General features: G+C 40.7%; 9 protein-coding genes and 1 long non-coding RNA gene across 13 annotated transcripts; 6 read left to right on the top strand and 4 right to left on the bottom strand.

Annotated features, from left to right (window-relative positions):
- The first annotated feature begins 1,165 nt into the window (after nucleotides 1–1,165).
- Nucleotides 1,166–44,140, top strand: SLC38A9 (solute carrier family 38 member 9). 2 transcript variants are annotated; one of them, XM_040542278.1, is made up of 16 exons: nucleotides 1,207–1,286; nucleotides 6,870–7,021; nucleotides 13,574–13,636; nucleotides 14,656–14,788; nucleotides 15,336–15,457; nucleotides 15,605–15,668; nucleotides 15,780–15,873; nucleotides 16,976–17,146; nucleotides 19,790–19,849; nucleotides 22,037–22,234; nucleotides 23,882–23,989; nucleotides 26,813–26,919; nucleotides 32,824–32,937; nucleotides 34,294–34,442; nucleotides 41,543–41,632; nucleotides 43,346–44,140. In XM_040542278.1, the coding sequence occupies exons 2-16, from the start codon at nucleotides 6,918–6,920 to the stop codon at nucleotides 43,509–43,511; spliced, it is 1,743 nt and encodes a 580-aa protein (XP_040398212.1). In that variant the 5' UTR covers nucleotides 1,207–1,286; nucleotides 6,870–6,917; the 3' UTR covers nucleotides 43,512–44,140. The 2 variants fall into 2 exon arrangements, with proteins under 2 accessions (XP_040398214.1, XP_040398212.1); XM_040542280.1 differs by lacking the exon at nucleotides 13,574–13,636 and having other exon boundaries at nucleotides 1,166–1,286.
- An 8,748-nt stretch (nucleotides 44,141–52,888) lies between these two features.
- On the bottom strand, nucleotides 52,889–61,327 carry LOC121062370. The gene is made up of 2 exons (XR_005815529.1): nucleotides 60,973–61,327; nucleotides 52,889–53,347 (listed from the first exon to the last, which is right to left on the bottom strand). It is a non-coding gene; the product is annotated as an uncharacterized LOC121062370 (long non-coding RNA).
- An 8,102-nt stretch (nucleotides 61,328–69,429) lies between these two features.
- PLPP1 (phospholipid phosphatase 1) lies at nucleotides 69,430–130,802 on the top strand. Of its 2 annotated transcripts, none has more exons than XM_040542277.1 (6): nucleotides 69,430–69,675; nucleotides 95,433–95,584; nucleotides 99,007–99,287; nucleotides 116,029–116,086; nucleotides 128,783–128,959; nucleotides 130,350–130,802. In XM_040542277.1, exons 1-6 carry the CDS (start codon nucleotides 69,618–69,620, stop codon nucleotides 130,473–130,475), a joined length of 852 nt encoding a protein of 283 aa, XP_040398211.1. In that variant the 5' UTR covers nucleotides 69,430–69,617; the 3' UTR covers nucleotides 130,476–130,802. The 2 variants fall into 2 exon arrangements, with proteins under 2 accessions (XP_040398211.1, XP_040398210.1); XM_040542276.1 differs by lacking the exon at nucleotides 95,433–95,584 and adding an exon at nucleotides 84,423–84,577.
- Nucleotides 130,683–177,746, bottom strand: MTREX (Mtr4 exosome RNA helicase). The gene is made up of 27 exons (XM_040542275.1): nucleotides 177,526–177,746; nucleotides 177,148–177,279; nucleotides 175,461–175,527; nucleotides 172,835–172,897; nucleotides 172,188–172,300; nucleotides 171,201–171,375; nucleotides 170,838–170,928; nucleotides 170,381–170,505; nucleotides 167,987–168,085; nucleotides 166,509–166,611; nucleotides 166,215–166,346; nucleotides 165,124–165,203; nucleotides 163,248–163,358; nucleotides 162,208–162,309; nucleotides 160,141–160,266; nucleotides 146,834–146,984; nucleotides 144,536–144,708; nucleotides 144,155–144,223; nucleotides 140,632–140,760; nucleotides 139,115–139,225; nucleotides 138,607–138,795; nucleotides 137,330–137,493; nucleotides 135,941–136,046; nucleotides 134,618–134,674; nucleotides 134,051–134,213; nucleotides 131,236–131,340; nucleotides 130,683–130,908 (listed from the first exon to the last, which is right to left on the bottom strand). Exons 1-27 carry the CDS (start codon nucleotides 177,744–177,746, stop codon nucleotides 130,856–130,858), a joined length of 3,210 nt encoding a protein of 1,069 aa, XP_040398209.1. The 3' UTR covers nucleotides 130,683–130,855.
- DHX29 (DExH-box helicase 29) lies at nucleotides 177,745–206,207 on the top strand. Its single transcript, XM_040542274.1, has 27 exons — nucleotides 177,745–177,928; nucleotides 179,220–179,299; nucleotides 180,109–180,222; nucleotides 180,783–180,912; nucleotides 181,291–181,433; nucleotides 181,849–181,974; nucleotides 182,723–182,849; nucleotides 183,141–183,311; nucleotides 183,935–184,100; nucleotides 185,240–185,363; nucleotides 185,781–186,377; nucleotides 187,170–187,313; nucleotides 187,413–187,589; nucleotides 188,199–188,339; nucleotides 189,764–189,908; nucleotides 190,120–190,240; nucleotides 191,334–191,418; nucleotides 194,142–194,230; nucleotides 194,840–194,968; nucleotides 196,533–196,608; nucleotides 197,360–197,584; nucleotides 198,438–198,574; nucleotides 199,238–199,331; nucleotides 200,049–200,351; nucleotides 201,800–201,931; nucleotides 202,987–203,083; nucleotides 203,834–206,207. The coding sequence occupies exons 1-27, from the start codon at nucleotides 177,745–177,747 to the stop codon at nucleotides 203,887–203,889; spliced, it is 4,113 nt and encodes a 1,370-aa protein (XP_040398208.1). The 3' UTR covers nucleotides 203,890–206,207.
- A 499-nt stretch (nucleotides 206,208–206,706) lies between these two features.
- CCNO (cyclin O) lies at nucleotides 206,707–208,436 on the top strand. Its single transcript, XM_040541145.1, has 3 exons — nucleotides 206,707–207,267; nucleotides 207,437–207,622; nucleotides 207,716–208,436. Exons 1-3 carry the CDS (start codon nucleotides 206,707–206,709, stop codon nucleotides 208,199–208,201), a joined length of 1,233 nt encoding a protein of 410 aa, XP_040397079.1. The 3' UTR covers nucleotides 208,202–208,436.
- A 1,801-nt stretch (nucleotides 208,437–210,237) lies between these two features.
- Nucleotides 210,238–211,177, top strand: MCIDAS (multiciliate differentiation and DNA synthesis associated cell cycle protein). Its single transcript, XM_040541144.1, has 3 exons — nucleotides 210,238–210,428; nucleotides 210,543–210,653; nucleotides 210,782–211,177. The coding sequence occupies exons 1-3, from the start codon at nucleotides 210,240–210,242 to the stop codon at nucleotides 211,175–211,177; spliced, it is 696 nt and encodes a 231-aa protein (XP_040397078.1). The 5' UTR covers nucleotides 210,238–210,239.
- A 21,631-nt stretch (nucleotides 211,178–232,808) lies between these two features.
- Nucleotides 232,809–264,932, top strand: CDC20B (cell division cycle 20B). Its single transcript, XM_040542273.1, has 12 exons — nucleotides 232,809–233,130; nucleotides 233,360–233,431; nucleotides 245,977–246,190; nucleotides 247,542–247,663; nucleotides 250,511–250,610; nucleotides 253,318–253,428; nucleotides 255,139–255,335; nucleotides 256,212–256,306; nucleotides 258,834–259,062; nucleotides 260,196–260,321; nucleotides 261,048–261,165; nucleotides 264,686–264,932. The coding sequence occupies exons 1-12, from the start codon at nucleotides 233,068–233,070 to the stop codon at nucleotides 264,832–264,834; spliced, it is 1,596 nt and encodes a 531-aa protein (XP_040398207.1). The 5' UTR covers nucleotides 232,809–233,067; the 3' UTR covers nucleotides 264,835–264,932.
- On the bottom strand, nucleotides 239,028–242,720 carry GPX8 (glutathione peroxidase 8 (putative)). Of its 2 annotated transcripts, XM_040542272.1 has the most exons (4): nucleotides 242,457–242,720; nucleotides 241,585–241,846; nucleotides 240,341–240,423; nucleotides 239,571–239,711 (listed from the first exon to the last, which is right to left on the bottom strand). In XM_040542272.1, exons 1-3 carry the CDS (start codon nucleotides 242,661–242,663, stop codon nucleotides 240,383–240,385), a joined length of 510 nt encoding a protein of 169 aa, XP_040398206.1. In that variant the 5' UTR covers nucleotides 242,664–242,720; the 3' UTR covers nucleotides 239,571–239,711; nucleotides 240,341–240,382. The 2 variants fall into 2 exon arrangements, with proteins under 2 accessions (XP_040398205.1, XP_040398206.1); XM_040542271.1 differs by lacking the exon at nucleotides 240,341–240,423 and having other exon boundaries at nucleotides 239,028–239,711; nucleotides 242,457–242,718.
- A 6,323-nt stretch (nucleotides 264,933–271,255) lies between the features above and the next one.
- Nucleotides 271,256–276,416, bottom strand: GZMA (granzyme A). Its single transcript, XM_040542270.1, has 5 exons — nucleotides 276,314–276,416; nucleotides 275,414–275,561; nucleotides 273,993–274,137; nucleotides 272,988–273,260; nucleotides 271,256–272,209 (listed from the first exon to the last, which is right to left on the bottom strand). The coding sequence occupies exons 1-5, from the start codon at nucleotides 276,372–276,374 to the stop codon at nucleotides 272,048–272,050; spliced, it is 789 nt and encodes a 262-aa protein (XP_040398204.1). The 5' UTR covers nucleotides 276,375–276,416; the 3' UTR covers nucleotides 271,256–272,047.
- Between the last annotated feature and the right edge of the window lie 233 nt (nucleotides 276,417–276,649).

Raw genomic sequence — 276,649 nt, 5'->3', positions numbered from 1 at the left:
AAAATCTTCAAATATCCAGAAGGTGCATTTTAAGGGTGGCTCAGGTGCAAAAGGTGACAGTGAGTTTTCTGCACTACACAAAGTAGAAGTTTTGGTCTGACTCAGCTTGCATGCATGCAGCCGAATTTCAGGGTGATGACGGGTGGTGGTAGTCTCTGCTGCCTCATTTCCTCCTGCGGTCTGAAATTCAGGTTACGCAGCAGTTTTCTCACAGGAATAGTCCTGCTGCTTAGCCATGCAGTCTGTCTTGGGCTGTGCTTGAGGAAGGAGTACAGGCTGTTGGTGTCTAGCTTGCTTTGAAATATCTTTCTCACGTGGGGAAGCTATCTCTGCTGTCTTCCTTACATGCAATGCAATTCAGCAGTTTCCCTTACCGTGAGCTATAAAAATCCCTACAGTTTTGCTTTGACCAGTGTCTGAACTATGAAAAGGACATATACCCAACTTGATTTAACTAGGAGTAACAACAACAAAGGGATTTTAAAACACTGAATTTCTATGAGCACTAGTGCTATATTATACATAACCATTGTGTTTTGAATCAGTATTAAATGTACCTGTCTCTCTGTTTCCTTATTTTCCAACTGATATGGTTTAGTGGAGGACTTGTTAGCGTTAGGTCAGAGGTTGGACTAGGTGATCTTGGAGGTCTCTTCCAACCTAGATGATTCGATGGTTCTGTGAGCTAAAAGACCACACAAGCTATAGAAAGACTACGCAAGCTACAGGCCTCCCTATTTTCTTCAGGGTTTCCTCGTTTTTCTCCCCCCTTTGGGACTACCCTAGCAACGGACACCTGACCAATTGCCGCTAACAAGTCCGATTTTTTTTTTTTTTTCAGGGCCGTTTGGTACCTGCACGTGCATCCATACCTCGCTTAACCGAGAAGGCAGCAAGGCGCAGGACACGTTTCGTTACATACAGCACGTGTCCCAAATGGCAGCAGCAGGCCTCCTGCGGGCAGAGGGGCTCGGCTAGCTGCCACGCCGCGGCCTTTGCCCAGGAGGTGCAGCCACGGGGCCGCCGGCCCGCAGGGCGCTCGCGGCCGGACCCGGCGCGCTGCTGCTGCTGCCGCTCCTCGGCCGGCACCGCCGCCAGCCAGCCGGGCGCTGCCAGCGCCGCCCCGCTGCCAGCGCCGCCCCGCTCCCTCCTCCCGGCCGCGCTCGGGCGGCTCCGCCGCGGGCCCGCCTGCGGAACTGCGCGGCCCGGCACGCCGGGAGGCGCAGCCCGGCTCCGGCCCGGCCCGGCCCGCTGCCCGCCGCCGCCGCGGAGCGCTGCCGCCGCAGGTAGGGGAGCGGCGCCGAGCCGGGGCCGTCGGGAGAGCGGGAGCGGCGGGTGCCGGCCGGCCGAGAGCCGCGGCCCGGCGTGCCCGGTGTGCCGGGAGGAGGGCGGGCGGCATGGGGGTCACGGGGGAGCCGCCCGGCCGCGGCCCGGCTCCAGCGCGAAGCCCGCGGAGGAGAAACGTAACCGAGCAGCGGGCGTTGTGTTGGGCGTGGAGGCCTTTCGGGGGATTCGTAAATCGTGGAAGAGCTTAAATCAGTCCTAACGAGCCCGTGGGCCCCGGTCCCTTTTAAAGGGTGGTGGTAGAAACGGAGATAAAGGACGAAGGTGCTAACGTTGTTTGCATTCCTATACCTATGTCTTTAGAATTCACGCGAACGCCTATATGCAAGTAACAAAGGCTTTAATTGTTGAAGACAAGTTATCGTTGCATTTCTTTTTAATTTTACGTAGGTATCATCTGTCAGTGGTTCTGCCCAAGGTACGTAGGAGCTCAACGACAGTGCAGTTTGTATCGACAAGAGTGCTTTTTACCAAAGCAGTTATTAATTTACCTCTGTTATGTATTTTAATCATCTTCAACCAATACAGATCTAGGAGAGTATGGACAAGCTAACTTGTGGCAAGCTGTGCCAGTTTTAAGGGGCTCTGAATGTATGCTTATAGTCTTAGAAGCAGTATAGCATTCTTCAGTCCCTTTCAAGCTAGGGCCTATTGCCCCAAAAAAGGAACCAAGAAACTCTTCTGTCTTACTTTGAAGTTCCTGTTTTTCGGTGTACAACATGCTTATTTCTCACAGTTTCTATGTGCATAGCCTGCAGTTTACTTTAGATTTATGCCATGACCTTTATTCATCCATTCATCAGTTCAGAATTTAACAGAAGACCATGTCACGCCAAGTAGAACTTTTAAAAATCATTTTCCTTATTTGAAGTAAATACTTGTATTAGTGGATTGTAGTATTTAAATCATGATTGTGAGGTGGGGTTATAAGAGTAATGACTTTAAATAAGAATGAAACAGGTTAACTTGTCACAGTTTGATTTGTGAAATCTAGTTGTCAGGGAGCTATACTTAAAGGAACCACTAGATATCTCGAAGCAAAGGAAACTACTGCTGTGCATAACCATAAGAACAGTTTTTGGTGGCAAAATTGCTTCTGTAAGGCTTTAGTTGTAATTAAGCAAGTTAAAAAATAACAAGTTAAAGTTGATTTAAGTCTCTGATAATTTAAGATGCATGACTTCCAAATTAAGAATTAAGGCTTTGTTTGTGATGGCTTGTCCATTGGGTCTCCTTTCTACACAAAGAAATTATTGCAGAACCAGTGCTAGCATCTGTGTAGCAACTTCACCTTCATTGACATGGAGCTGTTGTATAAATAGCTCTCAGAGCTGCAGATGCTGTTTTGCCAGTATTTCCAGCTGTGCTGGCACCCCGATGGCACTCTGGAGGCTGTGATAGTAGTTCCCTTCTCTGCCTTCTTCCACCTGCCCTCCATGAAGAGTTCTTTGGTGAACAGCAGTCCTACAAACCAGCAAAGCACAGTCTGTGCTTGTGGGATGACTAGGATAACTGACTAACACGGTTTTGTGACGGCTGTGGCATAAACCTGTTTGGTAACCTTCTTCTGTAGCCTGGGCTGTAAGTCTGTACTAACCTGTCCAGGTGGGTTCTCACCTTAAAACATTGATACACATGCCTGTAGACAAACCAGATAGAAGCTTAGGTTCGCAATACAAGCAAACTGTAACGTGGTTTTGTCTTCCAGTGCAAAGAAGACCAAGTCACAGCACAGCTACCAGGTTAGATTGAAGGTTATGAGTCTGCTGGGTCCTTGTCTTCACTCCCTGAAACTTTTCAGTCTTTCTCTTACCTCTTCCAGTGTGATAACAAATGAGTCAGGTGTCCTTAAAGCTATTGTCTCCATTTCCAAGCAGCTATACATTAATTCCCAGAGGTCCATTATAATTCTCAGAATGCAGCAGTGGCCACGTGAAAACTGTGACCACAGTGTACCATAAGATACACAAACAGGATGAAGTTTGTTACGCAGCTTTGATTTTTGGCAATAATTCTTTATGCTTTATTTCCCAGTCTTCCTTGTAAGATTTGAAGACTGTGTACAGAACCTGTCATATAACAGGTTTTTAAAAGATAAGCCTCCAGAATTAGTTGAGCAGAGATCAAATATCTAGTATAAAAAGCTTTAGATAGATAACTAGGACACTAGCGAAGTAAGGAGGTGAGAAGTGGTTATTGTAATGGAAAGTGTCAAGCAATAAGTCCAGGTAGCATAACTGGCTCTATCCTGTGTATTAAAAATATTTATTGAGAATACAATCCAGCCAAAGGGAGATACTGGTTAAAAATTAGTTAAAAAGAAGGTTAATCAGGTTCATTTTTCTGCATTTTACTCTTTTGCCTGCAGTTTTCTTTAAAGCTACATTGGTTCCAGCTACAGTCCTCACATAAGGTATCTATTTGTGAAGTAATTAATTTGCTAGTCATAAGCTTCACCTATCTGTTCTGAACAATAAGCACTTTTAAACCCTTTTCATCAATCCAGCTTTTAAGTAGGCCCTTAAGAGACAAATAAGAAACAATGCTTTAACCCAAAATCATGCTTTCAGGCCTAACTTATTGCATGCCGTGTCTTGAAGGGACTATTTTTCTTTATGGAATATTATAAAATGTTCTGGGTTCTTTGTAGCCATAGTGCAGAGGAAGTCAGACTGCTGATCAGTGTTTTCTGCATTTGTCAGATTGAATTGCAAAGCACAAAGACACTGTTTAAGGGACGTTTTAAGGAAGCAGTATCTTAATTCAGAGCTGTTTCTTATATTAGCCTTTAATGTCTTCTTAATCCACACCATAAACTGGGCCCTGGGGAAGGAAGGGATCTCAGTAACGCAGTCTTCTGGAAAGTTCTAGCTAAAAACATTAATGAGAGTTTGAGATTTGAGTTTATTTCCAGTTTCAGTCCAGCCACTAGGGACTTAAATTTTCATCTGCGTTTTTATAGCTAAATCCAGAGTGTGATTTAAACTCAAACAAAGAGGCTGCAGAATGCAGGAGTGAGGGATCTCAGCTTCTGAGAGATGGGGGTGTGTGCCTCTTCATAAAAAGCATGCAGAATGTTGAGCTGGAAAAGACAATAGAATGGAATAAAAAAACTGTACAGGATTATCCATCTTCCACCTGATGCTTACTATCTTACACAGTAAGAAAGAAGCTGTAAACTCTAGAAATGACCAATAAAAGCAAAAAATAAAGCCATAAAAACTTGTCTTGAGGTGCAGTCAGAAGGATACAGAAGGGCTTGGGAATGGCAGAGGAACAGGTGGATAGTTGTAGCAGTGGATGAAATCTCTGGGGCCCACAGTTTTCTTTCAGAAATAGTTAGCTGCTGGAGGAAGTAGATGTGCACTGAGATGAATTAAACTGTGAGAGTGTGCAAAGCATAAAAGGTAATCAGCACGGAGAAAGGAGGTGACTAAAAGCTATAGAAAATTATGGGAAATCAATAGGAAATAAATAAACGAGGGAAGCTGTAAATGGGATTTGGAAAGGAACAGTATGTCACATGAAAGGAAATTAGAATATTGCTGTCAATTAAGAAATCTCGTTGAAAACAGTGGTTGGTAAAGACAGGTTTGGAAAGCAATTTTGACAGTGTAGAGGAGGCAGAAAATAGAGAAGAAACGAGCAGGAATGTGAAAGCTGAGAGTCACCAGAAGAGTTTAGAAGAAAAAGAGAATGTAAGACATTCAAACTAAAGCCGAAGAACTAACAACAATGCTGTAGAAGGAAAGGACTTCAGGGTAAACTAGAGTGCGACAAAAATGGAAAAAGGTGATGCTACCAGGGACTGCAAAGAAGGCTTGCACAATTGTCTTATTATCACTGATCACTCCTTACGACCTCTTACAGAGCTAAAATGAACAAGCCAAAATAATGCATTTAAACTAAAACTTCATTCAAGTCTCTCGTATCTTGGGCTGTAGTGGCATGTATGCTGAAGGCATGAGGGAAGTGTCAGCCGTTCCGGGTGAAATGGCATCAGCCCCTTACTTTGTACAAGCATGTACGTGTGTGCAGCTGGACAACAAGCCCCAGGCTTAAAACTGGTCTAAATTTAAAACACAGGAAAGCATGGTTAATTTTCTTTTGGATCAGTCTTCCCAGTCCAGTTAAACATGGGGATCACGCAAATGCCCTTGTGCTGTCAAGGGCAGGACTAGTGTTTTCAGCAGCACTTCCGTGAAACTGGAGCCTCCAGTAGTTACCTCCTGTTGAGAATAGAGAGCTATCACCTGTGCTCAGCGCACAACAGAAGCCTGTTCTCTAAAATGTGCTTCCATGGCAGCTTGAACCAATGTTCGTGCTTTTGCATCCCCTCAACATCCCATGTGTTTCTTCACCATCGTTGCACGCCTCCTTTAGCAATGGCAGCTATTTGGCCCCTGGGAGTCAACTCAGTTGAAAATTGCTAGCTCTCCTTTGTTTTTGATCCTCTCCTTCAGATGTAGAAGGATGATACCTACCTCATTCTGTCTTACCATCCTGTGCCATCCTTCCTTCTGCCAGCTCTAGTTCCCATCCATCTTTCCATCAGCCTGTCTAACATACTAAAAAATCAGGAAACAGTCCCCCTAAAAAAGCAGATACCTCTACCATTTTTCTTCATATGTGAGGAATTCTTCAGGCAGTAGCAGGGATGAGAGCTGTTAAAGCCATTATATTTGTTCAGCTGAACATGAGACCACAGCAAGTCCCTTGTGAGGTCTGCAATTCAGTTTAAGCAAATAGAATTCCATTTGCTTAAAAGCAGTCTGCTTTTTAGGACTGCTCTTAATGCATACAACACCTAATTATTAATGCATTATTAAACCACTCATTGCCTTTAATTCAAGGAGCCTGAACATGATAGACTGCTATAATCTGATCTTTATTATTGTTATGAGAAGTACACCGGAAAACTGCATATGTATTTGCTGTAAAGTCTGAAGTAAATTATTGAAACAATAGCTCTAATAACTGTGATAAATTTTTCTCAGCTGTTCTGTTACAAATTGGAAATACAACTCTCTTAAAAATCACAGTGGTCTTAAAGTGGGGCAGTAAGGACTGGGAAGGAGTCTCACGAAAATTATAGAATAAGACCTACATACAAATATACTTAACATTACTTTCCACGTGGTGGGCTTGATTCTTAGCTACGGTAGCTCAAAAGAAATACAGATTCTGAGCGTTGCATTTTTCAAACTTTTCAGTCCCAACATAAAGACAGTATCCAGCATAATGCTTTAGTTTATATTGCCTGTTGTGGTAGTAACAGAAATTCAGAGCACAGTGGTATATTGACCACTTAAATAGGTAGTATGTTATAAAAATATTGTGACTTCTGTACTTAACCTGGGATGTTTGCATTATGAAATGAGAATTCTTAAGCAACAAATTAAATGGACTTTCTGTTTGTTTTCACCTCAGGATCTCCTGAAGCTTCTGTGGGATTCTGCCATTGTTAAATTCATAACAGGTACGCAGTTTTACTTAACTGCGTTTTTCTGTTTTCCTTTCTTTAGATTAGAATAACTGTCAAAATCTAGAAAAAATAAGTGAATCCATCAAATATGGAAGAGGACACCAAACCTCTCTTGATTCCTGTTGGAGGCGATGAAAGCAATTATGGAATCATGAATATACAGTTTAATCCAGAAGACTTTAAATGCAAAAGGTATGACAAATACTGAGCATACAGAATGATTATGTAGTAAAGAGTTGTTTAATCTTTGCTTCTAGCAACAGAATCCTATGAAGACAGAAAACTAACATTTGGAATCCAGTGTCTGAATACAAATAGTTCCTGTTTTGTCTCTATATGACATTACCTCCAAGCACTGGATGAAGAGATGTGCTTATTGTTTTGTTAATAAGACTTTTCAGTTGATGTTACTTCAAGGAGAGTGCTTCAATTAGAATTTTGCATGTGGTTTATAAAATGCTTTTCAATAACTGAATGAATACAGTGTGTGTACACTGACGTGTGATGGTTTTTATTTAGCACAACGAAGTGAAATGTTGAGACTACACAAGAAAGCTTGCCAGATGCTGTAGATAAATAGCTGTTGGTATGTGTAAATGGCTTTGTGTGCATTCCATAGGTAATACTAGAGGAATACATTATTTGCTTGTATTGAGGAAATAGTGATGGCTATTGTTTTTAGGAAAGCTATAGAATTTCTTGAGATTGAGTAAATATGAAAAATACAGCAGCCCATCCTTTTTGGCATGCCTGCAAAAAATAGTATTTATCTAGCTAAGCAGTAATTTTGCATGTTTTTATAGAATTGAACAGCTCTATTCCCCAAAGGAGGTCAGGGTGGGAGACTTCCACTGCTGTTGCAGTTAAGAGTTCTGTGAGTTGTTGCTGGTCCTGGAACCAAAACTGAAATCAGAGTGGGAACTGCCTTTCATAAGTTTGCTGGACACACCCGCTCCACATTTTTACATAACGGAATAGCCCCATGCTACCTTTTGGACCCTGTTTGTTCTCTTCTGCCTCTTTTATTTTCTATTTGCCTCCAGTGTCATATTTCAGTAGTGCAGTCTTCCTGAAGAAGCTGAAGATGGCACTGTTGTATACAAAATCCTTTTACTGGTGGCCACTTCAGCAAGAGTTCTTGAGGATAGTGATTTCCTGCTGTCTCAGCCTGGGTGGGTAAATTTTGTATGCAGTAAGAGCCCATGTGTGTGTTAGCCAGGGGCTAAACAATCTCTTGTTTCTCTGAGAGCAAAGGAAGGAGGAGAGGGGGAGGACAAGGGTATGAGTTAGCACAGAGGAAGAGTGAAATACAGGTGTGTGCAAGTACAGAATAGTATATGTAAAGATGAGAAAATAGTAAGGTACTTTCAAGATGGAAAAGGAATTGTGCAAAATGAATTCTTGGTTTATCTTCTTCCTGTGCAGTCTGAGCCCCTCATGGCCCACCCAGCATAGGAAGATTGCCAATTTATGTGTATTTTGGGAGCTCCTCATGTTAAAGCAGGCATTTGTTGTGTTGGAGGAGCAAAGGGTTTCAGGTGGTGCAGTGATATCAGTGTAAAGGGAGAAGTTTGCACCTTTGCGATATATCGAAATGCCAAGATCCACTTTTCAAAAGTAAGGTTTGGTGTTGATTTCTTGTTGTGTGTTTTACTTTCCTTGTGATTTCTTAAGTTTGGAGACTCAACTTCATAAAAGGTTGTAGCACATGGCATTTAGTTTCCTCCCCAAAAGCAGTAAAGTATTCTTGGATTACTTTCCCACCTCTACAACCTCCAGCTTTGCAGATCCATCCTCTTTGTCCTTTTTGTGCCTCCTCAAAGTCCTTTCTCCTCTTTAGTACAGCCTGATCCTTTGTCTTCCAAGCATGCAGAGGCACAAAAAATGAAGGGCACGAGACCTGGGATATCAGAAGGGCGCAGAAATCATTGTGGTGCCAAACAGTGCTGAACTTCATTTCTGCATATTAGAAGAGGTGGCACAATCTTTTGAGAAAGGAATGGGGAAGAATAGGCCATCACGGTCTGCCTTGGGCACAATCAGAGCAGTGATCGGGGCTTTGTAGTCTTTTGAGTGTGACTGGAGGGGCTTGCTCATTAGAGCTTCAAGGAATCACAGCTCGAGGGAGAGAGGTTTGTCATCCATACAAGCATCAGACAGCACAAATGCAATAGTAGTACATGATGTTCTCTGCTTAGTTTGCTTCTTTTTTAAATTTGCTTTTTAGAATCTGTGATCAGGCATAGTTGTGTGGTCCCCTAACACCCATTTTCAGGGTCCTTATTTTTGCTTTGATTGAGGTTGCTGTTGAAGTGTTCTGTGTGATTTGCTTATAATCACTGTTTGCCTTTCTTGATGCTATTCTCCCCCTTTGCTTGGGCTGTTTTAGGTTTGACTGCATTTACATAGTTTGGTTTTCTTAACGGCTTGGAGGATGTTGGATTTTTGAAAGGCATGCTTTTCAGTGTTTACATAAGAACAATAAACTAATTGTTTATTAGAGTTGTAAATTATTTTGTATAGCATTCTTCGTATTTTGGTGAAAATACAAAGCTACATTTAATCCTCTTAAAGAGGGTGTTACTGTTCTTCACAATGACCTGAATTACTCACACCCTATTAGGTGTGTTTGGCCATTTTGTAGGGCCTTTTAAAAGGCCGAATTTCATTGCAATGGCTTATTGATGCTTATTGTATTCAAGGGACAGGAGTTTCTTTTTTCTTCTTACTGCTTTTCAAACCTACTTATTGTCAATCTGATGTTTTGCATATGAAAAAACTTATTTTGCATATGAAGAAAGTAACAATGCCCCCTGATAAGAGAAGATCAAGACTTCTTCCCTGTTGTTTTATTTTTCAATCGTTTTTGAAGTCCCATAATGTTTTCCCACAATGTAGGAGAGATCAGTAGGTGAAATTAAGTTGTTAAATTAACTTAAACAGTGTCTGTAGGTGGCAGTCAGAGAAGCTTTTTTCATACAAAAGTGTTTCCTTTTCATCTTCAAATTTCTCTTAACTTACAAAAAGGTATACAGTGTTAGGGACTAACCTCTACAAAGCTACAGTTTCTGCATTCATACGTTTACTTCTCCAAACCCACGTGATCTTTTTATTCCATTGCTTGCTTTTCACTTTTCTCTATTGCTAGCATTTTTACTAATTCCTAATTTTACTACTTTCCAACAATGCCTCATTATGAAACTTCTTACTTGTTGTAAGAGTAGTGTAGAAGAGCTTTACCTTTGACAGAGAAGACATAACAGTGCTTGCAATGCGATATGGAAAAGCTTGTGATTCCTTATTTGTTAAACTAGAATGTATATCCTCTGAGCAAGAGAGATGACTTAGTATTGAGTTCTGAAGGGTTATTTTGGTTCTGCTGCCATCAAATACTTCCAGATAGTTGTATGGTCATGTGCTGGTCATAATAATGACAATGGTATTAAGAACCTGGAAAAAGTTGAGTTTTTCCAAGAGAGTAAAGACCTTATAGAATACACCATGAGCATACAGTTTACAAATTAGCTTAGAATGGCAGAAATCAAGTCAATGGTGTTCTTTTAATTGGTTTCCTCAAGGTAAGTGCACTAACATCTGTAGTGTTCTTACACAGGTAGGAGATGGTTCCTGATTAAGGAAGAAATAGCAATCTATGAATATAGATTCATTACATTTGCTTCTTACTTTTATTTCCACGATGGTGAACCAGTTTTATTCATTAGTTTCTTCTGTGCCATATATAAAGTTCCTATAATAATTTGGTGACTAAGTAAAACAACAGACAGAGGAATTTGCCAGCTTTATCTCAGTACAATAATCCTTTCAAATCCGTGAAAAGTAACTGATAGATTTTTGATACTGTGTAGTCAAAGAAATCAGTGTAATAAGCTATAGTAGATTCTTTTGGTCTTTTTGGAGGAGTGGAAAGAAGTTGCATCCTCCAATGCGTTTTCTGTTTGTTTGTTTGTTTGTTTGTTTCCTATTTATTCGGGTATGAAAAGTTTGCCTAGTTTAAAGGTATTAGTACCATCATGTAGAGCTAAAAAACACAATGACATAAAAAAAATATGTTATAAGGGCTTAATACTCAGAAAACTGCTTTTGATCAGATGCCCAGAAACAGTTGTTTGATGTTTAAAAATATTTCAGTGACAGGGTAAGGTAGGTATTTGCTCTACTCCTTCTTTGCTCTGCAAACTACAGTACATTTCTGAAAATGTCTAGAAATGAGATGTAGCACCTTTAGACATGCTAGCAGTTGCAAGATTGTATGTGGCTTGCTAAAAAAATTTTCCTATTGTGTTCTTTGCCACCTTTCAAAATCCAACACTGGAAGTTTACACAGCACAGTATTTGGAAACAGTCTTAATTATGAGCGCTTTTTTTCATTATATTTGCTAGCAGGAATTGCTACCAAAGATCGTGTTGTGAGGAAGTTTGGACAAGTGCCCTCTTCTCTCCTTCATAGACCAGCATTAGATTCTCATTAACTGTGTTCCTTTGTGTGAGAAATAACTAGCAGATGAGTGTAGTTGCAGGTTTGCTGGGGATGGTTTCTGAAGTACATGTGCAGGGGCTAATGTTTGGGAGGTGTGGACCTCCTGTATGGGATCCTGCTTCTTGTCTGTACTCATTCTGTTGTGGAAAACAGCTGTGTTTTACTGATGTGTTTGTCCTGCTAAAAAGAGCATTGTTTTTTAGGCTAGCTATTGAAATGTAAGTTGTTATTGTGTTTGTTGGTGTGGATGTAATAAATTCATTGGATACTGTAGTCTATCTCAGTGCATTTTAATTGTCTGCACTGTTCTGCATTAATCATCACAGCCTCCAGTCATGTAACCTCTTCCCTTCCCCCAGATTACATTGGCCCTCGTCCTTTTCATATTTGTGTTGCCACATGAGTGGTATAATGTGATTGTACGTGTAAATCAGAAAGTTTTCTAGGAATCTGTTGCAGCTGCTGAAGCCTGCATGTACAGACCGCTTGAGTGCTAGACTTAAGGTCCCTAGAAAGAGTTTGACAAAATATAGCCCAGACTGTATCCTGCCTACCTTGGGCTTTGAAAATCTCAGGGTAATCTTTGAGAGCTTCCCAAACATGTCTGAGTTTGTAGTATGGCCAGTCTTTGATCTGGGGATAACTGGGGCTGGGAAGTGGCCTTGATCCTAGAGAGAGCACTACCTGCTCCTAGTGGAGGTCAGAGAGGAAGATCGCATCCCGAATTGCTTGTTCAATCCAGACTATGCTCACAATACAGAAGAAAATAAGAAATTCTTTAAAGAAAGAGATTTCACCTAGTGACAGATAACATCTTTGCTACATGTCAATTTTTTTTTCTTGATATTTGGTTATTAACAAACAGTAGTGCTTTCACCATAAAATAGAATGTCATATTCATGTTTTATGTTGTTTCACCTTCAAAATTTTCTGTGGCTTTAACTTGCTTTAGAAAATAATCACTCACTGTCTTCCAGTCTGGAAGAATTTTCTTGGATGGCCATGTCAACAGCTGTTGATCACCATGCTGAAAGAAGTCTTTGCCAGAGGTCTGCCTGCTTTGAAACAAAATGTAGACTTCGTCTCAATGTAACTTTTTCACACTAGCAAGGGAAGATTTAGGGAATGTACCACTATTAACTTGAGGTAGGAAAGAGGTAGTCCTCATGAAGCTTTTTATACTATACTATGCAGCTGCTGTATAATTAGCAAAATATACTTTCTATTCCATAATATATGTCAGTGAAAACGACAGAGAACTCATTTGGGGAGGCATTCAAACATATTACATTTCCTGTTTTCATAACTACAATCTTTATTTTAGCTCTTCTAATGAAATATTTTTCAGCAGTGTCCAATGATTGGATCAGCCCAATAAATTTTGAACTAAAGCAAGTTAAGTCCTTCAGAGCTGACAGTCCATGAGCATTTCTGTTTGTTACATACCTATGGAATTACCTATGTGTGCTTCAGGCTTGAGCACTAAAACTATTGCTTAAAATTTATTCCTGTTTAGTTGTGGTGTGTCTCTTAATTGGTTATAGAAACACCCCAGAAGTCCACACACAAAATCATCATTCTCCCCTTCATTTTGTGAACATTAAAAAAAATTTAAAAAAAGTCAGTTGGGAACTTTTTAAAAATTGAAAGTCTGTTCACTTTCATTTCAGTATATCGGAAATGATTTAGCAAGTCTAAGCAATTTTTTCCATGATGAAGGAAGATGTAAGAATTAGTGATGTCTAAGCTAAAGGAAATAATTATTTACTATAATTTGTAGAGAATAAATTTATTTTTCTTTGTTTTCTGCTTCTGTTAGTTTGCATTTTTCCCGTTACTCATACTGGCGATACCTATTAAGCATACAGGAATGAAGTCATGCTAAAAGTTGAGGACCTACCATCAATTTTTTCAGAGATATCACAACTGATTTCAGAGCTGTATTCCTTTTCTTCTTCCCATCTAGAAGATAGTGTGATGGTGCAAATGCTTAATGATTCACAGGAAAGGAGAATGGGATCTTTGTCACTTTACTGAGAGCTGTGGCAGGAGGGGCTGACAAAGTTCTTTTGTAGTCGGAGCCAGAAATGCATACTTCAAAACAGTCAATTCAAATAGGTGGTGGTATTACAGGTAAAATGGCTGGATTTATTGCTGACTTGATTTTTGCCATTGGTAGCGTGAAACATGTTGAGATATCTACTTTTGTGGGTTCTGATTTGGTTTTTTGTTTGTTTATTTCTAAGTCATTTAACCATCTGCCTGGAGGAAGATCAGGACGATGTTGATATCCCTTTAGGAATGAAAAGGTGAAAGGAAAAACAAAACCCAAAAAATCTGCAGCAAGGCTTACAGGTCACCAGTATCCCCTGCAATCTTTGCAGTATTTTGATTAGGTTCTATATTTCTGTGTTGTAACTTTGGGAGCAGTGCAGGAGGAACTGCAGTTTTCACTCTGCTTGCTCCATACGTATGTGTATGCAAAGAAAAAATTGGGGCATGTGGCTGCATTCTTCAGGGGCTAGGACCATTCCTACAGTCTAACATGTAAGTAGAGAAGAGGGCAGGGAGATCACCTGCATGCTGCACATCTCCGTGAGAGTGTATCTCTGAACTGTAGGACTTCTTGCTGAGTGAAAATCCTGTTCTCTGTAATTAATCTAATTAAATTTGAAAGGAAATCCGGAGGTGATTCAGAGCTGAAAATGGACATCTGCTGTTCAGTGTCTCTGACAAATTCCATTCCTGGTTGCTTTGGTTTAAAAATAATTATGATCATATTGGCTGATTTGGGCTTGGTTCCTTCCCCATTAAACACAATTTTATACAGTGTTTTTTGGCTAGGTTATTACTTCCAGCCTTTTTTTAGCTGGTCCTCATTACCACTGCTCATTCCTCTTTTTCTCTGTCTTCTTTCTATTTCTGCATTCTCACGCCTTCTGTTTCTAGCTCTATTCCTCATCACTAGTTCTGGCAACGCAAGCTATAAACACTAATAAGCTTGGCCAAGCTTATTAACATGTAGTTCTACTGTGACTCATTGTTGAGAACTAATGGACTGGATATTAGGTCTGAATTTTGATGTTAGTTTGCCATGTAGAACCTGCGCAAGACGCCATTTTAATATGGATAATATAAAGGCATGGTTCTTTCATGTATCGCAGTTTCTCTCATGGCAGTGATGGATTCGCATGTGCTTTGTTTCAGTGAGTGACAGATCCATCCAGAGTGATTCTAAGCTGCGCTCTGAATTATATGTTACCTCTCATATTACAAGGTTGTTAAGGGTTTTCATCTCCTTTCTGTTTTGTCTTTTTCCCTCCTTTAGACCATTTCATGTGGAGCCTACAAACATAGTCAGTGTGAATGATGACATGCAACGAGTCACTGACGAAGCTTCAGCAATGAATAAGCGGATTCATTATTATAGCAGGCTCACGTCTCCTACAGACAGGGCATTGGTAAGGCAAACACAGGGTCACATTAACTGAGTGGTCTCCAGCATGTTGGTTCTTCCACAACCTAGTTGTATAAAAAAAGCACAAATAAATGTAGAGGGATAATCACTCTGTAGCTTGCTTTGAAGTAAATACCTAGTAGCTGAGTGCCTTAACAAGGCCTTGTGTTATCACAAGTCGTGATCAACTTGTTGTGCGATGTCTTTACCATCCAAGAAAAGATACAAACAGTATGAATTTTGGAAGAGAGGTCCAGGCTGCCCAGACGTGTACTTGTTTATGGGGGGATTTAAGGAGTGGACTGCTGCAGTGATTAAACTCTCTGTATGTTATGGATGTTTTGCAGAAGAAAAACTATTTTTCTGTTACGTAGTTAGATTCCAAGGATCTGTATTTAGTGGCCTGAAAAAAATAATGTGGTCCACCTTTTTTTTTCTTTAAAAATGCACTTTAATGGAAATATTTTGTTCTGCAATGGTTGACTTGCTGTATTTGGGTTAATAGTTATTTTGGTGCTACTAATAATTCTTATTTTTCATCCATTTGTTAGACTGCTCCTGATCATGTACTTCCAGCTCCAGATGAAATCTACATCTACAGTCCATTAGGAACTGCTTTTAGAGTTGACAGTTGCACAGATGGCTATGGTAAAAACTCCAGTATAGTGACAATGTATGTTAAGCACCTTCCCATACAGTAGCCAGAAAATGCATTTTTGTAAATGTTTTTTATAGTATGTGTAACAATTTTGTCTAAGAGGATAGTATGGAATAAGAGTTCTTTTTAAATCATTCACTGTTTTTTTTCTTTTCCTCTTAGATTTGTGATATGGAATACTATGATGGGTACATCTATATTAAGTATTCCATGGGGGATAAAACAGGTAAAGCTATGAAAAATGTATGCTTATGAAAATGCTTTTGGCAACATTGCTTGCTCTTCATTTTTCTATAGTCTTACTGATACATAGTAAACTATTTTTCCCTCTTAACAGGCGGGATTTACTTCTGGAATCATTCTCATCTTACTGATGGGCCTTTTGACACTTTATTGCTGTTACAGAGTAGTGAAGTCACGGAAAATGATACGTAAGAAATGCCAAGTTTCATAATGCAAATATTTCCATGAAGTGTGAAATAAATAGATCTAATAGATTTTTAGTTTTTCTTTATCACTGCTATTCATTAGATCTGACCAGCAAATAAAAGCTATTCCTTTGAATGTCCTTCCTTTTGGAATCTGAATCTAAGCTCTGTAAACTATTTTCTTCTTTACTAGAATTTTCTTCAGTTCCTTGGGACGTAAGTTTTATAACCAAACCCAAACTCTTAGCAAGCAAAATTTCAGATGCTTATTTATTGTTTAGGGACTTGTGGAACTAGAGGGTCCCCTACTTCTCCATAAACTCTGTCCAGTTCTCTGCTTGTATTTCTGATTGTTTTCTACACTGGAACAACATGGGCTGTAGCTGCATATACTTGTCTTGTATGTCTGTACTACCCTAATGTTTGTACATAAAAAAATAAACTTTCCAAGTCTGTTTCTGCTTAGAATGGAATGAGGTCCTTATCATCATTTAGCCATCTGAAAGCTGCAATACTGCTGTCTCTAAAATGTGCACAACTGAATGCATGCGTACTCTGCATTCTGTGTTGGTTGCAATTCATGTATGAGTGCCTCATTGACAGCAGTTCTACTTTGAGTGCGCTTTTATTGTTCAAAGATCATCTAGCAGCTCTTGTAGTTGGTGCTTTTTTGCATAAACTACCACCTTATTTGCTCGAATAATGGCAGTTAAGATCATCTACTCCAGCTTGTGACAGCTCATTTTAGGATATTGTTCAGGACCACTTCATGGTCTGGCCAGCTCTGCTGTAACTCCTCCAAAAGGCTTTAGTTGCAAATGTATGCATGCATTTTGCATCTTATTCCAGTGCTTCTGAAAGTACTCAGAATAGTTGTATGGCAGCTTTGTGTAGAACAAGCAATATTAATGTAGTAGCCTGTTTGAAGCAGAACAGTATTTCCTAATGAGTGTTATACATTCAATTTAATAGCACTCTTCTTAGCCCATAGAAGCACTGTGAATTTGTCAGATTATTCTGAAAAAGTTACATCTTTTTATGAATAGTTCCAGTGACCCTAATATAACATTTTATTTAATTTGTATCTTCTTTTAATCTTCCTCAGCTTTAATAGATACCTCAAACTGGGAATTCCCAGATGTTTGCAAGTATTATTTTGGATCTTTTGGTCAATGGACAAGCCTCTTATTTTCTATGGTATCACTTGTTGGAGCCATGGTTGTTTATTGGGTGCTTATGTCCAACTTTCTGTTCAACACAGGAAAGTTTATATACAGTAAGTATTAATATGTGGTTAATGTTTACAGCTGTCTCATTTAAAGTTCAAGACCTTGCTTTATTCTGAGAAAGGATTGTCCAGTTTACTTAATCTTGATTTTGTTACTTTTTGTGAAAAGTCAAGTGAAAATAAGTAACTGTGTGTGGAGTTAGGGGCATAAGCATGTATGGTTTCAAGGTCAGTTTCTCAATCTCTCTTGAAGTGTGCTTCTAATGAAAGACAAAGTACCAGTTATCTGGCATCCAAGTGAATAATCAGGCTTTCTGATACAGTTTCTATAATGTGTTTTCTTTGGTGGGCTTAAAATTAAACATTCCAAACTCAAATCGGCTTGCATGTTTCCACTCTGTATTTTCACCCCCTCCTTGTTTGCACTGGTGTAACTATTTGAATAGCCATATGACAGATGAGCCATATGATGACATGTTGAAATGATCCAGGTTAATGAAAAAGATCTCCACCTAAGAAAATCTAGTTTAATTCTAGATTTCAGCAAATGCAGTTACAGTGCTACCATATAGACCATTTCTGCCAGCATCCCTGAAGGGATGATGATCTGTAAGACAGTGAAAGAAAATTTTTAGTCTGGCATTGCTACAAAAGAAAACAGTGGTTAGTTACACCCTTGTACGTGCACAGACACACAAGCTTTTGTGGATACAATCAATTAGGTATGTAGAGTTGTGGGAATAAAATGATGGAATTGAGAGCTTTGAAAATCTGACTCATGGTGTTGAATAGCACAACTAAGATTTAAGAGTTTCTGTTTTGAAGGTAATTAATAAATCTCTTTTGAGGCAAATAACTGCACAGATACTTATTCCCCCTAAGCAGAGTTCCCACCATCCCTGAAGGACACACATTACCTTATTGGTTAAAAACTGGTTTATATTACTGCTGACCTAATTCATACATTCTTATGGCCATTCCATTGTAGAGTTTGGTTTTCTTTAACAAGGTTAACATTTTAATCCAAGATTATTCTAAATTAAAAATAATAATAATAATAATCTTCTATCCCATGAGTCTGGCATGTTGTTTTATCGCTTAAAGATAGTTTTTGTAGTGTTTTTACTCAAGTCGTTTGCTCTGTGACAACCTTAATCATTGGATTTTTGTCTTAACTTTCATTGTGGCTATTCAGTTACAAAGCTGTAAAATGGGTAATAGGATGGAGGTTTGATCCAATGGCATCTTCCAGCCATGTGTTTCTAAGCTATCCTAAGCAGGATACTGTATTTGATTCTAGTACATTCAGATGACTTTTTTCAAAAATTTACATGCACAATTTATGTGGGAACAAATGGATATCATGAGGGAGGATGGTCTAGAAATTGGTAGCGTGTACAGAATGCAAGGACAGTAAGCCTAATATGATATGCTTTTTTTTTTTTTGCCTTTTTACAGCGGTGACCCATTTTTCTGTTCTGTTTTTGTTTTATGAAATAGAAATAAAACCACAAATGCAATTGTTAGTTCTAAAACACTTTTATGTACAGAGGACACATAATTTATCTATCTATAACTAATTTTAAAGTGCTCTAATTCTGTAAGAATTGTCCTTTCTTTTGATGGCTTCACAGTAGTTACTTTCTTTAAGTAGCAATACAAAACAGTGGTGAAGTGATGAGGTGGTGAGTGTTTTTAATTACATCTTCTCTTTGTTTTGTACACTGAACTGATATCAATAAGTATGAGACTCAATAGTGATTCAGGGCATCGTAAATCAAAATGAAGATACATAAAATTATTTTCTTCCCACAAGGCTTTTTGCTTTCGTTATGAGAAACAATCTGCTCTTAATTGCATTAAAAATTGGAGGCCTACTTCCCCAAGTGATTTTCTGTGTACACAATACACCCACATGCAGCAGAAGCAAATTTTAACCAGGGAGGCACTAATTAAATTTCCAGGCTGATGGGCATTTTCTGTGTGCATGTGTGTATATATGTAAATAAAAGAAAACTGCTGTCCAACACTCTCATACTAGTCAAGTTGCAGCAACTTGAAAATATCTGATGTGGCAGAGCTGTATGGTAGCACAGGAGTATGCTTGAAACAAAATACTATGAGAAGTGACTGTAGACAGTGAGACTTAAAACGTTTTCCAGAGAAGCCCTTACATAAAATACAATATGAAAAAAAACATCCCTCAGAGCCTCTTCTGAAAAAAAAGATTAGAAAAAAATGACTAGGGGAAGTTTTTTCCATACAGTATTGTATGGAAACTAAGGTTGTGAAGGGTATGTTGTATGAATCTTTTTTTTTTTTTTTTCTGTTCTGAAGGAAACTGGTTGCAAGTTGCATCTTCTCACTAACTTACTGTGCAAGAGCTGGGACGTGTAAAGGTGTGTTGGAAGAACAGGAGTTAGCAGCTGAGAGGGAATGCAAGGGTACTTCATAGATGGACAGGGCTGTCGAGGAAGAAGTAGTGCAGTGAGGGGCTACTTCAAAACACTTTTAAAAGAAGGTTTTAGAATATCCATCTGAGTTTGGTAGGGAGTACTAATTGTTGTATTGCATCTCTATGTCATTTTCAAAAATGTTTCCTTAACAATTTTTTTTTAAGACAACAGCTAAGAGCCTGATAGCAGGACTGAGACATTGATAATACAATTTTCCTTTTCTTTTTCTTTTTAGACTATGTTCATGATATTAACATAACAGATATTGTTCCTGGCACAAATGGAAGTAACAAAGGTAGGAAGCATTTATTAGTATTGTGCTTCCTGGTTCGGGGAGGAGGGAGTTTAAAGGCTAATCAGCTCATTTTCATGTGTAGATTTTAACCATGTTCCAGTTATAAAGTGTATAGCATAAGTTATAGCTTTGTTTTTAAAAAACAGTGTTTTCCATCTGGGGTTTTTACTGCTACAAATAACCACACAGGTAGAAAGCTTAATAATTTAAAACAAAACAAAACAGCAGGGGAGGAGGGAGGCAAGACAAATTACAAGTTTGTGTATACCCAGGTAGGTACTCCTAAAAACCATGAATGTTAGCCTTCTTAGCTGTTGCACAATGAAGAATTGCCTTAAGGAATTTTAACTTTTGCACCCTGAAACTGGGGCGCAGCAGATCTGTATCCTGTAGAAAATTCTTGGCTGGGGTGTCTTTGCTGTTCACTAGCTCTGCAAGAACATTTTTATTTTAAAAAAGCTGTAAGCATTTTTTTTAACTGCTGAACACAGAAAGAAACAACTGTCCAACTCCAGGAGTGTCCACTTGTTTTTTGTGGAAAGTCTGACGTGCACAACTAGGGCAAGAAACTTCAGTCAAGTTTGAAGAAAGCTGTTGAGAGTTCTCAAGCAGGCAGAAAATAATGCACAGTGAAGGCAGGAGCTTGTACATTGTCAGTATCTGATCTTTTTGCCTTTCTGTAGAAACTGGATGTGTAGTTCTTTGTTATGAAGCAGAAAATTTTCTTTATGCTAGGCAGTTGTGAGAATAGGGAAACATTTCACAACTAGCCATACAGCTATGCATCACACTAGCTGTAGCAGTGTTTCTGGAGAGCAGCTGTTTGGAGTCAGACAAACCAGTTGATTTGCATTTGAGCTAAAGTTGAATCCTGTTTCTCGTGCAGTCCTTACCGGCAAGGCACCAGTAGCTGCTGCTGTGTTCTTTCTCTTGTGCTCTCTCCTGCTTCAGCTGTTTTGTCCCATTCTTAGGCAGCAGGGGTGTAAGTTAGAGACAAAGTAGGTAACCATATTCCACAGCATCCTTCAGTGACCAGAAGATTTAATGCAGCTGCTGCACAAAATAAAGGGCTGCTGGATGCTGAAATTACTCATGGCAGGGCACCTGGGGATACCAAGGAAATGACCAAGAACAAAGCATTTTGCAAAGTCTGTGAAACAATCCCCTTACAAGCAAAGGCGAGAAAGCAAATAAGAAAACTGGAAATCACATAATGGTCTCAATAAGCTTGATAGAACGCTTAATACACCTTTGCCTTTGCAATGGAGCAGGCATGAAGCCAGTGTGGGAGGGAGGCTTTAAAGCTTCGTGGAATGCCAAGATTTGAAGGAAGAAACTAAGAGCATAAGACAGGTTCATATTTCACCAGATAACTCTGTAGATGTGTTAGAATGAATTGCTGATTTTAACAAAAAGCAAATAAGTACATTTTCATAAGGGGATGTTTTAGTTGGTTGGTTTTGTTCCAGTCACTTGTCCAAGTGCTGCCATTGATCAGCCACTGTGTAACAAGTGTGACATTCCCTTTTGGCAGCATTATGGCTGTACATCTTAAATTGCTTCTGCTGTATTTTCCTGCTGTGACTTACTTGCACCTGGCATGGCACCAAGATGATGGGGTGTTTTGCTTTGGTAAATGAGTTTTAGACCTGCCATTGGTAGTTGTAGATTTCTTGTCATCCTGTTCGTGTGTTCCCAGGGCACTATGCATTCATGTAGGCTCTTCTGTAGACAGATGCTCTTGCATTGGTTCATATAATCTTACTTCAGTGTGCAAGGACAGATCATAATGCTAAGTATATAGCCAAATGAGGAGATGCACTGCTATGACTCAATTTGTGCAGGTGCCTGTAGGCATTGGACACAGGTGAGGAGGGTATGTGACCCTGAAGGATTACCCTATTCTACAATTCAGGCTACAAACAAATGTATGTCTCTGTTGTGCTTGGCTGAAAAAACAGTGGCATTTGTCAGCCTGAAGTACAACGTGCCTAGCAGTGAAATCTTAGCACTGAACCCCTCATAAGGAAACAACTAGAAGTTAGGATCTGCATTGTTGAACCACTGCTTTTGAGTGATCCTATTCCCAGGGGTAAAACACACTCCAGAAATTACGGGATCTTAGCTGTGAAAATTCTGTGCATGTAAAATCCTTTTAATCTGGGGATATTTTTTTTTCCTTTCCAGTCATTTGCCCAAGTGCTGCTGGTGATCACACACCACAGAACGGGAGTATGGTGTTTTCTTCTGGCAACAGTACAGGCTTTGAGCTCTTTGAGGTGTGGTGGAACAAATCACAAACAGTACCGTTTTACCTGATTGCCATTCTTCTGCCCCTGCTAAATCTGAAGTCTCCATCCTTCTTTGCAAAGTTTAACGTCCTGGGTAGGTAACAAATACTAATAAAGCACTGGTTCGTTGTGGCTAAAATATATAGAAAACAGTGGAAGTTACTCCACTAATATATATATATATATTTTATATATATATATAAAATATATAGAAAACAGTGGAAGCCTATGCTGAAGAGAAAGGGGGAAAAGGATGTGGAGCACAGAACAGTTTGAAGAAGATGGACTCGTATTGTGAAGGAGGCAATGGACCTCCATTACAGGTAATTACACATAATTGAGGGCCTTATTTGTCCTCTGTTCCAGTGTGACTCTTAATTAGAGCTTGGATCTGCTGTTTCTGAAACTGCTAAATGAAAATACAACACAGAACTTTGAGTAAGTGATAGCGCTTCTGTATAGAAAGTAAGGCTTTTACATAGACTGTCAATCTGTGATATGACATTAGGGGTAAGAAAATATTTTATCAAGTGAGACCTAGCTGTAATTGTGTCTGCTTTTAAAATAAGCACCATATCATGGGCAGCTGTTTTTTATTTGAGAACTAACATGAGCATTAAAGCATAAATTTTCTCATAACTTCAGTAGGTTATTATCTAATGCAGAAGGTGTTGGTTTTCTTTAGTTTTTGCAAACTTTAATTTTTATAGGACAAGAATTGGAAAGCTATTTTTGAGGTACTGAAATTAATCTCAATAGAAAACTCTTACTTATCTTCACACTTACAGAAACCTAAGTCTTGAAACTATGGAATATTTTAGCTGTTAAGCAGATCCTCAAGTACAGAACCTTTTCTCTACTTAATTCCTTGACTATGCTCTGTGTAATCAAATGATGATTTCCTTGGATTTGTTTTGCAGCCTTGGAGATAATGCAGTATTATTAGCCTGGAGGTTGCATCACAGTAGTCTTAATTGCTGGTGCATGGTTTCCTTCAGTTTTTTCCTTCAGAGTAGTTATTCTGACATTCTTCTGCCCCTCTCTTTCAAATGCATCGTATGTTCTCCATCCCACATGCAGACACAGCAAGACATTTATACCCATGTGTGATCTTGTCTGGAGTCTGTAGCTTTCAGAGTATTGCTGGATGACTCTGGACCAAAAAGATGGAATTCAAATCCTGCATTATGATCAAGGTTCTCCAAGTTTATGATCATGACAAGGTTTAAATCAGTAGTTACGAAATGTTGTTATCAAGCTTTGAGATCCCTGGGTAAAGTTGACAACTGCAGTAAGCATTAATTATCTCTCACTGGTCTGTTTGGTTTAAACAGTTGAGTACTGAATGGACATTGTAATAGCTGTGCTTCTGTGGCCAGCTGTGTCCCATGTCAGATTAAAATCCTGACAGATGAAACTGGAATCCATCTGTTACTGTCTAGAGATCTCCCTACCTATGCAGCACCAGTGATTGCTGGATACTTCTTCATCTATGACTAGTGCAGTATCTGGAAAACATATATCATACTGAAAACCTGCATTGGGTGCAAGCGCATTGCTCTCTTTCTTTTACAGGTCAGAGGGAAAGAAAAAGAAAGTTTAGAACCATGTTGTGCTTTTAAGAATGAATAGCAACTGTAAGAGTTTAGGCTACTGGTAACTAGTTGGATGGAGCAAGAATAAATACAACAAAAATACTTTCTGTTGTCTCATGATGTTCGTTTGGTCTTGTCTTTTCTAGGTACGGTTTCAGTTGTCTACTTAATTCTTTTGGTTACTGTAAAGGCTGCTCACCTAGGAATCCACTTAGAATACAACTGGTTTACAGAGAACGATTTTTTTGTACCAGGTAAGATAGTTAAAATACATTAATGAAGTGGATTTCTGCATTTTTAGTTTCCCAGTCACAATAAACTCTGTACTAACAGTTTCATACATGAGATACAAACTGTTGTTAGAACCAAGAATGTAGGATTGCAGAAGATAACAAGGATAATTTGAAACATCAGAATGAGTTTTGAATTACTGGAGCAACATGGGGATCAAAAAAGAAACTCCAGAGTTGTTCCACGTTTCTAGTAGAATCTGACCTAATCTTTGAAATTATGGTAATGCACTGTGGCAGCATGAGTAACAACTCAGTGGGTAAAATACAGATCGTAATTAACTGAGTAAAATTCCTAATATAAAAATCAACTGGTTTAAGTCTGTTCACATGATAGTTGAAGTAATCTTTCAGCTACTTATTCTTGTTCTTCTCCTACCATTCCCTTGGGGTCAATTCAGCTCTGTAGTTGAACTGAAATTGATCTGGCACAATAATGAGCAGAATAAACAGCTTAGCTAGTGCATTCCGTGTATTTTTGGCCAAGATATCTGCTTAAAACCCAGTACTCCCCTTCCCTGTCCCCCCAGTCCCTGACTATCATCAGATCTGTTTGTTCATTTTTCCATAACTGCCGAATATCATTCCTTCCTCATCTGAGCCAGGCATTTAGAAACCTATTTAAAGATCTGAATGCCAAGAAACAGGTGAAAGTCTGTTGAACAGTTTCTTCAACTTTGTCTTCTCACTAAGAGGAGAAAGGATCATCCTTTCTGGCTGAGTCTTCAAAACCGGGCAATTTTTGCCGAGTATGCCTGTGTGCAAGGCCAGAGCAGATGCTTTGAGGATGAATTATTAATCTCCCTAATTCCCTAAGAATCCTTCTGACTACTGCAGCATAAATATGAATTTACATATGAACAGATGTAGGTACTTCTGAAACAGTGCTGTGTGTGCTATCTGTTTTCCTCCATCACTGCATTTACTTTCCTGTCAGTGTTTTATGGACTAACAAACTAGTTTTGTCTGTAATGTAACAATTTGGGTTTTAAAGCACTGGGTGATTAGCGTCTACATTAATGACCTGATTTATTTTGTATGACATTATTCTTAATGCTACCTGTAAATAGAAATAATACTCGAATATACACTGCTCAAAGTCCGTAGACAGACAAAAATGTTTGATCTTGCTCCAATGTGAGATTCATTTAGACAAGGAGAACTGCAGTGAATAATTTCAGGGGTCAATATGTATATAACAGGTAGGTTACACTGCCAACACACCTCTCTGAGCAACCCAATATGAGCGTTCCCTGAAAACAGAATTTTAACCTGAGCTGCCACAACAGACAGTCCTTGAATACTTGCAATGGACTCATATTTACAAACTCTTTATTATGCTGGAGAAAATTCAACCAAACTATGGTTCACTAACCCATGTAAGTCAGAAACCAGCCTAAGTCTAAAAAAGCAGGTTTTAAGCATCTTGAAGTTCAGGTCCAAAGATCTATTCATCAGTCCTAGTATAAAATTAATTACAGTATCACATGTGTGCTGATGGTCACTAAGAAATGGAGCACCCAGTGGTGTGATTATTTTGGCAATGTGGCTAGTACGGCTAGGAGATGGACAAAGTATGTAGCTAAATACGTACAAGTCCAGCTAAAACTGGTTGTTGTAGTGATGGGGAAAACACAGCACTAAGAGAAATTCTGAATCCATCAGTCTGATTTTTATTATTGAAGTTAAAATGGTGCTTGGAAAACACACCCCAAACTTGCTTGCACTCTGAATTCTGTTGGTAACACATCATGCTAGGTAGGTATTGAAGAGACAGTGAATCCAGCCTTAGGGAAGGCATATTCTGGCAACCTGGATGAGTCCTTTGTTAATTGCCTGGGGTGTGTTTACCTGGCTGACTTCAAAGCAGTTTAGAGAAATCTGGTTTAGAAGTGTTTGCATGGAGTTCTGTGTGATTTGATCTATAAGGGTTAGTGAGCCTCTGATGAGTGTTTTGCTATATTATTGGTGTTTTCCAAAAGCTTAGCTAGCTCAGGGATCTCCATTTGTTGTAATACTCTAAAATGTACATATATCCTTGTATAATATCAACAAAAATGGTGCTTTAATAATGTTATGGCATTGGTAAATTCTTAGACCAGTTGCAGCACTTCCAGAAAAAACTCTAGAGAATGTTAACATTCAAGTATGGAAAGAAGCAGAACAATGCTATTTCCATGGAGATGAAAAAGAAAAAAAAAAAAAAAAAAAGGCACCATAGCTGCTGTAAAAGGGTATGGTAAGACAAGAAGTCACTCTACCTTTCTTTGTGCCATCTTTTGGAAGAAGCAAAGAAGCACATCCTAACCATCTGCGGATGTCAGTTTTCCTCTGATAGCATAACTGATGTGCTGCTCATGGCCATTCTAAAAACAGAGGATGCTCACAGAACATATGATTGCTTCCTATCTCCCTTTTCTGGGACCAATATATATACAGCTTCAGTTAAACCAATTTCCGCCTCAGAAATGCTTTGGAGTTACACTGTTGAGAAGCAAAAAAGCTTATGTGTGTAAGTCCTAGATTACCTGATGAACTTTGATGGTTGAGAAATTTTTGATATGTGAGAAACGTTCCTGGAGAGTGTGTTATATAGTAGCCACTGTCTTCATGCATTTTGTAATAATTAAATATTGTGTTGGCTATGTTCAAAGACAGATTTTCCCATTTCAGCTTGACTGTTCATGTTTTTGCCAGTAGACTCCACAGCATTAGATGTCCTCTGAATTTTGGCATTGTTTGTTTCACGGAAGCAAGTTATTAACACTTTTTTCTCCTCCCCTTTAGAGTTTAGAGTTCTCTTCCCCCAGCTTACAGGAGTTCTGACACTTGCCTTCTTCATCCACAATTGTGTCATCACTCTTCTTCAAAACAACAAGAATCAAGAAAACAATGTAAGTAATTTCACAAGACTCTGCTGATTTGTATATAGGTTGCCAGGTGACGCTAATTTTTTCCTGTCTGCTTCTCTTGAAATTGATTCAGGGACTGTAATAGTTTCAGAAAATGTAAATCATTCTTCTGATCTGATAAGAAACCAGCTATACACGCGTTTCACTGGCTACCAATGAGTTACACATGCATTACGAATGTATTCAAATTAAAGCCATAAGGAGAATCCCAGGTTTATTTGTGGTCATGTTGGCATTAAATGGACAAATTACACATAAGAGGCAGAAAGACTGACAAAGTTGCTGTAGGAAAAGTGATCGATTTTAAAACAAAAAATAGAGGAGAATCTTGAGCACAGAACTGATTCTGGTGGAATACTGAAAAATAATGTTGAGTTCTAGGTAACATCTTTTCTGAGAGCTGCTGTAGTAGGTTTGTATAAAAACTCAAGGTTTGTAGAGAAACTTGAACTTATTTAGGTAATCCCCAAAGTTGGAAACCTGGGTTGGGAACTTCTGCAATACCTAGTCTTTGCACTGATCCTTTGCCCCTTTAAAATGTTACGTACTGCTCATCCAGGTGAAACTGCATTCTTAGTATCTTCCCATCTTAAAAATACAAAATGGAGTAAGCATGATACAGAGTTTGAGTACCTCTCTGCTGTAATTACTTTGATTTTTTTCCTCCAGTACTTTTCAGGATTCTTGTGCAGCTTCATTAAAATCTTAGTTGGAAAGGTAACTACAATAACATAAAAAGATTTTTAAGTGTTAGCTGGGCCAAAGACTGGTTCATCTGTTTTGATTACTCAGAGGCAAAGTTCAGATTATGTGCCAATGCAGTGAGATGACTGTCCCTGTGAAACAAGGTCAGCTGATGGTGATGCCTCTCCAAAAAGGAGTAAGGAATTCTCCTCTAGGAAGGCTTCTTGTGTTTTACAGACAATTCTGAAAGTAGTTTAACAACTTAAGAGTGGGTTAGCAGTACTCTGAAGAAAGAAAACTAAGCAAATTCTTCTCAGTGAGTTTTCCTGATAAAATATTAGAATATGGAAGAAGGAAATATGTTTTTTCTTAGCTGTGGTTTTCACGTTTTAAAGGCACTGTCACTTCTGCAGTTAGTTTTTTATACAGAGGAGGACTACTGCCTCTGTGCCACTTTCAAGACTTTTTCTTGTGGCCCTGCCCCCTCCATTTATATTGAAGGAAGCAATAAGAGCTGCAAAGAGTAGTATCTGCAATCTCCTCCAGTTTGTGCTTCCTGTGTTAAGGAAGAAACGCTGCCTGCATTTGAATCAGCTTTTCTAAACGCCCTCCCTGGGGTTTAAGTTGGATTTCGAGGTCAGCCCTAGCATGGATTCCCAGCCCTCAGCAAGACTGTTGCACTGCAAAAGAGCGTTCAAATTGCACAGAAGGAACACCCTTTAGTATGGCAGGAAAGATTTGCAATGAGAGCTAAATCTGTACATAGTTTTTTCTGGGAGTTTTATTTGGCTAGAGGTGTCTTGGCATGTTTCTTGCTGTTTGTAGCTGTACAGGAGCTTTTCACCTATGCAAAGTGCTTTGCAAATGTTAATGAATCACTGATGTTCCTGAAGAGCTGTTTTGTGATTATTTCACTGATCTGCTGGACTAAGTGGGAAGTTTACATATGTATATGGCTCTCAGCCTCTGTGATTGGTCACAGATAGAGGGTACTTCTTCCTACACATTTACATCAACAAGATGTTTTCTTACATCAGTGTCTCATGGAGATCAGATGGAGACTCTGCTGCTTAATGGATCAACACGCTAACATGTCACTTCCACCAGAGCTCTGTGAGAAGGCACAGAACTTGACAAGCTGGGAAAGTACAACTTGCTGAAACCAGTGGTCATAAGAACCACTCTTTGGTGAGGTGGAAAAAAAAAAGTAAGAAACACAATAACATTCCTTTTATGTCGTCAGAAATCCAAAACAATTGCAGCTTCCATTCTGGTAAGAGGCATGCGTAACTGCCCAAAGTTTAAAACACACATGGGGGAGGATTCCTCTGGCTGCTATTCCCATACAGTGGTGGGTGTGAGAGGAGAAGTGCACTGGAGTAAACCAAATGTCAGCAGCAGGGCCTAGAGAAGCCCTTTGAGCATGGTTTTTCATCTGCAGCTCAGTGTTGAGCAGTCCTGCTGGCCACATAATATTCTCCCTGCTCCTGTCTCCCACTCTTTCCCCCTTGTATCTATCAGCATGTTTGTGCAACTGCACAGTGAGCTGGTTTGAAAACTTCCATCTGATTCACTTCTGTGATCTGGTTTTCTGAGTATCTGTACAAGCCCTGTGCAGGAGCTACAGGGGAGCATGCTCTCTGTGCTAGTGCTGTCTCCTACCCATTGTTTGTGGACCTATCAGGGTGAAAGGCTGGAAGCAGGAGGGTGGTTTTTGTTCACATAGCAACTGCAGAAGGCATGGAGCTGTAGGTTCTGCTTATTTTCTGCAATATTAGAACATTGCTTATTACCCATGAACAGAGTGAGCTTCCATTGATGCTGCTCTGCCATCAGTTTCTCTTTCCAGCCAAGATTGTGCACAGCGTTACAGATCTTGGTGAAGTACTTTTGTCATCCTGTTATATGTTATCACTTGCCCTTGGCACTTGAACAGGTCATGTCTGTTTTTATGGTACAGATCAGAGGTATCAGAGGTCTAGGTGAGGTATTGCAGAGGCAGCATCTGCCTTTTGAGAGGTTACCAATCTGAAATGAATTGATTAAAAGCTGAATATATGAACTTGCATTCACTGTGGTACTGAAGAAAAAATGAGCTGTTTTCCCATGGCATGGAACAGGGAAAACAAGGACTGAAAGTTGTCTGCTCTTTTCAGCATTTCAGAGGAAAGACCAGTGGAGCCACAGAGCCTTTGCTGTGCTGCATCCAGCCCTGTGCCACAGGTCCAGCCTGTGCCTGGGTACTCATCTGTGGCTTGTAATATAACATCTTGTACTTTCAGAGCTCTTGTAAAGTTAGCTTCACCTGATTTATCACTCATCCTTTTTTTAGAAGGCCGATTTCTGCCTCTGTTCTGCAGCTGTTGCTAGCCCCAGTCACCCAATTTTGTGTTCTTCCAGAGACGCTTTTAATGCTTCATCCCATGCGTCTGACCAGAAAAGCTCCTGATCGGCAGTAACTGTAGCTAAAGCATTGTCCAGTTTCCGTCTCAAAAGCTGCTTGTTATTTCAGGTGTACTGAGAAGGGCTTGGCAGGTGGCAAGCTGTCAGTCTTTATGGACTGTGACCCGCATGTTGTTTGCGATATTTCCCTTCCACCCTGATCCCCCATATACTTCCTCCTTTCAACCATCTGTTCTACATTTGATTTTTAGATTATAAAATCTAGGTGCAAGGGCTGTTGTATTCTTTATGCTTAGGCAGCTTCCACCAGAGCGGAGGAAAAACAACTATAAATGTCTAAATATTAAATTTAAAATGGACAAATGTGATTATTGCTCTGTTATTTAAAAATAATCCGTTTACCTCTCCCCGTGTGTCCTTTAGTTTTATCTGTAATTATGCTGTCTAAACAATATTTGTAGTCAAGGTCCTTAGGGAGTGAACCCAGGTCTCCTGAACAGTAATCAAAAGGTGTTCCAGTTACATGCAAACATGTACTCCTATGAAAATAACCCTCTTAGTGGCTTTTTCTTACTCAGAAACAGATATTTGCAGTGCAGCTGACGTGTGAGAAGAAATAAATACTGTTTTTTGAGTTTTCACTATTTTTTTTGTTGCTTATGGAAATCAAAATCTGGGTATTTTGTATGTTGTGACAGCACCTGAGTCAAGGCTACATTGTGTCATGTGCTATAAAAGTACATTATCAAAATCATGTCAGCATTTAGTTTTAGTACAGATTAAAGCAGACACTCTTGAGAAACTGTAGGAACACAGACTGGCTAGTATAACCACAAGTAATAGTGGTAACAGCACACCAGCTAGGAACCCTTAATCAAGTGCAGTCCAAAAGAAGTAGCATAAATTTCTTTTGAGATTTCTTGACCTCACAACTGCAAGTATTTGTCATAGCAATGTGGAGAAATTCTGGGAATAATTTAAAGAAAATTTTATTGTGCAACCTCTGATGAAGCTTGTAGTCTTTACTCAGTGACCAGTGCAAGGAGAATGGACTAGAGAAGCGTGTTCCAGCTGTATATAACTGATCAGCAACAGGAAGAGGTTGCAGCTGGAAATGTGTAGCTGTCAGGGCGTACAAGGGCCACCCTGGGGTTATGCGTTAGCAGCGCCTTGATGTCTGATCAGAACGATCGTTGGTCTCTTGTGGACTGATAGGGAGAAAGGCGTTGATCTTCTTTGCACTGGCAAAATGAGCAGGAGATTCCAGTTTTCAGTTCAGAACTTTTCTTGAAACTTGTAATCTACCATGTGCGTATTTTCATCAGGGACTGCCTGCCTTCAGAAGATCCTAGAAAGGTGTAAAATACGCTTCTTTTCTCAAGGAGATAGTGTGAATGAACACTTCAGGGAAACATTTCCATGCAGAGATGTGAGCAAGCCCATGCTCTGTGAGCTGGCTGGATGCCATAAAATCCCGGTCTGGAAGACATATAGACCTAATAAAGTTGGTGCTGTGCCTGTGCTAATAAGATTTGCTTCTTAGTCATAGGAAAATAGGGTCATATTTTGAAGCATTAGTAGTAATCCTTTAAGAAGCTGATTGTTAGCAGCCTCTGAACAAATGGTTTGCTACAAGGTAATGAGTGTCTTGTAGCATAGCATAAACTTATATAGAATATAGTTTCTGACTATAACAAAGGTCTGCCTTTATTTATTACTAAAAAAATAAATTGATGTAGAAAGGTAACACTATAAGCACACTGCTGTTAGGTTAGGCAAATGTGTATGTGAATTCTGCAACTTTATAAAATACTTGAGAAGATTTGCTACTTAAATTCCAATACTAAACGTTGCTAACAAACTTCCAATAAATTTTGTCTAGTTAATAGTTTTTACATACTAGATACATTACAAATATTGTCAGAGTTTTCAGAAGTGAACATATGTAACACATTTAAAAATGGGTTTATCAGCCTAGCTTCAGCACTGTCTCCTAAAAATCTTTGACTATTACTTAGTGTATTTATCTGGAGCATTTATAGACATTTAGTAACAAAGCAGATAGGCAAATTTTATGTAATGCCCAGAGGCATTATATAATACAATAATAAGCTAAAGGACATATATACCTCTCTGCATACAAATGCCTTTGTTTTATTTGGGTTATATTTGTAATTTTTATGTAATGATAAATCAGCTGTGTCTTCCATTATCACAGCATTCATGCAGATGCTTGATGTATTAATTTCTATTTTGCAGTTTGCACATCATCCTCTGTTATATATGCAGCTGGGTATGCCAATGTCTTTAATCGTAAAATTTTAGTCTGGACAAAAGACTTAATATACGTCATTGGTGGGCTTTGTCTTTAACAACTGTCACTGTGTCCAATGGCTCTTAGTAGTAATAGCTGAGTACAAGAAAGGAGAGGAGCTTTTTGTTTTAATAATATGTACGTTTAAATTATATGTGTATGTTTGTACATCTGGTAATAACATGCTACATCTATTGGAATATCTTTTTCTTGTATCCTTTCCATATCTAGATAGGTGTGTAAGACTTACCTAGCTTAAATTTGAGTTATCTTGCAGTTTCCTCGTCTGATCCAGGACCAGGTTTGAAATCCCCATTCAAGAAATAGAAAGTAAAAGTAAAAATGTAAAAGTAATTAATAATTACAAACATAAAATTTAAAAGTATCTAGCAAATGCAATAGAAATATTTTAGTGATTTTTTTTTTTTATGTTACCTGTTTTGGTGTGTCAATGCTGGCCAAAATAGTATTTTATTTTTCCTCAGGTGAGAGACCTCTCCATTGCTTACTTACTGGTGGGATTAACGTATCTATATGTCGGAGTGATAATTTTTGCATCTTTTCCTTCTCCACCACTATCCAAAGAATGTATTGAACAGGTGAGATGTTTTACTGTACTATATATTCACCCTTGACTTTTAAATGAATATGTTTAAAAAAACCTCCTACTACTCCTTGCCTCATGATTCACCCCAGCAGACACATCTGTTCTTCACTCTGGTCAGTTGGCTAATGCTTCAGGGGCACTACCACAAGCAGATGAGTAATGCTTGTGCTATCTCATTAGCATTCATGTCTGGTTGCCAGCAGTTCTCTAAAAGCAAACATTAAATAAATGCTCTGTGAAAGTGATGAAGAAAAGACCAAAATGAACAGTACAGGCTTCAATTTCCTTAGATTCTTCAATCCTGAAAAGTATTATATTTAATTGTGTGTGCAGTGGCAGATCCCACTCGTTGGGGCTAGTTTCAGGTACTAGCTCCACCCTGCCCCTCCAAAAATAAAAAATAGTAAATATAAAAGGGAATGCAAGCGTATTCATATAGGAGTCCTTTCTATTGATAGGTTTGGAGTCTAACACTGTGGTGGGCCTTGCCAACAAAGTTCTTCAGATAACAGCACCACATGTAATTATTGCTGTGAAGGCTATTTAACTCTTCTCTGCCTATAGGCAAGGCTAATTCCCTTACTCTCAACTACTTCAAAGATAAGAGTTGTCAACTGGTGATCCATGTTATGCAAGGTGTTCCATGTCTCCTGCATCGTATTTCCCAATAAAGGAGCTTTGAAAGGCTTCCTGAGATTGTATGTTAATTAGAACTGGTACTGCTGTTTAACCAAGCATTATTTTTTTTTGAACCATCTGAAGTAACTTCATGGAGTAAAGTCTACAGTTAAATAATAAATGACAAGTGTTTTGTTCATTTCTTTTTTTAAGTTTATTTTCTGTAGTTATCCTAAATGTTATAAAGCCACTTATATATTTCCATGATATCTAAGTCTTATACTACTCTGTTTTTCAGATGTTTACACTTAGAGTATACGATCCTTTCCTTATTTGTTCGTGATCTAATTTTACGTATTCAATACCTAATTTTAGTGTCTAGATATGATATGGCAGGTAAAAGGAGCATATGAATTCATTTACATAACAATTCAGGTAGCTGTTTCATACCTTGATTGTTTTAAGATGCTCCCAAGACTAAAAAATATACTGTTAATAAGAAAGCTGGCATCAGTCCTTTAATATTAAAATATTAGGTGGTGTTTGGTGGTGTAACAATAGTAAAAGGGAGAAAGAGTACTCTGTGCTGGGGAGTTGTTTTTGCAATTATAGTGGCTTTTACCCATTCATTGGCTTTTACCCATTTCTTTCTTGCACACAGGTATTAAAAATCAACACATAAAGGTAATCAAGCCACCATTGATAAATGTAACATTATTCCTTTTTTTAGAATTTTCTAGATAACTTTCCCAGCAATGACGTCATGTCATTTATTGCAAGAATATTCCTGCTGTTCCAGATGATGACTGTATACCCACTGTTGGGCTATCTGGCACGGGTCCAGCTATTAAGACAGGTTTTTGGAAATGCTTACCCAAGGTAAGAAGACTACCCTTTGACGAGACCTTGGCACATTTTACTTAACTAGCCTTTTGTATTCGTTGTCAGAAAGTTGGCTGAGCTTTCGGGAGTTTCCTGTGGTGCATTAGGTACATTTCAAAAGCTAATTTCACAATGTTTGTTGAGGCAAAGTTTGAATAGGCATGCAAAGTAAACTCTTGCCTGCTACAGCTATAGACCGCTACAGCTTGGCAGAGCGGAAGGAGGAGCGGGGAGGGATGTTTTGTTTTAGCTCTTCAGTTTGTCAATAAACAGAGGAATTTTGTCAACACAGTTCCTTTGTCATGCATTTTTGTACAGGAAAAAAAAACCTTTTTTTTCAGTTCAGAAACATATCAAGCAGTCTTTAAGTTCTGAAGGGCATGTGTTCTGCATATTAACCTTTCAGGGCACAGCATGAGTTTTGATTGTTCATAGGTAGTAATCATCCGGCTGTTTTTAAACAGCTAATAGCTAAGTGAGTTGTTAGCCCTGGTATCTAGACTGCTGCTGTGCTTATAAAAATAAATTTTCACATGCTAATTTCAGAGATGAGCCACACCCTTACATTTGTACACTGCCTAAACTCCAGGGAAGAGCTGATCCAGATTTCAATTTTAGTGTTTTTTGTTGTTGTTGTTTTTGTTTTTGTTTTTTTAAATAAAACCTAGAACGTTTATATTTGGGGTGTTGTCTGAATTTGTCACAGCTGAGAAGTTGGTATTTATCTCAGAGTTTCTTATTTTATATTGTGGATTACTGTTGATGGAGGGAAGGAAAAAAATATCCCAGGAAGCAATGTGCGTTTCCTCTGTGGCATAAGCAGTAGCATATAGGTCTGGGAAGACATTGTTAAAAGTTTCGGGTTTCTTCTGGGTCCTAAAATAGATATGAAAAGGTCTAGAAATTGGATGCCTAAAATTAGGTAGTGAAATAAGTGCCTGCTTTTTTAGATGCTAAATTTTACTCAATTCAAAGTTAAAGAGACTTTTAGGAACTGCTGCAAGCTACTACTATTGGAAACAACTGATTTAAGTGCTAAACATGGATTTCACAGCCATTGGGAAATAGCCATGTCCTTTATATTATGTAGATGTGCCCCTTCCCATCTCCTCCCCCCAGTTACTCCCTGACCAGAATAGTTGTCATTTCCCTCCTGCCCTCTCCAAAAATCTACACCTTTATACCAGTCTCTGCTTGGGTTAGCTCAAGCTTGCTGTTTTAAGCCTTTGTGGTATGACGAATGTGATGATGCAAATACATTGTTCTCGTCTCCAGGATGTCCTGTGGGTAGCTTCACTCTTTTCCTTTCTTTCTTTTTTTCTCTCTTTTTTAAAGACTCTTTAGAGGGAGGTATTTTAAATTTCTGAGAAGTCAGAAATGGTTTCTGTGAAGCTACTTATATAGCTAGTTCGCTAATGGAGATGAAGTAGTACATTTTGTCTGTATGCGTCTCTTTTTAGTATCCCAGCTATCTCAAACATAGCACAAATGTCATTTAAATGATATCCAGGTGCCAGCTTCTGTATATTTATAGCTGACAAGGTCAACCCTTTGTTTTTCTGTGCAGAAGAACTTAGCTAGAGATATTAAGTTGAATGGCTTTTGCATAGGAAAACAATCACTCCACTAATTGTTGTATATACTTGGCTTGCATCAAAATCTTCAGCCTTAAAGGCTAACGGTTCTCAGGCAATAAGGAGGCTGATCTGCAAAGATTAAAGCTTCATCTCTTAAATGTATACATAAGGTATATATACAGAGAGAAATATTTCCAGTCACTTGACTGGAGAAAATTTGTAAATAAGGAAGCAAAAGGATGAAGCAGGAGAAAAAGAGGAGAGGAGAAGGCAAGGTTTTGTGCCATTCTTCTAGAAAGATTCAAAAAAAAATACGGGTTAAAAACTTGTCTTTTTGTGACTGATTCTGCAGGAAGAAGGGTTGTGGAAATAGGGTTCAGGAACGTTCGCTGATGGTATATCCATATGTCTGTATATACAGCACATTTGTCAGTGTGCTGAATCGTACTGTTTGTGCATTTGAGGATCTGTGTTGGCCACCTAGCCTTGGTTAACCCCACCGTGATTCAGTACACTGAATCACATGTATTTCCATTGTTACATCCTTTCTATATTAAATTACATCCTTTCTGTATTTGCAGCTGAGGGAGTTGTATATAAATCTGCCTTCTGTCTGCAATTGTCCAATTTTTCACAAAAAAAAAAAAAAAAAAAAAAAAAGCCCCTTCCTTGGTCCCAATCCCCACTGTAAATTTCCCTGTCTTCGTTTTTAAGATCTGGGTTGCTTATGGAAATGCTGCGTGTTTCACATGAACCAGAAGCTCCCTGATTTTGAAAGCCAAACTTCCTCATAGGAACAGTTGTTTGCAGATGTGGATACCTGATGCACTTGAACTCTGGATGGATGCTTCTTAAAGCTGTCTGTTGACTGAATACACACATGTGAACACAGGTGCTACAGGGCTACCAGATCATTTTTATTTGCTAGCAGTGACTTTATTGCCCAGATCGATTTGATTCTTTGCTATAATTCCTTTTTTCTTTACTGTTTGTCTTTCACTGGATATGATGAAGCACCAAGGTATTAGTTTGCTGCTTTGTAGTTTTTAGCCTTGACGATTGGTTATCATCCAATTTCCACCAAAAGCATCTTTTTCATATCCTGGCTTTTGCTGGTGGGCCGTGGATTATGACTGAATTGTAATGAGGAACCATTTATTCAAATTTAGAGGAGTTTTTTGTCCGAAGACCGACCCCCATGTCTTCCCTCCCATGCTTTTTAGATATCTTGCAGTGCTACTTTTTTTCTGCTAACAGTGCTTTATTGTGCTTAGCCATGGTGTAGCCTACTTATCTGTGGTCTTGCATGACAAACAAGCTCATCCTCTCCAAACTTCGAAGGTTAGGCATATAACAGGTACCTTTTTCTACTGCCAGGTTTCACATGGATCAACTGAACAGTGACAGCTTGCTTGTCTGAAGCATAAAGGGGAAGTAATTAGCATCATATATCCTCTGACACTAAACCTGCGATGCTGTTTTCTGAGAGCCCAACTGGTCTAAATTCTACCTCCTGACAAAGAATCAGCTTTCTCTTATGAGAGCTAAAGCCCCCTTGCTTCTCAGATGGAGAATTCTCCTTCCTCTTCTGTACCAGCCTCAGACACCTGTGTCTCTGCCTGTCTTAAATACATATGTAGAAGTGGTCTTCTGACAGTCTTCATCAGGTTTTCTACAGTGGTCTTCTGACAGGCATCATCACAAAATCTTGAGCCTTTTTGTGCTTCCTATGAAAGATTTAGAGATGAGACAATGCTTCCTGATTTCTTCTTTCATTAAGGAAAATGTATGCTAGTGTACAGACTACATCATAGAAAGGGACATACTGGAACAAAATCGGAGGAACTGTTTATTCTCTTCTCTCCCTGGTGGTGTAAAACGAGGCCAAAATGCCATGGGTTGGGAAATTACTTTCTTTCCTAAAGTGAGATATGTTTGCAATGGCATAGTTTAATGGGTGACTTAGAGCCAGAGGCATGTGGTTTATCCACTGTCTCATGAGATTCTGGATCTTCTCGGATGTATAGAAAGCTAATTTTTGTTAGTGTTGTTATTGGCTCTTGGCTACAGTAATAGTTGTGACAGAATTCCCTTGATTAATTATATGTTATGCATAAAATACTTTGTACATCTAATCATTTTTTAGAGCTTTTAAAAACATCTTTCTTGTTCTGAGAGGTTAAATAAACTGATGGACAGAAATCACTTGGCTTTCCTAAATGATTGTCCTCCCTTTACTCCATGGTAGCCCAGCAGACCTGCCAGTTCTCCCACAGATGTGTGTCTTCTGATGCAATGAAACACATTTCTGCTGCTTAGTTATCTGCTCTTCACCTAGCTTCTGCCTGGCGTCTAAACTTCTGTAATTCAGTCTTTTGACTGATGTCACTTGAGTGAGATTTCCAGGAAGAAATGCATTTTCAGATTCAGTAACCTTTCAAAAATCCTTACTTATCTTTTTTTTTTTTCTTTGCCTTCTTGTTTCCCCTATTGTTTAAAAGTGGGTGTTCACCCTTTGACTACACACTTACTGCAGCACTTTTAATTTCCTTGCTTCTGACCTGACAGGGTTTTTAATCAGTTTCTTCTTCAATTTCTTAAATATCCCCTGCACTAGGGTTTGGTTTCACACTTTTTGGTGTGATTCTTACTTTCCAGATGGTGAAGTTAATGAACTATATATAGTTACCATAATTCAGTGGCTTAACTGTAGCTACCACTTCCTCAGGAGAGGAGTTGATTGCATCTTCTGAATACTTGTCTCCCTATAGTTCTAATATACAGAGGTGGTACAATTATGTCACCGAAAATACTGCTTTTCTGACTGCCTTTTGTAATGTGTGATGACCATTAAATGTACTGTAAGCTAGTGACAGGCTAAAACTGAGCAATTTAGAACCTATTAAAATGTAACTGGCTGTAGGAAATGCTTGTCCTTTCAGGAGCACACCTGCCTAAAACGTAGAATCTTACGGAAAATATGGACAGTCTCAAATAATACAGCTACTAGTAACCCTAGACATGAGATTCTTACTTATTCAGCAGGATAGGTGTTTTTTGTTTGCTTATTTTCTAAATGTCAATGTCTTTTCATTTAAGAATGTGACTTTCGTATCTCGGAGGTGAGATAAACTGTGAATATCTGTATAGGTTTAAAAAAAGATGGTGGGAGGGTTTACAGGTTAAATGCATAGGCATCCCTTTGTAACAAAGTTATTGGACAACAGGAAATATGGTCTAATCTGGGCTGCTAAAATGTAGAAAAAGGTGCAAAGATGTTCCAAGGAGAAATACAGTGCAACCTTTAGCCCTGAAACAGATGGATTTAAATCATTTTCAGGCTTTTTGATTTTGTTATTATTCTTGAGGGTGCTGCAAAGCAGTTAAAAAAAAAAAAAAAAAAAAAAAAAGTAAAACTGCAAAGCAGTTCTGCGCAAGCACTGCATTGTTTTGGAGGCTCCAGCATTTTGAGACAATTGTTTTCAATTGAGCTAAAACACATCATTGCTCCATCCCCCTCACCCCGCCCTGATTTTTTTCCCAGATGAAGAGCTTGAAAAACACTTTTTCACAACAGACACACACTTCTGAAGTTATAAGAAACCTGAATTAATCTTTAGAAAAGCAACAACTTTGAACTACAAAATCACTTCTGTTTTAGAGCATGTCAGAATGACATATTTCTGACTTTTTTTTTTTAGTTTTTCTGCTAAAATTTTCTGAACTGACCCAAATTTGAAAAACATTTCTGAATTGTGAAGGCTGCACTCCTTTTAATCTTGCTTGCTGAAAATTAATCTCAAAAAAAAAAAAGGAATTGCCATCATTTTCTGTGCTCATAAACTTTTGGCTTCATTTGTGTTATCTGACAGTAAATTTGTAATCTGTCATATGTATGGGGTGAGAGGAAGTAAATTTTAATGACAAACACTTTTGTGAACAGTTTAGTTAATTAGATATCTTTAGCAATATTAGAGAAGCAGTGAATGTTTGGTCCATCTTTCCCTAATAGTCTGACTCCAGAGGTTTAATTTGATCCTTGGAGTTTTACCAGTTTCATATCAGATGATATTTTTGTTATAATTTCAGCTGCTGTATTCCCACTGCTGTCTTCAGTCTGTGAAGTGTACCTGTTCTTGTAGCACAGTTAAAATGCCATGCACAAAATTAAGGATGTTATTTCTGTCTTTTTGATTTAAAAATATATAATATATATATATATATATATATATATATATATATATAATATAATAATATATATAATATATAATAATATATAATAATATATATTTAATATTTTTTTTCAAGGTCAAATGTTAGAAATAGTCTGTATCTTCAATTATTTGTTTGCATATAAATTACTACCATTCCCCTAAACTTTAATGAGGCTCCTCTACAGCTCTAATCCTTCTTCCTAACCTGAAAACTAGCAGCCACGGCCTTTCAGCCATGAAAGTGGTGACTACTACCATTTCAGGTGTAACCTGCTTGAAAAGATTGTTAGAGACATCCTACATAACGCAGATACTTTCTACAGTTAAAAAAAATAAAAGGGGGAAAATTAGCATCAGTTTACAGTTTAAGACATCAAGTCATCCTGAAGAATAAACAAAAACTGTTAAGTGTATGTATGTTTTCTGTGCAGTTTCTTCTTTTCCTTCATAGAAACAGCTGTGTGACCAAAATATCCTAGTGTTTTTTCTTATATTTCCTGACTTCACTTTATATTGAAATATGCCAACGTTTTATATTCTCTATAGAAAAGTGATACTCTCCTGAGTCTGAGCTGTGTTCATAATGCCTACGCTGCATTAGTCTCATGCATTAAAAGCTGCGTTTGTAGAACAGAAAAACTTCTTTTTTTTAATCCCTAATGCAAAAAGGAAAGTAACAGGAAATTATTTGTAAAAACACCATCAATTAAAATCTAGTGTAAGCAGTACAGAGGTTTCGTATTAAATTAGGTCCAACATCTTAAACATATGTTCTCTATCAAAATATACTAGAGGTCAAGTATTAAGGTGGCAGTTTTTTTCGTGATGGTGGTGGTAATAGTTTTTCCCTAGTATTCTGTCTAATGTGTTCCATTCAATGATATATCTTTTCTTTTCTTTTGGTTTCCATTAGTTCATTTTGAGCAATTCAGATCTTTTTCTGAACAAGCTAATTCTTTCTTGTGGGAATTAAGTTATATAGTATTGTTTCTTTGGTATTTGAATATCCATCTGAAATAACTTGAGTGCTGAGTACCGCATATGGTGTTTTCAGAAGAATTGCCAAATTACACATACTTACTCATTAAGAATATTTTGAGTCAAAACACTAGATATTTAGAGTTTGGCACTCAGAATATTCAGTAGATGTTATGTTTACTGTGAAATCAATTAGCTTTAATAGAGTGAGTCATGCAAATTGAAACACCATCCATATACCAGTTAAATGTTAGTATAAATGAAAGATGATGATATTTTGTAACAAATACATCATAGATTTTAATATTCTTTCTTCACTTCCCTGTAGTGTTTTCCATGTGCTCATCCTGAATATAGCCATTGTAGGAGCTGGAGTAGTAATGGCAAGGTTTTATCCAAATATAGGAGGTATCATAAGGTAAGTGCTGCTCTGCACACTGAGCTTGCCTGTCGTGTTACTACATGTTTACCTCTTGATTTTGAAAAGAAACTGTAAGAGCGTATGCTTTTATAAGTTGTAAATAACAATTTAAAAGTGTAAACATTCTGGTTTTTTAAAGTTCTGACAAGCAAGTATCCACAACTGTGCCTTTGTATCTGAGGTGAATGGGATGATTCCCCAAGTTTCAGTGGAGCCATATCTGAAGACTTTGTAAATATCCACATCAAAGAATGTTATGTCAGTATAAAAGTTGCTTAGTTATTGTGCGGTTTATCTGTTTTTGTCTTGTGTTAAGACCATTTAAAGCTGTTTAGAAAATCCGTGATAAAAATCCAAGAAAGCAAATAACTTCAAAGGCAAAACTGACATAAAAATTGTACTTCTTATATTACGTCTTAAATTTACCATGTTAATAAACACCTAGGATTTTTGTAATTGAGAAAGATTGGAGGAAATTATATAACCACTTTTGTTTCCTACATATGACACCAACATAAATGTAATTATTGTCATTCATTCCTAGTTTTCATTTTTCCTACAGCAACCAGGAGAGGGAGGTGTTTAAAATATATAGGAATCAGCAATTAGAAAACCGGAATGACAAGCTTGGGTCTGACCAGTGTAGCAAAATAACTTATTTTTGCTCAGTAGCTAATCTTTGGGGTGTAGGGTTTTTGTTGTTTTTTCCGTGTACTTTTTTTTATAATTATCATTTTAGTGAAAATTTTCTTATTTCAGTAAGAGAGATGGTTTAGTTATGAACTGAAAATAGATATCATGCAATACATTTCTCTGTTTGCAAACTGATCCTGACTTCTGCTAATGTGCTTGCTCACTGTGCATTGCAATCAAGTATTTGGAGCAGAGAATTTCCATCTGACAAACTGTCTGTATACAATCTAACTTACGTATTTTGTGTGTGTGTGTAGTTTGTGCAAGTGTATTCTACACAGTGATGTTTCCACTGTATAAAGAGAATATTCAAATACATGAAATAAAATACGTTGTTAGTTAATAATTCATATTTGGCTACAGTATAGCTTAGTAGGTGGAAACTCACAGTATGAGAAAATAATGAGAAAGGTTTTGGTAAGCAAGGGAGTGGTTAGAAAAAGAAGTTAAATGTTTCAGTTGCTGTGGTTGATCGTGTTTCCAGGATGGCATGTTGATCTTTTTTGGGTCTGGACAATGGTTTGTTAGAATCTCATTAAGTAATCTAAAATAAAAGGTGCAGATTCAGTAGCATTTCCATGTTTATGTGCTTTAGCATGAAACTCAGATGGCTGGGATCCTGTGAGATGGCAATTCTGACAGTAAAGGATGCCTAACGAATGATGCATTGTCCCGTCTTTTTATACTGCATGTTAACAACTTTCCCCAAAGAAAGTCAAAACATCAAGTCAAAAACAGGGAGCCAGTCCCCAGAAGCATCTGGGAACGTGACTGGAACACCAGAGGCATGTCAGAGTGCAGGTATGCAGAGTCAGAGTGCTGAGAGAAACAGAGGGAGGCAATCACATGCCAGTGAAGGACAGCAAGAAACAGAAATCAATGGTTAGTGACTGCAAATAACCATTGTTCAGTTAGACTGTTCACTGGTTTGAGTGGAAAAAATGACAGGAAGAAGTAAGAGTTAACACAAAGCATTCTGTTTTCCTTTTTATTTTCTTCTCTCCCCTCTTTCCTCAGATACTCTGGAGCAACGTGTGGTCTGGCCTTTGTATTCGTGTATCCATCCCTCATCTATGTGATCTCCCTGCATCGTGCTGGGCAGCTGACGTGGCCAGCATTGATCATTCACATCTTTATAATCGTCCTTGGACTGGCTAATCTGATTGCACAATTCCTATTGTGAAAACTCCCCCTTCTCCCTGTGGCTGTCACAAGTGGTACTGCGACATTTGGCAACAGGCTTGAGCAACACAGTCACACACGAGATCCGAACAGTCCTCAATACGATCTTCTTGAGAAAAGCTGCACCTTCGGAACAAATTCAAAGCACATCTGCCAGGCACTTGAAAGGAAACCTACTATGCTTCTCTAAAAACGCAATTTTGAGATAAGTGAAATAGTTCAAATACAGGCAGGGTAGTTCTACTCTTTTTGTTGAATGTACATCAAGGTTTAATGAAGCTCAAAAATATTAATTTTTTAAAGTTCGCTTCTCAAAACACTCAGCTTTCAGCCATGGGCTGTAGAACTCCTCTTTCCTTTAAAACAACTGTCCCTACCTTTAATCCAAACATGCTTTTACAGTATTGTTCAGTGGCTGTTTGAAATGCTCTTTTATTGCAATTGTTCTACTGTTCTGTTGGAAAAATGAAGAAATGATTGTCTTCCCTTCTTTTTTTTTTAAGGTTAATTTATAGTCATTTGGGTCAAAATGCACTCTTAATTTTAAATATGGTATTAAATCGTTTTGGCAACATTTTTCCTCTAAAGAATTCCAACTAGGAGAAACAATAAACTCATGTCTCAGTGTTTTAATTCAGAATGAATATGTATACAAGTTGTTGGTGATCTTAAAATGAAAAACATGAGGAGAATTAAAAAAAAAAAATAGAACAAGACTCAATTAAAATTAGAATTCCAGGCTTGACCTCGCTTCAACTCTGTTAACTGAGCTGTTTATGTGCTGTGAGGTTGTCATGTCAGGAATTATTATGTGCTCTTATGGATGCAGTGTGCATTGCAGGCTTGGTTCTTTACTCCCTTGTAGGGTCTTAATCTGGTGATCTCTCACTGTGCTCTTCAACTACATTACTGCAGACCAGAGAGACAATACATGCAAAGCTAGCCGCTTCAAAGATGTGCACTAAATGAAATAATTTAAGTTATAGATGGTTCTTAAAAGAAGCTGTAATAACCTGGAAAATCTGGGATTTTTTTTGCTGTTTTATGTTTAACTTGTTGTTTACTAAGAGGGTGTGCATGTGTATGCATATAGACACCTTCCTTCACCTGCGAGTCTGAGTCTTAATCCAAATCATACATTAATGCTGGACCTGTTGGACGCTAGTGGAATATCATCTTTTGAGATAGGAGAGAGTAAAAAAAACCTTCTTTGTATAGAATTTCAGTGTACTAAAGTAATCAGCAAATGCAGAATAATTAAAAGAGATGTCTCAGCAATGCTGTAGCATTTACTGAAGAAAGTAAAAGAAGAAAAAAGTTGAAAAGTGATGCAATGTTTGTGAAGTAGGAGTTGAGTTGGGGAAGAGAATTACATTGCAGGTTAAGAGTTCCTGTCTTTGTCAGAAAGACAATGAAAAGCATAACCTGGATAATCTACCATGCTTCTCTGGGAAATAATGTGAACTTTTAGAGTAGTAATGCAGATTCATTTGTTTAACTTAGACTTTTTTGACTTTTCAAAGACACTGGCTTGCATAAGTGTCTTTCGTTTTCTGTGAAATGTAATTATTTCAGATTCTCTTCCTGTCGTGCTGTGGAGCTTCTCATGCCTTTGTTGTGGCTTAGCCCCAGCAGGCAGTTCAGCACCACAGAGCCACTCACTCTTCACAGGTGGCATGGATGGAGGGGAGAATCGGAAAGGTAAAAGTGCAAGAACTCGTGGCCTGAGATAAAGACAGTTTACTAGGTAAAGAGAAAGCTGCACGTGCAAGCAAAACAAAACAAAGGATCCATTCACAACTTCCCATGGTCAGGAGGTGTTCAGCCACTCCCAGGAAAGCAGGACTCATCGTGTGGAACGGTTTCTTGGGAAGACAAACACCATCACTCCAAATGGCCGCTCTCCTCCTCCTTTACTGCAGCTTTTATTGTTCAGCAGGACACCACACGGTGTGGGACACCCCTTTGGCCAGCCTGGGCCAGCTGTCCTGGCTGTGTCCCCTCCCAGCTCCTGGTGCACCCACAGCCTCCTCGCTGGCAGGGCCACACAAGAAGTAGAAAAGTCCTGGTCTCTGTGCAAGCACTGCTCTGCAACAATTAAAAACATTTTTTTGTTGTCTCCACTATTTCCATCAAAAATCAAAACACAGCAGCGTATAAGACTCTAGGAAAAAAGTTAACTCTATACCAGCCAAAACCATGATGATACCCACTCCTCATTCCATACCACTTACATCATCCTAAGTCCCACAATTTCCAATACATCCTCATTAATCACCACCCTTCAATTAATACACAGATATCATTTGTTTAGTTTGTGGACTCCCCCTGTGAAGTGTCCATGAAATGTCCACTGAGTTCTTTTAGTCCATGACTTGGATCTGTTACAGAGGTTGCTCAGGACAGGACAAGCAGTATGTTACATGGACTTTCTGGACACCAAAGCCAGCTCAGGTTGTGTCACTGCTGTACGTGCACTGCTTCTTTTGAGGCTCATCCTCTGATGGTTCAGGAGGTTCCTGCTGTTGGACTTCCTATAACATGCGACTGGGATCGTGCTTTACAACAGTTTAAAGGCGTATCCATCACGATCTCCATTCCTGGTCCTTTGAGACCAGGCCATAGTGTTAAATGTTGTGATGAACTTCTCCCCTTGCACCTGCTCCAGCTTGCACTTGTCCATTGGCCACAGTCCCTTAGAGGTGTACCTGTTCCGGCATGGCCTTATCCACAAGCCACAGTCCCTTCAGAGGTCTGCCTACTGTGTCATGGATTTATCTACAGCCACAGATGCTCCAAGGTCTATCCGTTCTGGTGTGGACTTACCAACAGGCCACAGCTTCTTCAGATGTGTACCTGCTGCAGCGTGGACTTATCCACAGCCACAGTTGCTTCAGGGTGCGCCTGGTCTGCTGCGGCCTTTTCCACTGGCCACAATCCCTTCAGAGATCCCTTGGGACACCTGCCGTGTTGTGGTGTTATCCACAGACAGATGCTTCAAGGTGTTCTGGCATGGCCTTACCCACAGACACGGACACTGCAAGGTGTTCCTGCTGCAGCAGGGACTTCTCCATGGCCACAGATGCTTCAAGGGCCTATGTTCTCCCACGTGGACTCACTCCCAGGTTGCAGTCCCTCCAACTTGAGTTCAGTCTGGAGTCCCAGCCTGTCCAGTGCAGCAGCACAGGGAAAGCAGCCATGCCCCGGCCCGCTGCCAGCCCAGGCTCATGGCCATAGCTGTTATCAAAACGTTCCCAGGCACAGCTAAGCAAGGCGATAAGGAGCAGAGCAAAGGGCAAAAGCAAAAGCAGCCACTAACAAGCACTGGACTCTTAATGTACAGTAAGGCAAGAAAGCCCCATGGCAAGCACAGGAGCCTGCCAAATAGCAGTTAAACATCTATAACAGCCACAAATTTGGACTAATGTGCTCCGTGGTCCAATCATATCTGAACCCTTCGGTCCCCACGTTGGGCACCAAAAAGGACTGTGGTTTAGCCCCAGCAGGCAGCTCAGCACCACGCAGCCACTCACTCAGTCTTCACAGGTGGGATGGATGGGAGAGAGAATCAGAAAAGTAAATGTGTGAGAACTTGTGGCCTGAGATAAAGGCAGTTTACGAGGTAAAGCAAAAGCCGTGCATGCAAGCAAAGCAAAACAAGGAATCCATTCACTGCTCCCCACCGGCAGGCAGGTGTCCAGCCACTCCCAGGAAAGCAGGGCCCATCACGCTTAACGGTTTATTGGGAAGACAAACACCATCACTCCAAATGTCCCCCCCCTTCCTCCTCCTTATTGCAGCTGTTACTGCTGATCACAGCACCACACGGTGTGGGACACCCCTTTGGCCAGCCTGGACCAGCTGTTCTCGCTGTGTCCCCTCCCAGCTCCTGGGGCACCCCCAGCCTCCTCGCTGGCAGGGCAGCACGAGGAGCTGAAACGTCCTGGGCTCTGTGCAAGCACTGCTCTGCAACAGCTAACGCATCTGTGTGTTATCTCCACTATTTCCATCATAAGTCCAAAGCACAACATCATGCAAGGAAGAATTTTTCTTCTCTAGGAAGAAAATTATCTCAACCAAAACCATGACTCAGCCTTTAAATCAGAATTAGAGAATACACCCACCATGTGTTGTGTATTAGAGAGAATTATCTGCACCATCCTGGTCATCTTCCCTGTATATTCTTATCTTCACTGCTGGGTTTCCCTATTCTGTAGGGCATATCTGTCCACACTTTTCAATGCCTCGTTGCCTCATATCTGGCAGTGCTGTCACCATTAGCACTGGCCTACTCATCTGCTGTGAAGGACTGGGTCTGACCTCTTCCATAAAATTTGAGTTAAGCTTTTCACTTGAATGTCTAGGCAGTCAGCACCATATGTAACTTGATGGCTGTGTTCCCTCGGTGTTCTCACTAGTGTATATCACAGATTAAACCCTCTTTTTCCTTCCCAACAAACCTTTCCTTCCTTCTTCTAAATTTTACAAATTTACAGTTCCACACCTTTAATGTTGCTACACCTCCACAGTTATTTGGTATAGAAGAGCGCTCAAACATCACAATGAGAGTACAAAATACGCAGGATTTCAAGAATCATTGACCCGATTTGCATGAAACTCGTGCTTATTTATTATCAATTCAGTGTTTAATCTAGGTACAATCTGTAATTAATGCAGGTACTTCAATTTTATTATATTTTCCCATGTTCCATTTTAATTTCGTCCCATGAGTTAAATCCTTGCTATTGAAGCTGATAGTTAATGTCCATTGATTTCAGCAGAGTTAATTTCTATTAGTATCTGGTAGTTTAACAGAAATTCCTAGGTAAGACAGAGTTCATGGTGATGTATCTTAATTTCATCTTCTCTTTGTCTCCTTCCCAGTTTCACAATGTACAGAAATCTAATTCAGTTAATATTTAGAATGAAACTTCTCTTTACCTTTCTAAAAGTCCGTTTTAACTCTGGGTTGCAGAGGGAGGTTCTTGCTTCACTGCTTGCCTATACAGGCCTTTAACACCTAAGATTTGAATTGATAAATATTAAAGTGATAGGAAATATTTCATTATACTGTCATCATCTGAAGTACACTTTACTATAAGAAAGTATATATTTTTTCATTTTACTACATGCAGTTGGGTTATTCACATGTGCCAGAATCAATTTGGGCATAGGAATGAAGGGTTTTTTGTTTGTTTGTTTGTTTTTCCTTCAACTACAGTCAACAACCTAAATTAAAAGATAATATACTAAAATTTATTGGTGAGTTCAATGGCCCCCCAAAACAGTAGGTTGTTTTGTCTCTTTTCATACAACCACAAAATGTAGTTCTTCACACACACACTTCATCCTGCTTGCTCATGTGACCTGCAGAGATGGCCAGATAATTCCAATTCCTTACATGTTCTGTTCCAGCGAATCATAATGTGATTTAATGGAGCAGAAAAAAAATAATATATTGACCCAACGGTGCATTGTGAAATGACATTTATTACCTTATCATAGAAGAAAAATAAATTCTGCTGGAAATATTGAATTCTGTCTTTACATTTGCGCTTCATTAGGGTAAGCTGAGAGGTGAAAGACTGTCAGCTCTGGCAAGAGCCATGCATGAAGAGTCAAAGGTTTTCTTCATAATACTACTGGCTCTTTGTCTGACATCACCCCTACCTCATTGCACCCTGAAAATCCAGCCTTCCGTATTATGTGGTAACTCTGTGGTGCAAACTGAAGTTTTCATTGCATGAGGCTCGAGCAGCTGCAACCGTCTGGCTGATGTCATCAAGCTTAAATCCAGATCTCAAGCAATATAAGAAATTAACCCAGTGTGACCTTTAGGCATTGCCAAAACACAAGTAGTCAGGAAAATTCCCAGGAAGCTCCAAGTGGACATATGTGCCTGGTGAAGTCTGGGTGATTACGCATGGTCTGAGCACCTAGACCAAGCGATTAGTTTTTCAGTGGAAGACTTGTTTTGAACAGAAATGGACTTACTTTCTAAGGAGAAGGACAGATGATGGGGCTTCTTCTATGATGAGATAGAAAATTCCTCTCCATATCCAAGGTTGTTCTAACTTCATTGCTTTCTCTGTGGCCTAGCATTGTCTGTTCCACTTGCTTAGTGTCGTCATGGTCCAGAGCCTTCCTTTGAGTTTCTAGCAGTCTTCAAAAATCTCTCCCACAGGATTAGCTCTCAGTTTTCTCTTGTTCTTGCCAGTCACACACAGCTGCATCTGCTTCGACAAATCAGTTTTTCTTATTCTGCCTGGGTTAATATATGCCTGGATGCCAGTTAATATATTAATTCCTGTAGCTCAAATGATCTGTGCAGCAAAATGATCATTCAGTATTCAAATGTTTCATCAATAGACAGAGGAGTTTTGGAAAGGCATTTTAGGTAACTTTTTTTTTTCTTTAAAAGTTCAAACTTTCAGGCTCCACATACAAAAAATATACAACGATAAAGGCATTTGGTCGCAATGCAAAAGGCTTTGTCAGCTTGACAGTTTGCTCACCCAACCTGCAGATTGCTCCCTTCTCCACCAGGCTTCTGCACAAAGGTTGCCTTTTGATTACATGATCACGTCACTTTTTCCATAAGGTATCAGCGTGAGAATGCGAAGGTTGCAGTGGTGATCAGTTTTCTATCATTACTCAGACTCGGCATCTCCTCGCTTTGGCTGCTGGACTTCGGGCAATTGTTAATTAACATGCAAGAACGTGCAGTCATCCCTCCGGTTGTTTGAAACTCCTTTGTGGCCTTCATTTGTGACTGCCCCTCCAACCTGGCACAGCAGAGAAATGCTGAGAGGCAGTGAGAGTGTAAGTGAACGCTGGAGCTGCTACAGGTGGGAGAGGCATCCCAGAGGATTTATGACACCCTGGTCCTTGAGATACAGTCTGCATTCTGGGAACTTCCAGAGCCTCCCGTGTACAGTCAGGCTACAGCTGCAGTTGCCATGTGCTGCAGTGACACGGGGAGGTGGGTAACCTCTGGAAAGCCTATTTTTGCCTCTCAGGACGTTTTACTTCCACATAGGAAGTAAAATGTGAACGATATGCAAAGCATCGACCTGTTTGTTTTAGCTCCTCGTACTGTGCTTGGCGGGGGGGTACAGTGAAAGCTTTTCCCTCTGAGCTGGTATTCAGTGAGGACGGAGCCACGATCACTGTATTTAATTTCTTCTGCAGTTGAGAATGCCATTAAGCTTTCCTTGGAAAGGAACGGGACTCAGTTTGCCAGATCCTCACTACCTCTCACTCCTGTAATTTCAGATGCTGGAACCAGGGCTACGTAACTGTTGCTCTGCAGTATGTATTTCCAAACACCAACTGATCTGAGGGGGGCAGGGGGGGGTCTTTTTCTGTTTCTGAACTTACCTAATTGTGGCTTTTCCCATATACCTCATTTTTGTAATCCTGAAGTGGATTAAACAGTCCAGATGAAAAATGCAGCTTTATATAAAACATTTTTTGGTCCCTTCTTAGTATGTTTATATTGCAGCTTGGCTAAAGCTCATTGAATTATTTCCAATAACCCAAAGACTGTTTAAAAACTGCTGTCCATGTGTTTCTTTTCATCATTGTTTGAATGGTCTTTTTTCAATTCCACAGACCTTGTTCACTTCTGACATTTCATTAAACTGTTAGAGGAAGTTGAGATTAGTCAGGTCATTTCAAATCAACACAACAGAGTCATTCAGCTGCAATATGAGGGGAGAAGAAATGCCTACACATTTGAGTTCCAGGCTGGATACTAAATGCCACACAAAACAGAGACATTGTCCCTGCTTCCCAGCAAGCTCCATCTCTTAGAGCAAAATGAGACTGTATTACAAAATTACCACAGGGGGTTCAAATTACAGGACAGTTACAGGAGCAGAGAGGAAGCTGTTTTGCACTGAAACTTGTTTTTTTGATTTCTTCAGTGAATATCTGGTTGTCTGCATACAGATGTGCAATAAGAGCCTAGATGCACATTGTCAGGTTGACACAAGCAACCTCAGGGAGGTCCCTCCACCTTCCTGTGTAAGAGTTCAAGTATTCAGGGCTGGTACAGGGTGGCTGAGGCTTTGAAGATGATTCCTGCTACTTTGTGCTGGCACTGTGCATCTGGGATTTGGCAGAGGTGTTCACGGGGCACCTCCTCGTCCTGGAGTGCAATACTGTTTACCAGCTGAATGCTGAATCTCGCTGTCATTTAGTTGGAGAGGCAGAAGTTGCATCACTAATTTCCTCCTCTGTTATGGAAATATGGCTGCTACTTATGGGTGCAGCCCAATTAACAAGAGTGGGCAAAAGATCAGATCCTGCCCCTCTGAAAGTTCCTGTCAGCCATTTACTCTTGCTCAGGAAACTGCTGTCTTCTTCCTGAAACTGGTTTTACTGAGCCCTTGAAATCACATCTTTATGGTTCCAGCAAATTCCTAACTAGTTTTTCAGTGGTGTTTCAAGTTTAAGCGTTATCTTGTCTCCTCTTGATAAGTGAGGAGAGTGAGAAGTTGAAGGGTAAGCTCTGTTAGCCAAACTCCATCTAGTTGTGATTTCTTCTCTGAAATATTAGCTAGGATATTGAAGATGTAAAAAAAAACCAACCAAACAAACAAAAACTATTCTTAATACTGGGGGAGGGTATTTTTTTATTGTTTTATTATTTTTATTTCTATTTTTTTAATTTATTGAATTAATTGAATTGAACTAATTGTTCAGTTATCAGTTGAAGTAGTTAAAGTCTGGCCTGAAACAATATTCATATATGAAAAGTGAGTTGCAACTGTGTGTACTGTTCCTGCTCCAACAGAAGAAAGCAAGTTTAGTTAAAGACGGGAGAAGACAGTCTTTGCACTTTGAGTGCACTTGTTTATACCACAGACAAGCTCTTCCCTTCTGCAGGTAGGCAGCTACCTCATCATAGCAATTGCAATAAATGATGGGCCAGGTCTCCGGAAATAAACTCTTACCTACAAGGTGCACAGTTTTTCATGCCCTTTCTGTACATTTTCGTAGATAACTCAGGTGCCCCAATGAGCTCCTTTCAGTCAGGTTTGTTCACCTGATTTGCACCTTGGCAATAAATTGCCATTTAGTGGCATCAAAGGAGTATGTGTGTGACCACAGGCTCCCACGCCTTCCCTGGGAGTTTATGAGACTATCCCAGTTCTTTCCACAGGGAAATCTGCCCTCAATCCCCATCCGCACTGGAATGTCTATACTTACCTCCTAAGCCAAAATGCAAGAAAAATTCAGCAGTTGAGTAAACTTGTTAAAAACCTGGCTTCTATGGTTTTATTGTGAAGGCAGTGTACCGTTTTCTTTAGCACATGACTGAGTCTTTTACCTTCATCCCATGTGTTTATACAGAGAAAATCAGGCCATTGGACAGCAGAATGCTTTAATATTGCATGTACTTCACAGTGCACCCTGACTAAAGCAGGTCTCTAAAAAATTAATCTGATAAAATGATCTTCTGTGCTGAATCAGGAACAGAAACATGTCAACCCCACTTTATACAGTATGTGAAATGTCTGGAAAAAATTCACTGAAAAGTTAGCTCCATAAGAAAGTCAACTACAAAAGAGAAGCTTTAGAAGTCATCAAAATGCACATAAACAAAATTTTCTGGCAAAGACAGCCTAGACCTCTGGCTTATTTGGGCCTGCTGCCATCAATAGGAATCTTTCCCTTTGCTTTCAATGGGCACGGATTCAGGCCTTGGAGAAATTGCTCTTGAAAAGATTCTGGCAGTGACAGGAAGATTCCATCAGGAACAGCAGGACTCGGCTTTCCGTGCAAGGAGCTGGGTGTACTTCAGCAGCTTTTATTCAGGTGCAGTCAGACCTGCAGCACAGTTTACATGTTATATTGCAGAATGTAATATAACAGGATTACCTATAATAAAACACTGGAAAGGTGAATACCAGACTGAAACACAGAATAAGCGGGAAGCACAATCTGACACACTCTGAATTTTTTTATGCTTTTTTTTTTCTTTCTTACTTTTTTTCTGTGCAATGATAATCCATACATGAAGAACCATAATACCTTTAACATACCCTCCACTGGCTACTTAATCCCAGGATGTATCTTGCTTTTCTCTGAATGTTTGTGCAAAAATACATAAGGGCTCTGTGATTTGTGTATAGTTGCATTGTTGCTCCCCTCTGTGCTTGTTCAGTGTTAGTTATTTGTCAGCAGCATTTCTCCGTGGAGTATTTTATAGCACTTGAACCACACGGAAAGTATGCACCAAGCTGAACCCTCTAAATTTGGTGAATAATCCGTTGTGTGTACATGTTGTCATGTATTTCTGGGGACGAAAAAAACACTAAGGGTGCTCTGTCCTCTTCAACAACACTTGTAAGGAATGGTCTGAGACCTGCAAAAGATCCTCCCTTTTCAAAGTGTTGTGTGAATTTCCATGCAGTTCACTACCTTCATTACTGACTAGAGCCACAAACCTCAACCTAGCAGACAGCTGGAGAGGAGACTGTGAACATTTCTTACCACATTTATTTTAAAATGTTAAGCCGAAGTATATATAAAGTCAGAAAAGACCCAGAACTGAGTTTTCTGGCTTGTATTTCTCTGTTGGCATCAGCACTTACCAATTGTATCATACTGCTTTTTAGAGCAACTAATCCAGTTTTGCTTAACCTAACTACAAACAGTCCCTTATGAGAGTTTGTCTATCGCTGATGAATAGGTGTGTAGTCCAGCAGGTGCCAATTCCTCCACCGATGACTGGGCTACCAAGGAACCACTGAGTGTGCAACTTGAGTAGAAAAAAGCTCTTTTGGGGGTCTAGAGGCCTAAGCACCCACAACCTGGTATTGACCTATTGAGAGAGGGCACAGCTGGGTAGGCCCCACACGAACGACACGTATCTGTATGCTGCTGCTTGAACTCCCGAAGTACACATAGCCCCCTTTTGTCATGAAGTTTGGCCGTGCAGGGCCGTGACCAGCTGCACCGTGCCTGCACCTCGATACCCAGCCTGCCGAGAGGACGAGCGTATGGCAGCGGCCCACTTGACAGCCTGGCACACTGCAACATAAAAGGTCACGTTTCTAGCTCTAAGGATTTTGATTTTATGTTATACACTAGCTATGATGACGTGAGCGAGCCCAAGAGGCACGTTTCCCTTTACTGGCAGTAAAAGGGGAGGGAGCAGTCGTGGAGCTGCGGGTGTAATACAGGTACGCACAGCTGCAGCTGCCCCAGGCTATACCCAGCTCCCGGCCATTTGCAGCCCAGGGAGGTGCCCTGCAACTGGCACCTGCTGAGTGCACTTTCGTCACTGCTGAGCCTGGTGTAACTGTGGATTGCTGTGCTGTTCCTCTGGAAAGGAGATAAAATGTGTTGTGGTGTCTTTCGGTAGCACTCCAAGGCTGTAGAAGAGGTAATAGGAAATGGATGTAAAAATGGCATGGAATGGCAAAGGCTTCTTCAGGATGTGTGGAGTTCCAACCCCCAAAAAACTAAAGAGGTAGACAGAGGAAAGCATTGTGTGATTGCTTCCATCTTCTTACCATTCACAGGAGTGTTAGTAAGATAATTCTTAGCTCCACCAAGCTCTCCCTTCAGCCAGACACTGAAAAGCAATCAGCCAGATATCCCAAAGAAAGCCTACTCCATTGAGCCAGATTAGCACTATAAAGCTGTAAGTGAATGATCTCAGCCCAGGAGAGCTGAATGTCTTCAAATAACTGCGCAACTGAGGCAGTCAAACATGCAAATCCACCAGTGTGCTCCTGCAGCTGATGCAAGAGCCTAAGTGGTCTAAATGTCACATCTTCAAATGCAAACCTTGTGAAACAAACGGAGTACATTATTTACAAAGCTGTAGGCAATATGGTGTGGAAAGTCGTTCTTAATGTCTTATTTCTATGCTTTTAAATGTTTGCATCCTCTACCATATATATTTTTGTTTGCTAATATTAAATGAATCTCTCCTGGAGGGAGGAGAAAGATTCTGTGGCCAGGCCTTCCTCACAGCTCTAAGGTCAGCACAGTATTAAATGAACTGAAACAGTTTGAACTTCATGGACTTTTTTCTGCTGCAAGACAACTATTACAGAAATGGCATTTAAGAGTGTTCCTTTTTTGACTTTAAGAGTTTTGGAGTAGGCCTCCTTTTTCAGTTTCAAGATGACCAAATAGTTCCAGTAATTCCTGATCTCCCTGCCAGTTTATTATTAGTGCAATTGGCTACAAACCAGCTGACTGATGTCAGTCTCATAATAAAGAATGACAAAGCTAGACAAGGGTCTCATGAGAAATTGGAGGAGGAGGATCAAACACAATTGTAAATCCATGTAAAAGACTACAAGGTCTCTGGCAAACGTTTTACTGCTTTTTATAGCGATACTTATTCAACAGGTTTTCTTTCTTTCCCTTTCTTGGGTGTGTGCATGTTGCATTGTTCTCTGGTGTTTTTTTTTTTTTTCTTTTCTTTTTTATTTCTTTTCTTTTTTTTTTTTACATGTCATATAATGGAGTACATGAATATTCTCAATTAATGTGAGTACACAACACTTTATTTAATATGACTCATTAATATATTCCACAAGGTAAAGCATCCCTAATTATTTGCTGTGCTGCCAACCACAGTCTTAGGTTTACATCTTGCTGTTACATAAATGAATCATAATTGTGAAGAAAAAAAACATGTTTTCCAAAGCTGCAGCAGCATTTTTTCCAACTATTGTATGCACTGGAATCTGTCTGCACACACCCAGAGATCTCCAGACATCAGGAAGGCTTATGGATCCTGTCAGCTGCAGAACCAGAAACTAACTGGTAGCATGAAAGCCGTCCATGTGCTTCCTTCATCTTTCAGTAGCCCTGTTCTTGACTTATTTTTACAACTGAATGTTTCTAAGAGTGGTGTCATAAAATGGACATTAAAAAAAAAACAAAGGACAATTGCGAGATGTCTATCTGGATTATTTCAGACAGCACTGAAACAGATAATAAACTTCTTAGCTCTTGGTTAAAAAAGATACCAGATTCAGGTTGCCGTTCACTACAATGTCTAATTTTTACTGCCCTGCCATTCAGGAGAGGTTCTTGGAAGGAGAGTTATATCCCCAAGAGCAAGATTTGTGGAAACCATCATTGCTGAAAAATGAATTGTGACCTAGCCAGCAAGACTGCTGTAGGGAAGGAAATGCTGTAGGAAAGGAGTTATTCACCTTACTCCGAGCTGCAGGGACATGGCATGTCATTCTTATTACAGCCAAGAAAAGCTGTTGTGTTTGCCATATTTACTTCTAGAGTCCATCTGAGGATCAAGCTGTACTTATCTGAGCTGTCTCTGGGATCCAGTAGAGCATAATTGCAAATCAGTACATCTCTACAAAAGACTTCTGTACTTCTGCATTCAAAAAAGTGTTTTGACGAAAACTTGAGTCTCAACAATTGTTTTCATCTCATTTTCCACTGCCTGAACTGTATCTTTATTGTCATCTGTGCTACTCTGCTGGTGATAAAAAGTTTCCAGCCCTCAGGCCATATGAATATGCAAAGCATTCCAGCAAATTCGAATACCAACTTGCCTCAGTGCAAATCTACAAAGGTGGTTTTCCAGCACACATTAGGCAATACCTAACTGTGAAAAATTCACTCTATTTCAGCAGACAAGTAACATGCTCTGGGAAAAATTCAAATGTGACTCCTTAAGACCAGACTATCAATTCAATTAAATTGCCTTTAGGATATAATTTCTTATTTCCAGATTTCCATGTGGTATAAAGCAGACGGATTTACAGAGGGCAGAAGTTTTGCTAGGAAGGCACATAGAGCCTCAGGATCTCTTTCATTCAAGGAAACTACCAGTACATTAACAGGAAAGAAAAAAAAAAAGGAAAGGGGAAAGGGGAAAGGGGAAAGGGGAAAGGGGAAAGGGGAAAGGGGAAGAGGAAGGGAGGGGAAGGGAAGGGAAGGGAAGGGAGGGGAAGGGAAGGGAAGGGAAGGGAAGGGAAGGGAAGGGAAGGGAAGGGAAGGGAAGGGAAGGGAAGGGAAGGGAAGGGAAGGGAAGGGAAGGGAAGGGAAGGGAAGGGAAGGGAAGGGAAGGGAAGGGAAGGGAAGGGAAGGGAAGGGAAGGGAAGGGAAGGGAAGGGAAGGGAAGGGAAGGGAAGGGAAGGGAAGGGAAGGGAAGGGTTGCTATTCTTTCCTCATATCTGTGATGGCATCTAATACACAGAGAAAGGCTCATATTTTGGATTGTTGTCTGATGTCTTTGTGCACTTTCAACAGATTTGGATATGATTGTTTCAGTTCAAGCTCAATGCTGCTAATACTTTATTCGTGACCCATCCTCTACTTCATTTTCAAGCTGTACTGAACTTTTCACAGACAGGTCAATAATTCCCAGAGGCTGAAATGCTGCTCTCTTATTAGCAGTAAAACTCAGTGTAGAAAGAAGAGGGAAACAGAGAAATTCCCATGGAAGACTATTCCAGGGTTTGTGGAGTAAGCAAGTTACCTTGCTTCTGGCATCTCGGAATCCCTTTGTGTCTCTATGGGTAAGGCCAGTACCAATACTTTTAATTTTCTCTAGTTTACCACCCTCCCACCACACCCCATGGTTCCCTGTGCCTCCAAGGTCCAGTCAAACTGTGCAAGGAGGATCTGATCCACGGGAAAGATCATGTAGCATTAGGACATAATACCTTTGCATCGGGTACTTAAAAAAAAGAGAAAACATCCATAGAATAATTCCCCCTCCCAGCTTCCTGTTCTCTTTACATAACTTAAGAGTCCAGCTCCCCAGAACAATGCTAAATGTTAACGCAAGTGAAAATTATCATAACCAACTGGACGGGCACAGCAATGCTGAAGGTAGCTACCAGTCTCTATATGTGGTCATCGGTCATTAGAGATTAATTAGACTCCACTGTCTGCAAGTCGATGCTAATGACTAACAAGGAATTAGGACATTTGTTTTACATCTGTTCGTACCAACAGAAGCTCCAGCAGCACAGTGGTCGCCTAACTGAACTGGGGCATTGGTTCAATACTGACTCAGAGGGAAGCATGCCAGCAGCACCACTGAATGTGCATTACATATAATATAGTAGGAAATTTGGACAGCAACTCGTTATAAGACTGTTTTGGAAATGCATGAGTCACCGTGTTTCTGGAATCCAAACCTTTCTCAGCATGTTTTTGTTCTAGATACTCTCTCATGCCTTTAGAGAAAGCCTGAAGGACCGATGCTGAGTTAGTTTACCCAGGATCTTCATATAGGCATATTGTAATCTGTCTGTGTCATCTTTCTTCCTGTTTCCATAAAAACAGAATGCAATCCGCAGTTTTCTTCCACTGTGAAATATTATTCAGAATGCTTTTGTAATTGACACTAATCTCCTTCTTCAGAGTAATCCACTGAGCCGTTCACCTCTGCTCTTGTCTTCTCTGATTGTTTTCAGATGAGGCTCCTCCACTTCTTCTGACTACCATGCATACAGCATTCCTTCACCCTCTTATTTCTAAATGTTTCTTACAAGACCAAACACTAACAACATCGATAAAATCATATACGTGCTCTTCATTAACTAAACATGCCAGGGGATGCCTCTGCCTTTCCTTTGCTTACTTTCTCCTCCTGCTGACAGCTTTGTTATGGTCTCCAGAGCTGCACCCCCAACTCCACAGGCTTAGGATCTATGTAGTTTTGAGCTGCACTGGTGGCAGAAGGTCCCTCCAACATGATAATTTCTCTACAGCACCCTGGCTTTTTTTTCTACCACTCTCCCTAAAATCTAGCTCTGAACTGAATCACAATTAAAATAGTTTTATTTAATCTGATAAATACAGGTATGTGTGCACACACGTTTTATTAGATTCGAATACAGATGTGTTCCGAATGTTCAAGCTACAAGAAAAGTCAACAACGTGTTTCGGCTAGAAGCAGGCTACAGAGGAAGATGAGGCTTCCCAAATCGCGAGGAATTGCATGTGTCAGTTTGAGCATTTCAGCAAACAAGTCTCAGCAATGAGTAAAATTAAAGAAATGAATTGAGGAAAGGTCAGGACTGAAGACTTAGAACTCTCTCAGGTATCCATCGTGACTCATGTTCTTGAAGTCTTAGATTCCTATCAGACTTTTTGGGTGCTGGCATGTAGGCGCATTGGTAATGTCTGTGTGACCAGTTGTGACCTGGCCCTGCAGGCAGCTGGAGTCACCCCTGGAGTCAGAGAGTGCTCAGCACCTACCTCAAACACCAGGACCATGCAAAAAGTAGGAGTTCTCCAGCCCCTGTCGGCTGTTGATCCTTGTCTAGCAGGGACAGCCAGAGCAGGCAAACCTCTCCCTTAAAAGAGAACCAGGAAGCAGATGGATTATGCACTGCCCACCTCTGGCAGTAAAAGCACTCAGCTGGGAGGTGGGAAACAGGGGAAGCTGAATTCCCCCTTCTTTTCCACAACAACTGGAGGAGCAGACTTTTAGCAAAAGCTACAATCTCTCAGAGATTTTCTTACTCAGCAGCCTTGCAGAACCACTTCTTTCAGTTACCGTAAAACGTGATTAAGCCAAGCAGATTCTTCACCACATCGAGCTGATCTCTCATTTATAAACAGGTCTTTATTTACTTTACTTTTTAATTTTATAAATCTAGTTAATCTTTTAAAGCAAGGATAGCACAAGATGCTAGATAGAAAACAAGCCGTACTATGGGCATACTTAGCAGACGTAATCCTACAACTGCATTGCATCACACACACATCACTTCAGCAGAGTCTAACATGCTTTGTAGGTGTGCATTTATCTGGCCATAACGTGTCCCCTCCCACTTTCACGTACAGCTTTCCTTTTAGCTTTTATTCTAGAAGCAGAATAACACAGTGGTGAAATGCCACTGCATTGATTTGCTGTATTGATTTGTGGTTAGCAGGGTTTTTTTAAGATTTCAGGTGGCTGGACAATAAAAAACAGGTTCAGTCTTGGGTACTTTTGCCAACCTGTGGCAGCCGCTCCAATGTATGTTTATTTACCACACGCTTCACAGGTTCTTAAGCACAACAAAGGCCAGGTTCATAACAAATGACTGCAGCACCTACCCTCTTGCCAAGTGCTGAGTCTGAGATGGGATACTCCCCAGTGGCCTATTTTTAGCAACAGTGTGGCCTTTTTATGCCTTTTAATTGCTTCAGTCATACAAAGTACGCACGCCGCGAGCCAGATTTTGCCCTATTGATTCGGGTAAAGGTTCTACAAGAACAGAAGCTGTTTACAGCAGGAACCATCCCAGCTGTTTATTGCTGATGTGCCTTAGTGGCTCTTATCTGAAATAATTTGAATTTACAGCCAAAATCTAGCAGTTGTGCTCTTCCTAAGTATGACTGAAAAAAAAAAAAAACACCTATCTAAGCCCAGTAACAGATTATTACTTGTGAATTTTATAATAACAATTGCATTAGAGAAAGGAACAAATTAAATCTGTGCCATAAATGTATACCCGTGACAGCGGTATCTGAGCCCCTTGTCGTTTCTGTGAGGTTTGCCTTCACAATATCCACCTGCAGCACAGCAACATCATCTTCCCCACCTGACAGGAGGGAACAGAGGCGTGTGGTGTACGTAGGCTCACGGCTTGTCCTCCTGCTCCAGCCCCAACTCCTTGAAAGCCCATACCACCCGTTCGCTGACTCACACTCTGACGCAAGCCAGTGTGTGCACCAGGAAGGGAAACTTGAACACGCTGCAAAGCCTCTTGGGCTTGCAAATGAACCCCTCCCTCCTTGACACCACCACTTCCAGCCCATGGCATTACACATCCAAGTCCTCATCCTGACATGGCCAAAAAAACACAGCCATAGCTGGAGAGACATAAGCAATTCAGCCAGGGCTCCCGAGAAATCTCGGGGAGTGCTTACACTTTAACAACTACACTCATCTTCCTCGCTTCTGGCTAACACAAAGCGCGGCAAAGACCAGAATTATCCACTAGTCTTGAGTAATGAGGTGGATAGACTGGGGGCACCTTCCCATCTTTTCTTCTTTTTTCACAACATTTGTAGGTATGAATTTCTTTAGTAAAATGTTTCTGTTCCCTTCTGAACACATTCAAAGGCTGAAAAGTTAAAATAACATCGAGTGGTTTTAGCGCAGTACACCACACATTGTTTCTATCATGTGAGAGTTGCTTAACTGCAGTGCAGTTCAGCAGCACAATTTATTACAAACCTTGGAAGTCATTTCAGGAGCCCAAGGACCTCGTGGACCTTGGACCAAGTTTCAGCAGACTGCTCAGATGTGCAGTCACAAGGCAAATGTCTGGAAACGTGTTCTTGCACATTTATCTGCTAATGCAAACGTCCCAATGCTGGTATTAACACTCGAGAGCATTATGTGGATTTGTAACAATCCCTGAAAGAGTTGGGTCCCATAAAAGTTATTCTGACAGATATAATCCTTCTCCTCACTTTTGCCAAGTGCTTGCTCTGACTGCAGGAGCCAGAGCACATCAAGCAAGACTCCTGCCTGCTTCCAGTGCTTCTGGTGCTCCAGACACTACAGCATCCCTGCCCAGTGCTGACTTCACTCTTATTTTCACAGCTATTATTCTCATTGGGAAAGAAGCACAACGTCGAAGGGAAAGATAAATCAGGAGATAAGAGGATATTTGTGTGCTTTCATCTGCACTGATTACTCACACAGGACAGGTTCATTCCTTGTGTCTCCCAGGATGAGTGCCTCTAGGAGAACAGCAGCAAAATTAAGGCTCTTTGTGCTGCTGTGGCAAATAATACTTTCTTTCTCTCACCCTGCTCTGTGAGGTCTTTGAGGCAATGGCTGCGAGTGTGCACAGCACACAGCGCAATTGGCTCCAATCTCACTGGGGCCTCTCGGTATTAGTGCAATAAAAGTAAATACCAAGCGGTCAGGGCTTAATTATAATCTGGACATTCTGTACTCTGGCAATAGATTACAGGAGCCACTGACTTGTACCTCAAGGCACTGAATCCACTGCTGGCAGAGGGATGAATCCATGTAAAGGGACAAGACAGCAAAGTGAAATCCCACGTTTCCTGCCCTGCCTGTAGGACGCAAACTCAGAGGAAGTGATTTCAGTAACTGAGCTCTTTGCATGTGGGAAAAGCTCCAGCTGTGGCTTTTTGTGTTGAACTCTGACGACTATTTCAAGGAGTTAAGTACTATTTTATAGAAGATGGAGAGGCAAAAGCTTTCATTAGATAATGATTGCATTAAGACCCAAATCTTCACATAATTCTTTGAAGAGGAATACTAAATAATAAATGTTACAATTATCTGTTGATTTATTCTCCCCTACCCTTAATTTTGTTTTGAGCAGGAACTGCTGCTGATTATGTTCTGTGAAGAATAATTCAGAGATGCAAGAAACAAACATGTTCAACAATTGATACTGAAGTGGGTTTATTTTTGCTTTACTTGATTCTGCCAGCTTGACGGTTTTGGTGACATTTTGCCTATTGTTATTTCACTTTCAAAGCCCCCTTGTAATTTATTCTTGTAGTTGCAATTAATAATGTTTGCTAGGCTATTGTAATTGCATTATACTAGTGCAGGGAGATGTGCCCAACGCTGAATTTTATTAAATGTATTTATAATGTCTTAAGAAAACAACAACAATGAAATGTTATGAACTAATGAATAAATTCCTTTGGTTCTATAAGACTAGGAAAAAAAAAACAAACATACACAGATTTGTGGATCTCAAAGAAAAACAACACTGACAACTCTAACAGCACAATACCATTACTAGAAATGTTGCAAAAGGCCCCCTACAGACATATTTCCATAGCCATTCTGGTTTTATTAACTTTGTCTTAGTTCTGGAGTGTAGTTTTGCATGACTATGAGTTACGAGGGTTGCAGTAACATCTGCAAGCACAATTTGTCGTGTTAGGTAACATACACAGTTGGGGACCGCTGCCGTTTGGAAGGCTTTCCAACATAAATAAGCAGGACGTGTAGAACTGGAGGGGCAGCAGTCAGGCTGATCATCCACCTAGCAGGAGTAAAACAACTGGGCCAGGAAAAAAGCTCAGCTCCGCTCCTCCCTGCATCTGTCTACTTTTGTCTGTTCTGTGCTGTTCCAAGCCATTTCAGAGTGGTAAGGGACTGGGATTGCTGCCCGTTTAACATACAGGGGCTGTTGTGGCCAAGGAGGGGTGAGCAGCAGGAGCAGACACTTTAGCGGGTGCACTCAAAATGCACAACTTTGATCAGCCAGTGAAGCAGGTGAAGATGTACCTGAAAGAGGCACAATGACACATTTCCCTTTGAGCTTATTTCCTTGTTTCTGTTGAAGTGGATACATGGATCATAGAATCACAGAACTACAGAATGGGTTGGAAGGGACCTTAAAGACCACCCAGTTCCAACCCCCTGCCATGGGCAGGGACACCTCCCACCAGACCAGGTTGCCCAAAGCCCCATCCAGCCTGGTCTTGAGCACCTCCAGGGATGGGGCATCCACATCCAAATATATATGGAACCAGCTACAAGAGGCTGAGGCTTGAGGCTTTAGGTGTGCCGTGGGTCAAAACTGCATGCTCTTGATACATCATTGGAAAATTCTTTACCATACAACTGGTGTGTCCTGTTGAAGTTCATCTATTGAAATTCCTATGGCTGCTAGAGGTAACTCTGCTGTGGTTGCTGGTTTAGCTGCAAAGCATTACCAAGAAGGGAGGAATAATCTAAAGATTTTTTAAATATAAATATATTTTTTTTCTCAGCCATGGACATTTTGTGAGTGCCCTGGAGACTTGCTTCAGATTCTTTCCTTCATAATCTATTATTGCTCCAGAGCAATATTTGTAATTGAAACAAATAATAAAATCCAACAAAGAGCAAACAGGGACAGTTAGCCCTGAGGCCAATTAGTACAGCTTAGCTGATGTCCACAGAGCTAAATTTTGTTCCTCTCAAATTCAGCATGGCTGCATGCGAGCTTGCCGTGGGGAAAGGTCCCTGGCCTGTGCTAACCCCTGACCCAGGCCCAGGAATTGTTTGGGAGAGTGCTACTTAGTTCTGAGCAACGCTGTTTGTGAGCTAACAAATAAACAGTATGGACAATCATGCGGCAGTACCTGTTTGGTGTGTGCTGGCCCTGCTTAACGAACTTGCGCAAAGACACAGCCTGAAGTGTTTTTCTGGAGTATACTGTATGATCTTCTGAGGCTGCACGGTACATCCTATTAAATACGTATAAATGAAGGTACGTACTTGGGGCTTAAAGAATTTTCATTCATTACACGAATATGAATACTAATTTCTTATTATTATGCTGTCTGGTGACATCTACTCGATTCGTTATTTCTGTGGCTAATCTTTAGAAACAACTTGTCTTTTCTACTAGAGCAGGTCTCATCGCTTTTGTAGAAATGCTCTTGTAACTGTGATATAAAACTGGGGGAAGCAGAACCCAGAAGGGATCTGAACTTGCCCGGGAGGGAGTGGAGCACCACAGGTGACTGACTATCTCAAGTCACTGGCCTGAGAGCAGTTTTCTGGTGAACAGAGAACACAGTTCAATAGAGATGTGGGGGTGAAGTGCCCAAACTACTTTCATCTGTATTTAAAGGATAAAGAATTAAGGGAGAGAAGACAGGAAACTCCTCTTGCTTTGTTCATTAGGAAAACAAAGGTTCTTTATTGCTCACTGCTCCCTGATTAAAAAACAAACATAAGAGATGGGAGCAAAAGAAAGAAAACAACTAAATGACCAGACCAAACAAAAGAAGAGATGTGAAGCTAAGATGTGTTGGTGGAACCTAAATTCTGCTTTCTGAAACTTTCTATGCAAAGCATGTCAACTGACTTCAGAGGTCCAGGTCTCAAAACTAGCTGTAGGACCATGTTTAATTTCATGTAGGGGTAAATCCCATGCCCTGGACAAATGGGATAAGAGAGTTTAGGAGAGCCATCTTGGCACGCTTTCTTCCTCGGCCCTTTTCTGTAGGTCTTACTGCATGAGTGGGATTTTGGTAGTTAAATTATAAATAACCACAGAAAAGTATGTCAGCCTGACAGAACATTACAAACAAGCCTAAACTATCTCATCTCTACTAATTATTTGTACTGTGTTCTGCAGTGTTGCACTGGCTTAGAACATAACTAAAACCTGGTTCAGATCAAGTCCATCCGGCCTGATACCACGTAACAGGGCCCAGCAGCAGAGGTTTAGGGAAGAAGGTCAAGAAACAGCCCATGTGGGGCTTGTCCCCAGCAAACCACTAAATTTGGGAAGTTAGCAGTTTTGGCACTTCCTAAGCTACCAAGATCCACTGCTCAGCAGTGGTCGTATCCCTTACAAACTTACCTCATGCCTTTTGTCCCCTTTGTAATTTTGTGCCCCACAGCAACCTGAGGCAATGAATTCCACCATATTCTCATGTTGAAAGGAGTCCTGTTGACACCTTACTTAGGTTCTCCCTTGCTCTTTTCTGTTACAGAATAGCGAATAGTTGTCTTATGTTTATCTTCACACATTTCATGATTTTATAGAACTGTACTTTGTAAAGTCTTTTCCCCTCTCATCACTTCCTTCCCATGTTGAAAAATCCTGTTTTACTTCTATTTCTCTTACATTGATGCTGCCGTGTCGACGTCCCAATAATCCTTTTTGCCTTCCTTTGAGCTTTCTCAGCTCCTACTACATGCGTCTTGATGTGGTATTGCCGGTATTCAGGAACGTGTCATAATGATACCGCACGGATTGCTATCAGCCTTTCCTCATAGCTCCCCGCCTGCTGGCTGGCCTGGTGATCCCTCCGTTGGGCGCTGAGGTGATGGCTTCCAAGAACCATCTACGATCATCCTCTGATCTTCTTTCTGAATGATAACAGCCCACTTAGAGCCATCGACTCCCACCCCAGACCAAGCTACAGAGAAACTAGCTCGGGAAAGTCCCATCGTTTACTAAGGTTACTGATCTATATGAATGTTAATTGCAGTTAAAGGTCCTGTTGTGCCGGCACTATTTAATTAGCATACAAGTACCACTACTGGCTAACGATAAACTTCCTGAGTTTAATCCTAGTATACACAAAACTTGTAAGGAGGATGGGCAAAATACTGCAGACTGTGATTTATAGAAGAACCAGACGAAAACAAAGAAAAGAACAGGGCTTCAACCTGGTCTTAATGTTCTCTCAATTAAATATATAAAAATATATATATATATATAAAATAATAAGAAGAAATAAAAGAGACATATTTAGAAACACACACACACACACAAAAAAAAAAAAAAAAGTAACCTTACCAAACAAGAGGTAAGAAATTAAGATATTTAGGTAAGTCTAAATTTGAGAGAATAATGCTAACGTATTTAATGAAGAGATAAAATGTCACTTCTGACCTTCATCTGCAGCCTTCATTTTACTCAGATCCCAGTTCAAAAATGCTCTTTAGCATAGATTTTGCCAAACATATGGGTAGTTCTGATCTGACATCAGGGTTTATGGTGGACTGAATGGTGGGCATCTAAGGGCCTTGCTGCTAGGGACAAGCATCTGCTACCCTGGACACTGTTGCTGCCACAGACATTTTATGTTAAAGGTGTTTTTGTTTATTTGTTTGTTAGTTACACGAAACATCTTCTTTGTGTAAAATAACCAGCAATGTATCTGAAGATGCAGAATAAGTAACATAACATACCTGCAGATGCGGTACTTATACCAACACAACCCTGGCGTGACAAGGGGGCTTTGCTAATCTGGGTAATAGTTCAGTCAGAAAGTGCTGAAAGTGTTGGTGTGCTTCCACAGCTGATACTTGTCTGTATTTGGAGGCCCAGAAAAGATTTCTGAATGCCTGCCACAGAGAGAGCTAACCTGATCCCTTAAATTGTGGTCAGATGGGGGTTTCCAAGACATCAGCAAGCCTGGTGGTGGGAATACGGTTGCGACAGCAAGGAACATATCCCTTGTGCAATGGAAAGTTTGGAGGGGAACCGTGTGACCAATTTTGTTTCTGAATTCTGTCAGAAGATTGCAGAGATGCCTCTTCCCTCAGGCAAGCTCTCTCAAGGGTGAACCAGGGATGTAGAAACTACGAGACAATACAGTGTGATTAATTTCTCTTGCTTGGGAATGCTGTTCTGCTACAGCCCAATTTTCAGGTGTTTTTAAGTGTCATAACTATCTTGCTTAAAGTCTTCTGGGAAGTGTTCCATTTAAATCAGCCATCGCAATCTCTTTGGTGTCTAATTTACTGCATAGGGGTGTGGAGCAGGAGAGCCATTTGGTGTTTAGCCTGAGCAAGATAAAGGTGATGCTTTGAGTTGAAGGAAGCAATTACGGCAATTGTGCACGGAATGTTTGCATTGTTTTGTCTATTTTTTCCCCCCTTTTCCTAACCGTCTTTCAACTGTTGGAAACTTATCTATGGATTTCAGGAACAGTGGAACTTGTGAACAATACCCCTTCTTTGCGAGGAGAGGAGCAGATTGCTTGCTTCCCTTCAGAAACAGTTCTCATAAAGATAAAACAGGGTTTTGCCGGTGCCACGTTGTGCTACAGCTTATTCTATTAATTCCTGTATTATAAGACAACACTGGGCTTTCTACCTCCATGAGACCATCCAGGAATACTTGCACAGGAGAATGATTTCTGCAAATAACACTACACTCGCATAAATCAAGGGTGGCCTTAATTTCTAGAGCTGCACATTTCGGTTTGTAGATGGCTTCCTTCTTGGATGTTGAGGTGAAGTCAGGAAGTCCCTTATAGTCTGCTAATTAGAAGCTCTTTATATAGAGGTGCTCTATAGGGAACTACTTATGTAACTTATTTGGAGAGCATTCTTGAACTGAAGATACAGCACATTTAGCAAGACGTTTCCATCCCAAGAGCTTGTTTCCCTTGTGGATCCACCAAACCTGTTATTCAGCCTTTAGGATGTAACACAAAGCGGACCCGTTGACAGAATTAGAGGGTGGAATAGGTGAGAAAGTGCAGAAGAAGGAGCTGCACAAAGCCCGGTGCTTGGAGCATGGGACGTGCCGTCCACCCCACCTGCAATTCCCAAAACAAAGCAAAACCGTGCCTGATGGCATGACTGGTGAGTTTGTGCCCGAGAGTGGTAACAATGCTGACAGAAACAGCGTGCATTTTGCAGCAAGTCCTACGAGGGGTGGCTGAGGGAACTGGGGTTGTTTAGTCTGGAGAAGAGGAGGCTCAGGGGAGACTTTATTGCTCTCTACAGCTACCTGGAAGGAAGGTGTGGGGAGCTGGGGGTCGGCCTCTTCTCGCAGCTAGTGATAGGACTAGAGAGAATGGCCTCAAGCTGCGCCAGGAGAGGTTCAGGTTGGAAATTAGGAGACATTTCTTCCCACAAAGAGCAGTCAGGCATTGGGACGGGTTGCCCAGGGAGGTGGTGGAGTCACCGTCCCTGGGGGTGTTCAAGGAAAGGCTGGACGTGGTGCTTAGGAACATGGTTTAGTGCGTGATATTGGTAATAGGGGGATGGTTGGACCAGATGATCTTGGAGATCTTTTCCAACCTGAATGATGCTATGATTCTAAAATGACAACGTGTGTATTCAAGCTTTTTTATTCTTCCATGCCGCTCACAGCATCTCCTGTCAGAAAACGACTTTTAATGGGGAGGGAAGCCTGGCTCGGGGCCGGAGGTCCAGCTCTCCACTCCCAGGCGGCTGCGGCCTTCCCCTTCTCTCTCCTTTCCCCTTCCCTTCCCTTCCCTTCTCCTTCCCGGGATCCCAACCCCGTACCCGTCCCGTGGCGGCGCTGCCCGTCACGCTGAGGTAGGCGGGCTGCCGGCGGCGCCATGTGGGGTGGGGCGTCCCGGCGGCGGGCGGGGGCCGGGCTTCTCCTTCCCTCCCTCTCCCCGTCCGTCCGTCTGCCCGTGCGTGCCGTTCGTCCGTCCCCCTGCCCGCCTCCCTCCCTCCCTCCCTTAAAGCCGGCGCGGCCGTGTTAGTAGCGCAGTGCGGGAGGCGGCTGCCGGCGGGGGGCGGGCGCCATTTGCTCGGGCGCGGCTGAGGCGCTGCTGCCGCCCGCCCGCCTCCGCTGCGCTCCCGCCCCTCGGGCCCGGGCTGTCACCGCGTGAGGAGGAGCCGGAGCCGCCGGTGCTGCCGCGGGGCGCCGCCAGCATGTTTGACAGGACGCGGCTGCCCTTCGTGGCGCTGGACGTGGTCTGCGTGGTGCTGGGTAGGTCGGCGGGCGGGGAGCCGCGGGGAGACCCGGGCCTGGCCGCGGAGGAGGGGGGCGAGGGCTTCGCCGTGCCCCCCTACCCCCCTCCCTGCTGCCTCCCCTCACGGCTCCGCGCCCCCCGCATGCACGGCCCCCGGAGCGGGGCTGCCCTTACAGCCCGCCTCCCCCTGCCTGCCTCTCGCCTCTGCCTGCGGTCGCTTCGCCTCCTCGCTCTTCCTCCTCCTCCTCCTCCTCCTCACTCCTCCTCCTCACTTCACCGCCACCCGCGGTCCCCGCTGCCCGGCGGGGAGGGGGCTGCAGCCCCTCAGAGAGACCCCGCTGCCCTCTCCCTGGCTGCTAGGCTAGGTGCTGTGCCCGGGGGACCCCTCATCCTGCCAGGTGTCCCGGCGGGTGCTGCAGCACCCGGGCTGTGCCTCTCCCTGCCTCTGGGCTGCAGGTGCTCCCCAGCGAGCCGCAGGGCCCCTCGCACCCGCCTCGTCCCGGCTGGAGGCTGTGCCCCACAGGGGTGGTGCTCCCCTCAAGCAGCCCGAGGGACAGCACCTGGCTCACGGCTCTCTTTTCTTGTCATCCTTTTTCCATCAGTCCTTCCTAAAACTACAGCCCGTAGTGTGAGCTGTCAGTTAGCGTTCCCTTCTGTGCAGTGGCACGGCGTAGGAGTCACGGGGGTAGTTATTGATCAGGCAAGGGGCAGCTTGGCTTTGGGAAGCCAAAACTGCTCTGGACCTCCAGGTGCTGAGAGCCAGGGAAGCATCTTCAGTATCTGTCAGTGTGCTGCTTGGGGACTTAGGGAGTGTTACGTGGTCTTGGTTTTTGGCAGCTTTCTTCTTAGTCAAACAAGTGCAGAGGTTCAGTGATAAACCTGGGCACGTTCTTGTCATGTCGTGGGCCAGACCTGTTTGAACACCACCCACCAAACATGACATTTGTCTTGGTTGGAGGCATCTCTACTGTCAACATAAACACCTAGGCAGTGTTCTAGCTTGCTTAGGTAGGCTGGTGATAGGTTCTGGATGCTCAAATAGCAATGCTGCATACCTGCAACTAAGTGGCATTCAGTAACAAAACCCATGGTTGACAGACTTTTTTTTTTCCTTGCGTTGCTTGCTTCTTACTGGTAGGGGGAACATTGCGGCCAGTGCATCATATGAAGCATCTTGACACCTACAATGCATTGAGTTACAGGCTTCAATGGAACTCAAGTTGAGACAAAATACAGAAACATAGGAATGGGCTAGATATTACAAACAGGACCAGATTCTCATCTCTTCATCTTCTCCCTGGCTCCCACAGGATTGAGACAGGACCTTAGAAGAACATAGAATTTAAGCCTGTATATCTAGAGGGGGAATCTGTTTTAATTTTCTTGACAGAAGAAAAACAGTTCCTGTTGATTTGGATTTTTATCTTAACTTGGCCTCCCCCCTACACTTGCACTTTGATATCTGTTCAAGTGACCTAGGTAACTGCTCAGATAACGTGTCTTGCAGCTAACCTGATATCTAATATCTCTGCTAGAGAGACCATGAAACCTCTCAGGTAAAACTTCTTTAACTGTGTTGTACTGAAAGTTTAAGGCTCTGTAGACCAGCTTTGGTTAAGGACCAAAGTCGCAGTCTTGGTGTGATCGCCCTTTCTGCCGTGAAAAGGGCTACCAGGTACGATGCTTGTGGTCCCTGGGGTAATTCTTGATGCAGAGCAGTTTGGCTTGCTTTTCTTGTCTTCTCTTCCCTCTCCTGATCCTGCCTCCTCCATAGTAAGTGAAGATGGCAAAAAATGCCCCACACAATAAATTCCATTTTCTCAGCAGAATTGGACAGAAAAAATTAAGGCTACTTAGTATCACCTGGTGATACTTCAAGTTTTGGTGACCTGGCTTGTAATCTCCCTGCTGTGAAAGTGGATGGCTCTGAATACGCACGTCTCTGTGACTTTTTCTTGTTCCTCAAACCATTCTTTGTGCAGGTTCAACTCTGTCAACCTCTCGGAGTTTTCCAAAAGGGGAGGAGGAGAGAAAGAGCTTTCTTGTGAGATGGTGTGTGTGTGAGACTTTTAAATGCTTTTATTGAAAGGTCTAGCAAGTGCTGAAGAGGGTACAGAGGAAAGAGACAGAATCACTTAAGTTCAGATCACAAAAGAGGAGGTTGGACCAACGTCTTCTGATTAACATGGTGTCAAGCTATTAGACTTGGGTTTCAGGCAGTTAAACTGATCTAGAGTTACTCTTACTTTGCTTTCCCAGAATTATCTCTCCTCACCAGTTACAAAGGTGGATGGCGAGGGAGTTTCTCTGAAAGCCGTCTTCCGGTGCCCTAAGAAAAGAAACATGCTCTTTCTCTTATCAGAATGATAATTCCTTCCTACTAAGCATCAGAACACCAGATAATGTTAGGAAAAACAAACACACAAGCTGCAGATTTCTGCAGTGCCTGTCACTAGGAGCAGAGCAGCGAGGCTGTGCCTGCGTGCTGCAGTGCCGGTGGGTGGGTGCTGCATGGCTGCACTCAGGTCTGCAGCACCACGGGCAAAAGCTCCCGTCTGTGTGGTCCAGTAGGCATCGGCCAACAACTTCTCCCTTCAGTGGAAAGCATGAGTAGCCTGGGCTGCAGGGTTTCTTTCTTCTGCATCCTTATGTTATTACTGGTCCCTCCTTACTTTACTGATGGAGAGACACCTCTTATAGCATGGCTCAGATGTCTGGGACTGTTGTTGCATTTAAACAAAAGTAAAATGGTTTTATATTGATACCAAGACTTGGATTACTTCTTATTGTTGATATAGCTTTAATTTGTCATGCAGGAAGACAACAGCTTATAAGAATAACTTAATAGGCTTTGTCTGATATCCTCATTAGGCACTATACATGTACACCCTGCTGTTCCTGCAGGTCTATTGTTTGGCTGCAGATCAGGCTCCTTCAGTAAGGCAAGTAAAAGAACAAAGCCGGGAAACACCTGGTTACATCCTAGAATGAGTGAAAGAACTAAATACACCTACCTTTGGACCAAATTCTCATTAAGACTAGGTCAGGGTGCACTTAGAAAAAAACATGTTAGCTTTTTTTTTTTTTAAATCTTTTCTAAATTAAGTACTGCAGAGATGATTAGCGAAGGAAAACATTTTCTGTGAAGCAAGACCCTAGACAACTTGGTTCTGGTCAGTGCTTGTTGCAGTTCATGTCTAACTTGAATGCAAGGATGAGGTAAAACAGAACTTAGGATTTTCCCTGCCTTGTCAGTGATAGTACAGATATTGTTTGTAAGGAGTGTGTTTGTCAGTGTGATTGCTTGGCCTAATGTTAGAATATGTGCATCCTAAAATTAAAAATGTTTTTTTGTGTGTGTAAAAAAAAAAAAAAAAAAAACCAAAAAAAACCAATAAAACTTAGCCAGCCACTCTTCTGCAATAGGTTGGAACATAGTACGGTGTTACTTGGGTCGCTATGCTTTACAGCAGTTTTAAAATTTATTTGGTGTATATGTAGGGATTTATTTTCCTCTCTTTCCCTCTCTGACTCCTACGCAGCGCTGGTTTCAGGGTGCCAACCCAAAGCTTACTGCCTGTCCGGCCGTTCTTTTTGCAGTGGGACTGTCTGCTCCTTGGGTGGTTGATCTCTCTGAACTGCACACGGTAACAGTGCAGAAAGAGAAGGGGATCAGGAGGCTACTGGCAGTGTGGGTGGTGGCAGTCCTGACACAAAGGTAGGTTCGTGACATACGTAATTCCCTTCAGTAAGGGAAGGGGAAGCTGTAGTCTTCCAAACAGAACAATGTGAGAACTAAAACCAAGTACTAATTGCTTACATAACTATCTTGTTAAAAACACTGAATATTTAGACTACAGGAATGTGTTGTGGTACAGGGCAGTATGCTCAATAGCAGACACTTGTAAAAGCAAGTTCACTTGTCCTACACAGTTTGCGTTGTGGGGGAGTGAGACAGCCAGGCCGCTTCGTGCACCCCGTACAACGTTTTTGGTTTAGGTGCTGTTATTCCCATCTGACAGAGTTTGGTCTCACTGTCAGTGAAGGCAGCAGCCTTACGTGATGGTAATGGATTGCCATTCGGTGAGGGAAGGCCTGCTTCTATGTGGGTTAGCACTTCCTGATTGCCCTCATTCAAGTAAGACCTCCTCCCCTCTTGCTTCTGACTCACAGATACTTGTGTCACCATCCTTATTTTCCACATCGTGTGGATGCTTAATCTCTTTTCTCTTGTGCATGAGATCATGGTTAAGCTGTAGCAGGTTCATGTCAAAGTGACTTGACTTCAGATGACCCGGTCCACCAGGGACCGCAAGGTGGTACTCACTAGGTTGGCTCCAGGTTCCCCTAAAACTCTTGTCACCTCAAACCCAGAAGGTCTTCCCTCTCACGCTGCTTTCTTGAACACGTGGGAGTGAATATTCCAGTTGTGACACTGTTCCCTTGTCCCCTCCCTGGAGCCCCAGGTTAGAGCCTGACTAGCTAATGAACGCCTCAAAGCCAGCAATCAGGTTCTTGCTTTGCCTGGTGTTGCTCTTAAGTGTGTCCTGTCCTCTGGCTAACCTCTGTTCTCAAAAAGTTCTTGCACTTGCCTTTTACAGCTCTTTGTAAATCCTGGTTCACCTTCCAGTATCTTCCCGTGAACTCGGCACTACACTCCTTGTTCTTGGCAGAACAGAGGAAGATGCTTCTCAGCAGTGAGGCTCCTTACCAAATGCTTGAGTCCTGTTTTTTAAATCTTAAATAGAAGGGCTCTTGCAGCGTGCTGGTGCCTTCTGCTTAAGGGATGGGGAGGGAAGATGCATTTTCTGTAGAAAACGAAATTTCTACAGCTAAATGACATCATTTAGCTCATCCCTCATAGCTGAAGAGGTCCTGCCTCATCTTGTAGCTGCTCTGGTGCTAGCCAGAAAAGTGTGGCTGTGATCTTTGTCAGGGATTCATTGGTATGGGCTTCACCGCTGCTGTGTCTGCTCTTGGGTGGGAGGTCTTCTCCTTATCCCATATTCCCCCCAGAGGAAGCCCCTTCTTCCTGGGGCCGTATTACGTAGAACAGGTCTCTTACAGTAGCTGTGAGATGTTAGCTTGCCATCCCTGGTATAGAAGAAAGGCTGTAGCTTCTTGCTACATGGTCCCTAACATAGGGAAGGAGGAAGCAGCAGCAGTTCTGGTTCTGAACAGGAGCTTTGCCCTAAGTGTAGAAGCGATTACATACCAAGTTTCAGCATCTCAGTTAGCATCTGCCTTTCTGTTCAAATAAGATGGAATTTCTTCCTCAGGTTAGTCTTAATGCATTTTTATCCCTTTGTAATTTGGTTCTCTTGATGCTGATTACTGTTACAGTAAGCCCACAGTTGAGTCTTGGATGACCGAGTCACTAAAGCTTAACGGTAGGTGCAGCATTTCCTGCAACTGTAGTACTTAGGGTAACGAAGAGTATGTGTTTCTAACTGTATCTGCCATATTTTCAGGTGTCCAAAGGGTAATGGATTCAGCTTACCACAGGCTGAAAGGGCTATTTCGGCAGCTAGAGGGTGAGAGAATAGCTTCAGTCAGGAACTGTTCCCGTTAAACAGCCAAAATTGACTTCTCAAGTCAGCTTCTCCCATGTGTGTTTGTAACAGTTCCCTGAGTCAGTGAAAGTCTTCAGTTTTGTTTCATTAGGTGAGTCTTTACTGCAGTGCTGGTGTCCAGTTAAAATATTCCTGCCCAGTGTGGTGGCTGGCTCTGGGGCTAATGAGATTCCTGGGAATGGAAGTACGATTATTAATTCTGCTTGCACACTTGCTTCCTATCTTTTCTTTAATCCTAGGACTCCAGTGATCAGCCCTGAAAAATGAAGTCTGACCATTAGTATGTAGATGCTAAGACCACAGATCAAATAGTGGTGATTCTTGCGAGAACTGGCAAGCTACCCCTGCTCTATTACATGAGCATAGGAAGACTTTTTCTACACCAACATTATTCATCATACTTGCATATTGAGCAGTGTTTAAAAATTCTTGAGAACTTTGCATTCCACTGAATCAGTACAAAACAATTGCTCTGATAGCTGTGAAGTATATTGGGCATAATTTCTTTTTTAAAAAAATCTATTTAGATCTAACTTAATGCAGAGGTTATGTTCTCAAAGTGGCTACACACTACAGACTTTAGTGTACTGTGAAAAAACAATGCCGCAACACCAAAAATACTCCTAAGCACAGTGGCATGCAGCTGTGTGTGTGTGAGATGTCCTGGTAGATGACAAGGTGTGCAATTTTATGGGTGTTCTGAGTTCCTCTGTAGCACTGCCATTGTAGGACTTCGTTAAAGCATGTTTGAATATTGCTATGCTCTTAGGCCTCAGTGGGAAAAGAGCATTTACACTTTGAACAAATAATTTCCTATTTTTTAGGGACTGACCGTTATTTCAGATCAGGGTGTGTAACTGCGTGTGAAGTCATCTGAAAGTCTTGTGGGAGTGAACGGAAAAATAATTGTCTTGTTATTTCAATCTTTATAACTTCTGGACTATAAAAGAACACTGGTCTTGTAGTTGACACCAACTTTGGGTCATTTAATTAAAAAAAAAAAATGCTTACCTGTGTTGCCAAAGTTAATGGCTTGGTTTCTTTTACTATATTGTGCTCCACATCTGTAAGCGCAGTGCTTTAGGTAGAACGTTTGTAGAAAATCTCTGTCTTAGGCGGTGTGTACTTGGTCTGCATGTATGGGCTTCTAAATTCTTTATACAACATGGTCAAAGCCTTTTACAGGGCACACAGTACAAGCGGTGATAAATATTTAACTTCTAAACAGGGAGGGTTTTAGTGGGAGAACCTGCTCTCTCTTGCTCGAATCAAGCTGGCTGCAGCCCGAGCACTGCAATGCAAGTTGCTACCGACACTTCCCTTCCCATCCTTTCTTCCCTCTGCCCCTAATCTCTTACTTTTTGTGGTTAGTCCATGGGTCATAAACCTCTGTTGGGTGTCAGGAGTAAGAGCAAGTGGCCTCTGCCCTGCTGGGTGAGCTGCTGCTGAATTCCCAGTGGTTGTCTATGGGCTTGTTTGGCTTGGACCTCCTCCACCCACTGACCGGACGCAGAGCAGAGGGCACCCGGCCTTAGCTTCTGACCTGCAGTGGGCTCTCTTGAGCCATGTGGTTTCCTTGGTGCAAGGAATAGGACAGGGGTGAGATGAGACAGTAATATATCCTCGCACTTACTTTGTATTTGTACTTCCTAAGATGCTCACAGGAGAGACAGCTGTGGGTTTTTGGACTCCAGCAGGTGCTTCTAAAAGTTCATTTAAGCTGATTGTGTCACCTTGTTATAATTAGATTGAAATGCAGAAGTGAGGGAACGCACTTCACTTGTCCATCCCATTCTTTTTTAAACAAGTGCTGCGACTTATTCTAACAGGTCGATAACGTAGATAACTGAACTAGTGTTCCCATGTAGTGATTCTGCTGCTGAATGCAGAAAAACTATAGAATCAGGTGTAGTTTACTACTAATAAATAAGTGGACTAGAAATTATTCAGTGTTTAGGCTGGCCCAGCTCAGAGGAAAGTTTCCGTTGCCTTCTGTCCCTACCAGCCTTGCCTGTTCTTAACCAAAAGCATAAGGTATGGGGAGGGAATCATTTGGTGAAACTGCTGTTAGCTGGCCCAGGCTGCTCACCTGGCTTTTCTGTGAACCCGTAGGTCAGAAAGACTCAAAATGCAGGTAATCTATAGCCGCAGGTTTATTTGTGAGATTCAAATGTAGTCTGGTCTGTGAAACGTGTCTCCCTTGTTTGCTGAAGCCTAGTACAGCAGCTTCAGGCACTATCAGAGCAATCAGTGTGCTGGTATTAAAAATATTTTGCATTCCTTGGGGTAGTGAAGTAAGAAAGTCTGCTGGGAAAGTTCATGACAGCTTTGACTAGGAGGTGAGTTGTAGGGTACTCCCTCATCTCAGCTGCTGAAAATAATATTGACCTTCCATTTGTCCATCCCTCAAGTGTCAAAAGTCTAAACACTTCTTAAAGTTGTTGTCTTCCTTTTTTTTTTGTAGTTTTCTCTACACCCATACCCTCCTGCCTAAGAGCCATTGACTATTTCTTTCTCTTCACTGCACACGGAAGAAACTTTAGCACTACTGCTTTCCTGCAAAGAACAGTTTTTTTTAACAGATTCTCCAAAATTTACTACAGCAGCATGATGTTGACCTGTCTCAGTTCCTTTAAATCTCTCACACACCTCCTTAGCCCCAGATTGTGCGTTCTAAAATGAGCAGGAAAGTAAACATGTTTGTCCTGGCTGAAAATAAAAAGCAAAAATAGATGAGTAAGAGCAGGAAAAATCTCAGTTCTCCCTCACCCTGAGTAGAAGTTAGCAGCTAGGTTACTAGGTGAGGTTCAGCTCAGAATGACAACATCTATATGGACGCAGGGTTATTTCGCAATATCAGCTCTTAAATAAGAATGTATGGTATGAAAACTGCTTTTTTTTTTGAGTGGCCAATTACCAGTCTGTTATGAGGCTGGCATTTGGCATATTCTGTATAGATATTTCCAGTACAGCCTTAGTTCCTGTTTGACACCTTCCTTCTTCTCCCAGTTTAGCTGTAAATTGGGGGTTTCTTCTCAAAGGCCAAAGTTTACTTTGTGTCAGAACATCATCTGCAGAATCTAATGATCCTTTTCTTCAGGATAAATGTAGAGAAATATAAACATCAGTCTCACTTTAGTCCAGTACAGTTTCTCTTAACTAGCACTTTTGAGCTCAGAATAGCATGATGGAAGACTTGGGTTAATAATCAAACTAGAATATTCTCATTTTCCATAGTTACTTGAAGGTTAACTACCTTTCCCCCAGCTGCTAGGATATACTCATTGGCTTAAATGAGAAGAACTTTCTGATCGAAGGCTAGGTGGGGATCTTGAGTGTCATGGAGAACTTGAATCAACAGTTCACAGAAGCTTTTAGCGCCACTTTAAGTCTAAAATGAAGATCTTCACCTCCAAAGATAAGGAGGTCATTGGGTTAATTAAAAGATGTTTACAAAAAGTAGTTAATTACTTTCAACTGCTTAAAACTGGGGAGGGGAATGTCCTATAGGTAGGGATGCTATTTCATGAGGCATTTAAATTGATCTGAGACTATGGCCAGTCTTTCCTTCTTCCATACCCTTGGCTACTTGTTCCTGTTCTACACTTTCTACTAGCTTTTAAGTCATGCACTCAGAAAGATGAGCAAGATCTCCAGGAAAAAAAATCTGTATTCTGTGAGTTTTCTCTTTTTTTTTTTTGGAAGGCAGGTTAATGTCAAAAGCTATTATGACCATTATGAGGACAGGGTAACAGTATATGGGCAGAGGTGGGAGGATGGGAGGTCAGTCTAAGCTGTCTTCAGTTGCTCTTAAAAACATGGCCGGAAACTTTTAGGAGTTTTGGTGCCACCACACCTGATTCCCAACTAGGTAGTACGGTATATAATGGTGTGTAATAATATAATACATAGAATATAATAAGCAAAAGTAAGAAATAGTTTTAATATGACTGCTCTAAAACTGTGTCCATAGACTTAATTAGGAAAAGGTTCTTGGAGTGTAAGTAGAATGCAGAGACAGTGTTTTTCTGACTCTGAAGCTACCTCCTGTCACACAATATTCTCTGCTGGTCTTACATATTATGGCAACTGTCAGCTGTAAGAGAGGCTAGCTCAGCTATAAATGCTAGGATATTTTTTCATCTCTTTATCTAAATAAAGATACCTGAACATGCGCCAGCAAGGTGCCCTTGCTGCTAAGAAAGCTAATGGTTTTCTTGGCTGCATTAGGTGAGGCATTGCCAGCAGGTCAAGGCTCTTCCCAGGAGTGTTCAGTGATGGGATGAGAAGCAGTGGGCACAACCTGGCACACAGGAGGCTCCATCCGAGCACCAGGAGCCCTTCTGTGCTGAGCGGGTGAGGGAGCCCTGGCACAGGCTGCCCAGAGAGGCTGTGGGGTCTCCTCCTTGGAGATCTCCAAAAATGCCAGGACGTGGTCCTGGGCAGCCTGCTCTGGGTGTCCCTGCTCAGGCAGGGGTTGGGCCAGATGGACCCAGAGGTCCCTGCCAGCCTCAGCCCTTCTGAGTTTCTGTGATAAAGGTATCCTGTGTAGCTTGCTGGCAAATCCAAAGGGACCCCTGTGTGTCATGCTGTGCTTTTAAGCTCAGGTACTTCACTCTAAAATTACAAGTGTGGTAGATAGCACACATCTGAATAATAATGCAGCAGTACATACCATGAAAATATTATAGTATATCATTCTACTTCTTTTTGTAGGATAGTGGAACTTCAGTTACTTCTGTTTTTCTGTTTAAATGCTTCTTAATAAAACACACATAATATAAAAACACTTCTCTACATTAAACATTTTTATTTCCAGAGAAGGACTCCACCTTCCCCTTTCCATGTTTTCTTCCTGACATTCATTTTCTGTGGGTGGAAAACTAATCTAATTGTAACTTCCTCTCTGGTCTCCCACCCTGTACTTCCCTTTCTTCCTTCCTTGTAGGATTTTGTCATACCATGTTGTCCAGCCAGATATGGATAAGTAAGAGTTCACTGATGGCTATTGATACTGCTGTGAATTATCTAGGTTCACAATAGAAACTAGGCTATAACTGGCTTGAGCCTACAGGCTGGAGTTAAACTTTCTTGTGGTTTTGGCGTAGCCCAGTGTCAGGTGTGTTGCTAGCTCAGCTTTGTGTTGCCCTGTTCTTAATAGCTCCAGCCAAAAACTTAAAGCCATTTCTTCCCCCAGCCCCTGCTTGGTCATTCCAATACCTGAGTTTAGCCTCTTTCAAACTACATCCTGTGCTCTTTTCTGCTCTGGTCCATGACTTTGAGATCGTTTTGCCATCAGGTAAAGGCTTTAAATCTCTACAGTCCTTTTTCCTGTTCATCTTTGCTGCTACTTCTGTAGCTTTTGGGGGGTTAGCTGCAGTGTGTGTGTGTGTTGGAACCAGACGAGCAATTCAGAGCTGCCTCCTGTTTCTTGCCACTAGCTCGCAGGGCAACCTCTGGAGTCTGTCAGTGACAAGCGGTTGACCAGATCAACTAAGCAAAGTAGCAGAAAAGAGAAACTCCAGTTCTGAGCCTGAAGCATGGGGAGCTTTGAGAAGTAATCCTTTTCATCTGAAGGCTGTGTTTTAGGGGAGGTAGGTAATAACCGAGCCATCAGGATCCCTTAAGGAAGGTGCAGGTTGCCTAGATCAGAAGAGCACCCTCAGAGGTTGCTGCTGCTGGCTAGCTAAAGAGGAAGAGAAACCTTGTGAAGAGGGCAAGGCATGAGGGTTGGTCTACGATACTACCTTTTAGCCTTCTAATCGTTCATTAGATCTTGGTGCTCCTTTCCTCCGGTTGGTAACACATAATGGATCCGCACATAGGCGCATTCCTCAAAGTTCAGTGTACAGTCAGCTTGCATAAAGGTCATGGGGCGGCTTGGCACCTGTGATGGTAACACTGGTCTGTTACGTACACTAATGTTTGTTTCTGTTGTGGAAACTTCAGGGCTCTCTCCCTATGCGTACCAAGTGGTGTCTTCCTGCCCTTTAGAATGAGCAATGGGAAAAATGCTGCTATTTCTTTGGCGAAGGTTAACTTTCAACTAAGCTCTGCTTCCCGAAGTTGGCCGCTCTACTGCTGGAAAGCAGGGCATCATTTAGATTGCAGTATCTATTGTAACAGTAACGTAAGAAATGAAAACTGGCAGTTAGTGTAGAAAGCCCACCCAGCTCAGAGTTCCTCATGTTCTTTTGGTCTGGACTGCACAAACAAATTTTGCAGTCACCTATGTGAAACTGTCCCCTTCGTTTGCTGCTCTTCCTCCCCACCCTGCCACTTCCCAGTGTTTCCTGGCCGAAAATAAGAAGTTATTTCTTAAACTATGTAATCTAGAGTTGACGTTATGTAGTACTTAAAAACACTTTTAATAATGCAACTGAATCACTTTGATTTAACCAATATGCAAACCTACAAATGTAAGAAGGAATGGTTAAATGTAGGGGAATCAGAAAAATTTGGATGACTTTGGTATGCAAAAGTAGTTCTGACAAACTAGTTCTTACGAACAGATTTAACATAAAGAAGATTATTTAATCGGACAAAAAGAAAGCTGAATTTTGAGTTCCTTTCCTTGTAGTTTAATGAAAACTGAGTTTCTCTTAGCTCAATAAAAATGAATAACACTGTCAGGAATTCTCCTTAATTGGAAAAAAACTAAACAATAAAAAGCCCTCAAGCTTCTGTCTTAACTAGGTTACAGAGTGAGTAATTCTCTCCTACTGCAATTACACAACAACAACAAAAAGAAACTATTCAAAAGAAAAGTTTGTTTTGCTGGAAGGCTTAAAACACTACTTGTCAAAATGTTAAGGTCCCTTCTTTTTCATGTATACACACATAGCGGTTCTCCTCCAATTCCTAAAGACATTTTTCTTAAAAAAAAAAAAAAAACAAGCAAACCACCATGACACAGAACTATAGAACTGTGAGCACTGGTGGCAAGAAACCTGGAATTGGTGAGCTAGGAGTCCTGCCATGTTTGTAAGTGAGCTCTGCTGGAGGGTCTTCTAGATTCTGATGAGAGCACTTGGAGAACATATTTTGGCAGCTGGCAAAAAGGAAATAGCCTGTCTTAATGAACCTAAACCTAAACACCCAGAAACAAAACCCAAGCAAAAAAAATATTGTAAAAAGCTGACAATATTGGCTTAAAAAAAGGTTGATCCAGAAACGTAATGGACAGAAATTGTGTGGTTAAGAAGGAGCATCTCCTTCTGGGTGTTAAGCTGTAGCAGCTTTTCTTGCAAAACGTGTATTTGTGTCTTAAGTAGTCAGCTTCTGATGACCACAAGCTGCTGCTTAAATAGACCATGAGGATGTGATATTTCTGCACATGACCTGTTTGGTGGTATTTTGGTGCGACCTATTTGAGAAGATAGGACTGCATCAAATAGGACAGTGAGTCGGCAAAACCATTACCTGATTCTGGGTACGGAGTGACAGAGACGAGGACAGGAAACGTGGGCTCTGACTTACATTAGTGGACTCTTGCCATGGCTTCGGAGAGCTGAAAATTGGCTCCAGACTGCCATGCAGCAATCTCCTTTGATCCAATCTGAGTGAACTTTTGAGTTCTTCAGTATGACTTCCTTCATGTTCAAAGGGCTGAGTCTGCTTGGACTACTTCTTTCTCTTCTGTTATAGCAGAAGAGGGAGAGAGCTCCAGATGCAATTGATTTGAAGGTATAGCGTCATACTTCGCCAAAAGGCTGGTGCTTCAAGTTCAAGAAGTGCTTCCATTTGCATTTTTGGGTAGTTTCACTTTATGAGATGTTAAGCATTTGCTGAAGTGATTTGCTACATCAGGGTCTCCGCCTTTCAGGTAAAGTGTAACAGTCCTTAGGATTTCAGATGCTTTGTGGAACAAATTTCTCCACTCTTGATGCCTTTCCTCCTAATGAAGCATATAGGAATAAATTTATTTAAAAGCCCTGTAAGAAGTGACTTGCCTGATACTGTTGTCTTAACAAGTGTCACCAAAACCAAAGCAGACTCTACTGAAGTGTATGTCTCGAAATGTTTTTGTTCTGAGGCTTGTTTATATCACAAGTGGTCTTTTGCTGCTTCAGTAGTTGCACCCCTAATTTACATGTAGGGTGTCCATATACGCATTTGTATTTTCCCCACCATTCACATAACATGCAAAGTTTAGTTTACCTCTTCTATCTTGTTTTAAACAAAAGTTTATCTTTCTTGGTTTGGGCTTTTTACAGTTATCCACTTAATTATCCACTGGTGATCCACTTCTTCAGAGGACCGAAGGAAAGGGGGAAATTAGGAAGTAAAATGGCAAACTTGAGTTTCTTAAGCTGACTGCTCCTGCAAAGACTATTCTCCAGCTAATTCTCACTCTGACAGAAATAAAGTCCAGACAAATGTATCTTTCAGACATCTTGATGGCTTCTTTAGGGTATGACTGCTAGTGTACTGGAAGTGAACTTTGAAGAGGAAATAAAGTTAATGTGTTATACATACAGTGTAAGTTCAGAGAGCTGTCATTTAGAACTGAGTCTGTGTTTTCATGTTAAAACTTTTTGTTATTTGCATGCAGAAGTCTTCTAAAGTGTACCAAATTCACGTAAATGCAACTTGTAAAATGAAAAACCTCATTGCTGCTAGATGCAGTCTATTCCAAGTGTCCATGTTTCCTGCTGGTGTCTCTGAAGTTCTCTCGCTCTCCTTACCTGCATGGAAAAACACTTGCATGAAATCTTCCCTACTCAAAAGAAAAGTATCTCTTTTGCCCTTGTTTTCTGTAAACACTGACCAGATTAGTGTGTAGAACAAGGCTGGTAATTCAGATATGAGCCAATGTCATGGGGTGGAGAGGGCACAAAAGGGCACAGAAGGCCACTAACTAGCTGGTCACGTGAGTGGCAAATGCTGTTCTTAAGCATAATCTCGGTTCAGTGTGTGTGGCAACTCTGCCTGATGAAAGGACTTAGAGTTCTATGCTTAACTTCTCTATCTGGTGGGGTAACATCAAAGTCTTTCTGAAACAGATACATAAAAATTCTGTAAAAATGGTTTTCTAAGTGTGTATGTTGCATGATAACTTGCTCTGACCTGGGAAACTTGAGTTTTGCATGTTTGGTAGTTTCTTCCATGCATGTTTAAGAATGTTTTTTTTTTTGATTTAACCATATGTATTTCTTTTTTTTGTTTTTTTGTTTTCCTTCCCCCAACAGCTGGCTTACCCCTTGGTGTTCTAAACTTGGCCAAAATAAAACCGTATCAGAGAGGCTTTTTCTGTAATGATGACAGCATCAAGTATCCGTTCCATGACAGTACCATCACATCCACTGTCCTCTACACAGTGGGGTTCACCCTGCCCATTTTCTCTGTAAGTAGCTAATATATAGGGAGCTTTGGTGATGGGAGTAAAATGTATGCCTTCTAGGATTACAGAACTGTGACTGAGCTGAAGCCAGTAGGAGAGGTTATAAAGGCAAAATCCCATATGTATATATAGGCATATACATGTGAAAGGTGCAGTTGGCTACTTTGTTTGCACAGAAAATCTGGAGCTAATTTCTAACTAGCAGTGTCTCTAATCTTATTTGCTTCAGGAACAGAAAAATTGGAGATAAGGATTTGCTGCATTTTAGTGAGCCTAGATTGTTATCTTTGGGGAGAAAAACACTACAGGCTTCCAAAATGCTACGAAATAAATCTGTCTTCTGTTCAGAATGGGTTACTCTGATAAGTATTTGTGATAAGACTTCCACTTTAGCAGAGCATACAAACCTGTAATTAGCAAGTGTTGGTTCTGTATGTTTTCTACAGAAATAAGTCTAATTTGAACTCATTTTTTTTGCTGTTTAAAAAGTGTAATGATTCTTTAAACCTTTAAAAATGGGATACAGAGGCTGAAAATCCAGATCCTTGCAGAAAAGAGGCCCTGTTTTCAAGACCACATGATTTTAATAAAGAAGAATTTAACTCTGCGGTAGTTCTTCTAACAATATTTTAAGCCTGATTGTATCCAAATTTTAGTAAGGTTTGAGCTGGTTTAGAGAACCAAAATCAAACTATTCAGAGTAGTCTGGCCTGAAGTTTCATCTTGTCTCTGCACATATTAAACTGATTAGAAGGTAGAAGTAGACATTTAAAACAAGTCACCAGGTATCTGTGGAACCTGTACATGTGCTTTTTTACTCAAATTTTGCTTTAAATGTTTGTTAGAGGTTTGTTATTCCTCTGCAATAAAAGTAAGGTCAACACAATAATTGTTACCATTAGTATTTAGTTCAGTTTTTGAGGAAAATAGTTGTCTGAAGCTTTTCAGTTCAGTGCTTTTATGTACATTTGTAGGATTTGCACAGCAAACTTCTAGTGCCTTGGTGCAGGGAATTAGAATATATAATTGTATCCATCATTTCTGGCCTATGGTTTGTGTTTTTTTTTTGGGGGGGGAAGGGGGAGAATGACTGTCAAAATCTAAAGCATTTGTAGGTTTGCAACAACAATACCTGTTATCCAGATCGGTTCTGTTTCAATTTGAACATTTTACAAACCATAAAGTAACACAGGTTTCCCATAACCTAGTGAAGGAAAGGCAGTCATTGTAGTAGATGTATATTACTGCTGTGCGTAGGTAACACAGTACCCTAACTGGCTTTATTAGTCCTGGTTTTAGTTTCACCCACCTTGTTCTCTTAAGTGTTGGTCTACTAATGCAAGCAGTCTTAACTGATGCCTGTTAGTTGGCTTGGATTAAGTTTGTGATGCTTACAAGTTCTGTAGCTGATGAGCTCCTTGTAAAACACCTCCTGAGAATGATGGAAGTTACTGTAGGATAAAAGCAAAATTAAACTAGTCTGCACTGAGTAAAAAAGAATCTGCCTCTGAAACTGCTGGGACCCTATCAAAACAATGGATATTTAAATTGTAATTGTACTTCACTGCTGAAACTTGGAAGGGGAGGAGAATAGGGTTGTGGAAACAATTCTGGAGATGTCTGTAGGCAGTTCTTCAGCCCCTCGCAAAAGGTGAAAAGTAGCCTTTGTGCTTACTGAAAACTTGAGGTTTAGGGTGAGATATAGAACTAGGGAGCAAAAGATCTAGTTTTTTATCAATTACTGAATTTTAAGTGGATTCCAGCTGAATGCTTTCTAACTTCAATCTTGCTTTTAGTCGGAACGAAGGAAGAAAGTTGATGAGGTTGAGAACAGGAGAATCTGATATCCAGACTGATTCTTGCTCTGAACTGTCTCAATGAAGGCTTGAGACTTGTTTTCAGGGCAGCTAAAGCTTTTGGAAGTGGTATGTTTGAATCAATGTCTTCAACAGGGACAAAGCTGGCTTATGAAAGCTTATTGAACAGTAGCTCTGATTATCCCACATCTAGTCAAAATGTTATCTTGAGATAAGACTGTTGTGGAAGGACCAGGTTTTTTAATGAAGGAGTTGGTGCTAAAAGTAGGGTCTAGTACAGTGCAAAGAAAACTTGATAAGTAGGTCTTCTGTGCAAACTTTTTTCTCATATTAGACTCTTAGTTCCTAAGTTGGACTTAACCTCAGCTTTTTCTCTTCACAAGAAAGAAGAACTTGTGGTAAGAAGTTGAGGGAAGTAAAGGGAAACATATCTGAAATGTGAAAAGTGAATGGTTAATTGAGTAGTAGAGTGGTTATAGCCCTTCCCCTTAGCATTCAACAATGTAGAGGTGTCCCTGATCCAGTTATCTAGTCTTTAGCCCCCAAAGCCTCATGAAATCTAAGCAGAAATGCTTGAAATATGAGTATGTTCCTTGCTGCACTAAAAGATTGCTTGTATTCAGAGTCCAGTAAGAAATGGCCTCAACATCTTTCTGCATAATAATAATGAAAGGTCTTGTCTGGTTCAGTTGGTAGGATAGGCCTGTAGTGGAACATAAAGTAACTTCAAAGGTGTGTGTGTGGAACCCAACAACCAAAAAAAAAACCCACAGAACATACAATAATGAGTAAGGTATAGATATTCCATTGTTAAGAAGTCTAGAAGTTAAGTTTTACATAAAGGAAACAATCTTGTGGCAAGATCTAACCATGCCTATTTGCATGTGCTCCATTCAGTTGGTCTTTTCTGGTGACTTGACCTACAAATCAATTTTCTCTTCTCCCAGTCCTCATTCTTCTTAGACCCACTGCTTTCAGGGGCACTTGTGCAGCTTTTCTTAAATCCACTGCTTGGGATTCCTTTCTTTGAGTGAAAGGAATATCACGGGTCTGTGGAACTCAACTTCGTCTTGAAGACGTACAATTACATTATGTCATAGAATGGTTTGGATTGGAAGGGACCTTAAAGATCACCTAATTCCGGTGCCCCCTGCCACATCACTCTGTCTTTTACTTCATAAAACAGAACAAAGTCTTTGTTTGGTTTGGCAAAGGTTGATGTCTTCAGTATCACAAAGCCTTCCCAAAAGGAACCCACTTAGTTTTGTTTCTTTGACCAATTAGGCTTAATGTTTTCAGAAATATGTCCTTCCACCATATGCATCAGTATCTGGCTGTAAGTTTTCCTTCCTACAAACTAGAACGATACTTTATAGGCCACCTATTGATTTCTTTTCTGACAAAAGAAGTGAAACTACTTTGCCGTGATTGTGAAAGGGATCCATTTTCTATTGAAACTTCAATTGAAAGCTCCTATTCGATTAATGATATAAGCACTTACTGGGCTAACTCATGTTTCTCAAGGGACAAATGTAGTTACAACTGTGGTAAAGACTAATAAAGCAGGGAACTGAAATTAAGCTGTTCTAAGACTCGGATTGGTAGAGGTATGCATTTCATTTTTTGCTGCCATGTCATAACTTTTTTATGGCCCACTACTGATACTTTTGCAACTGATTGAAATTAAATTTCGTTCTGACACTAGAGCGCACATTAGCATCCCTTAACCTCATTTTTAGGTCTCTGGTTATTAAAACTAATAGATTTATTATTTATTAAACAAAAGAGTTTCTCTTCTATGTAAAACCTTTCAAATAGGGAAATGATGTGTTATTCTCATAGTTTCCGTTGCATTGGAAACCTTTTTGGGCAGTGCTGATGAATTTCATATTCTGGTATGAGTTCTGCTTGACACTAACTGTTCACCTTCTATACTCGTGATGAGTATTGTCTTTGAAACCGTGCTTATTCTGAGGAATACTCTGCTTAAAGCCAGCATAATAACCCTGTGTGAAGGGGTAATGTGTAGGGTGATGATCTTTGATTAGAAGATCAGTAATCCTTAGGTGAGATTGGATGCAACACCTGCCACTTCTGAGCCTCTGCACCAGCTTCAGCCCCTTCTGTTGCAAGGCTGCCCTGCAGAGCTCATTTGGAGTTGGATGCAAAAATATCAGAGGAGCACCAACTGCAATTCTGTGCTTGAATGAGTCACCTGTACCAGACGCAAATCTTAAATTGTGGCAACTTGCTTATTAAGTGTGTAGACTTTAGGTTGTACTTCTTTTCTCAATCCTTCAGATGCAATTATTAATACAGTGATGAAGGTGCCATGTAAGAACCAGAGTAAAATAATTGGCAGCCTAATAGTAGACAGAGCTTCAGGCAAGAGTTTTTAAAATTGTAGGTGAAGCTTGGTCACAACTATGAGAAGGCCAAGCTGTCAGTGTGTTTGAGCTGTTCTTCAAGGTTTTAGTTGACAAAACATATGAAAGAGTAAAAAGGAGTAGGGGGAAATGTAGGGAGAGAGAATTGTGACTTTTGCTTAAATTACTTTATTTAAAGAGCAGTCTGTCTTCTGTCCTCTGGCTCACCTGATCACACCTTCATTTGCTCTGCCTTAGGCAGTAAATTGCTTACACAGCTTTTTTTCCTGGAGAAAATGGAATGACAAAAAGCAGCAGTTGCTCTAGGTGAGCCGAAGATTGATGGCTCTTCCTAGGTGCTCTCATGAACTTTAAAGTTCTTTAAAGAAATGGAAAGTGGAGCTGTTCTAATATTGAAAAACAGAAGCAAAAGTCTAACTATCTGTAAAGAGCTGTGAGATACTGGTACAAGCCTCCACAGAATGCAACTATATGGAGTAATAACAAAGTCTCAGAAGTTTCAACTAAGTCATTGCAAAATGAATATTTCCAGGCAGGTTTTCTAGTGTTGTACAGATGAATACTATGAATGTTTTTGCTGATGAACGTAGTAGCAGATCTCTACAGAATATGCAGGGGAAGCATTAACTTCTGGCTTCTGTCTTGACTGTCTTCAATTTCTGGTGTAAGAAGACAATCTCAAAATACCGTTTATGCTTTTTTCATATGAAGTCTAGGTCTTTCCTAGTTTAAAGCAGTACTAATGAAGTTGGCGTTAGCTAATAGGTTGAAAGTGGTGATGGCTTTGCTGTCTACTATTCTCTCAGCTCTTCAAGAAAAGTCTTAACTTTGTCTTTCTAGATTATTGCTACCCACTAGTGAAGCACTGAGGTATGAATCTGTTTTGTCTGAAATGTGTTCATTGTTTCCTGGTGTCAACCACCTCTGTTCTCCTAATCCCATTATTATACCTCTTTTCTTCTGGTATTAAGGAGGTCTGTATCAGTGGTTGATCAATTAATCATTGGAAATGAGATGAGGAGGACGGTGAAGTTCTCAGACAAAAAACAGCATTTAAAAAATGAGGCGACATAAACCAACCAACCTACAAAACATTCTTTTTTAGATCCATAGGTCCAAATGATCACTTCACCAAAATATTAGGAATTATTGCAGACAACCTGAGGGGTCAAGACAGGACAGCAATATGGCTACTGAAATACAGTGTAGATGAATGTGATGCTCTTCCTGAGGAGAGTAGGAAGGATAACTCTGTGCAATCCTAATGTGATGTTCTCTTTCAACCTGTATGGTAATGGTCAGCTTTTCACTCTATGAAGAAGTGCTGGTGCCTTTGGAAAAGACCTGTCTAACGGCTGCTCTATTATATTGATGCACAACAGCTATAGGAAACAATTTTTCCCCTCTTGTATGCTGAAATGACAAGCTCCCAGCTCATCCGAGCAGCTTAACCTGCAAGTGCATTACTCTGAACTCATTAATGGACAAATCTCCATCTCTCTTGTCCTTAAAGTGGTTTTGCAGGCAAAACTGGATGACCTTGATCTTCTACTGTGTCAGAGTTGCCAGCTTTGTCAGCAGTACATCTGCTAGTTATGCCGGAATCATTAATAAATTATACACTGCATAGCGCTAGCTCTGTGACTTGATCCCTGAGATTACCCTGCCAGTAACCTTTTCCCAACCTCTTAACATACCTGTTGTCATTTTCCCTTTAGGCAATTTCTTCACCCTGCTGCAGTTGACTTGTAAACTTTTACAAGTACACACCAGGGATGCTTTTTGGTATTTTGGTATTGTCATTTGAGAAGTATTCAGTAGAGAGCCTTTAAGGACCCTTTGCCATCTCTACTTCTTACTTAGGAGACAAGTCCAATTATTTTTTTTACTTTCATGTAAAACTGAGTCCAAGTGATTTTTAGTAATTCTCCTCTTTTGTTTGCCAGACTCTGCCCTTTGAAATTGTAGCTTGGTTAGGGGGAAATAGATATTTGTAGAAAAAGCAGGGCCTTTCTTTTAACACTGTGTGGCAGTGTGATTGTGCAAGATGTAGGGTTCACCCCCCCTTGCCCCAGTGATCTGCTGTTGAAATTTTTACTACTTTTCCTTGAGAAATAACTTATAGACTAAGTGGATAAATCTCATGTCTAGGTAGGTTTATCCTACAACAGCTCTAAACTTCTGTTAACATCGGTTATCCAACCTTGACACTAATGATAGTTGTGCCATTATGAAGACAGTATCACTTAACCTTCAGTCGTGTCTAGTCCTCCTATACGGGAGTTTTCATACTTAGCTTTTGCATCATGGTAGCAATCTTCCTATTCCTGTCCTCTGAAATGATATCTTTCAGAGTTTTAAAAAAAAAAGTCTATCACAAATACAGGGCTAACTAGCTTTGTACTTATTACAGTAAGAGGCTTTGTCTCGTGCAGCCCTTATGCCAGTTGTGTTGCTTGTTTTTGTGCATGTATGAAAGCTGAACTGTGTACTTTCTCCCTGTCTTTGTGTTATCTTGCAGGGAGGTGTACTTACACTGCAGAAGTACTAAAGGTATATGCGTGAAAGGATTTCAATCTAAGTGTCAGGCTTGTTTACATGGGATTTGTTTATTTTTTCAAAAATCAAACTCAGTCATATAAAACAGAGCAAAACCTTCAGTTATGGTGCATTTTCTTAATGGTTTTGCTTGCCAGAAATGGGTGGTTGTCTTTCTAGTTTGACTTCTCCTTTGCTCTCTTCTCCTTTAAACCAGCTAATAGTGAAACCAATCCATGTGTATTTGAAAGAAGCAAATTAAACCTGCTGTCTGGAGCGTGTTTTGAGGGAGTAGCTATAGACCCTGGAGAGTGCTTTACTGGCTCTTGATGTCTTTTTGGTTACTGATTAGCAACTACCTTGGACTGAGCGAATGGTAAATCGCAAATGTAGTTCTGTTGACTGAAGGTTTTGGTTTGATAGCATTACATCAATCTGATAAAACTTCCAGTAAGCTGGCTTTTGGAAATTAAAATTTCTGCCCCAGCTTTTAATGGAACATGTCTCCTTTCAGCATTGAGACATGCTCAGAACAAGAAGATAAGTCTGTTGCAATTGTTTCTTTAATCAGTTACAGTTGGAAGAAACTAGAAAAAAAACTTTATGAAACTAACTGTATAAAATTTTTAACAGTATTATGTTACAAAGCATAGCTCTTTGAATTAACTGTAGGTAAATATCAAACTTTTTAAGACTGTCTCAATGAAATGATGCTTTCTTACTTAAGTGTTACTGGCTTTCTTACTTGAGCGTTACCGGTTATGACTTCTGGAAACTGTTTATGACTCTCATAATTAATGGATATTATTCCCCATACTAAGTGGCCTTCAGGTGTAGGTGTAGTACTTTTCTCAAAGCTCCATGGAACAACTCATTCTATATTTTCATACCTAGTTCTGGTCTTTCAGTAGTCCACTGCTAGACACAAATGGCTGTGTAATACCTTATGTTGTCTCAGTAATATTGCTTGAAGGATTATAGTTCACGAAGATCAGAATCCTTCTCTCTTTTAAGCCTGGAGAGAAGTTTTGAGTGCTAGGGTGAAATGGAAGTTCTTCGACCATGCTCTTCATTGCTTTATTACACTACTCTCTTGGTCTAACGAACTAAAGCAGTGGAACATCAGACAAATGAAGATGCACCTGAGGCACTCGAGTGATGGAAAGAAGCTATGAAAGAGGGCGCTCTAACTTATTTTAGCTGGTTCCTAGTAGCTTAAAATGCAAAGCAAACACAAAGTTTGTTGTTTACTTAACTATTCTGTTTGTATGCTCTTGATGTAGGACAATGTTGCAAGCAATTACAGACTAATTAGAGCATAATCTCAGTACTGCTGAAGAGTGAGCACACATTTCAAACAACTTCTCTTTGCAAGAAAAAACATTTTAAAAACATAACCTGAGCCCTCTGGAAGCTTGTCTCCTTCTCACCCTTGCAAATTTGGAACAGTAAGGTAGGGGTAGGAGGAAATGGGAATAAGCCGTCTTCATGCCATTAATCATAAAGCAGGTCTTTAAAAGAGATTATACAGAGATGGTGACATGATGCCAGTGACAACACCTGACTAGGATAGCAGGGATGTTAGGTTTTGGTAGCTGCCCAGACGTGATCCTGGGCAACCTGCTCTGGGTGTCCCTGCTTGAGCAGGGGTTGGGCTGAATGGACCCAGAGGTCCCTGCTGACCTCAGCTCTTCTTGGATTCTGTGATTTGTGTTTTTAGGCTGAACCTAATTTTGTGAGTAACTGGTTTACTGGGATGATTGGAACTAACAACTTTGAAAGAGTAAATCTGTAAAATAAATAAATAATCAATTTTTTTCCTTAAATCTTAAAATCTAAGTAAGTCTTGAATCTTTTTGTTAGTATGTGTGTAGGGCAAAATCATTCCCTGTTCCATCACACTTCTATAGAATAAGTGGTGTTGGAAATGCATCATGGCCTCATGTTGACGAGCAGCACCTTCCCTCATGGCTGCACACTACTACTGCCTCCTCCCTTGCCCAAGGTAGCTAAATACTAATCTACAGCTGATGTACAGGCATGCTGTTGTAACACCACCATGGAGGAAGGCAGAAGCGAGAGCTGGGTTGTGATGTCTTCCAAATCCCTGCTATCTATCCTTACTATTAGGATCAAGGAACAGTAGTGGCTTATGTTTTCTTTTTTTCCCCTGGTAGAAAGGCTGTTCTTGCACCGTACTGCACAGCCCAGCTCCCAGGGCAGTGTGCTGGCTGGTGTTTGAATGGCTCAGTGTTTTGGAGAGGCTCTGGCTTGGCTCTCAGCCCGTCCTGCTGTCCCTTCTCTGCTCCGTTGGTGTGCCTGGATGGCTTCCAGCGCCAGATCAGTTGTAGTCCCACTGGCATGGATCTGGAAATAACTCCTCTTCACAATGACAGGGTTTCTTCTCGTCCCTGGAAGTGGCAGGAAGCTTTGATTTGTATAACTGCAGCAGTACAGAACACGTTTGATTCTGTGCGATGGGCACTACAACAAGCCCTGAACTACTCAGCTGTGTCCCAGCACTGCATCACACTCAGAGATTGCCTCAAGGAAGTTTTCACCTTATGAGTCATTGGTTTGTCATTCATTCTTCCTTGTCAGTTTTGAAACTGAAGCATTTGTTTAAAAGTCATTTCTGTGTGATGTAAACAGCAAAAGCTGTAGCGAAACATTGGTGTAACCACTGTGTTCCTCATCTGTGTCTGGACCATGAGTTGGACTTCATTTGGAGGGCTTCCTGAGTGGAGATTAAAGGGGGAAGGAGTTTGAGAAGTATCCAATGTGTTCTCTTTTATTTGTGTAAAGCCTGACTATAACTCTGAGCTCTACTCCCTCCCTACTCACTAATTTTTTGCACTATATGATTGGTATTTTTTCTTTCTCCCCTATATCAGTGTTGTCATCTCTGTTCTTTCTATATTATTTTTGTTTGTAGACACTTACCTGGGGGTGGCTGGTATGTATGTAGGAAGGAATAGTTGGGCTGTGCCCTGACACAGAGGTTCTGAGGAGAGAAGTGTGATCACAGTGGCACCTCTCTGGCAGGCAGGAAGGAGCCTGTCTTTCATCCTTGTGATCCCTTACTGATAGATAGGGAGAGTCTTCCCTCAGAATTACTTGTTTTGTCCATCTCCAGACTGGTATGCGTCTTGTATGTGATGAATTTCGAGCACAAAATCAAGCTCTCTTCAGCACTTGTAAATCCCTAAGTTGAAGAAGACTTATTGAAGGTTCTTGGTAGTCTCCCATCTCTCTTCTATACAGTAGCTGCCTTCTGAGGTTATTCATCCCTGTAGGAGCAGTGCCTGCAATCTGTTTGTGTCTCTCAGACAGAGGATCAGGGTTTAAAAATCTTTGTTTATATCCTCTTTCGAACTTCTCTTAAACTCTGCCATTCAAATGCCTAGCTTCAATTAGTGGTGAAGGTCTCTTGGTACACAGTCCATGGTGTGCCTTCATCTTGTGCTTAAGATGACAGAAACTTCTTTTAATGGAAAATGGGAATAAAACCTCCAAGTCCCGAGGCTGCTGAGCGTGTGCAGTGACCACGTTGTTCCTGGGACCTAACCAGTGTGCCTGGAGTGAGGAGGCTGCATGCACACATTGTCATCCTTCCCCTGCTCCTTCCTAAAAACTCCCTCTGCACTTGCACTCCCTGAGGAGCACCCCTTTTCTGCTTTCATCAAATGCAGTTTCTGCTCTCCAGCTTTCTGAAGCTGGCTGGAGAAGGTATAAAGGGACAACTGCTGCTCACTGCAATGTAAAGGAATAGTGGGTAATTGTGGCAGTGGCAGCAAATTGAGCAACTCGGTGGCTGTCGCTAAACTGTTTACTCAGTCATGGTTTCGGAATGCTTTCATGCTTCACGTGCCACAAACGTGAAGGTGAAAGAAATCCTGTCCTCTCTCTCCTTCCTCAAACTTGTGCACGTGGCTCAGCAGTCTTTCCCGGGAGCTGCAAAGACGAGGAGGCAGTCCTTGGACAAAGCGCATAACCTTCTGACTTGCTGCATGTCCCTCCCTCTTTATGCACTGCTCCTTGGAAATGCGGGGGTGTAATAATCATTAGAGTTTAAATGTTGCTTTTGTAATGTATTTTTTTATTCCTTTTTGCTAGCTGGCTTGCCTTTTGCAATTCTCAATTCAAGACGTATCCCCTTCCAGAGAGGATTTTTCTGTAGTGATGAATCCATCCGGTATCCATACAAAGAGGACACCATTTCTTATAAGTTGTTAGCAGGAATAATTGTTCCTTTCAGTATAATTGTTGTAAGTTAAACTTTTTTTTTCATTGCATTTGATTTCAATGGGGGTGGGAAGGAGGGGCAGTCTGTTAATACAGATCTCTAAAACATAAAACATTTTTCTGTAGGATTTCTCGAACTTTAAAATAATGCCTTTAGCTTTGCTGCTAAAGCAGGAGAAATGGTGTTCTGGTAAGGATAACTAAAAAGTTTTCATTTAAAGCTGAACAAATATAAGTGAAGAACAGAAAAAGAACACCACAGAGCTATAGTGGCATATTTTGGTTTTTAGGTGACTTAATTGTACAGTTTGTAAGGTATGGAAATGAAGAAAGTTTTTATTGGTTAAGAATAAGACTCATGTTAAATATCTGTCTAAAGCCTTCCTCTTCTGGGAGCTACTACTCAGAAGGCAAGTTATCATAACCTATTAAGTCAATATTTCTATTTGCCACAGAGCCATTGGAAATACATTGGAGGTAAAAAGTTCTGGAATAAGACAAAACAAAATATTATGACTTCAAATCAGAACATAGCACAACCATAGCTTTAGAATACAAAGAATAAGTAGCTAGGGAGTCTTTTCCTGAACTTACTCTGAAGGTGAGGATAAAACAGAGTCCAGTTGTGTGAATTAATGCTAGGTTTCACTTTGATGCTGCACCTAAAGTGGTTCAGCTGTGTTCTGTGGGTAAGGGGACTGTCGCCCCCTTCCTTTCTCCTCACATCTGGTCAGAGGGCTGGAGAGATCCCTCTGCGACTGCCAGCGGTGTTTGTTGCCTGGAGTGAGACAGTTTGGGATCTCCCTCTGACCCCAGCCCCTAGCTTAGTCAAATTGGTTCAAGCATTTTGTGCCTCTGTATCCTTGAGACTTAATTGCACCCTGTCAGCTGAGCCAACCTGATAGCTCCTTATTGACAGAAGGTTCCACTCTTGCTTTGTCTTTTGCCACCTGCAGTGGCTTGTCTGAACCAGGATAAGCTACTGGAATTCCTTAACCTGGTTGAAAATAGCTTTCTTCTTTGTGCTAGTTTGGGTGAAAAGGCTTCTGGAAGAGTATGCGAGAAGTGTCAGTGTTGATGCAAGAAGTGGCAGGAGCGTGCCCTTGGGCGTGGGTGGAGTGGAAAGCTGGATCTCAGCAGTTACTGCTGCTTGTTTTATATCTTGTGGGACTGTACTTAAATTCCCACAGTGGCCCTTCAACAGGGGCTTCATCTCTGCCCAGATTACCAAAAAACTTCAGATTCCACTCATGTCTTTGTGCTGGGTGACATCAATTTTGATTGCAGCTACAACTTTAGCAGTGTTGAAACTTATGCCAAACAAGATTTTTAGATGTTTAAATGCTTATCCAAGAATATGTCAGAAATTAAAGCACGAAAACGAGCAGCCAAAGCAGAATGTCAGCTGGCTGTTTTTCTGGGCTAATGGATTAAAACCAGGGAATATCATAGCTGTCTTGAGTCTCTTGTATACATACTGTAGGTATGGATTTCTGTCTAGGTTCCAACATACAGGTCAACCTGTAGCTTGTGTGCTCTTGAAGTGAATTTTTTATCCTTATCTGTAGAAACGTGGGGCTGGGAACCAGAACTGACTTAACCTTGTTTTCCTTTTCTTGGAAAAACTGTGCTTCAGAACATAAATGCAGCAGAATTTTTTAATCCCCCCCTTTATTTTACATGTTTATGCTCAAACCAGGTAGTCAATATTACCAAGGAGCAGCCATACTGGGTAACAGCTGAGGTCCATCTCGCTTATTTCATTCTATCAGTGGTTAAAACAGAAAAGTAAGGAAGAACAGAGCAAAATACTTTCCTACCAGGCACTTGCAGCTCGGTGGCTTTGAGTCAGAAAAGGCTTCAGTGACCACAGAACTTCTTAATGAATTTACTTCCTTGATTTTTATCTAGTCTCCATATGAACCTGTATACACATTCAGCCAGTGAAGTTACCTTTATGACATCTGGGACCACCCTTTAGTGGTGAAATCAGGCTTTTCTGGCAAGATGGCTTTCAATTCAGATGTTAGAAGCAAATGTTGGTGTCTTACTCTTACTGCATATACGGATCACTGAAGATGAATACTCTGAGTCCAGATACCACTGACATAATTCTTTTTTAATCACCTCAGCTGAGATGAGTGGCCTTCCAGCTTTTTTAGCCATGTTCTTTAAAAGGAATTAATTCTTTAGTAGTCAATATATTGTCATGGCTGTGACACTTCGTTTCAGCTATCTTTGCCAAGAGGACATTCTGTGGGATGGGTAGATTCTGTGTAAGAGCTTTCTGATTTCTGCTGTGCTTGAAATATAGCTTTTTCAGCTTTAGTCCATGTTTCATCGTTTCTCTGTTTCAGTCCATGTTTTGGTAGGCTGCAGAATCCAAAAACTATCAGTGTCATACCCTCATTGGCTTGTCTGCCTGCCTTAAGTGTGCAAAGCTACTAACAGCTACCTTGTTTGCCCAGGTGCCAATGTCTAATGACAGCCTTATTCGCTCAAGCTCTGCCTTTCTGGGATCGTGGACATGTCACTCTATCAAGTGACAGATGGAGCCATCATTTAATCCTTATAGGATTTTTAATGATAACTACCTAACTGTATGCAACCCTGCTTCCATTTTATCACCTGTATGAGGAGAGCCCTTCTGTATCAAATGGGACTGGCTGGCTCATGCCCAGCCTCTCTGGTGTGAAGCATTAACTATATCAAATGAGGCTGAAGTTTTGTACACTTAGTTTGAGAAAAATATGCTTTCTGCAAGAGACAGAAGTTATAGGAAAATAAAGTTATGTCTGTTTTCTTATCAACACAATATATTCATGATGCATATACCTCAAACACAAAAAATACTTTGAAAGCCCTCGGTAATACTTGTCATTAGCTTTTTTTTCTCCCCTAAAGATAATTTTTTCTTGAGACATGGAGGTTTCTTTGCTTAAATAACTGGCCTTTCACGTCTAGAAATCAAATTTTGATCCTTCAGAACAGTTTCTGGCTTCACCAAAAAAAAACACCACCAAACTTTCTGACAAAATAGAAAAAAAATTGCCTAGTGGAAACTTAGCTAAAGAAGACTCAGCGTAGGATAAAACCTAAAACTAGAGGAAATGCTTCTGATCAGAGCCACGTTAAATAGTATGGTTGAATCCTTCTCTGAGAAGGCTTTGTTTTAGTAAATATTCTGACAATCAGTGTACTTGTATAAAGCTCAGCATAAAGCAGGGTAAGGCAAAATGTTTTTTTACTTTTATATAAAAAATGTTTTTTAAAAGCAAAAGCTTTAGGAATGGTTACTACCAATTCCTGGGAAAATTAATTCTGGAGCCTAATTAAAATTTTTTTTGGAAACTACATACTTAAGTAGTAACAAGAGTAATCTTTTTCTCTTAAGTCAACTTAAGTCATTGTCTTCCTTTAACTGTTGTCCTTCTTTTTCTTTCAGATAATCCTAGGAGAGACTCTCTCTGTCTTTTATAACAATTTGCACTCAAATTCATTTGTCAGAAATAACTACATAGCCACTATTTACAAAGCCATTGGGACCTTCATTTTTGGAGCAGCTGCTAGCCAGTCGTTGACGGACATTGCCAAGTACGCCATAGGCAGACTGCGCCCTCACTTCCTTGCTGTGTGCCAGCCTGACTGGACGCAGATCAACTGCAGTCTGGGTTACATTGAGAACTTCCCTTGCCAAGGAGACAAAGCAAAAATCAATGAGGGAAGGTGAGTGACTAACAACCTTGTAGACCTGGTTGTGAGACATGTTGCTTAGCCTGGAAAGCCTTGGGGTGATGGGTTTGGAGTCTACTGCATGCATTGTGCTTCTGCTAGAGTAAACTTGTGATGAATTCAGAACTCTGCCTATATGGGCTTGACACTAGATTTTTTTCTACTTTGTGAAAGTCAGTTTTATTGATATACAGAAGAATGTGTAAATTACTATGTACTCAGTTCTGCTTTTCAACAAAAATGGGTGATGCACACAACTTTGTCTGGCTTCTGTTTCTAAAATGTCCACATAACCTAGCGAGGAGAAGAATTTGAAGTCTCCTTCAAAAAAGAGTGTGGAATAACAAGAAAAGATAGTTAAGGCTTAGAATGGAAGCTAATAAAAATTGAATATATCCATTTTAGAAAATATGGAGGACTGTTAAGGGAATAGATCAATTCAGTTTTATCATTAGTAGTCATTTCAATCACTTAAATATTTAAGTGACTTTTCTTTGTTACCTTACTGAAACTGAACTAAAGAGGGGGAAGCATCTGACACACCTGAATTTTATGACTGGTATAAACAATGTTTGAATACTATTGGAAATGCTAAAGCAGGTTCAGAATAACTTCTGTAGCATGTCCTTTCTACAGATCTTCCAGTAGCATATGTGATATTCTTAAGCAGCCATCAGAATATGCTGTGTGTTGATTTAGTCTGAGGACCAGGTGTAGTTCCAAGTCATGCACAACAGGTGCTTAAAGGTTCCAGGAGCAGTTTGTTTCGAAGAGCTGTTGGTAATACAGGAGAAAGTGCACCAGAATAAGTAGTGAGGCAGAATAGTAAGTAATCTTAAAAATGAGCAGAACTTCATACAGGTTTTAAGGAGAAGAGTATGCTTCATGCACAGCTTTTTTATTGTTATTAATTGCCTTGTTTGTGCTCAGAAGACTTAATTTATTTACTCTGAGCTACTCTAGACACTGGTCATTGGATGACGTTTTCTTGCCTGTGAGTAGCCCCGCAGAGTTAGAATATCCACTAATAAGGTATATCTTTTGAATTTCAGTTCCAGGAAATAAAACTTGTAGTGGTCACTTACTGTGTGACTGTCAGCCTCAACTTGGAAAAAGTCAGAGTAAAAAGCAGAAGTATATCAAACGAAGAATTTCTAAATAGCGTGTTTCTCCAACTCCTTCCCCCACCTCTATGAAATAATAAGAGACCTAAAAAAAATCCCACAAACCAACAAACAAGCCTGCAACAAACCTGAGTCCTTTGTTAGCACTTAATTTACTAGCAAAGTCAAGCCTGATTAGAAATGAAGCAAGATCTTGGCAGGATGTGTGGTTTGGTATTTTTGTCTTGGTATTTTGTCAGCTTTGCAAATTTTATGTGGTAAGTTAGTAGAATTAATTGCCAGAAATGCATTCTTCTGAGATTAAAAGAAGATAAAGATCTATTTTCCCTTTCATGCATTTATAAATTACTTTTATGTTGCATATAATATTGTGGCAAGGAGGGGAAGTCTTCGTCTGAATATTACAAACTGCCTGAATATTACAAAGCTGTGTTCTTCTGATCCTCTCAATCTGAGCTGGTTTTGTAGGTGTGAAACGTTTCTACTTTTTCACTTCAGCTCACTAAATGTGATATTTCTTTTTATTCTTCTACTATGCAAAAAGCAAGAAGGTACTTGTCTAAGTTTCACACAAAAAGGATCTCTTAAGCTGTACTTTCTCAGGTGTTTGTGGAACCGAATGGCATTGATGAATCAGTGGGGTCAAAAATCAACTTTACTATAGGTATGAGTCTTCAGTATAATTTCTGCATGAGTCTAAAAGGACTCTCAAATGTAAAGCATAAAAGGAGACAACATTGATTGTAATGCCTGAAATGGTGTTGAACTATTTTTTCATGATTTAGGGGGAGGATTGTCCACTGTTTTAGCACCACCTTCTCTTCTTAGAGACTAACGTCTTGTGTAATGTGATCCTAGATGAGGTGCTGTCCTGATTTTGTCTGGGATGGAGTTAATTTTCTTCCTAGTCGTTGGTATGGTGCAGCATTTTGGATTTAGGATGAGAATAATGCTAATAACACACCAGTGTTTTAGTTGTTGCAGAGCAGTGCTTACAGAGCCCAGGACGTTTCAGCTCCTCGTGCTGCCCTGCCAGCAAGGAGGCTGGGGATGCCCCAGGAGCTGGGAGGGGATACAGCCAGGACAGCTGGCCCAGGCTGGCCAAAGGGGTGTCCCATTCCTTATTGCTAAGCATGATGCCATCTAAGCTGGGGGGTTGCTGCCCTGGGGAGTTGCTGCTGCTCAGGGATGGGATGGGCATTGGTTGACCAGTGGTGAGCAATTGCATTGTGCATCACTTGCTTTGTGTACTCTATTATTGTTGTTGTTATTAGTAGGTAGTATTTATTGTATTTGTTTCCCTTCATTTTCTGGCTTATTACACTGTCTTTATCTCAACCTATGAGGTTCTGTTCCCTATCCCACTGTTGTGTGGGGGGAATGAGCAAATGGCTGCGTGGTGCTGAGCTGCCTCAGAGCAGCAGTTCTTTTGGTGTCCAACGTGGGGCTCAGCAGGCTGAGATAAAGACAGGTCTGACCAGAGCATTTTAGAGAAAATTTGGTATAAGTGTTTTATTAGTTTAATAATTGCTGGTCGCAGTGTTGATGTACTTGTCCTTGCAACTGTGCTTGTTGTCAGAATTCTTGGGTAACACCCTACCTGCTGTCTAAGCTCCCTGTCATGCTGTTCATCACTTCTGGGATCTGGTTTAAGGTTGCCATTTTGCTGTTCTGTGTAACACTGGCTTATGGTATGATAGGATTACTGGCTGTGAGACTAATCTGGTATCTGTCTGTACTCAGGAGCACCGGCAGTGTCTAGAAGGATGCAGCGACAGAATAGTTCACTTGCAGTTTCTCATGGAAATGGGCCTGACCTCTGAGGGTGGTTTGTGTTCTGCAGGCAGGTTCCCACATACCTGAGGGTTGATAAGCCACTAAAAGGAAAGGGAGCTTGGCAATGAGTTTTCCAAGATGTTGGAGGACATTGATAAGCTCTTGAGCTGTAACTGAAAGGTGAATTTCTGTATCAATTAGATATTATTAGAGGCAGAACTAACTACCGTTTACCTTGTCATTTGCATAAAATAAACATGCAGTTAGAAGTACACAGAGTGAAGACAAGGCAATCATAATGTCACATACAAAACCATAGGTTCTGAACTGAGCACACCATTCCCGGGTTGTGGTAGAACTTGAGGTAGTTCTTCATGCTCAGTTATACAGTCAAAGACACATCTAATCTTTATTTACTGTTTCTTAAATGATAACAGGAAAACAACTTCCAGGGTGAAAAATCCATGGTGTGCTTAGAACAGCCCAAGATGCATAATTTGTTCTGTCCTCTTTTGATCCCTGGAACTCCAACTATAAAATTTCTTGTGTGTTTTAATGTGAAAGTAAAGCCATGGAATTTTGCTTGGTTGTTTACATTAGTAAAGTGGCAGTGGATTTTGGTTACTTTCAGTAAGGTTTTCCTCTCTAACCTGAACACGGTAAGTTAATTCTTGTTGATTTCAGTATCTTGTTTACTCTGAAAAGAGTCCTCTTCAGCTTTATATAGCTTTAGCTTCTCCTTGAGAACTTTTGTAGTATATTTGCGCTTCCAGTACTACTGGTGGTTAAACTAAGCTGAGGATCACAATAACAGTTGTATGCTTAGTAAATCTCATTCATATTTGTTGAAAGCTGCACATAAGAGTTGAGATATATTACTTGAAAGTATATAGTAGTTCCAGATCTCTAAAATACATATGGGTAATAGCTACTTTAAAAATTTCTAGTTAAATTAAAATCTATTAGCATTAGAAATTAGTGTTCTTTCCTACCTGTTTGTAGGAGAACCCTTTTTTCAGGCATTCTCTGGCATTTAATTTAAGCTAGATAAGGAAGCTGATATGAGCTAATTCACAGCAGTTTTCTGAGTGAATGATTCATACAGAGCTATATTCTGAAGCTTTTTTTAAATGTATTGCTATGTTTAATTCCAAGTAGTCACATGCAGAGCTTTTAATATTTATTCAAATAGAAGGTTAAAGAATAACTAAATAGGGTACTTGGCCTGTGAAGGGGATTTTTTTTCCCTTTGGTATCAAAAATAGTAAACTTCAGTCAACGACATACATAACATGGATGAGTAAGGTTTATGTATTTTTAAATGTAATTGCACTGTGGAGAAGGGTACCACATGTTGGTTCTTTATTGGGAGGCACTGCTTGTTTGAATCTTTTAGAAAAGCAAGTCTCGAAGGAAAAAAGCCAAGTTGTTCTCCTGTCACTGGAGATAATAATTAACATATTACTTATATGTCTGTATATACTTTAATGTATATACTTTAAATTGCCTTTCATGTACTGTCTTTAGTATATGTAAAGGCAGTGACGTGCCTAATGGCCATCTTATCTTTCAACTCTGGCAAAATAGGGCCCAGTAGGATGGAGTAGGTATGCTGGGCTACACACATGGCAGAGGAGGGAAATGAGTGAGCAGTCTGTGCTGTTCTCAGATTTCTCGATTCTTTTGCAGCTTCCTTTGTTCAATTCTTCTTTCTCTTCTGGCTTGCTACAACTTACTTTTACCTGGCTTTGAGCTGGTTTCCAAGATACCTGAATTCCTCAGAGGAGTACGCATCGAGGACTCAAAGGGTAGATCATGACTTCTCCATTCCTTGCTGGTTGCAAGGCATACTTCTCAAACCAGTCTGCTCTAACCTGTCTGTGGCAGGCTGTTCATGCCTCCTGCTGGTTAGCTTCCTTCTGTTGGAAGGAGTTAATAGAAACCACAGATATTCACCAGCAGGAGAGATGGATGAGTATTTTACTGTCCTCTCAAGCATATTGTATTTGCTGGTTTAGCCTGTCTGAAGTGAGTTTGTAAGCTTGAATGTCTAGTGTAGTAATGAACATAAAGTGCTTGTTTTCTTCTAGTACGTGTCTAACTAGTCACTTCTAGTTAGTTACAAGAACACCCTCAAAAAAAAAACCCCAGACTTTATTATTAGTGAGAACATCCTCAAAAACCCAGAACTGTATTATTGCAAAAATTTTGGGGCTTCTGCTAGGGGTAAAAGGGAAACTTCTAAAGTTATTGTGCTTAGATGTATTGTGCTTCATGGCTTCAAGGTGGTGGCCTTCTAACTGTATTATCAGATTGTAGTGACACCTTGAGTGAAGATGTTAACTGGTTGCTTCTGTCACCTTTTGGCAGTTAGGAGTTGGTAATTCCATTTTGATTGCCTTTGTGCAGAAGAGCACTGGTAACCCCCTAGGTAACAGGATCTGGAATCCAGCAGACAAGTTTGATCAGGACAGCCTGAACATGGAAAAGGCTGGTCTTTTAACTGAGTATCACTTTAGGCTAAGAATGGGTGTTGTTTCTTGCATGTAGTGTCCAATCCCAAAGACAGAATGTATACCTTACACAAAGCTTCTTGCAATACTCTTTGGAAGGTGGGAACTTCGTATGGCTATAGGCTTTTCTTTCAAATTTTTATCCATTCTTTCTATAAGCCAGTAAAAACTCCAAATAAATTTAGAAACAAAGCACACACAAAACTTAACTTTTCAATACCGTGTGTAATCTAAACAACACTATATTCTTGAACAATGTAGCAGGTGCTATATACAGTTTACAGTATTTTTAGATTTTAATTGAGGATTATGCTGTCACTCCCGTGTATCATGTTAAACTTGGCAGCACAAACAGCACATTTAAGCCTTGTGGAAAAGCCGTGTGGAAAGGTCAGGTGTATTGAATCTGATGCTATTTAGGCTTACATGTTATCCACAAAGTGTTAAGAATAAACGGTGTAGTACAAAATATGTAGTACTACTATTCTGTCTTCTGAATTGAATCACAGGGAAAATGATATGCTATGGAGAGAAGAAATGAAAGTTCTAGTTACAGCTGGTGTAAATGATGCCTCCCTAGAACTTTACATTTAAATTATACGTATTTCCCTTAAATTTACTGCTTTTTAAAAATCACTTCCTGCAAAAATGTGGAAGGAAAAGTCAGTTTGTAACACCAAAACACAATAAGGAATGTGAAACACCAATGTTGCTAATGTTACTATGAACTTACAACCTTCGAAAGCAAAGAGCTTCTAAATGGCATGTTTGTTCTAACTTTATCAGTTTTCTCACATGTTCAGTGTACCTGATTTGCTTGTTGTGCCAGACTGGTCACAAAAGTCTCTGAAATCTATACGGGACTAATCAATTTAGTGGATAGAAGCTTAAGAGATAATCCCAAACTATGCAGAATACTTGGCAACTGGTTTATGAAGTTAATGCAATTCTGTATTTTTGATACAGAAAATTCTTATGTATTTTAGTATGATTGTTTTTGTGAATGACAGTGAAAATTAATTTTTTGGGGTAAAATCTCACCTAAAGTATTGTGTCACTTCAGAAAATGAACATGCTGGCGTCTTTTAAAAGCTGACAAACTCCATCATTTAGATTACACATTAGAGATCTGTCTTCATATAGTAGAGTGAATCCTTGTCTTCTGAAGCTTTCATTGAGTTCTTTTTCTAATAAACTGTTGAATTCAGCACTTCAGCTCCGTTCTTGGCTTTCCACATTCCTTTGCAGCATGCTTGGCTGATGCATCAACACTTGTCCTGGGTAGGCAGTCCATTTCTATCTCATGCTTTTTTTTTCTCTCTGAACTTAAATGGTGCTCACTGAATCAAGATGGTCTTTTGCTATTCCTACTTGTGTCCTTGCACAAGGGCATGGAATGTTCTCGTGCTGTGAGGTTGTCTCTGAATTCCTAATATCTCTTGGCTGCTGCATGCAGTGATGCTGATGTGTCCAACTAGTTCAGCCTTGCTGCTGAGTAATAGATTCAGCAAAGCACCTTTCTTGTTTGGCCTGTCCAGCAGCAGTGTCAAAAAAAAAAAAAGAAAGCTGTTGAATTGCTTGTACCCTGCCACGTTGCCATTCCAGCAGATTTTGAGGCTGCTGAAGTTCCCTGAGCGAAGCCCTTCTGGATATGATGCATCTGGGTTCCTATGCCTCTGATCCTTACAGAACTTTGAAAATGTTTGCTAGTTGCATGGTCTGACTAGTGGGTTCTGAGACATCTTGGGCTTGATAGTTTGTATCTAATACTTTAGCAACTCTTCACTTTTCTTCAGGTGTAGGAAAGAGTTGATCACTGGCCTCTAAACACCTAGGCAAGCTTCCTCTTTGGGATGCTCTCATGACTTTGCTTTTCCTTTTGTGTCTCCAGCTATACCTTATGGTGAATTGTAAAAGGAGAAGGGCTAACACATGGTGTGGTTTCCTGAGCCCTTAGATCCGTTAGCTTTTACTTGTTTACTAAGCTCTTGGTTAAGGTGTAGATTTGGAGGTGTCCCATTCATGTCTCTTAAACCATCTGCATTTGAGATGGCTTGTTTCTGTTCTCTTAAAAAGACGTAGAGTAAAAGGGGTTTTGTCTTGTTTGTGTATTAAATGTGTTTTGAACTGGATTTCATAATTGCCAGATGTGTCCCTTTGTGAATGAAACTTTGTTGTCCTGGTGGATTACATTTGAAAAATCTGGATTGAATTTCAAACCTAGTTAACTGCTGGGCTCAGTTTTTTTAAATGATATATATATATACCCATCTGTGTATATATACACATACTTAGTTTGCTTGTATGCAGTTCAGAATCTTTAAATTTTTGAAACTTATGAAATTAGCAACAATATTTCAAAGCAATTTGAGCATTGCAGAGGGAGATGGTTCAGGTTTCTGAATGCTGAGAATGAAGGGATCAGTATTTGTTAAGAGTCAGAGATGCATACAGCAAGCAACTCGCTCTTCTTCGTAGCCTTAAAAATGGAGAAAGCGGAGGTATTGCACACGTGGCAGTGCATTGTAATCATCATATAAACCAAGCTGCTTTCTTTCGTTCCAGGGTTGTAAACATTACCACGCTGTTGGTATGAGATATGGAACAGTTACTTCCCTTCTGCAGATGGGAAGGCATAAACAACCTGCTCTTCCTTGGTAAACACTGCAACGGTGGGAACAGAAAGTGGGCATTCAGCTCCTTTGCTGGAAAGTTGTGAGAATGTTATTGTAAACAGTCTTTTGACAGACTAGTCCTTCAAGCAAAAAATTTTTAGCTGTGATTGCAGGTTCCTAACTAACCAGCTAAGTGCATGTGTGTATTATGCACATGCATAAATGTCTTGCATAACCTCTGCTTCTGAGCAAACAGAAGGTAGTGCAGGTGATCTGTCAATGAGTAAGGACAGTGGTGAACTGATTCTGCACAGAATTGTTGCCATATTTCTATTGTGCATATTAAAAAGGACTGTTAAGACTCTTGGTTTTTCTTGTAGTTGAATCTTATGTCATGTTGGAAATCAGTTCTGAGCACCTGTTAGCTTTTTCAGAGTTCTTTCTAGTTTTTTGGAAACTTCTTCAAACTAGAACAAAACATTTATTTTTAGTAATTGTTCCTGGAATCTTCGCTCTCCCTTGACAGGATGGTTGAATATAAAGGAGAGGGGGAAGGGAGCAGTGGTGTAGGTATTTAAAGGATAAACTGGACACCAGCGTGCTTGTTTAGGCTGCTAATGCCCTAGCTCTTACAGCTGTGCTAAACTTGGTGGCAGTGTGCAGTGCAGTTTGTTGGCTTACTCTCTTGGTTTACCACTGGTTAAACTAGTTCCCATCAGCACACCTTCTTCTACAGTGTGAAGTTCACCCCCACATGTAATTGTCCTGGGTGTGTGCTAAAGGGCTCTTAGCCTGCCTGCTCAGGCTTTCTGTGATTACTCCAAGTTTTTCTGGATGTGTTTTTATTGCATTTTTAGATGAGCAGTTCAAGTTTCCCCCGATATTGTAACTACTGACCTCTAAATATTTTTGTCAATTAAAAGAATTTAAAAAGTGGTGTCTGAGAATGGTGATGGGTTAGGATCTGTAAGGTCAGAGTCCTGGGTTTGGAGGAACAGGAAAACCTGATGACTATGCAGATCCAAGCAGCTGTCCTTGCTGGTTTATTCTTCAGCTTACTGAACGCATGCACTCAACTAAAACCTTTGAACCTTAGGTGGTAAATATTAAGCCATGCTGCACTAATCAAGCTACTTGAAAGGCACTCTGTGCAATCTGAACTCTGTTAGACTCAAAAGAGGACTTGAGGCTAGCAAGGATGCCTGTGTGTGAGAAAAGCTTTCTCTAAAGTTCAGTTTACCATAAGATTGTTGAAGGTCTCTAATTTCAGTCTGTCACTCTGCTCCATTTGTGGTAACAGATAACACAGCTGTGAAGGTTCATAACTATAATTGTATTACTAATGTAGTGATTTATATCACAACTCAGATGTCTGTGGAAAAAAACAGTTCCCTACTTCATTTGATATATTGCTGCCATGCTGCCTGCACTCAGAACAAGATGTGTAGTCTGCCATTGCAAACAAAATGTAATCTTCAAAGAAGTCTTTAGGAAATTAGAGCTGACTGTTTTGACCTCGATAATTTATTTCAGCACAATTGCCAAGGTGGTGCCCTTGACTAATCATTTGCCAGGAATTTTACTTTAGCTTTGTTTAGAGTTGTCTGTTTGAGCTCTTTCACAGGCAGTGCACATGCATGCCAGTGAGTGTGGTTAATTCCCTTAGAGCAGTTCCCAGGAGCTAAGTACCCATGTCAGACAGCTGGCATGGGGCTAAGCCTGCATGAAGGTTTGGTTGAACTTCAGAATAAAGGTGGAAACTCTTATGTTGTCCATTCTACGCAGGGAAAACACCTTTTAAAACTCTGTGTTTAAAAAATAAAATAAAAATCAGACATTACTTGCTTGCATTTTAATGAGTATTATTTTTTTTTCCTGTGTCATTAGGTAGCCTTTGCAATTGGTTTGCTTTGGATTTTGTTAAATGTAACCCAAAAGACTGGACATGTGCTTCAGATTAACCTGTCTTTATTAAACAATTGTTCCTAGTTTTCCTAGTTCTCTCTTGGTACTGGTGGTATTCCTAAGATGAAGCATTGTTTTTTGCTAAAGTAATGTCATACTGGAATATTTCATAAAAGCTTTATTTTCGAAACTAAGCTTTGTGGAAAAAAACAAAATGCACTTACTCATTCAAACATAACTATTTAGTTTACTTATCTAATCTGGCAGTTTCCAATAACATAATGAATCAGAAATGTCTCTAAAGTTTATACAGACTTGTTAATGACATGTTTGCTTGGGTACTACTGGTATGTTGTATATAACAATCTGATTATTTCTGTTATGGAGCTTTTAACCTATGAGCTGTTACACTGTCACTGTACAGAAGCTTAAATGTTCAGGAGTTTTCATCAGAACCTATTCACTATTATTCACTATTTTTCACTTCTGAAAAGATGCATGCCAAAAAGTTCTTAAGAAGTCTGGGTACGGAAGCAGTTGAAAGGATGAATGGAATGAATGCCAGATACATTTTTGCTATTAATCAAACGATGCAACTGTTTCCTTTAGCAGTACTTCTCACCCCTTTGTCATTACTGTTAGTCAAGATGCAGCATAGCTGATTTGTGAACACATCCAGTCCTATCCAAATAATCCACCACTCCTGAGAACTGGAGCCTAAATCAGGGTACCCACACTTAATGTTTGTGGGAAGGTTACATGGAAGGAAAAAGCTAAAATATGGTAGTCAATGAACCTCTTAAATAATTAAACTTTAGATGTTGCTGCTAGGCCATGGTGAATGATGAAGAAGGGGTCTATACTTGATCTGGAGAACACAAAAAGCTGCCTCTCCAATAGAAATTAACTGTCAATAGGGAGACCCAGATCTGAAAGATGAACTTGCTGTAAGCGACTGAGAAGCTATTCTGCAGTCCAGATCAGATTTCTGATCTTCCATCTCCTTTGTCCTAATGTGACTTGGCACTTCTGCATGGTGATGGATCACATTCATTTTTACAACTGAAAATATGGCTCCTCACTCTTTACAGTTTTCAGAAATAGCTGTCCCTGCTGGTTTCGGTGTTACAGTTTGAACTGGGCATACAGTGTTCCACTGAATCACTGTGTGGCAAAGAGACTATATTTTTTATTCAAAGGGCATTTCTTCCTATCTATTGGTCAAGTTGTGTAATCTACAGTATTGCATCTCATGTGCACCTGAACTGGTTTATTAAATGTATTACTGAGCTTAAGAATACACAAATGTCAGCTTGAAAAATATATTTAAATTTTATATTAGTTCAGATACTTATCACTATGCAGTTCATTAGCAGTCAAAGTGTGAAATTTATGATTTTGATTTTTTTGTAATTTAGCTATGGCTAATGGAGCAGGTAGATGCATCTTATCCTTTGGCAGAATTTCATTGACTTGCACAGCTTATGTCCGAGTCAATAGAAAGGGAAAGACTTCCAAATTGGCATGAGTGTATCTGTATATTGCTCAAAGCTCAAGCAGTACTGCAAGAAATCCACTTAGTGCTGACAGTTTTCTTGCCCCCTAATTGCTGAGGATTACAAACTTTGGGGTGGGGGGTGGACTGGAGATAAGGTTCTGCACGCTTTCCAGGTGCTTTGTTTCCAAAGCAGTTTGTTAAAGAGGGATCATTAATCAAATCTGTGATTTAACAAGGATTACTTTTTTGTTCTTATTCCCTTTATGTAAAATGATGGTAACACTCCTGTGAGTCAGGAAAGTATGTGGATAACCTGTGCAGACATGGCTAATTGAACAGAGGCTTGTAATCTGATGCGTGTGAGAGCAAACCAGCCTTTAGAAATGCTGGTTTGAGTCCCACTCACTGTTTTCACTCTTACTTTTTTCTGAGAGAATTATTACGAAAGAAGTAAACAAGGTTGTGATTTTTTCTAATTGGAGGATGTGAACTAGAAATATAGGGGAAAATCAAATTTCCCTTTGGATGTTAAGTGAAACCGAGTGACAAAGTAAAACGCAACGCAAGAAAACTTTGGTTTTGCAATGTGAGCATGGAATGCCACTGCCACATGCCAGTACATCGGACTTGGTAATGCTGAATTTAGAGCGTACGTGCTTGCGCATGGTGAGAATGTTGGGAGTTTGAGTAACTTCTTGCTCCCTGGATGAGATGTTGAAGAAAGAATATTAGTCAATTCACACAGGTGAGTTTTTGCTCATTTGAAAAGAAAAAACAGCAGGCTAATGGAACTTCTTCTCTACTGGTTATCTTTGCTCTAAAGTTTATTCTTCTGGTAGCTGCCTGTACAATCCACAATGACAGATGCAGAACAGCTAGCTAACTAGAAATTGTCCAATTAGATTGTTCCACCAATATGTAATCTCTCTGTAAAAACAACAAAATCCATGCCTGCTTGCATGTGTTGTGATGTATTTCTCCAGTTCCCAGGGTGGTGAGTTAGCAGAACCCAACAGGCTATGCCAGCAGAAGTTTGAGTCTAAAAGCCCGTTTGACCTTGGTGAAGACAAGCCTTCTGGCACTCAGAGCTGAGTTAAACCACTTCATGTTGATCCTGACCTCAGGAAAAGGTTACTTTCTTCCCCTGCTGCTTGTACTATCTGCAGGGCTTGTTGCAAATGAATAATAGAGGTGGGGGAGAGAAGGGGATTGCAAATTAGAAAAAGATTGTCTGTTTCTTCCTAGAACCTGCTAGTTCTGTTTTTTGTCAGTAGGATAAGCAGGGAACTTTCATTTGTGTAAGATAAGAAAATGGTGAGATTGCTCTGCTTTTTGAAGACGGGTAATTACACATTTTTCCTTTTACAAACCTAGTCTTGGCATGTTTTGTGTCAGTGCTGGCAAAGTTTGCTTAGTATCTGCCACTACTTAAAGCTGAGCTGAGTGGCTCTGCTCTCCTGCCCCAAATATGATTAGGGAGTTGTACGAGACACTTAACAGAAGACACTTAACAGAAATCTCATGTAGAAACACCTTTGTCAGTAAAATTGGAAAAACTCTGGCAGCTCTTTCCTCTAAATGTAACGCTTTGTACTTCAGTGTGGAGTTAACTACTGGCAGGGAAGGGAGAATGTGGAGTAATTGTAAATAATACCGTGTTTTGAAAATGGATTTCTGACTTCTTAGTTGTGGATGTTGTTAAATATACATGATTTGCTTGTGCATTTAATTGACCATTTCTTTGCAGTGAAGCGCAAAGTACTCAGAACTTTCAGTCCTCACTGATATCCTTGGAACTTGTTCTCGTAGAAGTCTGACACCTTGAGAAGAGTGGGTTCTGTGAAAACATGTTGATTGCTGAATGCAGAACTGGTTGTCTTTAAAGAATGTGATGTTCAGCTTGTGTGTAGGACTATCACCTTATTAAACTAGGTCCTCAGTGTGTTAATTCTAGGAATATTTCCCTGCCAAGCGTGCAGAGCTGTCTGGCATACTTGAAATGAACGTGCTGGCCTGCAGTTCTGTTGGACATTTTATTCCCCACCAGATCAATGAAATCTGTAATGCAAATGTCAAGGGAAGCTTTGAGTCAGATGTGAAGAATCTGGAGAACCTGAGGATAGAAGGGATTTGCGGGCTAATCCAGTGGGTGATTATTTTTGTGTTGATGATATAGGAACAGGCATAATGTTTTGTCGGATATCCTGTTTTCTGTTAAGGAATCATTCCATACATAATTCAACAGTTAAGTTGAGATGATACCCATATCCAAGTCTCTATCATGTTTTTGTGGCACAAAATAGCCTTGCTTCTGGGCTATTCCATTTTACTGTCATTTCTAAATATTTCTAAAACATTTTAACTTCTTGCTGTTTAATATTTCATTGTCCTGTACTTATTCAACTCTTTCCTGATCTCTTGCTTCACTAAGGCTATTCATTTCTCTATCAGACTGTTGCAGAGAAGTGCACTTTGCTTAATACTTCTACACATTCACTTGTTCTTACGAGCATATAAGAAACCACACTTTTAAGAGCAGTTTAAACAGACTGTTAAGCTGTTTAAATGGAAAAAAGTTAACAGTTTATTTTGTGTGCTGAAAGTAGGTAGTGACTCTGCTTGGGAGCAGTTAAAAATGCAATACAGCTTTCACAAATCAAAAATCAAAATCCAAACTGTAGTGTTTTGAGGGAGTTGGGGGGATTTGTGTTTGTCTCCCACCCCTGACTTGTTTCTGTCTCTTGGGAAGACTTTTCTTGTTTGCTGTTCTATATTTCTATGAACAAAGTAAAGAGTTTAGCAAATTTGTGGACATGGCTCTGTGCAGCTCCTGTAGGTAATGCAGCTGGCTGCGATATTCCTACTGAGATAACTAGCCCCTTCCTTCATGAGCCAGAAGTAGGGCTTTTGAGCATGGTCTGTAGCACTTTATTTACAAACGTAATTTGATCTAATACTTCAGTGTTCTTGGAACTAGTAAATTCTGATTTTATTTTTAATTATTTAATTTTAAATGCTGGCTCATGGCAAGTATGCTGAGGAATAGTCAGGAAACTTTTGCGTTGTTTCAGTTTAAAGATTTGAAAGAATCTTAAGATTTTTTTAATTAAAAAAAGTCTAGGGAAGTGTAGGGATGGCAGTATTACCAAAGAAATTTCACCAGGATTGCACAATGTACAAGTTGTGCTTAGCACATGAAGTATTGCCAGAAATACAACTGGGACAAAATATTGATCCAAAGTTTTCAGTCATGCACAGCATATTTATCTATTCCTGATGAAACTGTACTTAAATTTTGTAATCTTCAACTTGGAACAAGACATTCTAAATGTTACATTTAGCTGCTGGCATTCTTGGTTTTAGAGATACCTAACAACACATTTAAAATGGCATATGGATTACAAAATGAATGAAAATAACTGCATTTATTCCTTCTCTCATTCAATAACCCAAATTCCTTCAATTGGCAGTATGTTGCCTTAAGGAGGTGTAGGAAGCTTTGTCTTATGGACAACAGCAATAGCCATGAAGATAAAAATACTGGCATAGGTCTCAGGAATTTGTTATTGTGCGTCTTCTGTTTGAGTGCTGCTTTGTGGCTCAGACATGTCTCTCTGAAAGACAGAGCGCTTCCAAGTTCTTGTCATACTGGCTTTCATAGCAGACTTCCATCCAGAGATTAACTGCTGAGGAGTTAAGGAGTATTACGGTGGAGATGGTAAGATTGCAGTTTTGCTGCAGAACCTGGATTTGAATTTTAAACATCTGAAAACAACGCTGTCAGTACAGTTTTCCTGAATTGGAAATGTCTGTGATATCTCTATATATACAATGATCATCTTGCTCTTTTCAGAGAGCTTGTTTAGGGTCTCTGAAGATGAAAGCTATTGATAGTGCTTTAAACCAAGTGTAAACCAAGAACTCTTGAGACCTACACAGGACACTTAGCATGCATTTTTCTTTCCACTGTCTGCAGTTTCTTACTACTGTGCATGCAAATTGTTTCACTTGTGCATGAGATTGAAATACTCTTAAGGCAATCAAGCAGTGTTGAGTGTTGAACCCAATTATCTTACTGCACATCATTACTCTTGGTGGGAAGAGCAGAGATGTTTCCCTTGACCCTGGATTTCTATTGATCCAGGCTCTCCTCTTGGTTCAGCCCCTGGAGTAGTGAGGTGGCAGAGGGCTGCCAGGGGAGCTATGAGAACTTTTTAAGTTGTCCTTGTTTGTGTATGTCAAATTTTAAGTGAGTTACACAGTTAAATTACACAGATGCCTGTCAGAGGCCTGGTGGATAGCCTGTGAAATGGCTAAACAGTTGTAGGTGCTCCACATAAGGTAGGGAAAAAATAGTTGAAGTATAATTTCATCTCTTGATTTAAGATTGAATCAGAAACCTCCTTCCATTTTACCAGCCTTTCTTGACAAAGAAGTGGCTGGGGTTTGTCCTGTGCACAACTTGCCTTGGGTTTGGGAGCCCTGTCAGGCCTCCGCCATTACTCGCAGCCTCGTGGCGGCCGCCCCCTGACGTGAGGGCCCTGTCAAGGCCCTCCTTGGTGGCCTGGGGCTGTCACTGTTGGCTACCCACACCTCTCAGCCTAGAAGCCCTCTTTCAGAAGAAGTTGGAGGCAGCGTTGCTACTTAAATGAAATAGCCAAGTATAAAGCTGTTTCTACAGATGTGAGATGAGGTGTCACCTTTTGCAGTTGGCTGGCTGATGAACTGTCTTCCTGCCTCTTCCCCTGTCCCCTTCAGTGGGTCAATGATCAGCCTGTATGAAATGGTATGTTTCACAAATATGTAGTACAAACATTTAAATATGAGTAGTCACTGTCAGGCAATATTTAGCTACTCAATTTTGGGTGAGTATGCCATTTATTTTCGTAACCATACTGTGACTATCAGATAATCACTTTTTAATTGATGATATTTACACTTTTTTAGTTCTGGTATTTATCAAGAACACAACACAAATATACTGCTTTAATATACACTTGTTTTCTAGTTTTGATGACGTGCTCACTTGCTGTTCAAACTTTAGTCAAAAGACAGGCAGTTATTACTGGATGTTGAAATCAACTTAACATTGAAATAGGGTAGCTTCTCAATAGTGAAATCAGTCCTCTTTGTCAAAAACTGTCATCAGACATTAGGAATGGCTTTCGTGCACAGATAGCATCCTTGAAGTAACAGCATGGGGATGTTTGCATTTTCCCTGTTCACTTGTGTAAGATAACTTAGTATCGTTGCAGACTGTTGCAAATGGAAAAATAATGAAATGTCTGATCTCTTTTCTTCCAGGCTATCATTTTACTCTGGCCATTCATCATTCTCCATGTACTGCATGCTCTTCCTAGCAGTAAGTATACTCTTTCCATTTACATGGCAACAAAAAATCTTATTTAGCACAAAGTAGAAATATTTGCTTGAGCTGTTTTGTGCAAGGGAAACTAAAATAAGAAGTGTCTGACAATAAAACATGCAAAACCTACTTAAAGAAACAAACGCACACCTAGCTGTAAACTGTTAGCAAATTATTTTGAGTGTTGTATTGTTTGATATTGTTTATGTATGGTTATCCATTGCTTCTTCAATGAGTGCTTCTTTGAGTGCTAATCTTCAAAAAGAGCCTTACATGTTTCAGTCCAAGTCAGCTAGGGTAACTCATTACTCCTAGAATAAATTTTGTAACACTGAAAAGTTTATGCATGTATACAGGATGGCACAAGATCCTCATCTGTCAACTGTTTGTTTTAAAAAAAACAAGTGTCTTTACTTGTTCATTGTCATTGGCATTCTCCAAAATTATATAGGTCCACCTGTTAGGTGACTTCAAAAAAACAGGAAACACAGATCAAAATCACTGTATCAATGATATGGTGAAGCAGTTATTGCTGTGTAGCAACCTAATACTGACTTCCTCCATTGTGTTTAATTATGTGTGTCTGATACAACTTCTTGCATGGTTTTTCTTGAGCAATGTGAAAATGTGGTATTGCAAACTTTCTAAAGCACAAACTTGGAGACGAGAACTTAATAGTTGTATTATGAATATGGTTTATAATCTATACTAACTGGATTACAGTCATTGGTCGGGGATTTCAATCTGTCTGAACTTTTATCTCTCGTGTATGCATAATGAGTCCTGCTTGCTGCAGCTTGTGGGAAAGGAGGTTGTGGTCAGGAGGACTTCTCACCCAGTATAGACTGAGAAGAAAGGAAGTCGCTATTTTGAAACCTTGCATCTGGTAATGAGAACTCCCCCCATGCCTCAATGCATGCTCAAATACTGAGAGAACCTTTAGTTTTAAACAGTGTGAATACAATATAATGGTATTTGTGCTGGACAGCTTGGACTTCAGACCTCGTTTGTTTAACCTACTAGGATTTTTTAAAAAAAGCAGCCTTTGGCAAAAAGGTTTTTTATTGCTTCTTTTGAAGATGCTAACTTCTCCATGTGGGTTGAATAATCTTTTCTACGGTTGCCTGTGGCATAAGACTTTTCGTTTCTGTTCTTTTAAATCCATGCAGGAAGCTTGTGTGGAGAGTTGCTGAACTCCCGTGCTGAGTTACAGGCAACTATGGGGTTTGTGTGTCTATGCATCCTTCATTCTTCACAACCTTCTGTATGGGGAAAGAGGTGGGACAGTAGGGGTCAAGTCCTTCCTCTGTATGCCACTTGGAAAGGCTGTAAATCCAGAGTTCGTGTCAGCACCCTTAACGAGTAAAGGTACAAATATCCTTAACTCTCTTAACTTAGCATTTATTTAACAGTGATTTATTGTAGATTAGTTTGTCACTCAGGTGTGGCAGACAAATGCTCATAAAAACGTTCAGAACAGAGTTAAAGATTAGAGAGATTAGTTTTGAAATCACAAACACGAAAAGGAACCTAATTCCCAAGTGTGCTCCCCTTCAGAAGGTCTGGGTTGGACCTGTCTAGCCGTGCATTCATCTGCATGGTGGCTGATGCTCCAATACTGGGACATGGGAGATGGTGCAAGAAAATGCTGTGTAGCCCTCAGTTCTGTGCTTCTTGTGTGCTCACTCATCAAAAGAGTTTACCTTCTCACATGTTCCCTTCTAAACTGTGTACTGAATTCACACAGGGTCTGATTTCAGTAGACTTTTTTCTCTAATATCCAGACCCTGGCCAGAGGAGGATGATGGGTGCTCTTCCCCTTTTCCTGCACCTCGGTTTCTTGTCTTGTGTCTCTGGCTGAGCTATGGTTGAGTACAAATAGTAAGAGGTTTTGAGGAGATTAGACTTCTACTTTCTTCAGAGACATCTGAAGAGGGTTAACAACTCCTGTGCAGGATGTTTTTTCACTGATTAATACAGTACTGCTGCATACCAACCTTTGCATTGAATGCAGTCTTTCCAATAAAAGACACAACTGGTGTATTCAAGCCGGTGGCTGCTGCAGGAAGGTGGGACAAACTGCTTTCTCACCCTCCACCTTGCCCACGTGGCAAGGCAGAGTGCTGCCACTGGCTGTAAACCAGACCTGTGGCATCTGATAACCTGCTCGTTAACTGAACTCTCATGCTGGCTTCATCTGCTCTTTGCACACTTACTCCAGCTGCAGACTGAGTCATGAGTGGGACAGAATCGTGAACATGTGGCATTACTCATAGGCAGTGATAATCATAACCAGATGTATACATGCTGGTTGCCTAAGGACAAGAAGAATCTGCCTTGTGTGCATGCTGCAGAAAGCATACTCCTGAATGCTACTGAACATGTGTACTTTGTCAGGTTATGCATTTCAAAAAGGAGGGAACGCTTTGAGAGGAATAAAATGGGAAATGATCTCTGCCACAGATAGTACAGGTGCTGCAACCATAAAATGGGAGATGCTTAAAGTAAGTGGTTTGAATCAAGCCACCTTGCAAAACGCTAGGCAAAGTTATGAAATGTTTCTGCAGCTTCAGTTACTTAAAACAGAATTGCTGTGTTACAAATAAATCAAATTGTAACTGCATCTTGTGTTCTGTGCACCTGTGCAGATAGGTTAGAAGTGAACATGAGGTCATTCATTATTAATTTTTGGATATTTTAGATGCTTTGACTTGTGAGCAGCTACGGTAGTGTCTGTGGAGTAATAATCCTTCTGGGTCTTGTTTCCTACTTAGCAGGATGCCTTGATGCTTTAAGGGTTGAATTAAGGAGGAAGTTTATCCTCCTGTAACTACATCAGAATGATTAAGAAAAGAAATCAGGAGGTGTTTATTTGTGCTTCGCTTCCTATTGAGTGTTTATTCTCTGCTTTACGCTTTGCATTGTTTCTGCTTCTCATGGAGATAAACATGCTGGTTTTGATCTTCGGAGAAAAAAGATTATTTAATATTAGCACAACTCAAAATGCTGCAGTTGCTTAAGACATCTTTTTCCTTGGCTAACAGGTAGTTTTCATTACCACATCTCTTAAGTGCTTATTTGTGGTAGTACCTGAGTGGGCTTTAGAAACATCTCTATTGCAATAACCTGTGTGCTTCCTACTGAGGAAAAGTTCAGTGCTTTCGGGTTAGTGGGGAGCCCAACCATAAGAAAGAACAGGGACTGGCACAAGTTGAGCTGTGCTGGTTACAGGGACGTAGTACTTCGCAGGGAGCCTTGTTCAAACCATTGGTGGTATGAACAATTCCGCAGGTCAGTGGAGGCTCTAGTATTTCAGCTGTGACCACACAGCTCCCCTGGTTTCGGAAGAGAAAACTGCAGCTTTAAACATACTCCTGTGATGAATATCCCATCCCAAAGTGAGGGCAGGGTACTTGGAAATACCCTGCAGCTCAGTCTTTATCCTTGATGGGAAGGATTTCTTGCTGGTCGTGGTTGTTTTTTTGTTTTTAAAGTTCTCTTAGGCATGTTGGGACTTAATGTCTTTGTGTCCTGGAGGCTTTCCCCAGCAGCAGGCCTGTTAACTAGATGGTCTCATTTTCTTGCTTCAGGTACCTACAGCAGAAAAATGTATGATTTGAGCATCTATAGGAGATCATGCGCAGGGAATCGCTGGGAAGAGTGTTAGTTGAAAAACATGGTAATCTGAACTGCGCAGAAGGAAGGATAGGAGCTGGAGGGTTTAAAATTCCAAACTGAGCATACATAATTTACGCTTAGGATGAGTTAAGGAGACATGGAAGAATCTCATGTCCCATGAATAGTCTTAGGCAAGATATATCTGGGAATTCAGAGCATTTTTCCTTAGTTTGTCTTTTGGTTTGTGGGGCAGGCTTAGAGAGCAGAACCAAATTTTTAACTGCAGGAATGGAAATGTTTACTTGTATGTAACTTGGGCCCCTGACTGTTTGGGAAGCTTTGCTCCCCAGTATTTACAGTTACTTAATATTCCTTTCCCAGGTTCTTACATTAACACTGTTTTGCCTTTTGTACATGTGGCAGGTAGGCTTTTAAAGGGTTATCTAAGTAAAAGGAATGACCGCTTCAGGAATGACCGCTTCATACCCTATCAGCTGAAATACGCCCATAATAGACAGCAGCTTCGTTAAGCTTAAAGCCTTTTATAGGAACTTCTAATGAGCCCATGCTTTGCTGCCTTGTCTGTATTCTCAGTGTTCATGTACAAAATATTTATGTGAACTGATCTCGTGTAGCTTGCTGTGTGAGACCATCTGGCATGAAAACAGAAGCAGGAGCATTGCTTATGGCAAATCAGACTTTGGCACCTAGCACTGAGAAAGGGAACCTGCTCATCTGCGGAGTGAGGAGAAGGAAGGATGTATTCATTCTGTTTCATAAAACGTTTATCTAACAAGTTCTAAAAGAATGATAATACAGAAATGTGGGTTTTGTGTAACTTCAGGAAATGTTAAATAGCTCTATAATCTGCCTGTTTAAATAGCATATATCACTTATAGCTTTCTTATGTTAAAGATCACTGCTGCATTTTTAACTGGATATTATGATACCACGTCCATAACAACAATCTGGTGGACTGGTTTCTGGCCTCGGTTTTCAGCCCACTTCTAGGATAGACTTCTGTTTTCTTCTATATTTTTGTCAACGTAAGGAATGGATGAAACCATATTGAAATCCATTTTCAGAGTGTCACCCAGGAAGCTGTGGTAGAGAATGTGTTTAAGGGCCAATTTGGCAGAGCTAGAGGGGTCAGTTTGGGTCTCGTTGGAACTGTTATCTCTGTGATGCTGCTGCCAGCAGCACCTTCTTGTGGAAAATGTAGAGAGTTTGAGCAGCAGCCGTATCTGGGAACCTAGTGACCTAATAACAGATGCTGGATCCCAAAGAGCTATCACCATCCCCTCCCCTTGCTGCTCCTCCCTGACATTACACAGCTGACGTGTTCTCTCCTGTGTCAACAAAACCATTCCATCTTGGCCTGGAGAACAGGAGGATGAGCGTAGCTGAACACCTCTTCTATCAATGTTCTCGCTTCCAAACTGTCCCTCCTGCCTTGGAAGGAGATACTGCAGACGAAGACAATTGGACTGAGTTTTTAAAAAAACAACTTTTTAAAGCTGCTGTCTGAAAGCTATTGTAAATTGTTAAATGTGCACCCTCTGTCTTCAGTAGCCGGAGTGACCCCGCTGCACCCAGGGCAGCTGTCAGAAATGGGTGCAGCACAGTGATCGAGTTGCTGTAACGGAGCTGGGCTTGGCTGCGGGTGGCCTGGGCACGTCGCTGGCTGCCCCTAACACGGCGATGAGGAGCCGTGCTGCAGAGACCCAGCTGAGCTGCTGTGCTATTCCTGGGAGGGCAATGTGTTTGTGTTGCCCAGGGTGGAGGCGGTGAGGAATCTCTGCAAAATGTAACTTGAGTTGCTTGCGAGCTCTCCCGCAGCTTGTTGGGAAAGAACATCTTGTGTGCCCAAGGAAATAGGAAATTGTAGAAGAGCTGGAGAGCGGCTGGTATTTCAGTGACCCGGGCTCACAGCCCGATCCTTTAGCAGAGAGAGGACGTGCTAAACAAAAAACGAAAGCCGGGTTTAGGCTGTTTTTCTTTTTTTTGTACTTAGGCTACTAAATGCACCAGTCAAACTTTGGACTTGAAATCTTGTTTGTGTTGGGATTGGAGGTTGAATGAAACAATACGCAAACAAGGGCCCAGGAGCCTTTAACACAGTATTTTAGCTATGTCTGTTTGCACAGCAGTGTTTCTTCACTTTCCCAAATGCTGCTGAACAGAGCTATGAATGTCCCTAATATGTTCCTGCCCACATGAAAGTTGAACACTACCCAGTCTTCAGAAACTAATGGAGAGGCATTTCCTACTGAAAGCATTTTGGCTGCTGCTTTGGGCAGAACCAAGCATGCTACTCAAAGCAGAGATGAAAAATAAAGGACAACTGTTCATGCTGTGAAGCTCAAGTATGAAGGCACTCGTGCTTCTACTCGTATGCCCTCCCAGTACACGTTTAATATCAGTATTTAGGCTTTTTGTAGTAAGTGAATGAAGCCAAATGTCTTCTCCACAGTGTGCTTTGGAAATTGTGGCTGTTGGTAGTGCTGAGGCTGCTGTGAAGTGGGTCCTGTGGGACAGAGATAAAAGCATTACCTTATGGTGCTTACCTTCCATTGAGGCTTCCATAACTTGGTAGATAAAACAGAAAAATATTCGATTTCTCTTATTAGAAAAGGGCCTAGTGCTAGTATGTACAGTAGAATAAAAAGTTACTGTTTACCCTGCTTTATGGTAAAAATGATGTCAGTAAACAATTATTTCTGCAATGTACAGCCAAGCTGGGGCTGGAGGATTACTATTACTGAAGCTATTACTTATCTACTGGGAAGTATCTATAAAGTAGATTGACTGTACTCTGAATTGAGTTTGGCTTTTGAACTAGTAAATGACAGGATGTTTCCCCACTGCACAGGAGGGAGCTGTCAGTATCAAATGCCTTTTCGTGGCAGCATGCAGCTGTCTTAGACCAGGTTGGTACATACGTTGCCTTTTCTACCCAGTCTGGCCAAGTTTATTTCCTTAATTCATCCGTCCAATGGATCAGCCCTCTGACCAGCTCACCATGCTCTAAACATCAGAGCTGGCACAGGGGTGTCAGCATGGAAAACATGGTTAAAGTGTTAGAGGGGTGGACCCTTCAAGTAAGCGCAGATCTATGCCCTTTTCCTTCTCTGGAAGGGGAGAAATAATTCTGAGTCATTCTTTCATCTTCATTTTCTTCACACTCAAAATAAAATGGTGGAGCAGATAAACCAGAGGTCATAAATGTGTATTTTTAAGAAAATGAGTTCTTACTAAAAAGGCAAAATAAACCTTTAAGTCTTTTAAGGTTTTGTTTTTGTTTTAAAGCAAATAAACAAAACCCCTAATTCACAAATGATCCGTGAATTTGCTACATCTCTGGTGCTGTTAATAATAAAAACTTTGTTTGCATTGTCTACTGTTTAACATTACATGAGATAGGCGCTGTCCGTATTAATACCAAGCTTTACATCAAACAGACTGCAATTTGACCTCTGGTTTGCAGGCAGTGTCTTGTTGGTTGATGCCTGGGGCTCTGTGTTTATATTCAGTGCTCTGGGTATAAAGGGAGCTGTTGCACTTGCATGTAATGCTCTTACATAATCGCACGCCTGTCTGTGTGGCAGTTGCACTGTTTCTCAGGACATCTTGTTTCTGTTGGGACACCTTTGTGCTGAGAATTGCAATTTTTACTCAGTTTCCTGGATTTCTTATACTGGTCTGATTTCCAGGGTCAGTGCTAGCTGAAATATGAATAATAGCTCTTGTACAAAACAGCTTTTATGCAAAGGAAAATCTTGAGTTTCCTGTAACAAGCGAAAGGGAAGAGCTATTCTGCAAACCTCCGCAGAAGTGGAAAGCTTGGATGATGTGAAGGGGGGATTTTTCCCCCCCAGTGTTGTCTAGTGCAGGAGGGCAGAGGTCCTGGTCTGTGCTGCTGGATTATTGAGCAGGCGTGGGACAGGAGATGGCAGGCCACCCACGTGTCTGTGAACACTTTCTGTTGCTTCTTATTTATTGTTATGCAAGAATCTCGGGTGAATGTGTTGTCTTTTCCATTCTTTTGGAGAGCTGTGTTTGAGTAACAGCTTGCGTTGAAAATACTGGACTGCAAGCTGTCTTGTACAAGCTGGTAGTAAAGGGCTGATTGGAGTACCCTCTCCTTACAGAAAGGAAACGCTTCCTAACTTACTGCTGGAGCTGAAGGATGGGCTGCTGCTTTGGCTGTCTGTCATCCACAAAGCTTCCTGACGGAAGACCCCTTCCATCAGGGGGATGGAGGGAGGATGGTGTCCTGGAAAGGTGTCCTTCGATGTCCATAGAAACACAATCCTTCCCGTCCTACAAATGTGCTTGCATTCTCAGCCTTTATTCTTACATTCTTATCCCCAGATCTTCTGGAGAGTTTTGCCCTATGTTTTATCGTAACTATCGAGGCTGGTGGTTCCTTTTTAAGTCTAAAGGGCAGTATTATTGCCTCCTGTGCTTTCTCTTCTTCCTTCCATCCCTTCATCATTAGCAGCACAAACCCAAAACACACTACCTCTTTACCCCCTCTCCTCACCCCAGAAATCCCAAAGCCAACCGCATGCATGTGTACACACACTTGAGGTAGCTTATGCGTAACTATTTCAGAGCTGCTTGGTTTGGGAAAAAATCCTTATGGTGGGTTTCCACAACTCTGATTACTCTTTGTGGCTCTTGGGGCTTCTTGGGTCAGCTGACTTGCTCTTAAGGAGAAACCTTCCGAACTGTACTCAATCATGGATCCAGAGAGTTATTACAACTGCAGTAGAATCTTGTGCCCATTAACAGAGCAAATGAATTAATAGCAACTGGGGCTGTTTCTTAATGCTCAGGTAGATACCATGAAAACAAAGATTGACCATGAGTAGTGGTCTATTTACTTGCTCTTATAAAGTTAGTATTGGGCTACTGTGGTCTCAAAGTAGGGCTTATTTCATAGGAAAACTGATCTTCTGCACGTTTTTTTTTTTCCAGCTCTTTACCACTTGTACTCGGGCAAATCCAGCAGTGTTCTCTGATTCTCCCATGTCATGGGGGAAGGTTTCTCTAGGAAAAACACACTTCCTTTCTGGTCTGCTATTAGTTTTGTGATGCTGTGAATGTATTAGGATTGATGAAACAAGGGAGAAAACAGTTACATCTCCAAAGGGAAACTGATCTTGCTATTCCTTAGGACAGAACAGGACACCTGTAGGGCGTGTGATTAACAAGGCCTTTTGATACCAGGAAATTCAAAATCCTGTCAAAGAAAACAATTTTCAGTCAGTGACAGAACAAGTCAATACGTACAAGCAGTAAGTCGTCCTGGGCGGAGTGGAAGAAAGAACCCCAAAACTTTCTCTGCTCTTTCCATACTTGTAGGAGGACTGGCACTGCAGGAGGATTTTCTGTACCTTTCGTACCGCAAAATGTTTTGCTATACAGAAATCTTACGTAATAGGTTTCTGGAAAAAAAGCCAAGAAGATACTAAATGAAAGATGATCTAGAATTTTTCAGATCTTTAGTTTTAATATTTTATAAATGACCTCAGTGGAATGAGTAGGTTTTAGCAGATGTAAGAATTTTGTGCCCTTAAGGCAGGGACGCGAGGTGTTAGCTGTTCGGAAATTCTCTCATGAAGCCGCAGATTACACCCCCAAAGTCTGTCTAGGAAATAGTCACCGTACTTTAAAATTAGGCAGGCAGGCGTGCGTATGTGTATTAATACTACTTCGGTGGAAGAGCAAATAGTTGAAAATTATGCTAGAAATGTTGAGTAGCAAATAATTCTCCAGTTGCAGAGACCCTTCCATTCATGTCTGCGGCTTCTTGCAAGAAGCCACAAAGTGGCTGTGAGTTTCTCTTCATTCCTGTGTGTATTTTTAGAAATGAAGTACTAGACCATAGATTAAGAAGAAACTTGTGTTCAGGATGTGTGTGGTGTAGAGAACATATTTCCATTATAGAGTAAGCATTAACTAGTGAAAGAAATGTTGGTGATTATTTAATCCTATTACAAGAGTGGTTCTGTGAAATCTATTTGTGCACTTTGAAAAACAAAAACATGAGAAACTGGAGGATGGAGTAGGGAAGAGAAATAGATCACAGCTGAATGGTGTTTCTGAAAGACCAGAGATGCTCAGAAACAGGATAGCAGGGAAGACAGCAGCAGTAATTTTACTGAACTGATAGGAGCATGTTGCTACCAGAACAGCTCTGGATGCTTGCGCTGCATTCGTAGGCTCACAAAAATTTCTCAGCCACAAGTGAAACACTGGTGAGAGGCATTACAATCATGTTAACCAGATGAAGCTTCCTAAAGGTGAAGTTTCCTAACATTCCTGCTGCTGCTTCTGTTGAAGAAAAGTTTCACCTGGAAAGCTTAATCCTTTTCAGTTGAGGAGGGAGGAAAGGCAGGGATTTGTTTCTGATTCCATTTGTCTGTGTTGTGACTTCAAATACGAGCAAAACCAGGCTCAACACCACCACCACCCAAAAAAACATACAACTAACAAACAACCAGAGGCATGCTTCATGTATAGGGAGGGGATCTGTAAAGTCCGAAGTGATTGCCTCACGTTATTAGTCAGCAGGGTCAAAACAGCAGTAAGTGTGAATGCAGTTTAATGCCAGGGCATACGTATATGATGCATGTAACGCTATGTAAAGGGCTCTTAGGCACGCTTCTGGTATCAAGCTTGTTTTATTTTATATTTGATGGAATCAAAAGGCGAACTGACTGCTTTGTTTTGCTGAACATTACTGACCTGTTTCAGCCCAGGTTTCTTGCTGTTGTCTAAGACAGTCATAGTAGGAGGAACAATCTTTGGGGAGGGCATGACTGCCCGAGCCTATTAAAAGTAATGTGAATGTGAAGTTACCTGCTTAAAAATAACATGGAATCTGCCATTGCAGCAGCTGGCTTGTAGGAGAAATGACTCTCCACTGAATGAGCAGTATCAGAAAGCACAATTGTAACCAGAAGAACAGCTGTTACTTCTGAAATTAAACACAGCCGCCATCGGCCACACTGATGCTTCGCTGTGGTATGATTCACAGCCCTTCACAGGCTGGATTCGGGAACAATATAAATCCATCCCCTAGCAGGGGGTGCAAGAAGGCCTTTGAGGATTTTCTGTACAGCTTCTGCAGCTGGTGCTGTTCAAGCCTCCAAGAAGTGCCTAGGACTGATAAAAGCCTGTAGCGAACTGCACATCTTCTACAGGTGATTAAGCAGCTCCAGGTCTTAATTATGGCTAGAGACTGCTCTCTTCATACAAATGAAACCTCCACGTAAATGTTAAAGCCAGCTTTCTTGCTTGCTGATTTGTAATGCAAAAGGAAAATAAGAAACTTGCCTTGAATACATGCTGCTTAGGGGAGATTCAAAGTACTTTAGTAATTTGATGTTGCGGACTGGTACAGTTTTTCAAAGCTTACTTTTTGTGAGGCTTGCCTCATTGTCTTCCTTCAGAAGTAAACTCAGTTTTCCCACCTATCTGCAGTTGCATAACCCTTTTTCTTAATATGACTGTATGCTTCTGCCAACTACCAGAAATGCTTACATGGAAAAAACTTTATTACAGCACGGTATTTTTAGCTGCCTTCAGCAGAATTCAGTGGGAATAGGGAAAGGGGAAAGAACAGCCAGTATCAAATCATCAGCCAGCTCTTTGTAGACTACCAGCATGTGTTCTGTGGACCCACCTCTGCTCTCTCTGACACCTGGTCTACTTGAAGTAAATCCAGAAGTAGTGTTAATGTAAGACCGTTACAACACCCTTCATTAGAAGAACTATGTGACAGATAACTCACAAAGTGGCTGAACAGTTTCCCCTTTTTCCTCGTGGTAAAATTAAGGTCCCCAGAAATATGCGGAGTGCTGCTACTTAAAGGAAAATATTTTCCAGTTCAGGCTTAGCCGAAGCTTCTTCAGAGTCTGATTTCATTCTGACCTTGCTATTAAAGAGAAGCAGTTATGGATAGTGTTGATCTTTTTGACGGTCCATTTATAGCTTAAAAAGTCAGCATGTCAAAGTCATGATGCAAGTTACTTGGAGAAACCAACCAAACATTCCTCAAATGTTTAACTTTGGAAAGTAGCACCTTTGCATCTACAGTGCGTGCTCTATGCCCATATTGACACTGTAAATGTGGTGCTTCTAAAAGGTAGCCATGGCTTTTGAGGCTGGCAGCGGAGGGATTTACCAAGAGCCTAGTATGTTGTCTCAGCGCCTGAAGTCTGTCTTAGTTTGCTTCTGTGATTTTGCAAGACTGTCAATTAAGGTTTTGTACTAGACCTGGAGTTCCTAGATGGTATTGAAAGACGTACTTGATGTTAAATATAACTTCCAACTCTATTGTTCTCCCCAGTAAATACAGTAACTATGCTGCCTCTTTCAGTAACAAGATCATGTTCCAGAATAAATCCAGTGATGTTTACAGGGTGGACAGTTAGAAGTTCCTCTTAGGGCTGAAATAAGAGGTCTCTGTCATAGATAGGACAGAGGAGACGCACAGTAAAGATCCTGCTTTTTTTTTTGTGGTGTCATGGAATGAGTTTGAGACAACACACCAAAAGCACAGGCATATATAAGATAAGTAAGAGCCGAGGGGGAGAGAAAAAGAATGGAAACTGCATACATCCATTTGTTTACCAGACTAGTAACATGGTTAGTATGCAGCTGGAAAGGATTGGGAATAGGTTAAGTGAAATAAACCACAGACAGCTGAGGAATGTGATCCTAGATCTAGACCATGATACTTGTTGGTTGTAACACGTAACTACAGCTGGAATGTTATGCTAGCAGCTTGGTAGTACTAAAGGTGACTGGAACTGGGAATAAAGCTTAAAAAGCTTAAAAATTGGCCAGCTGTGTGCACAGACTATGTGAATTTTACTCAGGGTGCTATTGTGCTTCCTGCTTAGAGCAAGATGTGGCTCTACATGTGTAAGATGTATGTTTCTGGATGTTGTCATGTCTCTGAACACAGGTTTCAACTCAACTCTGAACAGACTGAAGGCAATTTAATGTAACTGCTTTGTATTTACAGCATTTTATATCAATTTTTCTTTTTTGCTTTAGCTTTACCTTCAGGCCAGGATGAAAGGAGACTGGGCAAGACTTGTACGTCCCACCCTACAATTCGGTCTGATTGCTGCATCCATCTATGTGGGTCTGTCACGTGTTTCTGATTACAAACATCATTGGAGTGATGTTTTAACGGGACTCATCCAGGGAGCGCTGGTAGCTATACTCATTGTAAGTAGCTCCCAAAGTGCGTGCACGTGTTCTGAATGCTGTGTCTATAAACAAGATGGTAGAACAGTGGGCTTTGTTCTATCTCCCCATTGTTTTGAAAACTGCCCAAGAGTGGGGAGAACAGCTCCTTGAACTGTGTGCAGTAATACTGCTGCAGGTAGTGAGGCAGACTCTGGGCCAACGATGCAGTAGAGGCTCTTTTCCCTGTTAGACAAAATAAAACTGTGCCAGCACAAGAGCTGTGCAAGTAACTGAGATGGAAACAGCCAACTACAAAAACACCTGGGGCTCTATAAAACACCTTTTGTTTCTAGACAAGTTCTAAATCCCAAGTATAATAACAGGAAAACTGAAAACTGGGGGAAGGGTCAGATTAAGGAGGAGACTTCTGGTCCAGAGACCTGAACTAACTGAATGCGTAGTGGAGTTACCCAGAACTGAGGCTCACCTTGGAGGAATGGCTTGTTTTCAGACTGATTTTTCTGTTTGTTTGAATTGCTAGAACGAATTAGTGCAGTTTGTATGGTTTCCTAGGCCTGCTACAGCTTTGCTATCTGTTATTAAATGACTCTATGTTAAGGAGGGGTAGGATTACACCTAAGTTGTTCTGATACAACCCCAAATTCTAAGAGTCGCAGGCAATGAGAAATGCCACAGACCAAAGAGGTGCAGGGTACTTCTGTTACAGAAAAGGTATTGGGGCTTAAAAGGATGTTTTTTAAAAGATGCTCGATTATGCAAGAATGAGTAGAAAGTGGCATTACCGTGAGCAAAGAGGAGTTGAAAGATAAGGTAAATTAAAAAAAAAAAAACACCTGAAAGTGTTCACCTCCAGAACCAGTAAATGAGCATGCTGGAGAACTGGGAATGGCTCACTAAATTGAGTGAATTCAGCATTGAAGCGTAAGCTGAAATGTACCGAGTGTGCAGCTGAAGCAGCATGTTGGTAAATCAGGCCCCAGTACGGAGCATGGCTTCTTCAGTCACCTTAAGCTGCCTTCTGCAGTTCTGAGGTTTGCAGTGGGAGGGGAAGAGGTGATGTAGGAAGGGAAAGGATCACAAGAGAAGGTTTCTTATTGTACTGGATGCAGCACTGTACCTAGCACCTGTACTGGTATGACTTGGAGAAGAAGGATGTGGGGGGTTGGTGGAACAGCAAGCTGCAGAATGAGATCAAGGCCACCAGCTTTTAAAGAAATGCAAATAAATGACGCTTACAAAAAACTGAACGCTTGCTCTGCTAAAAGCACAAGCTCTTCTAGCAATTTTCTGTTGGTTTAATCTGTTTAGATTTTGTTAATTTATCTTAGAGTATGAAAGATATTTTCCTGTAAAAGCATTTACCCATTGTTTACAAGAGGAAGAGCTTAACACTAATTTGTTCATTTAGGTTGTGTATGTGTCTGACTTCTTCAAAGTGAGAGGATGTACGTTTCAACCAAAAGAAGATTCCCATACAACCCTGCATGAGACGCCAACAAACGGAAATCACTTTGGCAGCAATCATCAACCATGAAGAATGATCACTTCAACTGACTTGGTCTCTGAAAGGAAAACAATTTCATCAGTCAACTATGTAATATAAGTAAATGCCTTTAAGGGACTGCTGCTGCTCTTGGATGCTCACTTTTCCTGTATATAGTAACACTTACTACAGTTATGTATATCTAAAATTTAAATTGCTGTTGGTTCAAGCTCTTGCTTAAAAAAAACAAAAAAGCTATTCAAACTGTAAATTTTTATTAAAAATGTGGTAACACTTCTACGACATACACTGCTGTTTGTACATGCCTTGTTGAAATTATTGTGGTTTAAATACACACAATTAAAACAATGTCTTGACTGAAGATGTGAAATGGGAATTGATTTTGTATCGTCCTCAGAATATACCTTCTGTTACAGGTAAAGGCTTGCAGCAAAAACAATATCTCTCTTGATTTTTGTGATACCTGTGGAAAAGGAAAAAACGTTAATATCTAGCACTATAATTGAAACAATTACTTCTGTTTTGTTACAAGTACAGCTATAACAACAGGTGTTAAGCAGTAAATGAAACTCATTGTACTTAAATTTTCAGTCACATTTGCACACAGAAACAACACTACTTAACTACTTATTAGGTAAAGCTTTCTAACATCTATGTTACCTTATACGGAGAGCAAGACTGTTCCTTACCATGAAGTCAATTAGTCAAAAAAAAACACATAACACAACGCCAAGGCTTGCCTTTCTTATGCTTTATAGAATAACTTACATTGTGGAATTTAAATACCTACCCTCTGCAAACTTGTTTTCCAGCTCTGTGTTTCCAATAGCTTTTGCAGCCTGGCACATCTGTCGAAGCAGTTCCTCCAGCCTTCTCATACAACGAATTATGCTACCTGTATAAAAAGAGTGAGGGACTGACCACTTTGTAGCTCCTGACCAACACCTCACTGAAGAATTCAGCTGCTTGAGGCCCCCCCCAACTTTGACACAAAACAATACATCTTTCTCCAGCCCTGTTCAGTAACTTTCAGAACTTACCTAGACAAACGTGCAAGAAGAGCCATGTAGCTTAAGCCATGTGTAGTCTAGCTCACTTTGTTGTTTTGTACCTTTTCCCATCAGGCATCTCCTTGAAGTTACTGTTTGTCCTGTTTTTGTTTTGTTTTAATGCTTTTGCAGCCTCTAACACTCTCTGCTGAGGAGACTTTTGGTTTGGTAATTCCCAGTAGATTTTTCATTCAAGTATTTGTCAAGACCTCCCTCAAACATGCTACTTGCACAAGTCTGCTGCTTTAAGAACTACCACATTAGTCATCTTGAACTAGGCTCCTGTTTTTTTTTTTAAATTAGTCCTAGTTGTTTTGATGGTAGAGACAGTAAATTGTCTACCTTAGGCAGCTGTGCTTGCCACGTCTGCGGACCACTATACCATTAATACCTGTTGTCTACACTTGCTTCCACAAAAGTCAATCTGGAACTGATTAACACGGTACTCAGCTCAGTTCAACCAGTCTTCTCCATTTCTTCCCACCACATTTCAATTTAATGACAACTCATTTTCACTAACCCATCGCTGCGCCTCCTACTTGCAGCAAGCACATTTCTGGAGCACCTGGGCTTACGATGGAGCCTGAAAATATGGCCACTTAACAGAAATACAAGCTTTCACACTGCAATTATTTGCAAGCAAAAGCCAAAACTTGACCATTGCTACTGATAAAAGAACAGAATGCCATCTATTTTTAATACTTCCTTTATGGCTTGTGATGGCACACCATCAGCTCCAGACTTCTGTGCAGAAAGTTCTGCTACAGCCTGTTAGCCTGGTCGGCAGCACAAAGCGAAACACGGGTCTCTCACCCATGAAGAACACGGGCATCCAGAAAAACACCTTTTATTGGGTTTGGGAGCTCATGAGAAGCCAAGTTAAAAAAGCAAAAGTGGTGGGTGGCTTCCAGTGAGCTCTAATTGCCTGGCCCATTTTCTGCCTCCTTTCTGAAATCAGCGCACAGCAGTGAAGCTGGGGCTCCCTGTACTCAGCAGCTCATCCCGGCTGATACCATATTGCCTGGAAGGCAAAGAGGAAAACAGCACTGAAATCCTATACCACAGGGGAACAACCTCTGTGGAAAATAAGTCAGGGAACACAAATACCTTATATAAGGATTTCTATTTATCAAAACAAGGACTTGTATTTGTTTTTATTTTTTAAATCACTATGGCAACATGGGTAACCTGCGCAAACTCTTGTGATTTAGTAACACTACACTGCATTTAGGTAAGTGACAAGGGATGTCCGAAAGGCTTTCCATCCTTCTGGACAATGCAGAGAAAAATCAGTCCATTACAAAGTGGACGGAAGACTCATGCATCAATGCCTGCCACAAGAACTAACCTCAAAATGCACCCTTAAGATTTAATTTTGAAGGAGCCTGCACTGTTCTCATCAACAGAAGGCATGCCAAAAAGACTAGGACAAAGCTGACTGACTAGCCTTAACCAAAGTAGGATAAATAGGAAATGTTACTGCCCCTGCATATTCTAAACAGTCAAGAGCAGACATACAAAAACACAAGGCAGCTACTGCTGTTTTTGTGTTCCCCTCACTCAAGATGTATCAGCAGCAGATGTAAGGCTCAGACATTAATTTCCACAAGGCACTTGCTGAACGCAGAATTAAAAGACTGCCAGGATTCCAGTTGGTCACAGGCAACCTGGTTTAGGAGGTTCCTGGGTCTAGGAAGCGAATTTCTAAACACACGAATGCGGTTGTGTTAAGGCCTCCCCTTTGTAACACAGCATCTGAGAGAAGCAAGGCAATGGTGACAGTAATAACTTCACCAAGGATTTCCAGCATCGGTCATTACACACAGAACTGTAAGACTGGGGAACCAATCCTACCATTCTTCGCAACTTTCAACATACTTGATAAAAGAAGAAATTAGGTTTTTGTTCTGGTGGGACCTTCACTTGAATGGTTTGTTTTTTAAGGAAGCATCTGGGCTTTAAGTCACTCTACTTTTAACATAACAAAAAGTCCTCAGTACCCTTCCTGAAGGGACAGTTTCTAGTTCTCCAATTTTAGGAACAAAATTAGCCCAGGTGACAAGTTACATCTAGACTTTTCGAATACGTGCTCTGCCTGCTGCAATGACCCATCCAAAACAGAATTGGTTGCCACCTCTCACTTCTGTCATTGTTATGACATCAGGAGGAACTTTAACAAGTAAATAAAATACTTAACTGCAATGAGAAGCGTAAGAGCTGTACTTTTTTCTTAATGGCAAGCATTTGGAACATGGTATTTTTGCTCTAACTAGCAAAGGTAACCATTACCATTTGTTGCAATGGTTAGGATTTCTGAGTTTTATGGACAATTAAAAAAAATTTAAGATACCCCTTAAGTCTTCTGCAGGTTCTAATTTATCAGCAGTGCAGCTATAAATTTTAATATATAGTAAACAATTTTCCCACATGGTTTTAGCCATGCAGACACTTCAATATATCAGAGTTAAGAAACTCTGTGATCTATTATAAGGCTATTCAGAACTCAGACATTTTTGTGCATCTGTCATCCCCCCAAAGAAGAACTGATTAACGTACCTTCAAAGACATCGGTCATCTTGCAAATGTGAGCAAAGCTAGCTCCATTTGCCCATGTATACACAACATCCATGAGGTTGGGTCTGAAAGAATTTAAGTAATTTTCTTCATCAATTTCCAGTTTTGCTTCTGCTGATACCTTGGCAATTCTCTTAGCACACTCCTTTAAAATAAAATATTTAAAATTTATGATAAGCTTTAACAGATTAAGCGTTTAACCAACGGAAATGTTTGCATAGTATTAGGTACTGCACACAAGACAGTTTCCTTTCTAGTGTAAAACTATTCCGAAAAGTAAACCACGGATCACATTATTATTTAAATGTGCCTGCGCCAACAGCTACAGTGTTGTAAGCAAGCTTATACAGAGTTTTTAAAGGCATGTTCTAAATTAGAATTAAGATTTATTGTGAACAAGACAACTTATTATTACACACAGCAAAACCACAAGCAATCAGCGCCAGCCAAGTCCAAAACCAAGTCTTCATCATGTGCTTTTTATACAATAAACTTCAAACACATCAGCATTAACCCTGAGCTCAGGCAGATTTCTAATAGGCAGATTACCTGCATTTGCCGAAGTGGTCCTGCCAACTGCTCTGTCAATTTTGGCATTTCACTGGACTGAAAAAGAAGATATTAAATAACATCACACACTAAAAGAAGATATTACGGAAAATCACTCACTCCCATGTATTTGTCCTAAATCAAATCAGATGCAAAAACAAAAGTTACGATGTATGCTAATGTCATCTTAAATGTTTCCTGTGACTTCTCAAGCCTATTATCAAACACTCTTAAATCTACTGAATCCCTCAAGTGCTTGTTTCTCAAAGTAAACCAGGAAACAAATCATTCATGTACATAACAATAATAAGAAAAAAAAGTACTTGCTTTCTGAACACTGCAAGAATTCCCTTTATTTGCTGTTCAATTGCTCTGAAGTGCCAAAATGCTCACCATTTACTACTTCATCTGTGTTACAAGCTTTTTGTTCAGAATATAAAAAGCAAATGATTTTAATAACTTAAACATGAACGGTTATGTAAGAAAATACAACTATTCAAGTGCAGCAACGTTTTTATGTTCTACCTATTTAGATTCGAGTACTACTGCTGTGTGAACCACAGTATTCTGTTCTAATACTTAAATTTTCTGTTGCTTATGAACAATGGCTTACCTTAGCATCCCTTCTGCTAACAAGATTTATTTGTTAGCATTGCTACTTTTCACCTTTGAAATCAACCTGAGTGATACATCCTGCTAGCCATCTGCAGGGAAATTCTATACGGAAGTTTATTTCTACCGAATTTTCCTGATGCTAGTAAACCTCTATATAGCTTGCAGGTGGGAAAACAAAGGCATCAGATGTTAAATGTCCATGGTTTTGCATTACAAATCCATGTAATATTGCCATTTTCATCAATAGGTCAAGGGTACTATCCAAATAACAACACAGGCATATCTCAATTAGAAATACCCTCACGCCAGAGTGGAAGGAGCAGATATTGCTAGATTCTTTTCCTGAAATTATTCAATCTGTTAAAAGACAAGGGTGGGTTGTTGGGTGTATTTGTGTGTGTACGCATGCACACAAGCACATGTTGTATGCTGAGAATCTACTGTTAATATTGCTTCAGTGCATGAAGGAGAAACAGCTACAGATTTGTTACAAGGACTGCTATCTACACAACCTTTAGCATGTCACTTGTCAAGGAAAGAGACTTTGGCCCTAAAGTTGCAGTACTTTTGTTTATGTCATAAACCCTTAGGAAATGATAAAATACACAACAGCTTGTACTGTTGTGATCAATTTCTGGAACTGACTTAAAAGTACTGCTGTTGGTAGACAGCAATGTCTAGAATTCATGAACTACAGAAGTAACTCACGTTCTCTTGAAACACAAAACAGCTTAGCAGTGCAGTTGCCTGTTCTGCCGATAAGTCATTGAAGAGACCATTGAACATCATTTCTGTCAGAAGAAGTTCATCAGCACTAAAATAAAGAAGGAAGCTTAGAGAAAAGACCTAAGAAATTGTAATTTAATTTTACTTAATGGAACACCAGAAATAGGTGTATTAGCTTTTTGAGAGTGATGTCAATGAATCTAGACTACAAATAATCTCTCTTAATAGTTCATAAAAGTTAATACTAACAGTTGCTTTAAACAGCTTTTATCAGATAGGACATCAAGAAATTGAAAAGAACAGAGGAGATAATTAGGCAGTTTATGAAAAGGACTAAAATTGGTAATGTTGCTGATCAGAGAGATTCAACTGGATATTTCCAAGATAATGAGAAGAGGAACAAATTTGTTCCAATTTCCTTGTAGAATAAAAGACTTCTTCATAAATTCTAAAAAGGAAATGCATGACGCTGATACAAAATCCAAACCTACTACTTGGATAATGCATCGAATTGTTGATACAACTGCACCTTTATTTTTGGAGTTTATCAGACAACGCATGGGATGGGGAAAAATATATTTTGTTTTTTGTTTTCTTTTTTAAACGAAGAAATACATAACTCATTAGCAAGCAGTCGTTGAAGGTGAGGAACTTGATAAAATCCTGATGCACCTCACCCATTTGCTACCAAATTTTGCAGGGAAAAGTTTGCTAGATATATAGTTAGCACCTCTCAAGACTATCTAAAAGACAAGCAGTAGAGTAGTCATTGTAACTTATAAAAATACACAATTCTCTTGATATCTGAGTTACACCCTGAAGTACTGACTCCAATTCATGAGTTTCCATGGAACCTTTAGTATATGTTTCAATACATATATATATACCTGCTAAATGCATTAGCATTTACAGCGAAACACATCGCTTCCATGGATTTGTTCCAACAGCCCTATGGAACCAATTAAGCTGTATTCTAAACCTGTCAGTGACTTGGTAATTACTGACAATCACTGTTACACCCATATTTGTGAGTGACTCTGTTAAGAGTACCAGCAAGTGGGACCACAGAAAATGATTTGATTCCCTGGCGTAACGTGTAACATTAAACAATACATACTATTGCCTGAACTCTGTAAGAAAATAGCCATTTTTCTGGCATTTTAACATCCACATTTTAATATCCATTGTATTTTGTCCTTTAGGTGCCATTTAATCAGTACCTTCCTTTTGTAACACAGATTTGGTAGTTTAAGAAGAATCTTCCTTCTAATGGTCTCATTACATTAAAACATAAACATGAAACAATAATTTCAGCAAGGACAGCAAAGTGTGTATGCATGACAATAAGCACTTTGCACAGAAACCAATTACCTGCTGATTTCACAAGCAACCCGTCCTTTCATCTCAATAACATCTGAAGATGTGGCAAACCCCAGCCTTCTCAAAACACGCTTGCGGCATTTGAGTTCATCCATTTGTAAGACTGTTCTGGCTTTTTTCAGTTCTCGCTTTGCTGCTTTGATATCCATAGCAATCTAGGGGTGGGTCAGAAGGAGAGAATGTAAGTGTTGCTTGATTAACAGATTCGACCGTTTGAAGACATTATTTAATATACATTAAAGCCTCAGAACTACAGAATATGGACATACTAGTTACATGGACATATACGGACTTCGTAACTCTATTAAGAAGGTTAAAAATGAAGTTAAAAACCAAACCAAACCAACAACAAAAAATCTACAACTGTATCCATTCATACACAGGAAATTTGGCAAGTCTGGGAAGTTCAGCTGTTTACCCAGAAGGGGAAGGAAAAAAAAAATTGAAAAAAAAACTACAGAAGAAATCTTTGGTCTTGATGACTTTCTGAAACCCGTACAACATCTTACTCATGAACTACTCCATCAGATATAAACCAAATGCATTATTTCCTGCAATTACAGCTTCTCTAGTTTCTTATAGTTCAAGTCATTGTCAACATCCTGTCAGCAGTGTGTACAGCCCAGATACCCTCACGGAAGACTGCTTGGTCCATCAGGTCTTGCCACAACTTTGTGCTGCCCATAACATAACTAACCTCGCTTCTGTAGACAGACTCCCAGAGAACTTGCCTTCTGGAGTAGCACAGAAAAAAGGAGCTGTTTTAGTGTGTAACTGGTTTCACTCCAGTAGGGTACAACTCTATAAAAGTATGCTTCCAGGCTGGGAGTGAGGAAGGAGCAGCACAGTGGTTTGTTTGTATAGTACTCTCCCCAAGCTAGTAAGCCCTGTCACCTCAGCAAAGCTCTGCACAAGCATATTAAAAATGATCAGTTTCAATTATCTGCGAGCATTTTATCTACACCATGTTGTGCCACGCCTATTGAGTGAAAAGGACTCTAGTGGCACCTCTGTAACCTTCTAGTCCCTGATGACTTCTTCTGAAGAGCCTTCTTTTCAGGTAAACTTCCCAGCTTTATCAATGAAGGGCACATCACAGATTTGGACAGTTTGTTAGTAAGATTCAATAATTTTTACTTGATTTAAAAAGGAATAAAATTGTGCTTTGCAAAAAAAAAAAAAAAAGAAAAGCAAGAAAGGGAACTACTACTGCCTTTCTTTTCAGCAAGATACAGCTATAGCTATAGCTTCTTGTTTTGTATTTATACCTGTGCTTTTCTTTCACAAAGTTTGTATACAGTTTCCAAATTGGGATCATTGTGAAGAGGATGTGAATACATCCTATGCTCAAATGCCTCTACTTTCTGGATGACTTTTTTCAGTCCTTGATCTTTGATACCCATGTCATCAATAGGGTCTAGTAATGGTACTCCATCGGGAAATCTCTTCTGTACTTCCTAAAAGAGGAAAAAAGTTTATTTTTAGTAAGACTGTAATGCTAAAATAAAATACACTTTTAAAAATCAACTGGCACAGTTATATGCACATGAAAGGCAGAGGTGAGAGTTTGGTACGTGATATTCTAGCAGTTTTCAAAATCAATTTAAAATGACTGTTTACAAGGAGAAACAGCTGACATACATCCATGGTTTCCAACCCCTTCTAAGACCTTTAATGACTCAAACTTTAGATAAATTTGTTTAGAACTAGTTGTCACGTATTCAAGTGTACCACACTAATCAAATCAGACGGCTTTAACAGCCCAATGGAACTTACTTGTATAGATTTTAACACACTTTGCCTGTTGTCAATAGGCCTCAAGTCTTTTGGTATGTAAAGTCGAACACTGCTGATAGCTGAGAGAAGATGTACCAAAACTGGAACAACCTGTCAAAAAGAATGCAGTATCCGATCAGTAAATGATTATCGCTCCATTGTAAAACTTCACAAAGGAAAAGGGAAACTGAGTAAACAAGGACACAGCAGTGGATAAAGGAGCATGGGGAGGCAGAAAAATATGAGTAACGAGGTAAAGTTAATACAGAATAAAAGTCAGTTTGGCCAAATGGGAAAATTCAGTATTCGTTCAGTTAAGTCTGGAGAAAGGCTGTAAGTGGAAAAAAACATTTAATTTTTTCTATTGCTTGTAGTCCAATGCAACAAGAAGTAGGTATATCTAGTGAAAATGTACTCTCACTCAATATTTATATCAACTAAGACTGGATTTGAACTTACTCCTTAACTGTATTCCACTGAAATACACACAATAAAGCACTGAACTATCCTGCATGAATATGGAATATACTCCACGGGTGTATTTAGCTTTTACAAGATGATAATTTCCAATCACTTTTGGCAGTTCTTTTCTCGCCTCTTTTCTACTCGAACAGATTACTCTTATGATCCAAAACAGACAAATTATTGTCATAAACATAACTAGGAATATTAACAGTTGAGATTGATTAACAATAATCAAATATATATATTCATTAGCATCAAAACCATGAAGAAGCCATAAATGATCAGCACTATATTTCAAGCTTAAAACAGAATTTGTGGAAGAAGCATCTGAGTAAATGTAACTATTGAATAATTGTATCTGATCTGAAAATGATAATGGTTTGTCTTGATATAAGGTTTCAAATTGAAAACTTTAAATAATACAATTTTTTTCACTAAGAATTTCGATTTTATTTTTGACTGAGATGGAATCACAAAACTAATGGTCCTGAACAGGGAAAAAAAAGAGAAAGAAAATATATCAGAAAGTATTCTTCTGTTCCAAGAGATGGAAGGGAATCTTAAGAAAGTGTCTGTCAAACATCACTGCTGAAATTGCCTCCTCAAGGATTATTGAAATTCCAACTAAATTCTCAAATTTAATAGAAAAAAGGCACACTGCCCACAAAATCCTGCACGATTATCTGACAGAAAACAGCTTATAAACACTTACTATCTGCAGATAAAACACATAGGTCATTTTAATATCTATATTCATGTAGCAGTTATCATCTTTCATCTTCCAATTTCAAATACCTCATGTGACAGAAGCTAATTTTCAAAGCCCTTCTGATATGGTAACAAATGTGGCTGAAGTAATTTCTTCAATATGAATAACTGTTTTCTCTTCGGTGAAATCAGCAAGCATTTAAGAAAGCAGTTAGGTGTACAGCTCCTTTCTCTTGATGTATCTATCCCTCTTTTACCACAGTTTGCAAATACTTCGGAAATAAAATCTTTTAGAGCATTTATAATAAACATTAATAAACAGAGAATAAACATTAATAGCAAACCTGCATCTCTCCTTTCTCATCGAGTTTGGCTGGCTTTGCAGCCTCAGTAGCAGAATTTTTCAAACTCTCCTTGCTGCAGTGCAGTAGAACTTCAACTACATATAATGGGTCCAATTCACCAGAGTTAGGCTGTTGAGGACAAAGAAGAACTGTTATTTTAAGATATCAATGAGAACAGAAGGAAAAAGCATGATTTTATTCATTATTAAAGGTAAAACGTGAGGTACTGGTCTTTGCAGAGCATCAGTTCAAGGATGCAGTATATTATAAAAACTACTGAATATGTATCGATTATGTATGGATTAACAGATCCCTCACATAGAAAAATATACTTGAAAAAAATTACTTCTCTCCTGTCCCTCCATCCCAACGTAACTTAAACTGTATCTGCTGCTTTAGGTGCTTCTGCCTTTTTTTCTAGATGTAGCTCTTTCTTAGTAAGCCAACATTATCTGTAACTGTAACACAAAACATTTGCATCATGCTCTCAGTACTGAACTTGGCTGTTTTTTAGGGGGAGAGGTCTGTTTCATCTACAGGTTTACAAATTCAAGTTTTTTTCCCACAACAAGGATCACTTAAAAATCTTTCAAACATAGCAGATTTTATCTGCAGGAGCCAGGAAGCTGCATCTTGCCAAGTCTTTATACACCCCAAACTGCACACGTACCACCCGACGACATCTATTTAAAGAATATAAACACGCAGATATGGTGGCTAAAGAGTATTGTTCATAAAGCTGTAGCCTTTACTACATACTGCTTTAAAGAAAAAAATGCATGTTATTTATGTGACTAAATTGATATGGAATATCAAAAGTAGTTCCAATACACTCCTAGAATTCGAAAATATTTTTATGAGTTCCAGCAGAACCGAATTACACACATGGAACTGAAGACAGTCATCATCTTTTAAAAAATGCACAAAAGCTTCTCCCCTTCCAAATACGGGCTGGGGGGAAGAGGTGAAAAATCTTCATAAAATCCTGTGTTCACCAAGTTCAGTTTTCCTGTGGACTATTTTTCTTTCTAAATCTACAACACACGATTTTGCTTTCACTGCACGCAAAACAGGATGGAGCCACCCAACATTTATAAGAGATTTTCAGAAGTACTGCAAGAAACTGTCATAGTAAATTAAACAGAAAAATGGGGTTATCCTGTTCTACGAGGTAGGTCATTTCTTCAAAAAACACATTTACTTGCTGAGGAAGAAACTGTTCCTCTGAACTGTGCTCTACATTTGCAGAAAGCACTGACTGCAGCCGTGTACAAGACGCAGAGTCCACTGTTGTTCCCTGAATTGGTACTTGAAAGCAATATCCACGCAGATAGAATCAGCATCCAGCCAACGCCATGGAAAGCACAATGCTGACTTGAACGAAGAGACCGAACCAACACAAGCACATATGTGCTACAGAAAATACTCAAACTGGACATGTATTGAAAGTTATTGTCAGTAACTGTATCACAAACCTACTAATAAACGAGGAGTGTAAGTGTCACTGACGTTTACTATCACTACTGCTCTCTGTAACTTTACCTACAGCAATAGGTTTAGTTATGCTGATCAGACAATTTAATCTAGAACATTTTTTTTCTACACACAGCAATTTAGAATAATGTGCCATTTGCAATTTTGTGGAATACTGCATCTTGAAATTACGCTAGAAAAACAGGTAAATACAATTAAACATGAACGTAACTGACAATGACTTGTGCTTTTGCTTTCACCTTGCAATGAAGAATTAATCAGTGAAATGATACACTGTAACCCTTAATTAAAATGTATTCCTAACTAGGAAAAAAGACTACATTAGAAAAATAGACAACTGAAGAAGCGTAGTCATACAGACTGAATTCAACATCATTTGTGAAAGAAAATCCAAAAGAACTGTCACAGCTTAAAAATGGATGAAAGTTTAATGATACAGCATAATAGTGACGTATTTCCAATACTCATTAAGTAAACTGAACTACTACATTAAACAGTAACGGGGAAATGCATCTATGTTCCAGGACGTATGAATGAATAGACATATTAAAATAAGGAAATAACAGCTTTTTTAAGCAGCCATTGTTTTGCCTCTACTCATAGAAACCATTTTTCCATACCAATTTTAAAGTTACACAGCTTTAAGTCAGTTCCATAATTTTCAGCACCTATTGTCATTCTTTCCACAGAACTCAGAAGGAAAAATTCAATCCAGCTGCTAGTGTAGTGTGGCTTAACTAAAAAAGTACTGCTGGAGCCAGAGCCATCACCTTCAGAACATACTGTAATTTCAAAGCTAATGTTCAAATCTAAAGGCCTTATACCACAGTGAGACAGGCTAGATAGCGAAGGCAAAATATGTATGTGGACAACATATGACAGGTAGAAATGCCTTCAGTGACACTGAAGTTGGCAATTTTATGAAAAAGGCTGGGGTGAGGGAGAAATCTGTTTTACTTCTCATGTGGTTCTATGAAAAAAGCAGTCTAGAAGAAACATTTAAGCATCAGCAGTAACAATCTAGATTTCCAACTTGAGGAAGAGAGAAATCTGCCTTTCAAAAGGAAGATGGATATACAAAACAGTATCTCTTTTAATAAGTTCTGTATGCACACATCTTTCTCATTTCCTCTTGGTGAACATATATTAGAGGAGCACCAAAAGGTGCCACAAAATACAGGCGCCAGTAGAACTTGACAAAGATTACCTCTCATTCAGCTCTAGTAATTAATGCCAAAGCTCTACTGCCAAAATTACAGCAGAAACGCTACCACAGAAAAATATAATTTAAACTTAGTTTTTAGTTTAGCCAGTAGAGTAGCTTATTAAAACAATTCTGAAATGGGGACCGAAACATGATCTCTGGGGTTATAGAGAGACCAACTACAAGAATGGATTTGGGGAAGGAAAAACAAATCTGGCTTAAATTGCATCACTGCATTCTGTAGTTTCTTCCATGATTCCCCAGACCCATTTCTATTATTTTGCTTTCTTTGAATTTTAACTTGCCAACCCTCAACTCCATAGCAACAAGTCAGGGCACACGCAATTTCCTGTCTCAGGTACTCTCTTAGGACTCAAGATACAATTCCTCAGTTTAACATAGGGCCAAATGTCAATCTCCCTATGCTCTCAACCTTCATAGCTTCTATAGATTTTCTGAGACTAAATAACATAGCACATCACAGGACAGCACTGCTGGGGATGTCTCAGAAACAAACTATCTTGAAACCTTGTAGTGTCAAGTGCAATTTTGAACTAATTATCCCAGATGCAAGCAAGCATCTCCTCCATAAATACACCAAAATTAAAAAATAAACGCAGGACTTAGGGTTTGTCCTACCTTCCATAATGTTTCATTTGACACTGGGGAGGCCTGTTTTTTTTTTTTTTCTTTCTAAATTTGGGGTGAAAGGGCAAATTTTTTTGTCTTGGAAAACCACAAAGAAAACAGGAGATTTAACTTTCTGAAAATAAGACAAAACTGGTAAGGTACGTGTTTTTCTAACAGAGTGAATGCATATTTTACCTTAACATTTGATTTCTTAGAGAAGTTAACAACCACTCCCCATCCAAAGTCATCATCTTCATTCTTCACCTGGAAGTATTAGAAGTTGTTATATATAACTGACACACAATTACATCTCAACAAGCACATCTTTTTGTATTTCTGTTATTTACAATAGCAGTCATGGGCTACTATTTACCTTGAAAACACTACTTATTTTTCTTTCACTGTTGAATGTTTAATAAAGATGTACCAAAAGTAAAAATTGTTGCTTAGTGGGACACATGTAACTGCTTAAGATGGTAAACTGGCAAAGACAAATGAAGCCGGCAAATGTCACAGGAAGACAGACACTGGAAACAAAAAGAAAACAAACCCCCCCAAAAAGAAAAATCAATTTACCTTTACCAGTCTTCCTGGCTGTAGAAAGGGCAAGCAATACTTTGGTTTGTGAATGTATTCTTCTATCTCTCTACCCAGTTTTGCAAGTTGCTGTCGGATTTTGTAGTATATGACCACGTTTTCTTCATTGGGAATTGCTATTTTGTTGTACTGTTCTTCCAGTTTATTCACCTCTATAATAGCAAGTAAAATCTCATGGACGTGAATAACTTTGCAGATTTAAAAGTCAAGGTTTCTCTTTCAGATTTACATAACCAATATTTTGTGACCGCTTTCAACACGTTTTCTATGTACAATAATGCATTTTCTGGAAATCTAGAAATCTATGTACATGTCTGTTAAATATTATAGTAAATTAAGCATTATATACTAAAAGTTAAAAAAAAAAAAAAAAAAGAACACCAAAAATAAACATTCCATTTATTAAAAAGCTTGAAATAACATAGAAGTAATAGAATTGTAAAATATCCAAGTTGGAAGGGACCCACAAGAGTCATCAAGTTCAACTCCTGGGTTCCCAAAGGACCACCCAGGAAAAATAAAAAAATAAAATTCAGACCACACGTCTGAGAGCATTGTCCAAGCACTTCTTGAACTCTGGTAGGCCCAGTCCTGTGACCACTGCTCTGGGGAGCCTGTCCCAGTGCCTGACCACCCTAAAGGTGAAGAACCTTTCCCTAACACCCAGCCTGATCCTCCCCTGTAAGTTGGGACCCCCATTGCTCAGGAATCACTGTTGTAGGGTTTCAAAGAAGTCCCATAAAGACTTGCAAAGATCTGTGAGAGGGTATTCACCGTGTGCCAGTACTCTTCAACTTTCTCCTACGAAAAAAATGTTCTGCAAAGACATCTTCTGACAACTTCCCTCAAGAGAATCAATGTTGTTTGTAACCTGTTTTAGGCTCTGATTTCACTGGTTTGAAACTTTGAAATTTTCTTCTTCAAATACGGTGTTTTCACACCTTATTTAGGCAAATCAGCTCTTGTTACAAGCAACATGCTTCCTTCTCTCCCACTGGTCACACCACTGGTCAACATAAACAAAGGCCACATTATTAAGATCTCTGTCCTCTCTACCAACTCACCCTCTTGCATGCTATTTGAATGCATATGGGTGACTCAGAAATCCCACTGCACTAGGGCTTGAGACACAGCTCAGGAAAGTGTTCCCTATTTTTAGCTGCCAGCTTTTTAAGGAAAAAGCTAGCAATTCATACTCGTGGCATAATTTGCACATTGACCCAAACAACCACTTCTCTACTTTGTATTTTAGATTGAAACTGAAATGACTACAAAATTCTAATGCCCAATACAGTGCCTAAACTAAAAAAATCCAAGAAAATATTTTTGAAAAAGTTATTTTTTAGTTTCTTTATTTAAATTTTAGTGCTGGACTGCCAGAAAAAGAATGAAGATCTAGGCATGCCAGTTGGAACAGGCAGGTCCTCAGGAAATACATAGTATATTTGACTACTACTGTCTTAAATAGCACACCTGCAAGCTAACAGAAACCCTGCAAAGAGAATCAAAACAAAAATGCAGCTCTGCATATCTACCAACCCTACACATATATGTACACACGTGTGCACACTGTCTCCTGACATTCAGTTAACAATCGAACAGATGAACTGCTTGTTTATTGGTGGCAAAGGAAGCAGCTACCTCTTATATTCTTAAGATTCTTCTGGGTTAAATTTTCAGAGAGGCCTCATTCTCAAACATTGGCTGAGTTCTTTGGAAACTGACTTTGGCTCATGAAAACACACTATTTAAAGATCATGGCTCAAATTTTTGAATGCAAACAGTGTCTCAGTCCTCTCTGAATTTTGCTTTGTATTTCAACTGAACTTTTTTTTTCCCTTCTACTACTCTTGATGCCTTAGGTTTTTTGTGTGATTGTAATGAGACAATAGAATTATACTTCTTTTAGCTGAGTCCTATATATCACTAAACAGTAAGACTTTTCTTCTCTGCACCTCATGCAAGCTGCAAGAATTTTAAAATTATTGTCCCTCTTCCTGTCCTACAGATTAGCAGTGGGATAACCATTCTTGTCCAACTCTCAGGGGAAATCTCTTGTCATAGACTGACAGTGCAGATGAACATAGATCCTAAGCAGAGGAAATTACTCTTCCTGAAATTGTAATAAAATAGCAAACAATGCATTGGCAACAATTCACAGGCAAAACAAGAACTACCCAGGTACACACCCCTTACAAGCACAATGAAGCACTGATTACTTCACAGTCACAGTATCTTTTATACTTACTCTGGTGAGTATAACATGGTAATACTTACTTTCAACTACTCCTGGAATAGCTCTGTAATGTTGGAACTGATAGAATGATTTTTCTAACATATATTCAGGGTTAATTTCCTCTACTCGAAGCAAATTCAATACCATGTTGTATGTGAGGTGGAATGCACTGTTTAGAGGATCAGCTGAACCCTGAAAAAGATCCAAGAACATTGTTCAGTAAAAAAAAAAAGTAATTTCAGCATACAAGAGCATATCAAATAAATTATGATGTAGTGTTTTATACAAGGAACTGCTTTGATGGGTAGCATAACTTGTCTTGAATTTAGATTACTTCTCTCATAAAATCCTAAGCCACTTTGTTATGCCCTACATGTAACAGCATTTATGTCTCATCTACATTTATACTACAGTGGTATACATGAAAAGTTCAGATGAAACATTTTACATTTCTCATAATCCATTATTTTGTTCCATTGTTTTAACTTTAAAATAATAGTTATTATCTATTTAAAGTAATCCATTATTTTAACAGACTGGAAAAACTTATTTCCACACCTTTTTTTCTCTCTAGGGATAAGACTTACTGGTATCTTGGAAAGTTTGTTCAAGAATAGGTAGCCTGCAGCTTCTTTAACTTAACCAATGTATCATTTTAAAATTAGTTTACAGGTTGCTCTGCAGAGGCTGTGGACTCTCCGCTTGTGAAGATACACAAAAGCTGTCTGGACATTGTCCTGGACAACCTCCTGTAGGTGGCCCTGCTTCAGGACCAGGTGACCTCCAGAGGACTCATCCAACCTCAACTGTTCAAGGATTCTGTGAAGTTTGACTTTAATTATTTATTTAAAATAAGCTCCTGTTTACAGGTATTTTGAATAACCTAAACATTAAAAGATGCTGAGGAATTATTCTGCGGAGGTATCCCCTTGCTACTTCCCTTCCCCATTCTTCTAAGAAAATTTACTTCCATCCGCTGCCAAAAGAAGGGTACTGGACTAGACAGAAGCACTTGATTGACCATGGCTTACTTATGTTCTTACCCAAAGGGAAGATATCAATTAAATGTTTATAATAATAATGAGATAATAATAATAATGAAACCAACCAGCTATTCAAAGAACACACAGCAGAACTGAGGCAGAAGACTGCCACACTGCAGCCTCTCCAAGCAGAAACAAACTCAAGTATCAGCACAGAAAGCCATACTGATACAATGAATAAGAAGTCACTGTGACCAGATGACAGAGACCAAAAACTTCTGAAGTATGAAATCACCAATTGTGGTGTTTAATGCTTCATCTAAAGCAGCACAAAAAAAACAATGCAAAAACAGCTGTTACAGAGAGCCCTTTACTGAATGTTTGTAACAAGGAAGTAACAAAATAATTACATGTAAAACAAGTTTAAGATAAATCAAATAATCTAATATTTTGCTTTCTATAGCTAGAGACTCATTCAATGATTCTATATCATATCTATGTGTAGGTGATAAATACACAAGTGGGTGGTTTTTTTTTTTTAAATCAATAGATGCACCAGAGAACAAAAATATCTCAAATTAAATCATGAAATGTACATTTAAACTAACCCCATCAGTTCTGAAATTACCTCAGATGGGATTCTGATAAAACAGAATTGTGTCAACAGGGGCAAGATCAACAGTCGAGTTGCATTGTGTGGAGGAAATCTAAAGTTTCTACAGATTTTTGAAGGTCAGAGAACTTCTGTTGCTGATGCTAACCAACGCACAACTTTTTCCTTAAACCTGAAACAAGGATTACGTGCCCAATGCTCTTGTCCATTATTCTAAATATATCAGTTGTTCTACGCAATAGAAATTGCCACTCCCTAAGAAGGTTGCTTCTCTGAAACAGAGAACGCCATTTAAAGAATGGCATTTACAACAAAGAACGACGCAGCGATTATGCCAGTACCAGTTCAGAAGGGGTCAGGTTCTTTCCAACACCAACATTTATGGCTTTAGCGAGGCATCAACCAAACCAGCTGGATCCCACCCCCAGCTCGCTGCAGTCACCGCCCTATCTACAGAGCAGCAGAGATCTGACAAAATGCCGCTGAAATTACTCTGATCACACTATGAACCCCATCGTCCATTCCTCACAGTGCTACATCACTTTAAAGCATAACTTAGCTGTATGCTTGCAAGATGATCAGCTATTTGAAGGAATAAAATCGACGTATCACACTCGTACTATCATAAAGTGAGAAAACAACATTCTTTCCACAAGCACAACATACGCACAAAACATTCCAAGAAAGACCAAACAATTCCAGCAGATTCACTTTAAAGGCTGTGAAGAAAGGGTGATTTAAAAACAAATGAAAAAGAAAGCTAGCTACTTCAAAGATCATATAAAGCGGACTTATTTGAAAGGCAGCATTTGAGCCAACTGCTGATGTGGCAATTTTTATTTTAAACACATGACCAGCATTTTACAATTTGAAAACAAGACCATACCAAGACAAAGACAAAGCACTTAAAAATAAGAATTCTTTTTTGGCCAAAATTGTGAATTGTTTCTGTTCATCTCACACATTTTTCTCTGGGTTTCAGAAATTCCTGTTTTCTCATTGCTGATCTCTAGGCAATTTTATGCTTGAAATCAGAATCAAAAGTCAAAAAAAGTTTTTTTTTTTTTTTTTTCTTCCTGAAAACTAGAATTGCAACTTCTCCAAACTAAACAGAACTGAAATAGCTTTACTCTACTTCACCTTTAGCACAGCCAGAGAATTCTGCTAGCACGTTACTCTTTTCTGACCATTCCAGGCTATGAACAGATTCACATTTAGTGCGCAGCAATCATCCAGATGTCCTTGTGTCCAATACCTAATAGCAATGTATGGGTTATGCAGCCGCATTAGGAAAGCTAACATCAAAATACAGTTACCCTTATACACTAAATACACACTAAACATTATTAAAGAAGCAGGCCCTGTCAAATAACAAACACAGGCATGATTTCTGAAGAGGAAGTTGGTGGTTATATAAAGACACTTGTCCTGTATATACGATGGAAGGAAAGGAGAACAGGAGAGGAGGAAAAATGAGATGTATTCATAATGGGAAAATGGATAAGGTGACCCTTCCTTTCCTAACTTGCTACTGAAGAGCTTATGCAGTATAAAGTGTTCAGGCAACCCGGGGTTTCCTTGGTGCTAAGGTATAATAGGAGGCACATCAGTTTAACTTATATTTTCTCTGTCCAGTTTTTGCTCCTCTTACATTCCCTTTCTCTGCTCAAGCCCTGTATCAACAGCTTCCAGACTTAAAATTCCTTATTAGTTTCTTAAAAATAGTGTGAAGCATGTGCCTGACACATTTAGCTCACCCTCTACCATAGATCCTCCTGTCACAGTTAATTAGCTTTCTCCTCTTCAGGCCAGGGTACACAATCACCTGCCTCTAGTTAGTCCTCTTGGTCTGTGGAAGCCTATTCCTTGTTTCCAGAGAAAAGGTTCTGTATTACAAAAAGAAAGAGCCACCAGAAAGGAAAGAGCCACCCATGCAAAAGCCTAACTGCTTAGAGCTGCAGTGAACCCTGGTAAGAAAGACTGCTGTGAACAGTCACCTTCAAATACATGCTGTGTCCATTACTTTATTGCTGCTGTACCATCCAAGTACTCCTACCTCCTTTCTACAAGTAAATCCCCTCTTCAAAGAGAACGGTCCACTGCTTCAAGCCTTCAACAGGCAGTAACAACAAATTTATTTCTGAATAATTAAAAAAAGGGGGGAGGGGGGGGAGGAGGCGGCAGCCAGAGGAATGATTTTGGAATGATTTTTATCTCTCCAGATGAGAACAGCCTGGATACACAAACCGCAGTTCTCACAAATTAATGACCTACTTGGTGTTCTTGCAATCACCCCATTTGAGAAGTCTGAAGTCAACTTATCATGAGCACCCTTTTAAGATTTGGGTCAGAACAAAGTGATAGGTTTCAGATGATAATTTTAAAAACCAAGAACATGGAAGAACATGGGCATAAACAATTCACTACAGAAATAATTTAGTCAAGAATTAACTGAAAATTATAGCAGCTATACACTGTGCCTTCTTTACCTGTCAGCGATGGCAGAATGGAATCTCTGAATTGAATCATCAGGCAGGCCACTGAGCATTTACTAGCCCTACTACTTCTTGCCCATGTCAATTAGAAACATAAAACAATTGGGGAGGAGGCAGACTAGTGTCTGGAATTGATATTCACAGCTTTTTCAGATTTCTTTTTTCCCCCACTGCTGCTAAAAATAGGAAACCTTGCCTAACTGGAGATGTGAGGCTCTTGTTGCTGCAGCATGGCACATAGTGCTGAGCGAGACTTACATTTGGTAAGGGTTACTCTCTCTGTTCTCTCTCATAGTGGGTAAAAATATTTACACTTTCAAAATTGTTCCCATGCAGAGACAGGAACAAATTTTACATAGCACTTTCTTGCTCTCCAGCCTCTCACGGAAAACACGTGCGAAGCTTTCACAGGGAATGTAAGATGGCAAATACTGTCTGAACCTAACTTACAGGGACATTAAGAGCTAACAAAGAGGCAACTCGCTCTCTGTACATACACACACACTTTCTTTTAAGCAACAAAAAAGTCTTTGATAATTACAAAAATCATATTTTAGGCCATTTGTCCAACTGATAATTTCGTTTGCTTATCAAAATTTCTAGAAACAAGCTGAATGAATTAGTTTCCAATAAGGAAACAAAGAACAGCCTTACAAAAAGAGCAAATAACAAATAAGTTGATGATATATAAAAAGTCTCTCACTTTTTTTCCTCATTAAGGTGGAAATAAGTACACTTAACTCTCTGCAATAGACATCATTACTAGTTTACAGGAAAAGAAAGACTTCATTAAATAAAGACACAAGTGGCAGCTTGATACATCTGTAAGACACAAATATCTTTAAGTGAATTATCAGCACATTTTTTTCCACATATCAATTATGTAGGTACCATATGAATAAACAGATCTCCCAGAAATATCAAAAAAGACTCTGTAGTTATACTGATAACAGGATAATACTGAGCTACACTAGCAGGACTGCAAAAACATAAAACCCCCTCCTGCAGGGTTACTTTTTAACAAACAATACTAAGCAGCTATTTTAAGCATAAATTTATTACCGATCTGGCTCACTGCTTTGTCTCCAACACACACCAACAAGTTGCACCAACACAAACAGAAGCCACTATGGGTGGCAAATGACTGCTTTCTGCAGGCTTTGCTGATGAAAAACACCCAGATTTTGGTTCCACAAAAATTTCAGTTCTAATAAGAGACTTAAAACAAACAAACAAACAAACAAGACCCTATCTTGGTTTCTCTTCCATGCAATGTATCTTGATTTCTCTTACATGCAACCATCAGAAATTAGTTCTGAATGACTGGATATTTCAGCCATTTACTTTCTCTAAGACAGTAGCTCTTGCCATCACATCCTTTGTTTTACCTCAGGCTGGTCACTCCAAATTCTGTTCTTCCACTCCACATTTTATCATCATTCTGAACTTGTCACAGAAAAAAAACAAACAAAAATCCTATGCACTTGTACCAAACCATCCTGATTTAACAAAGTAGTATTTAAACTCTCAAGCAAATATTTATAACTACAAGTATTTTATACAATACAAATATTTTACTATAACTTGAAAATTTTAAATATTTACCCTCTCTATAAAGGATCATTAATTGTTCTGCCCAGAATACAAATAAACTGGGGGAGCTGGGAGTGGAGAGGCACAATAATTTAACGTGTACAGCACCAATTCTTTTGGATCTGGCTTGGTAATACTAACTGTATTTGCATGATGTCTGAGAGTAATTTTGTTCCATCCAGGCTGGATGTATTCAAAGGAAGCTGGAATGGAAAACAGCAAACAGTATCTGTATCTACACTTAGAAGCTAGTTTAGTTACTCAAAACACTGGTTTCAGATTCACTACTACAGACTACTATCAAGTCACTAATGTGACAATTCACAACTACAGTAAATATACATTACATTTTTAATTTAAAGTGTGCCTTAACAAAGAATGTAAATTTCTAACAAAAAAAATAGCATAAGAATATCTTCAGGGAATCTTGTCTGTTCTTCATATCTCACATATCTTAAGAATAAGGCATCAAAGTCAAAGCAAAAAGTCTAGCTTAGTAATTTGAAATGTAGTTAAATTTGTAACACTGCAGTGATGAATTTACTAAAGTAAAAGCAAATTTCCAAAATATGTCACTGTGGTGGTTTTACCCAGCTGGTCAGTTGAACTCCACCACAACTGCTCTCTCACTCCCTCTCCTCGAATGGGAAGAGGGAGAAAATATGTTGAAAAGTGGATCAAGGGTTGAGATAAGGACTCACTCAATAATTATTGTCATGGGCAAAATGAACTTGGCATAACAAGATTAATATAATTTATTGCTTATCACAAGCAGGCTAGAGCACTGAGAAAGTAGAAGCAAACTAAAACCAACTTCCCCCCATCCACCCTCTTTTCCCTCCCCAAGGCAGCAGCTCTTCAAGAACTGCTCCCACACGGCTCCGTACCACGGGGTCCATCCATCCCCCAGGAGCAAACTGCTCCAGCACGGGTCCCCCATGGGTGGCAGCTCCCCCCAGACCCCCTGCTCCTGCGTGGGCTCCTCTCCACGGGCTGCAGCTCCGGCCAGGGGCCTGCTCCTCCGGGGGCTCTCCATGGGCCACAGCCTCCTCCAGGCCACATCCACCTGCTCCACCGGGGGCTCCTCCACGGGCGGGCTGCAGCGTGGAGATCTGCTCCATGTGGGACCCATGGGCTGCAGGGGGACAGCCTGCTCCACCAGGGGCCTCTCCACAGGCTGCAGGGGAACTGCTGCTGCATGCCTGGAGCACCTCCTGCCCTCCTGCTCCACTGACCTGGGGGGCTGCAGGGCTGGCTTTCACTCCTTGCTCTCTCAGCTGCTGTTGCACAGCAGGTTTTTTGTTTGTTTGTTTGTTTGTTTTTTTCCTTTTCTTCAATCTTCTCCCCCAGAGGCCCAACCAGCGCTGCTCCCTGGCCCGGCTCTGGCCAGCAGCAGGTCCCTTTTGGAGCTGGCTCTGCTCTGACATGGGGCAGCTGCTGGGCTCTGCTCACAGAGGCCACCCCTGCAGCCCCCTGCTACCAAAACCTTGCCACGTAAACCCAGTACAGACAGCTGGGGGAAAAGCTGCTTTCCACAGACAGGTCTAATAAAACTTCAAGTAACTTGTGGTATTAACATGCAAGCAACCACAATTAATAAATAATACCAGTTAGCTTAGTCCTCCTGGCTCCAAAAAACCCTGAAATGAAGTCCAAGAGTGACTAACCATTTACGTGCCATCTGATGTAACCCATCTTGCCACATTTTGGTTGCAAATCTCAGGAAGAACTACTTGCTTTGCAGTTCTATCTGCTGGCTTGTATTGGTTGTCTAAAAAATCATGAGCCTGTTCAGGATGGCACTTGAAAATCTGTCTGCCTTTGAACAGTTGAATGCCTCCACAATTTCACAATGAAGTCTTGTTGACTTTAAGCAGACTTTAAATTAATGTTGGATGTTAAGTATCTTCCTGAATTGAAGCCTGGAAAATTTCTGCAGTCCAAGCTTTGTAAGAACAAGATGAGTTTGCCAGTTTAAAATAATAATAATAATAATAATAAAAATTAAAATTATTTTTAACTACATTTTGATAAAGTATCCAAAACTTGCTTGTTTCATTGAGATCCTCATCTACGCCAGAACTCTGGATTACAAACAAACTTACACTGTCCTTATAGTACCAGTGACAATGTATTTCTTCAGATTTTACAATGGCTTTTCCAACCAGTGTTAGTGCCAACCCCCAGCTGAAGTCTATTTCTCTTCCAAACTAAGCTTTATTACGTTTTTCAAATCCTGATGTATCCCCTGGATTGTGCCTCTTGCCCAGTAACCTTTAAGTCAAATCAAAGTACATTACTATAATTAAGACGAAGCGTTAAGCTGATACTAGCCAAGGCATCGTATGTTGATGCAATGACAATCTGACTGGAGTGCTTAACCTGCTGACTTTTATTTACTCCTATTTTGCCAGCAGTACTAAAGATTCTGTGCAATCTTTTTCAAAAAAAAACATATTAGTAAGATTTATCATTCTATCCCAATTTCAACGTGGGCCACTACATTTTGCCCCTGAGACATTATTCAGACATTCTGCAATCAGGATATCCTTCTCTCACCAACCACGCTCGTGCTGTGATTTTGTTGAATACTGCACTTAACAAACAACTGCTCAGATGTAGGTTCCTGCCTGTATTTGACTGTACCCTGAGCCTCCTGATAGAGACTGTCAACAGCTCCCTGTCTGCCTTCAGAGGCAACCATGCACAGCTACCAACCTCAGCTTCTTTACTTCAGACAGTGCTATGCATTTCACTTCCAAAAAGGACCTTGTTTGATGCTTTAATTCTGGGCTCCCTGCCTGATCATACAGCAAAAATGTGGTACAGCTAATAAATGCAAAGTGAAAACTCAGTGCAATTGAATAAATCTTACCAACTGAAAAAACTCCCACTTATTAGAAAGGTTTTCTGTATGTTGCTCAAAAGAAGTCATCTGAACAAAACCAGCATAATGCTAATGTATATGGATAATTTAAAGAAGTAACAAAGACAAACAAGTTTTAGACCACCCTAAATTTATCTAACAACAACAAAACAGAAAAAAAATCAACCCCTTCAAACAACAGAATCCATACTTTTGCACTAGGCAATTTTTGAAATTTTTATATTTTTGAACCCAATTCAAGTGCACACACTCATTTATTTTAAAACACAGAAAAGAATAAAGGAGCAGGTACATGGCCTATCAGTCAATACCATATGAGTCAAAAGAAGGAACAAAAAAACCCCACATAGACTAAGTGAATTACTAATGTGTAAGTTTTTTTTCTTTCCCATACATTAGTTTTTGCTGAATTCTTATTTATCGTAGTTTTTATAGCATCTTGTAACTTCAAATTATCTCACAACTCATGCAAGATTTACAGTTTGTTACACTTTCTGAAGTTAAAAATCCACATAAAATGACACTGGTGGCAAGAGCTTATTAACCCTTTCTGCAGACAGGTAGCTTTGCTTTGAAAAACTAGTAACACTCCAAAATTCATCAGATCGCTTGTATTCCAGAAACTTTCTCTTCTCATACTTGAAACTCCTCCACATCATCTCCTCACCATTTCCAATGCTGCATTTATTCCTGATCACTATAAATCTCCCTATTTTTATGTAAATATTGCTTTTCATATTGAACAGAATTTTCCTTGTAACTTGGAATCTGAAAGGAACTGAACTATATGTGATACAGAACAAATGAAAGAACATAAAACCTAATGATGCTGCCTCAATTATTATGGAACAATAATTCATGCTCTTGCAAAATTTAGGAACTTTCCAACATATACCTACGCCATGATCATACAACAGGCAGGAAGCTAAAGTGAAACGTATTAAACTCTCTGAACTCCTATCAAATCCATTTGGCTATTACAATAAAACCTAAGAATCAAAATAAAGAACAAAAAGACCAGGCAGATTTCTAACAGCAGCATACAGGCCAAATAAGCACAGTAATCCAAGCTCCATAAACGAAGGCCCTGCCAAGGAGCCAGATGTAGGTAGTGGAATACCTCCTGCAGCTTGGCATTGGGGCTCTTTATGTTCCATATGTAAGTGACAAGGAAAGCATAATATTGTATATTTTATCTGGCTAGATGAATGTTTTCTTTCAATTTTTCAGTCCATCTAACTTCTCCTGTGAAGGAATAAGTAAATGCAAAGCACTGATACACTCAAATGCAAGTCTCTAAAACATACTTCATTAGCACATTTTCTTTCATTATAAAATTATTCATTTCCATAATTCATTTCCATAACATAATTATCTTCAGATTTTTGACTTTTAGAGAAATAACAGATTACCACTGTTCAGCATCCCAATTGTCTCTGTAAGAATACTTGCTTTGTAACGTGGCCAAAAGCCAACTAGAGAGACGCTGCTCCAGTTTCAGAGGCCATCTAGTGTCCAGGAGAAGCTTTTCACCTCCCACCTAAACTAATGTGATGCAGTTTAAAATTCTACACCCTCCCAACAATTATTATAAAATATTTCTTTATATGCAAATGTAAGACTATAATTTATTGTCTTCAGGAAGCTGTCTAACAGTATTATAAGTATTTAGTTTTTATAAATTCACAGATTTATGCAATCACCAGTTTACTAAGTATGCAGTGGTCAAACAAATGCTGAGGATAAACAGAAAACCTAGATACACTGCAGAAGACAAATGCATGTCACTAAGTTTAAGAAATATTTACAAATATCCAAACATAAGAACTCCATTTAAGATGTGAACTTTGAATTTTAAGTTTGAAGTACTGTACACAATGTCGCAATAAACAGTGTCATAGCCAACAAGCACAGCTGCAGTATCACTGCTGGTACTGAAACGTATACAAAGCCCTCACTTCACTGATCACAGTACTGCTTAGATGTTTCACTCCAGTGTTCATGAAATGCTTTGGATCAGACCTGCATTAGGTTTGAAGAGCTACAATCTAAGTGGCCTTACATAAGAAGTGTCATATTATTCCCAATACGGTTCTTTAAATTATTTCTTTTGAATTTTCCCCATAAATTGTTAGCGTATCCTGGAGCAAAGCCAGTACTTGATGTGGCAGCAGAATGCTACCACAAGACACGATCATGGTCTTACCACAGATAAACACTGTCAGTCAGCAACTAAAGTCTAATTTAAACACACTTAAGGATGAGTACAGAATGTGAATATTGAAGAGACATTAGTGTGCATGTATTCTTGGCCTGCTTTCACAAGAAATATCCTCTAAATGTTTTGTATTTAAAAAGGAAAATTAGTATTTTTATATCGTACTGTTCATCTCATAAATGATTCCTTTTACTGCCTTTTCAGCAACTGGCTGAATAGTTAGAGAAGCTTCAGAAGCATAAATATTTTCATTAGAGTCCTTTCCAATCTTCTCGAAAGAAACCTTAAATTCAGTCCTTGTTCCTTGTGTGACAAATTAATTAAATACATTAATTTATTTAGATCAGTGGAGAAGAAACAAGAAATAACAAAAATTAAAAATTTAAAAATAAAAATTAAAAGGTTTCCATTATTCTTCCCTTTTTGTTTCCCTATAATTCAAAAGAAAAAAAAATAAAGGGCTTATAGTTTCCATAAAGGAAATATTCTTTACTTTCCCCTCAAAATCTAGACAAAAAGTATAGATCACAAGATCACAGAATCACAGAATTGTAGGGGTTGAAAGGGACCTCAAGAGAGCACCAGGTCCAACCCCCCTGCCAAAGCAGGTTCCCTAGAGCAGGCTGCCCAGGTAGGCGTCCAGACGGGCCTTGAATATCTCCAGAGAAGGAGACTCCACAACCTCCCTGGGCAGCCTGTTCCAGTGCTCCGTCACCCTCACCGTGAAGAAGTTCTTTTGCGTGTTGGTGCGGAACTTCCTGTGATCCACTTTGTGGCCATTGCCCCTTGTCCTGTGCCCACAAACCACTGAAAAGAGGTTGGCCAAATCCCTCTGTCTCCCACACTTAAGATATTTGTAAACTTTGATAAAATCCCCTCTCAGTCTTCTTTTCTCAAGGCTGAACAGACCCAGGCCTCTCAGCCTTTCCTCATAGAGAGGATGCTCCAGGCCCCATATCTTTGTGGCCCTCCGCTGGACTAATGGTATCCAAAAAATATAAGTGATTTATCATTTCCCTCTTTTGTCTTAATTCATGCAGATTGAGTCCTACAGTTCTCAAACTAGTGGAGTTACAAATGCAAAAAGACCTTTTAAATGGTTGAGCTTCTAGATTAATCTCATAGAAAATTGAGATAAAAAATTGAAATATTCGCTTTTCTTAAACTATATTCATTTCAAATAAATTAACTTTAAAAAATATTCTTTATAGAAATAGAGATTAGAAGTACACAAAACTAAGACTTCATAACAAGTCTTTTTTGTTCTCTCATTTTGTATTTCCTGCTGTTAAATTTTTTTCAGTTATGGAAGCTGTTGCTTAAATAAGTATGCCACAAAACTGCGTTTAAACAAAATGGTTTTAAAAAATCATTAAAAATACAGTTAATCTGCATATAATGGAGAGATGTAATTATGCTTTAGCATGTAAACATTTGCCACACATAAATATATGTCCATTCAAACACAGATTAAGAAATACATTCTACGCCTAAAGCTACAATACATGAATGAGTTCCATTATTTTTCAAATTTCTCATTTTACTAGCGAAAATTCATGAAAATTTTGACTTCAAGAAGGTAAACACTGTCTGTGTATAAGATGGAGCTAATACACATGTCCATTATGAGTGAAGAAGTAGCACTGACAGAGCAATATACATAAGTAACTGCAGCCATATATGTATTTTTCCTCATTCTTAAATTTGTCTGAACAATACAGAGAAACACCAGCTTCTGATTTTTTTGGCACAAGACCTACAAATACATATTTTTAGTAACATATCCTGATACTGACTTTAAGATGATTCCCACAAGTTATACAAACCCTAAAAATATTGTAAATGCAGTTTGACCACAAATGACCTACTATTTTTTACCAAGGGTACAAGCTCCTGCGTAATGTGTTGAGCAGCCCCTCAAGTGTTCAGTTTTTTAGAAATTTTCATAAGGATTGTAAGCAGCCTGAGATGGTCTACACACACAGTAGAATATTTCGCATCAATATGATAATTTTTGCCACAGAATTTAAATAAAAGCAAGAATGAGTGCAATGTCTCATATTTGAAATATAAAGAAAGAGGGTCATAATAATCTGTAACAAATTCCATTATAGTTTGGGGAAGCCCTATAATCTAATACTGATTTCAACCACAAGAGCAGTTTTTAGACACTTTTGTTTCACAAACTTCTTAAATTTTCCTGCAGGCTCTATGAATTTCTCCAGTCATTTTTAGGTCACTGATGGTAATCTTGTTTTTTGAGTTATCTTACTGAACCTCATTTTTCAGTCTATTACATTGAAAAGTCCATTAACAAGCCTTTATTTCACCGCAGAACCAACATTTTAATTATCCCTGTGAGAGCTCAGCAAAACTTTTCTAGTGCACCAATATTCTTGAATTGACTATCATCAGCAAGAAACAAACAGATCACTGTAGTATTAGAGCATCACTAAAAAAGAGGATAAAATTCTGGCTCTCCTGACTGAGATTACTGAGAAACTGGAAGCAAAACAAAAGAAAAAAAAAGCAACAAAACAGCTTTTCTCTCTCTCTTACCTTCAAAAGCTGTTTGCCAATTGTTGGGCTCATTTTTTCATCCACCATGAGAATTACTATTCCTCTGTCATCCATACCTCGGCGTCCTGCACGACCTGACATTTGAATGTATTCACCTGAGGATATCTAAGATAAAAGGGAAAAAAAAGTAACAAACATTAGAAAGACAGCAAGAAATTATAAAACAGCACAAACTCATAAAATGCCATTTACAATTATATAGTACATGATCATGATGTATAAAAATTAACAGAAGAGTTGTATAAAACATGGAGTCATCACAGATCAAATTCATCATAATTGATCACTACAGTACTAAGATATAAATCCATGCTTATGAATACTGTTTGTCAAAAGGATGATTTAACCAGTGCTTTCAATAATTACATTTACTGATACATTGCTACAGTGATCTCCTTAACACCTAGCACCATTTCAATACACGCTAACCCCTTTTCACTAATGTCTCACACTTGTAAATCTCAAGTTTGAAATGCATGGTGGAGATCATTACAATATATTGCATCTGCAACATCCGATCACAAAAACTATGCTATGTCAATTTAAAAGCAGGAGTTCCACATATCTGATACCAAAAAGGTAGCTAATTCTTTCTTGCATATTTCTTAAAGACATCCAATCAAACTGAATGACTTGTGAAGCGGAACAGCCCAAACTGAGATTGAAGAGATGTTTGTTGCAAAACATATGTTGTTTCATGTCCCATTTACCTTATTTTTCCCATCTCTGAAAGAGGAATAATTTAGAGGAATCAACACTTACCAAGCTTTTGTGATGATTTGTACACCTTTATTATTATTTACATGTGAATTACAGATCTCGTTTTAACATTTAAAAATGTTTAAGTTATTTGCATTCCAACTATTTAAGAACCTGACTCTTCCTCCTCACATCCCTGTCATCCTGTGGGCTACCCAAAATACTCTGCTATAACAGAACAATCAATACTCCCCTGAAGTAGATGATCTCTTCTCTCAGGTCTGTCAAAACCTCAATTTGGTGATCATCATGAGAGTACTGAGCCCACTTATTCTCCAGATCCCTCTGACGTGGAAGAAAATACTTGATCTCACAGTTCAGGACAAACTGTGCAAGAAGTCTTAGGCTAATCAGCACTTAGGCAAATTCAGCACTAACCTGTTTGATGCCCTTTTGCTCTATCTATCTGCGGTGTTTTTACCCAGATGGGCAGCTGACAACTCCACCAGCTCCACCGCAACTGCTCTCCCACTTCCCTCCTCAAAGGGAAAAGAGGAGAAAATACAATGGAAAGGGCTCAAGGGTTGTGATAAGGACAGGGAGATCACTCACCAATTATCATCATGGGCAAAACAGACTCATAGTAGGGAGATTAATGTATTTTATTACCCATTACTAACAAGCTAGAGCAGTGAGAAACTAAAAATTCAAACTAAAAATGCCTTCCCGTCATCCACCCTCTTCTATCTCCCCTCCCCAAGCAGTGCAGGGGAACGGGGAACAGGGGCTGCGGTCAGTCCGTAACGCTTCGTCTCCGCCGCTCCTTCATGGTCACTCTCTGCTGTGCCTTCTGCTGCGTGCCTGGAGCATCTCCGGCCCTCCTGCACTGACTTGGGGCCTGTAGGGCTGGTTCTCACTCCTCACTCTCACAGCTGCTGTTGTGCAGATTTTTTCCCTTTCTTCAATCTGCTCTCACAGAGGCGCAAACAAAATCTCTTATTGGCTTGGCTCTGGGCAGCAGCAGGTCCTTTTGGAGCTGGCTGAAACTGACCCTTATCTAACATCGGGCAGCTGCCGGATTCTTCTCACAATCCCTGCAGCCCCGTGCTACCAAAACCTTGCCATGTAAACTCACTATTAAATAATTACATGCATACTCTGAGGAATCTTGTCTTTGGAGTTTGAAGGCTAATTATAAATTGATTAGTGAACAAGAAGGAAGACTTTTTGAAAGAAAAAATTATTTTCTATGACACTGAAGTGCGTATGTTAACAGTGAATCTTATCTTAGTAAGAGTTTAAATAATGTGATTGAGTCATTCCCACACAGAACGTCTTTTCACATACCCATCGGAAATCTTTCCCATCAAACTTGCAGGCACTCGTAAACAGCACAGTCCTGGCTGGCATATTAATTCCCATAGCAAAAGTCTCTGTTGCAAATAAGGCCTAAATAAACAGACTAAAGTTAAGCAAGCAAAAACAAAGACTAAGAAAACATGTAAATAGTCAAAGATTGCACAAAACTCCAGATTTTACTACTTATGTACTGTCAACATAACAACACAGGCACATTCAGTGTTTAAAAACTGGAACAAAACCATTCTTTCCCCCTTCCCTTATTTCTTCTAGGAAAACAAGGTTAGTCATATGGGACCATGTGCCAGAAGTAAACACAAGTTCTGTAAATGCAATAAATGCTAGAAGCACTTGCAAGATTTCAGAAAACACTTTTGCCCCTCTAATCTGCGTTTTCACAAGCATATATCATACAACAGTTGAAAATTTTGAAATTATACACTGCAGGTTTTAATACTTCAAAATAAAATCTGAACACTTAAAACTAGAGCTGTAATTATGTACTATTATAGGATATTTAAGGCAATGCATTTCAGACTAAATGGTAAAAAACAGCTTCAAGAGTTTTTTTTCCAGACAAAGATGGAGATATTTATGCAAACACACACACTCTCAGGGAAAGGGAGCTGTAACTAATTACATAAAATAACCTGTGTTACTGGAAGACCTAAAGACTTCCAGAGGGGATGTATGCATTTGCAGAACCCAATATCTAGATCCACAAAACAGAACCCCACCCCTTATATGTATGTAGTTCTATTTAAGACTGCCTACTAACTAGTCTATACAATGTTTTAAAAAAGCTTTTGGTAAATACTAATCCTGAATAGAAGCACACTCAAACCACAAAGCATTTTTCAGAATGGCATTTGCAATGAGTCCTTCTTTCCCCTTTTTTACTCAAGAAGCAGATCTCCACCATACCCTAGTGCACGTTCTGAGCTAAGATATACTCCTTTGGTTTGTCAGAATTACTGACAGTGTGTTCAGAACAGATTAAAACCCATATGTGGATGTAAAACATGTACCTTTATTAGGCCCTCAGAGAAAAGAATTTCTATGGTTTCTTTCAAGATAGGAAGCAGACCGCCATGATGGATACCAATTCCACGCTTCAGAAGAGGAAGTACGTGCTCAACCTGGGAAGAAACACAAGACCAGTAAAGAAATTTTAATACTCTTTCCAGAAATATAAAACCTCTGCTCTTAGCATACACGTATTTAAAATCAAGAAATGGTGGATTGCAGTAATGTTGTGGTTTAAGCCAGCAAGCAGCTCAACACCACAATGCCATTCGCTTACTCCCGCCATCCCCCGCAGCAGGATGGGGGAGAGAATTGGAGGGAAAAAGAAGTAAAAGCTCATGGGTAAAAGCCCACCCCAGCCAGCCCATATTAGATGTATAACACCACATGGTGTGGGAAACCCATTTGGCCAGCTTAGGCCAGCTGTCCTGGTGCTGTCCCCTCCCAGCTCCTGGTGCACCCCCAGCCTCTGCACTGGCAGGGCAGCGTGAGAAGCTGAAAGTTCTGGACTTAGTGTAAGCACTGCTCTGCAGCAGCTAAGACATCAGTGTGGTATCAGCATTATCCTAAATTCAAAACACAGCATCATGCCAGCTACTAGGAAGAAAATTAACTCTACCCTACCCAAATCCAGTACAAATATGCCACTTCAATACTATTTTCTACTTAAAACTAGGAATGGTAAGAATGGTAAAGCCAACAGCCAATTTTTTCAGCAGTAGTCATAAATTGGCTAAGGCCAACTGTGAAGCTACATGCTAATTTGCAAATGCAGTTAATATTTAAATTAATCTCTCTCTCTATATATCATTTTTTCCAAACAGTGATTTGCATGTGCATATTTTGTATTGCTATTGTACTGAATGCAGTGATTTCATTTATTGATCTGTGTAGTAACGGTGAATTGAGCACCTACGAACGCTGCAAAGGCAACTTGAGGCTGTCAATGACTGAATTACTCTATTTCTAAAAACTTTACTCTTTAAAATCGCTACGTAAGTTTTGTCTTCAAAGAACAAAAAAAAAAAACAGAGACAAAGGTAAGACTGTCATTAATGATCTAACTATGAACATTTGGTTACCACCCCACACCTAATTCTGAGGATATGCTTTTCAGATGTTAATGCCTACAGAGACCACAACAGATCATACGGATACAAACCCTCTATGTGCTGTTTTTTCAGTGTACTTAACGCCTTATACATCGGATTCCTATTTTCAGTTCTTCTCAAGTTCAAAAACAGAACAGACATCTTGAATCTGAAGTGAGCAGGCATGGCCAAAAATCAAGTGGTTGTTTTTTTCAAGGAGGAATTGCCATGCTCATAGTAAAGATCACTACAGTAATAACTGATGGACGCAAGTAATGGAAAGGGGTGCAGAAGAAACTAGTTTTCACATTTACTGAATGCCGTAATATTCTGTCCATTTAGAAGATTGGATTTTTCTACTGTAAAGATACAGTCACTATACTTAGTGACTGGAGAGTAAATTACAATGCAGATGGATCACTGCAATTTTTGAAAGGCTCAGCAGTCAATACCAGACAAAGTGCATACTGCATCCATGTTTGAACTATTTCCAGACAGTTTTAGCCCCAGTATAAGCTCTCAAGTGTACTTAAAAACATACTTGGAAAAAAAAACAACACAGGGTACAAACTCCCTGGTTAGTTTTATCACATGTGATTTGCTGGAATCACAACTAGAAGGAATCCTAGTCACTGAATCCTGTTCACAACGTAAGAGACAGAAAACCTCAGAGAGATCAATGAGAATATCCAGTTTATGATTTCTGTACCCACTACACAAGACCCCCAGTCTCGAAAGCTGCAGAAAACAGGAGACCAGTAGCTACGCTTATTTAGTCTACACTCACCTGAGGAAGCTTTTTGTCTTCATCTGACAAACAGTCAATTGCATTATTGAATACTTCTTCAACCATCTTTTTTTCTTCATCTGAAAAGGCAATTTGTAATTTATTAGCCTTCTAGGTTTTGTAATAACTCGTGTAAATAGAGCGTTACTACATTCTCAAATTTGTAAAATTTTAAAATAGTGTAGAAGGCTGTGAAATCTACACAAAACCACCTACACTGTGGTCAGACAATCAATCAATGTGGGCCTTAGAGAGCCTAACAGTAACTGTATGCTTAGGGAAGAGGAAGAATAGCACAAACCTGCAAAAATAATCACAATTTCAGCTACCATTAAGCTTGGTATTTCTCAGCTTTATGTATGTTCTATGTATTTCATAAACCTCCACGATTGTCTTCTACCTAACAGTACCCATCTGCACTCTACTCTGTTAACTCTTACACACTTTCTGTACACTGAACCAGAACGCGCAACGACTGGGGAGCAAGTGAGCAAGCAAGAATCCTGAAGAGTTCTCACACAAGAAATGGTATTCTGACTTACAACAGACCTCTTACTTTTGTTACTACTCTTAACATTTCCAAGAAGCCACAAACTTAAGCTCATTTTCCAAGCTTGGACTTAATCCAAAATGAAAAAAAAATCTTCTTTGTTTACTGTTATGGTTTTTCTTTGATGAGATGGGAGAGGAAGTAAGGAAAGAAAAGTGGACTGAACAGTTGAGCAAGAACAGTCTAGTGGTTTCTTATACAGCTGTTTTAACTTGGAGAAAACGCTCAGATTTCTAGACGGACATTTCTAGAAATTCTTCTGCTATTATCACAGTGAACAGCATTTTGGAGAAAGAAAAGTTTATAATAGAGGAACAGTCAAACATTGTGATGATCAAATACTTGTGTACCCACAGTTTCCTACTGAAAATGGGCTGATGTACCGGAATGGTAAATAAATACTAATTTAAAAAGTGATAAATATTTTATATTTGTTTTTACACAAAAAGACTCAAATGAAATAGAAATAACTACCCAGAATAATATTTCACTTCAAATTACAATTGTTTGTTGAATAAAACTATATTTTACTTATCAGTACCTGTATTGAAATCTAACTTTGTCATCTGAAGTGCATAGGCTTCACAATCTTTTTTACTGAAGCTGAAAATAATTACAGGTTGGAAATTCCTTTCCATGATCATCTTCACAATCTTAAAAACATTTGAAGGACCTGTAGAGAGATCACATGAATTTCAAAGTTATTTTAGCAGAAAATTATTCTGTTAAGTAATAATTAAAATAGAAGTACAACTTAGCTGCAACTTTTATTTTTATTTTTTAAAGAAAAGTTATATAATGTAAGAAGTTACTTAAGAATGAGATTCAAACTCACCTTTTGTTCCTCCTTTCCTGCCTTTCTGGTCCCCTTTTGCTAAGTCTCCTGCATCTCTAAGCACTTGCATTGCTGTGTTAAAATTATCTTCTCTGAAGTCTCCCTAGATATAAAACACAACCTTTGTAAACAATTACTTCTTACATAGCCCACTGAAAAATACATACTTATTTACATATCTAGTACTATTACCACACATTTACATGCAGAAGGACAAAAAAACAACGCATAAGCTTACAAGTGACATTATTAGGTTGAGTGTCACAGCTCAGAACTGTATTTGTGTCTCTGAAGTTATTGTTCATCGTTTTATCTACTACACCATCAACTAAGTTAGACATGCTCAGTGACTGTGGTGGTTTCACACCGACAGACAATTGAACTACACCACACTGCTTTCTTACTCCTCAAAGTAAAAGGGGGAAAAAATACCATGAAAAAGGGCTCAAGGGTTGAAATAAGGACAGGGAGATCACTCGGCAATTACCACAGACAAAGATTCAGCATTAGAAGATTAATATGATTTATTGCTTTTCACTAGCAGACTAGAACAGTGAAAAAATAGAAGCTAACTAAAAACACCTTCCCCTTCCCACCCACTGTCTTCTACCTCCTCCCCCAGAGAAGTTCAGGGGAATTCCTCCTGTGTGGGCTCCTCCCCAAGGGCTGAAGGGGAACTTCTGTTCTGTATCTGCAGCACCTCACCTCCTGCCCTCCTTCTGCACTGACCTTGGGGCCTGCAGGGCTGGTTCTCACTACTCCTTCTCCTAGCTGCTGTTGCACAGCAGTTTTTTCCGTTTTGTTAAGCGTGCTGTCTCAGATGTGCAACCAGTGTTGATCACTGGCTCAACTTTGGCCAGCAGTGGGTCCTTTTTGGAGCTGGCTCTGCTCTGACATGGGGCAGCTGCTGGGCTCTGCTCTCAGAGGCCACTCCTGCAGCCCCCTGCTATCAAAACCTTGCCACGTAAACCCAATACAATGGTACAATAGCAAAACTGACTTATATGAATGTCTACATGAAGATGTTCTACCCAATGAAGTGCAATACTGCTGTTTACGGCATAAGCTACTATTGTGCATGTCAATAATGAATTTTAAACATTGTTACTTCTGAATCATCTAAAGACACAAAATCATTTTGCCCCCTCAACTGAAGGAAAATTTAAATAATGCTACCTTTAAAACAAACAAAAAAGAAAATTAAGTGAGAAACAGTAACAGAAACCTCAGAAAGCAAGGATGATAACGCCATCTCAGCAAAGCATTACTCAGCTCAGTACATGACATTAGATAATAAAATCAGTGTCTTCTATATGATTCCAAAAATCAACATCTCAGAGATCACCGTTACCCATATGACCTTCATTTTACTTTAACATAAATATCCTTTGCATAGTCAATCCAATTTCTGCAAAAGATGAAACTCGTTACTGATATGTGAGGAAAAAGAAATTTCAAACTAACTGACTATTCCTTACATTTTCATCAACGACGAGACGCAATCCATCTCCTCCTGCTGGGAATATATAGTGCTGCAGTGGAGTAGGTCGATAGTCTGTGTAAATCACATGGCAGGGCTATAAAAAAGAACAGCATATATGTAAATATTTCATATTTCTAAGTGCACTGGAAAAATACTGGCTTGAGGGAAAGTCCAATGCATTTATTTTAAATTACATCCTTCTAAAAGCCAGAATCTAAGACTCAAAGAAATTTAGTTAAGTTTTCTTTCCTGAATATGGATTTTATACTAATGATGTTGCTTAAGAACATGAAAGCTTCCTAATCCTTCAGAGGAATACAAGTTGACACCAAACAACCTCTCATAAAAAAGAAAAAGTAAAGATAGGTAATGGTCTCTTCTGTATTATTAAACAGACTTGAAATATGCTAACATCTTTTAAAACTAAAGGAAGAACTATTAATTTCTATTTTGTAAAAAAGCCTGCAGTATTTCTTGCACCACCTAAAAAAGGCACACTGTATATTTTTTAAAACATGAAAAGCTTTAACATGTAACATTTGTTTAGAAAAAAATAAATGAAACACTTCCTTAGAAAATATTAAATATTATATAAATCTGCTTTAAAAAAAAATCAGGCAAGTGTTCTGCAAAACAAAGTCAAAGCTTTGTGCCAAGCTTGAATAAACATCTCTTATGCTATGCTCCTTTCATCACAAGCCACATGAGAATCAAAGCTTGGAGTTATTTTTAAGATCAGAGCAACCTCTTGTGGAAGTTCCTTCCCCAATTCTAATTCACATATTCTTTGCTGCAAAACCATCACTGAAAAAAAACAGAATAAAAATTAACTGAAAGGTTCTGGAACAGGACATATTCATCATATTCCTCTTTTCTCATTTTGTCTGTATGTGTATACATTATTTCCTAGGAATTTATGGCTTACTGTTCATTCTTGCGTTCTAGTAGCAGCACATATCACTCATATGAACCATGCTATGCTAATTGAGAAAGGCAGTGGTCCTGTCCTTAAGCTCATTATGAGAATCCTCTGTGAAATGGAGCAGTACTTGCTAAGTACAGTTTAAGCCTGGGATAACAGCAAGGGCCCTGCATATGGGCATAGTTTGAAAACAGAGGTCCCAGAACTATAAACTCCACTGATGGTCAGTCACAGAAGACATGCAGCTTTGACAGCTGGTAAAAAAAAAATAAAAAATGCCATAAACATAAGGAAGAAAACAAGCAGCAGATAAGAAAAAGATCTGAGCAGCAGGATAAGGCACCTGCTTTCAGCCTGGGATAATAGTATCTTCTGGAATTGCACACAACATAGTCTACGGGCCAAAAAACACCTAGACACTGAAGAATTCAGTGGAAGACAAGATCTTCTATTAAGAAAGGACTATTATTACAGGAATTGCTGTTGCGGAATGGAATCACTCTAGGATGGACATCTGCTCTCCCTGCCAGTTCCAAGGACCTATGCTGTGTCTCTCTACTTTTTTCTGCCCTGCCTGCCTGCTTCCAGGACCCTGCTCCTCAATCTGCCTGTTTCATTAAGTTCAGCTTTGCCTCTCTCTTCCAGCCTGTTTCAGGAACCATGATGTGCTAGTCAACTGTGTGCAGTTTTGGATGCCACAATATAAGAAGGACATAAAACTACTAGAGAGTCCAAAGGAGGGCTACAAACATGGCAAAGGGTCTAGAGAAGACGAATGAGGAGTGGCTGAGGTCCCTTGGTTTGTTCAGCCCAGAGCAGAGCAGGCTGAGGGGAGGCCTCATGGCGGCCTGCAGCTCCCTCACGAGGGGAGCGGAGGGGCAGGCGCTGAGCTCTGCTCTCTGGGGACAGCAAGAAAACAGGAAGAGAAATAATTACAAATTTGTGTGAACTTAGCAAGCATATCCAAGATATAACTGAAAGCTCATAAAAATGTGTGACAAGTACTTGTCATGCTGCTGTCAGCCCACTCACAATCACACACCTATTTTAATGCAAACAATGAAAGAAAAGTTTGTCACTGTTGAAACAGAGATGAATATAACGTTCACGGATTGCAAACTAGCCCTTTGAAGCCTCTACGTCCTGAAAGGCCTGCCTCTGAAAATCATAGTATTTTCACGGTGTTTCATAATTCAGAGTGTTTGTTGAAATCAAGCTGGTGTCTAAATAAATGGTGAAAATAAACTATTAAAGAAAGAAACATTAAAGCTGTATGTAGAACCAACAGTCCGTACAGACGCAAAGGCTAAGTGTACTATCAAAGAAGGCAGGAGTGATCTATACCATCAGTTAGAAGCCATAGTAACATGGCTAAAAAGAGGCTTGTAGGTCCATTTTTTTTTCAAACAAAGACACAGTATTACGCCACAAGATCACAAGGATAGAGGTCTATCACATCAAAATTACCTGTTTGTGAAGATGACAGATCCATTCAGCAAACTGACGAGCATTTGGAATAGTTGCGGAAAGGAACACATAATGAACATTGTCAGGGAGCAAAATAATTGTCTCTTCCCAAACTACACCACGTTCTGAGAATGGAAAAGTCATATGGGAAATTTATGTTATTAAAGTCTGTTTTTCAGCTCTGAAGCCAAAGAACAGCATACTTAAATACAAAATAAAACAAAAACTAACAAACACCTCATATATAAGTACACACAAATGTCCTCAAAGTTGCTTTTGTCTCAGCAAAGACAATGCAGATTGCTATGCACAATAACCATTTCACAAAATTCAGTAGAAAACATATTCTGAATGATTTATGCACAAAGATGTCTGATTTCAAGAGAAAATAGATTTAATAAAGTCTTTGTTCTTCAAAAAAACGGATATGAAATGCAAAATACATAATATAAGTTACCTGAATCTCTCATGTAGTGGATTTCATCAAAAATAACCCATGCAACTTCTCGCATAACCTCAGAACCTCTGTAGAGCATACTTCTCAGGATCTAGAAAAGGGGAAAAAAAGGAGCTGTCAAAAACTGAGATTTAAAGTTCCTGAGTAAGAGTCGAAAAGCATGAATTTACAGGGATTACCTAATTTTTTAATAATTTGAACTTAAATCAAGCACAAGGGAGAAATAATGAACTTTCTGGTTTTTTTTTCTTTTTTACCCTAACTGGGCTTTTAATGATAATTTTAATTTATTACTGTCAGACCTTTCCAGTTAGAAAAGGGTACAAAACCACAGATAGATCAAGAACTTGTGTCTGATCTTACCTCTGTTGTCATCACCAGACAAGAAGCTGTAGGATTAATGGTGACATCCCCAGTCATCAAACCAACATCCTGAAACTCTTCATACATCTCACGGTACTTCTGATTACTCAAAGCTTTAATTGGACTCGTAAATATCACACGCTGTTTTTCCCTCAAAGCCAAGGCAATTGCATACCTGTATTCAAACACTGAACATGTTAAAGTTGCCAGAAGATATCCATGACTTTTTAGTTTCCTCAGATCTTTTGGTTGAAAAAAAAAATGTAATTCAAAACACCAGAAGAATGATATGAAGCATTTCACAACAGTTTAAGTTCAGTGCAATCTAAACTTAACTACTTGTGTCTCTTTGGAGAGTGACAAATGCCTGACAAGTTGACTGATTTAGATGAACTTCAGAACACATCTAATTTTAACTAAAAATCTAATCATAAATGCTTTGTGTCAAACTACTATTATTTGAACCCACGTAATATATTTTCACGTACATCTCACTTTTCATCTCAGGTCAGAAAAGTCACTCCAAACCCTGATAAAAAAGTATGTGCTTGTTTAAACATTTCTTGCCTAATAAACACCAAGATGATAATTAAATCAAACTGATACTTCTGACATAAAAGTTAAAAAAAACACACATGATCTTCTTTATTAGCTGCAAATATGGGCTAGAACACAAAAGTATTTTTTCTAAACTCATGTAAATCTGTATTGCAGAAATTTTTCTCTCAGTCTATAGAAAGACATCTCAATAAGGACAGATTGTTTAAATATAAAATACAAGCTTAAACATTACTCAAGCCTTTCAATACCCACTAAGCTAGATGAAAGAAATAATTATTTATATTCTATTTATATTCTAGTGCAGTCAATTCAATTCCAAGCTTTTTAATCTAGGAATTGATGCACAACAGCTACTGATGGTTCAACAAAATGACAGCAAAAGCATCACACCATTTTCTTATTAGAGCCTGTCAGAAAGTTACTTACTCTGCACATACAGTTTTACCAGCTGATGTATGAGCTGACACTAACACAGACTGGTTATTATCTACACAAAGAATCGCTTCTCTCTGAAAGGCATCAAGACTAAATGGATATTCCTAAAAAGAAAGCAAAAACATTACATATTTTTAACACAGACTACTACCTACATTGATTATTCTCTGACCAAACGAGCATGCAAACTACAGGCAGAAATGAAATCATGCATGTAGACATTTGTAATTTCAATTAACCTTAATCCAGAATTTTGAAGTGGCTTGCTATTTACATAAAATTATCTAACACACACACCTAAGATCTTTGCTGATATCTTGTTGTTGTATGGAGTGAAAATCTGGCCTGGACGACTGCATTTTCTCTAATTTAATAAGTCAGGAGAGAAACTATAGCACAGCACCAAAGCCTTTGCCCGATGTCGTAGAATAGAAACGAAACCACAAAAGCCTATCCACTCCATTCAACCACTTCATTTTACTCTACCACATTTAAAATACAAATATCAATCCTACTTACGACAGGTCATCTTTTTAAACCTTTGTCAAGTCTTACTGGCAAAGTATAATATTTTTCTTCTACCCTTACCTACTAACTAAACATATGCAAAAGAAAAATTAATGGAATCTATCACATACTTTTGCAGGTTTTCCAGTTCTTGGCTTTAGACCTGTGAACTCTTCATCTGCTGGAAGTGCAACCTATAAAATATATTTTAAACAAAAACAATTGCAGAATTCTGTGTGTCCATTCCAGTGATGTATCAAGCTATGAAAAGCTGAGGAAGGAAATGCAAAATGCATGAAAACTCATACGAATTTCTATTATACTGGTTCTATGAGCTCATGTGTCAAGTGTCCTTCCTCTCAGTATCTTTACCCTCCTGACAACAGTACCCCTTTACCCATTTCTCTGATACTCCTTGCTGTCTGATGTGAAATATTTCTGGTTTACCTAATTTGAAACAAACTCCTCAGGCCAAGATGCAGTCACAGTTTCTGGCCAACAGAGGTTAAAAGCAATTACACAGCTCACATTGACCACGCTCCCTTTCCAGGGACAATGCGTTTATGCAGGTTAAGTTCCTGTTCCTGGCTAATATCTAATATTCATTCATGCTAAATATTTAAGCCCTCTTCAGTTACTGTGATGACAAACCTCTATCAGACATCTCTACATAACAAAGACTGTGCAGATGCATTGGCTTTAAAACCTGTATCATCAATTGTACAGACAGCTTCTTCTTTCTTTTTTTTCTAGGTGCTCGAGAGAGTCCAGAGAAGGGCGACGAGGCTGGTGAGGGGTCTGGAGAACAAGTCTTATGAGGAGCGGCTGAGGGAGCTGGGGTTGTTCAGCCTGGAGAAGAGGAGGCTCAGGGGAGACCTCATCGCTCTCTACAGGTACCTTAAAGGAGGCTGTAGCGAGATGGGGGTTGGTCTATTCTCCCACGTGCCTGGTGACAGGACGAGGGGGAATGGGCTAAAGTTGCGCCAGGGGAGGTTTAGGTTGGATATTAGGAAGAACTTCTGTACTGAAAGGGTTGTTAGGCATTGGAATGGGCTGCCCAGGGAAGTGGTTGAGTCACCATCCCTGGAGGTCTTTAAGAGATGTTTAGATGTAGCCCTTAGTGATATGATTTAGTGGAGGACTTGTTAGTGTTAGGTCAGAGGTTGGACTGGATGATCTTGGAGGTCTCTTCCAACCTAGACGATTCTGTGATTCTGTGATTTATTAAAAACGCATCACCATACAGGGTCCTTTAACGTGACCCTAATTAACATGGGTTAGTTCTGGAAGACAGATAAGCACAAATACAGGCTGGTCAGAGAATTGATTGAGAGCAGCCCTAAGGAGAAGGACCTGGGGGTGTTGGTTGATGAGAAGCTCAACATGAGCCAGCAACGTGCATTTGCAGCCCAGAAAGCGAACCATATCCTGGGCTACATCAAAGGCAGAGTGGCCAGCAGGATGAGGGAGGTGATTGTCCCCCTCTGCTCTGCTCTTGTGAGACTCTGCCTGGAGCCCTGCATTCAGCTCTTGGGCCCCCAGAACAAGGACATGGACCTGTTAGAACATGTCCAGGTGAGAGCCACAAAGATGATCAAGGGGCTGGAGCACCTCTCCTGCAAGGACAGACTGAGGGAACTGGGGTTGTTCAACCTGGAGAAGAGAAGGCTCCTGAGAGAACTTATAGCGGCCTTCCAGTACCTAAAAGGGTCCTACAGGAAAGCTGGGGAAGCGTTACAGGAAAGTCAGGCAGTATAGCAATAGGACAAGGAGTAATGGCTTTAAACTAAAAGAGAGTAAGATTAGATTAGATATATGGAAGAAATTCTTTACTGTGAGTGTGATGAGGCACTGGCACAGGTTGCCCAGAGAAGCTGTGGATGCCCCATCCCTGGAAGTGTTCAAGGCCAGACTGGATGGGGCTTTGGGCAACCTGGTCTGATGGAAGATGTTCCTGCCCATGGCAGTGGGGTTGGAATTAGATGATCCTTAAGTTCCCTTCCAACCCAAACTATTCTATGATTCAGTGATTCTAAGACAGAAGAAAAAACAAATGGAGCATGCAAGTACAGGAAAGTTAAAATTTACATATTTAATACTCATAGAAACTCTTCCTGACAATCATTTTGAGATGAAGGATGATTAAAAATAATAAAATAAAAATCAGCATTAATGCTTCCGATTTTTCATATTATAATTGTATCATTTCCATTAACATAATCTGAAAATAGATAGTTTTCATTTTCTTGCTTTCACATAAAGTCTTTTTTTCCCATTTTACCAAAATGTCATTTTCAACACTAACCAGCTTTACAAGAAAGTCTTTCTTTCTTGAAACAGATTAGGAAAATACTTCCATGCACTGCTGAACAGTAACACTGTACCATGAGTACAGACTTATTTCAATAATCTGCAGGCTCTCTTCCTCAAGAACAGCTCTCAGAATGTGCTCAATACCTTTTAAATACAAAAATCTACCAATATTATCGAGTTTTCCACAACCACTCATTTTATTGCATTTATCATTCAAACAGCTTCTAGTAAGATATCCTGTTGAACTTTAAAGTGTATTTTGTGCATGGGCAATGTCAAGTGCATAGCTCAAACTATTTACAGGCCTGTTCAATCTTAAATGTACTATCAAATGACATATAATTAGTACAATAATAAATACAAACAATAGTATAATACTAGCGGTAATGCATGTACTTCTACAAAAAAGCCTAGAGTTTCCATGTTCATTTGCACTGCACTCACCTCATGTGTGCAACCTTCAACAGTTTCCACAGCTTGCACCTTTACGTGTGGCATCAGGTCTGCCAGACTAAAAATATATGAGTTAGGATTGCCAAGGAATACATGTAAGAATCCTGTTTTCCTTATAAAACGATAAACGTTGAACTTCACCTTTACTTTAACTGTAGCACTAAAAACAGGATGCACAAACTTAAACTGCACATTTGGTAGAGGTTACTACCAGTACTAAGAACACCTGTAAGTTAATGTTTTGCTATTTTCTAAGCGTACTTTAGCTACTACTTTAGGATTTTAAACATTTTAAAAACTTGCATCACAAAATTCCTCTTGGGTCACATTTATAAAAGCATGTTCCTGTGGAGTTTTCCAATTAAATGTGGACTTTTTTTCTCAGTATACAAAAGCAAAATTCAAGACCTGTATTTTATGGTACTGAATAACAGCAGCCTGAAACAACCCAAACAGCTGCCTTAAGACAAGAACCCTCTTTTTCTTTACCCTTCTCTCATGGCCACAAGCAGCTAGTGTCCCACGGCATAAAACAGTCGTTTTCTCACGCAGTATTTACATACTTTAGTAAGCTATAATAGACAAGTACACATTTTATTGATACTACTTACATAAAAACTAACTTAAAATGGTAACTCTGGTTCTGCTTTGCTTCTGTACAAGTACTCTATGATTGCAATGTTCTGAAAAGTCTTCTCATGACTGTTCTCACAGAAAATCTTATCTTGAACTTGAGAAAAAAATGACCACATAAGAGCAATGAATTCTGTCTGACAGAAGCGATATGTCACCCAGAGAAAAGTACAAGAACTCAGCAAGCACACAGATTTTACTTCTGTAGTTAAGTCTTCTACATCTTGAACTAGGAGGTACACATCTGTATTTGGTAGCTCCGTATGAAGTTTTATTCCATGAACTTATCTAATTGTTTCTGAACCAACATCAACGTCCAAGTTCCCAACAATCTCTTAAGACAGACTGCGCTGACAAAGCTCCTGCACTGTCCCTTCAATCTATTTTTTCACAACCCTCATAGTACCTGTCAGGAAGTTCTAAAAAGAAAACAGACAGGTGTGCAGATCCTAAGGCACAAAAATGGCACTCTAGCTACCCTTCGGTTGCCTTATCTCCCCAGCTTTCAACATGTCCAAGCTTACCCTCTTCTCCATGTCAGGTACCTGCCATTTGTGTTCAAATTTAAAAGAATCGTCTACACTTATATCACAAGTACGTCCTGCAATTATAATCTTACACGCCTCAAAAGTCTTTTTCTGTCCCTCTCGTCAAGTTCATATTGCTGTATCCGAAGCTGATTATGTCTTCCAGTGAGGTGGAAGGAGGCCTGCCTCCTCACTGCTTATTGCTTGCCACAGGCCTGAAACAAGCACAACGGCTTCGACCAAAAGCTCCTGATCCACGTGCAATAACAACACATGAACGTTGCACACTGGTTAACTACTGGTCTGCAATATTATTTTAAACCCCTCCAGTGCTCATCACTGGTGAAGCTGTACTACTAGCATATCCTCACATAAGTAAAGTTAATAGAAAATGAATAGGCAAATCCACCTTCACGCAAAAACACTGCGAGGCTACATACGCTGACTATTCACGGGTGATGTTCAGCTAACAAGTACGCCTGGTTATAATTCCCTCACACAGCAGGCTGCATACTTACTTTGTGTCTTCTGATACAACGTCTTCCAATTTTGGTTTCTTTCCTGAAACCGCATGTTCTGTACTATCGACCTCGGCTTCCCTTTTGGCCTTCCCTGGCGCAGCCCCTGACGGCGCCTCCTCCGATCGCTTTCTGCGAACACACACACACACACGCAGCACCCTCGAGGCCTGCCTTTTACGAGCACATTTCCACAAAACCAGGCGGTGTCCGCCCCGCCACCCGGGGAAGCCCCCCTCTGAGGAGCCACCACGCGTTTCCAAGTCACCTCCCGGCCGCCCCGTGCCCCGCGGGGTGCCCGGCGTTGGGGCCGGGGCAGCACCGCCGCCCCGCTCCGAGGGTGCCCAGCGACCCCCGCCGCCCCCCGGCCCCGCTCACCCCGTCCTCCTGGCGGCCTCGGCGGCGGCCGCCTTGCTCTTGGCGGCGGCCGGCTCCGCCTCGAACACGCTGAAGAGCTCGTCCCCGAAGGCGTCCGCCATCTTCCCCCGCTCCGCTCCGCTCCGCCCCGCGCCCGTCCCTTCCTTTCCTTCCTGCCTGCCCCGGGCGTCCGCCTCCGGGCCTCGGCCGGTTCCGGATCCGCTGCGGGCACGGAGCGCCATGGGCGGCCGCAACAAGAGGCACCGCGCTGGGGGCTCGGCCCACGCCGCCTCCACCGCCGCCGCCGCCACCGCCGCCGCCCGCGCGCGGGCCGCCGCCGAGGCCGGTGCTGCCGCTGAGGCGTCGGGCGGCCGAGCGGCCCCGCGGCCGCCGCCCGCCTGCAAGGAGCCTCGCGTCAAGCAAGGTGAGGCGGAGCGGGTTTTGGGGCTGGGGGTTGTAACGAGGTGTGGGTTTCAGGGAGAAACACGGAGTTGAGCGGGGCTGGGTGAGCAGCGGGGCCCGGGGGTGTCCGGGGAGGCTGGGCTGCCTGTAACGCCAGCCGGTGCGGCGGGCTGTAGGCGAGCCGGGCAGCGGTCGGGTCAGGCCATCCCAGGTCCCAGCATGTTAACATGAAGTCCTGCAGTCCCTCGCCCCGTGTATTAAACTTCTGAGCCGCTTAACTGTGCTTTTCCAAATCTGGGCTCTGATACCTGTGTTTTCATGTCTCCCGCACCTCCAACACCACAGTACTTAGTTATCTTCAGAAACTGTCCAGCACAGGTGAGCCGTCCTGCTGAGGAGCTGGGGGGCAGCAGCACCTCAGGGAGCACCCTGCTTCCCTCTCCGGAGTGCCGTGCGGTCTGGCAGGGTGCTGAAAGCTCCGAGGCTGCTCAGCTCCTTTCTGTCTGCACCATAGCAAAAACAGCACTTGCATTCTCAAAAGGAACAGCGTCTAGCATCAAGCTGGCTGTTGTGAGAAGCTAAACAATTTCAGTGATGATAAATAGCATTGTGAACAGATATTTTTCCACTAACAGCTGCTAAATGAAAAGTAAGAACGACTGTAGCAGGTTAGACCACAGACCTGTGTAACCCAGTACCCTCCCCTAGACTGGGTCCAAACGCAGGTACCCAGGTGGGAACAGACCAGACATGCAGTGATACTTTCAGAGAGTACTCTTACATCCTCCTCCAGTTGTGGCTAAAGGACTTGCTGAGCCATGTAGTATTTCTATTCAATATCCTTCCAAAAAGAAAAAAAAAGGATTTCATTGTGCGAAACCATCCTGCCTCCTCTTGGGCTTAGACAAATGTCCTATACCCACAGCTTCAGTGGCAGAGCTCTGCTATGGAGCTGTGCATTTTGTAATTAAAACAAACAAACAAACCATCACTCTTGCTTGCTTTGAACTTGCCATTAGCTTCCCTGTTTGGGGAGTATTATTCCCTGTTCTTGTATGGATAGTGAGCAGTCGATCATTTTTCCTCATTGTGCCACTCAGGATTTTATATTTTGTCTCCTGAGTCATTTGTTTCTTTACCACTCATTGGTAAATGGCCTTTCCACACCATTTAGTGTTCTTATTGTTCTTAAGTGTATGCATGTTACTGGCATATTGGTGTAATACTTGCCTCGTGTTGGATCTGCTTTAAAAACCATATAGAGTGTTCTCTGCACTCTGTGTATGTAATTGATGGTTGTTTGCAATTTGCAGGTCCAAAAACTTACAGTTTTAGTTCACCAGTAGATTCCAGTGCTGCTGCTGCTGCAAATCTAGATAAGTCTATTCTCAAGGTGAGTATCTTCTTTAGGCAAAAGAACTTTGCGATTCATGATACTCTTTTACCCGAGTAAATATTTCTTCAGCTATATGTGTTATGTTACACGTGTAAACTACGTTCATGTGTTAGACCTTGTCTCTTGAGTTTGAGCTGTTTGGGGTTCTGAGTGTGCTTTGAGAAATGGGATAAAGCAGTAGGGCGGAACATCTGTCTTTAAGTAACAAATTATACATTACATGCAGGATTATGAAGAGCAGTGTTTGGGCTTCTGTTGTGCACGTATATTTTTCTTCCTGTCAGAGGAAGAATACAGATTTTACATGGCAATCTCAGTGACAACTAAAGCTTCATCCATGTTTTAGAGATGTTAAGAATACTAAAATTTTGTCTGGATTTTTTTTCCTAATCCAGATAAGAAGGAGAGTCTCACAAGATTGTCTTAATGATCAAATTATTTTAGATTAGTTCTAGTGAGCTGAGGAGAGAGGCCTTGTTCTTTCCAGTAGATTATTTTTTTAAATTACTTTTTCCTTACATTATGTCAAGGGAATCCCTATATTATTTAAGATATAAATGGGCCTTCTCTGTAATAGGGAATGATTTTTTTTCTATTTCAGGTTAAAAAGAAAACAACAACATAGAACTTAAATAAATCTGTACCTTTCATAAGAAGGTTTTGCCAAACTTATGGAAAACTGGAAAAGCAGGGATTTGAATGGCAGAAAGATTTCTGCATCCTAATTTCCTTAGGAATGAAGAACATGGATATATCATAAAAAGGTGTAGTGTTTTGCTTTGTATCAACTATTTTTCTTTATGCAGGTAATGATAAACAGTAATTTGGAGAAAAGGATTATTGATATAATCAATGACCATAAAAAACAAAATGATGACAAAGGAATGATTTCCAGAAGACTTACTGCTAAGAAACTGCAGGTAGAGTTTAGAATGTTGTCCTCTGACCATTGTTGATTTAGAGTAAACAGTTTCTTTTTTTTGTTATTCATATTTCTGCGTGTAGTACAAGCCAGTGTACCGTATTTTCCAGTAATTGCATTAATGATTAGCCGGTGGAATCAGTTAGCATGTTTATCAGTAAAGACATGTCTCCATGCATTCAGTAACCACAATCAGAGTATCTAATCAAATAGATAGAGGAATAGAAGTTAACCTCAATGTTTTAAGGACGTTGTTTCCTACGTTTTTAGTTCCATGTCATAGTTGGAAAATTGCAGATTTATCTTTCTACACAGAAAATATGCACTCTATTCAGAGACTGGGATGTGGCTTTACTTATACATATGTATATATATTTACATTCAAAATTATTATGAGCTTTATTTTCAAGACAGGATTTTCAACTCTGCCTTCTGATATGTTAATTTATGCTTTTTTATCCGTTTAATCTCAGTTATCTGATATGTGGGAAATAGAAGTTTGAGCCTTTATTAAATTGCTAGGTTAAATCTTAATGTTTAACTTTTTTTTATTTGTAGGATGTATATATGGCTTTGCAAAGGTTTTCTTTTAAGACTGAACACATTGAGGAAGCAATGAAAAACACACTTTTATATGGTGGTGATCTTCACTCTGCACTTGATTGGCTTTGTTTAAACCTTCCTGATGGTAAGTATAGTGACAGAGAATTGACTACAGTTTTTAATTGAAGAACAGTAGTTCCAACTCTGATACGGAAATACGTGAAAGTAGTAGTCAAATATATTGTTTGACTTAGACCAGTAGTCATCACGGTTTTCCTAGCTGTGCTGCTGACTTATTTTGTTACTATTTTTTGATAGTCTTACAATCTTTTTCTTCCGATTCTTAGAGTTTTATCAAAGTCCAATGAGCAAATGCTGACTTACTTAAATGTTATAGCCTGATTTTTATTTTGGGCATACTGTTGTTGTTTTATGTTCCTCCAGTTGGTTCCCAACACACTTAAAAAGATTTTTCAGTAATCATTGTTGACACATTCTATGACATTGGTTTTTTGTTTTGAAGATGCCTTGCCTGAAGGCTTCAGCCAGCAGTTTGACGAACAGCAACAGAAACCTAGAGCAAAATTTTGTTCTCCTGTGTCAAAATGTGAACCTCCACCTCGCTTAGTAGATAAGAAAAAGAAAGAGAATGGCCCTGAAACTAAGGTAATTTGAGAAATTTATTTGTGTTTATTGGTGGGAAGAGAGCATGAAATTTTCCAAAATCCATAATTTGCATCAACTTCAACAGTGACGTGGAAAACTTCTGAAAATATAATATACTTAAATAATACTGTCATCCACATTGTTTTAACTACAGTGGAATGGTAATTTGAAAAGTAACGTTTTTCCATGTGAAGTCTAAAAGACTCTGTAATTTGTTGTTTGTGGTAACTTTTGGTAAGTCATAGCTTAATTTTTTCCTAGAGTGGGTTTGTTCTGTTTATTTACAAGTAGCATTCTGTCATATAACTTAATTTATATAAAATCTTAAGCAGTAGTTCCTAAACTCTGACTGAGAAAAAACATTGGTGGTTTCACTTACTGCTATCATTACTTGTAATTTTGGTTGCTCTTCCAGGAGACAAATGCAGAGAAACAGAAAGAAGTGAGTATGAAGGAGTGGATTTTGCGATATGCTGAGCAACAGAGTGATGAAGAGAAAAATGAGTCTGTGAAAGAGACAGATGAAGAAAAGTTTGACCCAGTAAGACAGAGTAATGTTTCATGAGAAATATTCAAAAACTTTCAAAAATCGATGTAGAGTCATTTAGGCTGCAAAAGACCTCTAAGACCATCTGGTCCAACCTTTAACCTAGCACTGCCAAGTCCACCATTAAACCATGTCACCAAGCACCACATCTACGTGTTTTTTTTTGAAGACCCATAGGGATGGCGACTCAACCACTTCCCTGGGCAGCCTGTTCTTCACTAATTTACAACCCTTTCAGTGAAGAAATTTATCATAATATTTGACCTAAACCTTCCCTTGCACAACTTAACGCCATTTCTTCTTGTCTTAAAGATATGTCTTGTATTAAAGATATGTCCGGCACATCTGCAACTAGTTGATTGGTTTGTTAAAAATTGAGGGTTGAATAGCTAGCATGGTTTTTTTTTTTTTTTTTTTTTTAATTAAGATTTGGTATCAGGCAACTGAATGGAAATATGCTGGTAGTTTTCCTTTCCTCCATTGTTTTTCCTCTTATTTTTTTTAGTACTGAGCTCAAAATATCGAATGCATTTTTCTGGGAAGGAAGGATTTTTGAAACACATCTCAGTGAGATTAGGAAGGTGGTTATAAAATTTTGAGAGATTTTAATTGTTCGTTACTTGCACAAAAGAGAAACGTTTTTTTAAGCTTAGTATAAAGGATTACTTTTTTATTATGAAGGATATTAATGGTGACAAGAATACAATATTAAAATTGTGATTAATAATTCTATTTGAAATAGAATGAGAGGTATGTACACCTGGCTGCAAAACTTTCAGAAGCAAAAGAGCAAGCAAGCATCTCCAAGCAAGACAAAGACAAGCAAGGCCAGAAGGTGGCACAAGAGAAAATAAGAAGAATTCAGCAAGGTAAAGCCCTGCAGATTACCTGTGTTTCATTTTGTGACTTGCATATTTGTTAGGCAAGTAGGTCTCTTGAGTCAGGTTGAATTGATTTCATCATCTGTCATGCCACTCACTCTGTGAACTGCAAGCTTTCCTGAACTTACTGTTTTCATGTGGGTCAAACTGTAAAAAGTCAGTAACATTTCACTTTTGGGTTTTCACTGCTCAATATGAATTAATGTAATTATTCTTCTCTTTTTAAGGAACAAAATGCTCAGCAATTGGTAGAAATAAGTTATATATTCTCTTTGACAGAAATGGCAGTGCTTGAAGAGCATCCTGTATTTGATCCGGCTGTGAAAACTTCAAACCAACAACAAAACGAAAAGAAAAAAGCTCCCTTACCTCAAGCTCCCGTACCTCAAGAAACCACTTTGAATCTGAGTTTGCTTGAAAAACCTGAAGGTGCTGCAAAGGAAGAGAAAGGTGTGGTGGAACTTGTTCAATACAAGCCTGGCACGTACCACAGATTTACAGTATCAGTTCTTTTTTTAAGGGTTGTATAGCATTTCAGTGTGGAGTTGTCAACTTTTCATTGTGGGAATGGCAGGTGGGCTGTCTTGCTGACCAAGCTAACTTGACAAGATCCGTATCTGTTTTAGCACATGATGCTAAAAGCTATTTTTGCCATACTGTCATGTCTAAAATCTTGTGTTTCTTTTTTCATTGCTACAGGGCTAGTGACCATTCCCATTAATTGTCACCTTCACATCTTTCTAAAGTGTTTTCATTGTAAACCTTCAAACTGTTAATATTTTCCTAACAACAGAATATTAGTAAAAGCTCTTGAATTACTGAATGATCGAAGATTGTAAACAGAATATTGTAATTAATTTCCTGCTAGGAATTAATTTCCTTTCTTGAAAAAGCAGGAATTTCTGTCATTTGTCAGCACCAGTATTTTCTGTTCGTTTAGTAGAGCTGCAGAACACTTCAGAAAACAGTACTCTCTAGTGAAAACAGACTTGTAGAGCAGATAAAACATTTTTGAATGTAAAATAAGTACAAGTTTTAGGAGAATTAAAGTATGTGTCATTCTACTCTTGTAGCCAAAAAGAAAGAACCACTAGATGTAAGAAACTTTGATTACAGTGCTCGAAGCTGGACTGGTAAATCTCCAAAACAATTTTTGATTGACTGGTGCAGGAAGAATTTTCCCAAGAGCCCAAATCCTGCCTTTGAAAAGGTTCCAGTTGGAAGATACTGGAAATGTAGGTATGTATTTCCCATAACCTTTACATTTTCCTTTTGGTTTATTTAAAAATAAAAATGCTCAAAACTTCTGTTTTGTCATGTTGGTCCAGGTTTATATCAATGTAGTGTGTTTAACTTGAGTGATTTCAGTCCAGCAGGGAAGTATTTCACTCTGGATAGCTCTGGAGAAGTAACACTTCAGCTGGACATCACAGCAAATGTAAAACTCTGTTGAGTGATCCCTTAAAGGGGGGATCAGTTTATTTAGCTTTGAATTCTGTACTGCTGTGTGAAAGGTTCTGAAGCAAATTAATTCTGTAAAATAATTTTGGACAACTAACTTCTGGCATTCTTGTTCAAAGCAATACATTAAGCCATAAGTTTTAGTCATATGAACAACAAAAACCTTTTTGGGATTTGTTTAAAGCAGAAGCTAGAAACCTGTGTAACAGCTACCATAAATTTGTAACCAAAACACTGCAATATCAGTGACTTTTATGTTTGTTTTCAAATCTAAGTCTATAATGTAGTGCTATAAAATACTATAAAGTATAATATAAAGTATATTATCATATGCAAACAAAGTAGACATGGCATTACAAATGAATAGTGCTTCTTGAAGGAACTAAATAAAATGGAAATCCCAACTTCTTGCTTCAAGGTAGAAGCTACTAGATGTTTAAACATAATGTTCCTCAGAGAATATGTGGAATTTTACTGCTGATGTGACTGGCATGTGTCTATTAGCAATCTGCTGAGATGCTAACATCTGTTTAACTGGCATCTCAGTAGCTTGTCTATGCTAAGTGATTACACAAAGGCACACCAGTATTTGGTTCTTTCAAAGCAGCTAACCTTAATGGTGGTGTGTATGTGTACAAATACTTCTGCTTTAAGGAAAATGAAGGCAACGTAAAGGGAGAAGGGGGAGAACCCACTTCACCCTACAAATGTGCTGCTGTAATCTGCTGAAATTTTTCTGCCATTCAGTCAAATGTGATCAGCTGTGTCTGTTCACAAAAGATTATTGAAAAACATTAGTTTTTTTAGATTAATTCCTGTATTTGATTTTTACTCGTGTTTTAAACAACATTAACAGGTGTGCTGTTTATATAGGTAACAAAAATTAAGAGAAATGCCTGTGTGAATCTGTTTTTAAGGGTCAGGGTTATCAAGTCATCAGATGATGTAATGGCAATGTGTCCTACAATTGTAACAGAAGATAGTATGCAAGCACAACATCTAGCTGCTACTTTGGCGCTCTATCATCTAACCAAGGGACAGGTAAGGCTTTCACCAATATTACTGTTTTTAGCTTGGAATCTCCCTTTGCTTTTTTTTAATTGTAGTCTCTGTAATTAAATTTTAATAACAGTTTAGTCAAGTGTTATCCATTAAGTTCTTTGCTTGAATGATATAATACTTTGCTTCTATTGACAATCACGGGCATTGCAGCATATGGGGAGGAAACTATTCTGTAGTAAAACTGTTCTTTCAGTGTTGCAAAGAATGCAAGATAGCTGAGAATAAAATGTCTTGTTGATGTTAATATAACTGGTTTCACAGCTTCTGTATTTACAAGTAGTTCCGTATCTCAAGCCTTATCATATCTTCTGCTACGCAAGCTCATTTACACATAAAATGTTAGTTACGTTACTGAGTAGTATACAGAGTAATTTTTTTTCTGTTTTTCTCCCTAAGTCAGTTCATCAGTTGCTGCCTCCTACCTATCGAGATGTCTGGCTAGAATGGAGTGATATTGAAAAGAAAAAGGAAGAAGAAAACAAGATAGAAACTAACAAACCTCGTGATAACTTTATTGCTAAATTATTAAACAAACTAAAGCAACAGCAACAGCTACAATCTGAAAACCAACCGAAAGTATCTGAAGGTCCTGAAGATTCCTGGGAGAATTTAGTTTCTGATGAGGACTTCAGCAGTCTTTCACTTGAGACGCCAGAAACAGATAATTTGGAACCTTCCAGGATTTTGTTCAAAAAGCTGCAAAGTTCCCCCAAATACCAGAGGCTTTTGAAAGAGAGACAGGAGTTACCTGTGTTTAAGCACAGATATTCAATTGTGGAAACTCTTAAAAAACATCGAGTAGTTGTTGTAGCTGGTGAAACAGGCAGTGGTAAGAGTACCCAGGTGCCCCATTTCTTGTTAGAAGACTTGCTGCTAGATGAGGGGTCGAGTAAGTGTAATATTGTTTGTACGCAACCACGGAGAATCTCAGCAGTGAGTTTGGCTACAAGGGTTTGTGAAGAGCTAGGCTGTGAATCTGGACCAGGAGGAAAGGTAAGATGCATCTTGATTCCTATTTCTAATCTTGATCAAATTTTAGGAAGATGGATTCTTGGTACAAAGTGAAAACATTATTATTCCTTACACAACCAAATTAGATACTGTTTTTTTCTTGAAAAAGTCTTCTTGCTATGTCAGCTGCTTTTATAAATTGTCAGTGCTGAGCTTCTGGATATCCATATGTGATTTCTAAAAAAATTTACCAAGGGTGACTAAGAGTAAGTGTTTAATAATGGGGATTGTCAAACATTGGAAAAGATTGCCGAGAGAGATTGACATCCCCATTAGTAGGGGGTCCCCATCAGTAAGGGAAAATTGCCCTGGATATAAGGCTGAGTAATCTAATCTGACTTGAAGCCTGGCCCAGCTTTGAGAGAGGTCCATTCCAGCAAAGTTCTCTGTTATTTGAAGAAAAGCAAGGTCATGTATGTTTTATGGTAGTCTATTTGTGTGAAATCCCTAGGGGGATTCCATACCTCCACTGCAAAAATATTTTTATTTGAGAGCTGCCAAGAACCCTTAAAAAGAATACTGAGGTTATCGGCTCTTTCCTGCTCTGGAGAAACTCAGGTTGCTATATTTCAATATATTTTTCCCTTTCTTAACAAAATCAAATGTATGTATTAAAAAACAATGTGGCAGTCATTCGCTATACTATTTAATTAGCAACTTGTGCAGTGTTGGGTTCTAACAGTGCTTAAATTTAACTTAATTTTGAGCGTCTGTTGCTTGTCTACTATTTTAAGTTATTCCTGTATTTTTAATGTCATGTTATTTCTTTTATAGAACTCCCTGTGTGGTTATCAAATTCGTATGGAATCTAGAACAGGAGAAGCCACCAGACTACTATACTGTACAACAGGTGTTCTGCTTCGGAAACTTCAAGAAGATGGTCTTCTCTCGAGTGTATCTCATGTTATTGTAGACGAGGTTATCAGCTCTTTCTTTTCTGCAGAAACTATAGTTATTTTGGGCCTAGACTTACCATCTTTATTAAGAAGTTAGTATATGTTTTTTTTCCAATTCTAGGTGCATGAAAGGAGTGTCCAGTCTGATTTCTTGCTAGTTATCCTGAAAGAGATCTTGCATAAACGTTCAGACCTGCATCTGATTTTAATGAGTGCTACTGTAGACAGCGAGAAGTTTTCCAGCTATTTCTCACACTGTCCCATTTTAAGGATTTCAGGGAGGAGTTATCCTGTTGAGGTAGGCAAATGTTTCTCTGACTTTAAAAGGCACTTTGCACCTATACCGTGTTTGCTTAGTTAGTATTTGAAATAAATATAATTATATTGTATATTATTGGTCAGAAAAATACCTTAAGTATTTATGTCACAGGCTTTTAGCCTTTTTCCATTTTGAAAACTTCAGTGCTTTGAACTACAGAATTGTACTGTTTTTTTTTCTGATATATTATCAGTTGATTAAAATCATTCTCATCTGAAGACAGTGACATTTTGATTTTTCTCTATTGAATGTATGTAGTAAGGAAAGTACTGAATTCTCCTGTCTCTCTCCACATACAAAAAAATGCAGTGACAAAGTTGCATGTTTCTCATGGCTTATAGTAAAGGTAATGTCAGTGGTCATATGGAGAGATCCTTTAACATCTTTTAACAAATTCATAGCAAGTCTTGGGTTTTCAAAAAGCGTAAGAAAGATTAAGCTGAAGTTTGCAAGATCTATTAGACCGTTAAAATGGAAAGGGATGCCCTGTTCAGCTTTGTATGAACAAAAAAAAAAAAAAAAGAACAAAAAAGCTGCCGATAAGTTTTTGACATGCCTTTTTTTTTATTTTGTGAATTTTCAATAAAGATTTTCCATGTTGAAGACGTAATTGAAGCAACTGGCTATGTTCTGGAGAAAGACTCAGAATATTGTCAGAAGTTCTTGGAGGAGGAGGAGGAAGTAGTGATAAATGTTACTACCAAAGGAGGAGGCACTACAAAGTATCAGGTAAAATAGGCATTTCTAATTTCAATTTAGGAGTTTTATTTTTGCTTTATTACCTTTTTCTCTGTTAATTAAATGCAATTGGTTTGTATAATATCAAGTGTTCTTTCAGCAGTTGACACAAGACGCAATGGCACTTCTACAGTGCAAATCAAATATTTGCTAAAGCCATGTCCGTATGTTTTTCTCAACTCCCTTATTGCTGCCATAATTTTGACACATTTGACACTGAGATCTGCTGTTTCTCTTTCGCAAAATCCCAGCTCTAATCCTGTACGCAGCAAGAGGAAAAAGCATTTAAATAAGTTCTCCCAAAGAATTATCCTCAGTATTGAACTAAGAAGAACAGAAAAAGCAAGGCCACATCTCTTTTAGCGAAAAACTTTCCGAGATCCTCCAACTTGTCATGCCAAATGGGATAACTTATGTTAAGATGTAGAGCTTTTTGGATTGACCGTCTATGGTTCATCTTGTAACTATTCTACAGTGACAGCTGGACGTGTTTTTGAATTAAAACTTTTGAAGGGAAGCGTGTGAATGCCTCTGACCACGGGCAACTGTAGACTGTTCAGCTCTAGGCTGTGTATATTTTGGGTGGACACCTGTCTACTAACTTGTTCCCATGAGGTTTCTGCAAGACCACTTAGTTTGGTGTGATCAAACACTGGTGTACACATGTTCAAAGCATGCTACCATGTGATTTGCAGATTTTTCCTGAAGTGATGGTTACTCCATAACATCACAACAGCATGTTTTGGTTGAAGCCAAAGTGCTCTCCAGAGTGCTCCTCCATCTTTATAATTTATTTCTGTAGAGATTCCAGTACAGAAGGATATGTGGTGGAAAGCTTCTTTCTGAAGTGGTTTAACAGTGAAATAATTTACAATGATTCCACTTAACACAGAAGCCTTATGCTAAGTATGTATGTCCGAGATATTTATAGACAATTTATTATTACTAGAACAAATATTTATCTTCCTCCCCCTTACCTCCTTCCCCAAAACACTGCAGGAGTTGTCACATAATTGACTCTGAAATTTCTTTTCAACCATTCGTTGAGAAGGGGAATGTAAGGGAGAGAAGTAAAGGGAAGCTGTTTGCTTACAATACAGAATTTGAATTCTGAAATTCTACTAATTAGATTATGGACGTGTGAATTGCTTTAACTCGTAAAACATAATGTGTAGTACTGCTTGCATGGACTTTTATTCCTTTTTCATCTGGGATGTCAAATACCAGTAGCAGTTATCTACCTATACAGAGGTTATGTAGATGTCTGTGATTTAATCTAACTCTCACTGTTTTCCATGGGAAGTTTGTCAATTAAATGTCACTTATTATGTTTTAAGAAGGCTAAAGTGAATGACAAATTGACCTCTTTTTTATAAAACACTGAGCATATGATTTTTCCTCTTCTTCCTTTCTAGGAGTATGTCCCAGTCCAGTCTGGATCTGGTATTGATTTGTCTCCTTACTATCAGAAGTATAGCAGTCGTACACAGCAAGCAGTCTTCTATATGAATCCTTACAAGATCAACCTTGAACTTATTTTGGAGTTGCTTGCATACTTAGGTACAGTCTGCTTCTTAAGTTTATACACTTGTGACTGCCCTTTGGATTTATTTGCCACTGTTAGCTAGTGATAAGGATTCTTGACTTAATTTTATATGAAACATCCTAAAAAGTATTTACTACAGGACTCAGAATTAGTTCCTGTTCTCAACTGAGGCTGTCTGCAAATGCATGTTTGTTTTAACTGTGTGTCTGTATCGTCACTTTCCAGATAGAAGTCCCCAGTTCAAGAACATTGAAGGAGCTGTGCTGATCTTCTTACCAGGCCTTGCTCATATCCAACAGTTGTATGACCTCATTTCAACTGACAGGAGATTTAGCTTGCGTGACAGGTAACACAGATATTTTCTATAGTTAATTGATTAGCTTGATGAATACGTCCTTCTTGATTGTTAAAGCCTGCTGTTCTTGAGAAGTGAAGTTGAGAGTTACACCTTTGAGGTGGTTTTACTGCGAATCCATTTTTATTATCTAAGCAAAGATGACAAGTGCTTAGAAATGGTACATTCATAACCGTCTCTTTTCTTTTGACTTGACTTTTTGAACAAACATATTTAATCACAAAATACTCAACTACTTCATTTCCACTTTTTAGGGCATGGGGGATAGTATGTCTGGGAAATAGCTTTTCATGGTATACTGTTTATATAGAAATGGCTGCTTACTGAGAAGAGATCCACAAAAAGTAATCTGCTAAGAGAAGTGGCATAGGGTTGTAGCGACGCAGTTTTGAAATTTGTTTTATAGGTAACTAAAAGGTAGCGATGCTATGGCATAAAAGGAGTATTTTCAGTCAAATTCTAAAGATTTGTAGATGGCCTTAGGTGTCAAGCTTTAGAAGAAAAGGAAGTTACAAATTTCTGTGACTCTCTTCTCTGAAGGCTTTTCTCACTCAGGCTAAAAGTTGCCTATGTTTATAGTTGTGTACAAAGCTTCAGTGACAGTCCTTATCTCAGAAGCGTAATGTAAAGAACTCAGTTTCATGGATGCCTAAATCCCCCACCCTGGCCAGCTCTCCCCATATTAATTGTTCAGCATGACGTCAGATGGTATGGAATACCCCTTTGGCCAGTTTGGGTCAGCTGTCCTGGGTCTGTCCCCTCCCAGCTCCTGCTGTACCCCCAGCCTCTACACTGGCAGGACAGAGCGAGAAGCTGAAAAGTCCTTGGCTTGGTGTAAGCACTGCTCTGCAACAATTAGAACATCAGTGTGTTATCGACATTCTTCTCATCCTAAATCAAAAACACAGCACCATACCATCTAGAAGGAGGAAAATTAACTCTATCCTAGCTGAAACCAGTCATGCAAAGTTTTGCTCTTTCCAGTGTGCATTCTAGTTGCTTTCTCCAACTTGCTGTAGTATTTCTGCTCTAATTTTTACTGTATCTTAACATACATATTGATTAGTATAATTTCTTATTCTAGGCACAGATTGATAGCTTTGCATTCTGTTCTTTCAACTCAAGATCAAGCAGCTGCATTTACAGTACCTCCACTTGGCATTAGAAAGGTATGTTAAGCAAATTACACCACTGAAGAATTTTTTTTATGAGTGTGCAACTATGAATTTTTAAAAATCAAATCATACATAATTACATGACAACCAGTTGTTCCTGGAATTTTCTCACTGGTAAGAAACAGTTCTTCTAATTTGGTGCTCTGTAAGAGATGGAAGTTAGCGTGCTGTGAAATCTTGACAGTAATCAGACAAACTCTTAAACCTAGTATTTTTCTAAGAGCTACTTCAATTATTGCTTTCCTATAATTTTACTAGTAATTGCAGTTTTTTTTATTTCGGAATTAGTATTTTACTTCCAGACTATGTTTAAATAGACTAGTTTTGGCAAATACTAGCTATTAGTAATTTTGATGGATTGTAAAAGAAAACGTGAATATGAAATTCTCACAAATTTAGACTCCTGAGTAATTGGGGAAAACTAAGTCATTTTCCAGCTCATAGCATTTTTAATGCTTTGTCAGCTTGTTTAGGAAAATAATTCTGAGTTTAAAAAACAACAACAACAACAAAAACTTTTAACAATTTTTTTTCTAAATATTGATTTGCTCTCCTCGACTAAGCCTCTTCAGGGACCTACTTGGAGGAATCCCCTGGGTTAGGGCCCTAGAAGGAATGGGGGGGTCCAGGAGGGATCATCAACATTTAAGCATCACTTCCTCCAAGCCCAAGATTGATGTATTCCTATGAGCCAGAAGGCAAGCAAAGTGGGCAGGAGACCTGCATGGATGAGCAAGGAGCTCCTGGCAAAACTCAAACACAAAAAGGAAGTATTCAGCATATGGAAAAAGGGACAAGTCCCTTGGGAGAAATACAGGGACATTGTTGGAGTACTCGGGGATGCAATGAGGAAGGCCAAGGCCCATTTAGAATTAAGTGTGGCAAGGGATGTCAAGGGCAACAAGAAGGACTTCTTCAAATATATCGACAGCAAAAGGAAGGCTAGGGAAGATGTGGGCCCGCCGCTGAATGGGGCGGGTGCCCTGGTGACAAAGGATACAGAGAAGGCAGAGTTACTGAATGCTGCCTTTGCTTCTGTCTTCACTGCTAAGACCATCCCTCACGAATCTCAGACCCTAGAGACAAGAGAGGAGGTCTGGAGAAAGGATTTTCCCTTGGTCAAGAAGGATCGTGTTAGAGATCATTTAGGCAAACTTGACACCCATAAATCCATGGGCCCCAATGGGGTGCACCCACAAGTGTCAATAGAGCTGGCAGATGTTATTGGCAGTCCACTCTCCATCATCTTTGAAAGGATGTGGAGAACAGGAAGGTACCCAAGGACTGGAAGAAAGATGGTATCACTCCAGTCTTCAAAAAGGACAAGAAGAAAGATCCAGTAAACTACAGGCCAGTCAGCCTCACCTCTGTCCCCTAAAAGGTGATGGAACAGCTCATCGTGGATGTCGTCCCTAAGCATGTGGAGGAGAAGATGATCAGGAATAGTCTGCATGCATTCACCAAGGGGAAATTACGCTTAACCAATCTGATAGCCTTCTGTGATGGGATGACTGGCTCGGTGGATGTTATCTACCTTGACTTCAGCTAGGCTTTTGACACTGTCTCCCATAACATCCTCATAGGCAAGCTCAGGAAGTGTGGGATGGATGAGTGGACAATGAATCAGACTGAGAACTGACTGGATGGCAGAGCTCCAAGGGTTGTGCTCAGTGAGCGGTCTAGCTGGAGGCCTGTAGCTAGTGGTGTCCCCCAGGGGTCAGTACTGGGTCCAGTCTTGCTCAACTTACTCATCAGTGACCTGGATGAAGGAACAGAGGGCACCCTCGGCAAGTTTGCTGACACAAAACTGGGCAGAGTGTCTGATACATCAGAGGGCTGCCATTCAGAGGGACCTGGACAGGCTGGAGAGTTGGGCAAGTTCAGCAAAGGCAAGTGCAGGGTCCTGCACCTAGGGAGGAATAACCCCAAGCACCAGTACAGGTGGGGGCTGACCTGCTGGAGAGCAGCTCTGCAGAGAGGCACCAGGGGAGTCTTGGTGGACAGCAGGCTGACCGTGAGCCAGCAGTGTGCCCTTGTGGCCAAGAAGGCCAGTGGTGTTCTGGGCTGCATTCAGAAGAATGTTGCCAGCAGGTCAAGGGAGGTGATCCTCCCCCCCTAATCAGCCCTGATGAGGCCCCACCTGGAGTATTGTGTCCAGTTCTGGGCTCCCCAGTACAAGAGGGACATGGAGCTACTGGGGTGAGTGCAGCAGAGGGTAACTAGGATGGTGAGGAGCATCTGTCACATGAGGAGAGGCTGAGAGAGCTGGGCATGTTTAGCCTGGGAAGAGAAGACTGAATGGGTAATCTCGTCAATATAAATCTCTGAAGGGAGTGTGTCAAGAGGAGCCGATCTCTTTTAAGTTGTGCCCAGTGACAGGACGAGAGGCAGTGGGCACAAACTGAAGCACAGGAGGTTCTGGCTGAATATGAGGGGGCACTTCTTTACTGTGAGGGTGACAGAGCACTGGGACAGGTTGCCTAGAGAGGCTGTGGAGTCTTCTTCTCTGGAGATATCCAAAACCTGCCTGGATGCCATCCTGTGCAATGTGCTCTAGGTGATCCTGCTTGGCAGAGGGGTGGACTAATCATAGAATCATAGAACTGTGGACTAGTTGATCTCTAGAGGTCCCTTCCAACCTCAACCATTTGGTGATTACAAGGACAAAAACTGACATTCCATAATTCTTTTATTTCTGCTGTGTTACTTCATTTCAGATCGTTTTGGCAACGAATATAGCAGAGACGGGTATTACGATACCAGATGTTGTCTTTGTAATTGATACTGGAAGAACAAAAGAAAATAGGTGAGAGTTTGACTTTCATAAATCACATTGTGATTACTGTGCATGCTTGCAGGCTAGTACTACAGGAGTTCTGTAGTATCCTTATTATCCTACAGTTCCAGACGAAAAATGCATTGAACTCATAGAATAGCTTGCAATTTAGGTTCAAGTCTGGGATGAATCTTGGGATTTTCAAATGACGTGAAGAACAATAAGGGGAGTTCTTTATAGATAAGAATTACCTTGATTAAGCACTGGTTTAAAAGTAAAGTAGATCTTTTTTTTATACTATCTTACATTTTAGAAGTTGCTCTTTGTCTATTTTAAATGTATGAAACCCTATAAAATGCTAGAAGGACCAATTCTGAATTGTCAGGGAGGTGGGCTTGATGAGCTAATGTAATAACTCTTTCCTCTTCCAATTTTTACACTTTAATTAATCAGTTGTATCCAAGGTTCTGTGATGTACCATTTTTCCCAGATATGCTTAGTTTTCAAAACTAAACATCATATTCTGGAACTACTACTATTTAAATATAGTATTTGTATATAGGGTTTTAAATTAATAATTAAATATACATACATTTTTATTCTGAAATCTGAATGGGCACTCACCTTATAATTTTTAAGGTATCATGAAAGTAGTCAGATGAGTTCCTTGGAGGAGACTTTTGTCAGTAAAGCTAGTGCTCTGCAACGACAAGGAAGAGCTGGGCGTGTTAGGGATGGATTCTGCTTCCGAATGTACACAAGAGACAGGTACTGTAAACTTGTTTTTTTAAATTAAATACCGTTGTATTAATTCTTTGGAAAACAAATCTCATTGAAATTAATTTTAGTTATGGAAGCTGTAAAGATTCAAGTGTAAAATAAAGGTAATCTGAATGTCTTATTCATAAGTTTTTAAAGTAGTATTAATTTTGGTTTCATGATTTTTTTGAGTTGTGTTCTTTATCTCTAATGTAAATGTTTTCTTAATCTTTTTCAAGATGAGAGAAAAAGTGCCTCATTATGAAATTGTGGAAATAATTTTTTTAACAACATTGAATCTTTTAATCTCATCAGACATCTTTAAGTTTCTGAAATGGTGTCTCTGTGGATAAGAGATGTGAAAAGATTAAGTCAGGATGCAGTGTAGGATTAGTGTCTGGTACTGCAGCAGAATAACCTTTTTCCTGCTTGTCTGGAGCAACAGGACCCTTACCTTACCTTGCCTTGGCCTCCATCTCAGTTGAAAGTATTTTGAAATAATCAGTGAAGTGTGCATTTCAGCAGTATGTAAGACTTTCCATTTCAATTTAAGAGCTATGCATTTTAAGAATCTGTTTTGAAAATTGGTGTCTTACTGCCTTTCCCTCTTTTTCTCTAAAGTTCTGCTTTCCAAGCTACCACATGTGCCTTAATGTAACGGTCAGTTTACCCATGCATTAAAACACACCACCTGAGAGAACATTCTCAAAGAATGAGCATGTGAAACATGAGATTGTAACTTCAATTTGAACGTTAAATTGCATACCTGTGATTGTGGTGATTTTACCCAGCTGGGCAGCTGAACTCCACCACAGCTACTCTCTCACTCCCCCTGCTCAAAGGGAAAAGGGGAGAAAATATGATGGAAAAGGCTCAACGGTTGAGATAAGGACAGAGGGTTCACTCAACAAGTATTGTCATGGGCAAAACACCCTCATAGTAGGGAGATTAATGTATTTTATTGCCTATTACTACCAGAATAGAGTAGTGAGAAACTAAAAGCAAACTAAAAACACCCTCTTCCCCCTCCTCCCCCCAGGCAGCACAGGGGAACAGGGAATGGGGGCTGCGGTCAGTCCCTGAGGCTTCGTCTCAGTGGCTCCCTCACGGTCCCTCTCTGCCCCTGCTCCAGGCGGGGTCCCTCCCACGGGATGCCGTCCTTCCCGAACTGAGCCTGCGGGGGCTGCCCACAGGCAGCAGCTCTTCAAGACCTGCTCCCACATGGAGCACGGGTCCCCCACGGGCGGCAGCTCCCCCCAGACCCCCTGCTCCTGCGTGGGCTCCTCTCCACGGGCTGCAGCTCCGGCCCGGGGCCTGCTCCTGCGGGGGCTCTCCATGGGCCGCAGCCTCCTCCGGGCCACATCCACCTGCTCCAGCGGGGGCTCCTCCACGGGGGGGCTGCAGCGTGGAGATCTGCTCCATGTGGGACCCATGGGCTGCAGGGGGACAGCCTGCTCCACCAGGGGCCTCTCCACAGGCCGCAGGGGAACTGCTGCTGCATGCCTGGAGTACCTCTTCCTGCCTTGCCATGTAAACCCTATACAGTGATTCTGTCTTTTTTATGATGTTACAGGTTTGAAAGTTTCATGGAATATTCAGTTCCAGAAATACTACGTGTGCCATTGGAGGAATTATGCCTTCATATTATGGTATGATTTTGATATGGAATTTCTGACCTTGTTAGCTAAAAAGGGGATTGCAAGGATTGCCTTAATCCGGTGTAGTTAGCGTTTCTTCCACTACAGTGGCAGAAATTCAGTACCTGTGTCATGGAAAATCCAAAGCATGCTGGTGAGTGAGAATGGGAACCTATACTGTTCCAGTTTACCTCTGAATGACAATTCAAACTCAGTTAAATATCCTCCAAACTGTTGTCTGCTTAAAACAGCAATTCAGGGGCCTCTTCCCGCATCCTGAGTGAGTAGGATATGTATGGGAGAACTGTTGTATAAGGATGGTTTTTCACCCTTCTGCATTTCAAGATCTGTATTGTGAGGCGTTTGTAATGTGCTTGTACTTTAAGTGCTGGGTTGTAGCAAACAAACTGTTTAACTTTGGTTGCAAATTAGTGCCCAGGTGTTGAACAACATCTCAGCAGGTTTGTGTCCTGCTCACCTGTGACTACTGGTGACACTTCTCTGATCAGTGTTCATGCTATGCTAAGCCCCCTCTGAACAATGAAGTTATGTTTACCTAACTCGTGTTGGGGGGTGGGCATCTCTATTCCAGTAACCAAGAGGCTGGTGCAGAGGGTGGGGAATGTGTGCGTTTGGTTGCAAAAACAACTTTCCAGTTTCTTTGGTAGCTACTGTAAAAGTTTGTTAAATTAATGTCTTTGTGTTCATCTGATTTTTAGTATAATAGATTTTATACTAAAACATATGTGCATTCACTCTGTAGAAATGCAACCTTGGCTCTCCTGAAGATTTCCTTTCCAAAGCATTAGACCCGCCACAGCCACAAGTAATTGGTAATGCCATGAATCTGTTAAGGAAGATAGGGGCTTGTCAGTTAAATGAGCCCAAACTGACTCCATTGGGCCAGCACCTTGCAGCCCTCCCTGTCAATGTAAAGATTGGAAAAATGCTTATATTTGGTGCTATATTTGGCTGCTTGGATCCTGTGGTAAGTAAACAAATACTGACATCTTTATCTGAATATTTTCTAAAAAGTAGTTGTATAGAAACATCTAACTATTAAAATTAATCTGATTTCTTGCAAGATGGTATTTTGAAAAGATGATGTAAGAAGTTAAAAATGTGTATTTTAAGGTGAAGACTCCAGGATATCATGGAGGACGGAATAATGTAACTGTTTGTAAACTCCCAGCTAGTACTGACAAGAGGGTAGTCATACTTGGACTGCAGTTTTCTCTGTTACGATCCCAGGGAATATGAAACTTGTAGAAAAAGCCCTCTTGCATTTTGGTGAGACCAATCTGGATTACCTTGCAGCTGATGCAGACTAAGAACATGCCGATGGAAAGTTATTGCAAATTAATTGACTTGGTAACTTATTACATGAGGGCTGTGGAATAGCTTATGTTTTCAGCTGATACTAAATTAATGCAAGTTAAGAGGATGCATGGATATGTTAGCTGCTAAAATTGAAAATCAAAATTGTTGCATTTACCAGTTTCTCCTGGTAATGTGGTATCACTCAAAGCAGCAGTTGTTTAATCTGTTGATATTCGCTGTATCATATTGGGTATTCCTCTGTCACGTAACAAACTATTTCAGGTGAGTTTTGAAATTTGATACTTACTTAGGTTTTCATCAGTGTAGATAAGACAGCATGTAAGCAATGTCTTTAACGTAAGAAAGATCTGAATCAATCAAATTGTTAAATACTATTACAATAGTATTGTTTTACAAAAACAATATTTGTTTTACAAAACAAAACGCAAAGTTATTTGTGTAGTAAACCTGTAATCTTACAATAAAATACTCTGAACTGATGTATGCTTTATTAATTGCAGGCAACTTTGGCTGCAGTTATGACAGAAAAATCACCATTTACCACACCGATAGGTCGAAAAGATGAAGCAGATCTTGCAAAATCATCTCTAGCAATGGCAGTTTCAGACCATATAACAATCTACAAAGCTTATCTAGGGTAAATGATGTTTTGTTGTCCTTCTAGCTAAAAGCTAACAACACAAGTAATACAGTTCTTGAAAGAATCCTTATGAAATACCTTTCCTTGAATTGCTTGCCCTGGAAGCTTTTCTCCTCAGAATGACAATAGATTATCAGATACTGTAGCACAAAAAGATACCTTCTTTGGTACCTTATCCTTTAAAATATGCTTGCACATGTACCAAAGATGCACTGCTTCTTTTTATGCTAGTATGTTTTTTATTGTTGTTGCTTTTGTTTTTTTGCTGTCTGTTTTGTGTTCTGAATATTTTGTATTTTGGAAAGTAAAAATGTATGTATTAGCAAATATGATACACACATTTCTTCCTCATTTGTAAAACAGCACACAGTCTTAAAAACACATCTGACTTCCATCTCAATTGTCAAGATATAGGTGTAATTTTGAGAGAAAATTACCTTTTATTTTCGTATGAATCTGTAAAATTTGTTACAGATGTATTCTCCTGAGTGGTATCAGACCAGCAACATTCATCTTTCTTAACACCATTTATTTCTGGTTTTGAGTGGAGAATGCTGACCAAAACCACTGTATTGCCTTTTGACTTACTACCACTTTTGTGCTGTTGTATTCTATATGTGATTATTTTTGCTGCAGTAAGATGGGATTTTTTTTCCTTAGGTGGAAGAAGGCTCGACAAGAAGGGGGGTATCGTGCTGAAATGACTTATTGCAGAAGAAATTTCCTTAATAGGACTTCACTGTTAACTCTGGAGGTAAACCAAATAATTATGCTCTGTGCTCAAAAAATAACTGTTAAAATTTTCCTGTGAAAACATCCTGCCCTTTTTAAGTGATGACCTATCACAGTACCTATTTAGATGAGACCAAAACAAGTGGACTTACTAGGAACTGGTGAAACATGTACCATCAATTCAGGTAGCTGTGTCTGCACTGGCACTCTTGGATATGCATACTTGCTGGTATATGTCTTTGCAGTTACTTGCATTGGAGAAGCCACTTCTTACTTCCACCAGAGAATCAAAATTTATGAATTAAAATACTTAGACTGTCATTATTATATATGTAAGAACAGGTCTGTTTCATAGTTAGAGAGATGAGCCACAATCTTACAGAAAGGACCTTTTATTTTTACTAAGAAAATATTCTCTTCTAGTTAAGTTTGAATGCCTGAGATGTCCGAAGCAGAAGTGAATACTTGATGTAAATGTGTGTTTTCTTTTTAGTTAAAATACAGCTGGGAGATTTGGTGTTTACTGTATATCCAGTACTGTATATCTAATCCTATATTCCAGATAATGCTTTCCTCATAAAAAAACAGCCAGTATTCCAAGTTGGCCACAGAAAACACAAGTGCTTTTTCTAAGAAATAGGTTTTCCACTGGAAAGCACAACTAATTGAGATGGGGTGGGACTGATGGACTGGAGCATGTAACCTTTTTAAACTCTGTGTTTTACTTATCTGATTTCAGGATGTGAAGCAAGAACTCATAAGGGTGGTCAGAGCAGCAGGATTTGCAGCACCTACAACTCAGCATCAGTGGGATGGAAATGGAGCCACACAATCCCTTTCTCTCCATGAAATAGCTCTTCTTAAAGCTGTGTTGACTGCAGGGCTGTATGACAATGTAGGAAAAATAATATATACAAAATCTGTGGATATCACAGAGAAGCTGGCATGCATGGTAGAAACTGCTCAGGGTAAAGCACAAGTGCATCCCTCCTCTGTAAATCGAGACTTACAGATATATGGATGGCTTCTTTACCAGGAGAAGGTAAGGTTTTGACTCTGTCAAAGGGATAACTAGGGGAAAATAGTGATTGTAGCTGATATTTTGTGTAAAGGTGGCATAATGCCTCTAAGGAGAAATAAGATACACCAGTGTAAAATATGCTTGAATATCTGATTCATCTTAAGAGTCCTTAGTGTCTAAGGTTCCTAATGTCCGTAAAGATGAATCAGCTGGGTACTGAACTAAAATGTGAAGGTTGAACATCTTGAACAAGTCTGTTTGTAATGAAACTCACAGCTATAAATGAAAGAACCTTTCTGTGTGTCATTTAACAGTATCATTGACAATTTTTGACACTGTACCATTAACTTAAATAGGAACGCTTTAATGCAGTCGTATACTTGTGTTGCACTTCACAGTGTGCTTTTCACTGTTCTAAGCAGACTCAAAGGTCTTGAAGCTTGTTACACGTCTCACTCATCCTCAGTAACAACATAAAATGAAATAGCTAATTCTGTAATTTGACTGCTGAACTTCCTAACTGAATTGCAGTTGTTTTTTTTTTTTTTTTCCCCTGTCGCTTTCTTCCACATTCCAACTCAAAATTTTGTCATCTCTTTGCTGAAGTGAGTTAGTTAGATAAACTTCTGGTACAGCAAAACCTTGATAGCAGTTGCCTAATGGCCAGCTTCACTGTAGAGGAGAGGGAAATTGCTTTGGACTTCTTGATACATATGAAGCAATCATATTTTTTTGATAAGCTGAAAGTATTTCATGCCTCCAAGAACCTTGTAGTTTAAGGCAAGGCAGCAGCTAAGGCGAATCAGTTATTCCATGAACAGGGGAATGAACAAAGCCTGCTCTTCTGTGTGAAGTTGCACCTTGTTTGTTTGTTTGTCCTACTAGAGCTCCTCACCCATCCTATTCCATGTTGGTTGTGAGAGGCTCCAAAGCCGGAAATAACACACATTGAGTCTAGCCCCATTGTTTACTTTCTGTATGTGTCAACCCATGTACTCTCATTTATGCATGTATGCATGTGTATATGTGGATATAGATAGAATGGCAAGTCAGCTGCTGCTGAGAAGAATGTCTGATGGAGGAGTTTTACCTGCTTTTTACTTCATTTGGTTTATTAAATAGAAAGAAAATGTTATCCCAGTGCTTCTGGTCTTAACCAGAAGAGAGAGATGAAACTTAAATTTAAGCAAGAATATGTGTCTTTAGCTAATTTCCTGATAATATATAAGCCTGTCACTTAGGAGTGTTTAAATGTGATGTCTTCTGGGGTATAGGGCAGACAAATTGCCACCAGCTGTTCTGTGTACAATAATTTGGTTTGACCTGGTTGTTAAAGGGGAAAAAACCACCACCACCAACAACAAACCACAAAAACACAATTCCTGCTTTTAAAAGCAGCACTGAAATTTGATGTTGTAGATTTTAGGGATTTTTGTTTGTTTTTAATGCTCGTGTTTGTTTATACACAGGTGAGGTATGCTAAGGTATACTTGAGAGAGACTACTTTAATATCACCCTTTCCCATTTTGCTTTTTGGTGGGGATATAGAAGTGCAGCATCGGGAGCGTCTCCTGATGGTTGACGGCTGGATCCATTTTCAGGTGCGTTGGAGTGGTAAATGCCTTTTATGGACTTTTGTGTTACACAGTTAATATACTGTCTTGCTTTAGAACACTGTTCATGTGGGATGAAGAGAGGGAAGGAAAGAGTTTAAGGGAATGAAGGGAATTTTATATACATGTAATAAAATCTTTGCAAGTCACTCTAGAAAGAATAGTCTAGTAATGTGTAGCTTGTGACACATCAGTTCCCTCTTTTCAGGAGGAAAGTCAGTGTTCTTTCAGAGAAGGTATTTGAAAGGGGTTGTAAGCTAAACCTTGCTTTCATGGAGCTGGTACTGAAAGCAGATGAGTGTGCTATTATATATTGCCCTTCTCTGCAGTCTTACAAGTATATAGGTACCTGTTTATCTTTAAAATATTACCTACTTTGCTTTTATTAGGTCAGAGAAAACTATTTGTTAACAAGGAAGTCCAAATGGAAAATACCTGCTTGCTTGGGTTTGGGATGGTTATTTTTTTCCCCAAATATTCCATTTAGGAATGGAAAATCTAAACATATTTTCTTAAGATATTTTTGCAGACAAACTTTAATGGGTCATATGCCAAAATCCTCTTTGTGTTCTGTTAAATGGCAAACATGGGCTTATGCCAACCTGCCAGCTACTGGACTACAACCATCTGTGCTTCTGTGGGCCCTATGCTACACTCAAAGAAAACTGTAAGCTACAGTTTTAGCTTAACCTGGGAAAAAGCAATTGGAAAAATGAGGTTATGGAGATCAGTTAACTAATTAATTCATCATATGTTGGCGTGATATATAGGGGAGCATATTCTGGGTTATCCTTCTCAGCTGCTGTTCTTTTAGGCTGTGATGCTACAAACAACACACATCTTGCATAAAGGTTAGAGGATTCAAAGGCAGCCTCATTATTTTATCAGTATGTTATCTGTATACTTAAACATATGCATATACCTAGTGTTTGTAGAAATATAGTTTTAAACCTCAATTTATATGTGGGGTGATGTTTTAATCCATGTTTTTGTGTAAAACGTCTTCAAGAGCAGTGAAAATGCTTCTTCTCTGTTCTTCACAGGCTCCTGTAAAGATTGCAGTAATTTTCAAACAACTGAGAGTTCTCATTGAGTCTGTTTTAAAGAAGAAGCTTGAAAATCCTAAAATGTCACTTGAAGGTAACTTTATTACTGCATTGCTAATGTAGTATTTGCTACACGAACGTTGTGGTTGATTAGAGAAAGTATTAGTATGCTGCATCTGCACTCAGCGGGATTAGTGTAACTTGAATGTAATTCCATTATCTTGAGAGAAATAAATTGGAAAGGTCATTACTGATATTATGCAGCTCATCCCAGATGTATGATGTGCACAATTTCAGTTTTAAACATAACCCTGATAACAACATTCAAGATAGTGGTAGTAAATGGTGAGGTAACTTCCCAGAACAGAAATAACATGGTATAATGGCGAACCTCAGGTACGGATGAATTAAAGTGTTATGCGAGTTGTCTCACAATTTAGAATAACGCTGGGGAGCTGCATGTTGGCCCCCTGCAGTAAAGGATGGAGGAGCACAGTTAAAGCTTTGAACACTAGATGCTCACAACACTGAACAGAAGGCAGTGAGTTCCAACAGACTAATGTGTCTGCAGGTTACACTATCATTTTCTCCATTTCTTCTGTGAAACACTGGAATTGCCCAAACCAGCTCATGGAATATCTTTATAGACTTTCTAATCACATGCTTTGGACATAATTTGCTCTTTTGCTCCACAAATGGGAATTACTTGTCTTACTTTGGAGTCCGCCATAATTTGCTGATAGCTAGATTGATTCATCTTCTGATTTTTCTTGGATTTGTGGGGGAATCTGTTTTTAAGCTCACTCTTCTTGGCTTACTGTTGTGTTTGTGTTCTCTTTCCTAGATGATAAGGTCTTACACATCATCAAAGAACTGATAAAAACAGAGAATGGTAACTGAAACTGGACATCAGTAACAAACCATAGGTGTGGTAATGGCAGGAGAAACACACACTCCAACACTAACTGAAAGTATTTGAATGCTTAGTTGGGTTGATACCAGCCATGACAAAGGAAGACTGCATGATTTCTAGATATGATTTACCTTCCTATATAATTTTTAAAGATGAATGTGGAATATGTTTAGCCTTTACATCAGTGCCGTTTGTCTGAATGTAAGAATGATGGAGGTAGTTTATTTTCAATATAAAAATGGCTGTGGCCAAATCTGGTTTTCTTTGTTTCTGCTTAATGTACTAATCATACCATTAATGGTGGTGCAGACTGTTCTAATAATTCAAGATTGGGTCCTGAATCTCAGTGGGGTAGAGCTCTGTAAGATACATGCAAACAGAAGACAAACATTTATCATGTTGGTTTCTGAAGTGTGCTTTTGTTGAGCTATGAATTTGCAGTATTAAAGCAATACATCTTACAGATATCTTCATTTTTCTGTATGGTTTACATTAAGAAAATGCTGTAATAAGAAGACAGAACAGACTACCCTGACCAGGTGCAGGGCTCAGCCAAACATGAGTACTGACCAGCAGCCTGCCTTCCCCCTTCTGTGTCTTCTCATGCTTTCTTATCCTCGTTCACCCTAATCTTGTTTTTTCCTGCCTTAGACCCTTCCCCCAGGGGTACTGCAATAAGATTTGCTCTCCCACGAGCCTCCTCATGCATCCTTCCATAAGCTTTGCTTAGTCTCACAAGCCCCCTCAAATATCTCATAATATTCACGATGATTGTGTTTACCCCTTACTCGTTAATAAAGTTCAGGTTGACTCTCTTCACAGTTATATTGGGGCAGTTCCTTAAATGGCTGAAAAATCAGTAGCTGAAGACTCCAGGTGTTCATTATTGTCTGTATCACTTGCTCCTTATTGTTTGTGCATCTGTGTGTTTAACTCACCACTACCTTTGTTATTTCTTTTATAACGAGTAGCTCATAACCAGGTAACTTAATGAAAAGTGTAAGGTCCTCTTACACTGTTTACAACAATGAATTGAAAATTTCAGATCACAAACAGCTTTCAGTATGGGGAAATTTTTTCTTACTTTTTGCCATGCAACAATTGCAGTCGAGCGGAAACTCCATGTGTACAGACAGGTGCATAGTGCAGAAGATTTTTTCATCTGGAAAGAACAGACTTTGTGCAGCAGAGGTTAGTAGTGTACAAAAAGGACAATGAGGGGAATGCATGATCTTGAAAGAGACCAAGCAAAACATAGGGCGATACCCAGTTAAATGGTTAATAGCAGAACCGGTACTGCTGCGCTAAAAGAAAAGCATAAGATGAAAGTAAAACTAGCCTGTGAATGCTAGCCTACGCTCAACACTGCAAGGAGGGAAGTTCTTCTAATAGTTTCCTAGGGCCTCTGAGGAAAAACTAGTAATCACATCTGCTATCGTTTTATGAATTGTGATAAACTAGTCATAGTCCATCTTGCCTAGAAAAGAGGGGGAGTGCTTTTTTTTTAATTGCAAAGTATCCAGCACTTAGAGAAGGAAGCACTTAAACAGGTAAGTTTGATCTTAAAACCTCAATTTTATACACCATTCCTAGACATGTTTTTCTTTTGTAGTAGAGGTGTAGATATTAAAAATAAAAAATAAATTAAAAAAATAAATAAATTGCGTTCCTGGAAGATGAAAATTAAATCTACATCCCAGCTAGCCAAATTTAAAGTGAATGATTTCCTAGTTTTTGTTCTAGTTGAGGTATTTTTTTCTATCCTTAGAAATATGAATTGGAGATGTTTCAGTAGTTGGAGAACTGTTGGGCTCCTGTTTCTTTTGGGTTTGAATTTCACACATCAGTCGGTGTCTTAAAATGGCTAAATCCTAGTGATGAGAGCGTTGATTTTCCTTGAGGTTTTTCTTCCTTACTTAACCATGGTGAATGTATTTTTTTTATTCCATTTATGTATGTTAATGTTGAAGTTCAGCGGTATTCTTTGTGTTTCTCTAGCATGCCCTGCTATGTAATCTTTAAAGAAGTATCTTTTTTTTCCATTTTTTGTTAAGGGTTTTATTGTAGTAACTAGGGCATTGGTTACTGTCCTAAGTGGCCAACAGTTTTCTGCAAAACTGATGAAACAGGTCAAACTGTGGTGTATAGATAAGCACAGTTATCATAAAATTTAAGTGGGGATAGAAAAAGACCACAGTGGCTTTCCGTTTCTGCAGTGTATGCGAGCAGCTTTTGTGCCTGTGTTCTCCTGGATGGATGAACTTTCTCCTCTGTTCCCTTTATTTAATAAATACTTCTTTTAATACACTTGTGTCACTCTTCTTGAAGCGCATCAGACACAGAGCTGGTATCCGCGGGTGTTGCTCGCTACAGTGCTCCGGGGCATGTGCTTTGTTTTAGGGGCACAAAGTCCTCGTGGTCTGGGTATGTCCTCTGAGTGTTTCCTGCTCCTGTCCCTTAAGCTGCATCACTCCCATCTCCTCTTCACTTGTGCCCTTGGGTTTGTGGGCTGCTTGAACCCCTCTCTACCATTTCCCAGTGACTTCTTTGCTCTCCTTTGACCCAGGAGAATTTCCTTCTATGTATCATTTGTAATCACTGAATCGTGTGACCCTGTCTGATAAAATTGCCGTGTCTGGCCTCAGCTCTGCTGTGTAAACCAGCGGTCAGACTATAGGAACGCTTTGATTTCCCTCCCTTCGCCTGTCTAAAACAGCTCTCTGACATAAGTAGGCCCAGAATTGAGACCTGAGCTTCCCAGCAGAACTGCAGCACTCTTAATATCGCCCTTGTCATCTTGTGCTATGCTTCCTGGTCTCGTCCTCATTAATTTGCTTCCAGCGCAGCATAATCTAAAGCAGCCGAAGCTCTCAGTGAGAACGTCCCTTTTGGTAGGGGCCAAGTGGAAAGCACAAAGTGCAAAAGGGCTTGGGCTGGCTTCAGGCTCTGCCGGGGCTGCCTCCGCAGAGCTGCTGCCCCGCTCCTCCTGGCCCTGCTCCTTCTCGCGTCCCCGCGGCGCGATCGCGGCGCTGCTGCCGTTGTGTTTTGGAGACCCGCTGGCGCCGCCCCCGCCGCCCCCCCGGCTCAAATATCGGCCCGGCGGCGGCAGCGCGGCCACCCCCATGGTGGAAGCGTCGAGCGGGGGCCGCGGGGGGACCCCGCAGCTCGGGCACGGCTCCGGGCACGGCTCCTGCCCGCCGCGTCCCGACCGGAGGCGGCGGCGGCGGCGGGCGGAGGCGGAGGCGGCCGGGGAGAGCCGGCTGGAGCTGCAGGCTTTCCGCGACTACGGGGAGAGCTGGTACCGCTCCCGAAAGGGGCTGGAGAGCCGCTTCCAGCCCCGGGAGCCGCTCGCCCGGCAGCCGCAGGTGGGGGCTGGTGGGGTGGGTGGGGGTCCCGTCCATCCCATCCATCCCGTCCCGTCCTGTCCTGTCCCCTCCCGTCCCGTCCATCCCCATCCATCCCCCCCCCGTTCATCCCGTCCCCTCCCGTCCCGTCCTCACCCCCGTCCCCTCTTGTCGCCCCCCGTCGCGGCAGGTGACGGCGGAGGCCCGCTGCAGGCTGGTCAGCTGGCTCATCCCCGTGCACCGGCACCTGGGGGTCTCCTTCGAGGCGCTCTGCCTGGCCGTCAACACCCTCGACCGCTTCCTCGCCACCACCCCGGTGGCCGCCGACTGCTTCCAGCTCCTGGGGGTGACGGCGCTGCTCATCGCCTGCAAGCAGGTACGGCGCAGCCCCAGACTTTTTTTTTTTTTTGGGGGGGGGGTCCCGGTCGCCCCTTCGCCCCCCGGCAGCCCTTCTCCCGTTCCCCCGCAGGTGGAGGTGCACCCCCCCAGCGTCAAGCAGCTCCTCGCCCTCTGCTGCGACGCCTTCAGCCGCCAGCAGCTCCGCAACCTGGAGCGCATCGTCCTGCACAAGCTGGGCTTCAGCCTGGCGGCGCCCACCGTCAGCTTCTTCCTGGAGCACTTCACCCGGGTGCGGATGGAGGAGCCGGGGGCCGACGCCGGGGAGGCTTCCGACGCCGGGATCCTGGCCAGGGGCGTCGCGGAGCTGAGCCTGGCCGACTACGCCTTCACCAAGTACGCCCCGTCGCTGCTGGCCGCCGGCAGCCTGGGGCTGGCCGACCGCCTGCTGCGGCACCGCCGCCCGCTGGACCTGCGGGTCAGCGGCTACCGGGAGGGGCTGCTGCGGGGCTGCATGGCCGAGCTGCAGCTCCTCGTGTCCCTCAACGGGGAGTCCCTGCCCATGGTGCTGCCGCCCGACGTGGCGCAGAAGTGCTCCTGGCTGCGGGGAGGCAGCTGAGGGGGTCCCCCCTCCACGCGTGCCCCCCAAAAAAGTTGGTTCGGGCTCCGGCGGTGTCACACGGGCACCGTTTGCTCGCCGTGGTCCCCCCGCGCATCGGCGGCACGGGTCGCCCCGCGCGTCAATGGCATGCCCAAAATCACGCACCGAGTTTTTCGTTTGGTCCGCGGAGGTGGCGGCGCCGGGACGGGTGGGAGAGCCACAGGGAGGCGAAATAAACTCCTTTCCCACTTATCACCTGCGGCTCTTTGTCTGCTCGCGGGGAGCGTGCGCTTCTGGGGGAGGAAATGCATGGGCGCAGGGCGAGATCACGCCAGCAGTTAATTCCCAGCAGTTAATTAACAGGTAAGCCCGCTGGCATCGCTCTCCATTTCATACTGTGCGCGCTGACTTGGTAATGGTTCTGGGAGAAAAAAAAAAAAAAAAGAAAAAAAGGGAAAAAAAGATGCGCTCATCACAATGAAAGAAAAGAGAACACTACACAATAAGACAAGTAACAAAAGCTGTTGCTTGTTCCAGTCGGTCTCTATTCGTACTTAACCAAGCAGGCGCTGTAACGTGGGGCGGGGCGTGTTATCAAGCGAAGAGACGTAGAGCCCCCAAACAGCCCATTTTCTTTATTTTATCGCCTATCCCGCACAAAAGGACCGCGGGATGCCTTCCCACCAAGCCAGCGCCAGGCGCCGCGCTCCGTTCGCCGTTTTCCTGCCCCTCCTCCGCCGCTTAAGGCGGGCGGCCCCCAGCCCCCAGCCCTGCCGTCCAACAAAAGCGCCCCGCAGCCCCCCGATGCCCGTTCGCGGGGGGGGTCCGGGGGGGCGATGGTGTCGGTGCCGGGCGGCTCCGCGGGCGCGGGAGCGGCGGCGGGACGGGACGGGACGGGGGGGACGGGACGGGGGGGCTGCGGGGCCCCGGGACGTTTCCGCGCCCGGCCGGAGGGAAGGCGGGCGGCCCGGCGGGCATCCCGCGGCGCGTCCCCGTCCCCCCGCGCCCCCGCGTCCCGCCCGCACCCTCGGGGCGGCGCCGAGCGGAGCGCGGAGCCCGGGCCGGCCGCCGGAGCCGCCGGCTGCGCGGCTGCGATGGAGCCGGGAGGTCGCCGGGCTTTCGGCAGCATCTGCCCCAACCGGGTGCAGGGCCCGGCCGCCCGCCTGGCCAAGAAGCCGGCGCGGCCCCCCGCGGCGGCGCTCAGCCCCCGCGGCCCCGCGCCCCGGCCGCGCCGAGGCCCCGCCGCCACCGCCCCGACGGCCCCCGACGGCCCGGCCCCCGGTGAGTCCGCCCGCAGCGTCCCGGCCCCGCTGCCCCCGGCCCCCGGCCCGGCCTCACCGCCGTCTCTCGCTGTCCCCAGCGCTCAGCACCCGCGACTGGCAGGAGCTGGCAGCCCGAGCCCCCGTCCTCCCCGTCGGTCCGGCCGGCCCCGCCGCCCCGCTGCAGGTAACCCCCGGACGGGGGCAGCGGGACGGGGCCGGGGGAGAGGGGGACGGAGGCCGGGGATCGTGGGACGGCGCCGCAGGACCCCCGGGGCCGGGGCCGCGGGGAGGGGGCAGCCGTCGGTGCGGGAGCGCTGCGGGGCCGGCCCCGGCCCTGCTCACGTCGCTTTCGCACCCCGTCCCCCAGGGCCTGCTGCTGAGGGATGAGCCCGAGTTTGACTTCCAGGAGCTCAGAGATGCCGTCGACGATTTCATATCCGGCAAGTGGCTGTTTTTAACTCATCTGAGGTGCGCGCATCTGGGCTCATCCCCTGCCCGGGCGCCGCGCTCGGTCTCCTCCTGCTTTTGGTGTATCTGTTTTTTGGGTGCCCATCCCCTGCATGCTCATCCAGCCCTGTCTGGGGTGGGGGTCACACCTGGGCTGTCGTCGCGGGGGTGGCAGCGAAATCCCAGCGGGTTCAGGGTCCGCGGTGGCGCAAACGCGCGCTGGGGACACAGCGACGGGGGGAGATGCGCGGGACGGGGAGGGCGCAGGGGGGTCGGGGCGAAGAGGACCGGGACGACCTCCCCCGCGCTAACACCCTCGGGTTTTCCCCCTGGAAGCATCCGCCCTGATGCCGCCGCCGCTGGACTGCCCCGACTTCGACCTGTCCCTGGGCGAGGAGGCGACGTCCCCGCAGCCGGGGAGCGGGGCGGCGGCGCGGGGCCCCCCGACGTGCCCGGAGCCCCCCGAGCCGTGCTGGCGGGACGCGGCGGAGCGGCACCAGCGGGCGCTGGGGGAGGCTCTGGAGGAGAACAGCCAGGTAGGGACGCGGGGGCTTCTCTCCGGGCCCCGCGCCCCTTTCCCTGCCCGCCGCCCCCCCGACGGGGAGGCTGCACGGTGCCCCGAGCGGGGGGTCCCCATCTTGTGCTCGCAGCTGCAGGAGACCCTGGCGCAGAGGCAGGAGGAGCTGGCGACGCTGCGGGAGAGCAACGTGCAGCTGAAGGAGCTGGCGAGCCAGGCCCGGCAGCTGGCCGCTGTCCTCGACGTGAGTGCTGCCGCCGCGGGGCGGGGGGGACGGGGTCGGGGCCGTGGGGGGTGCGTCGGGGCCAAGCAGGGGGGTGGCAGTGGGGGGCAGCCCCCTGAAGCCGCGCCGTCTCTCTTTCTCCCCGGCAGAAGCTGATGCTCCCGCAGTGCCCCGACGGGGCGGCCCTTCCTCCTCCTCCTCCTCCTCCTCTTCTTCCTCCTCCTCCTCCTCCCGCCGCCGGCAGCGAGGGGGCGGCGGGGGTGGGCCCGATGCTGCGCTCGGTGTCGGAGCAGTGCCGCGCCGCGCTGCGCAGCCTGGCGGGCAGCCCCCCGGCCAAGCGGCCCCGCCTGCACGGCGCCTTCCGCGGGCTGCGCACCGGCCGCGCCGCTCCGCGCCCCGGCGGCGGGGGGCTGCCGGGGGGGGGCAGCCTGCGGGCGGCCCTCGGGGAGGAGGGCGGCATCCGCACGCTGGCCTTCCCGCAGGGAAACGCCTTCACCCTGCGCACCGCCGCCGGAGGGTACCGCTTCCGATGGGTGCCGCGGTGAGCCGGTATTTTCCTCCCGGGATGGCGCACGAACGCTTTTTTTTTTTTTTTAAATAATATTATTTTTATTATTATTTTTATTTCGTATCACCGGTGCTGGAGGCATTGCGAGGGGTCTTCTCCCGGCTGGGGGAGTGGAGGGGAAGGCTCTGCACATCCTCGGGCGTTTGCACCGAGCGTTGGGTGTCAGGGAGGACAGAGATTTGGCGGCTGGGGACCCGCCACCGGCGGCTTGCTAACGAGCACGGTGGATGCAGAGGTACCTTCACACGAAGACCTGCCCGGCTTGCTCACCGAGCTGCAGCTGGGAAAGAAAACTCTCAGCGGAAACTTGAACTGCAAGGCGAAATGGGGATCCTGGGCGGCCTGTGTCGGAACGAGCACAGCCTCTCAGTCGTGGTGGCTAAACCCACAGTGTTTACAAGCTGCGCGTGTGTCATTCATGTGTGCTGCCGTCGATGTATACGTGCAGTCAGTGTGATGATTAAATAGTGCTTAACATTACCATTGGTTTGTACTGGTTTAATGCAAGCACAGCGTTCTGCACCAGGTATGGATGTGTGCTTTCATCGGAGCAAAACCAGCAGAAAGCTGAGCATCTATGCAAAGCTTACTTTGCTCAATGTGCTCAAGCAGGAAATTTTACAGTGAAACATGCGGCTGTTACTGTGCAGTGACGTTATCTCAAGCAAAGAGAAGCGTGGATGACATTAAAGGCTTTCCCTTGCACCCACTGACTTGAAAGTTGAGACACCAATGCCACGTGTGAAATGCTGCCAGAGGTGTCTTCTTCTGCAGCACACCAATGAATGAAGGCACCGTGCTCTGCCCAGGAAGGAGACTTGGTATCTGTGAAAAGACCAATTTTTCCCCTTTTCAATGTTCAGATTTCCCAGTATTCTTGTACAAGCCCGTGCACACTAACAGCAAACCAACATTTCCACACTCGTGTGTATGGCAGTTAAGGTGGAAGCACCATGCCATGGTCTCAGTGGGATGTTTCTTAGGGCAGCCATGACCCCATCCTCAGTGCTGTGCTTCTGGCAAGCAGAGACAGCGGTAGGATGGGGAATGACTCCTCTCATCAGCATGATGTGTCGGTACGTGGCTCCTAGGAGACTGCAAAGGTCTGAGTGCCCATGGTCCTTCGTATCTTTGGCCCCTCACATCTGGGGTCCTTCACATCTGGGGTCCAGCACTAGCTGTGGTCCTCCCTGCCTGCCTGCGGCCATGGCACCTTCTAGCAGGGATCGTGCTTGCGAGGGATGCTGAGGCTCGCCCCTGGGACAAATCCAGAGCCATTCATTTTGCAGGAGAAGACCTTTGCCATCTTGGCAGAAATGCTGCGTGAAAGCAGCAGACAGGAGGGACAAAACCTGCACTAGGCTGCATTCGATTTATCAGGGACTAAACTGGTAACACAAGTCAGCTTGTATGGATATGTACAGCTCCTCTCCATGTGGTTTAGGAAGTTAAACTCAACATGTGTAGGGCAAACAACTTAATAATTCCCATAAGTGTATTAATTCTTCAGAAATAGTGACACATGGGAACTGCACAATTCCAGTAGGATGCAAAAATAATCACTGTTTGATCACTGCTAGCATTGTTTTTGCTGCTATTTCATCTTTTGAGAATTACAGGGACATGCTTACTCGAGTATTATTGCAGTTAACCTGTTAAAAGTTTCTGCTGGTTACATTTGTTTGTAGTGCTTCCATGTTAAAGATATTCTGGACTAATTCTGAGCAGTAATATAAAATGATCACAGGTGTCATTTGGTTCGTTTGTCTTCATCCTTGTTAGTCAGACAGGCTGATAATTGGCTAATGAGGCCAAAGTGCTTCTCGCTGAGACTCAGAGGAGCGTCATCAGACACAGACAAATAACGGGGAAAGGGAGGAGGTATTTGGTACATAACACCACCTGGTGTGTAGCACCATAACATATTTGTGTTAAAATATAAACTTTTCCTTTAAACTACCAAGGTGTTATTTTACATTCACACCTACCCGCCTGCTCCCATACGGGAACTCCAATAAAAAGTGTCCGAGCCTCTCGCACGGGTTAAAGCAGCTCCACAATGACTTTACCTGCGCTGTGCCTTCCCATCAGGAGGGAACTGGTGGGAGGAGAGGGTATGGAGCTTGTCCTTTTCCCGCGTGCTCTCAATGTGCCACTGTTCCCTGGAGAAGGTGGGAGGCCACCACCACTGGGCATAGATTCGCATATTCCTAGGAAACCTCATGTCCAGGCAGATGTAGCTTTAGTGCATGAGGTGGGATATGTGCTGCAATGCACGGGGCAAGGCCACTGAATGCCGGCACATGAACAGCACATTCACATGTAGTTTTTCTTCACTCTCCATTCCTCAGGCTGTCCAGGGAGGTGCATTGTCCATCCGGTGGTTGAATGGAGCTGGTCAAGCCTTCAGCAGAAGCCTGCCTACCTTGGGCACTTTGAGGTTACCTAGGAAAAAAAATTAAAAAGCGGTTTGACCCTTGTGGTGACACCGACAAGTCACGTGCGGGATGGAAAGACAACAGCAGCACGGTGTTTAAGCCAAAGCAGACGTGGTGACATCTTGTGAGCCTTGTTCCTGCTTCCTCTGCTTTTCCCTGCCCTGCTGCAGCCAGACCTGGGGATGGGTGGCTCTGGGCATGTGGTGGTGCAGAGCTGCAGACACCAGGGACACTTTGAAGAGGAGCTTTTAATTTGAGAACAACTTTTAACTTGGGGGCAGTGTCAGGGGACAGGTTTAAGGACCATGTCTTGGGTACAAGACAATTCCACATAAGCCTTATTCTGGGCATTTGGGTTTTTCATTGGATAAAAATTTTTAGGAGTAAACTAAAAAATGGCACAAAAGCTCTAGATACAGCTTGATTAAAAAGAAGCATTAGAAAGAGGAATTATCTTTTAGTAAATAGGAGGTCTCTTCGAGATAGCAAAGGAAAAGGAGACCAGTGTGGATGTCAGAACAGATATAGTGCTTTTGGCATAATTATAACTTGTGAAAGCCCTTTTTTTTGGCAATATTGCCTGTTTCCTTGTCTAAAGGTGATTCCCAAAGGCTAGATGTCAGCACAACACTTTCCTGGAGGGTTGCTGAGGTCGTTCAATGTGTCCTAAGGATGAAGCGTTGTCTGTCCACAAAGGAATAGAAATGCACTTTCTTTGGTGTGAACTTGCTCCTAAACACAGAATCATTACTGAGAAGAAATTCCTTACTCAGAGGGTGGTGAGGCACTGGCACAGGTTGCCCAGTGAAGCTGTGGATGCCCCATCCCTGGAGGTGCTCAAGGCCAGGCTGGATGGGGCTTTGGGCAACCTGGTCTGGCGGGAGGTGTCCCTGCCCATGGCAGGGGGTTGGAACTGGGTGATCTCTATGGTCTCTTCCAGCACAAACCATTCTACAATTCATTCAGTTAGGCTGGCTACCATTTCTGAAGCACACAGATTCCTACAGCCATCATTCATACGGAGCTGACTTCCACAGAAATGTTCACCAGGTGCTCCTGTGGGTTTTCCACAGCCCCTGGGTGGTGGTGGGTGGCGTGGAGGCCTTCTAGTCTTGTAGAGGCCAGGTCACAAAGCAGCTATGGTGCTGTGGCACTAGGAGTGAGCCACTGCTGTTGGGTTTGTTTCTTCTGCCCAGTGATTGCAGGGAAATGGAATTTTACTGACACTTCTAACCTTGTTTTCCTGAATAGTTTTATAAAGACAATTACACTTATGTCTAACTTGAGGGAGAAGACAAGTATTTTGCAGTCAGTTTTACATGACAGCAGCAGCCCTCCTCATCTTTTCTAAACATTAACTTTTGGTCAGTGGCCATTATTTACAGTTTGCATTGCACAGTCTTAACAAACAACTAAAGCTAGTGAGGTCAAAAAAGGCTGTCGTTTGCTTTGGCACAGCTGTTTCATAGGTGTTTCAGAAGCAGTCTTAAAGTCTGCTTCACATCCAGCACCTGTTCAAACTCTGATAGCAAGTGACTATTTATTTTCAATATTTACTTTATACTTTTCAATGAAACACTATGCAAATAAAATCAAGAAGCATCTTCAGGTTTATTCACGCATGGTCGTCACTCTTGGTAAAGCCTTGGGATCTCTTGCGTGGGTAGCTTGCTGAAACAGGGCAGCTGGAAGTCTGCAGGCTGATTCTCTTTGAAGGCATTTACTGTGACTAAATGATATTAACGATCCTCTCTCTTAAACAGCAGAAACATTCTCCTTTCTAAGCCGTTTATCAGTGATGAGCAGAGCTGGTTGGCACCGTACAGCAGCCCTTTTCTCAGTGCTTTGCAGCATGAATGGCTAAAGCTTGGGGATTTGCCCCGACACCCAAGTTGTCCTAGACATTGGGTGAGCTCCCGTTTGTGATAGTGCTGAGGAAAGGTAGAAGGAGACCTGCTAGAGACACTTTTCACCTTTAACCAAATGGGATGGCCATTCCTTTTTTTGCAGGGCCCTATGTTCACAGAAGGTAACAGATAGCCTGGAGGCTCTTTGGTTTCAGACAAATAGGAGTGGTGTAAGGGGACGATCGCACCCCAGCTACAGGTGGGAAACAGGCACAGAGGCGTAGCATCATTTGGTATCGGTCACTGCAGCCGTTTATGCCAAAATAAGAGGCAGAATCCTGACCTCCTGCAACCTGCCCAGGTCAGTCTTCATAACCAGAAATTGCCTCTTCTGTCTCTGTGAGGACACTAGCTGGCCTGCATTGCAGGTAGAGGTAAGGAGAGGAGGTGTGAGGAAGAGAAGAAGGAAATGAAGTATGTTGCAAAACACATTGGATGTTTTGTAGCAAATAGTTTTGGTGAGAAAGCTTTAGAAGTTGGTCAGGATCAGCATATTAAAAATGTATTTCAAATCATTGAACTCTTCTAGAAAAAGGTGTTCATGTTCATGATTGTTACTTTCTCTGGTAAAAATAGAGGGTATTCGTAAGGAATATCTTTCAGTTTATTTATTTATTTATTTTTTTAATATTCCAAATTGTCTAGCAGCGACTTTTGAGTTCATAGAGTTGTGAATAATAAACCCTATTTTTTAAAGAAAGTGGGCAACTTGTGTATCAATGTCCATTTTTTGTAAAAGGGTATTTCTTTTTCCTATGGTTTATGCTGTACAACTGGATCTCAGACCTACCCTAAATATTGTTGATAAAATGTCTGGACTAATTAATTTTGTTTCTTCAGCAGTATTACTATAATTTTGGGGAAGATAGTTAATAATCCAATTTGAAATAGCTTTGGATGGCTTTATAGAAAACTTGGCTTCTGGGAGAAGTCCATCTGAATTTGGTTTATGTGTGAAGAAGTACGCTTGTCAGCGGGGAGGTGGAGGAATGTGAAAGGGTTCACAAAGGCAGGAGAGCTGGAACCTCCTCTTGGACTCCACTAGCCTTCCAGTTTAGCTTCACCAGACATTAATGTATGTGGATCAGAAAACAGAAGGAGGAGCAGAAGACTTTATGAAGAAGCTGTCCTAAGGAACAGGTCCCCCTGCCTGACCCCACTGCTTTTTTTTTTTTTTTGCTTTTTTTTTTTTTTCATTTTTGTGCTTTTTTTTTCCCTTGAGACGTATGATGTAATGTGGTAAGGAGGAATACCCACAACTAAAGGCAGAGGAGCAAGCTAGCAGGCACTTGACCCAGCCTAGTTTCTGTTCCATCAAGGGTACATCTAACACATTTTTAAGAATGTTTGTACATTTTGTGGAAATTTGTGCTCATTTCTGAATTTCAGGGCTCTGTGATGGGGAAGGAGTGGAGTTGCATCATCTCCTGGAGCTCTCCCCATCAGCTACGAGCAGGGGTTGCTGAAGCCCACCACCCATCCCAATAGGCAGCGCCAGAAGAGATGGAGCCCAAACACATTTGCAAGTGTGGACCCCCACTAGCAATTCTCACATAAATTGACATTTTTTTCTCCCTGCTTCCTCTCTCTGAGGTCTGAAATGTCTTTGGGATGGAAATGGGGAGCGGTAGCGTGGAGATGTGGATTAGCCACAGCAAGAGAAGAAAACGTTGAAGCTGGAGTGGAAATTGACTCGCGGTGAGCTGAGGAACAGACACAGCTACTGCAGGCCCCTCGAGGGCTGACGTCTCCGCGAGGGCTGGGGCAGAAGTGTGGCAGCACAGCACCAGAAGGGAGCCCTGTAAAAGCCTTTTCTGAATGCAGGATACCAGGCAGGTGAGTTGACAGTGCCGCTAGAAGAATTTCTAATGTATTTTGCTTGCCATCCGTTGTGGCAAAGTTTCTCCCTTTCTTTCTAGGCCTTCAGTCCCTGTGAGCTAACGAGTAGTCTCAGGTAGCCATCTCTGCCTCTCTGGTCATCCCATCTCGCCTTGTTCTTCCACCAGGACACAGGCTAGCACCAGAAAAGTTGTGTCAGACGTTGTAACCCCGTGTTCAGACACCGTAACCCTGTGTTCAGCTCCTGCACCCTCCTGCCACAGCCCTAGCGTGGTGGTGGGGTCAGCTGATGGAAGAAGTAAAGCAAAGAGGGAAACAAAAAACGAGTGGAATATCTATGAAGAGTAAAGCTTTCTGTTGTTTTCAGTATGTATGGCATTAAAACTGAGGCAGTGGACAATTATAATGCTCGCTTTAGTCTCTGAGGTACAGTGCTACCTTTTGAAAAGACCGAGTAGAACAGCATGTCCGCTTCTTCACATGTCACAGGAAAATCCCATTTAAATGTGAATAAATCTCAGAGCAGATGGAATCAAGATCTGCAGCTAGGTATTTGTTTTACGTTAAATATTTGCCGTACGTAAAATTCCCTGTCATCAATGGATTCAACATCCTCAAAATTAAATGTTTTTGTGCCTCATTTTGGGGTTTTGGGTTATGGCCAAAATCAACACCTACTAGAATAACTGTGACCTGTGGAAAGCATTTATAAACACTGTGCTGCTGCTTTTGTGTGAGCTCTTACACAACTGTGACTTAGAAAAAAAGGTTGAGCCTATGAATACGTCATCAGCAAAAAGCTGGCCAAAACTTTTTTTTTTTTTTTTTGATGCCCAGAAGTAGAAGAATTATTATCATTTACACTTATTTGTTTAGCAGGTGCTATGAAATACTGTAGTCCCTGTATTACTTACCACTGGATGTTATCCAAACAATTCAACTCTGAATCATAACTCCTTTGGGAATATTTTTTTTGCAAATGCTCCATTGTCTACAATCCTGGCAACAAATACAGCATGAACTAGCAAATTTATTCTCTCTGATTCACCTTCTTTTAGCTGAGGTGGAGCTGACAAAGGAAGCTCTTCAATTTCCACTACTGTCAATAATCATTTGAGTGTCAAGAATAGATGACTGAGCTGTAGTTTCAAGCGGTCAAACATTTTTTAAGATATATTAATAATCATTAAGGTTATGTAAGGTGATTTTTTTTTTTTTTTACTGTAAGAAAGGATATCTAACATGCCAAAATTAAACCTCAGTACAAAAACATTCTTTATAATTTGCCAACAGTAAACAGCTGTTTAAACAAAGCAATAAAAAATTATGTTACAATCTTAAACTCTTTCCATGTTAATGAAAGATTTAGCCAGATTAACGTGTTTATTGTACCAAGGACACACCTCAGTTTATTGTTACACTATTTTCAGTCAGCAGTTACGACATTGACTCTGGGATCCTACGAAGGTGTTTGAACACATGTCCAACAAAGGACAGACACTCAGTAAAAGTTATAAGGTTTGAATTGCAGCTAAGCATGTGTGGTGTTACTAGATAAGCAAAGTTCATCTCACCTGTATTTGATTCTTTGATTTTTTTTGTATTTGATTTTTTTTTATATGATTTTCTTCCTGGATGAAACCTAAGCACTTCAAAAATGCAAAGGAAGATGATTCAGATGTAGATGGGCCCTCTGTTCTGTTTTGATATGTGCCATCAAAATTTTTGCAAAATGAAAAATATGAAACTTCAAAAGCACGGACTTCAACAGGGGACAAAAATGTTAGAAAAATGGGAGAATCGCTGCCTTATCCATGTACACTGCTTCTTTTCTTACCTTAGGCTGGACTGCAGCCTGTGATCTACCAGATTACAAACTGCTCTTGAAAATCCAGTGTGCTTGTTTTGGTTTTGGAAGAACAAAACAAAGCAAGAAACCACAAAACACTGCCCCTTGCTGCACATCCGATATCTGCTTTTGTAACTTCAGGTCCATTTACTGTAATTTTGGAAATGATTCAGTTTGAGCAAAAAAACCCCAACCAACAATTCTCCTAGTGCATTTCTCTGCACAGGATTTCCATTGAACGTGCAGCCTTTCCTGAGTTAGAAAGTCAGATTAGAAAGTCTTCATTACCCATTACCTGTTTCTCTGTCTGCAGTCAGAGTTTCCCTTGAAAACTGCTTTCTAGTGGAGCAAGGAAACTGTCAGCCCACTGATGGAGGATCCATGAGGACAAAATCATCAGTGGAGGCAAACTGGACCCTATGTTTAAGTGGTAAAAGAAAAAGAGCAAGTATTCCCTGAGTGTGGCCACTCTCCCTTTGCTCAGACTTGCAAGATGGCAAGCTGTGCTCTGGTGAGGATAAAGGACCTTTTTTCCTTTTCCTTTCCTTTTCCTTTTTTTCCTTTCCTTTCCTTTCCTTTCCTTTCCTTTCTTTCCTTTCTTTTTTCCTTTCCTTTCCTTTTCCTTTCCTTTTCCTTCCTTTTTTTCCTTCCTTTCCTTTCCTTTCCTTTCCTTTCCTTCCTTTCCTTTCCTATCCTTTTTTTCCTTTCCTTTCCTTTCCTTTCCTTTCCTTTCCTTTCCTTTCCGCTCCCTTCCTTTCCTTTCCTATCCTTTTTTTCCTTTCCTTTCCTTTCCTTTCCTTTCCTTTCCTTTCCTTTGCTTTCCTTTCCTTTCCTTTCCTTTCCTTTCCTTTCCTTTCCTTTCCTTTCCTTTCCTTTCCTTTCCTTTCCTTTCCTTTCCTTTCCTTTCCTTTCCAAAATTCAGGTCTTTCAGTTGGGTTGAAAGGGATTAGCAGTGTGATCCATCAGATCTCTCTTTTTTTTTTTGCACAAATAGAAAGGAGGAACACAGCTGCAGGACTGGGGCTGCAAAGCAGCAGCCTGGGTTTTGGAGCAGCTGCTCTGGTATTTCTGGGATGAAGGGGTGCATGCATTTTCTACAGGCACCAGCCTGTTAATGTACCTCCATGGAATCTGTTTCAATGGCTTTTGATACCAAAATAATTATATAGGAATCTAATTTGCAGGTATCTAATTATCTAAATCTATGAGCTGTATTTGTATTTCAATGATACTTTTTTTTTTTTTACTAGAAGGTCTCATTCAGGATGACCACATAACCTTATAAACTTGTGTAATGTTAGTGCAGAAAGCAAAGCTCTCTCCACTGTTGTAAATTGATTTTGTTCCAGCTCATAACCAATTTATGCCAGGAGAGAATATTGCAAACAGCCAGACTATACCACATTTACCAAATGTTCGTTAATAATGGGACTTTCAGGTTACACAATGGACTATTTTCAGACCACAATCAATCAAAGGGGAAATCACCCAGGCTGGAAAGAAAGAACTTGCTGAGAGAATTAAAACAAAGTGGGGAGCAGGCACAAAGTAGAAACAAATCTGCTCAGGACAACAGGAGTTTCATTTCGAGAAAGCACGTTCTGAAGAATCGGTGGATCTAATGAGCAAGAATTAATGAAAGAACTGCTAGAACCCAACAGTGTGTCAAGAGGCAACCACCATGGTAGCATACAGTGCCTCTGCAGAGGGTTGCAGGTAATAATAAATGGATGAAACTGCTTCATGAAAGACCATTTGGCAGCAGAGGGCCAGCAATCCTGCTTTCACAGATCTACCAGTAAAGAGGTCAGACCACAGAGGTCCATGTTCTAAAACATAACCACAGAGCTGACAACCAGAGTCAAAGCATCAGGGTTCCACAGGGGCGTAGTTTCTCTTTTTGCCTAGTTAGTTTGGGTAAAACTAACTAAGCAGCAATTATGTTCCTAGGGACAGGAAGAAATCCCACATTCCCGCAGCAGGAACCAGCCCCCACAGGTGAGGTTAGACACTTGTCAGGGCAGCAGGTGCTGAGGCATCTCAGCCTCAGTTTAGGGTGCAGGACCTAAATCTCCCCATTTTCTTGAGGGAATTGCTTTAACCAGGAGGCCCCTGTATAAAATGTAGGTAGTAGAAAGCAGCACCAACCTGAGTGTGCTAAGACAAGAAACAGCAAGTCTTTCTCAGCCTTTTCAAGGAACAGCTGGAAGAGACCTCAGGAAGGGTCCTGGATCTTTATCTTATGATCTTATTTATCTTGTTTAGAGGTGGCCCTTTCAAGGCTGCAATGCTGGGTTAGCCCCCCTGTGCTTGGTCTTGTATCTCCTCTGAGGTGCATGTCTTTCTCGCTCTGGCCCTGTGTAGGTGATCCAAGTGCATAGCCCTGCGTTTACTCAGCGATGGGCAGAAAGTCAAGCACTGTCCCCACCTGTGCTCTGCGCTGGCAGGAGTGGTCTGTAGCTGTTCAGGTGTGTCAGTGGGTGGTCGTTTGGCACTGCAGGTCCTCCCAGCAGCATCCCGGGTCAGGCGGTGTAAGGGGCAGAAGAGCACATGTCTGATGGACAGGGGACAGTGCATGTACGCACCTCTTGGGTTGTTTTTCATTTCAGTACTTTGTTGTATGAAATATCAGTCATGAAGGGTGCAATAAAGGAAATTATAACATTCACAGAAAAATACCCTAGCTCAAAATGAGCAGATCAGTTCTCTGCTTCAAGTATTGGTGCTTCTAAATTTAAATGAATCCTGAGAAGGGTTCATAGGACTGTTTATTAATAATAGACCCATGCTGAATGCCTGAGAACATTACATGACTTGACAAGTTTTCCCTTGAAACTGGTCTATATTGTTATGCTCTAACAGAAAAAAATAGTACAGTGGGTTAGCCCCCCTGTGCTTAATGCATCCCACTGTACAGCAACAAAGCAGTAGTTTTTGTTATTCTCTAACTCAGACAGTTCTCAGGTAGAAATAAATAGATGAAGGAGGTTTTCTAACACATTTCAATTTGTTGTTTACGTCCTTGGGGCATTTTGCATCCTTTTGTGTAGTGAGAGGTAAGCAATGCTACAAAGGCACTATCCAACCTGTGATGCACTAGGGCTTGCCTTTCTAAAAGCCCTGAATCAGCTGTTTCTTCTCTTAGGAAAATTCTATCATTTTGGTTGCAATCATTTGGTTTTCTACAGATGACTGCACAGCTGGTAAGAGGTATGTAACTGGCAAGTCTATAAAGGATACTTCTGAACTCTAAGTAGAGCTATCACATATCACAATAACGGGCAGCATGTGCTCCAGGATATCCAGGGGCATGCAGTGCAGAACAAGTGTGTTTAAGAAACTGAAGAAGAAAGGAAAAGATGAGGCTAAAAATAGATGAACCTCTTACAGTGGGTTGCTTGTGTGACAGGTGTTACTAATAATGCATGCAGCTACAGGTACATTTATTGATAAATGTTTTCTACCATTTCTATCATATTGTCTGGTCTGATAGCCCCCAGTATAGCTCCATTTGTATGTACATTGGTATTGTGTTCCTCTCTTTTCTTTTGTTATCCAGTTTGTTTCTGCTGGTGAAATTCAGACAGCAACACCTTTATCTCAGGGGCTCTTTGAGTGGGCTCAGGGATCCAGCAGTACCAAGGTCTTTGCAGAACTGGAGAACAACAGTCCCTCTGAGATGAGCTGGAATGGACTTGCATCTACTGTGAAGGGAGATAATTTTGCACATTGTGGGTGGACAGTGATGATTTTACCTATACCTACACCTTGAATATCAAGAAAAGGTTTTTAGAATTTTAAAAAGCTGGAAGAGCTGAAACAGTTTAACATCTACAATAAGGTCAATATCTAGACAGTGAGTGATATTATCTGTAATTGTAACTACTGACCTAATTGTAACTACTGACCTGCTTTCATAGAGTGTAGTACCCAACCAGCCAACCAAAACAACCAACCAACCAACCAACCAAACAAGTGAAAGACAACAACAAAAACAGTGAAATGTATTGTAATTGAAAACTTAGCTTAAAATATAGTCTGACTCAATTCCCTGAATATTGTTTGCTTGAACTGAAACCAGAGACTTTTCTCCATGGGAAGTGCCATAGAGTTGTGACAGAATTTCAGGAATATTTCTCTTGCTAAAAAAATAAAATCAGTTTTGGATGGAGAATTGCTTCAATTAACTTACCTGACTTTCATGGAACTGTTTTCTTCACAGCTCATTTGTAATTCACAGTCAATTTTGAGTTTATGATCCAATCTAGTGAGTCCTCAGACAGTTCCTTAGAGGGTACAGCTGTCCATCATGGAGTAGAAGTTCACCACTCATCTAATTTTCACAGTGGTAGTACATTAACCTTCACTGAAGATAAAGTTGCACCTTAAATATAAACAGTAAGTGCCCATGTTTCAAAACAAAGATCTTTTTAAAGGCTTGTAAATACACTTCCTTGTAGACTTCTTTTTTCTTTCCTTTTTTTTTTTTTTTTTTCCAGTTTAGTTTAAAACATCTGATAATGACAGTAATCAGCACTTTTTCTCAATATGCATCCCTGCACTAGAAAGTGAGATGTGACCATACAGGCTTCTATGTTCTTTCAACAGCCATGCTTTCAAAATGTTATAAAAAGAGAGCAATATCCCATATATTACTGAAAATCGGATGAGCACACATGAATAAGCTAGTGGTAATAAGGGCACACATGGGAAAAAGCACACCCTTTCAAAACTGATGTTAAAGTTGCCAATCACTTGTAAATCACTTTGACCTCTGACTTTCTCTTCCTCAGTTTGATCTTTGTAAATTCAGTCATCATAATAAAAGAGATTGAAGAAAAAGTTAAAAAGTAGCCAGATATTCACAGGTGATGGAGCTGAAGCTCTCAGGAATGAATTAATTGAAACATGTTTGCAAAGAGAGATGATAGCTGTTTTTAAGTGTGTATATTTAATTGCCCTTATGCAGGAAACGATATCAGAAACCTTGCCCTGTCTCAGAAGATAACCTGAGAAGAATTATCTACAAGTTCCTCAAGCCTCAGAGATTTTACAATCCAAAATTATTCAAACACATAATTAGCTTTTACATAATGTAATTTTGTTGTAACTTTGGTACCAGTAATGTACTAGGTCCTGTGCTACCAACAGAAGTTGCTAGAGAAGCTTTGGAAAGAACCACGTCTTGGCAGCATTTTGGCAGTTTGTTAATCCAGAATGTCTGGATTCCAGGTCGAAATACCATTTAGACACACAGCTGGCAGCTGGCAACAGACCCAGAGGTTCAGTAGTTGGGCTGGAGTGCAGCCAAGGCAAACAAACTGCAGTATGCTGTGTGCAGCCCTCAGGGCAAGCGCGGGATTCTGCTGTGCTGGGAGCCCTACCTTAGACAGTCTTTGTAGCAGTGCCTTGCCCAAACGGATTCTTAATGTGCATAGAAACAGAAAAAGTGGGTGTACACTGGAGAGAGAAAGCAGGAAGGCACAGAGGAGGATGACCTAGCAGGAAAGCTCTTGATCTGCCAGCTGAACAGAGAGATGAAGAAATTACTATCACAGAATCACAGAATCACAGAATCATCTAGATTGGAAGAGACCTCCAAGATCATCCAGTCCAACCTCTGACCTAACACTAACAAGTCCTCCACTAAACCATGTCACTAAGCTCTATATCTAAACGTTTTTTAAAGACCTCCAGGGATGGTGACTCAACCACTTCCCTGGGCAGCCCATTCCAATGCCTAACAACCCTTTCAGTAAAGAAGTTCTTCCTAATATCCAACCTAAACCTCCCCTGGCACAACTTTAGCCCATTCCCCCTCGTCCTGTCACCAGGCACGTGGGAGAATAGACCAACCCCCACCTCGCTACAGCCTCCTTTAAGGTACCTGTAGAGAGCGATGAGGTCTCCCCTGAGCGTCCTCTTCTCCAGGCTGAACAATCCCAGCTCCCTCAGCCTCTCCTCACAAGACTTGTTCTCCAGACCCCTCACCAGCTTCGTTGCCCTTCTCTGGACTCTCTCGAGCACCTCGATGTCCTTCTTGTAGCGAGGGACCCAAAACTGAACACAGTACTCGAGGTGCGGCCTCACCAGAGCAGAGTACAGGGGGATAATCACCTCTCTAGACCTGCTGGCCACTCTGCTTCTTATGTAAGCCGGGATGCTGTTGGCCTTCTTGGCCACCTGAGCACACTGCTGGCTCATATTCAGCCGACTATCAACCAGCACTCCCAGGTCCTTCTCTGCCAGGCAGCTTTCCAACCACTCATCTCCCAGCCTGTAGCTCTGCTTGGGGTTGTTGCACCCCAGGTGCAGGACCCGGCACTTGGCCTTGTTGAACTTCATCCAGTTGGCCTCAGCCCATCGGTCCAGCCTACCCAGATCCTCCTGCAGAGCCTTCCTACCCTCAAGCAGATCGACACACGCACCTAACTTGGCGTCGTCTGCAAACTTACTGAGGGTGCACTCAATCCCCTCATCCAGACCATTGATAAAGATATTAAAGAGGACTGGCCACAGTACTGAGCCCTGGGGGACTCCACTAGTGACCGGCCTCCAACTGAATTTGACTCCATTCACCACAACTCTTTGGGCCTGGCTACCCAGCCAGTTTCTAACCCGACAAAGCGTACGCCAGTCCAAGCCATGAGCAGCCAGTTTCTTGAGGAGAATGTTGTGGGAAACGGTGTCAAAAGCCTTACTGAAGTAAAGGTAGACCACATCTACTGCCTTTCCCTCATCCCCCAGGCGTGTCACTTTGTCATAGGAGGAGATCAGGTTCGTCAAACAGGACCTGCCTTTCATAAACCCATGCTGACTGGGCCTGATCGCCTGGCTGCCCTGCAGGTGCTGTGTGATGACACTCAAGACAATCTGCTCCATGAGCTTCCCTGGCACTGATGTCAAACTAACAGGCCTATATTTCCCCGGGTCTACCTTCTGGCCTTTCTTGTAGATGGGCGTCACATTTGCTAGCCACCAGTCAACTGGGACCTCCGCTGATAGCCAGGACTGCTGATAAATGATGGAGAGAGGCTTGGCCAGCTCCTCTGCCAGTTCTCTGAGTACCCTTGGGTGGATCCCATCCGGCCCCATCGACTTGCGTACATCCAAGTGCTGTAGCAGGTCGCCAACCATTTCCTCGTGGATAGTGAGGGCCACATTCTGCTCCCCATCCCCTTCTACCAGCTCAGGGTACCGGGTATCCACAGAACAACTGGTCTTGCCACTAAAGGCAAAGACTGAGGCAAAGAAGGCATTAAGCACCTCGGCCTTTTCCTCATCTCTCATCACTAAGTTTCCCCCTGCATCCAGTAAAGGATGGAGATTCTCCTTAGTCCTCCTTCTGGTGTTGATGTATTTGTAAAAACATTTTTTGTTATCTTTAACAGCAGTAGACAGATTGAGCTCCAGATGAGCTTTGGCCTTTCTAATTTTGTCCCTACACATCCTTACAACATCCTTCTGGTCCTCCTGAGTGGCCTGCCCTCTTTTCCAAAGATCATAAACCCTCATTTTTTTTCCTAAGCTCTAGCCTATATTCTGACACTGAAGAAATTGATTGTGAAATGTATTGTTTTACGAAAGGTAAAGGTCACATTAAAAGCAACAATCCTGGAAGACAACAGGATGTTGCATTAGAAGTCAAACAGTTCATTAAAATGCCTCCTTCCCAGCAGTTATCACTTGGTACACTTGTTTTCTTGTTTTTATTTTTTCCTGTTTTTAAACCAATGAGAACCCGTAAGAGCTGACACAAATTTCTCCTTGAACTAAAGAGATCTTTAGTTTACTTATGCACACTTGTCAAGTAGGCTAGTATTTATTGCTAAATTTAATACTGGAAATGACAGAAGTTTAAGTAATGGAAGATGTGGTACAAGTGTACAAAGGACAGAAGAATGTAAAGTTGGTGCTCCATCGTTCTCACGTCAGTCTATCCGGAAAATGCAGCACACTTGCAGACAGAATGCAGCACATAAGGAACAGTTTCAAGTTATTTTGTTCGTTTATTTGCTTTCTTGCTTGTCTGCATAGAAGATGAAATTTTCTTCAATGTCTGAGGTGTTGAGGGTCATCTGAGGTGACACAGTGGACAGACATTTCCAGAGCTCACTCCCCGTATGTCCACAGCCACTTTCACTGTGCTGGCAAAGGTAAGTGAAAGGAAGTGTCTGATGAGCAAATTACCAGACTGAGATGTTAAGTTCATGGCCTAAGGTAAGCCCCAGCAAAGAAGCAGGAACTTTTGTCACCCTTGTACTCTGAAGGACATCTTAATAACCCATGATTTGTACACTAAAACGAAGCTGTGCGTTCATTGCCAGAATATTCCAGTTGCCTAGTCAACAATGTTTCATACTGGAACCTAAACAATGACTGCTCATGAAGTGTGAAATGATGGGAAGAGAACAGCCACATGAACTGAAGCAAATCCCTTCCCTTTCCTGGTTCCTTCCTTCCTTCCCCACCTTTTCTCTTCTTACCACAACCGTCAGAAACACCTGAGGATCAAAGGTGCCTTTTGCAAACGGAAACCACTATCTATGACTACTGTCAGTCTTTAAAGTTTGCTCTGCACCACGGTAAGAACTGTTCCTCTAATCCACTCACAGGTATCTCAGCACTGAAATAACTGAGCAGGCAACAAGACTGGGATCCTTCTGGGATACTAGCTGACAACCAGAGAGAATAGTGAATAATATAGGAAGAAAAACTAAGAAATTTCCATATCTCAAGACCTCTGCTCTGTGAGTTCCTAACAAAGCTGGGGCCTCCTTTTCTTGCTGGCAGGAAGTTTGAAGCTTTACTTCCCTGAAATCTCTTATTGCTTTGCAACTGCAAAAGGGAAAAAAAGTTCATCAAAATGGTTCCAACAATTTTTCCCCACCTATTTCAAAGAGCAACTCAAAACTTTGTTAAATATTATTTGGATTTACTTCTCCCATTTGTGAAAGTTTCGCTTTTTTTCTTAACACAATTGTTTACACCTTTCTTAGTTTATCCAGTTGGGTATCACAGACAGTGGTTACATCCGCTCTGGAAAACTAATTAGGTTGTGAAAGAATTATAATTGGCTTAGTCCTGTACGCACTCGATGTTAAAGTCCCTGCACTCCTCAGGCAGGAAGGTTCGTCTAACCTTTGGAAACCTCGTTTCCATTTCTCTTTCACTGAAATAGAGACAACCTCTGATCTACTCCGTCCTCACGAGGGGAGCAGAGGGGCAGGCGCTGAGCTCTGCTCTCTGGGGACAGCAACAGGACCCAAGAGAATGGCATGGAGCTGGGACAGGGGAGGGTCAGGCTGGGTGTTAGGGAAAGGCTCTGCACCCAGAGGGTGGTCGGGCACTGGGACAGCCTCCCCAGGGCACTGGTCACAGCACCAAGCCTGACAGAATTCAAGAAGCATTTGGACAATGCTCTCAGACAGAAGGTCTGATGTTTGGGTGGTCCTGTGTGGAGCCAGGAGTTGGACTCAGTGATCCTTGTGGGTTCCTTCCACCTCAAGATGTTCTGTTATTCGATTGCTTTAAGACAATTTTCTATGACTTCTTCTTGTGATCTTTCTAATTGTCAGAACTCAGCATAGGCTAGCATCATTTCTTGTCAGCAAGCATTTGGCAAAGAGCACCCTCACTACCACATCCTGAGATACCTGAACCTCTACTGCTCTTGCTGGTGCTTGGTCAGCAGTCTGTGTGTGAGGAATCCAACTTTTCCTGAAAAGTCTTGTTTCAGCCACTGCTTAATTCTCTGAAAACCTTGTGAAGCTTGTTATTGATGTCCACATCTCACCTTCAAATTATAAACTGGTATTTTATCTCAGTAAATTCTGAGTCTGCTGATGCTGATGACAAACTAGAATGAAGAGACCTCAAGGATAAGGAGAAGAGAAAAAACATAAATTACTATGTGATTGAGATGGTGCTTTGATGATCCTTTCTTTCAAGGATGTACCAAGCACAACATATCAGCACCATCTACTGCCATCAGGGACAAATTACACAGTTTGTGAGGGGAATGTTTTTACAATGAACTGCAAACTGAGCACTGGAAATCCACATTTCAAGCATGTAAGTGAAATAACTTAGCAATTTTCTGTGTATGTTCAATAATGTGGAGCCTAAAATGAGTCTGCAGTGAAATGAAGATATTTAATCATGATGACCTTTCCATGACCAGGGAGGTGATCATCCCCCTGTACTCTGCTCTGGCAAGGCTGCACCTCGAGCACTGTGTTCAGCTTTGGGGCCCTCACTACAAGAAGGACATCGAGGCCCTGAAGCGTGTCCAGAGAAGGGCTACGAAGCTGGTGAAGGGCCTGGAACACAAGTCCTGTGAGGAGCGGCTGAGGGAACTGGGGTTTTTTAATCTCGGGAAGAGGAGGCTCAGGGGAGACCTTACTGCTCTCTACAACTCCCTGAAAGAAAGTTGTGGGGAACTGGGGGTCGGCCTCTTCTCGCAGATAACTAGTGATGGAAGTAGAGAGAAATGGCCTCAAGTTGCGCCAGGGGAGGTTCAGGTTGGAAATTAGGAGACATTTCTTCTCAGAAAGAGCAGTCAGGGACTGGGACAGGTTGCCCAGGGAGGTGGTGGAGTCACTGTCCCTGGGGGTGTTCAAGGAAAGGCTGGACGTGGTGCTTAGGGACACGGTTTAGTGGGTGATATCAGTGGTAGGGGGATGGTTGGACCAGATGATCTTGGAGGTCTTTTCCAACCCTAATGATTCTGTGATTCTATTTCACTTCGAAGAAACTTTAGTGAAGTGCTGGAAACACTTCAGAAGCTATACAGCTGTATAGAAACTATACGGCTTCTATAAGCTTCACAGCTCAGCTGTGAACAACTGTCTGAAAACAAAACTGTGTTTTTTTAAAATTCAGGCCCAGTCTCTAGGTGACAACAGAGCTCTCACCTATCACATCATTTGCTAAATAGCAGGCACTTCAGGTGAAGAAGTGAGTTTTAAGGATATCCTTGATGTTACAAAACCTACCCAACATTCTAATACATCAATTTTAACAAACACAAAGCAATTCACAATTGCAGGAGTGAATGTGCCACACTATGGCACTCCTGCTTATGTTTGGATTTTTTCTACTATTGACTTATTTCAGGATCTAGTTATTTTAAAGCTACCAGCAAATACAGAATATCTTTGTGTGTTTTCCACTTGTCAATCAGTGTTCAGAAGCTTTTATAGAAAAACCTCCAAATCTTTTCTTAAAATTTGTTCACAGTATCTGTATGCACGAGTTGAAAGTTGATGGGCAGGAATCACTGCTTGTAAAACCAGTTGCAGTTGGTCACGTTACTTAGTCTTTAATGCCTTCCTCTGCTAATCTCACCTTCTTTTCCCTCTTGGATTCTCAGGTAGCAGCCACATTATCATCAAGAGTCCTAACAAGTTACCAGGTGTCACCCACCAGCTGCTGGGAATAGTTTGTGCACTGCCCTTCGTCTGCAACTAATTTATTTTTCTCAAGCTGCAAGGAGAACAGTTTAAGCTACAAGATGAGTAAACTCAGGCCTGGTGTAACAAAGATGATGCATAGAAAAAATGACTAAGGCCTATGTGTGTGCTGGCCCATGATTCATTCACCAGGTCTGCGTGCAGGGGATGCACACAAACAGGCTCTCAACAGAACTTAGAGTTGATTCCACAGGACAAAGCATACTGAAAGTATCAGCAAGTGGGGTTAACAGTATCATATTCAACAAGGGACTTCTGTTTCTAGAAAACTGAATTACACACTTTCCCATCAGGTTATAGCTCTCACTTTTTAATAAAATTAGGAACATATTTGACTTGACTATGACAACTGGAAAACTGCTTTATAATAACTATTTTGGATAAAGGTTGTTAAATATTTTTTAACATTTTTTCCACTGAAGTTTGATTAGTCCTAATTCTACTTTGCTGAAACAAAAGCTTGTTGACTTTGAAAGACTTCTGGCTTTTATTCCAGTTTGTAACCATATAGTTCTCAGACTGCAAACCCTTTCCTTGCACTGTGAGACAAATTAGTCCCATGTAAAATTGCATTGCTACAGATTTGCTCATCTGAAAGAAACTTCTCAGTAAGTTTCACTAAGCAAAAGCTTCATTAGAGGCCCAGACACTGGTCTAATAGGTAACTGTTTGATACGCTTCGTTTGAGTTTTGCTGATTCACTGTGTATTAAAAGGAGCTGGTTTTGCAGTGCATGCCAGCAGCTGCTGTTAGGCAGTGGCTGTGCAGAGAAACACTCTCTGGCAATGTTTGTTGAACGTTACTCTTGTAGGAAGAGTTCATATTCAGTTAAACGAACACCTGAAGTATCGCAAACAAGCCTTTGTGATGGAAGTCCTGCAATGCTGTGCGTATTGTTTGTTTCACAGCAAGCATTAAAATGATCTTGAGTGATTCAGCCGCTTTGTAGCCTGGGTGTCCTTAGCTCTGTCCTTACTGATAAACAGTGAGATAATAAAATGGTACTTTTGAAAGTTTTACATTGATTTGTCATAATAGCTCTACCTCTGATATTTAAGTTTTGCCGAGAACTAAGGTATTAATAAAAATATTCCCCTCCATTATCTTGCTTGTATGATGTTCTTTTCCAGGTGTTACACAGGCAGCTACAGGAATTGAACTGATTGGGAAAGCGGGACTTTACATGAGCAGATTTTTGCAGGAGAGCTCTTCTTTCGTCAAACAGGATGTTTCCAACTGGGAAGTCAGAAAAATCTCTCTTCTCCTGGGGGAAAAGAGTGAAACTGTAAGAGAAGGAAACTTTGACCACATTTCTATAAGTGGCATCCCACCTCATACTCTTAGAAATTAACACCTCTAATGTTGATTCTAAGACACAAAAGCTAGAACGGGGGAAAATGAGCTCTTTTACATGCTGTGTGACTCTCAGCTTTTGCTGGTTGAAAACTCAAGTGGCATAGCTCCAAAATTTCGTACCTATTACAAACACTGAAAAAGTACTGTTCTGAACTTATTTTGGGTAACATATGGAACTTATACATGGTGGTAACTCTTTTTTTTTTTTTTTTCCTGTTTCTTTGGATTTGGAACTAAACCTGTCTTCCAGCAAAAATATCTTTAACTGCTTTCCCACCAAACCTATAGTCAGGTCCTTGGGGGTGAAATGGGTGACTAAGTGACTATGAGTGACTGTAAAACAAGTGAGTAAGCAACTCACCTGCTGGCCTAACACGGTCCTGCACAATTTCTACCCTAACATGTCTACGACATTAAGGCAAATGATTTCAAGTTACAGCCATGAGCGTGGTTTCTCCTGCTGCCCTTCAGGCTCCGCTCAGGTTCGGGTTTGGGGAACCACACCGCAAAACCTCTGCCCGCCGCGGGCCCAGCCTCCCGCTGCCCGTCCCGGGGGTGGCGGCAGGCCCTCCCGCCTCTGCCCCGCTTCTCCCCGCGGCCGCCCGGGTCCCGCCGCGCCGCGCCGCCATCCTCGGCCGCCCGCCTCCACCGCCGCTCCTTGGCGCCGCCGCCGCGCAGCCCGGGATCGCCCCGTCCCGCCGGCGGGCAGCGCCGGGCCGCGCCGGGATGGGCCTGGGCTGGGAGGGACCGGGAGGGACGCCCGCGGGTGCTTAAATTGAGGGGACTGCCAGGCGGCTGGGACGGCACCGGCACCGGCACCCCGGCCGGACGGCTGGCCTAGGGGCTGGACACGAGTTGCCGTGCCCACAAATTGCCGTCCCCACAAGTTTCCGTGCCCACAAGTTGCCACCCAGCTTGCCTTCCCCACACCTGTGCTGTCCCCCCTCCTATGCGTCAGGCCACCACCTCGCCTGAGGCGGTGGGTTCAGCCGGGCCTGGCAGAGATGGAGTGGAAATTAGAGAAATCTGCTGTGACGAGGACGAGGACGGATGAGGATTTGCTATGGGTAACTGTGTTCTGGGTGCCCAGCACCTTGTGGGGACATGGGGGGCTGTTGGTGGCCTGGGGACGGTCACATCCAAGGAGCTGGTTGATGGCCACCACCAGCCCCTTCAGTGGGTTGTGAAACCTCACAAGTGGCCAGGGTTGGCCACAGGTGATGCAGGGTGAGGGAGCTGCGGCCCTACTGAGAGCTGTGTGTGTGTGTTAAGTGTTGTGCCTCTGTTTCTTCCAAGGAAAAGGTGATGAGAACGCTCGGAAAAGACCTGAAGCGGAGCAGAGAGCAAAGCCTACAGAAAGTGACCGAGGTAAAGGCAGGCACAGACCTTCGCTCCTCGCTGTGTGCGTTGTGCTAGTGTTGCTCTTTTTGATTGTGGGGGGAGGGAAAGGAGGAGGCTGTAGAAAATCAGTGATTTTGAAAAAAGAAATGATATTTTTTCCTTTCCTGTTAATCCTTAACACGCTTTCTTAACTGCAAGATCTGAGGTGTTTGAAAGACACGAGTTATGATAGTGACATTTGTTGAGGGAAGGATTCAAAACCACGCGGGATTCTCTCTTGGCACTAGAGGGACTACTTGCTGTTTAAAAGCAAGCATTGCTTGATTTGATTGAAGAGATTGTGCAGATTTACTATGTTGTCTTTTTACTGGCACTGCAAGCTGACTTGTCCACATTTAGAGGGCAGTAAAGATAAAAAGGACCACGCAGAACTCATGTATACAGTAGGAACATCGGTAAAAAACATAATATTCACCAACAGTATGCTTAACAGTAAGCAAAATGCAAAATACAGGCAGTTTGCACGTTAGGGATTTGATAAATATCACAAAACCTAGTGAGACTGAAATGCATAAAGTGATGGACTGGGTGAAGGTGTAAAAGGAAATGACCGTATTGGAAGTGACAAAGCAGGAGATAGGCAGTGCACCCTTAGATATGACAGTAATATAAATGTTGCTACCAGCATGCTGAGAATGTCACTCCAAAATAAAGATGTTCTGTAAGTGACCCCATGGGAGAAGCTGTGTTGTTAAAGTGAGCAATGACTGGGCTCTAGGAGAAGAAGGTTCTGCCGGGGGCTGAGGGGGAGCCAATGGCCAAACCAGCAGATTGTAGCAGTCTGGCAGTGCCTGTTAGCTGGCTGTTGTCTCAGAGGTGTGAACAGCTGCTAGCTGCACTCCATATTGTTGCATTCACAAGCATCTTGGAAAACTCAGATGTGGCCTCCTTTGCTGTGGAACAAGCCAGAAAGCAATTAGCCAATGCTACTCTGTAGCTGCTAACAGCAGCATTCCCGCAAGTAAATGTTTTAGTGTTTTGTTTTGTATTGAGAATTCAGGACTGGTGCGATTTATTTTCAGTGACCTAAGCCTTTCTTTTAAGAAGCAAAGGGAAGTCTTCAAATTTGGTATTATTTTTTTGTATTAATTTGCTTTGATCCAAAGCGTTTAACTCAGTGGCTGACTTCAGCACGACTTCAAAGGCCTTTCCATCAAAATGGATGTTGTAGGTAAAATTTTATCTCCATCCAGCCTAAATCCATGACCTTGAATCATAGAGTCTTTATACATCCTTCTGTGAATGAAGGTAGTGTGCCTTAACACTTAACACCTGAAGTCAATTTGCAGGATGATGTAATCAGTAATGATTTGTATTTCAAAATAACCACATTAACTATACTGAGTTACACTCCTGGCTCATCTAGTCGCAGGCCTGGGCTCCCACAATCACCAACATGGATGCTCAAGGAAGAAAAGGAATGAAGTAAGTGTGTATGACACTATTAACTCGTGGAGATAACACACTACACTGGTGCTGGTACAAGGCAAGGCAAGAAACTGTTTGCAACAATTTCCAATTCCTTTTTGATAGTCTGGAGTCTGATACTTCTCACATTCCATGTGGGTTTTGTACAATTACTTTAATTCAAGTCTTACTGAATCAGAAACTTATCTGTGTCATCCATTTAAGTATTTACTGCTTGAATATGTGTTTATGTTTACATATATGAAACATGAAAGTCAAAGAGGAAAACAATGCTGAATTTAGGTAGTTGTCTCCAGGCACGTGCATTTCAGGAGAAATCTCACTCTGCACGGACTCTGTGGCTGGTAGGCAGCGTGCTGTTAGGTGGCTGCTGTATTTGAATGTAGCAGTCACTACTGCACTGTCACCAGCTGCAGGGCCAGTCCATCGTTTTTTATGTTGAATCTAATTTCCAGTAAGAGAGGTGGTGCACCTGTGTGTGACGGGATGGCAGTGTATGTTAGCTGGTTGAAATTCTGACATCAGCTAACATGCAGTTGCTATCCTGATGCACATACCTTTAGCATCAAACTGGAGAGCTACTACTTTCATATAAGGAAACTTTTGGGTCCATTTGATTATTACTGTTTTTTGACTGTCAGGCTCATTTTCACTATTATATTTGTATGTTGTATTCCCGTTATCCAAAGAATTAAGAGAATTTTTGGTTGGTTTAGATTCTGTTTTTTTCTCTGCTTTTAGATACCAAGGTAGTAGGAAGTTTATAAATGCTTGAAACAAGCAGGAAATTAATTCAATAATTATTTCAGGTTTGAAAAAAATTCAAACAACTTTAATTTCTCTGGAAGTTTTCTTAAAGCAAAAGAACAATTAAAAATGTTTCTTATTTATTTTTTTAAAAACTTATTAAATGATTTTTTTTTTTTTGCATTGAGTAATTAGAAGTAGGAAAGGCTTAAAATCACATTTCACTAACTGCCCGAAGGCTATAACTGAACAATAATTACCTTTCCATTTTATAAAACGGAAGTCAATTTTAAAATGTTTTTTCTCCCCTTGCTTAATGGCTTAATTTTGAACATGGATGTCCTAAATAACTGCACATCTTCTCACCAGGAGACACCAGGAGTTTGAATAGGACATATATTATTCTTTAGCAGGTTACAGGCTGGAAGGAAATGGATCCTTTTGATTCATATTACACTGTAAGCTTCTATCAGACACACTGCCACAGGCATCAGAATGTTACCTCTGTCCTCATCTCTGCACTTTCTCTTTATGGAATGCAAAAGGAACTCTTTGTTACAGGAGCACCCAAACAAAGTAAGTAATGTACCTTGCAAACCATCTAAATGAAGGCCTTCTAGGAAGAGAAATGGGAACAACATTGTGAAGCTCTCCAGAATTAGGTTGATCCTAGAGCTGTGTGTGGTGATTAGGCAGTGTATTGTTAGTTAGCTGCTCTCCATATACCAGCAACTAACTACACTGCCACATCAGCACATCACTGCATCACTGTTGAGACAAGAATATAAGACTGTTGCTATAAATACCTCATCGCATCCTTAGCTGGTGTGGGGCCCTGTGCTAGACTAGTTCCCCTGACTGAAAGAAAGTGTGCTAGGTTACACGAACTGTGTGCATGTATAAAAATATATTTAAATGTATTTTACACAGTTACGCAGCTAATCCAATTGGTTTCTAAAGAAATTACTAATTTATGTAAATTCAGTAACTTCAGTAAAAGTTTCAGGTTAGAGCCCCATGTGAGTATGTTTTCTTCTACCACTAAACATGATCCTAAGGCTAAACAGAGCCTTACAAACTAAGGCTAAGGCCTTTGGAGCATTCAGGGTGGTGTCAACAAGAAGACAGTGGAACCACAGAGGTGATTTGGAAACTCTGCTTTTTCTTAGCAGCTGCAGGTCCTTCTGCAGGAAGAGAGGTGTGTGGCTTCAGCTTAGGCTAAGTTGACTTAAATGGGAACTGGCAGAAAAGCAGCACTTTTGATTCTCTGGAACTTGCTTCCTTCAATCAAAAAAATGGTTTAAAATGAGCAAAGGGGGTTAGGGAAAGAAATTTCTCATGAATCATAGGTGCTCAGAAGTTTGTCAATTCCACACTAGCAGAACCAAACTAGAGCCACAGACAGCAATAAGAAATGTATTGCTGTAACAAGGACTGACTTGAAGTGCTTCTACAGAGCCCTTCTTTCTTAGTGACTGTGCTCTAGGGACATGCTCAGATGTGGAAATAGCATTTATTTTTGCTTTTTAAATGGAGAAATCAAGCCACTAGGGCTACAGGTCATTCACATGCGATGTTTCAGAATGACAGAAGCAACATCCAGGTAAATAAGTTGCCCAGAGCCAGAGTTCAAAATCTGTCTGTGTAATTGTTTGCACACTTGGCATTTTTTTTTTGGCTTCACCATGACTGCGACAGGTCAGGTGATAACATGGTCTGTAGACTGCTCTCCATAGGGAGTACAAGTAACATCATCATCATCTTTTGTCAGAGACAGGAGCATGAGAAAAAGGGGTTCTGGTCTGACATAAATTTTGTTTTGGAAGTCATCTTATGACTTCACAGCTCCTTTAGTATTGCTCATATTTACTGGAACATTGATGTATGGGCTCAGCAAACAAATATTTTCTGATAATGCTTGAATTAACAGGGACATGTCCAGTGACTGAAGTAAATTTAGAATATTTGCACTCCTGGGTAAATTTTTGGAAATAGGAGCTGACAGGTTAATGGTATTTGTTGGAGAAAAAGAAGAGACCTAAAGAGTGAGGGATAGAAATAAAGAAAGCATTAGGATCAAGGATGCAATAGGTTATGCTTAAATGGAACTGAAGAAACCTTAACATTCATGGACTGAATTCTGTTAACCTTAAAGGCAGTTTTAGCTGAAGTTGTTGGGATTATTGAAAAGTCCAATAAATAGGTTTTAATCTGTTCATAGTGATTTTAGTTTAGTATATATATATTTTATATGCAATATCCAATTTAAACTATAAGTGGATATTTATACAAATATGCATACATCTATTATTGTGCTGACTTTTGAGCATAGATAAATGTGTGCTTGTATAACAGTGCTCTAATTTTCTTTTTATTTATTCTCCTTTCTAAGTCTGTGCAAACAGTTAAAGATGCTTCATTTTTACCTTTGAATAACTTTGTTTTAAGAAGGAAGTGTTTAGTTTACCAGTGATCCGCCTTAAATATTACATTGGAATAGTTGGCATGTCTCTTGAAGAACAATTAATACAAACATAGCGAGTTTTTGGAGGAACACTAATTAAACAGTAAGCCTTGAAAATATTAAACTCTGTTCAGATTCAGGACTGAACAGTACCTACATTAGAATGGTACATATACTCACATTTCTACAGAGATAGATATACCAGATTCTGACCAAGCAGCAAGAAATTCAATAACTGTTTTCTCAGGCAAAAGTTTTTTTTTTTTTTTTTAAATTCAATTATTTTCAGTCATTGCTAGTCTTACAGAGCAGCACTAATTTTGCCTGTTCACTTTCATATAGGAGATACTGATTTCTTTTGTTCCTGTCCTCTCAACTCTCCTTTCAAACAGCTGGCATAGGGTTCTTTATTCCAATTTATTTTCTCCCTTCATCAGACAGATCAATCAGAATATTTGGCAGTTTGAACTAGAACAACAGAATAGAACTGGAAATGGCATTGCAGTTACATGCTGGAGAGGGAAAACTGCAAGGTGAGAAGAGCAAGGCTTGAGGCATGAACCTTTGTCTCCTTCAAATGTCTCTACTTGAAGACTTTGTTTATTAGGTGGCTCAGGAGCATTGTATTGGATAGCCTCAGAAAGCTGTGCTTGACGATGTTTGTTAGAGAGCCATGCTGTTGGTTTTTGTTGCCCTTTGACTCCTGCTGTAAGCTGCCATGCTGCCAAGCTGCACACAAGCCCTGCCTTCATCCAGGTCAGAAGACAGGAAATCCAGCAGGACATGTGCGCACGGTCAAGGCATTGTATTGCACTGCAAATGTACAGAGCAGGCTAAAGAGGTTAAAGGTGTTGCTGTAAAGATGAAAAGTACAATGAATCAAACCACATAAAGCAGGCAAGGAAACAGTTTTGCATTTTTTTCGTTTTCTTTTTCTTTTAATAATATTACTTTCTATGTACAGGTTTTTACAACTTAGTTGAAAGCTCCACAGTTCAGTAATTTTCCTCTGTCAATATTGCAAAGCGAGTATGGTCAGTTGCATTTGTCTCAAAACCAATTCGTCACTGGTAGATGGGAAACAAAATGTCTTCTTTGCAAATACGGAGTAATTTATCACCAATCCTCTTCCTTTTAGCTATCTTTCTGCTGGTGAAAATTGCTATTAGCAAATGCAAAGAAACATTCAAAAATGTTATGCAAATTGAACATCCATGCCTGCAAGGTACCGAGTGTCTTGCCATTCTCATTGACCTCAGTGGCTCACTCTCAAGGCTGTTGCAGGAGCCAACCCGACATTAATTGACATAGTGTAGCTGAAAATACTAACATTAAAGAGAAAAAAAAAATCACCTGATGGTTTAACTTCTAGCAGCATTTCTCAGGAATGTAGTAAGGCTGTACAACCATGCTGTTGAATGGATTCATGGAGTGAATGGCTTTTTCAAAGGTCTTCTCTTTTTTTCATAATGATTTGCCTGATTAATGATGCTACTTCTGGCTTGATACTTTCTATAGGCTCTTCGGGTCTCCAGAATTTCATAACTTTACCCTCAGGACTAACCAAGTACTTCCAGAAATTCCACCGAGGCTCTTTCTTTGAAGAATCTGTAAGAATGGTATTGGATCGTTTTAGTGACTCCCTCACTCTTCTAATTGTTTCATTATCCTGCAGTGATTCTTCAGCTATTTACTTCGAAGCAATCCTACTTTGTTCTTTCCTAGAAGTTTGGACACAGTCTTACTGGCAAAATGCCCTGCTGCTATGAAAGCAACAAGTAGTTGTGTGAAGGTTCTGGCATCATGTTATACTGCCAGTGAATTCTTTTTGCACTAGACTACCTGACAGTGCTGGAAAAATGCTAGCTAGCAGTCAGAGTCAGAAGGGGATGTAGCATGAAGATGTTCAACCCTCTGATTGTCTAGACAACCAAATGAAAGAAACAGTTGCTGCTTTAATTGAAGATGCACAGTAATTGCATATGAAGCAAAGGAACTCAGGAAAAGAAAGACCTTATGTCAAAGTATTTAAGTACTGGAGAACCCTTTTCCCTGTGTGCAAACAGTATGTCAAGTAAGAACTGAATATCTGAATATAACAGTCCTGTTTCTGTATAGCTATTAATGTCTGACACTGATTGCACTTGAGTTAGAATCTGTGTCCGAGGCCTGGATTCATCCCACCCAACTCTGATACCTTCTTGCCCTAGTCTTTTCTATAATGAACTGAGAGGCACCTCCAGAGTGCATTCAGAAATTCCATCGGACATCAGGGCAACTCAGAGCGATGAGGCTTTACCTGACGTCTTCAGTGACATGCCTAAGAGGAGGCAGGAAGAAACACAGTGGCAGTAATAATGACGACCACTTAAAAGACTCCTAAATGAGGAGGGCCATGATAATAATTTTCAAGAACATAAAAGGTATCACAGAGAATATGGCAAGAAGCAATATTAAGTGGTGTGAGACATTTCATTTAGATGTTGACAACATCAATGTTTATCACAACCCCTTTCTGACAAGGTGTTGTGAAGAACTGGAACAGGCTGGGAGGTTTTGGAGTTTCTCAGAGGACTACTGTAACAGTTTGGAGAAGCACCTATAATATTGGTTAGGTACTTGTGATCCTGTCTGGGGCAGGAAAATGGAATAAAAGTTTGGGCCTTCTCCTACCCCATTTTCTAGTTAAAAAGATGTTATAGAGAATGGTTATGTCCTAAGTATCCTTTCCTTCATAATATCAGTGTTTAGTATGGATCAAAGACCTGGCCAAAGCTCAGAAAGATTCAGGGAGGCTTTTTAAGTCAGCTTTAGGTTTGTGAGCTTCTTGGTCAGCTAAGTAGAGTTTCATTTTGCTTGTGAGAGTATGAGGCTCGGTAAATGTTTACTGTAACACGGCTTCATAATATTTGCGCAAGCCCATTTTACAGGTTGGGCCCTAAGGTCACAAGACAAATTAATGCAAATTAGTGGTTATATATCCTACTGTATGTTCTTGGTTTGCAATGTATCCCACATAAGGACATGCATATCCCACATATGACTCTGCTAAAAAAGGAATCTTCTCATCTGCATGCATTTATGTTATATCTTCCAGTAATATTAAGATACCCATAGTTACACTTTTCTCTGTAAGAAAAGTTGTTTTCCAACACAAGTCATATAATCTGAAGCAAGATTTTGTAGGGGGAGTCTTTGCACTCTAGTTTATACATCCATCAGATTGGATGTTTCTAGCTGGGCTGGTCATAGTAAGCTGTTTTTATCTTCAGTGGGGAGAAACAGATGCTTTTAGGGTCTTCTGACCTTTTTATTCCTCAATATCCACATTCAAATGAGATAAATCGTGTGCAAAGAGTGCCTGTTTCCCTCCATAGACTATGATGTGTGCTCAGACCAGGCCTGTCAAACAAGATCCTACTGGAATGAAGGGCGAATACTGTGGTTACAGGCAGCTCAATATACCAAAGAAAATAGTTACCTATTAGAAATTTAAACGCGGGCTCTGCTTCTGATCCCAGGATCTTGATTTTGTGGAAAACAGGGAAAGTTACTCCATAGTTTCCTTTGGCAAAAGCCTCTATTTCCTGGCTTGAGCTAGGCTCTGATTCTCCAAACTGGTTGCAGGGAAAGGCCAGCACAGTGAAGTGGGAGGGACCAAACTCCCTGTGTAGTTCTTGCAGGGCGATGTAGTTTTTGTCTGTGTTCTGGCAGTAACTCGCCACGTTTACAACCAAAGTTGCCTTTGAAGAAATAAAGTCAGAACATTGAGGAAGAAACCTGAGATGGCACAGAGATTTCAATTAAGTCTTAATGTGGCATATCCCACTGCCACACTAGCTGCTACCTGAGAGCTAGACTTAATCTCTCTGATCATAATTTCATTAAACTGGTAAGAGTGATAGCTGCTGGAGGTATTTACTTTGAGACATCCTTCTTTAAACATCCTGTAAATGGATAAACTTAAACTTACAGCTTTGTTTAAATATAAGCATGTAAAAACAAAACAAAACAACAACAGATATTTAGAACAGGCATTAAAATGATATTTCTCAGATCAGCGTCTAAAATTCAACACACTATGTTATCATTCTTAACTAAGATTAAAATGCATGAATTCCATTATTTTATCATATTGATTTATAATAATTCTTTCTTCATTTATTAGCTCTAATTGTTAATTCTGGAAGCAGGCCTAGAAAAAAAAAATCTGTAGCTTACTGTTTACATAACAGGAAGTTAGCACAAATCTCTGCCATAAATTCCCACAACCAACCTTTTTGTTTTCTTACCAATGGATGTCAGATTTTCAGTAAAGATTCAAGCAAAAGATAAAATGAAGCTGTAACTTACTTTCCCTCTGTACTTCTCCAATGAAACGATCCTTCCTCGTGAATCCTTGACTTCGAAAGAATAAAAATCTTTGGTTTTAGGTTTAAAAAATCTGAGTTGCAGTATGCAGAGAACTGCAGTACACAAAACCATCGACAGAAAAACAACAAAGACCCTGGCTTTGGGCACTGAATATTTCAGAGGGTAAGTAGTTGTGAGAGGCTCCATTTTCGAACACTTGGGAGAGAAGCCGGGGCAGGCCCGGAATGCGAAGGAGGAGCTGAAACATGAAACTTGCAACTCAGACTAAAAAGGACACGCTGCTGTTTTGTCCCTGTTGCAGAAGCAGATGTTTCACTTCACAGTGCCTCTGCTGGGCTCCAGAGCACTTGGTAAAGTAGGAAAATGCCTCCTGCTAGGAAAAAAGAATTGAATGAAAAGTGTGTTGCTTCATCTAACGATGCAGATTGCTCTGTTTGGCTGACCTGTGTGGAGTAACTGCAGTGTTTGCCTGCACACTGTCCTGAGAACTGCCTGGGGCCTCATTTATGTGTCTGTAATGCAGCTCTAGCACATCTCCTGGGCCCATCAGGTGCCCCTGACCTTAGCAAGGCGAGCAGTATTGCAGAAGCCTGTTTGCATGAGATGCTGTGTGACACAGGCAGTTTTGTAAAACTGTTTTGCAGCACATGAGCAGAGAAAACTTTATAGGTTAGCAAAAGGGAAGAAAATCACAAATATATACATATATATGTATATATATATATGTGTATATATATATATATGTTTAATTGGGGAGACACAAAACATGATGGAAAATAGGTTGCCTTTTTACTGCTACTGCCTACCTGGCTGCTAGCTGTGGGGTGATAAGAAGATGCAAGGTCTGCACAAGAGCACAGTGAGTTAGCTGAGTCTCAGACCGTGGCCATGCAGCTCTCGTGATGTTTTGCTGAGGCAACTGTGAAAGACAGCCTCTACTTCAAAGCCATGCAAGTCTGGTGACTTCTCTGTCTGCCTTTAATTGTTTTCTGTTTTAAAGGTGTTTGCTTCTTGCTCTTGGTCTCTGAAGGTACATTGACATGTAGTGGTGACAACTCATTGAAAAAACAAAATTTTCTCTATTTTTCTTCATGTCTTGTTTAGATTTTCTTTCTTTCGTTCTGTCCATTTGCTATTGCCTTTCTGTCAGCTTTCATTTTTTTTTCTCTTCATATTTTTGTGCTTGGGCTTTTCTAAGTTATCTCCATCTTTTAGCCCTTGTTGCTTGTCTAACATTCTTTTGCTCCCAGTCCGAACTAGCCTCTTGTTTTTCTTTTCACTCCTTTTTTTTTTTTTTTTTTTTTTCCCTTCGATCAGAGGGTACCTTTTTAGGAATGAGAATAGAACAAGACTTTCCAAAGGTGAAACCTGGAATTTGAGTGTCTGTTGCTTTTTGTGGGCTTTGATATCACCTCAACTACCTTTGATTTATACAATATGATAATGGTATATTCAGCAGTTTCTACCACGTTCTCTAAATAGCTGAGCTCCACGTTCATTTATTTTAACAAGACTTTATAAAGTGTTTCATACGGTTCTCTATACAGAGAGATGCTTGTGATATACTATGAAATTTCAGTATTTATATAGATGTTTCTTCTGACCTAGGGGTTATGTGAGGCTTGATGTCTGCCCGGCAGTGAGCTCTAAGAGTTTCAGTAGAGGGGACAGAAAAGGTGCAGACTTGTGTGATGAAAGGAACAAAGCTGTAGTCAGAAAGCAAACACAGATGACTAATGCTGACTTCAAAAGCAAGTTTGAGTGTGTTTGATTTCAGAAAATCCATACAGGATGCTAGCGTTTAAGTTACATCTTGATAGCTTGTAATTTGCACAGAACTTTGTCAGAAATAATGAAAAAATAACAAAATGTAATGCTTAATATACTATAAATATTTACAGAAGTATCCAACAATGATTCTGAAGCCTATTATACTTGCAGTGCTTCCTTACTGTTGTTGATACTTTCACTTGTTGCCCTAAAATATTGCCTTAAAACTGTCTGAAAAGCAGTCTTGTATTCAGTGTTATTCAATTTCTCTGACACTCTTGTTTAAGAATTGCCATTTATGTACGGATTTAAAAGTAAGAAATGTAAATCTGTCATTTGATCTTAATTTAGTATGGCTAAATAAATTAAGTGTAACATTAAATATAACACCATGAGCATGGCATGCTGGTGGTGAGAAGATTCAGAAATCAGAAATGTGCTAAGTCCTTCTTTGGGAAAAGATCAGAAAACCAGCTGGGTTCCAAACAGCTAAGATAGGTTTGCTGAATGCTCTTACCTCATGAGAGACCAGCCCAAAGATGCTAAACTAAACGTCTGAAAATGTCTCGGGTCTCTCAAAGGTCAGTGCTGTATCCTAGTGCATGAGTGATACAAATTTGGTTTTTTTCTTCTGTGCTGCAGGCTTTCTCTGTGACTGTGACAAGAATTGCATCTTCATTTCCGATTATTACAGCAACAGGGACCAGTTATGCCACTTTTTATGTCCTTGTATTCATTGCTCTTCAGGCTTCTCAAGTTTTACCTGACATTTTGTCAGCCCTTATTTAGGTTTCTATCTATTGTCTCTGCCTGATATCACTGTCAAATGATTCAAGGTTACTTACCTAACTAGGACTTTTCTCCCTTCCCCTTTCCTTTTCCTTTTCCGTTTCCGTTTCCTTTTCCTTTTCCCTTTTTTTCTTTCTTTCTCCATATTTTTTTCCTCACCACGTACTTATCTTTTATACTTAGATCCTTTGAGTTCTTAACTTCCTTACTTCAGTTTCTTTGAGTATTTCTTTGTGGAAAGGTAAATACTGTGCTGATCAACTACGTGGAAGTTGTGACTGCTCCTAGCTTTGAACAACTCCTGTGTTACTCTACTGCAGTTGAGAGTTGCTGCTTCTCCCGTGTGATGTGGAAAAAGTAAATCCCATCACTTGCTGTGTCCAGAGTAATCTTCTTTACCTTGTCATTAGCTGAACCTGTTCACAAGCAAGTAATTGAATTTACACTAATTACACCTGTGACGGTGTAAAAAGTTGCTCATCTGAGCTCTCTGACATTTTCGTCCTAACGTAGAGACTGTAGTACATCTTAATTTAGTGAATGCAGATCGCAGTCAGTTCAAGCTCTGCTGCGTGCTCCTGAGGCCAGTAATGGGTGGCAAACACCCAGCTTGTTGTAATGCTGGTTGTCGTAATGGACTGTTGTAATGTTGTAATGGACTCCCGTGTCCAGCATCCACAGGAACTGTGTGGATGAACCCAGCGGCGGCCCTGGCCTGTGTGTGAAGTGGGGCCATGGCCCTGGAGGCTGCCCTTGCCTTGCAGAGGCCAGGCCAAGCATGTCTTCACCCAGGTAATGTCTGCAGCCACCCGCACGTCCATTGCCATGGCCTGCTGCTCAGAGCTGGGCTGAGCCCACGCAGATTTGAAACAGCGTGAAGGGACAGAGCAATGTTAAGCGATGACTGACTCTGGTGTTTTGGCTCCCTCCACTTGTGCAGGCCGCCGCCTCAGAGAGGACCGCGTACTCGAGGTTTAAGAGCTCCATTACGAGGAAGCTGGTAGCCAGGGGCCCTGTGGCGAGCAGCCCTATTGTCACAAGATGGCAGCAGCTGCACGCAGGAGGCCGCGCTGAGGAGCCGCGCGGGGCCTGCAGGGCCCACCGTAGTGCCCTTGGGGGCTCCCAGCCCACCAATACACCTGGGAAGACTCCAGGTCAGGCAAAGAATTATTTTCACATATAGGATGGCAGCATGCAGGGAATTCTGTGTGATGGTGTTTCCCCATGTCCCAGTGGACAAGGGCTGTGGCTACTGCGGTGGGCAGCAGCAGCAGTCTGTGTAGCACTTCCCAGGCAGAGTGAGCTCAGGGCCAGCATCCTTTCAGCAAAATTACACTGCTGACAGGGAAAGAGAGGAAAGCCAGGCCCATACTTCTTTCCTTTCCTTCCTTCTGCTTTTCCTTTGCCTTGCACGTGGCTACCCCAGGCCTGGCTGCATCTGCAGAACTTGGACCAGTCTGCATGCCTGGATGTGGTGTTGTGTACACTCTGTGATGACCCACTGAAGGAGAAGTGTGCCTTGTGTTAGTTTCCCCTCCAATATCTAAGGCTACAGGTATTGACAAAAGTCCTGTCTGCCAGTAGACACTTATCCTCAGCACACCTTAGGGTAAGGCTTGTTTGTCATTCAGAGCACAGATCATACTTTCAGGACTTTGATTTGGTCTGGAGAACTGACTCTGGAAGAGGCTGTTTCTCTCCATCAACAACAGAGGGAGCTGAAGAAAGACTAAATAAGCCCTTGAACTCACTCCCACGTCCAGCAGTGGTAAAGGAAAATGCAGAAGGGTTTACATGCTGCATGTACTGGAAGAGTTTCCTGGAAGAGCAAGGAAACTGAACAAAGCACATTTCACAATTAATAATGGAAATCTTTAGAAAGCAAATAAAAGATGCTTTTTGTTGTTCCAGATGTGTTCCTATGAGGCCATGGTTGTTGGAGACAAAGTGCCATTCTATCTTCTGCTGAGCAGAGTACCACAACTCTTCAACAGTGTGGTCATAGTGCATGCCCAGCTCTGGGAAATTCACGTTCTAAAGCTGAATTCATGTTCTAAACTAAATTTTTCCCTGCTTTGGTTTCTAGAGCAGAAAGTACTGCATGCTCTCGCCACCAGCAGTGGTGAAAGCCTTTACGGCTGTGGGAAATCAGACTTTGATTTTGTATGGAGTAGGTTCTGGTGTAGCCAGTGAATGGATATCAGTTATAGAAGTAAATATAGACTGTTTATAAAGGGAGTGACCAATCTGATCTTTTTTAGATGTCTCTTTTAGGACAAGATGAATAGTGCTGTAGAAGCGTCTGTTTCTTTTCCTTGACATTGAAGGAAAGGGAGAGCAGACTGACTAGCTCAAATGCCAGCATTTGTATTGTCCCACTTAGTGTGCCAGTCAGCTTTGAGGATATTGCTGCTAGAAAATAAATGCTTTTCTGAAAAGTTCTAGACAATATCCCTATGTATGGTTTTGAGTAAAATGTTTCCATTAAAATTATTTTTTCCTCAGTGACACCTCAGATGCCTAAGAAACTCTTCATGAGGAAAACTGCTGTGACTCTACCCTGCAGTCACACTGCAGAAGGCTTAGGATGGAGAAATAATAGGAGAACTAGAATGGGAAAGAAACAGGTACGTAATGCAACATTAAAATGCACAGGTAGGATATTTGCTTTCTTGATGTGTTCTCTAACCTTATCTTTGGTCTGGAACCTGTTGTGCAGATGCTGCCTTATTAACACGGAGAACGTTAACAAGAAGAGGTCCATTTAGGAAACGTCTGCTAAAAAGATGACAGGAACAATAGCTTCATCATTTGTTTGATGAACAAATGATGTCAGCCTATCGTCCTGCAAACTAAAATTGAAACCAAGTTAATGAAGCCCTCAAGATGCATTTGTGACCTCAGAGGGAAAATCTCTATTATAAAAAATGTGCATAAAGACCACGAATGACTCAGTTTTTCACATGCTTAATAACCACTATGCATGAAGAAGATCATTTCTTCAATCGTGCAGGATGTTGCGGTTCTTTTGGTCACGTAGACAGTATGAGATGGTATAAAAAATTGCCAAAAAATAGCTTTCTGTGAATAATGTTTTTTATCATGACAATGGAAACTCAAAGGCTAGGTAGTAATGTTTAATGATTCTTGGCCAAAGATGAATGAACACAAGAAATCTCTACCATGTGATATGAAGACTTCAGATCTTCTCCCATTTTGGTGCTGCTTTTTATTGCTGTGCACTATATCCATTCCTTTTTGCTAGTGTACACTGACACACTGTTTTTTTCTCTGTAGGCTTTATCTGCTGCTTTTTGGTCACCTTTAATAAACCTCTACACCAGACACCCATCCATTTCTGCTAACTAACTTCTTGAAAATTGATTTGTCATGTGAATCACAGTGACATTTATCTGTGTTAGTAAAAGTTATTACCGTAACATTACACTCAAAGCTACCTCCTGATTTTAGTCCTATCTGATTGCAACTATTTGTATATTAAGTTGTAAACTTATGGTCAGTCACTATGCTTCTTCCTGACTGGTACTCTCCTTTCCTTGATTGCACCAGTTGTAAGATCAGTACTGAAGACCATGACAGCTGTTTTCAAGTGATTACATTTTGACTATAACTGTTAAGTAAGGATGCTTCATAGCTGCATACATTTTTATTAATATTATAGAGAAATTTTTGTGAGGGTGTCAAGATCAACTTCCGAGAAGAAGAATTAGTATCAGAATAGCTGGGCTAACAGGCTTATTTGTTGTTATCTTTTAATACTTGCACTCACGAAGGTCATTGAATGTTGCAGAAGGACCCATGCTTTTTACATCATTCTGGGAAACCCGTTTTTCAGGGCAATCACTTTCCTTCACAAAGTAATATTTCTTCACAAAGAAATTTAATAAAGCCTTTTTGTGAGAAGGTAAAAACTTTCTATGAAGTAATATTTGTAAAACATACTTCCGTTCTTAAATTTCAATGCGTTTTTAAAGATGAGTGTGCATGCTGTTGTTTTCGCTCTTCTGTGTCAGTCTTTCATCTCTACAGTACCTAGAATTATACTGTGACTGACATCAGAAGTTGAGTTAGAACTAAGATATTCAGAGCTTTACATCAAGGACCACAATAACTTCCTGTAAGTGTGATGTGGGGGTCTTTGAGATAACATTGTGGGATAAAATCTTTTCACATTCCAGTGAATGTGTGTGGTCTCCTTGTGGGCCAAAAGATTACTTTCCTGTACACACAATAGGTTTTCCATAGAAATGTCTGTACTTATTTTAGAGGGACACAGATCCAAGCAATCTGATTAGCTTTCTGCCAAGTTGTCTATGTAAATCATGCAAAAAGTGTCTCTCAGAGCTGAAGGCTTGCTGTAGAACAGATGGGATATATAAAAATCTAAACTTTTTTTCCGGTTATATTTATTTAAGACATTTCTTATCATGATTACAACAGGGTTTTGAAGAAGAGTAACACTGGATGTGTTTGGAAAGATAGATTTCACAGACGTTGGAGAAAGAGCATACTGAGTGGCTGGTAGAAGCATCAGCTGCACTTCCACCTGACTGTAAATAATGAATTACAGACCAGACAACTAACATCAGAGTGTTCAATTAAGTGAAACAACATTGTGAAGAAATGCATATTATTAGAGATTGGTGTAGGGATTCATATTCCATGGGACTGATCTGACCCTTTACCTGATTTTGCCTAAACCTAAATAGGGCCTAACCTATTTTTTTTGAAGAAGGGAAGAGTTCCAATAATAGTTCAGATCTCCCTTTTCTTATTTTTTTCTGCTGCATTATCTGTTTCTCTGACACCCAAGGAGAGGAAAGTATTATAAAAAGTTCTTATTCCTCTGAGACACCCTGTTTATATTTTTAGCACCTGTGGATTCAAATTGTAATACTGGTTTAAGAAATGGGATCATGGTGTCCAGACTGTGGGACCCTGGCCTGAGCGAGGACTCTAGTAGGTTTCCTGTTGGAATCAATGACCCTGCAATGTATGCATCACAAAACTGATCAGCAAGTCTGAGGCATCAGACATATTGCCTACATGTAGAAAATTTAGCATTGTGTGCTGGTAAAATTAGCCCAATACAAATTAAAAGAGGGCAAGAAGGCACTAAGTTTTAGTAGGTGATATGTACACATACAGGGCCTAAGAACTTTTCCACTGCTAAGATGGCCTTGTTCAAACAGCTTTATTAAAATTTGTATGATTGTTAGCAGTGAATTGGTGTTTTATGGAAGGAAAGATGATAACTCTTGCCAGAGCATACGATTTGGACAATGGTATTGTGTATTTTTTACTGACTTCTCATCCAAGAGTTAAGTTGTTCTAAAGCTTTCATGTAAAGAATATTGAGTCTTTTGATTGCTGTTATGCTAGCCATTATATTTAAATATACTTTTTGTTACATTTCTTCATTGAATCATCTTTTCACTTCAATGTATTGGCAGAAATGTTCTACTCAGCTTCCAGTGATCCAGGAGGTTGGATGTAGCATGGTCAAAAGTGTAGACATGAAGGTCTGTGAAAATAGCAGTTGCATCTGGAAAGGTATGTTCCTGTGTTCCACTATAGCAAATACCCCCATGCACATGGAACAGGACGATAGAGCAGGCTGCATCTACTATGAAAAAAACATCTGTTCCAAAAAGTGTTACAGAATAATACAAAGTGGCTGAGATCTGCACTGCTTCAGGCTACTTCTCCTTCAGTTCCCACTGCCTTTGAAGGAATAGCACCCACCTCTTCCATTGTAGTTAACACCTAGTATTTTACCTGGCTCTCCTTTGGGCACGATCAGACACATTAATTCCTTTTGACTTTTGAGTTTCAGATATGTGAAATATTGTAAGACTGTGCTGCATACAGGGCATGTGATAAGTATCAGATGGACTGCTGGGTACATGAGAGTTTAAAACATGCAGAGATGGTGGAATCTTGTTGCACCTACCTGTAGGGAAAGGTAGCTGGAACAGACCGTCCCTAGCATTGCTTCTGGTTTCATCTGATTGGGAGTTGATTAGTTCACTCCAAAAATATCCTAGGACTGAATGAGCATACAGAGAGTGTGAATGATCAGGAGACTGGAAGCCAGGTGAGATGTGAGAATCTAATCTGTCAAATAATACAGATATTCCCAGAGGTTTTTTGGGTATGCAACAGTTTATTAGATACCAAACCAAAATTTTACTGTGTTCTGTCTTAGGTAATTTGTTTTGGTGATCTGGCTATTTCTCTGCTGGACCCTTTCCATTCAGAGATTGATTCATACTCATGTAAAAACTGTGAGAAACAACCTCTATATGTCTGAAGTTCAGCTCATGTGGAAGAAGTATGGGGGCATGTGATAGACTGGTATATATTCCTTTGTTACTCTTTTCCATGCAAATAAAACTCGGTTCAGAGCAGTCAATAGCAACAGTATAGGGATTAGTCACAGTATTTTTTTCTTAATGGCAAATGAATATAGGTGTCAGGAATATTGGGTTTTATTCTACATACCTACTTGTTGATCAAGTGGTCTTATGCGACAGTGCTGACTACTTACCTCTTCCTGAGTCTCGTTTTGAGAAGTGAAATAGGCATTTGAGACCCAAATCCTATCAAAAACCAGTGATAATCTTCTAGTACTCAGGCAAAATAACACAAAATGTTGTAATTAAGCTTAATTTCCACTAATAAGAAAGTCTGTTATGCACATTCACATGTCCATATATGGACATATGTGAATAGAGCTGAAATCATATCAATATGATTTTGGGCTAGATAAATTGCTTATGAGAGAAGAGAAAGCTAAAATGAGTTACACAGATGATTTCATCCTTTTATCCTTTTTATCTCAATCCTTAATGCCAGCTACCAATACTAAAGAAGAAAATCATTTTCAAAGTGTGTCAAAAGTTGTCATTCTCCAACTGTTATAATTAAGTGCTATAGTTTTCCTGAATTGTCCTATTTGGGTTCAGAAACAGCAAATTTAAAAAAATAACCAAAAATCTAGATATTAGAAATATATATTGCTGTACAGACAAATCTCATTTCAGTGATATCAGACCATTTTTAGTGTTAGAAAGGAGTGTTACATATTGCATAGGGCAAGCGAGGTCTCACACTCAGTTGTTCCTGCAACCCTGCTTGATTTTTTAATTCCACAAACTTTTAGATCTGGAAAAAAATCACTGTGGCCTACTTCTTGCTAATCTACAGTCTTCATTTAGGGGGGAGGTACTACAGTTGAGAGGAGAAACAGTTGTTTGGCAGAAATTCATTTTGGATTAGGGAAGAAGACTGAGGACAAAGTAGGAAAGGACTGTGTGAAATGTTCTCCACAATTTGTCGTTGATACGACTTCCGTATGGGATGATAATGCATGTGTTTATGTTACAGAGTGCAAAAACTTGTGAGTGTTGACTTTTGTTTTGAACAGAAAAGGTTAGTTGTCAAGGTAGATAATGTATTCTGCCCCTGAAGATTTTGGCATTTTTTCTAAATATACCTCTCTGGAGAATAGTTCAAAAATGAAGTCAATATATAGAGGAAAGTGCAGAAATATGAGTCTCCAGCTCTTTGCTCTGCATATTACAGAAAGATAATTTCTTACTCATAAAGATGTAGCATTAAGTGATTCATGGTGCTAATGATCTGGCCTTTTTTCTACGATGCTTAGCAGTTGTTGCAGCATACCGTAGACAATGACCACAATGGCTGACTCTTCTGCTTGCTCATACCTGTTTTTTACTGCTATTGCTTTTGTTTCTCACTTTTGTATTGTCACAGGCTTAGAGTGCTGTGATCAAAGTGGGTGTGCATTAAAAACCTTTTCCTGTGGTTAGGTGTTGGTGGGAGAGACCTTTTAATGTGATATTAACATCAGAAAGCAAAAAGGTTAGTTGCTGTCTGAGAGGGTTTTAAGGTGGGAGAGTCCATATGAAATGGTACTAACAACTTCCGACAAAGCTAACCAAAGACAAAATGAACCATGTTCTGCACTGAGCTGTGAGACAACTTAAATAAAATATAGTGGACCCTATTCTCCACTCGAGCAGGTTACATCCATGGAGATTTGAAAGAGTTGTTAAAAGGTGGCTTTCACCTACTTTTGTGTACAGTGTTTTGGCCTACACAGGATAAATCAAACCTTTCTGGACTGCTGTGGACCATGGACAGACTAATATAGTGAGTGTGAAAAGCTTAGGCATGAGAAAGACTGGTGGTATCTTGCATTACTGAACTGTGCATGGTGAATCTTCAAATACAGGATGCCAAGAAAGGACACAGAATGAGTTTAGAGCTGTTACCACCATGAAGCCACCCATGCCACTGGAGCCAGAAGTGAGGCTTCATATTGCTGGTTTGCGTGATGATTACTGTAAGTTACTTTCTTCTATTCAAAGGCTTTTGCAGAGGTTGGGAATACTTATGTATTCTTCAAGAAAGATGGCAAGTGTGTGTCCCTTTCAGATCAAATGGAAACTCTCCAAGGCTTATGCACAATGTAATTTTTCTTAAAACAATTCACCTTTGAAAACTGCCTGACCCAGCACGTAGAGATGACTGATCAAACCCTAGAATCAGTATCACCTAAATCTCATGCAGCTTTCTTCAGCAATAGGTATCAATACAGCTTTAAAGTCAAACCAATATACTGCTTATTAATTAAGCTAAGGACATTTCAGATACCAGCTTTGGATGTCTAGCAGACTGTCAATGCAGCAGCAACTTTATTGAGAAGACTTTGAAATCTCTTGTTTTAGGGAGACATCACTGATGTTGTTTATGGTTTAGATGACAGATACCTTCTGAACTAAATCCTCACTTACATGTTTGGTGATGTACAGGCAAAAATTAAACATACACAAGTTACACCTGAACATGCATGGATTTCTGGTCTACAGCACCAAATATGTCTTAATACTTTTGACATTCTAACAACCCTGTATGTGAAACTGTTAAAAAGTGTCCCTATGGTTTTTTTTTTATTTATTTTAACTTTTAATATGTCCTTACAAGCGTTATTTAGATGTAAATCTATGAGCAGGACAAAGGTTTGTTTGCCTGCATATTGAGGCTGGATTTCTACCTGGATGATTTACACTGATTATGCACAAAGTGTGTCCCAAGAATAAGCGTAAGTAGTCTTTGGAAGTGATTTCTTAATACTTATTTCTGACTGCAGCAACCAAGACTCTAACCAAACAGCTGACTGATAGATTCAGCTGTTCTTTAGAGTGATTTTAGTTATCAAAATATGATGTCAGACCTTGGACTGTGGTAACAATCTTCTTCAGGGGTCTTGTAAAATTACTTTTAAGCTGCCATAAATGGACAGCGGAGGATTTCCATTAGACAAGGGAAAGAGTCCTGTGTTGGTATTAAATGTTGTATACCAAGTCATTCTGCCCTGTCTGACATAGCAGGCTGTTTTGAAGCCAATCAATGTAGTGACTTGCCTTGCCGGGATCTATAATGCACCCAGCATCAGGGGCAGTGTAAACAGTATTTCCGGCATTCACTTGCTGAGCAGGCTCTGCGGGTGAGGATCAGAATTTCCCTAACTCGTTTCTGCATTTTTCTTCTGTCACTTGCAACATAAATGTTAACATTAGCTCAAGGACATAGGAGAGACTATAGCATATGTATTCTCTTCTATGTCTTTCTTATTAACATGAATTACCTTGAAACAAGAATGTTTTGGGATCTGTAGCTGGTGATGAAGAACCCTCATTTCTGGTGGCAGAAATTAGAGTGATGTGAGCATCCAAAATGGAGTGTGATAAATGCAAAAAAAATAATGAGGAATCTGTCAGTCATGTTCTGTTGAACAAGCATACCAGTTTGTGGACACTAGCCTGCTGAAGACCTTGGCTTGTTAGAAATACTCTCCTTCATTTAGTTCTCATTTGGTGTCTTTAATGAACACTAGCTAGTAATGGTTTCATAGAAGCAATGTCCTGAAGTTTTCCCATAGCTATTAAAAAATAAACAAAACACCACCACCTTCTCTGCCCCAAACTATGCACCTCTCTCCCATCCCTTACCTACAACCTTCTTGCAGTGATTTTTAGTACCTTTCTTCTAGATCTAAACATACTGGACTGGAACCTTGAAAATCTCATTGCTGTTGCTGTAGGACCTGCTGCACATATCTGGAATGGAAGAACTCTTCAAGGCATTGAAAGCATTGATTTGAATTCCTGTTCCAAGTACATTTCATCTCTGGCTTGGATAAAAGAAGGAACTTGCCTTGCAGTTGGCACTAGTGATGGAGAAGTGCAAGTACTTAATAATTTACTTTTTCAGTCTTTTCTCCATTTCTAGCTAAAATACCCATAAGACAATATGTATCGTATTTTTTTTATTTTTATTTTTTAATTGAAACAAAACAGAAAGATTGGCTGAAATACAGAAAAACCCTGCTGGGGACAAAATTTAGCACTTATCCTATATCATCATGCACTTTATTGAATAAGTAAATGCTGTCCAGTATTATCTACATGGAGCCTCTAAAGCTACTCAAGAGCTGGTGACTGAATTAATGATTCAGCTGTTCATAGAGAGTCAGATTTTTTCCAACAGTAAGAGGAACTCTAAATTATTTTTTCTCAGCACAGCCTATTCTTTCTTGTACATCTTTTGCAAAGATCACTCCAGTAGTGACAGATGCCTTTAGAACTTCAGCTAAAATTCTCTTTATGGATTCACACACACACACACGAATTTGACTTCAGTCTGATTATACCCATACACCTCAGTCTGCTCTTAAGGAGCAGTCCTGTTATTGAAAGGTTTTTTTGGACCTTGGCTGAGATGCTAGAAAATATGGGGATCTACCTGCTGCAGTTCTGAGTCAGCAGTCTGAAGGTACTGAAGGCCAGTGCTTTCAAACATGCACGTCCAAACACTGCCATACAAATAAATAGCTTTAATCTCAGAGATGCACATTCTCTTACAGTAAAATTTGGAAATACTCCTTCTTGTCTTAGTTGTGAAATAAATTAACTTGAAGTTGTCCATATGTCAAACTAGAACTGGGCAGTGGTTTACCTGCAAACAAATTATGAGAACAATATATATATGTGTATATATATATAAGTATAGATGTATATATTTCCTCTTAAATTTGTATTTATTTTGTTTGTTTTGGATTGGCAGCTGTGGGACGTTGAAACCAAAAAGAGGTTGAGAAATATGTTTGGTCACCTGTCTGTAGTTGGTGCTCTGAGCTGGAATCATTATATTCTGAGCAGGTGAGTGGTGTCCAGAAAGACACATTTCCAGGAGAATCCTGATGCTTTCACTTAGACAAGTGTCAAACTTTCATTTTAGTTGTTTTTGTTGGCTTTGCTTATAGGTGATAGATCCTGTGACTTAACGGCCTTTGCAGGAATAATATGCAGGTTTCCTTCATGGCAGGAAAGAAGCCAAAGGGAATTTAGCCCACCTCTTTAGTCTTTGTTTCTCACTCTTCAAGAAAGCTGTCGGTACTTGCAGAATCTCACTAGGATGTGGAGACTATGGTTCTAGTTTTGTGAAGAGCCTGAGCTCTAAATGGTGTTGTCTCCAATGGGTCTGGTCGTCAAAAATCATAGCCTATGCAAAGGAGAGGGCCTGTAGCTTAGGCTCCGTTGATATCATGGCAGCGCCAATCTTTTCAGTTACATAGCAACACGGAAACAATAGCAAAGGTTGACTAACTTTATTGTTAACCTCAAAATGAAAGTATCTCTTGATAAGAACACTAGAGGTAGTTTTATTTTGATTTCATACGATGCTGTGGCTTTTGATTCTATTGGGTGTGGTAGGTGGAGTGGGGTACGAGGATACCAGATAAAATCAGTTAATAAAATGCTGTGGCTCTTGCAGAAGTAGGTACTGCGGGTGGGTTAAGTTACAAGGGTGTAGCTTCAACACCTGCCAATGCCAAGTAGCATAACCTTGTTACAATACTGATTAGTTTCAATGTGCATTTCAGCTTGGCCAAAGGAGTGAAAGCAACAGAAGCATTACAAATCTTTCTGAGTGGAAAATGATTATAAAATTCAACATGAATCTGTGAACTACAGTTATTGTTGATAGTCTAGGTTCAGATTAACAGATTTCTCTTCTTAGGTTTGAATCTAACCAGTTCATTACTGCACAGTTAAAATAATCCGTATAATTAAAAAAAAAAAAAAGGCATGGATGTGTATTCATTATGACTAAAATGAAAGCAGAATTCTTACAGAAAACTTCAATATCAACAACTAATACTTTGGGATTGCACACTAATTCCTGTGGTTAAAAATTGCCCAACAACACATCCTCAAAATAATGAGCCTCTAAATAAATGTCAGTACCAGAAATTAACTTGTCCCAAATTTTTATTAGTTTCTATTTGTTTTTAGCAAAACAGATACTATCTTCTGTGTCAAAAACAAATAATTTTGATTTCTTATTATACCAAATCAAAAACTTTATTTTCAAACAGGATTCTCAGGAGCCAAGCTCCTTCCCACTCCTATCACTACAATCGCTGAAAACCTTAATTTGGCCATTCAATTCATCTCTTTCGGTTAGAATTTATGCTTATTATTTGGGAGGAAAAATCTACATAAATCTTCAGGAGGGAAATGATCATGCCTTTGCATATAATGCATATACTGCTATGTATATTTATAGATATTTTCCATAAAGATGTGCTTAATATTCACTGGTGCACTACTTGATTGGAATCTTTCAGGCTTTTATAGACTTCAAGAGCTTGGCAGGTAGGTAATCCAAGCACAATAGAGTGGCTTTTCTTGCATTCAGTCACTTTGTGCATTTTCAGAGCTTCCAAATCACTCTACTGGCATCTGAGAAATCTTTAAGAGTCAGTATGGGAAGGTCTCCAGTTGTTATTGCCTGAAATGAATCTATTGCAGTAATGTCAGATACCTGTTTCTCAGATACCCAGAAAGTAGGTATTGAATTTGCTGATTTTTTCAGTGTCATCAGAACAGGAAATGTTAATTTCCAGCAGGAGGCTCTATTGTTTTGGTATATGTTTAATGTAGGTAATATCCTTAGAAAGGCAGTAACCATTGATGAGTAAAACCCACATCCAGGAGATAAACTGTAACAGTAGCTGTGCTTTCAGACGGGGTATTTCTTTCTTCCTTTGGTAGACTGACTGTTCTGGCCATGGTACCCGTGGGAGAGCACAGCCTGAGGGAGTGGACCCTCAGGACAGATAAAACCATGCACCCATTTCCTAACAGGTAACTAGTGTAGCAGTGTCAGAGAGGGCAAATATGCTGTGACAGGTAGAGGTGACTGGTGCAGACTTTCATTCAACCTGGAAGAGGGAAGGAGAAAGAGGCCAAGAGGAGGGACAGAACAGAAGAACACAGTGGTGCTGACTAGTAAGCCTTTTCCCAGGCCAGTGCAGTTTTACACTGCCTCTTTGTTGGGTGTGGAGTCACATCTGGCCTTGGCAAAATTCATGTTGCAAAAATACTTTTTTTGAAGAACAGTAAAGAGTTTACATTGAGTGGTCAAGTGTTGAACAAGCGGGCATACATTGCAATATGGATTCAGGCAAATGAAAACCATGATGAAGAGCAGGTATTTCGCCTGTCTGGTTCTGAGCAGATGCTTTGTCCCTTTCTGTTGTCAGCCACCCCTGTACTGTTGTACTGCATGCATGCTTTACTCTGATGTGGTTTGCTTCTGAAACCACTGAAGAAACATGAATACGATGAGGTAGGTTGCTGTCTTTAACATTAAATGTAAGCTTCGTTTTCTCATTTACAGTGGTTCACGACTAGGATCTATTCATCATCATGATGTTCGGGTTGCTCAGCACCACATTGGGACTCTTTGCCAAAACAAACAAAGCATTTGCAGCCTGAAATGGTCACTAACTGACCAGTTGCTCGCAAGTGGATCTAATGATGGTACATTGAATATCTGGCCTAGTGACCCTGGTATGAAAGTGCAGTCACAGCCATTGAAGACAATACCTCATTCTTCAGCAGTTAAGGTATATGGAGGAGGAACATCTTCTGTTCTGTATTTGATCTCATGAAATTGTGTTGTTGATGTAAACAGCTATGGAATTTTTCAGATTATTTCAGTTTCTTTGGATTTCTGTTAGCTTCTTCTCCCCTGACTGTGATGCAGTTAATTTTAAGACCAGTTCTCATGCAGATAAGTTTGCTAGTGCTTTGATTAGGAAATGTTACCAAATTAGTAGGCCTTTGTAAATATTATATCAAACAGCAATGAAACCTACAGCCTGCTCCTCTCCTCCATCCTGTGCAGAAAACTTCAGTGGCACAATACTTAAAAGTTACCAAACAAGACCTTTCAATAATAGGAGTTCTGGAAAAGTCTCTCAGAACTTCTTTCTGCTGAAATTATTTTAAATGTGAGGTTTCTTTTAACCTCCTGATGATATTCTCATTTCAGGTTATGATTGCTGGTAGCAAAGGATCTGAACTGAGAAACTGGAAATAGGACAATTTAGATTCTTCGACTTTATAAAGTCCCAATCTGTGAGGGAGAGAGGACAGGTATCAGCAGTAAGGGGAAGTCTAGCATTTATGAACTGTTAATCCTCCCAGAAAATTCTGTGTCTGGCTTGAAGCACTGATGTTAGAGGGTTAGAGAAGGTTATTGATATAGGTAGAAATCAGTTCTTAGTAGCTTTTCTTCAGGTAGAGACTTGGCCTTAGGCATATTGAGGAAATAACTCAGGAGAGATCATCTTTCTTTAAGTCCTGTAAGCCATGTTGCTGAAGCTTCTGTGATGGCTTTTTAAGACAGTAAGTCAGACTGTATTCTGCTGGCTTCTTCTGGTACTTCTGTGACTTGTGAAGGGGAAGCAGAGAAGCTAGAGTTTAATGGGCATGTGTGATGGAGTGTGTGCTAACGTGAAGCAATGGCAAAGGAAGGAACGCTCGGAGGTTTGGCATGCTACATTCTGTGTGTATATGGAAAGAGGAGAATGATATAGGGTGGAAAAAAAAAAGCTACATTATGGGTGCTTGTTGCAGTTCATTTTTCCAGTTAGGCTTATAAGCAAAATCTATTTTCTGTTTTTTGAGCTAACCTCCTAGTCTGTTCTGGCATATGTTTTCTTTTCCTTTTTTTTTTTTTTTTTTTTTTGCTCAGGCTATGAACTGGTGTCCTTGGCAGTCCAAAGTCCTTGCTACAGGGGGTGGAATGAAAGATGGGATTTTGCGTGTCTGGGACATAAACCGTGAGAAAATCATCCAAAGTGCAGCTACAGATTCTCAGGTGAAATGATGAAATGTCTGCATGCTTAGGCTATGCTCTTCTTGTATAGCTGTGCTCATTTGGCACACTCCCACTGACTTTGAGGGTGGTTCTGCGGACAGAGGAACAGCAGGATTTTCTCTGGATCTGCTTCTTGTAGCATTGTGCTACTCAGCACCGCAGTGTATGGCTGGACTCAGAAGCAGTTTGCTGTTTTTAATTCACCACTTCTGTCTCCACACAGAAGTACTTGAAGAGGAGGTGGTCTCACAGCCAGACGCTTTTTATCTTCTTTTCCTTAGTGACAATGATGGTTTTGGCCAAAACTCTCATGAGGAGAGAACATTGAGTGGGAAGGAAACATCCCAGAGTGCTGGTGTAGGGAGAGGTCTAAGAGTCAGAGGGCAAACATCAGTCTCTGGAGTTTGAATATTAGGAGACAGAAGAACAGATTGTCGGCTGGAATAAAGCAGCATAACTGTTGATATTCCTGGAGCTCTGACAACTTAGCTGAAGATGTGTTTAAAGGGCTTTGGTTTTACACTGATAGGCTATTACCACATTTAGACAATAAAACAGCTGTGCTTTGAAGTATTGCAAGAAATGAAAAGATCCTTCTAAGTAAGTAAGTATTGTGTTGGGGCTACTTCTCAGCTTGTTTAAATATTGTAGATAACATTTCAGATCTACTGAATGGTGTATGTCGAGCCTTTCTGAAAACTAAAACAGAATTTTAAATTGCAATAGATTTGTTCCTTGCTCTGGTTACCCAAAACCAGTGAACTGATGACTGGACAAGGCCTTCCTGGAAATCAGGTGAAAATATGGGAGTATCCCATGCTTGTCAATTCATCGGAACTCTATGGCAAGTATTTCAGTTAATAGTTTTAACTATTTCAATTAGCTATCTTCCTGTCTAATATGTTTTCACAAATGCATACCTTATACTTTTAAGTAAAATAAAGTTAAAAAGAGCAGTCACCCACACGTGCTATCACTACCTACATGCACACAGTCATTCACAGAATTCTGATGCATGGAATTGTAAAGGTTGACTTATTAAGATAATGGTGTAAGTTGCTTCTGTAAAATTCCTTGGTTTTAATGACGGGGTTCTCTTATCATTTCTAAGGCCACCCAAGGTGCAGGATGTTGGGGATGTCTTCTCCCTAAGGTTTGCTAGGCCTGGACTGAGTGTTGCTTCCAGTATATTGTAGGCTGATGGCATTCTAGATAAAACAAACCAGAAGAGGGTCTTCAGTTTTACAGCTGGTCATGCCGGGATATTGAACCAGCTTCCAAATGAAGTTTGAAATAAATCTCTATGTCTGAGTTTTAGTTAATGATTTTGGCTGTGAAGCAATGTAGTGCAGCATGTTTCCCTTGTGCCATGCTGACGTGCAGTGGAGTTCCCTCACAGCTCTGTATTGGTCCATGAAGCTGTAGTGCTACATATCACAGTTGTTTTTTGACACTAAGCCTTTTTTGTTGCTGGTGCTTGCTGTCAGTCGGATGCATTGCATTTTACTTTTTCCAGTGTTAGCTGAAGTGATCCAGCAGACAATCTGAAGTTAAAAGGAAAACACAGATTTGCACATTGGCTGGATTTTCTCAAGTATGGTTGGTTTTCACACTCATTGACAAGATATAACAAAAGAAGCTTTGCATTTTTAACCTGACAGACATAGTTGATATTTACAAATGCTTTTTATACCCTATTATTACATTTGAGGGCATTTATTAAATTTCTGATGTGTGCTATACTGGGATGCTGTCCTTGGAACAAGGGACCTGACTTCAGTACTAGACTGTAAGGGGAAATTGAAGAATAGTCAAAACAAAGACAAAAGGAAGAGAGGTCAGCAAAGACATTTGTTTATCTGGTTACAGATTATCCTTGTGTTGTGCTGCTTATCTGTGCTGCTTTTTCTTCCTTACCCCTACTCATTTGTGGGATATTTATGGCTCTTAAGATAATTGCATGTGATATTCTAAGAAATGATATGGAAAGTAACATGATCATTAGTCTTAACTGCTGCATTAAGGTTTCTCAGTTCTTGAATGTAGTATATCAAAGAAAATCTAGATCTACTCTTACCTTTGAGAACAGTGTATGGTGTAAAACATTTACCATATAAGTAAAATATGTTGTTAACTTGGTGATGCTGGAGGGTTAGTTATCATCCTGTTTCGAATTCAGTTTACTTTACCTGCAAAAGAAAATAATTTTATTGAATAAAAAGACCAGATTGCTCTTACACAGATATATTTCTGCTTATGAAGACTCTTACTAACTTATTGTAAGCAAGTGAATGTTTGAAATAATTTAAAATGTATCTAAATATGTTCAGAAAAAACACTGTGATGGATGATTATGACATGGTTCAAAATCAGCCTCAAACACTCTTCAACACACGAGTCTTACACCCAAAGAATTTAATAGATAAACTGTAACTGAATTTCGTTGTTGAATCCTGCAAAATGCTGAAAATCCTGAAAATGCTCAGGTGAAGCACCAACAACTACTGCTGAGTACTTTAGTATTGCCTATTGCTGACCATATTCAGAACAGAATAACAAGTGACAGATAGTAACCTTTTTATAGCAGAGTCCATCTTTGATATGCTTCTGATAGAACTATTAGAGTTTCTAGTTTCACTAGAAAGAAAATGCATTTTGGATGTAAACATCCTCCCCTTAGAACAGTTGTTTTAGACCAAAGAAAACAGATAAGGAACCAAAATATGTAATTGCTTTGAAAAGTACCTGGATGTGATCTTGAAACATAGAAATAAAACCGCAGCCTCCTCCACTCAGAAAATATGGAAATGAATAATTTCAACTTTTCTGATTTCTTCTGCTCCTTCTTCTCTTCTTTTTGACTGAAACTAGTAATCAGTTTTCAGTCAGTATTGTGAATAGTTTTGGAGGCCTCCAAAGATCACATCTGCAACTCCTCCTTCAGAATTGTTACAGACACTGAATGGAGACAGTGTAAGGAAATCTCTGGCTTGCAAACTCCTGGTCCTTGATATTAACAAAGATTGTGTACTCTTCAATATTTTAAGAAGGAGCAAAGCCTCAAAAAAATACCTGCGGAAATAATTTAGTAGTGGTACTGAAACTCTGATTACAAGGTTTAGGTGGGACACACATTTCTCAGCACTAGGACAGCAAAAAATTCCTTTTAGTCAAAAATCCATAGCAGCAGCTTCACAAAGTTAGGACAGACTGGCCATCTACAACACTCCTGAGGATCTTCATCAGGTACCATTGTGGTAAGTTCCACAGTGTCAGAGGGCCTTACAGGTCTTCACATGCTTATCCTCATAATATTTTTCTGAGGATTAATATTATTTCCCCATTGTGTTCATGGAGAATGTGGGTACAAACATCATCTATATTCCTTCAAGTTGTTCGCCCAAGACTTTCTTGATACCTTCACACTTCCTTTTAGGATGTGGTTCATCTTGTCTGTGTTAGATGAGAGACACTATGTCTCAAAAGTGTCTTTTTTTTTTCCTGTGGGCGATGACCTCAACTATATGATCGTCAGTAACTCATCAACCCAAAGAAGCCAGTAAGTAAAAGTAGAAAAGCTTCTCATTTTTTGTGCCCCTGAGCGCCTAAAACCTTAGCACTGGCATTGTGCAAGATCACACAGGAGGCTTATGGCAGAGTAGTGAGGTAAATACAGATCTCAATAGTCTCAGTTTAATACGAAACAGTTTTTCTTTCTTTAGTTCTAAAGTCAGTTACTTCTACCAAGGGAGATACTTGTATAACCAGGTTAATGCCTTGTGTACATTATTTGTGCTGCCAGGCTGGGATAGCTTCTGGCTTTCAGTACCTAGCTGCCAAAGTTTAATACAACTGCAGACAAACTCAAATGTGCTCAATTTCAATAAATTATTCGTTGGGATCACTGTTAAAAGATCCTTTTAACAGTAATAATGTAGCAGCTGGAAACACTATCTCATGATTGTTGGATCAGCTGCAAACTGTCTGCAAGGCATGTGCAGCCAGATGGGAAGGCTCAGCAGTGAGAGACATTTCCAAACACAGATGAGACTGGTGTTGTAAATGCAGTGGAGAATCATGAGTTCAGGTTTAATGTTTTTCTTTGACAGAAATTACTTTGCAATGCAATGCAATACTGGCAGTTAAAGCTTGGTCCCTAAAAAGAAAATACTGCCTTCAGTTCTTTCTTAATGTGAAAGTACTCTATAAAAAAGGCTATCTTTACACATCCTGTGCAGCATGTCAACCTGATAAAGTAAAAGCAGAACAATCTTTGCTGTGGATGGGTGTGATAAAAGTGGTAGACGTTCTCTCTGTAAAACTGTGATATATCTTGCGTTTTTTATACATATTTTATTTTTCAGGTCACAAAGGGAGAGTCCTGCATATAGCCCTGAGCCCAGATCAGAGCAGGCTCTTTTCAGTTGCGGCTGATGGGATAGCTTGTCTGTGGAAATGCCACGAGTCTGGGAAGAGCAAGCACAGCAGCAAGCTTTTTTATAATGGTTATTAGAGCTCATTCCTGTGACTTCTTTTCCTTGAAAGCAAATGATTAAATGTATTTCATCCATTCAATAAAATTCAAAATATGTGTGTTCCTTCCAACTGAAACATGGCAAAAGATAGTATCTTTTTTTTTTTTTCAAGAATAAAGCAATTTTCTGCATCAGTCCATCATATGAAATGTTAGTAGCTTGTCTTTCTTAGCCTAGAGGAAAAATATTCAAACTCTGAAGAATAACATCATATTTATTTTCATTAAACTAGCAAGGATGGATGGAATCCACCATTTGTCAAGTGCCAACATAAAGTCTTAAGTCCTGCCTTTAGCTATAACTCTTATAAGTTATTTTACATGATTTTAATGTCTCCACATGCCAGGCTGTGTAAATTGGCTTGCGTCATTCAAGGGCTGGGATCAGCAGATACCAGTCCAGGGGACTGGATTGTTCCATATCTCACATAGATCATGGTACAAAATCTGTCTAAATATTTCTAGAGATCTTGGCTAAATATATGACTCTAACTAAAAAGAAACATTTTCTTTGGAATTCTTTATTGTTTTCATAGTGCTGATGGTAACTAACTTTGCTAGAAATACTGTCTGTATTGGATTTTGAATTGTTTCCTTTTACCCACCTACTGTGTCTGATGGATGTTTGAAAATATAAATAACTGCATAATAATTATATTAATATGCATAATGTTGTAATCAACCGGTTAATAAGCCAGCTGGGCATAGCCAAAGAAGTATTCTGTTTGGATCAAACACAGCAGTTAGTTCATTGATCCCTTAAGGGTACCAGTTTAATTCTGGGTGTCAGCAAACCTGGCAACTGTTACACTTGTATGAATTTTATTTAGTGCTCACAAGAACCAGACCTCTTGGACTTCTATATGAATTTGTCTGCATAAGACCTGTACACTGTCAACAGCTAAGTAAGGATGTCAGGATTGGTCTTCATTGCTATTCGGGTGCAGCTCAGTAGTGCTATTCAAAGCATGTTCTATCCACAGATGTCTTTTGAGCTTTGATTTAATTATTGCGAATGAAGAGAAGCAGGGGATAAAGATATAAAGATTCACTCTTACTTTCATATATTAAAAACCCTTTGAGCTCAGAAACCCATACTGCTTTCATCCCCTCCCCCCCCGACCCCCAGTGTTAAATACATTTTGAGTATTTCTTATAGATGAACTGGGAGAAAATGAAAGATAAAGGAAGTAGAACAGTGTCAGTCAATGGAAAATTAAGCAGTGACAAAATGCTTGAAAAGAGATAGGCAAGGTTAAAGGGGCACAAGCATCACTGGAAATGAATGTGAAACTGTCATGTCTTTAGTTCTCATCATTCTTAAAACCTCATCTGCTGTTCATAAGTCACGTGGTCACTAACTTTAGGTCTGGAAGGTTGAGACCACTCATCTTTTTTTGCCTAAGAAGTTGCTAATTTACGGTACATCTGCCACCAAGTTACTGGTTTCTGTGGTCATCTTGCTTGGTCTTCAGAACAGGCTAGAAAATGGGAACATTGGTTATCAATTTAGAAATGACTACGAAGAAGCTGATGTCTAAGAATGGGAAATAACTTATACTCTGCTTGTCTTCTAATATGAGCATGTTTGATGCAGCTGATTTTATCAAATATTTAGAAGATGAATTAAATATTCAAAATAACATTTTTTTAAAGGTTAAAAGCTTTTTTTTTTTTTTTAGTTTATGAGTGGGAAAAAAAAAAGCAGTGACATTCAGTTCTTTACTCATATATTTCTGGGATTCCCTCAGAAACTCTTTCCTTCCTATGATGGTATGTAAATGCTATTGGTTTGCCAAGCAAAAGAAAAGAGGGTGGAGTTGTGGTGGAGAAGGAGCTAGTTAATACTCAAGCATATTTTGTTGGATGCTCATCTGTCAAAATAAAAAACTACCTTACTTTCAGACTGAGAAGTGATCAGTACTTAGTTAATTATCCTTGTTCATTTAATGAGTTGTAAAGCTGTGTTGGCCCCAGAAGTATTTTAACACAATACCTAAAAGTGGGAGAAGTCACTGATTTCTCCAGAACTAGCCAATAAACAAATATCTGAAATTGTGTGTGTGTGTGCACTGTAGCTCTATTCTATGACCTTGTCTAAGAAAGCGTTTAAACATGTATTTAAACTCGAGACTGAGACTAATTGGGGGATTGGTCTAGATGATCTTTCAAGGTCCCTTCCAATCCCTAACATTCTGTGATTCTGTAATCTGAGACAAATTAAACATATACTGAGGTGCCTTTCCTGGATGTGCTTCTTTTCTAAATGGACTCCTCTACTGTCATTTCCTTTCACGTGGCCAATATCTATCTTGCTGTAATAGAAATTTGAGGACTTGAGTGGGTAGCATGCTTTTGCTTCACTAAACTTTTAGAGGTACTGTTGCTGAATACTTAGAGGCATAGAGCATACAGTTGGTAGATCAATGTCCATGTATAGCTGCCTCATTCTGAGATCTTAACATCTGAAATCAGGCAAAATGTGAAACCTTGACTTCTTCCCTGTAAAATGTGGTATATTTTTAACTCATTGCTATTTATATGTGTAGCCTGTGGTTCACAGAAACACAGCATCCCAGAAGGGCTGAAGCTGGCAGGGACCTCTTGGTCCACCTGGGCCAACCCCTGCCCAAGCAGGGACACCCAGAGCAGGCTGCCCAGGACCACATCCAGGGGCTTCTGGAGATCTCCAAGGAGGAGACCCCACAGCCTCTCTGGGCAGCCTGTCCCAGGGCTCCCTCACCCGCACAGTGAAGTACAAGTTCCTGATGTTTGGATGGAAACTCAAGTTTGTGCCCACTGTCTCATCTGGTCACTGAACACTGCTGGGAAGAGCCTGACTCCATCCTCTTTGCAACCCCCACCCCCTTCAGGTATTTATACACACTGAGATCCCCCCCCCCGAGCCCCCTCATCTCCAGGCTGAACAGTCCCAGCTCTCTCAGCCTCTCCTCATAGGCTCATCTTCTCTCATCATCTTGGTGGCCCTGCACTGGGCCCTCTACAGTCTGTCCACATCTCTGGACACAGTGCTCTAGGTGACCTCACCAGTGCTGAGTAGATCAGAACGATCACCTCCCTTGACCTGCTGGTGATACTTCGCCTCAAGCAGCCAAGAACAATACCATTGGCTTTCTTATCAGGACGGGCACATTGCTGACTCATGTTTAGACCCAGAATGAGACAGAGATCAGAACCCATTTCTATGAGGCCAGCTTGTTCTGCACCTGGGGTCTGTACACACTAAAGGCTGTCTCCAGGGGTGACACAGAGGATTAAGTAAAATCTAAGTTGCCTAAACCTATGGCCATCATCCCCACAGTCCTGTCCAAGGTGGAACACTTTATAACACATACAGAATCCAAACCTTCAGGATGAAGATAATTCTTACAGGGAACTACAGACCGGTGAACCTCACCTCTGTGGCTGGCAAGGTCATGGAAAACATCCTCCTGGAAGCAATGTCAAGGCATATGCAAGACAAAGAGGTGATCCCATACAGCCAGCAAGACTTCACCAAAGGCAAGTTGTGCCTGACCAATCTGGTGGCCTTCTGTGATGGAGTGACTGCATCAGTTGACAAAGGAAGACCAACCGATGTCACCTACGTGGATTTCTGCAAGGCCTTTGACATGGTCCCACATGGCATCCTGGTCTCCAAATTGGACAGATACAGATTTGATGGGTGGGCCATTCAGTGGATAAGGAGGTGGCTTGAAGGCCACACCCAGAGAGTTTTGGTCAATGGCTCTGTGTCCAGGTGGAGGCTGGTGACTAGTGGTGTCCCTCAGGGGTCTGTCCTGGGACTGGTGCTGTTTAATATCTTCATCAATGACACAGGCAGTGGGATCGAGTGCATCCTCAGCAAGTTTGCAGATGACACCAAGCTGAGTGGTGCAGTCGATACACCAGAAGGAAGGGATGCCATCCAGAGGGACCTGGACAAGCTTGAGAGGTGGACCCATGTGAACCTAATGAGGTTCAACAAGTCCAAGTGCAAGGTGCTGCACCTGGGTCAGGGCAATCCCAGACATGAGCACAGACTGGGAGAAGAATCCATTGAGAGCAGCCCTGCAGAGAAGGACCTGGGGGTTCTGGTGGACAAAAAGCTCAACATGAGCCAGCAGCGTGTGCTTGCAGCCCAGAAGGCCAACTGCGTCCTGGGCTGCACCAACAGAGGGGTGGGCAGCAGGTGGAGGGAGGGGATTGTGCCCCTCTGCTGCGTCCTGGTCTGCGGCCCCCAGCACAAGAAGGATGTGGGGCTGTTAGAGGGGGTCCAGAGGAGGGCCACAGAGATGATCAGAGGGCTGGAGCACCTCTCCTGTGAAGACAGGCTGAGAGTGCTGGGGATGTTCAGCCTGGAGAAGAGATGGCTCTGGGGTTACCTCACTGCAGCCTTTCAGTACTTGAAAGGGGCTTATAAAAAGATGGAGAGTGACTCTTTTCTCCATCAGATAATGACAGGACAAGGGGGAATGGTTTTAAACTAAAAGAGGGTAGATTTAGATTAGAGGTTAGAATGGCAAAGAATGGACTGAGAGCAGCCCTGATGAGAAGGACCTGGGGGTTCTGCTGGATGAAAAGCTCAACATGAGCCAGCAGTGTGTGCTTGCGGCCCAGAAGGCCAGCTGCGTCCTGGGCTGTATCAAAAGCACCGTGCCCAGCAGGGTGAGGAATCATAGAATCACAGAATATCCCAACTTGGAAGGGATCCATAAGAATCATTGAGTCCAACTCCTGGGACCACACAGGTCTATCCAAAAATTCAGATCATATGACTAAGTGCACATTCCAAATACTTCTTAAACTCCAACAGGCTTGGTGCAGTGACTACGTCCGTGGGGAGCCTTTTCCAGTGCGCGACAACCCTCTCAGAGAAGAACCTCTTCCTGATGTCCAGCCTGAACCTCCCCTGTCGCAGCCTGACTCCATTCCCTCGGGTGTCGCAGCTTGACTCCATTCCCAGAGAAGCTGTGGATGCCCCATCCCTGGAGGTGTTCAAGACCAGGTTAGATGAGGCTGTGAGCACCATGATCTAGTGGGTGGCATCCCTGTCCATGGCAGGGTGGTTGGAACTAGATGATCTCTGAGGTCCCTTCCAACCCAAGCCATTCTGTGATTCTGTGATGCTCAGATAAATGCTGTGTTGGTTTATGCAGTGCAGTTTATACCTGTCAGTTTCTCCCAGCTCACAGTGAGTAGAAATTATTGCATGTCAAAAAGTTATCAGCTGATTTTCCTTAACTGCTACATCTGATCTTAACTACTACTGAGATACATTAACTCATATGGGCTGCATCCTATTGTGGTGGATCTGTATACAGATTTTCCACTGCTGGAAAGGATGCTGATGGTAAGTAACTTCCAGACAAGAGGAAGAAGGAGACCAAAGAGGAAGCAGTAAGATGAAGAAAATGATGAAAGGAGGACAGTGAAAATGATGAAAGGAGGACAGTGGAAAAGATGGGTGAAGTGTAAAGTAAAGAAGTAAGACTTATTTTTGTGTGTCAGCAACAGTCTTTTGGGTGTTACTTCAGGTCTCTGTAACAGTCAGTGGCCAAGCTGTCCTCTCAGTTTCACTGATGAAGTCTTCCTTGGCTGAGAAACCTCCTCACTGCTTCGCCTTGCTTCTGTGCTTACGCATACCCCTGTGTCTGTGCATGTGTGCCTTCTTGTGTGTTCAGCCCATGGGCCAAACATGCATAATCACTTTTTAGGAATAACAATAAGGTATGTTAGAAACTATGTTTGTGTAGCATTTGTAGGGGACAGAAAACGTAAAAGAAGATGAAGATGTTCAGCATCAGAAATTTCAATAGAGATCCCTGTAGTTTAAGCCTTCTCCCCCCTCATCCTTCCTTATTCCTCTATAACAAAACTGCTTTTTCTTCTCAATAAGATGCCAGGTGGAAGCAGTCCTGTAAAAAGTTTTAATCTGTACATTCCTGTAGTGTGTTTATAAGTGATGTATACGTTCACGTTGAAAACAGCAACTGATTTTTTAAATTAAAATCATACAAGATTTCTCCACCTTTTGAAAGTACTCCACTTTCTTTTAGCTAATGCCTATTTCCAATTAAAATACTTGAAAGCAGCACAAAATAAAATCCATTTTTATGGTGTTCATGGTATTGTAAATACCCAAGATTGTCCCCAAGAGATGTGGAGAAGCATTTTTCACAGTAGGTCTGTTTGATGTTTGACAAGTGGTTGTTGAAGCACTTAAAAATTTCACTGCATGTCTGTCAATGGCAGTAATGAAACCACAAAAGTAAGACTTATTTTTTTTTAATGTTACAAACAGTGCTTTATCATATCAATACTCCAGCTGAGATACCTTCTGTCATTTAAAGAAATGACAAAGAGAAGATGGCTTTTCAGCTGATTTTTTTTTTTTTTTAGTATAACATTGCTGATCTTGTTTCATTCTTTGAACATAGTGCAGATCCAAAACATTATGGGCACAGAATATCTGTACTGCAACAGACACTGTGTTCCACATAAATTGACAGCTTCAAACAACAGGATTTATTGCTGTTTCTTTATTAAATGCAGATTACATGAAGGAATGAAGTATAGAAGTTTCAAATACATGAAAGTTAGGAAATAGTTCTCATATCCCAGAGTCAGAAGTCCAACTAAACAGTTGCTGAAAGTTAATTTTCTGAAGTTTAGCAGTCCTCTATACCTATATAATCAGGAGATCTTCTGCCAGATAACTAACAAGTTTTTCAGGTGTCTGGAGTTGTACCTAGCATCTCATTACCTCTTAGGGTTATTTGCGGAAATCAAGATAGAGAAGAGAGCAGTATATACTCAGCATGCAGTGGGGACACAAATGGATGGTTGAGATTCTTGCTCAGATGTACTCATCCAGGTAGGGCTCAGTTTGAACATGCGACGCAAGGACATTGGAAGCCTGGGTCACAGATAGACTCCATGGCAGTGTAAGCTACAAATGGTGTTCTAGCAGAGTCTTCTGTGTTCTGGCACTATTAAAATGACATCTGTCCTGAAAATAAATGTATGCTGCTTCATCCATAAAGACATCAAGCTACTAAAATTCAGCATGGGAATAGCTGCGTGGGCATATCATTATTGCCAGTAAGATGAAGCTGTTTTAAAAGTATATTTCAAAACTAGATTTTGCTATGCAAATACAAAGTAGGAATTTGCTTGGTCAAAAGCCAGTCTACAAGTCTCCCCCTATGGTTTTCTTTATCCACTGAACGTATTGCTTTGTGAGGCGAGTGTAGACACCAGGGGCACCAATAGCACCACACTTATTTTTTTTCCCAAAAGATGTGATGCCTCTCATCACATTATTACATACTAAAGGTCCACCTGAATCCCCCTGGAAAAAAAGGACATAAATTGTTATTCAGATTTACAAAAGTGAAAAAATCCTCCCCATACATAAAGCTTACTCCTGCTGCACAGTGGAAATAAAAACATAGACAGTGCTAGTGTTTTCTTTTTCTTGTTTTCTCCTTAGAAGGTAAGCTTTTCACTAGCAAAAAGAAAAAAAAAAAAAAGAAGACTTCAATGTGATCTTTCAAGTGTGATTTATATGGAATAAATTTAATTCAGTGCCAAGGTATAGCAGGTCTTATTGAATGTGAAAAGAAAAAACGGGAAACTTTCCTCTTGAAAGGCAGAAAGTGTCTAGAAATTGCTACTTTTTTTTTTTTAATATTGTTAATTCAGTATTTAAATCTTTTAAAATGTGGTAGTTCTTAAAAAGTTTTGCATTTGAGTTGGCACCCAGTCAATTTTTTTATTTTTTTTTTTTTTTAGCAAAATTTGTTCCAAAACCCTCTGGTGTCAGAGAAGTTGTTCCATTGAATTTAGCTGCTTGAGAAAGGGCTTATAGAGATTTTTCTATTAAAAAACATTTTACTGAAGAAAAGAACAGCTATCTGCCATGCCTGGATAAAAACACAACATCCATGAAGGTGAATTTTTGATTTTAAATCTTAGAAGAAAAGGCCCTGGTAAATTCTCTCAATTTTAGGATCATTCCTTATAGAGCTGAGGATAGGCAGATACTATGTCTGTAGAAGTTAATATTTTATATTTTATTTTTAATATAACCTATGTGTATATAGGACTATATATGTAAATATACTTACCCTACACGAGTCCCTTTTGCCTTTCTCAGACCCTGCACATATCATCCTGTCTGTTATAGTAGGGTTGTTCTGATAATATTTTTCACTATTGCAGGTTTCTCTGCTGATGATAGTGACATTGACTTCCCTCAGGGTTTCAGAAGGCTTTCTGGAATGATTTTGAGTTTGTCCCCATCCTGCTACTCTACAAACTGTTCCTGGCTTGGGATCATCATTGGAGGTAGGCAGGTCAATGGGTTTCACAGCTTTATTCAATTTTGCTCTTCCCTTAAGCTGTAGAAGATATAGCAAATAGTTTTTATGTCCAACAGAGACACCTGAAAGTTAGATCTATCCCATTATGGTAATGGATGATCAGTGCAACCCGTCTTTCGGATACTTCAGTTGATTGTGAGGGGATTTATGTAATCAGTGAGGTAATATAGGAATAAAGAAAATGAGTATATATTGTCTTATGAAAACCCATTCAACTTCTGCCGAAACATTAGGTCTGAAAAGACCTTATTTCCCTTCTCTGACACTCATATCATTGGGAGATGCCTAAGAAGAGGGAATCTGGGCCTGTTTGCCTAGAGCAAAATAACAGCTATCAGTGAAGCTGGCGAAAAAGAGAATCAGATTTGAGAAATTTTTAATCGAACTGTTTTTTTAGTCAGAACATAATGGTTTTTAGCCAATTTATTTTTATGTTTGAAATATGCTGCTTTCTGTGAATGAAATTCACATGCTTCATCTTCTTCTTAATTATTTCACTGAAAAGCCAGAAAATTGAAACATCTTGGCCAAGCTGCAGAATTTTTCCACTTCAAGTATTGGCATGCATTACAAGAAATGTTGAGTGCCTTAGTCCCCATTGCATCCCCAGCTCCCCCCCAGTCAGCTGGATTTGCAGAAACAAAGTTATCAGAAACTCCTGGGTTTCACTTCACTTCCTCAAAAGAAGGAGGAAACTGGTGCATCATAGGAGATGCATATTCCTTAAGTGACGTGTAAGTAAGTACGTACCTGCAGCAGCATAAGGTCATGTTCCTTACTTTCTGGCCAGTAGCATGGATAGCGAATTTGTTTTGCAATCTTAAAAAACTGTTTTTCTTTTTCTTTTCTTTTTATTGAATGGGCTCCAAGAATAACTTTGTCCCTGCCGCTTTGCCTAAGGAGAAAGACAACATGGTTATTGGGATTCACTTGTGTTAAGTCCATAATTCCTTGCTGTTAAATGTGGTGCTGTAAACCTCTTTTCTCGTGCCTGAAAAGCAACAGTAATTTAGAAAACTGTAAAAGATTACCCTGTTTTACAAGTAGTTAACAAAAGTGTCTCAGTGAATCACAACTGATGTTGTAATATTCTACCTTTAATTTGCCAGGAACAGACAGGTTCAGGTACTTGACTGGGAACCTATCCCTGTTGTTTCCCTTGGGAGCTGGATGCCCACTGCTGCCAAATGGGGGAAGCCTGGCAGAACAGGCTGGCCCTCAGCTGCCTCTTCCTGCAGCAACCAAAACCCTGTGGACATGGTTGCTCCTGTTTCTTCAGCTGTTAAGAGCTGTTTGACTATTGACTGAGCATCATTATGTTGATTACTTACTGTATTTTTTCTTCAAAGAGATTTCTTTTGGAATCACCATATAGTTGCCATATATTGATAGTACTTATTTCGGGCCCTGTGCTGCCTTTGTAGTAGATATCTCCCTGTTTGACTGGTGGCAGGAGAAATGGATACAAGCCTCTGATGTCTGCAGAGCCCAGCGATTCACTGGTCCTGGGCAGGCTGCTGACAGAGCCTGTGTGAGGTCTGGCTCAGCAGCAGCTCCAGTCCTCCCAGCAGAGGCAATGGGTGGGACGTGAGATTTGAACCTTGCATCTCTCCTGGCAGGGAGAATGTGCTGGGCCAAATAGCCATGCACGTCTTGAGTCAGACAGGAGGGAGCTAGCACATCCAGTAAAGCAGAGATCTCTAAATGACTCCTGTCATCTGTCTGGAGAATTTTTTGCTCCTTTGTAATTGCATGTTGTCTTTCTGTGCTGAGCTGTGTGTCTTTTACAGAATAAAACAACAAGAACTTGTTTCTGTTTTCTGAGCAGCTATTTAGGCTGGCCAGTCCTCTCGCCAAGTGTACTGGTTGACTGAGAAAACAGGCATATGCCTTTCCCCCAGATTTACCACTTCAGTGTTGCTATTCTGTGCTTGCCTGCAGCTAGAAACTCAAAAATATCTCTTTAGAAACAATGAAGAACAGTATACCTTGTTATATTATTTTTTACTCACCTAAGCACAGTCGTCAATATCATTTTTAAAACACAGTAATCAGAACATGATCATGATCATACTAACTGTACACAACAACCAGGGATATGAACTTTCCTTCTTGAACAGAGAAAACAGATACTCACTAAGGACAATCTCCAAATCAGAGTGAGAACTTACACAGGACAGTGGGCAGCTGTTAACACCCAGTTCGGTTTGATCAAAGCTCCTCCACAAATAGGTAGTCCTTCTTTTCGTAAGATTAGGGCCATAAACGGTCTTGAGTGTGGTGTTACTTCAGCTCCTCCAATTATATCCACACATAAACCTAAAAATAAAAATAAGCCACAATACACATAGCTGGGCTAACAAATACTGACAGACACTGCAGTCTCCTGGAAAAGAACATTTTATGTAATCACAAAGTATACAGACACACAAGTATGTATGCATGTCACAATGCTGGTCTTCATGCTAGATTTCTAAAATTGCTCAGCAGTGCTAATTCTGTATGTTTCAGTAGGACCAAAATTAGGTCAATGGTGTGACAAAAAGAAAACAAACAAACAAACAAACAAAAACAACCTAAGACACAGAAAAATATTATTGATCTTGCACAGATTTATTTTCCTGATGTTCACGGCAATGGTTAATTTCTTAGCTGTCATTGTAAGAACCCCAGATCTGACACCAGATAAATGTTGTCCATTATCTGTCCTATGCGGACACTTGGAAACTGGGCTGTATATGGTAAGTAACATCAAATGAACATGTTTGTCAGAAAAGCAGAAAATCAAGCAAATAATATAAGTGTATGCCTGTAAAGAGAAAGGTGGAAAAATGATCATATTAATTTCTCTGAATTCTTCCAAATAGCTTGTCCTCTGTGTAAGTTTAGTTGTTACTATCCATTCAGAAATGATTTTGTCTGCATGAAAGCTCAAAGAGATACAGAGAGTTCTGTTATTGTAAGAACTACAATAACAATTGCAACTACTTTCTTTATGCTAATGCACATCTGCTTAATTCTAACTCCATGCATCAGCATTTACCTTCAAAAGCATCTAATTTTGTACTTACCTCCAGGAATTACTAGGAGGATGACAGCAGCAGAGGTCAACAAGGTAAAGAAAGCTCCCATGGTTACTAGCTGCTGTTCTCCGCTGGTCACTATGCAATATATAGCAAAACAAAAAGGATGTGGGTTTTGTTTTTCCTCTTAAGGGTATTTGACATTTGTAACTATGAAAAAAAAAAAATCTCCCCAACAACATAGCTCGCAGCTGAGGTGCGAGTGAGAAGTTGCGTCATCTGTTGTGGTGTGAAGACAAAATCTCCTTTCCTTCACGCTCTTTCTGTAGCATTACTGGACAGTTAATATGAATATCAGAGTGAAACTTTGCAGGCCACTACAAA

This window comes from Cygnus olor, chromosome Z (genome assembly GCF_009769625.2).
Source record: "Cygnus olor isolate bCygOlo1 chromosome Z, bCygOlo1.pri.v2, whole genome shotgun sequence".
Taxonomy (NCBI): domain Eukaryota; kingdom Metazoa; phylum Chordata; class Aves; order Anseriformes; family Anatidae; genus Cygnus; species Cygnus olor.
This window is presented reverse-complemented; position numbering and strand designations above follow the sequence as displayed.

Coding starts and splice junctions, on each gene's coding strand:
- MTREX (XM_040542275.1), bottom strand. CDS start 177,746: ATGGCGCTCCGTGCCCGCAGCGGATCCGGAACCGGCCGAGGCCCGGAG. Junction 168,086..170,380: donor TCTGTCATCTTCACAAACAG/GTAATTTTGATG, acceptor TCTTTTTTATAG/CCCTGCCATGTGATTTACAC. Junction 137,494..138,606: donor TTTGTGAAAGAAAAGCACAG/GTATAAATACAA, acceptor ACCCACCCCTAG/ATTGCTATGGATATCAAAGC.
- CCNO (XM_040541145.1), top strand. CDS start 206,707: ATGCTTCCTGGTCTCGTCCTCATTAATTTGCTTCCAGCGCAGCATAAT. Junction 207,268..207,436: donor CGCTCGCCCGGCAGCCGCAG/GTGGGGGCTGGT, acceptor CCGTCGCGGCAG/GTGACGGCGGAGGCCCGCTG. Junction 207,623..207,715: donor TGCTCATCGCCTGCAAGCAG/GTACGGCGCAGC, acceptor GTTCCCCCGCAG/GTGGAGGTGCACCCCCCCAG.
- GPX8 (XM_040542271.1), bottom strand. CDS start 242,663: ATGGAGCCTCTCACAACTACTTACCCTCTGAAATATTCAGTGCCCAAA. Junction 241,847..242,456: donor TGGAGAAGTACAGAGGGAAA/GTAAGTTACAGC, acceptor ATTTCTTCAAAG/GCAACTTTGGTTGTAAACGT. Junction 239,712..241,584: donor CGCGTTTAAATTTCTAATAG/GTAACTATTTTC, acceptor CCATTCTTACAG/ATTCTTCAAAGAAAGAGCCT.
- PLPP1 (XM_040542276.1), top strand. CDS start 69,618: ATGTTTGACAGGACGCGGCTGCCCTTCGTGGCGCTGGACGTGGTCTGC. Junction 99,288..116,028: donor GCAAAAATCAATGAGGGAAG/GTGAGTGACTAA, acceptor CTTTTCTTCCAG/GCTATCATTTTACTCTGGCC. Junction 128,960..130,349: donor CGCTGGTAGCTATACTCATT/GTAAGTAGCTCC, acceptor TTGTTCATTTAG/GTTGTGTATGTGTCTGACTT.
- SLC38A9 (XM_040542278.1), top strand. CDS start 6,918: ATGGAAGAGGACACCAAACCTCTCTTGATTCCTGTTGGAGGCGATGAA. Junction 15,669..15,779: donor TTCCATGGGGGATAAAACAG/GTAAAGCTATGA, acceptor CCCTCTTAACAG/GCGGGATTTACTTCTGGAAT. Junction 19,850..22,036: donor CACAAATGGAAGTAACAAAG/GTAGGAAGCATT, acceptor TTTCCTTTCCAG/TCATTTGCCCAAGTGCTGCT.
- CDC20B (XM_040542273.1), top strand. CDS start 233,068: ATGGAGTGGAAATTAGAGAAATCTGCTGTGACGAGGACGAGGACGGAT. Junction 246,191..247,541: donor TACACCTGGGAAGACTCCAG/GTCAGGCAAAGA, acceptor TTTTTTCCTCAG/TGACACCTCAGATGCCTAAG. Junction 261,166..264,685: donor CAATTCATCGGAACTCTATG/GCAAGTATTTCA, acceptor TTTATTTTTCAG/GTCACAAAGGGAGAGTCCTG.
- MCIDAS (XM_040541144.1), top strand. CDS start 210,240: ATGCCGCCGCCGCTGGACTGCCCCGACTTCGACCTGTCCCTGGGCGAG. Junction 210,429..210,542: donor CTCTGGAGGAGAACAGCCAG/GTAGGGACGCGG, acceptor TTGTGCTCGCAG/CTGCAGGAGACCCTGGCGCA. Junction 210,654..210,781: donor AGCTGGCCGCTGTCCTCGAC/GTGAGTGCTGCC, acceptor TCTCCCCGGCAG/AAGCTGATGCTCCCGCAGTG.
- GZMA (XM_040542270.1), bottom strand. CDS start 276,374: ATGGGAGCTTTCTTTACCTTGTTGACCTCTGCTGCTGTCATCCTCCTA. Junction 274,138..275,413: donor ACAGCTGCCCACTGTCCTGT/GTAAGTTCTCAC, acceptor CTTTCTCCTTAG/GCAAAGCGGCAGGGACAAAG. Junction 273,261..273,992: donor ATGACCTTATGCTGCTGCAG/GTACGTACTTAC, acceptor TATCTTCTACAG/CTTAAGGGAAGAGCAAAATT.
- DHX29 (XM_040542274.1), top strand. CDS start 177,745: ATGGGCGGCCGCAACAAGAGGCACCGCGCTGGGGGCTCGGCCCACGCC. Junction 199,332..200,048: donor CTTCACTGTTAACTCTGGAG/GTAAACCAAATA, acceptor ATCTGATTTCAG/GATGTGAAGCAAGAACTCAT. Junction 200,352..201,799: donor GGCTTCTTTACCAGGAGAAG/GTAAGGTTTTGA, acceptor GTTTATACACAG/GTGAGGTATGCTAAGGTATA.